This window comes from Amblyomma maculatum, chromosome 4 (genome assembly GCF_055883805.1).
Source record: "Amblyomma maculatum isolate TAMU_Amacu chromosome 4, ASM5588380v1, whole genome shotgun sequence".
Taxonomy (NCBI): domain Eukaryota; kingdom Metazoa; phylum Arthropoda; class Arachnida; order Ixodida; family Ixodidae; genus Amblyomma; species Amblyomma maculatum.
Window position 1 is genome coordinate 97156771 of NC_139347.1, and position 271740 is coordinate 97428510.

At 46.0% G+C, this 271740-nt stretch overlaps 8 protein-coding genes across 21 annotated transcripts in view; 3 read left to right on the forward strand and 5 right to left on the reverse strand.

The window, feature by feature from the left end:
- LOC146191734 (vesicular glutamate transporter 1-like) overlaps positions 1–26642 on the forward strand; it is a 163567-nt gene extending 136925 nt beyond the window's left edge. Inside the window, exons 9-15 of the mRNA XM_084602236.1 lie at positions 16411–16560; positions 17373–17505; positions 19642–19752; positions 20555–20682; positions 24349–24525; positions 25075–25247; positions 26299–26642. Of these exons, the coding sequence (XP_084458362.1) occupies positions 16411–16560; positions 17373–17505; positions 19642–19752; positions 20555–20682; positions 24349–24525; positions 25075–25233 (858 nt within the window). The 3' untranslated portion in view covers positions 25234–25247; positions 26299–26642. The remainder of the gene's footprint in view (positions 1–16410; positions 16561–17372; positions 17506–19641; positions 19753–20554; positions 20683–24348; positions 24526–25074; positions 25248–26298) is intronic.
- Positions 26643–38426: 11784 nt separating this feature from the next.
- Positions 38427–47089, reverse strand: veli (L27 and PDZ_signaling domain-containing protein veli). The gene is made up of 5 exons (XM_084602252.1): positions 46971–47089; positions 46631–46672; positions 46214–46362; positions 43471–43680; positions 38427–41010 (listed from the first exon to the last, which is right to left on the reverse strand). Exons 1-5 carry the CDS (start codon positions 47005–47007, stop codon positions 40852–40854), a joined length of 597 nt encoding a protein of 198 aa, XP_084458378.1. The 5' UTR covers positions 47008–47089; the 3' UTR covers positions 38427–40851.
- A 691-nt stretch (positions 47090–47780) lies between these two features.
- Positions 47781–77497, reverse strand: Hmt4-20 (Histone methyltransferase 4-20). Of its 7 annotated transcripts, none has more exons than XM_084602246.1 (9): positions 72181–77497; positions 70577–70741; positions 69551–69704; positions 67531–67643; positions 62631–62817; positions 61275–61411; positions 51683–51852; positions 51013–51090; positions 47781–50394 (listed from the first exon to the last, which is right to left on the reverse strand). In XM_084602246.1, exons 2-9 carry the CDS (start codon positions 70720–70722, stop codon positions 48650–48652), a joined length of 2730 nt encoding a protein of 909 aa, XP_084458372.1. In that variant the 5' UTR covers positions 70723–70741; positions 72181–77497; the 3' UTR covers positions 47781–48649. The 7 variants fall into 7 exon arrangements, with proteins under 7 accessions (XP_084458372.1, XP_084458371.1, XP_084458370.1 ...); XM_084602245.1 differs by lacking the exon at positions 72181–77497 and adding an exon at positions 71527–72066 and having other exon boundaries at positions 70577–70738; XM_084602244.1 differs by lacking the exon at positions 72181–77497 and adding an exon at positions 71527–72066.
- A 443-nt stretch (positions 77498–77940) lies between these two features.
- Orp8 (Oxysterol-binding protein-related protein 8) lies at positions 77941–177403 on the reverse strand. 7 transcript variants are annotated; one of them, XM_084602239.1, is made up of 19 exons: positions 177183–177403; positions 176588–176627; positions 170876–171024; positions 144241–144342; positions 119369–119436; positions 117056–117121; positions 116428–116619; positions 114223–114345; positions 113706–114054; positions 111689–111870; positions 110762–110946; positions 108996–109176; positions 107554–107650; positions 101255–101451; positions 100558–100683; positions 99478–99578; positions 91281–91466; positions 82997–83379; positions 77941–78788 (listed from the first exon to the last, which is right to left on the reverse strand). In XM_084602239.1, exons 3-19 carry the CDS (start codon positions 170940–170942, stop codon positions 78484–78486), a joined length of 2910 nt encoding a protein of 969 aa, XP_084458365.1. In that variant the 5' UTR covers positions 170943–171024; positions 176588–176627; positions 177183–177403; the 3' UTR covers positions 77941–78483. The 7 variants fall into 7 exon arrangements, with proteins under 7 accessions (XP_084458365.1, XP_084458363.1, XP_084458364.1 ...); XM_084602237.1 differs by having other exon boundaries at positions 117056–117145; XM_084602238.1 differs by lacking the exon at positions 170876–171024 and having other exon boundaries at positions 117056–117145; positions 177183–177402.
- Positions 177404–177590: 187 nt separating this feature from the next.
- On the forward strand, positions 177591–178527 carry Vps25 (vacuolar protein sorting 25). The gene has a single exon (XM_084602251.1). The coding sequence runs from the start codon at positions 177753–177755 to the stop codon at positions 178278–178280; it is 528 nt and encodes a 175-aa protein (XP_084458377.1). The 5' UTR covers positions 177591–177752; the 3' UTR covers positions 178281–178527.
- Positions 178528–182157: 3630 nt separating this feature from the next.
- Positions 182158–213631, reverse strand: LOC146191739 (protein saal1). 2 transcript variants are annotated; one of them, XM_084602255.1, is made up of 12 exons: positions 213587–213631; positions 205357–205498; positions 205174–205295; positions 204891–205013; positions 201304–201387; positions 200645–200724; positions 200504–200563; positions 196994–197109; positions 191872–191995; positions 191655–191740; positions 189939–190139; positions 182158–182386 (listed from the first exon to the last, which is right to left on the reverse strand). In XM_084602255.1, exons 2-12 carry the CDS (start codon positions 205367–205369, stop codon positions 182205–182207), a joined length of 1191 nt encoding a protein of 396 aa, XP_084458381.1. In that variant the 5' UTR covers positions 205370–205498; positions 213587–213631; the 3' UTR covers positions 182158–182204. The 2 variants fall into 2 exon arrangements, with proteins under 2 accessions (XP_084458381.1, XP_084458380.1); XM_084602254.1 differs by lacking the exon at positions 213587–213631 and having other exon boundaries at positions 205357–205495.
- Positions 209886–213317, reverse strand: LOC146191740 (uncharacterized). Its single transcript, XM_084600369.1, has 4 exons — positions 213224–213317; positions 211336–211413; positions 210736–210810; positions 209886–210657 (listed from the first exon to the last, which is right to left on the reverse strand). The coding sequence occupies exons 1-4, from the start codon at positions 213315–213317 to the stop codon at positions 209996–209998; spliced, it is 909 nt and encodes a 302-aa protein (XP_084456495.1). The 3' UTR covers positions 209886–209995.
- An 82-nt stretch (positions 213632–213713) lies between the features above and the next one.
- LOC146191741 (EP300-interacting inhibitor of differentiation 3-like) lies at positions 213714–223505 on the forward strand. Its single transcript, XM_084602256.1, has 2 exons — positions 213714–214394; positions 221597–223505. The coding sequence occupies exons 1-2, from the start codon at positions 213879–213881 to the stop codon at positions 221951–221953; spliced, it is 873 nt and encodes a 290-aa protein (XP_084458382.1). The 5' UTR covers positions 213714–213878; the 3' UTR covers positions 221954–223505.
- The last annotated feature ends 48235 nt before the right edge of the window (positions 223506–271740 follow it).

Genomic DNA, 271740 nt, shown 5'->3' on the forward strand with positions numbered 1-271740 from the left:
GCTCTTGCCAAAGGCATCCACCGTTCTGGTGTGCACCTCCACAGCCTCTCCTTCGCCTCTACTAGACTTATGAAAAAAAAAGAAGTGTACTGCATCGGACAAAAAAGTACAAACGGCACACGTAGACTGGAAGAGGGCATAAAACAGGGAATGTTGAATTAAGCTTGAAAACAAGAGTAAATATAAGGCAGAAAGTGACAAAGATGTGCCTAGAAATGAAGGAATATATTGGCTAAATATTGCAGCAAGGATACTTTTCTTTTTCTTTGCCCTTCTTCTTATGTGGGAAGCGAACCGAATACCAGTGCAGGCAAAAGGCAAAATAAATACACAAATATATAAAAATGTTCAAAAAGTATACCTGCAGGGAGAAGCATTCCGCGCAATAAAGAATACACCAGAGAGTCAAAGATGAAAGAACGGCGCCGCTAGCTGACGCGAGGTTTCCCTCTGAGTGTTTTTTTTTTTTTTTTTTTTTTCTCGACGTCCCGAACTGCCTCTGAGAAGCGGCTCGGGCTTGGGGGAGTTGGATGAGGCTTTGATCCGGTCTTTGCACTCGGCGAACGACAGTCGACGCGCGACGCTCGCAACGACCGCCGCGCCACACACAGACTAAAAAGGGAAGAGCGCCCGACGGCAAGCGAGGCGGGCTGACGTCGCAAAGCGAGCGTCGAGAAGCCACCTAAAAGCCTCCATTGGCTGCCCAATGCTCTCCTCCGAGTCGGCGGGTGCCGCATCCCAACTGAGACTGCTAGCTGGCTGTCTCGCCGCAACCTACGCCGTGACCTTTATGTATTCTTATTTCAGCATCGTCTCTTCTTTTCTTTTTTCTTTTTTGTTTTACTTAAGGCCCTTCAGATTATTACTTCCCGTTTCACTGTGCTCTGTCTTGCCTCGCTTAGATGCGCATCTTTCAGCCCCCCCCCCCCCCCCCCCCCCCCCCCAGTCTTCTCCCTACTTTCTAGCTTTGTTTTTGTTGTTGTTGACGTCGCCTCGCCGTCTCAGCGAGTCGTCCGTCCTCGTTTGGAAGCCTATAGTGGCATCATCCGACCGAACGATGAAATATGGCCGAGTCGGCGGCCTTCCTTCGTCCTTCTCCGCTCGTTTCGAAGCATCGCGTGACAGCTCCTTTCTTCGTTTTCTGGGCTCCCTTTTTGCCCTATATCACATTTTCTCTCGTTTAGTCCATCAGTTCGGAGTTTTCTTTTGCAGACGCGAGTTTCTCTGCTTGGTGTGGCTCTGCGTAAGCGAGACGCGGCCAGTGAGATGCGGTAGACTTAGGCGAGAGCTGCAATATAACTGTGTGTGGCTTTTCCTTCTCCGTCATGACTTCTACTGTATCACGGATCTAGATGACAGACATCCTATTGACATGAGTCGACATCAGCCTCAGGAGTGGTGTAAGAACTCGGGTAATGGGTGGCCACAACTGTTCTACCTGACTTTGTGCAATGGAGAGGATCTCTCGACAAACCAATCTAATGACGGTCAGTTTATTGGAGAAAGAAGGGAGCGTTAAAGCGAATATACATTAAAACACCAAACATCTATGTACAGTCGCTTCTTACAAAAACTTAAAAGTGTGATCGGGAGAGGCGGTGATGAACTTCAAATAAACATAAGCTGGATGTGATCGCATACATTTAGTGATACGAAGACGAACACAGTTGAATTGACTTAAGTATGGGGAGTCAAGTTTTAATGCCCTTTCTGTAGACTAGGACCATGTACAAAAGCGTGTTGTGTTAAAACCGGTTATCCAGTTTTATGGGTGTACCTGTCTGAATTAGTTACGCTCCCCATCTCTCTTTTTAGCACCCGTGATGGTTACGGCAACAAAGATTCTGGAAAATGAGCTCAGCCCCGAAGGCAGCGAAATGGAGTAACAACTCATGATTTTTTTCTTTTTTCTTTGAGAGTATCAGCGAAGTATTAGCCTTATTTCGCACTCACCAGGTTAGCTATTCAATTATTTATAGCGTTATGGCTCATTAACGTTCAGCTAATTTCGTTTATTTTTGCTTCCTTTAATCTCCTCACCAGTTTGGATATCCAGGGACGTAAATGATTTCCCATGCTGATAAGGGCACTATTAAACGTAATGTATCAAGCATAGCAGCTTTCTTCGGATGTCTTACATGACTTGAGTGTTGATTTATTTTTAACAAGTGTTGTTCTTTAGCTAATTCTTTTTACTTGCGCCTCATCTTCGTTCAGCTGTGTGAGAAAATATCATCAGTACTGAAAATAACAGCTAAACATTTATCTATAGTCAAAGTTGTTTCAACAAGCGGAATTGTTGAAACACTGGATAGAACACTGAGGCTTCCTCTCAGCCCTTGTTCCATTTGCTTCATGTTCGGGACAAGCTTTTTCTTTTTTTCCTCTTTGTCCTCGCGAGCTTAGTATTGAAAACACCGCAGTACGACGGGATCTGTAACGATGTTTATCCAGAATAAAACAAACCCTGAGAGCATGTGCCACACCAGTGATTTCAAGTTAGTAACTTGCATTCCTAATTTTATGAAGAAATGGTAATTTCTCGCCGTTGATCGACTATTTTGGTGAGAGAGATAAAAACTATTTTATCTAGAGTGCAACAGAACTAATGTATAGTCGCACGGAAATGTCCAAAGCGAATTTACAATATAGCAACAATGTAATTATGGTAAGCGTTGTTTTTTGTTGTTTTTTTGCGTGTGGGTGTGTTATTGAAATCGACGGATTATTCTCTGTTATTTCAATATACAAATGTTGCTTTTGGGTGAGAAAAGAATATTGCTGTTCTTACACCTCTTTACATACACGTGCCCATGCAACTTTTCGTGCAATGTAGTTGTTTTCCTAAAAAAAAAAAAGAAACTAAAGAAGATGGCGGAATCACAATAGGCCAGAAAAAACAGGTGCGATTTTCAATGCTATCTTGCTATGACAAAGCAGAGAGAGACAGAGAGAGACGATAAACGATATAAAAATAAAGAAGCAAGTTAGCAAAACCAATCAGTGTATATTATCCCTGAAATTTGGGCCACTGTCATAACCTCTCATCTGCCCCGCGTCTGAGAAACACCAGAATGCGTTCGTCGTTTTTTTTTTCTCTTCGCTCACATGCTTCAGTGACTGAATAAGCAGTATTTGAACCTTGTCTTACTCAGAAAACAACTGTCCAGTTACCAACTTGTTCAATGATATCCACGAAGTTTTGGTCCGTCGGACATTTTTTTTTTTTTTTTTTCGAAGCGTATAGGTTTCACCCAGGAAACGTAGCAGTGCACGCAACCGCTCACTACGCGTCAATGAGCTCGTCGGATTTATAGTCGGCAAGCACGCAACAACTCCATTTCTCTTCTTTCCCTTTCTCCTCCTGCCCTCCCCAGACGGATCGATAAAGTAACCATTTTGATCTAAGCCTGTGTAACTCAGGATCTTTACACGGCCCCGCCCTAGCCGTGCGGCCCAGAGGGTGTGTTTCTCCATGACGCTTACACGCGGGCTTATTTTTCTATGGCCTGCGCGGAATCGCGCTGTTTTGTTGCCATCTCATCTTACGGCATTAGTTACTACGACGTGCATCAGTAAAAGAAGTATGATATCTACAAGACACACTTACCCCTCACCCAACCGGGGTGGCGCAGAGGTTACGACGCTCGACTACTGTTCCCAAGGACGCGGAATCGAATCCCGGCCTCGGCGACAGCTTTTCGATGGAGGCGAAAAGCAAGGCGCCCGTGTGCTGTGCAATGTCAGTGTACGTTAAAGAACCCCAGGTGGTCGAAATTTCTGGAGTCCTTCACTACGGCGTCTCTCATAGCCTGAGTTGCTTTGGGACGTTAAACCCCACAAACCAACCTACAAGACACATTTGCCTTGTCTATCTCTATTTTCCCGGAGAAAGGAGGACGAGAGAGGCGGCCTATAGGATTAACGGGAGGAGCAGGCATGGGAATACCAAATTCCACGCACTGCACCGTTTGTTGGTGGCATTTGGTTTTATACAGGGAAAAAAAAAGTAGAATATATCTTGTCCTTAGTTATAGGTTTTAATGACGATGATTGAAGGTTTGAAGTGATCTCTCGAACTTCTATTCGACAGCAACTTTGCGAAGGAGTCTTAAGTATAAAGTAGACACACAAGGCGTCGACAAAGTTTCAATCCACCTCTCGTACAGTGATGGTTTGGTAAGGATAAGGAGGACGAATAAACTTTTTTAAACCAAACTATTGCGTGGATACATCTCCCACATCCGTTTTTGCTCAGTAAGAAGAACACCATTTTTTGGGATCGTGTTCGTAAGCTGAACGCGTAGCCAAAATTGTTTGAACTTGCAACATAAATCAGGGCGATTTTAATATCCTCCAATTTTAAGCTAAATACTCAACCGAAGACTGAAGTTTTGTTTAGGTTCCCTAATACAAACGATAACAAGAAATAGCAAGAACAGCCAAGCAAACCATTAAAGTAATTCAAATTCATCTTTCTTTCTTTTTTTTTTTTTGCTTTTCGGATCATATATACTGGGTGTTTTACATATCAGCCAAAGCGCTCAAATAATTCAGCAGGTGCACTTAAGACTGCTTGCCCGTAGGAATGCGAAAGCCTCATGGTTCAGCGAGTGAAATGTTTTCGACGTGTATTAAAGTTATTTCTGCTGGTATTGTGTGTGTATTTGTGTTTAGATGTGTGTTTGTGTATTAGATGTACTCTGCCATCCTAACGCTGCGTAATCGTTGAGTCATAATTACCGAAACCTCAATTTCAAAGCATGTGTTCGGAGATACATGTATCGTCGGTTCGATTCCTTGTCGCGAGCTAGTCTTCAGCTTGGCTACCTGATGTGTGTTAATGCAACAAGAAATGGTATGGCACCGCTCGGAGCGCTGTACGATGAACGGTTACATCACAACTTGGCACAGATATCAGTAAAGCTACCGCCACACGGAGGACCACCAGTGCCGGGTATCTACAGAAAAAACGACATGCATAGCACTGTTGGAAGGAGTGGTGCTCTTGGTCGTGGATGGGTCTCTGTCACGGTGTCATGTCGTCATAGCTTTTGTATCGTATGACTGCTTGACGTCCCATGACACCGGTTTCATAAAATGTTGGCTGAAGGCTTAGCTTGGTTAAGCCTGGAAGATTGCCAAAGCAATACCCTTGGCTGCGCCTTGTTCGCCGGCTGCGCCCCGACTACTGCGAGGAGCCGGGCCACAGCCCCATTTATCCTCCTAGCGGGACGTCACAAACAGCGAGCGCCCTCTCCCGGCTGCGACACCGCGCCGTGTATGGACACGCCGCCACCATCCGATGGCGCGAGCTGGGGCCCCGTCTCTCGGTCTGGCGTGACGTCACACGGTCACGTGAAAGGAAATGTATGGAGGCGCCACGACACGCCAAAGGCTCGAAGTGCTAGCAGTATTCCTTTCGCAATAAAATTTCTAATACTCATCATATCGGTGTCTATCAAAAATTGCCTATAGCTAGAAGGCGACGCGCATCCGTGACCTCTATGAGAAGCAACATATGTGTCACGTGGGCCACAAGAGGCTGCGCGTTTCACGATTAGAGACGCGACAACGTCGCTTGGACACATGTCAGAGTCGGTGACAAAGCGATTGGGGCTGCGGCCGCACGGCTCCAGAAGGCGACCTCTACAGGGTGTATAGAGACGGGGCTTTCGAGTCAACACGGTGCGCCGAGGAAGGCCATGATTTATGCAACGGCTATTTCGAGACGTACTCGTCGCGTAGTCGCGGAGCTCCGGGTTCCGCGATTGCGACTGCCACCACTTCCTCCTCATACAACACAGAGCTCTCACCTTCTTTCTTTCCCCCCTCCCTCCTTCTCTACTCCGTTTTTACCGCCGCTCTATCTATCTTTCTACTATGTTCTGCAGCAGCTCAACAGTTTTGCCGAAGCACTCGTCGGATCCCGCTCATGGATTGTCTAAGCCAATACAAGAGTGGAGAGCGAAGGGAAAAAAAGAAAGGAGAAAAAAAAGAATACGAGTTGCGCGCACTCAAACGAAGGTATCAAAAATTTTAAGTAAGAAACCTCTCTCCCATGTATTTTCACTCTTTCCAAGAGGGCAAAAACGATTAAAGTGGCTGACACAAGAATGAAAAGTATCAGTTACCGTCTTCTGAAAAAAAAAGAAAGGCTGGTATAATTTTTATTATTTTCTTTCGCCGACGAACATTATGAGTCATTTTTGGAGCGCAGCTTTTAGGCCTCCATTAATGACTTGAGCGACTTTGGCTTCGGTGTAACCAGCGGGCAGCTATAAGGTGATCCAGAGGGCGTTGGTCAACCTGAGGCGGAAGATTCTGCTCGTCCTACCGAGCAAATTCTTACCGCCACCCGTCATGGTCATCCAAAACGCGAAACTCTCGGACAGCCTGTTGAATGGCAGTGTTGAGATCCTGAATGGTCCTTTAATGCTATCGTATAGTGTATACACTTTAGGTGAAGTTTAAGTTTACCCGTGTAAAAGAGCGAAGTGCCACCGGCTGCCTCCCCATCTAGATGCTACGGATAGTAGGTGAAAAAGTGGGAAGTTATAAAGAGTGAGGTGGGCTCGTGAGAGAGAGAGAGGGGGGGGGGGGAGGGAGAGGGGGGGGGAGAGGGGGAGGGGGCTTAGCGGGCTTTGGAGTTGTTGTGCCCGGACAGGCTTCCTCGATTCCAATTCAGCCGAATGCCAACTTCCTCCGGCTAACGCCCCCTTGACAAGCTAGGGTGTTGCGCCACAAGGCAACGGCGCATAGTAAAGAAGCATAGGCGAGCAGCATGTCGGAACATGCTGCGAATTCTCGGACATCGTGGCGCTAGTTCCCTTACGCGGGACCCCGGCCCTCTCGCCGCGGCTTATTTGAAGCGGGTGACCAGTTAGCTTGCGGTCTGGACCTCCCGAGCCACCGCCAGGTGCTACCTCCGGATCGGAAAGTTCGAGTGGCAACGCTTTCTCGGGCTATATGAGCACGAGCGCTGCAAATTGAAGAGAGAGACTCTTACTAGATTCCGTCGAGTGCAGTTTCGTACGCAAGGAGGGAACGCGACGGAGTCCCATTGACGTCGCTGTGCTAGAGCAGTCACGTATGGCTAATAAGTTTCGGCCTCTGTTCCGACCTTGTTCTGTACAATGCCCAGTAGATAGTGTGTAAAAACACCTTTTGATCATCTCACCGACTCTGACTCGCAGTCACCGCTACGGCCAAAGGATCTGCCAGTTCTTGGTCACGAAACAGGTGACGAGCGCTACGCAACCAACTCCACGGCACAATACTGGTGGCAGCGGTGGGATGTCCGGAAAGTTCCTTACAACAGGGTATGGCTAGAACAGTGGCTACCTAACTGGAGCGTGTGTGCCAAGTGGGAAGAACACCTAGGAAGGCTACCGTGGAAAGAGGAGGCTACGACGAGTGCCGAATAGTGTACAACCACAGGGTGATGCTCTGGAACGAAGAAGAGTGGCTACTGCGAAAGCAGAAGTTTATAGAAGGAAGAGAGGAAAGCACAACACATGGGCGAGAATGAAATGCGGAGGAAAGGGATGCGGAGAGAGGAACGAGCAGTGGAGAAAGAAGAAAAGGCGGAAGCGTAAAATGGAAAGTGGAGGAAGAGAATATGGCGGATACGGATGAGGGGGGTCGCTCTCAGTTTGCGCCGTCTAATGCGTGATGTGCCGTAGTAAAATATCAACGCGCAGAAGAGGAAGTTGATCATGCCGCCCACGCGCCTTCCGAGACGAGGCTCACGAGGCTCGGCAACTCCTCACTACTGTGAAGACCTGACGGAACTCACGGGTTTGTGATGGAACGGCGCAGAACTATGGGACAAAACAAGAGACAAGCACTGTCCTGAATAGCTCACGGATAGACCTCACCTTTCAGAACCAGGCATTGGTCCGGCACAGGAAGACATCTCCTACTTCTCAGACCACATACCTCCTTCGCGACAAACAACTGAGAAGGAGCTTCACAAGAGGAATGAACATGTGTCTGAAACTATAAAGTAGTGATTAAACGCCCATGTATATGTGTGCCTCTCTCAGGGTATTTACACCAGCATGTGCCAAAACCGAAACAGCTTAAGAGCTGTTCTCGCGCTTTGCATTACCGCTTATATTGTTATGGGGAGGATCCACAAGCGATAGCAGTCCGTGCCAAAACCTCACAGCCTCAAAAAATCTGGAGCATGGACGCTGCGCAAAATTTACGCTCGTGCGTATACCTGATCATCTGTGATGTTTTTCTATCTGCTTAGGACTACGACTCGGCTCATCCAGCAGTTCTGGTATGCAATCGTCTCGATTAATTTGTCATTTACTAAAATTGTAACAGGGGGTTTATTTAGAGGGCTTGGTGGTGGGAAATCAAAGATGGGGACTCTGCGAGCTATGCTCTTTCCACGATGCCCACTCTCGGCGTCTTCCTCGCAGTTTTTCACTAGCCTCACAAGGCTTCTCCCGGATCATTATCGACACTAGAAAAACTCATGCCGCAAACCAATAAACGCCCAAGCGGGCTAGACGGTCGTTATATCTTGGAAGGGAAGCAAAGCATTCGCAAGACTGACACAATCTTATCTGTGCGTCTTGTGATTCCTCTTTAATACTCCTCCAACGTCACAACTTGACGAATTGACATCTGCTGTGCATTTCCATTCCATGCACATTCTTAAACATCGCTTTGTTGAAGGGGCACTAAAAAAAGAGCAACCACCTTCTCGAGTGTTCTTACGAGAATTGGACACTTCTGTGCAATTTATTTTTATTTTTACGCTCTCTAGCTTATAACAACACCGTCAGCAATGCAAACAGCGTCTTTCTTCGCTTGCTACTGGTCGATTCGAATATGCCCTCAGTATCCTTTTTATCTACAGCTGAGCTTGCACCGTTCACACAGGTTGTACATGGACTACAGATTACGTTTTGCACTTACATTTCTGATTTCGGCGTCTGGAGAACAGCAAAAAAAAAAAAAAAAGTACAATACACGGAACTGAACTAAAAGAATTTCAGTCCTTTAGCCAGCGCCTTGATGACCTGCTGGACGGCCCAGAGTTGTTCCTCTTGATTGTCGCTCCCTGCGGCTGCTTCCAGTCGCGGCGGGATCCTCCCAGACTTAGCTTCTTCCTGGTACTTGCTACAATTCCACAGCATGTGTGCGAAGCCGGCCGTCTCCGTTCGGCAGACTCTGCATTTGTCTGTCGGGTGCGTCTCGGGATACATTCTATGCATCAGCGACGGGCTGGGGAGTGAGCCCGTCTGTAGCTGTCTGTAGGGAACCAGCGAGCCGGCCACGGCGAGCGGGGACCCAGGCCGCGCGGCCGGTGCCCAGAGGACGACGTAGGCCCCGTCCGGAGCGCGCGCTTTCTACTGCAGGCCCCGAATAAACGTTTTACCAATCCAATCCAATCAGTCCTTTAGTGCTGTAGAATAAGTAGGTCGTGCGGAAAACACCTATTTGCCGCTTTTAAACGAAAGTTTTATTTGTTCTCGTTGCTAGTTGCAAGAAAAAAAAAAGAAAAAAAAGCATTCACCTCACTCCGAATCAACACAGTTCCAAATGAAAATCTCTAAACTTTAGAGTCCACGAGCTATGACTGCATTGGCTGTCGATGAAGACAACCTGGTGTTGTTACGGCACTTCCGTGGCCTGTTCTTTGTTTTGCTCACATCATTTTTTTTTTTTTTTGCAGCGCTTGGTACTATTTGAACAGTATGCCAAAGAATCAGCACCAAATCACTAACCGATTTGTTTTATGGTATTCTCAGTGCTCTTTCGTGAAAACGGTTGCCAATGATAAATCATTCAACTTCCTCGTCACTAAAAACGCCATGACTAGCTGCGCGGGACCCTATAGTGGATGCCAGTGGTACTTTGTGTTTACATTCCTTCTTCAGACAACAATGCTTTATTAGTTATGAAACAGGCATCGCTTACATTCTCTACATGGAAATTCCACTGTCAGGATTCACTTCTTACGGGCAACAACTCACTCACATTGCGCATTCGAATGTAAGTGTGGTGACGTAAGGTCGCCCATGACCGTGTCCCTTGGATATCCTTGACCGTACGTCCCATGTAATGTCTAAAAATGTAGTAAGAAGCCACAAGAAAAGCAAATTCGAGACCAGCTTTCATCCAAAATGACCGTAAGGTCTGAAGGGTCAAACAAAAAACGCGTATTGCCGTACCTTCTAAAGCTGGGCTATTTCAAAAGCCTATCGTCGCCGACCTACGGGCCGTCGTGCGCACAACGACGACGCAAGAACGAATTCCCTCGCGACCGCGACTCGCAAATCCTCGTCCTTTGCAGTATATAGGATTTGCAGTCTCCCCCGCCCTCCTCCCCTCATCCCTAATGCACCTCCTCGAAAACAAAGAAACGCGAACACACACGACAAAGCCTAACCCGCGCCCGCTTCGTGGCGTCCCTCATATCTAAGCAGAGTGAGAAAACCCTGGATTCCGCTATACAAATAAAAAAAAAAAGAAAAAAAGCTGGGAGTTCCGATCGGGAGTTTCTGCTTCGTTCCCCCTTTTTCTCCCCCTCGCCCGAGCGGGCGAAGTGCAGAAAGCGAGAGTCAGGAAGCGCATCAGACGCGAGGTTGAATTGAGAGAAGGAGGCTTTCCGACGCGCACGCCGCGGCGGTCCGTGGCGTCGCCAAATGGGTCCACGTGACGACTCCATTTGCGAGGAGCTTTTATGCCGCCGCTGCTGCTTGCTATAGGGACATCCTCCCCTTCGTTCCCTCTGCACTGCCGGAGGCTCTCTGCGAGAGAAGACGCGCAAGTTCTACCCTCCCAGCCCCTCCTCTATGGAAGCGCTGTTGCGCGCTGGTGCAGATATATCATGGGGTGCATTCTAGCAGTAGCCTATATACATGCACTGGAGCAGCTGTACTAGGTTTTGTGCGCTGGGAGGGCGCTCTTTTATGCATAACGAACTGCTCCGCGCACAATTCACAGTTAGTTCATTTGGTGCGTGTGTGTGTGTAGTATCGCTTTTTGTGTGTGTGAGAAAGGAATTTTTTTTATTTTACACAGAGAGCTCGATAAATTTACATACACTGAATACACGTGCGTAAAGTCAGACCTGTTTGTAGCGAAACGAATAATGCCAGTTATAATAGTACCGATAGATCACACTTGTTTCAACTCGGTATGCGCAGCGCTACTTGTTCACTCACTCTTTGCATTCAATGCATTTATTTCTCAATAGGAACGGGAAATTATTTTAAGGCCCTCAATTTTCTTCGCATAACGATAAGTTTGGTATAATCTCCGATGTCATAGCCTGTGTTTGTATTAAGCATTACGACCCATTTTAAGTGTAACTTTTCTGCCAGTGGGTACTTTTTGAACATGCACACTTACCTCAATGCTGTAAACTATGATATCGATGAACTGAGCGGCGATTGTATGTCATTCACACTGTTGGACCAAAAACAATCTAACGGCGGCCGCAAGGAAGTAACTCTGCAAACACGGGGCTTTATAACTGCTGCACTATTTGTCTGCCGATGTATTAGATATTCCTAAGCTCTTCTGCGCATGCGCGCGTACAAGGCCCTACTGTACTCTGTCAGAATTTGAGGATAACCTCCATTCCGGCATTCCGCTTTTCGACGAGAAGGCCGCGTCACTTAAAGGCCTTACCAGCCCCATCAGACGAAATTCCATCGGCGACCGGCGTTGTTGAGGCCGACATGGTCCCAAAAAGATGACGCATCATGCCGCCGTCCGGCACAGCATACAGCTTTAAGCAGCTAGGTAACATAAGGCATGTGGCCAAGCGAGGCGAGCGCATTGCGTTAAGGCCAAGCGCATTCCAGTAGAATCAGATAAAGCCACGGGATGGAGCCACGGGGTGGAGCCACGGCAGTGACCTTTTATGACCAGGCTGGCTGCACAGATGAGAGCATGGGATGAGAGGCCAGGGCAAGAGTGTACTCAAGACGGAATAATAAGATCGGCGCGCGAAGAGAGCCGCGCTTAGTGTTCCCAAGATGCTCTGGTTTTCGCCGTCCCAGTGAAGCTCGAAGTTCTGAACGTCTGTGTGTCTTCGTGCACAACAAACTGCGCAAACTAAACATCCCGCACGAAGAAATTTATCGAAAGAAAGGCAGCGATGCAAAAAGTAATGCTTTCTTTCACATTCCCGCGCGTAAGCAGTCTTAAGTGCCTTTACAGTATTTTAAAGTAAGAAAATGCGATCAACAAAACAAAAAGTAATAAAATACATAAGAAACGAGAGAAAACACGATTCACGTAATAAATATTTATTTGATGTGCCGATATGTAATCAAATGGTGAAACACATATATCTCTTTTTACGCGATGTTCAGAGGGCTATTAAAGATAGTGTTCCTGGCTTAACAGTTCCAAAATAATGTCATGACGGATTACAGAAATATGAGGCAGGGTTTATTCACTTCCGTTATCACCTTGTAACTACTAAAAGTAGAAAGCTGGGCTAGTCGGTTAATATTGCAATTGTGACACATTATTCTAGCGAAGAAAAAAAACACATGGACGAAAGTAGTTCGTGCGCTCTCCTCTACTTTCGTCTGTGTGTTTTTTCGTCGCTGGAATAATGTCTCACAATTGATCTTGTAAGACGTTTTGATCACTTGCCAGTCCCTTCAGCTTTCGTGGTATTCGTAACTCTAACTTTGAAACAGTCATAATCAAGAAGAATATTGCACAAACTGGTAATGTTATAACAGCAAAGACCTCTTGCAGAATTACAGTGCCGGAGATATAGCGTCAATGCGAGACACTACAAAGGAAAGCAAGTAATGATTAGAGGACCTGTGCGAGCGCAGTTCGCAAAACAGGGAGGAACGACGGATAATTCTGTATTTCAAACGTACGCCCTGTAGTATTTAAATTGCATTACATTTAAAGTTTACATTTCAGACTAACAAACGATAGGAAACACTGACCTCTGTATAAAGACCACTGCCGGTCATAGTAATGACAGAAGTGTTAGGAAAACTCTTCGAGTCTTCGGGTTTCCTTGTTGCTATATTCATGCCCATTTAACGCACATCTGCGATGAGGGCTCAAGACCGTGCATAGTGGGTCAGCATTCTAATATTTTTCATTCCTGATTTCTGTTTTGTTAACACTAAATGGTGGCATTGCAGCGGATACATCGATGCCACTCTCTATTCAAACACTGAGCCGTTTTGAAATTTAATGCTGGAAGGCTAACGTTATTTGAAGTTGGTCACAGAGACGAAGTCAGACGCGTCGCAAATAACGGCTATGGACCTTGCGTTTTGTTCACGAGAGGAAGACTGTTTCATTCAACGATACCTCTAAAGTAATAAGGATATACTTGAAGCAATTATACCTTGGATTCACTCGTGCTATAGTCGGAGAGCATCACTACAGTGCAGAATAGCCTGCGAAAAAGCTGGAAATACAAACGAATGAAACAAAAAGGCAATAATAGCGTAAAGCCCTTTCTATATTCCAATAAGCTTTAGGCTGAATATCAGGCCAGCTTTTCAAGCGCATAAGGCTCGCATTTGCAACCCGCATCATTAGGGCTTCTCTTTCACCGCAACGTAGAAAATGGCCTTAGAGCAGAACCAACGCATGTATACTCCTCGATCCAACTGATTGGCCGGTGACAGAGCCTCGGGCTTTCCATGACGAATCGCTCCACCAATTGGCGACTGCCATTCCACTTAGCCTGGGATCGACCCCGCACTCCGGCAACACTACGCTACTGCTACGCAACTTTCGCATATTTCCCGACTCGCGCCACACACCAGTCGACGAGCGGGAACCGCATTGAACCATGTCTCGTAAACCACGCTTGTCGTGACATCGCTGGCTTGCCCGTCATTGCAGGTCCCGTGGCCCGCCGTCGCCTTTTCTCTCCGCGTTCCGGTCCAAAAGCCTCGGCTCCTTTGTGCGTCGCGCAGCATGCACCGACCGAGTAGCGACACAAAGACTTGAGCGGATATGAACGGGAACGAGCGACGACGGGAAAAGAAGCCGATCGAGAAAGCGGAGAGAGGCGGAAGACGTTCCTTCCCTCGCAGCAGCCTCTCCTCCTCCGCTCTTTAAAAGCCGCACAGAAAGACCGCGAACAAGTTAAATAACACTAAAAATCGCAGAAACAAGCATCTCGATCAGACGGCGGTGGTCCCCCCTTAATGGATGTAAAAAGGAGGGCCCCTGCGTGCTTTTTATGCCGCGCCCATGGCTCGCCCATGAATCCTCGGCTAAAAGGTTATGGAAATGTATTAAAATTTTAGAGGAGGGGACGGCCGCGTGAGAGTGTTATGTTAAACCAGCCGGAGACGCTTTTGTCGAGCCCCGTTTCCGCCACGCGTCAGCTGCTTTTGTATTGATGTTGTTTATTCTTTCTATTGAGTTTCTTTTTCTTTTCTTTTAACCCTCAGAAAAACATTACCGCTCATTCTGTCCATGCAGTTTTAAACGACAGTGGCGCATTAAAACAATGAGGTCCGACCGACGCTTTCAGTGCAGCCATAATGCGCCTAGGAGAACTTAACAGCCATGAATTATTGTTGTCTCGCTTAAAAAGTCCGCGTAATGTTCGAAAAGCGCGCTTGTACCGCCAAAGCTTCTTCCTTGAATTCGCGTGAGCGTTGTTTTTACGCTTAAATTTCTTACGAAGTATCGCATTTTAGCTCTTAGCTAGTGTGCCGAACCGCTTACATGTTCCTCTGCGAAGAACATTTTAAAACCCTATATTGTAATGAGAGCAATAACGTTATGTAATCTCTGCGCAGAAATAATAAAAACAAATAGATGACAGGAATACTTAATTATGCAGATGGTTGGATTCTATTTGTTTGTTCCGGTATGCTTTGACAACAAAAAATTTGAATGAAACTACTAAAGAACTGTGGAATCTACCCTGCCCAAGTTGTCCGTACTGTACGTGTAGAATGAAATTAATTTCGGCCACGCGCGGTTCTTTAATGTGCACTGACATTCCAGCGCTCTAAAATGTTGATAAAACGTGACCGAAGGAAAGGCAGCGCGTACGAATTATGTTTCAAAACTGAATTTAACACTAAAACCAATGCCAGCAACTAAGCTTGCCTTCCAAATGGTTATGAGTATGTGGACTTTTTGTTTGTCGTTCAGAGCTGCACTCTTCAATAATTTCTCTTCCGTGATTCTAACGACAATGTGCTGCTAGCTAAGAAAAGGCATCATGCATTCGTATTTTGTGCATAGTTTGCCAAACTATGCACAGAATACGAATGCATGATTCCTGTTACAACCGACATCAACCCGAAAGAGAAACCAAGTATTTTTGGTAAGGTCATCCGAGATAAGCGCAGACGTATGACACTCCTCTCTCCGCAATATCCAAGGGTTCCCAATCTCCTTCGGCGTAATCTTTTGCATATGGACAGAGCTGCTGCACCGTGAAACATTGGAAAACATCCGCACTCACTGCAGTGATCCTCAAGGCGAGGTTTTTGCGTGTTCATCATGGACTATCATACTCGGTTACGCAGTTTGCAAGTGCTTACAAATTGACGTAGATATAAAAAAAGTCTAGTGCTTGTTCGTGAATTTTTTCAGAGTTGCAATGCATTTCATCACTGTGTTGTGCGCGTGTGCACAGCGCTTGCATTCCTGCAGCATTTACTCGCCTTCTGTGATGGGACTTCACAAGACCTATGGAAGTGAACAAGAACCAATAGCAAGCATATTTGTGCGCGGTTTCATGCAACACTTCATGGACTGTGTGACACTGTCGCCTTTATTGAACGTTCTATTTTGTTTTGCCTTACCAATTCCCTAGTGAAAAAAAAAACCCTATGAGTAACAACAACCTCATACAAATTCTCATAATAAACTCATACAAATCTCATATCATATCACGCAAATTTCATTCAACTTATGAGAAATATATGAGATTGTATGACATTTGTATGAGTTTAGTATGAGAAATCTGTATGAGGTTATTGTGACTCATACGGCTTGGTTACTTTTTTTTTGTCGTTAGAGAAGGGAATGATCTTGTGCAGTGACCGTTGTCATTCCACTCATGCACAATGCACAATGCACTCATACGATCTCGATTTGTTTAGTTTTTGCGTATACGTGAAGTTCTTATTCGTACGAAGAAATGAGGCGCAGTAGATGTTCGCAAAGGCGTGAACACCTCCTACAACATATTTAATGCAAAGAAAAAAAGAAGATGCTTGAGCAAGGTTTAATAGCAACTAAGGCAAGGTGAAATGGTGATACAGAGGAACAGCTCCTTTCCTTTCAATCTATCTCGCGTCGTTTCCAAACCTTTACAGGATGTGAACTTGTCAGCATTCGTTGTCACAACAGTGACATTGAAAAGGACGCTTTCGTCGGAAGTGATGTCGTTCACTTGGCATTTGCGTGCAGTTGAAGACGACCCCGTGGAAAAACATCTTCATGTCGCTGCCGGTGTATGCCATCATCGTGGCCAACTTCTGTCGCAGCTGGACCTTCTACCTGCTCATCATATCGCAGCCAATGTACTTTGGACAGGTCTTCCACTTCGAGGTGGACAAGGTGGGCATCAGACGCGGCACGAGGGCTGCGCATGGTTTGGCAAGGGAGGAATATAATGCATTTGCTAGAATTCCACCAGGTGCTCAACGCAGACTAAAGAAAACTGGAGGAAAGGCGAAAATGTGCATAACATGTTTCGGTTGCAGAGACACCCGAAATGTCTATAATTTGTCAGGAGCGCCGCAATCTCGCTCGGTGAACTTGGCAACGCATCAAGACGATTCTCCGGCCGGCTACTCCGCTGTATATATATATATATATATATATATATATATATATATATATATATATATATATATATATATATATATATATATATATATATATATATATATATATATATAACGAAGATTGTAGGAGGCTCATGGTGCACAAGTCTGGGCGTGTTACAGTGCACACTTTCGAGCATCGGAGGGGACCGCAGTAGTTTAAACCAAAGCATTATTTGCTCTGACACCACAGCTAAAGCTCTAATGTTTGCGTTACTCGTTCGTAAATAATCAAAGTGAAAAACAAAAATTTTGCTTCTGAGGCTTCTGTTCTTAAAATAGTGTTGTAGAAATGCCATCCGTTTCATATTCGTCATAACAGCTTCAATTGTGCATCAGGAACGATTGACCTTGCCAATTCAGTATACAACGATTGTTGACCGCAGCCTAGCAGTAGCCAATCAAGCGACCTACCATAATGGTCGCCGCAGAAGTTGGCAAATTTTCACAGATGATAGGCAGGGGTGTGCGATGGCAGATTTCACTTTGGCGTTAGTATATATCAAGCCATGCTCTGTCGACTTCCCTCCTCCTGATCTGCAGTCAGGCCTTGTGGGCGCCCTCCCCCACCTGTGCATGACGCTGGTGGTGCCACTCGGAGGCCAGCTGGCGGACTACTTGCGAACCCGCCAGATACTCAGCACCACAGTCGTCAGGAAGATCTTCAACTGTGGAGGTACGCACGCGCGCTTGTTATTCCACGAAAATGACCATGATATGCTGTATTGACCTTAGTATCGGTGCGCTTTGCTCGTCACGCTCAAATGCCTCAGTGCCAAAACAACCTAGTGGAAATCATTCCATTTTTTTTTTTTATGAATAAAATGCTTTGCACTAATGGGGTCCATCCTTGTTCCGGCCCCTTTTCCCACTAATTGCCTCTTCTAGGTACTGTTGAAAAGTCCCCCCCCCCCCCGCCCCCCCCGTTCTAAATAAACTGTAAAATGTTAACAATTTCTGCACTTCTGGTAGAACCGCGGAGGGAATGCGGTGATGTACACGCCTGTGTAAGGGTAGTCAACAGCCGTGACCCCGGTTGCACTAATAGCTCAGTGGAGTTCTGTAGTCGACACGATCTCGAAGCGTCTGCCGTCGGTCGCAGTCACAACAACGTGAGCAACGGTATTTTTTCGCCGCCTTTCGTAATAGATCAAATCTTTAATAGAGCCCCGAAGACTAACTGAGGCTGCCCTGTATCGACAGAGATCGTCGAAAACGGAGCTGGCATGAGCGAGAAAGGATCAGAAACAAATACGAGGTGTTAACCATCACCGGGCGATTTCGCAAGTAAACTTCGTGCATCGGCAAACATTTTTTTTTTTTTTTTTAGAGCGAGGTCTCTATAACGACAGGTTTCGCCAAGGTCATCGGATGGGACAATTTGATCCTGAAGTCAGGACCTTTCAATTTGGTTTAAACTTAAGTAGGCCGCTTGGAACTGCGTTGACCAGTTACCTAAACGACCTTTGACTTTGATTTTCACTGCGTTGACAGATTACCTCAATGAGCTTGACTTTTGACCTTGTGTTTGGTATGACGCTTCAAGCTCTCTCCCTCTCTCATCTGTATCGAGGTTCAGGAGAGTTAAACCTTCATTTTTTACGACGTGGTTAAAGCGAGACTTTATGTCGCTCGGGGCAACTTGGGCAGCATGCGTCACGGTCCTCCCCACGAGAGTTCCTCTGGTAGGTAATGGCGAAAAAACAGTGAAAATATCAACTACATCTGCAACTCACCAAGGTAAAAGCCAAACTATTGTGATTTCGCACGTTATACTAGGTTTAGCCATGTTATATCTCTGCAATTCTTTCTTTTAAAGTCAAGTTTTCTCAATGATAAACACGCATTTTCTGCCGAACTAATGTCCACGTCAACTAATGCAATAGAGAAAGAGGCTGAAAATAAATTTCACCGAGAACAACACCTGGATGGCGTTCTTCTCAGTACCTATTAATTTTAAAAATGTTTCAAGAATATTAACTGTTTTAATGCTTAACCTGGAGATTCATTCAGACTGCTGACGCGGCTCAACATCGAATGCATGGCGCTATGAGGAAAATACCGGCTGAAAAAAAAAAAGCAAAAGAATAAACACAAACACAAGCACACATACGACCCGCGCACGACGCATGACACTAGGCCACGCACATTTCAGCAGTGTTCTCAGCTCGCCCCACGTTCCCTACATGACAGTAAACAAAGTAGCAGCTGGTCTCAGTCTTACTTTCATGGCCAGGCAGCTGAGCAGCCTAAGCTATTATGTCTCAACAAAAGTTGCAGTGCTGACCTACCCTTCATGGTGTAGCGCCGCGATTGCAGATGTGAAATGAAATACAGACTTAGTTTAATGACTTACTAAAATATCAAGAAAATAATGGCAATGTTGACGCAAGTTCGCGCATAAGATTAGGAAGTTGGTAGTGTAGTGAACGTGCTCGGCCGAATGGCTAGAGGCAGAGGAAGACGAGAAGTGCTGCTGCACGGCAGACCACGAGCTGCCAAACCAGTAAACCACTGGTGTCTTCCTGGCATGATTCCGTTAATTCTCTCAACGGTAGGGTCTAGAGAGCCTCGATGCAAAGGGCGTTTGCGTCAAGGGCTCCTACCGGGACCCTACCGTTGAGGAGACTGAATTACGCGCCTTCCTGACGGCTGCTAGTATCCTAACTCCTTCCCACTGATAATGTTACCTTCAGCTGGCACAGTAGAGTTTGTAATGAAAGGAATGGGACGTAATCTGAATAAATATATTTGTTGTTGATGATATGACACACGTGTGGCGCTTACACTTTCGCTCGTTTTCTCGCACCAGGCTTCGGCATGGAGGCCGTGTTCCTGCTGGTGGTGGGATACACTCGGAGCACTCCCGTGGCCATCTCAGCCCTAACCCTGGCCGTGGGCTTCAGTGGTTTCGCCATATCAGGTTCGAATGTAGTTAGATATAACGAAAAAAAAAGGGATTTCCCAGATTTCTTTGCACATATCGTTACATTTTTTTTTTCTTCTAATGAAGCAGCTGAACACTCGAGGCTCAAGAAAAAATTAAACAAATCGAGGAACTGAAAGTTCTGACCGAGTTCGCAATTTTATTTGCTGTGCCCTCTCCTGAGAGACTTCGTAACATAAGTCAAGTATAGAGTGAAAAGACGAACACACAATCAACCATTTATTTACGCAAGCAAGAGTGGGTTCCCATGCAAGAATATCCTGTGAGACATTGTTCGCCATTTATTGGAAAAAAGATGTATGGTCATCATCGCGACACTCTTCCACAGCTGTCTGCATCTTGCTAACCTTCGGTACACTGTGACATCAGGAACCTATTGCGACATCAAAGTAAATTTCTCCAATTTATTATTACACAGCACTACACCACTAAAACTTCGCCTCCAGAGTAGACAACTTTGCCATCCTCGCATAGCGTATCATAAATAAAATCTCTCGCAGCAACGTCACGCCAGTATAGATGCTGTGGAGACATTGACTGCTCGCTCTGAATACGAGTAAGAAACGAAGTATACATAGGTTCGCCGTAAGACGCCACATCTGGGGTGCCTTATGACTCCATGTGTCCCAAGCTAACCGCCTTCTAATTAAAAAAAAAATGAACTGGACGGGTCAAACTTGGCTTAGACTCACAACCTGTCATTCAGAGAAAGCGTGGCTATCGCTGTAGAAGCGATGCTTATCCTTACTGTTTCGGTCCTGGTGTTCGATGGTCGCAGGTTTCAATGTGAACCACCTGGACATCGCTCCACGGTACGCCAGTATCCTGATGGGGCTGTCCAATGGCGTCGGCACGCTGGCCGGCATGCTCTGTCCCATCGTGGTGGAGTACATCACTGACAAGAAGGTAACCGCGAGAAGCAAACGAAGATTTTAAAACATTCCGACCACCTCGAGCAATCCAAACAAAAAAAAAGTCTGCCTCGTCTGGTTTCTGTTGTGTTTGTAATTAGAACTTGGTCCGATTTAAACCTCACTGAGTTCGCAGAAAGTGTGGTTTAACTTTGGTTAACCCTGGAGGGAAGCGGAAGCTTCATGCGCATGGCTACGCTCATTGCCAAGCTTGGATTAAACAAACACATTGTGAAACAGTTTCACTTGGTTTCATCTTTATTGATACTGTTTTAACTTGGTTTCACCTTTATTGATTCCTACAAAAACGCTCCGATGGTACGTAAAGTAGTGTCTTGGTGTTTACTTGGCATATGCTATAGTTCGACGTAACGGGGTTTCGTTGTAAGCACGAGGTCTAAACTGGCTCCCCACTGCGTGGTCGTGCTTGATAGTGTTGCGAGACGCCAGTTTTCACCTTCAAGTGACCTTGACAAATATTGCACCTTCCCTTTCTTATAAACTAATTTACAATTGAAGCTGAATGTTCACTAGGTTAGGTAGAGCTGGTCTTCACGTGGCACTAAATCTGACCTTGAAGTGACCTTGACCTATCGCAGTGTAAGTCTTTCTTTCCCCAAAACCTTAATATGGAGGCGAAACGAGGAGGCGTCCATGTGCTGCGCGATGTCAGTGCACGTTAAAGATCCCCAAGTGGTCGAAATTACTCTGGAGCCCTCCACTACGGCACTCCTTTCTCTCCTTCCGCTTTCACTCCCAAGTTCCTCCTCTCCCTTACGGCGCGGTTCAGGATTTTCTTCTACCTTCAAAGTTTTTCAAGGTCAAATTTGCTTTCAAGCTGACGGCTTAAAAACCTGGCGTAGTGAAGATTTCTCTTCAAAACATTGTCGAGCAAAGTTTAGGGCCTTAGCGCATTAATCAACGAGTGCTGGTAAATATTTGCCGTTGAAATGTGGGCCATTGTAGAATGCTGAAGATATAGGCCGGGGGCACAGGCGGTGGGCTTTGCTCGCCATTTTTGATCTTCAGCACAGCAACGATGTAAAGCCGCCGGAGATGTTCGCTTCGACAGCCGTGCCACGCCGCAGGCGCACGGCTGTCCAAGCGAATGCAGTCACAAGTTGAAATGTTGGCTTTTTCTTGCAAATGCGTTCGTGGTCATCCATTGGGACTGAGTTTAATAATAACAATAATAATAATAATAATAATAATTAGTTCAAGGAAAGGAAAGGCGCAGTATCTGTCACCACTTAGGACACCTGCACCGCACCGTATGGGAAGGGAGGAAGGTGGGATTCAAAATGAAAAGAAACGCAGTCGCTGGCGGTCAGGTCGGTCTTCCTTGTGCACGAATGGAAGCTGATGAAGACGTTGTTGTTGTTGTGGCTGTAGGAAGAAGGAAAAGAAAATGCACGGGCCTGCTACTGGCTCTGCAGCTGAGCCACCTCCGCTGCCTCGTGCAGATAGAAGAAAGAAAAAGCAGAGGGAAAGAAAGACGCGCGCCGCAACAACAGCCGTCGTCCACCACCAGCGGTGGCGTGTGCAATGACGGCCTACAACAGATAAAAATTCGGTGCCAGGCCAACCCCCGCCGCAAGCAGCGGTGACCCACCTGCACCAGCCCCATAAGGGCAGAGCCCGTCTGATGAAGACGGCGACGCGACGCATAGCGCGAGGTGTCTGTTTAACATGCGCGTTATGTATTAGGTAGGAAGGAAGTAAACTTTGTTATACGATTAGAAAGAAAACGTAGGGGTTGCTCAGCACATGCCTTCGAGACCATGAGGAGGAGGAGGAAACAACTTTAATGAAATGCAGTATTAAGCGCCGAGAATGTCCTGAACCAGGGTCACTAAGGCCAACTGGTGTTCAGCTGGTCAGAGAAACTGATTTATTTATAGGAAAGGAAAGGCGTGGTAACTGTCTCACTTGTTTTTCTGTGGACACCGCAACCACGCCGTAAGGGAAGGGAGGAAGATGGGAGTGAAAGTGGAAAGAGAGAAAGAGGAGCCGTAGTGGAGGGCTACGGAGTAATTTCGACCACCTGGGGATCTTTAACGTGCACTGACATCGCACAGCACACGACGCATCTTCGTTTCGCCTCCATAGAAGCGCAGCCGCCGAGGTCGGGCTCGAACCCGGGTACTCCGGCACAGCAGTCGGGCGTCTTACCACTGCACCACCCCGGCGGGGCCAGCTGGTCAGAGGCTCGCCAAGCAAGCTACGTTGGGGGAGAAGGGTGTGTAAAGTAAGATGACCTAATTGTAACAGGGCAGGAGGACATTCAGTGTTCTAAGTTAGCATAGCGTTCACGAAGATCCCTGGCGACCCATGCAACGGCTCGGGATTGAATGTCCGTGGAGATTGGTTGGTTCACAGGAAGGGAAAGGCGCAGTATCTGTCACACCCCGGCGGGGCCAGCTGGTCAGAGGCTCGCCAAGCAAGCCACGTTGGGGGAGAAGGGTGTGTAAAGTAAGATGACCTAATTGCAACAGGGTAGGAGGACATTCAGTGTTCTAAGTTAGCATAGCGTTCACGAAGATCCCTGGCGACCCATGCAACGGCTCGGGATTGAATGTCCGTGGAGATTGGTTGGTTCACAGGAAGGGAAAGGCGCAGTATCTGTCACACTTGCTCTGTGGACACCTGAACCGCGCCGTAAGCGAAGGGAGGAAGGTGGGAGTGAAAGTGGAAAGAGGGAAAGGGGAGCCATAGTGGAGGGCTACGGAGTAATTTCGACCACCTGGGGATCTTCAACGTGCGCTGACATCGCACAGCACACGGACGCCACTTCGTGTGCTTTGCGATGTCAGCGCACGTTAAGGATCCCCAGGTGGTCGAAATTACTCGTTGTCAATAAAAAAAAGTGTGGGAGGGGGGGGGGGGATAAGTTGCTCAAATCGGCGTCCAGAGAAACTCACCTGTGCCCTTCACCATAGGTTTGGAATAACGTTCGCAGCTATATGCCATTTTTCACATATTCATTATATTTATTATGCGCATATCACATGGAACGTGACGTCCCAATGTGACCACAGCTGAGTGTCATTAGTGCCTCGGGGTTTTATGCTAGACATTTTTCAGCAATCGATCTTTCGTTCTGTGCACGAGAGAAAATCTGAAAATATTTGTGTGAACGTATAAGAACGCGACAAAACCCGCCGCTGTCATTTGAGTTTAAATCAGTGAATGTTTCGAATAAGAACTTCAGGCCAGGTGAGAACCGGAAATTGGTGCCCTTATGCCATCGCGCATGCGCAGAACACAAGACTGTGCGCTAGTAAACGATATGGGGGCTTAACTCCCTCATCGCTTTTCTAATGAGAGCCGCTACTAAACATTAAGAGATGCAGCTCACGCTGAAAAATATCTCACCAGAGCGAAATATTCATCGGAATGCTCCTTTAAAACCAGCCCCGCACGTATTGAAATTATTCGACACCAATCACGTGTTATCGCTTGGGGCAAACTTGACATCTCGAAAAATTACAATATGGATTATTAATAAACGTTCAGAACTGGGCGTCCTCATAGAATCTAAGTTGAGAAGTCGTATGATAACCCGTCACTGTACCAGGTAGTCATTAACCTATGTTAACGGCTAGCCTGTTAACCGCCACGTTACTAATTCTCCATCTATATCGGCCGGCACACTGTACAGATCCACGGCGGGGACGACGCGTCCCGCTGGGAGAAAGTGTTCCTGATTGCGAGCCTGATCCACTTCGGCGGTGTCATCTTCTACGCCATCTTCGCGTCGGGAGAAAAGCAGGCGTGGGCGGAACCACCTCGCGAGGAGGAGGGACCCTCGTGGAACCCGCTCGAGAACGCCTTCAAGGTATTCTGTTAGGCCCTCTGCTCCGCTTGTAGTGCTTGGCGGAATATTTTCAGCTACCCAGCACGTATACTCTACCATTTCAATGCCAGTCCCATCCTGCGCTTTTCGGTGGGAACATATTGGACGTCTCGGTTCATGTGGCAGCCGTTGTGTGGCGTTAGTTGGAAAGGGCGGTGACAACTCATGCAGTGATATCGCGAACTGCTGGCATGGCTGGCGAATGCTTCAACACTAGTGACGCTTCACGAATAGGACACCAAAAATGTTTTTGTTCATCCCGCAGTACAAACCTTAAAGAGGCTCTCCCTAATTGTCCCCATTTGCACCGTGCACAGGGAGGCTAGCTAGGGAAAAAAGAGAGTTGGAAAGTGTCAAAACTGTACCTGATGTTGATCCTTTATTTTTGTTCTATTCAATAAGTTATTATCCAGGAAGAAAAAAAAAAGAGTAATGGATAATGATCGCCCATTTCAGCGGCCAGCTTCGATACCATCTGGCTGGTTTCAGCATTTAATTACTCCAATTTATTCTCCACCTTCCCTCTCTTAGGAGGACTCAACAGCGAACAGTGCGACGCAGCAGCAGCAGTCCTTCCAGCGCCAAACTTCGTACGGCGCCACGGCCGAGACAAACTTCCCCGTGTACGAAACTCGTGAGGAACGGGTACAGGAACCTTCACGGGACGTCTACGACCAGGGGGACTTCTAGCCGGAGAATAAAGGGTGCGTACATGACATGAACTCTGTCTCTTCACAAACACTGATCGCATGCCAGGGAAACAATTAGAAATAGCCACAAGCTTACTGATGTATCATGTTGTTGGCGGTGACCTGGTAACCGTCTTGTATTTCAAAAACATGAAAATTAGTTTCTTCCGCTGTCGCGTGAAAGTGGCTTAGGCATGCCGTACAGCACTCGGTGAACAGTTATTGCTTGCTGATTATTGTTGTTACTCAAGAGCTTCAAATCGTAAAACATTTTCTGAAATAGTCTGCTCGGTGGTATAATGACGGGTTCAGCTCGAACCTTCCCTGTGCTGGCAGTCACAGTAGCGAAGATTCACCGATGATGAAATGTTTGTTTGATAAACTTTCTGGAAGCACCATTCATAATTTTGGTAAAAACATGGGCTCCCGTTTTTCTTCCTAACTCTCACTCTCTGCCATTGGGGCCTCGAAAATATAATATTAATAATAATAGTAATAATAATAATAATAATAATTGTTTCACAAGAAGGGAAAGACGCTGTCACACTTGTTTCTGTGGACACCTGATCCGCGCCGTAAAGGAAGGGAGGAAGGTGGGAGTGAAAGTGGAAAGAGAGAAAGAGGAGCTGTAGTGAAGGGCTGCGGAGTAATTTCGACCAACTGGCGACCTTTACGACCTTTCATAATGCGTCGAAGTATGCTTTCTTGCGTTGCACGTTCTCCTTAATAAGTACATCAATGAACGTTTGTAAGCCGAAGATTACACCACAAAACATATGAAATGGGGTTATATATTATGTTTAAAAATATGCTGTTCGTCCATTGATGGAGCATTTGACATTGAGGAAGGCCCAGTTTAAGATTTAAAAAATACATATTTTCCTGTAAAGCGTGTTTTGCCTGCATAACTCGCGTGTCATGGAGGAAGCAAACCTCTTCTATGTAGGTGAAACCCAGGTTAGTTTAAGCGCGTCTCTTCGTCAACCTTCCTTCTTGGTGGCCGAAGTGTTGCTTAAATTTATTCAGAAAGAAAAAAAAAAACTAGAATTTCTCCTCCATTTTCCAGCGGACGGGTACTAAGACGTGGGCGGCGGCGCCAAGACGCCGCAAAGCCGAAAGCGCAGGGAGCGACGGAGATGAGGACAGCAGCTAAGAGGGAAGAACCGCAACGACCGCCGAACAGGACGCCTGCGGCAGACCGCACGGCCCGACTACCGCGGTCGGCGGCTCGAGGAATGACGAAGCACCCGGCTCGGAGACGACAAAGGCGACGACAACAACGACGGCGAAGGCAGAAAGAGACGCACACACATGCAACTGCGCCTGTCACAGCTTGTTTCCTGCCCCCCCGCCATGATCACTCGGTTAGGTTTCACTGCTCCTTTTTTTTTTTTTTCTCGTTTCTTTCTCGGCAGTGCAGAAGGTGTATTGCACCGAAGGTGTACAGGGTCAGGTAGACCTGCTCACATTGAAAATGTCTTGTTTCGGTCGCTTGTTTAGGAAAACAAAATATCAGGAAGAAAGAAGAACTGTATCCACCGGCAAGTACGTCTACGCTGATGAAATTGTAGGCACGTGTGGTAGTTTTAGACGATCCAGTGCCAGAGAAGGAACAGGAAAGTATAAAGCAGTAACTTTGTACACGGTGGGCCGACACGGTGGCAACAGTGCACGCTGGGCCTAATGTTGCTTTACACCAGTTCACGCGCGGCTCAGTTGAGATATGTAGATAGCTTTCACGCAAAAATACACGCAACATGACGCGTTCCTTGCACCTACTAACAGCTCAGGCGAAGAAAAAAAACGCAAAAGTTTTCACTGCATTTCTGGAACAGGTTTTGGCGCAAGTTGTTTTCACGCGTTTTCCTCGATTTCATTTTTATTTTCTAAGACGGCGGTCAACTGAGTTGCTTTCTACTTATCTAGCCTGTGTAGTGTCGTTAAAGTGTGCATCTGCCATCAACGTCCGTGTCCGCACTTTTCGAATGCGCCTGAGCTCATCGCTGACGGTTGGATAAAAAAAAAAAAGAAGAAAAAAAAAAAGCTCAAGTGCGAACTGTCCCGGTGAGTATTACAGTAGGCATAGCAGTTCAGCCCTGAGTTCGGCCTTAATCTCGATAGAAAACTTACTGCTTACACAGCCGATATATAATGAATCGACGTATTTTGTCGCCTTCCGAGCATGTCAAGACACACGCATCTTAGGAATTCCAGTACAAGTTGACGTAAATGTTTGTAGATTATTTTCCTCTTTCTCCTCGAGAACATGTCAAGACTTAGGCAGCAAAACATGAAAGAGCTGGAGCCTTTGAGGAAGAGTAAGAAATGTTTCTGAACGCAAGCTTCACAAAGACGTCGCCGACAAGCGAAATAAACACACACGATGTCATCAAGATGAAAAAATAAAAAAAAAATCTGCTGTAGCAGCTCGAAGGAATAAGAAGTGCCAGGGCGGTATTGTGGTATAATGCAGATGAACATTAATGTAATGAAAAAAATGATAGACATACATAACCGTGTTAGGAACGGTCGCGCTCATGTGTATAGAAAAACAAACAAAAAAAAAACATGCAGACAGCCCACGCCACCAAGTTCTCCGACCCACCAGGATTCGTTTATAAGGTTGTTGCCGTTTAAGGCTTCGACTAAACAAAAAATGAATCAGAAGAAACGCGGTTTAAAATAACAACAAAAAAAAAGTGGTTGTGCCATCACTGACCTCCTTCCAAGAACGCCTTCTAATCAATATCCGTGTCTAAGGTGTGCCGCTGCGGCTGCCTCCAGAATCACTATGAAGTTGACGCCGCAGGTCATGACAGTTTCGTTTGACTTGCACACGCTACCGCAAGCATCGGTTCCTTAGCGCATCGGTCTTGCAAGGCTTGACAGCAATGCGAATTTGTACTAGCCGCCGCGGTATAGATTACAGTGATTGTGAAGGCCAGTAACCCGGTACAAAGCGAGTACGTCAGAGGAATATAGCTATCGGAAGAAAAAAGAAAAGAATATGACTTACCGGCAGGTGCTTTCTATCAAAGGAGTCCAAAATTTTACTAGTGGTTTAGCAAGCCGGCCAATATCCAAGGAACATGCAAATTTGCCTTCCTTCAAGACCAGAGGCGTTGTGACAGAGCAGGCATATCCAGCCAGACCGTTTTTGTGCCAGTGGCGGACGCCAACCCAATCTTCATTTGAGAAATTTATGGTGGAGTACTCTTTAAGGTGAGAATACGCCACGCATTTGGCTACCGCCTTCATTTGCGTTCAAACTCCCACGTTGGGAACATTCAGCTACAGTTGTAACATTAACGTAAACTACGCGAAAAGAAAGACAATTTTCCGGAGTATTAGTTCATTTCTCTTACATAATTTGCAAAGGACTACTGAGGCTTATACGTCGACGCAGCTGCTGACTGAAGGGGCATGTTTGCGCAGAACGCTGGCGCTACAAGATTCGCGCCCCTTGAACGTGACACTTAATGTTTATACCTTGAGCTCGGAAAGCAAAGGGGAGAACAAAGCAGCGGAGTAATCTTGCAAACAAAAATTCCCATTACATCTCGTCTCCCTGATTGATACGTAGTGGGTGAGCTTGGCAAAGAGAAACTGAGACAAGAGCAACGATGAAAAAGACATCTGAACTGTGAAGTGCATAGTTCCTTGTTATCTCTGTTTCGATGGCTTGTTTCACGCTACTGTATTCTTCGGGGGCTAGATGCTGCTTCCGAGTGCGTGACGAAGAGTTGACGCAGTTGTGCATGCGACACAATAGCGAGTGCGCTGTGCAAAGTCAAAGTTGTGGCCAAGTCAAGCCGTAAGCTGCGCGAAACCGAACAGAGAGGCAGCCGCCGCGGCCCGCGGCGTAGCGAGTGTAGCCTACATCCCGGAAGATATTGACTATCTCCCCTTCCTCATTCCTCTATCCGTAGCTTGCCCTCGTGTAAATACATACTTCGTCGATGTGAGCATGGCCATACCACGATACAAAGCAATATAGCGATTAAAAATGGCTCCCTCGCGAACGGCGGCGAAATCCGAGCATACAGCAGCAGTCGCAGCGGTCTCGACACTCGCCTGTGTCGGCTCCCTGGTATCTGGAATGCATGGCAGTGTTTTCTCTTAAGGCCAGTAGTACCGATGCGGTAGAATATATAACTTCCGCAGATCCAACGAGAGGTGAACAATTTCAGTGTCCGTATAAGGTGTTACGAGTATGATGATAAAGAATAACGGTACGGTGTTTCTATGCTGTTTTTCCAAATGTGTGTCTGTGCGCGTGCTTAACGAGTGCTGCCAGAACAGTGGTCTGAGTCGCCCTGCAGTCAATTGCCACTTGCCGCGCGTTTCTAAGCGGCTTGCTTTGGCTGCCTAAGAAACGATACAAAAATAGGGGATAAAACCAAATAAAAAAAAAGCTCGATTGCGAAAGCAAGGTCAAGCCTTGCTCGAATGCGTCTTCGGTGTCACGCAAACGGCGCAAATCTTTGCTAGGCTAAGTTCGCAGAGTTCAAAAAAGGGATAAACTAAACCAAGCTATCTACGGGTGAACAGAATCGAACAGTTAAAATCAAAGCTCAATCAAACAACCAAAATTAACTGGAAAGAAAAATGAGTTGATAGGAGCATGTCTACTGTTACAATCTTTGAAAGAATTCATGCAGAAGGTTGCGCACTTCTTGAAGCTATCTGCAGCACAAACAAGGGCTTCACGCGAGTTTTCTGCGCTTATTTCCATTTGGGAAATCTATGAGTCTAATGGTTGTAGCCCAGGATTACACGTTTTAAAGTTTGCACATCGTGTCAGCGGGTAAGCGGCATTTGGCTCCAGGTCGAACCGATTTCGAGTGGCTGAACGTGTGTGCCCCAACTAAATAGTGCGTAGTCGTCACTGAGTGGTGCTATGTTACAGAAGGCACGCGTTCTAGACATTGAAACGTATGGAAGTGACACCTGAGGCTGATCTGTGTGCTGACGTGGAAGGCGCAGCCTTTGTGCTGGTCTTCATCTGTCGTTGATTGATGATGCTTGGCGCCGCGCGTGATGCCATATGCTGCGTGTGTAAGCGTGACAGGCTCATGTGGTGATGCAAAGCCTGGTGCAAAGAGCGACAAACAGTTACATTCCATATCCCTTATACGTTTCGCGGTGTTCATGGGAAGAAGATACACATACCCCCCCCCCCCCCTCCCCATCACCCCCACCACGCACACACGTTTTCTAGCCCTGCCTCCTACTCCTTTGCCGTTTAATGTCTCTTTTTTTTTTTTTTTTTTTTTCACCTTCAAACTGAACTTTTCAAAACATGACTTCCAGTTTATACGACCAACCTCTCTCGCTAATACGTCGAAAGGAGGCAGAAAATTATCGATTCCTTGCAAATTTAGTAATCTGCCCTACCGCTTTTATATTCGAATTGAAATGCACCCAAGGACACTCGTAACGATTGTAGCGAGCAGTATGTATCTTACATCCCGCCAGCGGCCTTGGCAAGCACTTATATCAGTGGATGTAACGGTCAGAGTTTTACCAGTGGTTTGTATTGCGCGGTGATAAGAGAAATATATCCGCTTAGGCAGGGGTAAGAGTGTAGTAGCTGAGCGCACGACTACCCCAAAATTTTTAGCAAGAGATTTTTTTTTTTTTTTTTTTTTTTTTTGTAAGAGTTCCGGCAACAAACATTTGCGAATACATGGCAGAAGCATTACAGTCAGTAGTGCGGCCATTTCAGGCATTACGCACGTTTCAGGCAGCGGCTCAAGTTGTTTTTGCACGTAAAGATTACCTAATTTCGTACTGCGTTTTGCCTGCTCGTATACGTACCATCCACAACGGTGCGTAGTCACAAACTGCTGATTGCGACTCCTTTCTTGCGAAATTTTTTAGGAACTCTATAAAACTTGCCATAGCAAGCCATTTTACTCTCGCCATTTTTCACAGACTGTAACAGCTGTTTCTGCGCACCAATGGAAACTGGGGTATCGCCTGGCGGTAACTTACGCCGTTATGAAGGTCAGAAGACTGGGAACTTCTCAGTGAAACTAGATTCCGAGCTGTCTGGTAGAAACACTTTACTAAACTACGATTTTATTCCTCGATGTTGCAATATGCACGATTTTAAATAGCATTTATTACAAATATTTCGCGACTAACCGTGTTTGCAGGAAACGTGGAAGCGAGCCGCTGCATGTGCAGTAAGAATTAACCCGGCCGATGCGTTAAATGTTTCTATTGTTTCCGGTTCTTCAAAATGCGAAGCAAATTTTTTTCCTTCACTGGCATATAGCATTCCCATGGGATAAAAGCAGCAAATTTAATCCTCTCTGACAGAAATTCCCGACACAGCTGCGATCATTTACGTTAAAAGCCCTAACCACTGCTCGCAAATTTAATCGGCCATTTGGTCGATTTCTTGCGGACATCGGTTACTGATCAGTCCTGTATAAGCACGTGGTTGTACACAGTACACACGAGAAAACAGCAGACGCGGCTACGACTTCTCGGCTTAACTTTGTGCATAATAGACGCATCGCGTTGCTGCCTTTTAGAAGGCACAAATAGCTGTTTATATATATATATATATATATATATATATATATATATATATATATATATATATATATATATATATATATATATATATATATATATATATATATATATATATATATATATATATATATGTGCGTGGGGAAAAGTTGAGGGAAGTAGCAGACAATTTTTGGAGACTTATTTATTGTCGACGTTTCAGATGGTTTCGGCAAGAGTCCGGCTAGGGCGGCTAGGCCACCCTAGTCCTAGCCATCCCAGTCCGGCCTTTTGCTAGTCTTGACAAAGACCGGACACCGTCCAAAACGTTGACATGTGTCTAGAAATGTCTACATTCAACTATATATATATATATATATATATATATATAGTAGTATATATATATATATATATATAGTCTCTCTCTCTCTCTCTCTCTCTATATATATATATATATATATATATATATATATATATATATATATATATAGAGAGAGAGAGAGAGAGAGAGAGAGAGAGAGAGAGAGAGAGAGGAACCTGTGATATAATGCCCGCAGCGGCAGCGAATACTCATCCACAACCCGCACAAAGCCATTTATTGTAAATATATCAACAGCACCACGTAACACACCGCGCACCACGACTGTCCGAGCTGTAGTAGTTGCAGTGTTGTTTGTCCAAGTCCACGTGGCGTGACGCCGTCGCGTGCCCCTTAACGGTAAAGCGTCCTCTGCACGTGGGAGCCCACCGACCGATGCGCGGGGTGTTCTTTAAGTGCATTAGTTTATCACCGCGCGCTGACTGCGTGAATGTGAAAGAAAGGGAGTGCATGTTCGGAGTGCCTGTTCCATGTTACGTGCATCGGTCAGCGTTTAACGTAGAGTGAGGTGTGACGGACTACCTCGTGGTCACGTGACACATGACGAAGCACAACTCCCAGCACAGTCTGTACATATACCGACGCCGAATATACGTGTAGACTCGGCGGATTTGCCACGCAATCTGGGAACACGCGTGGGAAGGTTCTGCCCTGTAAATGTGTTACAGCTGGGGAGGGCGCAACAAGTGAGATTTGATTCGGTATCTATCTCTATTAATTACTTACTCCACAATAATATTAAGCTATACACGATGCTAACGAGTTTTCCCAGTTTGAAAAGTGTGTAATGGCGTCACTACGCTACACACAGATGACGTTGATCTCGGGATCTAACATGACTGCCGATGTTTTTGTTTATTTACAAACACAATAATTTATACAAACCTTTATGATAACTATTTATTTTCAAAAGCTGCTGATGCCTCAAACTGAGAAGTAGAAGGCATCAGTTTCGCCCTCTTACATTTAGAGAAAGCAGGTTCGAGGCATCGCAGTGCGAAATTTCGTCCGCACATTTCGGCATATTGTGAAAGTTTTATGGCGCGAAAAGCAAAAGTAGTACTATAAGAACCGGCCCACAGCATTCCCAGACTGCTTGCCCTTTATCGTACAGTAGCAGTGGTAGTGTTCGTAGATGAAACTGTGTAGGTATAGCAGTGTGATTGTGAACATGTAACCATGGGGCGGTCGCTGTCGGCTTCCGGTCCGGATCAATCCTCGGCGCGAGGCCTTTAAGGTCTCTCAAAGGCCACCTGCTCCGATCTGGTCGGGGTCGCGGCGCCGCCGTCGCAGTGGCAGTGCTCCGGAGTGGGCGGCGACGCTCTCAACTCGCAAAGTGGACACGTACACACACACCCACAAGTCTTTCAATCTCGCTAGAATAACCGCTTCTACCGCGCGCTAGCCTACGGGTGCTAGAAGATGGCGTATCGTAGTCGGAGTATTCGGTAGATGGCTGTTCCAGCGTTCTGCCCCCCACCCGCACCAAATCTATGTTGCTGTAATGTTCGTTGCAGATGTTGCGTTTTGCTGTACGTCACGTCCATCCCTTGTGCCGGCGCGCAGCGGGCTCTGTTACACACTCCAGCGTTTGGATTGCAACGCGCTAATTACGGGAGACCGAAACATGCACAACGACGGGTCTTCAAAGCCCAAACTCAGCAAGACTAAGCGACGTCATTATCACGTGCCAGGTCGATTAACGCGAGGTCGCTCTTACGTTACATCGATGTAGCGTGTGACAAATGCCGCCATGTTATGTCATGAACAGAAAATACGGCGTCGCATCTGCTCGTGAAGAGAACGTGCTTTGGGCCAAGAATTAGACTTAACCTACCATAAAGCACATTACACTTAAAAGGCGACTGCGAAGAGCGCCCATGCAGCAGGTGTGATTCGCATTCTCTTGAAATGATGGTCAATGTTCTTCACTATACAGCTCGGTCCCAATAAAAGCACAGCCAACGAAAATATTCACTGACCTGCAAGCAAGATAAATCAATATATTTACTGGCATCTAGTGTAAAGGAAATGCTTCTGCAATGTAGCACTGCCCCATCATCACATTTGTTGTGGGCGCCACTACGTCTACCACAAAATTCCTTGCCGGGAATCATGTGCCGAGTCTAGTCCCATTAAGTATTATTCCTGGCGATTGTATCTTACAGCAGTGCACATATTAATGTTGCAAAAAAGAAAAAGAAAACAAGAATGGGAACAAGTTTTCACACCCGCTTGGCAACTGGCAACCACAGTCGATGTTCCCAACCAAAGAACATGGAAGATTCTTTAATTAAGCTTCACACCAGTCAAGAACAGGGCATATTGATCAAGCCACAAAAACCTGCTCAGCCCCTTGCTCTCACATCTGCAGAACAGTTACATCTTCAGGACATCTTCAGGACATCCCAAGATGTAGTTTCAAGGGCACCTCGTCTTGAGGATGTTCTCTAGTGGTCCTATGCAAGTCTTGACTTGATTCCATTATCCACACTTAGTATACCCTCAAACTCACCCAGGAAGACATTTTTTATTTGTTAATTAGCAGGACTCACGACGATTAGGGACAGAGTATTACTTGTATAATTATTTTGGGCAGCATTCACAGATATTCTGACACATGTTTTTCGTCCTTTATAATTGGCCATGCTCAGCAAGACGCGACTGTTTGATCTTAACTTTGTTGGTGATCATGGGCTGTTTGTGCAGCCAAGACAAATGTAGCTGTCTACTGCTGAGACATAGTCTCTGATACAAGTGCGAGCAGAAATCTTATTACTGCTAAAAATTTCACAGATCAGAGCCATCAGGTATGGTAAAACTACAAATATACTTTACGACACAACATTTCTCAAGTTAGAACGACTTATTGCATCACTACTCTACATGAGACAAAGCTGACTTGATTTTAGTGACAGAACATTGTCCCACGATATACGAAGTGTGAAGAATTTTCATCTTCACATCATCAAGCCATGCACAAAATGAAGATATCCTTAAGAAAGACGTTTCGCTGCGATTCACTTGAAATTGACTCGAGACGTCCTGTTCAGAACGATGCACAGATAACTTTAGGATGTCTCCAAAAACATTCAGTACTATATGATGAATTGAGCTTCGAATGCTGCCGTTCATCTTCAAAAATGCTGAAACACAATGATAGCTTGACACTTCACATCTGCCATTGTGGATGCTGAATCAAACCCAATTCTTCAGTTCCTTACAGTAAGCTCTGCGTGCTGTCGGCGTTTTCAGTTCTTTTTCCTAACATTTTGTGAAAACTCCGCGGAAAGGAATGATGCCAAGTCTGCCTCATCAGCATCCTCGCGTGCACAGGTCATGCCACCATGCACCTTGGGTCCTCCTAAATTACAGCTTTACTGCAATGCACGAACACTGTAATTGCTATACGCCACCCAGCAATGCAGTTTCACCATTCACCGAGATTACCAATAGGGCTCTTCTAAGCACAGGATTCTATGAAACTAATTCGCTTGAGTGTGACTCGGCCGCTGGGGAGCCTCTGGCCTTAGCTACTCTTCCGCGGGGCACGATTAGTTTTATGCAAAATCCTGCGTTAGAAACCCAGCACAGTTGTGAATTGCTTGTTGTGCAGTGTCGAGTTCGTCTTGTCGGCCTGCATTTCTGTCTGCACGCTAACTATTACTTACAACTGTCATTGAGCTAGCTTCAGCGAGGGATAGTAGCGCGCGATAAACTGCCTTGTTATTGTGAAAGGTGTAGTTAGTTTACATACACTAGACAGGAGTGGTCGGGCAGTTACAAGAACTAGTGCACTGTATAGGAGTAGCCCATCGGAGCATGCCTTCTCAGAGCAACAGATGCAAAGCTCATCCACACTAAGTCAAGAACAGTTCAGGAACACATAGACCTCAGTTGTGCAGAAAAAAAAAAAAAAGGGCAATGTAACTATACCATTTCCGTGTTTTGTCATTTGTCGTGTGTCACGATTTCTAGCCTGTGAAGAACTCGACTTAAGCTCATCGAGGTCAACTGTTATATAAATTGTATATACCATTGACACAAGTAGACTTAGTGGATGCTGTTCATGTGGCCATTACAGTATGTAACTTTTGCACCAGTTACATGATGGAGTATCACATTTACGTTATTCCCTATTAAACTTCAAGCGCAGGTTTACGCAAGTACTTTTATTTTATGCTTCCTAGCTTAACATGAGAAACATGGTTAAAATGTAGACTGATTTTTCTCAACCCATGAACCTCACTCCAAATCCAATCTCTGGTCTTGCGCTAGAATGTGGTGCCATCAATGCAACAATGATCCACTAAAAATGCACTTTGCACCAAGCTTTTGCATGCCATAAATGGCGAAGTCAATCTCTCCCAACCCACCTCTTCTTTCAGCAAACAGCACCTCTCCCAAAAGCAATTGCTTCCTTGCCATATATAAAGCGTGCGAAAACAACTGTTAAATGCCTAAACACGGCCATGCAATCCAGATGCCATCATTAAGGCCATCAAGTAATAACCAACTGCTGAGACAGTTGACAGCCTGAACTAACTAGTCTAACGAGTAATAAGCCACAGCTAAAAAAAATATACTATATATGTGTGTGCATGATAAAAATAATGTTTCTCTCATGCTGCGCAACATGGTTGTTACGAAACACATCAAAATAATGTGATAATGTGAGTGTACTATCTACTATCTGCAACTGTCTGGGTGTTACTTTTATGTGTACATCAGCTGTATATACGGTACTCTTGATCATTACTACGATTCATCTATGGACGTTTTCTCTCTTAGTGCAACATATTAGAAGTGGCACGAACTGCCACATTGTCTTGTATTTTGGACTTGGGTTTTTGCCGCTGTCCTTAGGAGAAATGTTTCTTGTACATGTGCCCCACTGTTATTACGTCATGTTTAATTATACAAGGTTTGTTGAAGCAAATGTATAGTTTTTCATGGGGAAAATAAGCACAGCCCAGCTGATGCAGCCATTCCTCAAACGTTGGCTAGAACACCCAGGTTTGAGTCTTGCCTGCATTATTCTGTTCTCCTAGAAAGTGTTGCCCAATGAATTAAATGTTACGAAATGAGTCCTTGGCTGTTGGTGTCAATGTTGATGTTGCTGTGAGGCTTTCTATTACTGTTCCTTTTTATTAGGATGCCTCCTCTACTGCAGAGGAGCTCTGCAAATCAGACATGACGAGCAATACAAGCTATCAATGTTGATGATGACTATCTCAGCAGCTATTTCAATCACCTCTAAAGCTTACCAAAAACAACAAGCTAGCAAAATGCCAAAAACCTTTGTTGTGTTGTTGAAGTATATTTACACTCTTACCAGCACCTCAATCACGGGGTGCTTTATGGCAAATGATCCAACCATTCGAAGCTGTAGGGGACAATCAGACGTGGCCAGACAATGAACGTTTGCTTTTGCATCAGTCAAAATGACACTGCTCTAGGTTGTGGTTTTTCAGTTTTATTCATACATTTGCACATAAATGCCTTCATACAACGTTAAGGAAAGAACTGAACATTATTCGCAAAATGCAAACAATGTAAACTTGCAAATACAAAAGAGGTACATATACATAATATATATATATATATATATGAGCTTTATGTGTGGAAAGTGAGATGTAGGACTTGAAAATAAAAATAAATGGAAGCTATGTTTGAAAAAATGCAAAGAAAATGTGTGTCCAACTCTGTCATCGTGTGTGGAAAGTCTTCACTCTGTATCAAAACTGCCACATCCACCCTACAGCAGACTGAATACATAGTCACTGTTAAATTTATTCTTTAGCGAGCATTCAAAAATGACAATGCACATGGTATAGCAACAAATTACCTGGCACACGTGATAAACAAATTTGCAGTTTCAATTCCTGTCTTGAATGTTACAAGTATACTAGTATAATAATAAACATTGCTCATTCATCAGTCAACGTGAAAATATTTTCAAGGTTAACAAAAAAAAAAGGAATCAGAAGGAAGGAAACGGGGGGGGGGGGGGGGGTGTAAGTAACCACTAATTGAAATAAAGAATGTGTCGCAGTAATGTAATGGGATGCCATGGATTTAACATCATCACAGACGTCAGTAGAAATATGCAATGGGTTTCTTCTGATTATGTATCACACCATCCATATTGCTCTTAATAGCAAGCCAAAATGCTATAGCGGCCTGACTTGTTGAATGAAAGTGAGTGGCTGTAAAGACCTTGTTTACAGCCAACAATAATGCAAAAACCAAAGCTGCCTAGGAAACGCATACTGGGCATTGTTTACATGGAATGTAGGATACTGCACTTAAGAAAAAAAAAAAAAATCGCAGCACTCATGGTAACATAAACAGGATGGCTTCACATCTATGTGCATTCAAGCAGTCCACAGTGCTCTACTGCCCATCTACAATAAAGGCCCAAGCAACATTTAGTGGGACACATGGCAATTTTATATTTACCTGGCCCCCAAAATGTGTAATTTCCTCTGACACACTGTTTGCTTATGGTTTAGGGTATCTTCAAACTGCAGGAAAGGTCAAATGGCAACGTGTACATTTTAATTTTTTTCAAGGGCCTTCTTTTGCACATTGTTTAGAAACATAAAGAGCTTAGAAAAATTACACAGAACATTTGAAGAAAGCTTCATGCCACTACGGTAAGTCTAGACATGATAAATAGTTCACACTGAAAAGAATGAATATTGATATAAGGTAACATGCTTTCAAATGAGGTTTCCCAAGTAAAGGAATTGCAAACACAATGTTACCAACCTAAACGTTTGGTAAAATCCAATCTTGCACTCTCACAGCTGCATAGCCATTCAGGCGCCCCTTCCTATAAACAGGCTCAACAATACAACAAAAAGAACACAATAGCAAATAAAATAACATTGCACAGTCTTCCTTCAGTCGCAACACACCACAGCTGCATTGGTTCCCTCTCGTTCCTTCACGCGCATGGCTTGCAAACGTCACGTGCTGGCGCGCGGCAGTGATCGCCGCAGATGCGCCTGCCTTTGGGGAAAAGATGTGGCGCTGCCCTAGACCAGCCGCCGCCGAACTGTGCTCTTCTATTTCTTCCGCATGTGGCTCGAAAACGTCACGTGGCAAACGACCGAGAGTGATACGATCGTCTTTGGGGAAGGCGCACTGTCCAATGCGTGGTGCGGAGTTCGATATATCGAATGACCGGTGCAATTGAGTTCGATATAACGCAGCTTTCCACTACTTTTACATGGGATATTTCGTGAGGTCGATATAACCAAAATTTGAATCATCCGGGTTCGACTGTAGTCCACTCCATCACAGTCCTCTTGATAATTTGAGTTGAATGAGAGTGAATACTTATTCAAATAAAGAAAAACTTACCTCACCAATGCCAACCACATTTATTATAAAAACAAAGAAAAGGTTGTGCTGCATATGTGCCAGTCTCACAAGTCCCCAAAACAATACCAGAATGTAAGGAAGCAACAATCACAGATGTTTTCGTGGAACCAAGGCCCTGTTGGAAGTCGGGTAACAGCTCTTACCTCACTGCTGCTACTGAATCAGCATTAATAAACATTAGATTAGGAAATATACTTGGCATGAATCAAGAGACCTCACACGTTTAACTAGACTTCTATGTAGATTAAACATTTCACTTGGCTTGCATGTAAGGGCTAGAAAAGAATATCCCACAGAGGCAATCATCAGAGCAAGGATACAATGATTTTGCAAGCAAGCAACCTTTTTCATTCCTATTAAAATAAAAATTGAAAAGGCCTGAACTTTCTTAAAAGAAGAACAGCAAACTGAGCAAATTATTACCTTAGATTATCTCAATAGCACTGGTACTTAAGCAAGACAAAAGTCACGTCCTTTGTAATTGCATGTTGAACCACGCATATGTCTTAGCGTTAAACACTGGCACGTTTCAAAATGCATGTGAGCAGAATGTTGTGGGGAGCAAATGTCCCCATGCCCAGTAGAAGTGGAGGATCTCCTCACCCCACCTCTCTACCAGCCGCCACTTCCCTTCCCCTCCTGGCCTCCCCACAGCAGCAGCGGAGAAGCGCATTGTGTAGGTCTCCGTGACAACGGGCTTGGTCTGAACTAGCCGAGGAGCATTTCGGTTCTGAAAGCTAAGTACCAGCCTCACTAAAAACACCACAATGCCCTTAAAGCATAAGTAAGGTGTGTGCAGGGTAGTATGCAGTGCTGGTGCATCTCCCCTTTTGCCGCCATCTTTAGGGTCACAGGAGCTTGGCAGCCTAGACCTGAATACAAACAAACCCTTCAAGCCATTGCAATTTCTAAAGTGCCGTCAACATCCTTTGTTGATGTAATAGCCTTGTCTTTGAGGCTTACTGGTCCTCAAGCAATCATGCATCTCACTGCTGTGCCATGTCTTCTTTATCATGTTCTCTGCTAGTGAACAGCCTTTGGGTATATGCCCCACAGTGGCTTTTATCCACTGACAAATGCAAGCCACACCTGAGCATCAAGGTTAGAAAGCATGGTGAGAGTTTAAAAATAAACATAGAAAAAAGTGAGAAAGAGAATGGCAGAGCTTCTCTGAGGTGACAACAGCTACAAAATCTCATGGCATTGTCAAAGGCCACATTCCTCATGGTAGCAAAGTCGACAAAGAAAGGGCAAGCAAGGTGTGAAAGTTGCACCTCCGCATCCACACAGGTTGTGTACTGCTTCCTGGATGCCTCAGTGCATTCAGGAGGCATTTACCCTACGACGAGTGGCACGCTGCTTGTCGAACCGCATCTCCATCTCCTCCAACACTTTGGGGGTGTAGCGCACAACCAGTTTGACCGTGCCTTGGGCTGCCTTCAGGAGCTCCACTGCCTTCTCGTGGTTCTCGCCTTCTACACTCTGCAGAAACACAAATGGGGAAGGTGAAAAGAAACTATGGAACACTCACATATCTGACGCAACAATTCTGTCGAAGCAGTTGGGTTAACAATCTATGATTGCTTTGATGTTTTTGACACTAAGGCGAGGCTTTAACATGCAACAAAATTTTTCTGGAAGATGAAAGTGGACAAAAGGAAGAGACACCATGTTTTTTATGTAGTTGCTGCCTCGCACTTTTGGCTTCCAGCTTCTTTTTAGCCTAAAAGAAAACAAAGTACTGTTGTCTTGCAGAAGTTGTAAGTAAGAAGTGCTGGAGTAAAGAAGCGTAAAAAAAGTTATACTTAAGGATGCTTATGTGCTGTGAATGTGACAGCATTTTTGTTGTGTTGGCCACACTGTCTGTTGGCCAAGGCAAACTGCCAAAATTTCAGGGATTCACCAGCTTTTTCGTTTGTACCTTAAATTTTTTAATGTAGGCCCGAGTCAAGACAAGGATGCTAGGACTCTTCTGTTGAAGACATTACAGGTTGCTAACCCATCTGTGACCACATTCTGTGCAACGCCAGGTTTCCATGGCAATAAACCAGTTTTCAGACCGTTGACCACTGGCGTCTAGTTCATGCTTTCGGCCTGAGCGTTCGCCAGAGATCCGTGACAAAGAAACAAGTGTTGGTGGTAGGAGTGACAGATTTTGGCACCCGATATTTCTGGCCACAGTAATACAGTGGTCAGCAGCTCCACAAGCCTGCCAATGTGGGGCGGCTCGCCTTGTACCCGCAAGATTCGCTACTGAAGGTGTCTGGAAACAAACCATTATTTGTGTTTGGTTCAGTTTGGTTTCTGGGGTTTAACGTCCCAAATCAACTCACTATCAGAGACACCGCAGTGGAAGGCTCCGGGAACCTAGGAACGCTCTTTAGCGTGCACTGACATCGCACTGCACGCGGCCACCTTGCTTTTTGCCTCCATCGAACAGCAGCTGCTGCAGCCGGGATTCAATGCTGCATCCTTAGGCACAGCAGTTGAGCACCCCAACCACAGCACCACCCCAGAGGGACCTTATTTGTATTTCATTATGAGATGATTGATTTGACAATGATACTAAGAGTAGACCCTTCATTTTGCGCTAACTGCTGCAATTCAGGTGCAAAACAAACTAGGCCTAGCAATGACCACAACAGCGTAGCGCTAGGACATTCTGCCACTGAGTACACCCAGGAGAGGCATTATTGCTGAAAAGCTGGCATTTGAGCATACATTCTCAGTCCTTGCGCACATGTGGCAGGCAGTTGTTATAACATGGCAATTTTGTGTTTTTGCTGCCAAACAGCACTCGGGCACTACTGCTAGCATGAAGTAGCTACCATGAAAATAGTTTCTTTCGCAGTGACATGGCTGTAAGCAAAGTGGCCTATGCATGCTTGCGGCTGTATGTGCACACACACTTGCCGAGCGCCGATGAACTGCGGCCATCGCAACTCTCTAGGCTCCCTAGACTCACGGCCCATCGGGCGTTGCGTCCGACCAATTTTGCATGGCCGTCTTTTCCTTTCACTTTGCACCTGAGCATGCCTGCACCCTGCTCTTCATGCAAGCTATGGGGTCGTGTGCAGGCTTCGTGCAAGGTAAACAGAGGCATCAGGCTTTGTGTGGCGTCAGAAGGAGGTGGTGGAGCATCTGCTTTTAAGCAGCACTTGCGGAAGGAACGCAAACAATGATGGAGTGGTGACGTTCCGAAGAGTTCTCAACAACACAAAAGTACTGCCGCTAAAAAAAATAAAAATGACAGTGTACTAGCATCCTTTCACGGCTGTTACCTACAGTACACCGAAATTTAAGGGTTTTTAAAGACTGTACAAAAATTTCATGGGCGCTCAAGGCTTTGGAAAACACTTCCACCTTCAAGGGTTCTCAAGGTTTCCAAGGGCCCACACAGAATTGACATCCAGAACAATAACAAAAAATAGAATGTAGCTGCTGATACACAATTCTACTAAAAAAGCTCAAATCTGTGATTATTTTTGCCTAAGCACAGATTTGTAGGAAACTAGGGGCTTAATTGTAGACAAGGATTTGTGACGCCGTAGACATCAAAGCTATGAAGCAGCAAACTTCAGGTGCAGCCAAGTTGTTCTAAGCATCAAGTGAATTGCACTACAAGCTATGTTAGCTTATAAGTAAATTGATTAAATTTCTTCAATAAAAGCATAAGATATAGAGCCATTGTGTGATGAACAAGTGTACAAAAAGGTTCCTAGATTATTCCTTCAGGCACAAGCAAGTCAGAAATGGCTTTACATAAAGGTAAACACTGGTTGCATGAAGAGTTTCATGCTTCTCCACCGAATTCTAGACACATGTAGTAAATCCCCGGCTGAGAACAGTTCCAATGCAGTTTATAAGTGGGTGCTGGGTACTGGCAACTTCAGCTGGTTCAAGCAAGCTGCTCGCTTTGGTGAAGCAGGGAGCCAAACTTACCACACCATTGACCGAGAGCAGTTGGTCACCGCGCTTGAGGGCCCCATGACGGTCAGCCACACCACCTGGGATGATCCGCGATATGTAGATGGGCGAGTTCTGCTCCTTGCCTCCCATCACATTGAAGCCAAGGCCTTCATCTGTCTTCGGCAACTCAACAACTCGGGGGTGAGCGTGGCCCTCACTTGCAGCAAATGCAGCAACTGTTGCCTGCATAAGTAAGGGAAAATGCAATCGCGTTATTTAGTCAACAGCAACACGCCCAGCACACCAGATTGTACACCTTCCAAGGAAGTATAACATCCTTCCTTGCGAGGAAGACCAAAGCAGCTTCTTCTAAGATTAAAGTAAGCACTTTGATATTTTTCCTGAAAATGAAGTGCCTGCTCTGTAAGAGTATCATTCCTGTAATTGACAAAAAGGCAGCGTTTAACTGTTACAAAGAACTTAATGAAACAGCTTCCATAAATTAACCCTTTAGCAGACATTTTTTAAAACCAAATTTGAACCAAAATGATCATTTACTACACACATCTTTATCTACCACATAATTTTACACTATATTTACTTCGTAAAGTACTAAGTCATGCCATCTTGCATAATCATACTATGTATATTGCATGAATATGGTTCATGACTATCATAAGGCTTGTACAAACTCTACACCTTATATTACATTCCATATGAAAGGTTCTGACATCTCCCAACTCAATGCCTCGTGACATCACACCACCCACTGATCAATCAGTCTGCGGCCATGTCACCTGCCAACAACCACGTGCCAGGGACATGCGCATGATTTCCATGCAATGGATGATAAATTTTTAGTTAATAGAGATAGTTTTCACCTTCAAATTTCATTCAGACTAGTCCCATTTGCTGCAAAATGGACATAGAGTGGCACGAAATACATGTTATCAAGAAATCGTCAGCTGAGTCTGCTTGTGACAAGTCTGGCTTACCCAAGTCCTCTGGGTGTGAGGGTTGATCAAGAATTTGTAGATATGAAAGTTGTCTACCTTTCTACCTAAATTCTGCTCTTCAAGGCAATGAAGAGTATAGATAGCAACAGCTTAAGGAAGTGGTAATTTTACAGTACTTGAATACTATTACACCAATATCACTGCATGCATATGGAATGTCATAAACAAGGCCGGTGCAATGCTCGCATGCCTAAGAGCTATCCTTTAAAGAGCTGAGCACAATAGTAATGAAAGAAAAAGCAAAATAATGCGGAAGGCATGAGCCAGAGATGCCACATAACATAATAGCGACAACACACAGCCACCCAAGTGATGAAATGCTGGCAACTTTCTATGCACACAAAGAACATTTGGGCCTTTCTCAGTGACGATGAGACATCAGTTGGGACACTGGTATACTCATAAAAGGTTGTGCAAGAAGACAGCCTAGAGTGAAACAAAGTACCACATAAAAATACTTGCATTTTAGCACTCCAGCCAAACTTTCCATAATTGTTAAAGGCTGTGACTAGAGGTGTGCATGAGCCCAGGTATATTTACCCTGATCCGGAGAACATGCAACTTTTGCGAAAGTACGAATATGGCCAAGGTGCGATAGGCTGCTGAAATGCACAACATTTTTCTGCACCCTCCCAATACGAGAGCTTCCGAGTTCTCTCCTGGTGCCAATCCGCTTTTCCTCCCCACTTCCTCGCCGTGAACTGATCTCTAGTAGCCGTCAATGGCAGAGCAGAGCCAGTGGGTTACTGAGTTTCGAGTTTCGCTTTTCCGCTTTGGCAACACCAGCACAGATGTTTAGGTATCAGTTTTGAGATTCGTGCCACGCTGTCACCTCTCACGCATCTTTTTTGTGCTTGGCGCAGGCAATGCAGTGGTGGCGCTTTGCCAGTGCCAGTGAAAGGCACACGTCAATAACCCATAGAGAGCGGGGTGAGCTCACCGAGTACCTGGGCATAAAATCAACCCCTTGTTTAGATTTAAAACTAGCGCACTTTTGGAGAAGCAAAGAAGCTGCTTATCCAAAACTTGCTTTCCTTGTTAAGGACGTGTTAGTCATTCCAGCCACAAGTTAGGACAATTCTACAATTATGCTGTGCCTCTATATTTTTGCAAATTTGTCACAGATCTTAATCAGAGTAATAACCAATAAATTATTGCTTTCTGTATCACCGGTTCAACTTCAATTATAGCATGTCGGACCGTGTCCTGGCCTTAAGTCTGAGCACAGGGCCGGGCCGGGTTGGGTTTAAGACCTCCAGCTCAAAATTTTGGCCTGTGCACACCTCCAGCAGTGACCTCAATACCAAGGACAGCAGATTGCCTATGACACACAAAGTACAAATTCACGGGATACAGGCAAAGTAAGCACTGTAAAGAGTGGCACGCCTACAAAAGGCTATTTTATGTGTTCCTTTTAGGTAAGTGTTTGGAGAAATGTACTTCAACCCCTTTGTCACTTAATTTATTCTGTTTCCATGCTAACAAGATTCATGCAAGCTGACAGTAAGCTAAACAATGCAATGGAACGCAATCTAAGGTTTGTGTACAATATCCTTAACAGCACTTTCAGTCTAAATTAACATTTCAAAAGCGTGTTAAAAACCACTAAAATTCAGCGACCGCAAAGCTCTCGATGAAATGCATGGAACAATATCCACACACAAATCACGGAGATCTTTTGGTCTGCTAAGCGCAACCAAGGCGCTAAATGCTCAACTTTTTCTCGTAATCGGTAAGCCAGCCGTTTGCCCAGGTCATACCTTAGCTGTGGCGCTGGCTCGGATGTCTGGACTTCCCGAGATGTCAACGGTTTCGTAAACATGTTCGTAGACTTCCCGCACGGCGTTGCAGAATTCACTCTGCAGTACTTTCTGAAGTGCAGCAAGCTTCTGCGCTGGGACCTCGCCACCTGTCATGTATAAGCGTACAGCAATGTGTGCCATGCAAATTACACACTCGTAGCGCTCACTTCAATACTAAAGACATGGACCGGTGTGCTGACAAGAGATCGTACACACAAGCAAGGCTAGGCGTTGACACACATACGAAACGAAAATGGTGTGGTAACCATTATATCGCGTGCGCACACGCACAGAGCGAATGGAAAAAAAAATCGAACAAGGTACTAAAAAAAGCAATGCATATAAATGATCCTATTAATGAAATATACCACTCACTGCGCTGAAGTTTCTCAAGCAGCTCGCAGGCTCGCTTGATGTCTGAAAAGCAACCAAACAAGTGACAGTTGCCAGTTATTCGAAGACTGAAGCTTGCCCATAGCGCAATCACGAACGCCAGTAAAAGAATGGCAGTTTAATAACTAGCAGAAATAAATGTTTCGAGTGCGTAGGAGGGCATATAAAGTACAATGCACAGTGGGCACAGTACACTATAGTAAATAGCACATTCACAAGAAGAAAAAGCAAATTCCGCTCTTGGAGACACACACTTCACTGAAACGACGATTGTAAACTTCTTTTCAATAAACTATATAGGTGAACATGCAACCACACCTACCTCTTTCGAGCATAAGATTCTCCCCAACGGCGGCCATGTTCTGATGATCTCATTGATCTAGCCAGTTCGGAAGCTTCACCATAGCTTCCACTACTTCCACTTCAAAAAGCAAATACAGTTCTACAATCTAGGCCCCCACCGAGACGGTTACAGATTGTAGCGCCGTCTACACGCGGCAAATAAAAGCTTTCTTAGAAAAAAAACTGTTTCAGTTTTTCTTTTTCACCTCTAAATTACCTCTTCGGCTACTACTGCATCTTTTAACTGATTCTATAGTATAGTATAATTACTTTCTTAGAAAACTCGGTTCCAATTTTTTTCCCCTCTAAATTACCTCTTCGGCTGTTATTTTTAACTACTGCATCTTTTAACTGAATCTGTTTCTAGGTGGTTATTCGTTTGCAACTTCTTTTAGCGACCGCGGGCATCGCCTCAATCCGTAAACATCACCTACACTGAGAATTTTGGCTACGTACGAATAGCAGAGGAAATACAGAAGAAAAATAAGAAAGACGCGCGTCAATTTTTTTTTTCTTTTCCTTTTTCCTACAGTCGCAACAATTTTGGCCACGGACCATTGTCCTGCAGTGCCACTGATGCCTTGCTGATGCCACTGTAGGAACGTTAACCATGGACCTTGCGTTAACTGCGTTAACTGTAGAGCTCAGCGCTCAATGACCACCAGCGGTTTCAAGCATTTTTAGGAACAGTACAAAATAAATGTCCACACGAGAAACGATGACACTGCGAAACTTCAGCGATTTGTGTGATCTAAAATAAGAGAAGGTCTGTGCCCACCAAAACGTTCCACAATCGAAAACACGGCCGCAGGTGTTGGCCCAACAACTCTTTTATTCACCGTCAAAAGTTCAGTGCATTGTCAAATAAAACGGAGCGGGCCTATCACGTCACCTCAAATGCAAGTGATTTGAACATTTTTATTACAGGAAGGCCTAGCTTTGAGACGTATGCGATGACGCCAAGAGAAGGCATAAAAGGTTAATTTGCGATATTCACATGTCTACAAGAACTTTATATTCCATGGTTGCTAACTTCACAGTGCTTTCCTCCATCCAGCTGGAAAGTGTAGTAAATAATTTAGACAATAAATACAAGTGGTGCAAAATAGGCAGTCACCTTCAAAACAGAAATGGAAGAGAGCAACATTCAGTTCGGATCTACAGAAAAAGGAAGAGAAAATACTATGCCAGCACAACTGCAAAAAATGCTTACTGAGCAATAAATCCCCCCGTGCTCATTCCTGCATTGATATATCAGGCAGTTTACTTTAAAAGCCAGCAAGGTATCAGACAGTACACAATTTAGTGAACCTGTTTCCAACAGTTTCCTGAAACCGGCAGGCTAACGGTACTTTGTCCACAGAACAGAAAACTTTCCATCGCAACCCTTCATTTCAAACACCACTGGCAGTGTGCATGCTATTTACAACACCTATACATTACACTTTTTTACTGCTTCCAAGAGTACTCAGAAACTGCAAAACAAATGACAACAGCCAGACGTAAGCATGTGCTGCAGAACACTTCTCCAATGTGTGGGCAGAATCCATTGTCAACAAGGGAGGTCCACAACACAGTTCCCTTTCAACCAGCACATTTCATATAACCACATCATCACATGGTAGTCTAGTCAGATTTGCTGCAGCCACTCATAGCCTGTCAACAGCGCTTCTTACACTTGTTGGGTGGAATGTCAATGTCAATTGCATCATTGCCCAGGATGAGCCGGATACGCTTAGCCCCCACGGTCACGGGAGATGGCTTCTCTTCCCGCCTGCGGGCATGTTTCCGATGTTCACTCGCTTTCTTTTTGTCTTTCTTCTTCTTTTTCTTCTTGCGTGGGGACTCGGGTGAGAGGAGTGGAGGTGATAGCACCTCGTACACAGTTCGGCGGCGTGCTGTAGACACTGGTGAGGTGTCGCCACGTGCGTGTGGATGTAGCCGGCGTATCGTCAGCTTGAGGCAGCCCAAGTGAGGTGGTGCAGCAACTGTCTGTGCCTTAGCCTGGTTTGTGGGAGGTGGCAGTGACTTCTTAGGAGGAATAAGCCGCATGCGGGGTGTGACCCTAGCTTCCGCATCAGTCTTGGCTTCCCTTTTTGGTGTTTCTCTCTTTGGTTCCTTCTTCACCCTCTCTTGTGGCTCTCGGAAAGTTGCACTGCCTGCTTGCTGTATTCTCTCTGGCAGCACGGTGACCATGGGTGCTTCGAGAATGGCAGTGTCCAGTATCTGAACTATTGGTTCGTCATCACAGAGCTGTGGCAGTTCGGGCAGTTGCTCAGTTACCTCTAACTGGTCAGCCTCAGGCTGAATGAGTTCTGGCAGGCATCCTTGTGGCTGTATCACCTCTTCGTGCATGACTTCTGGGACCAGCACCTCTTGGCGAACCACTTCAGACTGAATCTCTTCAGGCTGGAACACATCTTCACCAAATATCTCACCTAGTACCAGGTCTTCTTGATCCTCTTCTGTTTGAACCAATTCTTCACCTATTACTTCTGGCTGAATATCTTCGGGCTGCACCATTTCTAGTTCAACAGTTTCCACAGTGCTCACATCCCCTAGAGTCCCCTTTGCGGTGGCCCCTTCTGGTAGGCCCACAAGTTCCGACACCACTATGTCTGGTGCACGCTCGCCTGTTTGCTCAGTCTTGTTTGGTTCCTCTTTCTGCTCTTCTACAACAGCAAGTAATGTGTCCATTTTCTCCTCAGGCAAAATGCATGTTTTTTCGTCCATGACTGCACTCTTGTCCTGTGGAACAGAGGCCTGGTCTGTTGACTGTGCCCGAGTGCATCGTCTAGGGAGTCGTCTTTCCCTCCTCGAGGGCAGAGGGCCTGATGTTTCTTTCACCCCTGATGCCAGCTTCTTTGTCTCTGCAGCTTTACTCAAATATGGAGGGTGTGTTGGCTTGACAGAGGCTATATCATCTGGTTCAATTTCCAGTTCAAGAGACACCGCTTCGTCGAGCTTTTCAGAGTCGCTACAAGGAGCTTCAGGATGAATATCAACAGGAGGGTTTGGTGAAGAGCTCCTCAAAATGGGTGGACAGGAAGACGTCAGTTTTGCAAGCTTTGACTCTGGCAACTCAAGAGGCTTCGCTTCCTGTGCTTTCTTGGCAGCTGCTGCAGCCTTGTTCTCTGTCCGCTGCTGGTTTCGAGCCCTTGTCATGACTGCCACTGTGACGGTGGCCCCATTCACCTTCAAGGTGCCGTCGTTCTCCTCAGCAGAATGGAGGGTGCCATTCAAGCCTGTCTCCTTAATGGTCAGGGCCGGAGGGCTGACAGGTGATGGCTCCACACAATTTTTATTTGCGAGCACAGGCTTAGACGATGCATTCTTTCCCACATGACTGGAGACTTGTTGATGTTCTTGTAATACTTCAGTGTTTCCCAGCAGTTTCTTGTGACCTGAGATGCAGAGGCAAAAAAAATATATATATATTACCGTTATGATCACAGCTGCAGCAGTCCCGTTTAGATGGGGGGCGAAAATAAAAGTGCCCGTGTGCTATGCAATGTCGGTGCGAACTGAAGAACTTGGGTGGTCTACGTTAACTTGGTGCGCTACACTATAATGCCCCTCATAGCCCATGTGTTGTTTTGTGATGTCACAATTTCCACAATTTTTCGGTGAGCACGTTCATAATTCCGCCAAAGTCTGACCACCTGTTACATTCAGCGGCCAATCGTAGGTGTGCTAACATGTACAAGCGCGCAGTGCCTAGGAACATGCGACACCAACAAATGCTCAAGCACAATGCTGATGCTTGTCTACACTTTCATCCTTCGTCTTTTCTTTTTCCTTCTTTGAAACTGCATTCACCCAAGACATTATTAAGCTTAAGTCTATGCACTGATGTACATGGTCTACTAATTTTGTGGGCTTTGCCTCTACAATGCCTGATAAGTGATTGTAGTCACCACTTCTTTAATTCCACGCACAGAATGGTATACGTAAAGCTGGAAAATAGCCAAGCACCAGCCTCCTAATGCTTAGTGCTATTTACGAAGTGAAGTTTGGCCCACCTGCACTTGCCCTGGTAGTGAGACGATTGCTTTGGTTGTTGCTGTGCCGAGAAAGTGCTTTCCGAGCTGACTTGCCGCCTGCATAAACAGAAGCAGAAGAAACAAAGCACTTTTCAGTAAACTCCCTGGCTAAGCATTTCCAGCTGAACGGCTCTCAGCCTTACTGTGATCATGTGTGTGATCAGTTTAATGTCTCATTAAAGTTAGGAATAAACCAATGCTTTTGCTAGAAGAACAAAATGCTATGAAGACCATTTGAAATCCTGCTACACAGGTGCCTCTAGTAAATTTCATAGCATCAGAAATAAGAGTAAAACTTGAAGTGCATTAACATCCCAAAAAGTACAAAGCACCATATAAGGGGGCACACTAAAAATGCAGATGCTTGTCATAAGCTCCAAAGCATGTTGTAACATACTGTCATACAAATCAAATTTGACAAGTAGCCCCATAAGCGCAGCATACACAAATTACGCAGCCACAGGTGACAGGATAGCAAATCTGTGAAAAATACCAAATGTGCCGCACTTCAAGCAAGCAGCTTATGTCGCATGGAAAGGTATTAGAATTTACATGAGAAATATGGGTCTGATCTCAGATTTAGGTTGAGATTTTACATGAAAGTGAGAAACAGGGCACTAGTAAATGCCCGGCATGAGGGCCTGTGTACCTGGCTGGTGGTGCTCCTGCGATTGCATCTGAGTCCGGTGCTGTGGTGACTTGATCTGCTGCTTCCAGCGGTTGAGGCGGTTGTCTGTCTCCCTAAAACTGTATGCCAGGCGGCTCTCCATCAAGGTTTGCTGGCGACCTTTCTTGGCTCTGAATGCCCCTGTCCCTCGCCTGCACACAGGTGGCAACAGGAGAGTCAATACTCGACACAAAAGGCCTTGGTCATTGTGGTTGATGTGCACTCTGATTTTTTTAAATCTTCACAGATATTTCTGAAGCGCATGATGTGGCCCGCGCAATTGGCTTGAAAAACAGGACAGCCATTACATAAGAGATAGAGCCCAAGTAATGTTTAGTTGAATTAATTATCAGAACTAATCAATATTAAAGTGACAGCATTAACAAAGACACTGTTCACTAGAAAATGCACTGTTTTCACCACCACTGTTGTGAGAAAAAAATCATTAGTGCAGCTGGTAGCAGACATGACAATGTACTGATTGGACATAAGGCTGCCTGATACTGTATTTACTCGCATAATGCTCGCACTCGCATAATGCTTGTACCCCCAAAATTGAGCGTAAAAAATTGGAATTTTATTTTCCTCGCATAATCATCGCACCACCAATATTACCACCGCAAGAGTCGTAAGCACCATCGTTGGAGCGCTACTGAACCTAGCTGGCCTCGTTGCGTGCACGCACTACCAGGCGGCAATAGCTTGCTCGGGTAGATCATCATCATCCTCATAGGTTATGCTCCTCTTTTTCTTTTTTTACCTCCATGATGATCGTAGTCGTCACTATTTTGTGAGGTGTCTCCACGTCTCGTTTTCATTGTTCCTTCGTTCAGTCCGTATTACTTGCTTTGTTCCACCGTCAACGGTGTTCTTGGTGCCGCATCGTGATGGGGCGGTACGCAAGTTATACAGCTGCTTTTAAGCTGAAAGCTTTCCAGTATGTGCTACAGCATAGCAACAGCGCTGCCAGCAGGCCCTTCGGCATCGAGTTCTGCGTTGTACGCTACTGGAAACAGCGATTGCAGTGTTGACACGGACTCGGATCAAGTCTCTAACCTTGTTTACATGGACCAAACAGCGGAGGGTGGAGTTGGGGAGTTGAGTGGACTCGACCAGACGAGAGCAGAACCGGCGATTACGGCGGCACTTCGTGTCGAGGCGAAGAACTAGCAGACGGCGCCCGATTTCGTTTTTTTCTTCCCACGCATCTCTAGCGTTTTTCATACTGTTCTCCTCTCCTACTGTGCTCCGACTCAGCCTGTCGTTTACATGCTTCCTGCAGCGGAGTCCAGTCCAGTCAACCCACCCCCTGAAAAGGAGTTGACTGGACTCGACTCGTCTTCTGGACCCACCCAACAGGGTTTACATGAACACGATAACCAGTTTTCTACCCGATAACTCAACTCAACCCGCTCCTGTTGGGTCCATGTAAGCGCCGCTTCTGATCAAGAGTAGAACTGTATGGTCTGCTGTGAGCATTATACCACGAAACGCGGGGAGTGATGATGAGGCTGCGTGCAGTAAATAAAGTGCTTTAGCAATTTGTGCTTTTGGTGACCCTGTACTTTTATAACAAGGGTGTGTTCTGTTTGAAAGTAATGTTTTGGTTATATTTATAATAGCTGACCTAAGAATCCAGATTCGCATCTATTTAAATTTGCTTTTAGCGCTCCAAAACATTTGCTCGAAAATTTTTCCCACATAATTATCGCACCCCCAACTTAGCATCAATTTTCTCCGAAAAAAAAAAGTGCGAGCATTATGCAAGTAAATACGGTATTACATTAGGCAGGAGCTGCCAACTCGGACCTCTCCTTTCATATGGGAAGGTGACGTGAGAATCAGCCTGCCAGGACCCTTGCATTCTGAGTCAGACACATTATTCCTAGGCCACACACGCATGTTCACACGGCTTGATCAAAGCCGACTTTATATGTTGGGTGCCAGTTTATGCTATTGCATCATACCCATAAACGCGCAGTTTAAGTGTCCCCCATAATTTTTCCTTAATTCTTCGTCTTGGGGTGCGAGATTATACAGCTGAGCCCAGATACATCGAATCAGGTTATCACAAATTATTGCTTATGTGAATCACACAGATTACTCCTTTGAAGATATTGCGTCAAAGTACGCTACATTTGTGTTGTAAATCAGATTGCAACTTTGCTGGTACCTTGATATGCTACATTCCCACATCTATCACCTCTTGTTAGCAGCCCTCTTTTACCACTTTGCACCTGCAGAGGCTGGTTGACAAGGTGGCCTTGGGCATCTGCTGGTAGTCCTGGTTTTGTGAAGCCATGTGATAAGGTGTGAGCGCTTTACACGCCACATTGCTGCCACGTGGTGAAGCCAATCAACCTAAAGCCTTGCGGCAAACTTAGTATTCAGTGGCTTCGCTCCTGAAGTTTTGTAGCGAGAGGTACATTGAACACAGTCTCGCCATTTCGTCGTGCCTGTCCGGTGCCTCTTCGTGCCTATCCGAAGAGCGAAGAAAGAACTCGTGGGAGGTGGAAGCTGGCAGCTGACATGGCCGAGCACTAACTGGACGTAGGGCTTCCTCACATTACGTTTGGCAGGAACTGCCAACTCGGGTCTCTCCTTTTATATGAGAGGGTGATATCACAATCAGCCTGCCAAAATACATGCATTCATGTTATCCCTAGGCCACGCAGGCAAGCTCATACGGTTCAGTTAAAGCGGGGCTTTATATCGCGTCATGACAAAGATGAGAGTGAGAACAGAGAAACAGGTGCCGTAGTGGAGGATTTCTTCCACCACGTGATAGGGGCTTTTGCCTCATCGCACTTTAGTGATAAAAAATACCCCCATGGCATAAATAAAGCTGGAACCATAGAGTAAACTACGTGCAAAAGCAGTGTCTTTACTTTCAAGATGAACCTAAGCGTAGCCATGCAGATAGCTCTCGCGTAACTCCAGGTTTAACCCCAAGCCAAACCACAGCTAATTTTTTATTAAGGGTGTGCAAATATTTGGAATTATGAATATGAATGGAATGTTTATTCGATTCGTATCTGGTTAATAAAACTGACCTCCGGAACTCTTTCAATATTTGAAAATTACCAAATACACCAAGAATTTTCCATTATTCAAATACTGCTGGATACTTCACTTTGGATTGAGTAAAATATTAATTTGACCCCTCTTAATTCGGAATCAGGGGCATGGTCTCGAGTGACAACCATGTAGGCCTGTGGCGTTGGACACCTGTTAATTCGAACATGGGCGGGCTCGCATCGGTTAATTCAAGATAGGGATCGCATCAAGATATAATCCGTGCAGCCAGTGATCACCGAAATAGACCTTCCCATTATTGGCTTTGTTATGTCAAGGTTTACCTGTTTTCCTCAATGCCTTACATCCTCAGCTGCAAAAAACTCCAGCCTAGGGTTGTCGCTAGGCTTTAGTTACTTGGACCTGGTTTCGCATCTTAGTCAGTAGTTTGGAGGACAAGACCATTCTACGCATATTCCACGTTCACCCTGTCAAACAGGACCACTGCCAGCATGTACAGCCTTTGTCAAAAGTTTAGAGCCCAGAGGGTTTGCTTTTAAGCCATATATTATGACCTCTTTAAAGGTATACTGAATAAAAAAATTGCCGCCTAGGTTTCCAGCGCAGATGGTAGCTAGTGCATTGGGAGTGACCAAAACAATCCAGTTTATGAACAGAAATGAGCGGAAAGTAAGTATTTTAATGAATATATCTCAAATCGCTACACATAGAGGGTTCCTGTGAAAGCTCTGACAAAACCGGATATCACATCACAACTACCCCTCTCGTGGCCGGGCGCATCTGTCCATTTTTCCTTTCCTCCGTGGCAATCACAAAGCGCAGGGACGGTTTTCTTTTTTGCTGCTCGTGTTCCTGCGCACAATTCATCGTTCCCTCCCACTGCGCAAACAATTGTCCGCAATATGCGCCCTCCGTACGCGTCCCCCTCGACCTCCCTCGTGTGCAGCATTCCACACTTCGCAGCATTGTGCACGGCGCGACGCGGGAAAACCAACACTGCATGTAGCCGGTCAACCAACATCAGGTGCGGTGGCTGCGGTGGCGAGATCGCAGGGCCATGCCGTTGTTGCGGGTAGTTGTGACGTTACACCTGTCGGCTCACAGTTGGAAGCGCGTTGCCTCTGACCCGGCGGCCGCTTTGACAACATGAAAAATACAGCCATCCGCTCAAAACTAACCCGAATTATATGTCTGTACTAGTGTAATCATGTCTCAAGAATGCAATTGTGGTTCTTTCTAAATATTCTTGGATATTTGTTCAGTATACCTTTAACAATCGTGGAAGTCCTATCCATTTGAGAGGGCAGGACGAAAAATGTTTTTGCCTTCAGCAAGTTTGGAAATCTGGGCATGCGTTACGAGCCACTTAGTATGGCTCAGAAGTAGAACCCTTGGGCTCTTAACTTTTGACAAAGGCTGTACCTAAAGCCCTGCACAGCCAACCTGTTTCCGGGTGCAAAAAGAGATCAAAGAGTGACGTTAGGAGAAGTGCCAGAGCCCAGAGACCGATAGTACATAGCGCAGCTCTCCTACCCTTTCACACATAATTTACACAGAACTTCAAAAAGGATAATCTGTGTGTTCAATACATCAAAAAATTCAAAATATTTGGGTTCAACTGCACTGAAAATTGAATTCCAAAAAAATCGAAGGTCAGTCTAGCTACAGTGAAACCTCGTTATAACGAACAGTTAAAAAATCAGAAAATAGTTTGCTCTATCCATAATTCGTAATATAAAATTTCGTCGAAAATACATGCAAGAGCAGCAAAATTCAATCAGAGAAGGCACAGCAACTCGGAGGATGCCTACTTGGGTCACGGTCATTTATTTACGTGCAAAGAACTGCGTTATCGCGGCCTGCTTTTCTCTGTTGATCGCGTTCCATATCACGCCCTGTTCCATAGTTTGCAAACACTTCAACAAGGTCAAACCCACTGCTCTCAATAGCACAGCAGTGGCGGCGCAGTAAATCCAATGCAGCAAGCGCTTCTTGTGAAGTCGGAATGTTCTCATCGTCTGCAGGGTCAGCTTGAGCTTCGTCTGCGGGATGTTCAGAAACTTTCACAGCGATTTCGGCGTCCGTCAGTACAGCCATGGTCGCCGCGATGTCGTCGCCGCCTACAAAGTTCTCTACAGTCATTGTTGCAGGCATGTCACCAACAAAACGTGAAAAATCGTTCCAGGCTCATCGAGCTCGCGGAGCTCTGCTTCGTCGGGATCATCCCTATCGTCATTTGATGCACGGGCCTCTGCTGGAACAAAACCTGCGTGCCGAAAGCAGCTGGCAATCGTTTCGCCTTTCAAGCTGTCCCATGCCGCTTTAATGCTCCCAGCAAGTTGATCAAGTCCTGCTTCACGAGAAGAGTGTCAATCAGTCTTCTCTTGTAAACTGCCTTGAAGGCCCTGATTTTATCTTGAGCTTGGTCTTTAACGTCAGTGCTGCTCTTTTTTTCACGTTCACCGCCATCACAGCCCTATGAACACCCGCGCACCACACTCAACACGACGACCGACGCAGCCTAAGCCGAACGCTACGACGACCACGCCGCTGCTAAGTTCTAACACTAAAACCAAAAAACGCGAAGGACTCAAAAACCAAAAAGGCAAAAGCAACATTCGATCGAGCCGCTGCCGCCGCTGCTGAAGTGGCGCTGTTAGCGATTGTAAGATGCAAACGATTTCTAATGGCCTCCGAGATCACCTGATCTCGAAGGCCATATATTTTTTCGGTTGTCAACTCTCAATGCCATCGTCGCATCTGTGGAGCTGTCAGCGCCTGCAAGGTAGTCCTGAACGTTTGCTGCGCCGCACAACACATATGCAGTGCAACGAAGCCTGCCTCCTGCGTCGCGAAGTTCGTAATATCCGTTTTATGCCGCACAGCGTTCGCTATGGGAAGTTAAAAATACATGTGTTTGACAAAAATATTTAGGAAGAGTTCGATATATTCAATAATTCGTTATATGCGTGTTCGTTATATCGAGGTTTGACTGTATTAAATTTTCTGAACCGAGCTAGTATAGCTTGAAACATCGAGCACCTCAAATAAGCTTTCAAAAGCTCGCTGAGTTGACTTATACATATAGCAGATAGATAAAATGATGCTGACATGCATGGTATCGTAGGTAAAAATAGCCTCAACTTAGTTACCATCACAAAGTACATAAAATGTGTGCACACTTGCATCACTGCAAATGCACACCTAAAAGAGCGTTCAAAAGAGTTTTTGGCATTCAGGATTTCCAACCACGTTGATAATCAAGAATATTTTCAGATTTCTCAATACAATTTTACACCCCTAGATCCAAAAATTAAAAAGCAATTACTTCATTTTACTTTCTTTTCAAAGACCCTTTTGGGAGTGTCACATATGGGAAGAGGTTTACCAAATGCAGGAGTCTACAGCACTCATAAATATTGATAAAAAGTTATTAGTTATTTAGTTAATAAACTGTCCAATAACTGAACTCTATAACGTATACAAATTTACCTTTGTGTAATCCCCCAGCACAGACCATACCAGCTTATCTCTCACAGCTTCTAAAATATGCAAAGATTGAAAAGAATGACCCAGTGTAGTCCTTCAAGTGGCATACTGCAGGTCAACCCAGGAGTGCCGAAATGTTTTGCACCAGATTCATCATCCAATGTCAATACTTACACTAAATGGAGTCTGGCCCTATCTGCGTCCTTTATTTCCTTTGCAATTCATTTGTTTTATACAGTCAAACCTCGTTATAACGAAGTCTCATTTTGCACAGAAATTCGTTCGTTATTATTCGTTGTAAAAGTACACACAAATTCCTACAAAAAAAAATTCTGTTCATAAACCCAAGTAAAGGCTACCCTAAAATGGAAAGCACAGAGCTGAAAAAAAAAAAAGCATTTTTTTTCTTTAAAGCGTGGTATAAGCACGCGAAACCTTACCTTTCATTTTGCACTGCCAAGCAAAAATGAGCACACAAATCGGGATTTAGGCCACGCAGAACTGATTTATTTAAAGAACGACGTAATCTTCATTTGGCGGCACTTCCCACTATTCGATAGAATAAATTTCTCAACGAAATCGACACTGTGCAGCGCTTTCCCAATGTCAGCTGATTTGGCCACAGGTAGGTTCTCAAGGTACCTTCTCAATTTCCTCGCCATATCGGCGGCCTCGGTGCTGCTGAGAGCTCGCTCTTCGCCTTCTTCACTCTCATCGCTGCTCGTAGCATCATCTGTAGGAAGCAGCTGATCGACAATTTCTTGATCGGTCAATTCGGGCGCCACAGCCAAGTTGTCATCGGCAGCAATAAAGTCCTCGAACGTAACATTCGGAACCGCCAGTTGACGCCATGTCGTCTCGTCGAAATTGTCCGCTTCACCTTCAGAATCGTGGGCATCGTTGGGCTCAGTCTCGCTGGTGGATGGGGCTAGGCCAATATCAACAAAGCAATTTCTTATTGTCGACTGTGCCACTTAGTTCCATGCACCGTACAGCATGTCCAGCGTAGTTTCGAGGTTTATGGCCGTTGATATGCCCCTGTCTATGTCAAATACGAGCTGCGTAACCAATCGCTTCGGTAGCAGCATTTTAGTGAGTGAATGATGCCCCTGTCTAATGGCTGCAGCACTGAGGTCGAGTTTGGCGGCAAAAAAAACTAGGCGGACCGCTTTAAGTGGTACAGACACCTTATGGGCAGAGCAGTTGTCCAATATAAGGAGCACTTTCCTGCGCTGCTCTGCCATGTCTTTGTCGAAGGCCTTCAGCCATGCTTCAAAGAGTGATGACGTCATCCACGCCTTTTTGTTCGAGCGATAGTCCGCTTGGACATTCCGGGCGTTGCGCAGGCACCCGGGGCGAGCAGATTTACTAATAACAGTTAACCGCCTTTTAACTGACCCATCCATGTTGACACAAACAACAACGGTGACGCGGTCTTTGCTTTTCTTGCCTCCTCGGCACAGTTCGTTCTTCGCAACGAGTGACCTTTCCGGGAGCAGCTTAAAAAAAAGCGCAGTCTCGTCTCGTCCACGTTGTAGACATTGCGCATCTCGTAGCCATCCAGTTGCATGCGGAAGCTTTCTGCCCACTTCTCGCAGTTCTCTACATCGACGGCTGCTTCTTCGCCCGACAAGGTGTGGCAAACAATCTGGTGGCGGTCTTTAAATCACTGCAGCCAGCCACTGCTTGCATAGAGGTCATCGTGGCCTAAGACGCAAGCGAGACTTCTTCCCTTCATTTGAAGCACGGCACCAGACACAGGCAGGTTGCGCGCTCTAATGTCCTTGAACCACGCGAACAAGGCATCTTCAACATCCTGGTGGTGACAATACCTGACGTACTTCCTGTCATTCTTCACGGCGCCTGCAGAGTGCACGTTTTCTATCTTCTGCCTTGCGCTCAGTATGGTTGACAGAGTGCTAGGTGCAACGCCGAAGTCTGCGGCAATCTCTTTCTTCTTGCGCCCGCTGTCGACCGCCCTGAATATTTTTATCTTTGTTTCAAGAGAAACTGCTTTGCGTTTCGGCGCTGCCATGCTGCAAGACGACGGCACGACCTCGAGGAAAGTGAGCACACGCGCGGGTCGGCAAAAAGTAGGGGCAGGGGCACGCGGGCGGTGGTTCAATCACGTGCAGGTCACATGCCAGGCAGCCGTTGATTCTAGATTCACTCGCGGTCCCTAGGTGGCGTGGCGTGCGAAAGCGCGGGTGATTCAAACACATTTTAGGTGGAGGCGATTGATAAAACCGAAATTTAGCGTTTTGAAAAACTTTTTTTTTTTTTGCTTCATTGCGGATTTTGAGTCGTGTGAATACGAAATATGCTTCGTTATAACCTATTTAGTGTCAAATTTTCAGTTTTTCATTTCGTTATACAGATAGAACTCCCATAGAAATAAAGCACAGCCAACCAAACTTTGCTTCTACTTCGTTATATCCGATAATTCGAATGTATCCGTGTTCGTTATAATGAGGTTCGACTGTACTGCTTCTTTCTTGAAGTTTCATTATATTCTCTCTATGAGAATTTAGCACTCGACATGTTACAGTGGTGATAGTTTTCAGTGTTGACTACTTGTTTGCAGAAAAAATAAACAGCAGAAAATGAGTTTCCACTACTGACCCGAAATTATCGCACATATATTGCGCTATGCATTTCCTACATGAATAATACTTCAGACGTAGCACCCGTCTATATTGCACATTCTTTTGCATACTTTTTCATCATCTGTTTCTACATGTAAACACTATATGTAATAATGTGAAAGTTTGTCCGCCATGCCAAACAGAGGTAGGAGCCTCATCAAGCTACTGCGTTTGTAGCCTTTTGTTTCTACCCTAGCATTTCTTTTTCTGTTCACCAGGATAAAAAAATATATCCTGAATAAAGCTGATCTTATTTTATTTGATTACTGCAAACAATAAACCATCAATCATACAACTGAACAACAGAGTTTACCAGGCAAACAACCCCTTTGCTTCTCCCTCAGCAATGTTTCAGTCTTCATTAAACCTGAATGCACTGAGAACGAATGATGAAAACTGCCCACCTTTCACATGTTTCACACTCGCAGTAGCTGTTGCCGTCACCAAAGAAGTCTTCGCCATAGAAGCAGGTGATTTCCTCATCTTCCTCTATGTCCCGCAGCACCTTCACACATGCAGTGTCCCGACCAGTTGACACAAACTGCGAGGAAGCACAGCAGAATGTGAATGGTTCGGGAAAAGCCACCAAAGGGAACCATGGCGCATGACTAACTGCCTCTGACGTGGCCACAGCAATGTAAAGTGCCGTTCCACCTTGTGAACAGGGACAACAAAGAACAAGACATTTTGAGCTAGGCTTGGGTATAAACAACATGCCATAAAAATTAAACAGCTCCTAGCATAAAAGCTACGCATGTATTCACCCCTCTTTATGCTAAGAATTTTGCTTATAAATATGCTTTACCAACGGACTGCAGATATTTCCCTAAACCCCAGGGAAATCCACCGAGAGCATGGGTATAAAGCGGAAGCCTAATAATGTAGTGCAGAACAGCTTGCAGGCATAGAAATTAAGTCAAACTGTTTTGGCATACTGAACGTAACGTAGAATTTGAAAAAGAAAATATATATATATATAATAATAATAAATAAACAATATGCACAACGTTCATGTTCTATGGGCATCATGTGTGACACGCCACTCATCAGCCTCCATCCGTTAGAATAAACGACAGCTCCAGAAGAAGGCTTGAGGCTAATACTTCTGTCACACGAGCAAGCAAAACTCTTTCACCTAAGCGGTCTCTCGTAGAGTTCAAAGACTTGTATTCAAAAGGAGTTCATAGCAGACACCGGCCATCTCTTTTTGGTGTTTCCTTCGGTGGACGCTATCGAAAGCATGGCACTAGAGCTTGGAACAAAACCACTGAGAATAAACCGGGGTATCGCAACATATAAATCAAATACGAGTTAGTATTACATGTTTATAGTAAATTTATCTACAGCATGTTCTGCTCATAAACGTTAAATTAAAGAAGATGGCGCACATCCGCATAGGTGGTTAGCGTCACCATGTGATATCTTCCAATTGCTTACAAGAGTGCTGCAGAAAAACTACATTATTATGCCTAGTTAATACTTCTGCAAAACGTAAAAAACATTTTTATATAATGCATAACCGTGCCACGAAAATGTACTTTTGCTTCCTTTATTTATGAAAAGATAATCACTGATGTCCACTGGGTTGGAGGCTACGCCTTTCCAGCCGTAAAAGATAGGCTATCTCTGCTTTCGGAAAGGTGATGGAACCCTGTTGTGTGTCTGCAGATAAAACTTTTTTTGGGGAGGTATCTTTTTATTCAAATGCCTTTACAGTTATAAACCAATTGTCTTAGCAAGCATGACTCGCAGGGACTCACTTTGCAGTTGGGCCGACAGTCGTGGTTGATAAAAGCAGCTGGACCTAGCCACAGCTGGGCGCAGTTTTTGCGGCACGAGTACATGACGCTGAAGTCATTCTTGCCTGGGCACAGCAACTGGCACTCCTCCTCTTCCGTGAGCTCCGCAATGCAGCCCACCAGGTGCGGGATCTTCTCATTTTTGTACCTGCACACCACCGGATGCATAGCATTGCAGGATGGCCAACAAACACCGACAAAGCAGCGAATCTTCCTAAAGTGAACCCCGATGTCACCTCTTCTACATATATAAGATGCATATACCATGTTTGGTTTTGCAACAAACTTTTGTTTGTTTTCTTCAACAATAAAACAGGATGGTTACCGCTGTGTAACGAGGTTCAGCAACAGCTGTTGTGTTTTCATTTTGCAACATACCGAGGTAAAGAGTGTCGGGATACACATGAATCCCCTATCCCACTGTGACGGTCGTGCGTAACTGTCACACGAGGTTACATGCGTGCTGTTAGAGAGGATGCTGAGAGGAGGGCACGAAATATTCTAAATGTTTCAGTATACTATACCAAATTTGTATATGAAATTTAATCAATAACATGTTAACTCAGACGATCCTTAACAAGCAATCCTTTTCTGAAGCTACTTTGAAAACATTCCAGATGCCGCAAAAACGGAGCACTGTTAGGTTGGCTTTGCCTCATTAAAGCAGAGTCTCATGGAGAGTGGTATGCCACAGCGAAAGCTACAGCCATTTCCGTCACTTTTGTGCTGCAAGTAGTGTATAATTTGTAAAACGTAAAATTCAACATTCATTATGCAAGCAAATGCAGTAGAAGGCAAATACCACTAATTAGGCTCCCTTCAACATGAACTTGAAGGAACCAGAAAATATGTTAATCTTATTATAGGTTCGTCTTAACGGAGCCCCCTTAAGAATGTCATGCCGGCAAACTAGGGGCATTCAAACATATGTTACACGAAAACAATCCCTAAGTTAGCTTTCCAGAGAGAGAATAACTGCAAATAGAGCATTTATGGCACTATACATGAAGTGAGCTGAAGACTGAGCATGGAACCAGCTCATGTTGTCATGTTTTTTGCTCTCTCATTTTCTCAGCACATCCCACAGCCAGTTGGCGGCGGTGGTTTTGCCGCCAACCTCTCAGGCTGAATGCTTACCTCTCCAACCATTCGCCACTCTTTGCCTACCTCCCAGGCTTCAAGTTAGCTATACTCGGAGACAACTTTATGTGACTGATGTGGCCAGTAACACTGTTTCAGACACTGCAGTGTATGTCACCGGCCTTTTATTTCGGAACGGCATCATGCCATTTTAATGGCTACTCATATTTTTTTTCTCTTGCATCCCCATGCTTGTCCCGCTCTTCGAATAAGCCAAGTTCAGCGGAACCGTTGTGTTTTGAGAATGCTTCACCGCACCCCTCTCACTCATGTGGTGAAGCATCCTCAAAATCCAACGGGTCCGTTTGTAACGAGGCCTTACCGCTACTGCGTCGCACTGCAAAAAGGGTCATGGTGTAACAGTAATTTTTCGACACTGCTGATAGTGTGCAGAAAGCAAAGCACTTGACAAAACCATGACAAATCGTCGTTACTTAGCTTTCATCTCATATGTGTAGACAACCATGTTCCAGGTGTTCACCAAACAAAAATTTCTGCGATGAAAACAGTTTTCAGCAGTTTTTCAGGGCCATTTATTAATTCGAACTTTTTCTCTGAAGGCCGAATTAACGAGGTTTTACTATTCACAATGTGGCTGCTACTTTCCTCTTTTACATGATTTCATTGCAGTTTCTGAAAAGCTGCATCTTCCTTTTTATGCAATTCTGCCATTAGCAGCTTTCATAGTGTTCCATTTTTCACCATGGTGTGATGCTACTGAACGTCATGCGTTCGGGCAAAAAAAACAAAGCAGCGCAGCCATCTGTGCTGTTGTATGCCTGGTGTATTGCTAATATTCGATTTACACAGCTACCCACCCCCCCCCCCCCTAAATTTTTATGGGGAGAACCACACATGCAGCAACGTCTATTTTTGTGTTTCTTCCTGCGCCGCAATAATGCATGTTGTGACGCCCCGTCAGTTTGCGGATAGGCGTCTTTTAGGTAGTCCGTTGGGAACACCGAATCGGCACATGACGGATGCGCTATGCTGAGATCTGATTATGTCATATCTCAGCCAATGCAGGCACAATGGTGGCCTGGCTTCCCATAGTGGTGAGGTAGCTTCCCTCCCCCCAACAAACATGTTCCTGTAAGCCAGCTTCCCAGCATCCCTCCGCATTAATTAATGCGGAGTAGCTATCTTGTGGGGGTGCACTTCCTTGAGCAGAAGCATGTCACTTTTTTTTTTTCCTTGACAGTGTCACGGCATTGGCCTACGAGTGCCATTACAGTGTACAAGTTTACGTTCGCTCTGAAAGTCTGAAGGACATGCAAAACAGTTAATGTTAGTACTTTTTTTTACCAATCAATGGTCTCACACTGTTCAGATTATCTGAGAATTCGTCTTAACAGAGTTCATCTTACCGAGAGTCTACTGTAGAATGCCCGATTCCACATTCCCTTCTACCTCCTCCATTTTAAAACGCATTGATCCCCCCCCCCCCCCCAAAAGCTGATCCTTGATCCCTATACAGCAAGTTGTTCCTAACTGCATTTTGGCATAATTTGTAGGGCAATGAAGCTGCATGCTTTAGTTAGCATGAAAGCTAAGTGCTAAAAGAAGAAGGCAAAAAAAAAAATAAAAAAAAAATAAAAGCCCTACACAGAGTTCCTTAACATCTTTTGAAAGCCAGAGGGGTTGGGTCCCTAAAGCTGACCAAATTGACAACCCATGACGCCAGCTATGAGCCACCCAAGGACGTACAGCCATGCAGTTCAGCTTTAGATAATAACATCAGCCTTTCAGTCAATGTTTGCAACAGTGTGAGCTGACCAACTTTACCCTCTGCACATCCCCAAGCCACTTGGCTCAAGCCTTGTACGTAAGCCTCTATGAGCAACATTTACCCTCTGCTGCTGCTGGTAATTATGCCACCAAAGTTCTGAAAAATATCAAGTAGTCAAGTGACTGAAGCGAAGCCGCAATGCTGTCCTGTCACCACACAGCAAGATCTCCAAACCACCTCGGTCACAATTTTTAGTTACACAGGCATTTTTAACATCACTAGAGAAATGACAGATGGCCTGTACTTCAGACAGGACAATGTGTCGCTTTGATAGCTGCAGCATGTCTTTTCACGATACCCCTCATGATAACAATAACCAATTAAGACTGACACTGGTCCTTCATTTTCACATGCGACCTGATTTTACCAATCTTGCATACAATCTCGACCAAAAATGCACCTCCAGGGAACACAGTTTTACAGTGCACAAAGGTGAAGACATCCCGTAAAAACGAGCAGATATTTTGCCCTTGATCCAGAGAAAAGGGGATTCATTAACCTGATAGTTTTAAATCTCTTAGGAGTTGTCATTATGAAGCAATTTACTCTGAGGATTGGCTCAAATTATGCTTCTTGGAAGTGAGTGAGAAGCAAGCCCACGAATGCTTACCAGACATTTAGCAAAACGTTAAATTGGGTGAGTTGGTAGATGTTCATAATGTAAACAGCACAAACTACAAGGGACAAGAAAAGAATAAGGGACACAGGCTGTACGGTGGGGGCTAGCCTGCCACCGGCGGTTGTAGGCAGTCATTGCACCCGCCACCACTTCAGTGGTATTTGGGTGTGTTTACTGACATATTCAGGAAAAAGGGTTTTCTCCGGTGAGCGGGTGCCTGCTCTTGGCAGAATGCCGCTGGGAATGGTAGGTCCTCATCATTTGCAGCAGGTGCTAGCCTGCCACCGGCGGTTGTAGGCCGTCATTGCACCCGCCACCACTTCAGTGGCATTTGGGTGCGTTTATTGGCACACATTCAGAAAAAAAAAAGAGTTTTCTCCGGTGAGGGGGTGCCTGTGCTTAGCCGAACAGGGCTGGGAATGGTAGGTCACTGCCATTTGCGGCGGGGGTTAGCCTGCCACCGGCGGTTGTAGGTCGTCATTGCACTCGCCATCCCTTCAGTGGCATTTCTCAGGTGAGGGGGTGCCTATGAACATCTACCAACTCGCCCAATTTAACATGTCCAAACTACAACCTGGGTCCCTTATTCTTTTCTTATCCCTTGTTGTTTGCGCTGCTCACATTATGACCAGACATGCTACTGGTATCAGCACATCATTTACTAACTACACATACGGCATCTTACTCCGAGATTCTTGTGCACTTAAGGCGGGTCCTTATAATGTGGAATGAATGTGCAATGAAGGCCCTAAATCAAAACTCAAAAACCAAAGGCCCTACTTATACACGATTTCAAATCATGAGACGGCAAGAAAAGTCTTTCTTTTTAGGAAGCCATTGGGAAGGTCGAGAAAAAAATCTTTTTTTTGCAAGCGATGAAATATAGGAGAAGACAGCATAAAATGATGCCATCAACTTACACACAGCATATAAAAGGCCCTGCAACTAAAAATGCAAGGTTTCAAAGCCTGCTGCCTTCTGGCAAATTCTGGTGTACTTATTTACAAACTCTTTAAAATCTTATAGTACTGCTTCTACTTATTAATACATGACATAGACATAGTACAGTCTTTTTCAAAAGTTCAGAGCCCAGGGGGTCCGCTTCTAAGCCATACCATGTGGTTCAAGATGCATTCCCAGGTTTCCAAACTTGCTGAAGGCAAGATTTTTCGTCCTATCCTCTCTAATGGCTAAGACTTCTACGATTGTCAAAGAAGCCATGATATATGGCTTAAAAGCAAACGCTCTGCTGTGCTCTAAGCTTTCGACAAAGGCTGCACATAGGCCCCCTTTTTTACTCGGCAGCGGCTTACCATTTCTTTGTTGCACATATCTTAGCTCCGACATTGCCCTCCATTGAGTAACGGTCACATCGCATGACCTGGAACCCAGCTTCCTTGTCAAACATGCGAAGGTAACGAAAGATCTGAAAAGCAAAACACAACTGTGAGGCTCTCATTGTGGCCACTGCTTGCCAACACAATGTGTTACAAGCAACATGTCACGAAATGCAAAATAAAAATAACAGACGCGATAAAACAAAACCCAGGGTTTCACCTTTACCTGACATAAAAAAAAAGTGCAACTGTGGCTATTATTCTGAAGTACACTATGCTAGCTAGCCCAGCAGTTAGTAATTCAGGACAAACTAAACCAGGTTGATTGATTTGGTTGGTTTGTGGGGTTTAACGTTCCAAAGCGACTCAGGCTATGAGAGACGCTGTAGTGGAGGACTACAGAAATTTCTACTACCTGGGGTTCTTTAACATGCACTGACATCGCAGAGCACACAGGCGCCTTGCTTTTCGCCTCCATCGAAAAGCGGGCACCAAGGGCGGAATTCGTTCCCGCATTCTTGGGCACAACAGTCGAGCACCGTAACCCCTGCGCCCCAGCGGGGCAAACTAAACCAGAATATGCGTTTAACTAAACCACTAATGAATTAGTTGCTTGGGTTTAACAAAAGCATTCCATGAACACAGTTAACTTTAAGGTAAGAAAGACCATAATGTTGTGCTTTCACCACTGAATACAATGCAGCAGTCAGCCAGAGGCAGGACAGATATGTAGGGCTCTGAAGAAGGAGCAGGAAAGCAAGAGAATGCTTCCGAAGCACCTTACAAAAGCAATTCCAAATCTACAAGAGCATTTCAAGACAACATCAAACATGAGTGCCTAATCAACATTTTTTTAGTTTTGATCCCCGGTAATAGCGCTGTAACTATTACAGATAAGTGGATATACTGCTGCTCAAAAGACTCAAAACGCATATCATGGTTTAGTTTGTTCTGAAGCACTAACTGCTGGGCTAGGCGGGACGGTGTATTTCAGAAAATGATGATGACTTTATTTACTTCAGGAGACAAAAGTGAACAAAGAACAAAAGTTAAAGTGGTCCTGTAAGTAAAATGAGTAACATGGGTATCGAAAGCTGTGGGCTGGCACTCTTAGCATTGTTTCGAAACAAATTCTGAAACCGACGCTTTGAAACTGGCACTTCGAATTTTTAAACAGATTTTTAACTCTAACATCTCGTTTTTGTTTTCTATTTCATAAGTTTTAATTCATAAAGAGCTCGGTTGCTATAAAATTATCTTGAGAGAAAGCAAAAAAAAACGAGAGGAAACTGAGTTTATATTTTCACATTTTTTGTTTTGTTTCCAATTGCCTAGCTCAACTTTCCATTTACAAACAGCTCGATTCCTACCAAATAATTTCGTGAGAGGAAAAAGGAAAAGAAGAATAGACGACCACTAGGAGCACAAAATAATTATCTTGGTTGCACACAATTAGCAGCCACACTGCTCACGATGCCAACGCGACAGATGTTACTCCCCGAATGTGTAAGACTATCCCAGAAGGCTCTGCTATGGCCACCGTAGCCACCAGACAAACGAGCGTTCTTTGGTGCCTGCTTTTCTTTAGCCGCACTGCTATCATTGCAGCCCAGAAGCTATTTACAGACAAGACATTGTAACAAAGAGCACACAAATGAAAGTACATTACCCTTGAAAAACGTGGCTACACAAAGTTTATTAAGTCTATTCAAACAAAAACATGTTTCAAAGCAGCTTACTTAGTTACACATTCTTTGCAACAATGAGTTATATATACAAATAAATGACATTGTGCAACTACTACGTCAATTAGGTGGAAATACCTAAACAGCCAATATATCATTTCAGCTTTCCTCGAGTCTCCTGCACTGCTTGCACACTTCACACACCAGTTACAATAAAAGCATCAGTCAGCTGCCCATAGCTTTCATACCCCAAAAAAGGGTGACTAGCAAACGACATGCACATGGAAACCAGGGTCGAGAACAGCACTCACGTGTTCCTTGAACGGACCCTGCCGAGCCTTTGAGAGAAACGAGGCCGGGACGAAGTCCGTCAGCTTGGAGAACACCTTCTCGTACTGATTGTGTGCCTTAAAATCCACTATCAGCTGCTGTAGCTCCTGCTTGTGGGACTTGTAAGGGCGAAACCTGGGAAAAGATGGTTGAAAAGGACAATATTTCCTGTTTAAATAAAATCAAGCCTTTTTAATAGGACTAGAAATAGGAAGTGCCGTGCACAATGATACACCTGAAAACATTTATGTTAACTAGTGCCTGGTAATGATTTTTTTTTGTTTTCGGGATAAATCGGAGGTTAAAGCCAAGCAAGCATAACAGAACTTTATACTTACACAACCATTCCGCTAGAAGTGCAGGGAGAATGCAAACAGATTTAACGGCTGTGCAAAACACTTTTTTGTGCAGGGTAAATACTGCCACAGTAAGCAAGCTCAATGTAAGAATTAGCTTACTGGCTAGAATTCGTACTCCATAAATTGTGAAAACTATGAATGAAAAGTAGCCAGATAATGGCAACAAACATGCCTATTTTTAAAAGAGGGTTCACATGTTTCAGATGCACACAAAGGTATCTGAACGTGACTGCAAGAATTGTGAAATTATCAAACACAATATGCAGCAGCAATTCATTGATCGAATCGAATCCCTGGGCTGCATGCAACGAGTAGTGAATATTTGAATATGATGGCCGATATCGCACTGTTTGCAATGTCACAACTTTTGTTATGACTTCATAAAGAGCTTACAACTGACAGGCACTTAGAAATTCAGGGCAATAAAAAAGAAAATCGTTCGTGCTTCTCACTGGAATGCATGCTTGCAATGTAACGTGACAACAAGTAACAGAGTGCTCTAGGCTGTACGTATGATGAAAAATGCAAATTCATTTGCAAGAATGAACACGCGAACTTAGTGCGCGGTTTTGCGCACAGCTTCGCCGCAACAAACAGCGCACAGCGCGCCGAGACAGATCCGAGACTGCATGACAGCCCGATGCTAACCTGAGGTTCATCTTGTGTGTGGCAAAGCCCAAGTATGGGTCGAGTATGAGGCTCGTGGCCTGGTCGTCGCTCTCACACAGTTCGCGAGCAGTCATGCCCGTTGACGGGGCGTAGCGGCCGCCACTCCGAGGACCCTCCACCACCATGGTTGCGGCGGCGACGCTGCTGGAAAAACACAAACACCGTTTGATATCAATTCTTCACCAAGAAAAAAACACCTTACAGACCTCTGAAATACTGCTAAGTCGGAACGCTTCGCTGACGCCGAATCGGGACACGCAAGATCGCGTGAACCTAGTGCGAACAGGCTTGGTAAAAAGCGGAGACGAAGTGGAACACTTGCGCGATCGCTGCATCGACGGGGCAACAGGCCGATTCCGACCGACAGATTCAATGTTTAATCGAAGAATATCGGGATCCACACCTGATAACACCGATTTACCTCAAAGATCATCTAACAGATTGTGCCCCAACTGGGGACAACTCAATGCATCTCCCACATCCGCTGCTTTCTAGGAGCATGCTCCGCAGGCATGTTGGCGAGGCCAGACATGAATGCCGAGGCACGTCAATGTCAAGATTGGTACTGAATGTGAGCGAGCAAAACGTACTTTGTGTGACCGAACACTCATCAAACGTTCGCGAATGCGAGGATCTCGCACAGCAAAAACTAAGGCGAGGAAGGTATGGCTCCGTAACCCTGGTGCCACTCATCCCACATTTTGGCACCAATCAGCGTTAATATCTCACCTTTATGTTATCCTAGACGATATACTATCACGCGATAATGCACAGTCTGTCACGCTTTGCAAAACTTCCCTTGTACTTTCTGAAAAAACGTTCCGGAAAGAGTGAGGGATGAAGGTGATACAGCCGAGACATCTCCGTTCCGCCGCAAATGACACCGGTCAGAATTCGTGTTTGACGTTATCTTTCAGTCAGGCACTCACCTTAGGTCCTGCGACGCTAATCAAGTAGTCTTCTAAAGTTCCCACGAACTCGTAGCAAGAATTTTCTACACATGGAACTGTCAGCTAGATGAGCGACTCACGAAGCCCAGACGAACAATCGCACAGCGCAGCTCGCAGCACCGTGCCAATCGCTGCGTTCGGCACAGCCGCCTGTGCACACAGGCGCTGACATTTTTAAAGCTATCAACCTAGAAGAGTTTAAAACGTCGATACGTTCGTGTAAAGGCGGCTAAACATATTTGGTGCACCAGAAACGCAAGTTTGTCCGAGGATCGCACTGTTCGTACACAGTAGGCCTAGGGAAGTTTTGAACTCAAAATTCTGCTCGATATTTCCAAGCTCATTAGGCGAAAGTCGAGGATTGAACAAAATTCTACGTTTTATGCTACCATAACTTTTGCAATGCACTCCTCACACGTTATAACGAGCCGAAGCGAACATAAAGATTGTTTCATTGTTTGCAAGCGCTACGTTTTCGGTCGGACTATCGCGGAGGGTGTTAACAGGCCGGTCGACCATGCCGAACAGCAGCGGCGCTGCCGCGATCAAAGGATGGGCATTTGCGGTTCATTCACCACGTGCGACCGCCTTTCTGTTTGTCTTTAATCAGTTCGCTCTAACAGCGCAGCTTACCTGCCGTTGCACGTTCACGGTTGCGACGGGGCTGCTAGCTGTATGTTGTTCCAGTGCTTCCGGCGAAAGCAGCAAGAGGAACCCGCATACAAATTAATGGGGGCCATACACAGCGCGCGTTGCTCGTAACGTCGTCTTTATTTACATGCTACAGTAACCAGCTCTATAAAAACAACTCGACGAATGTCCGACAGTACAGCACAACATCGTCGTGAAAGGACGTCGATCTGATCAGCTGCGCACGCCACTTGTAAAAATCGTACCTTCCAAGTTCAACAATTGATCGAGTCAACAATGGTGCAGCAACATGAACACAGTAAGACAGTAATAAAATAAATGCTCGCCTGCCATAATGCCGACAAGTAAATTCAGGTAACAGACACAGACTGCGCAACAAATACTGTAACTCATGGCACAAAGATGCAAAATGATGTGCGCCTACAGGAAAATACCATTTTTACAAAACATACAAACGTAAGAAATATTGAGCCACTGTGAGTAGGTACCTACAGGCCTCAATGTGAAGGTTCGGGCTAAAAAACTCAAGCAAAACAGAAAACAAAACATGCAGCACAAAAATATTTACAAACAACATGCACTGTTGCGATGCTCAAGCACACCTTCGACGACATGATCACATGTGGCCATACTACGCACAAATGCCATTTTGTGAAGACTAGCATATGGGCTTGCCGCAGTTTTTTTTTATGCAATGCCTCACTGTAAAGTAAACTGCGAATTCTCCAAAAGCTCTTCATATATCACATGAACAAAGTCATGAATGCATTCCAATGTGAGGGTCAAACATCATTTCAGGACACTCTTGCATCAGAAGTAAGACAAAGTGCGCTATCTGCTCTGCCTACATCGTTCAAGACCAATTGTACACAGTCCTCACAGACATTGCCGTTCCAGCATCTAGCATGTAAATATGGCAACATGTTCCACTTTCAAACCTCTGTTATATAGAATAAACAATGCCAACATTTAAGCATACTAAAGAAATACCAGGAGTATCCTGAATTGTTTGTAAAATAATAAAACATACTGGGTCAAGGAAAGAGTTACGGCAGCATGCTTTAGTGTTGCTTCGGTCATTACATAGAACATGTATGAGGCACAATCCCCCCCCCTTTCCCTAGAATAAAGTTGCAAAACTACAGCCAAGTATTTTGGAGGAACGGTAAGTGGCATTCAAGGGAGGACTTGCAACTGCACGTGAATAACACATATATGAAGCCAGCAACTAGCAACAAACCAATTCGAGTTTCCATTGCTGATAAGGGAACTGCAATCCATTTTGTAACAAAGACCCAAACAGGGTAACAGAGTGACATGTATGTTCTCAACCAAGGCCTTTTTCAAGTCAACAGAACGCAGACATACTCAGCAAACTTCAACCCACAGCTGCATTCACCACTGTATGAAACGCTTCTCACCAACGTGCGCACAATAAAAACACAGGCACAAAAACACTTATGTGCAATTTTGAGCTTCAACCATCAATATGTGAAATGTAAGTGTTAACAGAATGAGAAGATTTTTTTTTTTTTTCCACATCGTATGTTAAAATTTCCTAGATACGCACTGCACATACTTACAATATGCAATATAGTAGCTATATATAGTACATATAGCAATATGTTATCAAGAGATTCCGTTCACTGCACCGAAAATAAAATGCCTCGACTTTCACAACAGCAAGGTGGGAAATAAGGTCACAGCTAAAGGGAACTAGAATAAAATTAAACCTTGTGGCTGCACAGTCTACCAAGTAACTAAAACTGCACCAGCTTTAAATAAAAGTTTGACCTTGCAGTTCTCAGCAAATGTAAAAACTCTCTAGAGATGAAATCATGCAATCCAGTAGCCATACAACATCCCCTATTCCCGTGGCCAGAAAGAAATTTGACAGCATTTGTTTGTGCAAAGAAAGACTGAACACTGCTCTTACCTTCAACTATGAAGAATACTTTGAAAAGTGGTGTAGAGTCACATATCAAATAAAGAAAAGACTTGTCTTGTTCTCTGTAGGCATGTCTGGCACAGATCCTTTTGATATGCAGTAATGTAAATATTTGTACTGCCACTCAGGACAAACAGGCTACAAGCACAGGGTCCTCCCGTGCACTGAAAGTACTCCGGACACAGAAAACCAAGTTTACACTTGGGCTTGACAATATAAGCTAGCTAACCTAACCAAAAAGCTCCACATACAATGCTTCAGTATGCACCTGCGCTGCAAAACTATAATTAATAACAACACCCGAGAAAGACCCTGAGCTATTACGATTACCGTTCAATTCTTCCAGAGGCATTATTAATTCAGCATGCGCTGACAAGAATGCAACTGCACAGATATTGCCTTCATTCAAGTTATCTCCTGTCTGCTCCACTCAGAGGAAACCCACCCATCCAAGCAAAGTGCCCACGCAAAGCGTATCAACAGTAGCCATTCTATTGCAACTGTGCATAGGTTGGTTAACGCCTCCACCCAAAGAAACACTACTGTCCAGCCCATCAAAAATCTAGCATCTATCCTTCAAAATATGCCACTGCGTGCACACTAAACTCTGGCTGTTGTCAAGTTTGCAGATGGCATGGCAGTGAAGGACAGTGCAACAAGTGTTAAAATCTACTACTACAAACCTGCTCGGCTTAAAATCACACTTGCATCATCCACACTCACAACAAGTGCAAACAAGCCACTGCACAATTATGACGATAAAGCAGCAATGAGCAAGCTTGCAGAAAAGAGCATCTGCAGCTTCTTTTCCACTGAATCTTATATATTCCACATACTGCTGGCAGTTGCGAGCGACCTGAACAAACTGGCCTTCAAACCATTTCCCGCTGGCGCATAAATTGTCTGTTTGCTCAAAAATTAAATCCGAAATATTTGTGGCATCAACAAAATCGAACTTAAAACTCAGACCTACAGAAAAGAAAGTGAAGAAAAACGATCATATCCTTCTTGCCCAAGCAAGCAGCATTACTTAGTAATTCCAGCCAAGTTTCATGTCTCTGATTCCACAAGGACAGCAAGCTAGAATTCAAGTAAAAATATTGGGTGTAAAGTGTTTTCCCACAACAAGTCAACCTCTAGTGCTCGGGTCACCTGTCACACCTACATTTTCTCTTGACTTCTCATCATTAAACTTTCAGTTTCCCAAATCATGCAACAGGAGCCTGACAGAAAAACAGTTTCCCACAGGCAGCGCTATCGAGGCTACTAAAGGAAATGGAACGAGAGCGAATATACGAGCAAAACTTCCTGTTATTATCCGAAATTTGAAACACTGCCAAATCTCCTTCACCTCTCTTGAACAACTGCACAGGAAGTATGCAGGAAGCTCTATATCTAATGTTTATATGCCCGCCAGGCACCACTGTAATAGCACTCCTGCTGTGTGCATGGTTAAGTGTAAAGTTGTCCATGCCAAAACGAAAAGTGTAGGCGCTTTGAAACTTGATAGCTCCCAGTAATGTAACACATGCCCTGATTAAAGTGAGACATCTTACTTTGCATCCCCCCATCTGCAAATTCTTTGTTTACTAGTCCGCACTCATAACATGCCCCACAAGGTCAGCTTTACTCACACCTTAGCAGTACTTGCTGCTGAGCCAAACCGCTGCAATCCATGGCAACTCAAAAGTAGCAGTAAGCACCACCCTGCATTTTTCTTCCCTAAAATGGGACAGTTACATTTAATGTGCTATTAAAACTATCACACTCTGACTTATGCGGAGTGGAATTCTCTTGACCAGATGTGTTCACCATAATATTACGTTTGCTCAAACTGGCACAGACTCCATACCAGTTCATACAGTGCTCTCTCTCTCTCTCTCTCTCTCTCACTGACAGGACTACCCACGTATCAAGAGCCATGGCTCGAACAAACAGTCACTGGCAATGTCGAAGCGGTGTTTTCTGCTTTCCCCGAAAACTTATCGCCTGCTCTGAGCAGGTGCATGTTTGCAGTGGGCAGGAACCGTGCGTACGGACGACAGTTACTGCATCAAACTAGGTCACTGCATTTTGACAGAAGTATGCATGCGCTAAATGATTTCAGAGAGCCGAAGTATATTCTGCAGCGGTCTTGGTAAAATGCACTTCAAGAGCGCCTGATAGCCATTTATACAGCACAAATAATGAAGAAAAACAATCACCGGGAACCGACACACTTCGCTCACGACAGTAACTTTGAAAGGACTGTCAGTAAGTGCAATCCTGCTTTTATACTGTTCGAAGGAGATGCAAAAAGGCAGTCTGCATGAGTTGGAGGCAAAACGCAGTAATAGCTGGAAGACAGCTGCTGTCGCTCCAGAGAGAGCTCATCACCAACAAAGCTATGAAAGTCCAATACTATGTTTTCTGCAGCCTGCCTGCAAAGCTGGTATAAAAAACAAACCAAGTTAAGACCATATGCTAGGGCTTTGTGACCGCACATCTATGCGAGCCAGTAGCAACACAGTTGATCCCCGATATATCGAATTAAAATGAGAGAGACAAAATAATTGGACAATTATGCTGGAACGCGGCAGCAAATGACTTATCTATAGCCCAGAAGCATGAACCCAGTGCATCGATATTCAAAACATGCTTCCTGCAACGACCTGCTGCCCATCGGAATAATGGCAGCACACTGTTCCCTGGACGTCATAGGCTTAACTCACTGCACACAGCAGCTGCTGAAGATGGCATTTTGCAAAGGAGCCCCCACCAGTCACAGCCGGTCTTATTCTATTACCAATACATCTCAATGCAACACTACCTCAATTAAAATTACGGTGCAGTTGATTTGTGCGTCACATTCAGCAGTGAAGCCGGTTGCACAAGAGACATCCGGAAGTGTTCGATTAGCAGGGTTTCCTCGCATGGCAGCAGTGTCACGTTGAAATTAAGCAAGCCAAACTGAAGGCCACACTCAAGCGTACCCTACTTTCATCTCATCACACTGTTTCCCACTGCTAGCACTGCCAGCAGGTGTCCAAGGCTGTGTAGCCGATCTAACTCCGTGGACATAAAATGAACATGGGAGCATCATCGAGAAAAGTGCCACTGGAAGGTGTGCAGAGCGCAGTTTGATATATACTGAATCTTCCCCCGAATGGCAGTTTGATAAAGGCGAACAACACTGCTATGCTTCTGTATGGGACAATCGAAGGGCATATTCTGAGAGTTTGCTATAGGCAATATAGCTCAGTATATCTGCGCTTGATGTATATCTGGGTCGGCTGTAAGGTCAAGAAGTAAGCAACCGCCATCTTTTGCTAAATACATACTGCTAATATTTAGTGAAAATGAGTCACACTGCAGCCTCTCATCTGAGTAAAGATGCAGCACTAAGTGCACACTCCTCCCCACCCTTTCTTTCCTTACACAAAGAAGCCCATTAAACTGCAGTATTTTCAACAGCTCAATCATAACTAACTATGGTGCTCAGATGCTTTGCCTTTTGGAGCCTTGTGGCTATACCGACGACAGTAATTTTTGGGTGGATACCACAGTATGTACGACAACAATGCCATTGTTAAGGGCGCTTTTCTCAGCTGACTGGCTCGCTTACAAATAATGGTCTACTTCCGAAAGACCAGCTATGTGTCAAAAACCTTCCCCATGCCTGTGATATAGTGGGGCTAGGGTAATGTTACAGCAATGACTGCAATGCATTTCCTAAGACTTGTTTCCTTGGTTACCTGCACGTTCAAAGCATTCGAAGCAACTTTTGTTTTACTTGTGCTGATGAGTATAGGTGCCACACAGCAATGTGCATGCCTGCACATTTTTTTTTTCACGTACAAGGCGTGAAATGCCAGAAAACACTGCTCCCTTCTTCTCACCCCTTCTCCAAACTCCTAGCACACTGACACCGGAAGACAAAGCTCTCCTTTTCAACCACAACAGATGGCACCATACTGCACAGTGCTACATCCCTCGTTTCTGCAACCCAGCGCACTCTTCTTCCTTCCCCCTACAGAACGTTTTCCCTCAGAAACCACACTTTCTGGGCAGTACAGTGACCACACTCATGACGCACTGAATGTCATAAACTACTGTCTCTATGTACAAAATGACCTAAGGGACCAAAAGCCCTTTCCCAAGCACTCAGCAGCAGCAGCAGTGGCAATGTTTGTAGCTGCAGACAATCCTCGTGTGGCGGTGCCAACGAATGGCACACTGTTGCTACTGCACTCTAGTGCTACACAGTGTGTGCAGATTTCATACACTGCATGAATGCCTGGGCAGGGAGTATTTTTCTGTCCTCGTGGGTGGGATGGTGGATCAGGGGCAACACGAAATCAGGAGGGGAACCAGGCCCAAAGGAAAAGGTGCAGCGCCAGCTGGATGCCCACAATAAGGGCAACGGAGGTAACGTCGCTACGCTGGCTCAGCCGGTGTTCGAGCTGTCGCTGCTGCAAAAGCACGTGCTCCAGGTGCCGCTGTAACGTGCTCAAGGTGGCGTTGGCCTCGTCCAGGGATCGCTGGAGTGGGGCCAGGGTGTGGCCAAGGGAATGGGTGATAGAGCTGCCGCCCACCGCTACTGCCCGGCCTGGCTGCAGACCCAACCGCGCTGCCACGCCCTTGCCCGCCTCCGCTGCCAACACTGGCCGTGATGGAGAAAGAAGAAAAGGGAAGAATGAGGCCATCATTGGCTGAGACAACTAAAACCTTTCAATCGGACAGGAACCAACATTGACAAATCAGCCTAAAAGGCCCAGACATGATGCTAGCGCACAAGAAAGACACACATTGCAGGTAGGCAGACAGGACACATGCTAGACCAACCAGTTGTTAAGTGCACAGGTCAGCACCCTTGCACGGCACGTGGTAAGGGCAATCAAGTTGACATAGGAGGTGGAAAGATTGTTACACAAGGGAGGAAATAATAGGACCCATTGTACAAGAAATGACTGCCAATGCTCTTAATTGGGCTAGTTGGTGAACAAATTCAGACATGATGCTAGCGCACAAGAAAGACACACACTGCAGGTAGGCAGACAGGACACATGCTAAACCGTTTGTTCCCCAACTAGCCCAATTAAGAGCATCAACAGTCATTATTTCATGTACAATGGGCCCTATTATTTCCTCCCTTGTGTGTAACAATCCTTCCACCTCCTATGTCAACTTGATTGCCCTTACCACACGTCGTGCAAGGGTGCTGACCTTTGCGCTCAACAACCAACTGGTCTATAGTGTGGCCTGTCCGCCTATCTGCAGTGAGTGTCTTTCTTGTGCGCTCGCACCATGTCTGAATTCGTTCACCAACTAGCCTAATTAAGAGCATTAAAAGGCCCAGCCAGCTTTAGTCCTTCGTGTTGTTGGTCAATTCAGCACAGCCTCACCATCTGGGCTGGCATAATGGCATTCACCCAAGCGTAATGTGACCATATTATAACACAACAGTCGCTTGCGCCAGCTCAGAAAAGAGAAACATTACAGTAAAACCTTGTTGATACAATTTTTAGAAAATGACGGGAAAAACATTGTCCGAGCTGCCTGATTAAAAAAAAAAATTTACTGCTGAATGAGGTACAAAGGCATTTAGAATTGAGACTCGCCGCATAAAAGTGTAGATTAGCACGTATAGACATAGTTCATTCCTCTGTCTCTAAGGCACTGCAAGATGCCACCATGTTTCTCCTCATAAAGTCACGTTTCTGCAGGAACGAGCGCCCTGTACGTTGGCTCATTGGCTTTCTTTGGTGTTTCGTCCCTTTCCACCAGGCACTGCAGGAAAGCAACTAGGGCAGGTGATCGTCGCTGATCAGGTTTCCACGTCACGGGCGCTCGTGAGCATATGTTTGGTTGATAGCAAAACGGATATAGTACGACCACAGTTTTGTTGAGATTTCGAATGTAGTACAGTGAAAGCTCGTTAATTCAAACCACGATAATTCGAATTTTCGGATAATTCGAACTACACTCCTTGGTTTGGCCAAGCTCCATAGAGGCCTGTGTACAAAAAAAGCCCACTAATTTGAACGCGAGTCGGTTCTGCTACGGATAACTCGAACCATGCGACATCGCGTCTGACCAGCCTGGCGCCCAGCACATGGCCAAAGAAACGCCCCAGCGATAGGGCGGCAAAGTTAAGAGGCTGCGTGCATCCAAAATGGGGTCAAACATAAAATTAGGTAAAACCATGGAAGGGTGGGTGAAGCCTAACCATCCCCCCCTAATCCTACCCACCTGCTAGAGCTATCGTCAAAAGATACACACACTGTGATGTTATCGCTGCACAGCCTCTTGGCGTGCTGCCAAGCTGTGGGCTGAGACCGACGCCACGTAACGAAGGGACGCACTGACAACAAACTTTTTTTTTCTATTCTCGGCGGCAAAAGTGAGGGTTGAGTTCATTACGTGACTGAGTACGGTAAACTTGCCGTAATGCAAATGGTACTTGTCAGGCTTTTCGAGGCCTTTCAATACAACTTTTTTCTCCGGTCCCGTGAAGTTTGAATTAATGAGCTTTTACTGTAACAAGGAAATCGCGTTATCTGGGGATGTATTAACTGGGAGCAAAATAGTGCAACTCTATGGGAGATGTTTTACTGCCCACGATTTCGAGCGTATGAAATGGGCAATCGTATGAACCGGGAATCAATAAGTTTCTACTGCCGTTGCTATGTGATTGAGTGGTGTCAGTTGTTGTAAATGCCATATAGCCACCAACAACCTGTTTTCAAAAACTTGACAAAAAGTGGCACAACACTTTAACTACACCTTTAAGAGTGAGGCGCAACAGCGTTTAAGGCTCCCTACTTCAGCAAGAGTTGTTGTCAGGCTAGTTGGCTTGAATCTTGCAATGCCATGAAAGGTTACATACAAGAGAGGCAACACGAAGAAAGATAGATATGAAAGGACGAGCGCAAACTAACAACTAGTTTACCCTATTTAGCCTATTCCAGCGCGCACCATTTTTGGGCGAAAATAGGTGCTAAAATCCCATGCGCGTTAGATTCAGCTACAAACTGAAACTGGTCTATAGCTGCCCACTGCTATTTCCAGGGTGTGGCAGCTCACATCCAGTTGGCAACCATACCAGCAGGATTGCTTGTTGTTTTTGGCATCGCAGGAACCGTTTGCAATCAGTGAGGTGGTGTTGTTCGATCCATAGGCTCCCTTGATCGATAATCAATGTCTCAGCAGCGACAAAGACACGTCATGTCTGCCATGAGAACAGTTTTAAGCATCAAGTTATTTTACGTGCTGAAGAAAGCAGCAATAGGGAAGCAGCCCACCATTCTGGTATACCAGAGAATTGTGTGCGTTACTGACTAAGGCTGAAAAGTCAATTTTTGAGAGCAAGACACCAAGCAAAGGCTGCCACGGTCCGCAAGCGTGCAGGTTTCCAGACCTTATACATGAGCTGGCTGATTTCACAAGGCAGCTGCGGGTGGATCAAATGCCCGTGACTACCGAAGTGCTCAAGGTGAGGGCTGCTGAGCTAAGCTAGCAAGAGCTTGAGTGATTAAGTTCACGTGAATAAACAGCCAGTTTCTACCTGAAAGTAGCAAAATGTGTGCGTGCTTTATTTCATTCACAGAATTCATATGGCCGTTATAATTGGAGCTTGCAGTATTTTTTCTTGCTTACGGCAATAAGCCACGTGCGCATTAGAATAGGGGGCGCGTTAGACTTGAGTAAATATGTTATTCAGAAGTTGACATTTCTAAATAGAGCACATGTAAGTGCATGTGCGGCGAATACACCCACAACATGCCAGGTAAACATGACACATCAGCATACCCTACAAGTGAAATCTGTCTTGTAGGGTATGATTATGTGTCATGTTTACCAGGCATGTTGTGGGTGTATTCCCCGCACATGCGCTTACATGTGCTTTATTTAGTAGTGTCAATTTCTGAATAAACTAGTTAGTTTGCGCTCGTCCTTTCGTGTCTATCTTTCTTCATGTCTTTTTTGCGCATAGCCTTTCATGGCATTACAAGGTTCCCTACTATGGCGCCCCTTACATATCCTCATTCGTATACACGCACTTTGCTACTCGCTTAATCGCTAATTCGTTGACATGAGAGTCTTACCTCGCACATACTCATTGGCATACAGTCGTAGGTTGTCACATTGTGCAAGACCACCTGACACAGATGTAAAGCCTGACTTTAACCAAGCTGTTACGAATGCGCCTGAAGGGATAGCGTGTGTCTGACTCTTGATCCAAGGGTTTCCATCTCAAAGAAGTAGCCCAAACTGGCAGCCTCTGCAAACTTGGGCATGTCAAGCAGTCTCGCGACAAGACACATGACTAACAATCTGTGCCTGGCCATGCCACCTGCTAATTACCACTTGCCAGATGCATGTCCGCGATTTTTCATCCATAATAGCGATGCTAGATTTGCTAGGGTACAAGACCCTAAACATTGCCACGTAAAAATCGTGTTTTAGATGTAAAAATAGCGCTGCGATGAAAGTAGACCTTAAAGAAAAAACAAAACATAAAAGCGGTGGGCAAACCAATGCGCTTTCATGGGGCAGTCAACTCCTGAGCGGCAGAGGGATGCCAGCTTTTCTGCAATGTATGGATGCTTTGGAGCCAGGTGATTGAGTCTGGCAGACAGAGGCGCAAGTGGTACGTGGGAAACAAATGCAGCACTCTGGCCCCTTCATGGTGCCTCTCTCGAGTAATTAGAGGTCTGCTTGTGCTTCTAAGACACTGTAGCCAGCGCTCTGCTTCTCAGTTAACTTAATGGCAAAAATAATAAAGTTTCCTCTCAGTCAACTGCACCTCTTTCAGTCAAGGTGAACATTTTGAAACCTGACAGCAACACATTGAAAGTTGGAGCTCACCCTCGCTATCTGTCGAATCGCAAGAGAAGCAGGCTCCCCGCTCGGCCGAGGAGCTCCCACTGTGGGCCAGCCCTAAGGCAGGCCCTACTTTTTTCTTTCGCTCCTTCTTGGAGGCAGCCACCCCAGAGCCCTGCTGCTGCTGTTGCCTGTGGTGGTGGTGGTGGTGATGGTGGTGGCGGTGGCCCAGGTGGGCAGCCACCTGGCGAGGGCTCGTATGCAGGATGCGCCTGCGCAAGCCTCCCTGGGGCTCGGGGGGACTCCCCTCGATGCTCACAAGGCTGCCTCCCGAGGGAACGATAGGCGTCTGATGCCGAGTCTTGCTTTGGATGACCCCATTTCTCTCAAACTGCACCACGTCGTTGCGGGGATCCCAAGGGCGTGAGCTGAAGATAAGAGAGCACGGACTTCAGCTGTCTGAGAGCACCAGAAACTGGAAGTATGCGAGTATTCGAATTCTAAATACAGATCAAATATATTTGCTATAAAATTTATAGTATTCGATTTGAGAAATGAATATTAGAAATGCCTGTTTCAAAAGATATTACAGCAGCCACCTAATACTGACAAATTTCACAGATCCAACTGTGGAAAAACTGAATATATGGGCAAATCATCTAAAGACAAGGCTCAAAGTGCCAGAAAAATGACCCAAAAGTACCTGCTTTGCTTTCTTTTCAGTCATATATAGTCATGTAGTGGTGACAGTGCCCTTAGCAACAAATGAGGAGGCTTGTACATCACTTGAATGAACTCCTTATTGGGCTGACTTGCGCCGCAAAAGAACTAAGCAATCGGCGGCGGCGATAGCGATAGCGACAAGCGTGCTAGGCGATCGTCAATCTACGGATCCCGTTTCATGCATCAGCACACAATTTAAAGGCTACGAAGAAAGATCGAGATAAAGCTGCACCCAGTGATTAGCATACCCTGGAATATTGTAGAAACACACGCGAAAGGCTGGAATCTTCTAGATATATCTCGGCACATCTTGCACGACAAAGAAAATGATAAGGCTGCTTCTCGTGACAAAAAAAAAAAAAAAAAGAGCAAAAAGCATACATAATCGATTCGTGCGCTGGAATCCCAGTGATAAGGCCGCATGCCGGCGGCTGTAGAAAAAGAAGAAAAAAAGTTTTGAATGGTTTGCGGCAATATTGTGTGAACCAGTCACACTCTGTGCTGCTGGCTCTGGACCTTATGCGAAAGTTCACAAGTAGGCGAGGTTTGTCACATACCCCATACATATATGATGAAATCGAGGTGGTTAACCACCAGAGCCTTTTTTTTTTGTTCATTCCTACCATACACGTTTCACACCTAATGACTACACATAACAATAACCCTGTCTCCTTTACAACACTTCTAAAAGGAACTTGCCACCTTGTTTAGGTCATCTTTGATATGCATGAAAGCTCACACCTGTGTAACTTCATGTAGTCTCTCAGAATAGACTTCGTGGGAATTTTTGTAGCAAACGGAATTACAATATGAAGCAGCAATTTGTTTTTGTTTTATCAGAAAAAAAATAATGTTTCACAGCAAAATTTGCTTGCAATACATGAAAGAGGGCTGTAACAAAGGCTTCTGGACTTGGGAGAGTCAGATGACCACTATAACTGAAGTAAAATAAAAAATTAAACACTTTAAATCAACATACCGTCATAGCATTCTTTCAAATCTACCCCCAAAGGTGGACACTTAATCGCTGTCTAGGAGAGACAATATGACAGCACAGCCGCTCCCCATAGACACCCATGCCACAGACACCCATAGGTATGATGTGCTTTCATAAACACCCTTCATTATGTTGGTTAGTGGACAAATGGACGATGCTAGTTGGAGATTCTGTGCTAGATCTCATGCAGATTTGAACGTGGTCAGTCTCGCCCCTGTGCAACAACTTGGGAGCCCACAATCCCTTCCAGGTGTCCATGCGCGTGTTAATTTACAGTGCGACTCCCAGCTGATAGATGGTGCAAGTTACAACTAGCAATTCTGTGCTAGACTTCGTATGAATTGGAATGCCATCAGCCCCAAACTGGAGCGATAATTTGGGGGCCCACAATCTTTGCCCCAGAAACCGTTACCTCACCGACTGCAGAAGCAGCGACACAATGCAGAGAAAGGGCTCCTTACGCTATCGCATAAAAACACCCTGAATTGAGCAAGTGGCAAAAATGTCTTGATGAGCGCAGTAATTTTTACCCAGAAGAAAAATGAACAAATAAAGAAGAAAAAAAAAACGCTATTACCAGATTCTTTTTTTTTTTTAATGATTCTTGCTTGGACACTGCTACTAGTGAAGGGACATCACAGATCACCATCAAATTGTCACAAAGTGGTGCATTGTTATAGGAGTGGAAGGAGACAGCTCACAAAATGAATGAGAAGTGGCAGATCAGTCTACAAAGCAAGCGGCACTATTCCTTCTACTTTCCTTTATAATGTTAGAAGAGCTGCACTGGCAGAGGAGTCATGACCAAACGCAGCTTTCTTGATAAAACACTGCCCACTTAGCGCCCGTATATCAATATTTCAGCACACGGGCAAATGACGGACTTTTAAACGTCGCATCTGAATGATAACCAACAGAGCAACCTTAGCAGTAATAATTTCTTCTCAGCATGTCAACAGTACTCAACTGATGTGAAGCTTTAGCTTAGGCAGTTAGTTAAAACTCTGCATGAAAATTTTCACGGTGATTTGAATTGTTCACAACAGTCGCAGTCACAGTCGGAAGTATATGAAGCATGCTTTCACAAGTGCCTAACGATTAGTTTCAGAAAATCTTTCAAATGATGCTTCTTGTGATTATGCACAGCTTATACTGCTGCCACAGATGCAGTTCCATCACTGCAGTGCGGGGCACGCACACAACCGAACGTGCGATGATGAAACTATCGCTAGACATATTTGTGGAGGCTGGCTTTACGGCTTTTGTTTTCCCCTTTGGACTTTCCTACCATATATTTCCCAAAAGACCATTCTCATGGATGGAAATTGAGCGGGATGAAAGTTGGCATCGTGAACACACTGCCATAGTATATGTGCGTACATGCCACAGCCTTTCCTGCTCCACCCTTTCCTGCAAGCCCCATTTTCACGTGGTTCATGCATCACTCCTATCAAAAACAATACAGTAGATTCTTGCTGATACATTCCCAGTTTATTCGATTTCTCCTTTTATACGCTCAAAATCGCGGGCAGTAAAAATCTCTCATAGAGTTGCACTATTTTTATCCCGGTTATAATGTTCCCAGATAACATAATTTCCCAATTACTATGTTCAAAATTTTGACAAATTATGGTCGTAAATATGTTTTGCGATCAACCCGACATGTGCTAACGAGAAATTGCGACATAAAAACCTAGTGGCACTCACGCACCGCAGTTGCTTTCCTGCAGTGCCCAGGCGCAAAAAGGGCACCTAGGCACTGCAAAGAAAGCCAACGAAGCCAAGGTGCAAAGAAAGCCAACGAGTTAACATACACGAGGCGCCTGTTCTTGCGGAAACATAACTCTATGAAGAGAAACGCAGTGGCTTCTTTACGGTGCCTTAGGGGAATAGGGGTGAAACATTTGATAACTACAACTATTCGCTTGCGTACAAGCACGCTAAGTCTAAGGGACGCAGCATGAGCAACAAAACGGCGAATGTAAGCTATCGTGATGACTTCTCCACATATGATTGGTGTAAGGGGGTGAAGCATCCGTAAGCAAGCAAGGAATTGATACCAACTAGTCATTGCCTTCTACGAACCGGACTTGTTACTAAACCTCTTCCGTGCTTAGGACGGAACAAACACAGACTGAATTCTGAGAAAGCTAAAAAGGAGCTGTTCATACTTGATATAAATGCTAACCTAAACTTTTATGCAGTGAAAGTTTCAATCCTAATGACTTTGTATCTCATTCAATAGTTCTCTTTTTTTGATATCAGGCCCCATTTCCTAAAAAATCTGTACCAACGAGGTTTTACTGTAGTAGCAAAGGTTTGCCTGTTCACTTTCTTTGTCAGTGCGCACACAGCCAACTGTTGGATGTGTCGTGGCATGAAGCAATGACATGCTCATGCCGTTTCCCGATCCACGAGTGCAATCGTAGTGGCTCTGGTGAAGTGCTGGCGTTTGATGACATAAAGAAAGTGCCGGCTGTTTTAGATGATAAGCTCGAGATACTGCATATTAACCCCTTCGGGTGCTGTGTCCCTGTTTAGTAATGGAACTTTGTGCAGCCTGCTGTGCAAAAAGGCAATGTAAAGCGCAATTTTGAATATTTCAAATCACACGCCCTGACCCACTTTATTGGACAACTGGCATCATTTTACGCGAAGTAGAAGAAATCCTGCCTGAAAAGTGCGGCAAAAATGGAGACTGCTCAATTCTACGGAGCTAACAGCAATTGCTTCTTGTTTTTATCACTTTGGACTGTTAAAAATCTTTGCTGACCAAAACATTAGCATTTATTTATTGGAGAAAGGGCCTGTGACTGTGAAATAATAGCTATCATTCTTGTGACGAGCGTATTCAACCTTGCATGAACTTCTAAATGTTAGCGTTCCTGTTCGGGGACATGGCGCCTCAAATCCACCTTTGCCAGAACACTCCTTTTCCGAGCGTTCGGTGTCACTTTCCTACTTTGTGTGCCCTGCTGTGCACACATAGGAATAAAAGGAATGGAATGGACTGAAATGGAAGGGAATGGAGTTAAGGGAATGAAAGCACTGTTTTGGATGTTTCAAAATATGCCAAACTCTACCAGTCGACAAATTCAAATTTCTTATGTCACTGTGTCCTTTTAGGTCAAGAACCAGAAAGTGGACGGTGAGGGACATTTCTCACTTTCTATATTTTGCGCTTTGCAACCGCTAGACAGAGTACCTGTGAGACGCAAGTGATGAGAAGTTTGCACTTAAAAGTATTCTGGACATGACAGCCTTCCAAACTGACGTTACGAACAGCCTATCGCATGCAGCAGAACATCTAAAAAATAGCGCTGTCAGCCAAATATTCATTACGCAGAGCGTGTTACGATGAAGGCTAGAGCGGATTTGCAGCTGACAGCTACCATTAGGTACGTCGGCTACAAACACTGGCAGGAGCATGTCAACACAACAAACTTACAGTGCTCGGCCCTGAAGGATGCACAGCGAAGTGTTTGATTCGCTGACAAAAGTGCCACATCTTTTTGTGCATGCCTGCTCAAAGTAATTGATTTTACCTTTTTCACAGTAAGTATACTCTGAAGTGACTTATTTAATTAGGAAATCAAACATTAATCTAATAACCATCTTTTGTGGTTATCTTGTTAGGGACACTACCGCACTTTCTGCTAGTAGCATGCATTGCTTTTTCTGTATTGAGGCACTGTGTCCCCGAATAGGCCCATTGCAAAAGACTATTAAAAAAAATATTTTTCTTTCAGTTTCTTCAGGACACGTCATTGAAGCGTGGAGAACCGAAAATGGCCCTCAGATATTTTTGTATTGCAAAGATTTTTTTCGCGCCTGAAGAGGTTAAGCTAGTGAGCACTGTTTGATGAAAATGCCACAAATTCGGACTGCAAATTTAGATGAGCAGAAAAATCTGGGATTTTCGAATACATTCATTTGAAATGCAAAATGCACAGCATGGCCCAAATCAAACAGCAGAACAATATCTGCAGCCGAGCTTCTTTGCGCACATCAAGGTGCAATCTGTGTTCTTTTTTTGTGCTCCGGTCTGAATGGCAGATTTCGTTGACAAAGTACTGGAAGCTTTAATATTTCCGTGCTCCTATTTTTTAATGGATTTTCTGTCACACCGCCGTAGATGAAGCCCATAACCAAAAATTGAAAGGTTCAGCTTTGTTTGCTCTAAAGCTTTTCAATGGCCTTCAGGCGCAGGTGTGGAACAAAAGTGAGCAAGGACTCTATTACCAATTTTCCATATGGCTAAGCTTGAAGCAATCAGCACCGCATCTCCAGCATTGACTGCGGAGTTCCTGATATGAAACCGAGTCAAGGTGTCAAGTGTAAACATCCCGCCTACTGAACGGTGCACTGAAGGCTATTCACCTCCGATATGCACGTAACAACAGGCATGACACCTCGAAGGTCCCTGTTGCAAGATAAAAAAAAGTAGCCTGGCCGCAAAGGTTTGCTTTCTTGGCTCCACCGCCAACCCAAGAAAAGGGTGGCCACTGGCTGACCAAATCCAGGTTCACACCATTTTTGGAAATCAAACAACATTTTGCTAACTATTTCTTTTTCATTTCAGAAGCAGATTGATCGTTCTGGTGCCAGTGTGCATTACCCCAACTCATGACAATGCTGGTATTTTGGCATGCTAAAACAGAGCTTTTAGTGAGTGCTGTTCACTGTTTGTGTGATGCCGACTTCTCACTATGCTTCACAGTATTCTCAGCATCTTTTTATATTTTTTTTCCAAAGGAGGGGCACTCCATCACATGACCTTTGGATAAGTAGAATCTTTTCCCCTTGTAATTCAGGTTAAAAAAATTCTACTGTTAATCCATGTTATTTCTTTCTTTTTTTTTTTTTTTTTTGCTTCACATACTTTTGAGTCAATTCACGGTATCATTTTGCGCCAAATTTTGCACGTCCACAGTATAGGCTACATACTGTCATGCCGCCTAGTCAAGGAGCAAGAACATCTATGCCAGTCATGTTTTTTACATGATGCTGAGTTGATCAAGTTTAATTTTGCTTAATTTTTGGTTGCAAAGGATCACAAAAGTGGAGGCCATTCCCATAGGGGAGGGGAGGGCAAAAAAATCTTCTTACCATCAAGAGATTCAGAACACTGAAACTGCATTACAAGCCGCACCAAGAGGCTTAGAAGTGAACCCCCTGGGCTCTACAAGAGATTCAGAACACTGGAATTTCAATACAAGCCCCACGAAGTGAATCAGAAGCGAACCCCCGGGGCTCTACACTTTTGACAAAGACTGTACATAAAAAATTGCCTTTTTCTTTGGCATTTCTCAAAGCTGTCAAGCACATTTTAACTACTGCTGCGAAGTTTACATCACATTCCCAACACCTTGGCATTGAAATGTGTGGAGCTCCACCTTTGAGACCTTAGTTCCAATGTGAAAGTTAAAGGGAGTTAATTTTTAATTAGTCAAAAAGAATATGAGGACAACTCCATTAAATCTTTATTGTTTGCAAAAATTGATTCTGTCGACTAAGTTCAAGCTCGTGTCAACAAGACAGTGGGCCTAAATGAAGTGGATGACAATGTCTACTTGGCCACAGGGATACATGTGCAAAAAAACTGTTTTAGTGCCATTGCAGCTTGGTTGTGAAAAATTGCCAATGATGGCTATGGCTTTGTATATACCGGGTGTCTTAGCTAAATGTAACCAAGGTTTTAAGAAATATGGCTAGTTCTAGCACAGTCAAACCAATTAAAAGCTGAGCTAATCTGCAGCATTTTTTTCATTCACAAAGAGAAATTAATTAGCAAATAGTAATTAGTTGTATTTTGAATTATTCACTTGAGAAAAAAAGTGTCAATGCAAAAGTTGTAGCTCTTCTCAAAAGATGGCGAGCTACACTATTTCCAACAAACCATTATTTACGTAAAGCGATTTTTCTTTTTTTTACCAGCCGAAAATGGCGCCCAACACAATAAAAAAAAACATCGTGACTGCAGTGCCACTTTAAAGCCGTGAGACTTATCCGAGATAACAGAATCCGCTTCACTGTGCCGTGCTCTCTACGATGAAGCTGGTTGTACGCACTTGATGAATGATTTAAAATAACAGCTGGTCACGTGACTGCATTTTCTGAAGGCCTATAAACGGGGCAGCGTAAGACCTAACATGCTGGAAACAACGCAGCTAGCCATTTTTCAAAGAGATCTGCAAATTTTGTAGTGACACTTTCTCTCTCAGGGAAATAATTAAAAATAGCTAATTAGTCTTTACTAATTAACCTTGATGAATGAAAAAATATTGCAGATTAGCATAGATGATTATGAACAGTTCTGAATTAGTTTCACTGGGCTCGCGGTCACAGTATTCTTTAAAACCGTGGTTACGTTTAGCTGGGACACCTGGTATATATGCATTACATATATTTTCTTTTTTCGTTCTATTTTTTTCTACCTTACTGAGCTTTGCTCCCAGTGGTAATACTCCCTCCGTCATTAAAAGAGGGCAATATGTATTTATGCAGGCCAACTTCGCTTTGTCCTCGGTATCCCTCCGAAGTATCCACTAGCACAGATGACTCGGGGAGATACAAAATAAACCGGGTGAGCAAGCAAATGAGCATTACTCTGCGTGCTTGTAGATGTAGTCGCCCGTCAGCAGGTCCTGAACAAAGAAACGAGGCACCCAGGGCTCCATGCGTGCCTGGCGCTCCTTTGTATTCCTGCGCTGTGCCTCCTCCAGGATCGTCTTCTCCTCGGTGGCCGCCACTTGGTCGCCCCGCACTATGGCTGCCGACACGTGCTGCCACAACCTGCACACCACAGGACATGCGCCACTGCTGCTGAAACTCTTAGCAATTAGATGTGACAGAGTGGCATTTCGTTTCGCCGTAACCATAGTCAAAAGGTAAACATTCCGCACACAAACACAGTTGCCTATTTTAACTCCTTTCTTCCCCGCACCTGTAATGATTGGAATAACCTCTCTGCATCACTAACAAGTATAACTGAAGAACAAAAATTTAAATCCGCGCTGCAATCTTTCTTTTTTGCCTAGTTTTAAAACTTACTGTATGGTTATTTGCATAACATCATTGTATACTGTTGCTTATTATATTTTTATACTGTTGTTTTTAACACCTATGCCGTTTTCCTAAATTTCCTGAATTGCACATGTACCTTGTTCTTTTTTATTTGCTTTGTTTTTCAGATTTGTACGCTTTTGTTAACCTTCTGTTTTATATATATATCCTGTATGCACCCCTCCCCTCTGTAACGTACAACTGTACCCTGAGGGTATTATAAATAAATAAATAAATTCAGCACGCATCTAATAGCGCATGCGCCAAGTGGACTAGCAAGTGTACTGTGTGCCTACACGCCTTTTCGTTTGGGTGGAGGCAATGTATGGCCTCAGTGGATGCAGCTAGTACAGGACCGGGTTAATTGGAGGAATATGGAAGAGGTCTTCGCCCTGCAGTGAGTATAGTCTGGATGATGATGATGAATGTATGGCATGTGACTCACACAGGTCATCGCTAAAGAGCCCTGCCTCCACCTGCTCGCACCCGCAAGAGTGGCGGCACCTTCACATGAAGCCGCAAGGAAGCCGTCTTGCGGGAAAGCTTTTTGTAGAGTACACTTCTTTTTTGCCATGCATTGACAGTGTCTTGCAGACCATCAGAGTACTGCTGTGTGCTGAATAGAGACGCTGCAGAAATTTTCTACAGTATGTTATGTATGTATGTATGAAAAATCACACAAAACTTCGACACAACCAAGCACAAAAACGAAATAAGCTCGGGCTTAGCTTTAGTTAAGCCCGGTAGGTTGCAAAAGCAATAATAGCATGGCTACGTTATAGTTCAGCTCATAGTGTAGCCGATTGTGGTGTACCACGTTGATCGCTCCTTTTCAAGTCATCGTTACCGTTCTTCTTCCGTTTCCTGAACGCGTCGTTGCCGCCTAGTTGCATTCCTACTTTCTTGACTGTTGAGTGAACACTTCGACAAAGAGTCTTCACTGTTCCAAGCGTCCATTACATTCCATTCGGAGTCGTCACCGGTTGAGGACGATTCAAGAAAAGCGTGACGCGCTTGTCTAGCTGCATCTTGAGCGCGCCATCGAGTAAGACGCTGTTCCCGTTTTTCATCTGTCTTTGTAGCTAGCTGTCGTTCCCTGGCTTCAAGACGACGTGCCGTTTCTTTCTATTTAACAGGATGCACAGTGAGTGCCTCAGCTGAGCGAGCGCGAGCATTTATATACCCATCGTTTTCCTCCTCCTCCTCTCAACTGCGAGAGAAGAGGTGACAGCAGCACCTCCACTCGGTAGCAGTGTGGCTCAAACTGCAGCACGCCGTGCCTACCGACCGGCGCCACCCAATGACTCGACTTGGTAGCCCACCTCTCGCATATGGTATGACGTCACAGCCATCTGGGGTCATTAAAAGTCAAACGTGTCTACCGACCGTGGCTACGCGAAGGACTGAAAATGGGAGTAGTATAGCTTTCGCAATAGAAGAACTAAGCGAGCAAATGTGAATTCATTACAACAGGGCGTTCTCACTTCCCTGCAGAAGACAGAGGTAAACAAGGACAAGGAAAGCAAAGGGAAGTATAACTTCTTGTCGCCTTAAGAGAAGTACCAGTAATTGATGTAAAGGAAAAGGCAATGGTATGTCACGGATGGGAATTGACCCATGACCTCCGCTGCATGCTGCATGTGGCAAGCTACTAACAGAATCATTGCAGTGGGTGTCTCTCACCCACCTTTCTTAGATGTGCATATTTTTTTAACTGCAACCAAACTGAAGTAAACTATAGGGCTATACAAAGTGAACTATCATTACTCCCACTTTGGCTTTGCCCTCCGCAGGATAGAGACATCTCTCCCATCCTACAAACCATCTCCTATGCTAGTTGGAGTCACCTTATTACTGCAGGGCTCCTAATTTCATCTTCTCATATAAAATCTGCTGCTATAATAATTACTATAATACTGTATGATGCTGTCAGTGCGTGTTAACTCTACCCTCCCCCCACAGCAAACCTCAGGTGGTCGATATTATGCAGAGCCCTCCACTACAGCATCCCTCATAGCGCAAGTCAATTTCAGTTCAGTTCAGGCGTTCAGTCGTGTCCGACTCTTCGTGACCCTATGGACCATGTCACACCACGCTTTCCGGTCTCTCACTATCTTCTTAACATCACATAGCTTCATCTGCAATGCCTCGAGAATGCCATCTAACCATCGCGTTCGCTGCCTACCCCTTCTCCGGCGACCCTCAACCTTTCCCAACATCAAATCTTTCTCCAGCGACTCCTCTCTTCTCATCAGATGACCAAAGTAGCTGAGCTTTAACTTTAGAATTTGACCCTCCAATGAGCAGTCAGGGTTTATGGTCGACAATATCGACTGATTTGATCTTCTGGCAGTCCAAGGAACTCTTAAGAGTCTTCGCCAGCACCACAATTCAAACGCGTCAATTCTTCGGCGGTCAGCCTTTTTCACAGTCCAACTCTCGCATCCATACATCACAACTGGAAAGACCATAGCACGGGTTATATGGATCTTGGTTGGCAGACTAATGTCTCTGCTCTTTACTAGGCGGTCAAGGCTAACCATTGCTCTCTTTCCCAGAAGCAGGCGTCTCCTGATTTCATGGCTGCAGTCTCCTTCCGAGGTAATCTTGGCGCCCAAGAACAGAAAATCTGTCACAGCTTCCACTTCTTGTCCATTGATGCTCCAGGACTTGATAGGGCAAGACGCCATGATCTTCGTCTTTTTAATGTTCAGTTTAAGCCCAAACTTCTCACTCTCTTCTTGTACGCGCATCAGAAGTCTCTTGAGATCCAATTCACTTTCTGCCATTAAAGTGGTATCATCCGCATATCTAAGGTTGTTGATGCGTTTTCCAGCGATCTTCACTCCAGCTGAAGACTCGTCCAGACCGGCCTTCCTCATGATGCACTCTGCATATAGGTTAAATAGGCAGGGCGACAGTATGCAGCCTTGCCTCACCCCTTTCTCAATCGGAAACCAATCAGTAAGACCATGCCCAGTTCTGACTGTGGCCTCTTGCCCTTCATAAAGGTTCCTGAGGAGACAGATGAGGTGAATTGGAACTCCCATCTCTTGGAGAGCTTGCCACAATCTGCTGTGATCTACGCAGTCAAACGCTTTTGCATAATCAATAAAGCAGAAGTAGATGGGTTTCTGGAACTCTCTTGCTTTCTCCATGATCCAGCGAAGGTTGGCAATTTGGTCTCTAGTTCCTCTGCCCTTGCGAAACCCAGCTTGCACGTCCGGAAGCTCCCGATCCACATACTACTGCAGCCTACCTTGCAGGATTTTTAACATCACCTTGCTAGCATGCGAAATAAGCGCGATCGTGCAGTAGTTGGAACAATCTTTGCCACTGCCTTTCTTTGGAATGGGGATGTAAACTGACCTCCTCCAATCCTGTGGCCACTGCAGGGTTGTCCAAATCTTTTGACATAATGTATGCAGTGTGTTAACAGCGTCGTGGTTGAGGTTTTGAAGCAACTCAGCTGGAATACCATCAATTCCGCTAGCTTTGTTCTTAGCAAGGCTGGCTAAGGCCCATTCAACTTCACTCTTCAGGACGCCTGGCTCGAGATCAGTAATCACAATCGTCCTATGTTGGGTTTGCACATCCGGGTCCTTCTTGTACAGTTCTTCTGTGTATTCCTGCCACCCCTTCTTTATCTCTGAGGCTTCAGTGAGGTCCTTGCCACGTTTGTCCTTTATCACGCCCAGCTTAGCACAGAAGCTTCCTTTGATATCTTTGATTGTCTTATACAGAGCTCTTGTGTTCCTTAATTGGCTGTTGTCCTCAACTGCTTGACACTGTGTGTTCAAGAAGGCATTCTTATCTCTCCTTGCTATTTTCTGAAAATCCGCATTGAGAACCTTGTATCTTTCTCTTTCCCCCATACCTTTTGCCATCCTCCTTTCCTCAGCTATTTGCAAAGCCTCTTCAGATAACCAGTTTGCATTTTTGCATTTCTTTTGCTTTGGAACTACCTTAGTAGCAACTTCTTGTATTATATCACGAACATCAGTCCACATCTCTTCGGGCTCTTTGTCTTCTAGATCTAATTCTTGAAATCGATTGCTCAATTCCACAGCATATTCTAATGGAATCTGATCCAGATCATACCTGGAAGGCCTTCTAGTTTTCTGCGTTTTCCTCAATCGAAGCTTAATTTTGGCAACAAGAAGCTGATGATCGGTGCCACAATCGGCCCCAGGCCTTGTTTTTACTGCTTGTATAGCGCTTCTCCATCTCTGCCGGCAAATAATATAATCGATCTGATTCCTGTACAGACCGTCCGGTGAAATCCATGTGTACAGGCGCCTCTTGTGCTGTTGAAAATGAGTATTCGCTATGGTCAGGTTGTTTTCTTGACAGAACTCTACTAGCCTCTGCCCAGCTTCATTTGGCTCACCAAGACCGAACTTGCCTGTAATTCCGGATATTTCTTCACTCCCGACCTTAGCATTCCAGTCTTCTATGAGAAAAACGACGTCTGATGATGGGGTGCGGTCTAAAAGGCATTGTAGGTCCGCATAAAATCTCTCAACGTCAGCTTCTTCAGCAGCAGTGGTCGGTGCATAGACTTGGATAACCGTTATGTTGAAAGGGTGACCTTGGATCCGAAGTGAAATCATTCGGTCGTTTTTGGGGTTGTACCCTAGCACTGCTTTGCCCATTCTTCTGTTTACTATGAGAGCGACCCTATTCCTTCTCTTGGATTCGTGCCCACAATAAAAGACATAATGGTCGCCGGAGTTAAATTCTCCCATTCCGGTCCACTTGAGCTCGCTGATACCCAAGATATCAATGTTCAATCTGTCCATTTCTCGCTTGACGATATCCAGTTTACCTTGCGTCATAGATCTTACATTCCATGTTGCTATGCGATATATCTCCTTGCAAGATCGGACTTTCCGGTCGCTTCCCGACACATCCACAACTGAGCAAGTCAATTTAGGACAATCAAAAAGTATGGCTGTGAAAACACTCAGTTTCCAATAGTTTTCGAGTAGCATTTGCTATTCAATTCAAATCACATCACACTTTCACTATTGAATAAACTATTCGAACCTCCTAAACATTAAGAAATTACACGTTTCTAGTTCACCTACTATGACAGTGAAACACTGCAATGTCTCCAGACGTCCGTATCTCAAGCACAAGAGTTAACTTGCTCTTTCCCTATATGAATAACTGACAGCCCGTGGCAAATGCCTGCACACAATAACGCGCTGACTTCCATCAAAAGCCACCTCCGCGTGGCCCTTACGCAGATTAAAAAACAAAGTGCGGCACGCACGCAGCACGTCCGTGTGTTTAGCTGCAATGCAGTCAACTAAACAACAACTAAGTCTAACTGGCAGCGATCCTCCTTTTTTAGATCCCCAAATGCATGCACACAGAAGCTGCCCAGCTTGTGCAGGATAACGAAAGGAGCACAACTGCTGCCTGTGTACTACAGCGGTTGCTTCACAGTGACCACAATTTTCATCAGTTAGAACCAAGAAACTATGCATCTTATGCTGCAGGGGTCAAGGAAAGAATGTAGTACAGTAAAACCTCTTTATAGTAAAGTCACTGGGACCAGCAAAAATCTTTACTATATCAGGGTCTTTACTATATCGGCTGTTGGTGATGACGTGGTCCTGAAGATGCTGTCTGGTAGTTAAGTGGGCACTTAATGAACATATGTCTTGTTGCTTAATGAAAAAAAAACTCTGATACCTTCCATCTCTCTGTTACCATCTCTTCATGCAATGTTTTTCAGTTACAAAAATTTTTTACATCTTGTGGAAATACAAACATGAGGGCAATGTGGCTATGAATACAACCAAGTTTGATTTCATGCAAAAACCAAAGCCTTGCATGAACACGGTGTCACTGTTTGCTATTTCTGTCTTTCAAAAGGCAATAAATGATATATGTGCGTGGCAGTCAAGTGCTGCACTGCAGCAGGTTCGGGTATGCATTTGTTAGTTACCCCGAAATATATGACACCAACATATGCAAGATCTGCAAGACAAACATAGCAACACTTAACCACACACTCCGAGAGTGCAAAGCGCAACTGAAAGGCGCTAATCTCAAAACCCTCTCGTCGGGGTGGTCAGCCGCTCTGCGCAGCTCCAGCCTCAACGACCAACTCGGGACCGTCCAGCAGGCCCTCACGGCGGCGAAGAGACAAGATCTTGACGTTCCCACGTGGGAAACCTAGGCCCGGTCGCATTAAACCTTGCCGGACATCAAATAAAATTATTACTCCTCCTCCTCAAGTGCTGCAAGACCACACATGCTGCACTTCCACTTCTTGCCTCGTGCTTCGTGCTGCCCAGTGCTGTGAATGTTTGCCCATTACTTCCCCTTCCCTATTTCTTGCTTCACTTTCACTCTCCTTTACTTTCTGAATGGACCTTGCCACTTTCTTTCCATGTTTGCAGACAGCTTTACCTTTTTATTTTTTTTTTCCCTACGCACTGCGTGCTTTTCCTCACAGCTCCGATTCCTCCGTAAAGCAGGCTTCTCCTGAATGCTGTTAAGCCTAGCGGCAAAGCCACTTAATGGACCACTCTGTTATTTTTTTCTTTTCAAATACAAAAAAGAATCTTTGCCTCGCGATTCTAGCTAGTGCGTGGGCGGTGATGCCATATCGTAGGAGTCATCGCGGCGGCCAGGCGCACTTTACTATAACCGATTTTTACCAAAAATGTCTTTACTATAATGGGGGGAAAATGTGCAGTTGTCTATGGAAGATGAACTGGGACTTCAGTTTCACTTTACTATATCAGAGTTTTTACTATACTATCCGAGTTTACTATAGTGGGGTTCTACTTCACAGTGCAGTTCTCTTCTCATCCCTTTGCCATTCACGCCTGTTTGGGTGGTTGAGCCCATGACAGAGCTTCCAATTCAGTGGAACTGGCATGCGAGCACTAAGCAGGCTGCGTGTCGCAGTGAACTTAGAATTCCAGATGGCATTCCACAATTGAAGTTTTGACTTCAAGCGTCGCGAGGGAGCTTGAAAGGGATGATCCCATTCGCATTGCAGCTGAAGTTGCTGTTTTTGTGCGTGTAATGCGAACCATCTTGACGAGTTGAACCAGCAGTGCCTCGCCTGGCCATTAATTGACCATTGATGTCACTCCTCCAGTAAGGAAGTACCTACTTTAATCATGATAGTCTTCAGTAAATTCCTTTTTCCATGTGTGCGTGAAATTTTCATATTAGACTTGTTTTCACAGACAGCAATCGTCATCCAAACAATTGTAAACAGGGATTAGTAAACAAAATCCGGTTTAATGCTATTACTACTATGCAATTCCTACTTCCTTATTCATTGCCTGCTAATCAATGCAGGCATAGTAAACTATGCTGATAAGTTGTAAAAATAAATTTTGCTTTCAAAAATTTCCAATTCAAATCTGCTTTGCACCCAAAAAGTTGATATTCAGACACCTTTAGAAATTTTTTTCCGAGCATATTTTTTTAGAATACATCTGTAACATATTTCATCTGTAACTTGCCTTGTCAGAATTTGAAAAGATAGTCTAGCATTACAGTAGTCGTTTAGATTTACACTGTTTTAATTTTTGAATTCACTTCACCCCAAACATTTTGCCTATTTGCACAGCTCTACAAGTACTACAAAATAGTAGTACTTTAAAAAAGAGTAATTAAAAGGGTGGTATTTTTGCAGCTCATGTGGGCAAGGGTTTTCAGTGCACATGCTAGCACTTGAGCATGGCTACTGGGTGGCCAGCCTCACCTTTCCGACTCGAACTCCTGCTGGAGTTCCACAGGCACAGTGGAACGTTTGAGGCGCTTAGCCCGCGCTTCTGGGGTTGGGCTCCACAACACCTGCTCCTCCTGCAATCAGTGCCACAGGCCACACAATTCCAACTCTGGACACTGGGAACGCAAACAGCAGCAATGCAAAAGAAATAAGAAAGGAGGATGCGAGACTTGCCACTGATTGGCGTGTTGGGACACCAAAGATTTATTTAACGTGAAATACTAAACAAATGCTAATAACAGCCCAGTAGCCCTGCTGCTATACTAAAGCTCAGCTCACATTAGTGTTCACTGGCAGTGGATGACCAAGGAAATCTAAATCTTTTTAGACCAAAAAAGGCTTATGATTTGGTCTCATCTCAAACGCTTCACATTAATTCTGATTCTGCAGCACTTCAAATTTAAACATTAAACACTTTGAGCATTATGAACTCTGAACAATTAAACATTAATTTAGCACCATTCAAAACAACACACAGTCATACAACATAAAAGAAAACAAGGAAATGACTTCCTAACCTTACTTAGGACCTTACTTCTAATTAAAAGATTATTTGCTGCTTCTTGTGCACAGGTAATAAGATTAGGCCTTACAAAGCACCGTCCATGGCAGCTTCGATGCAAAGCAGGTTAGACATAGCAACACCCAGCGACTTGTGTGCCGCTGGCACTCACATCCAGGGAGCTGGTGCATCATACTTTTACTTTCAGGTTGCAGGTAACCTTATTTATTGATGTGTTTTATATATCCAATTATCAATATATCAAATTATTTCACGATCATCACTGAGTACAAAAGAGAAAACTGCTTATTGCTTTTTGAAATCTACACGCAACGTTTTTTTTTTTTTGATAACTGGTGACTGCAACTTCCAATCTACTTATTTGGCCAAACTGCACTAAAAACATGAAAAAGCACTAAAGAACAGCCCTCAATTTCTACTAAAGGTAAATGCCACAAAGCTGGAAACCTAGAGAAAAACTTAAGTATGTTTCCTTAGTTAGATTTGCTCAACACAGGAAAGTAAGCAGGACTGTCCTGCTAATGGCTGACCTGTGTCCTTTTGTCACGCAGATAAATCTGGCCATCCCAGTGACCTTGGATAAGGTACAAGGTCTCCTTGCCAAGCTTCAGTTTGCCCATGACCAGGTTGCACAGTTCAGCCCCACCCAGGAACGGCTGCACAAAGAAACACGAAAGGACAAGAAGTAGCAAGCAGGCTTGCAGTGTTTCTTAACAGCAAGAAAAAAAAAGAAAGAAAAAGACAGTTGTAATGCCATTAGCAATATTTAGGTAATCACCCCAAAAGCTATCCTCGTGCCAGAGGACATTAGAAATATACATCTCTACACCTCACGCAGGAATACAATATGGTCGTCACACTGACGAGCTGTGGTCACAAGTACATTCATCTATAATCGCTAGGGCAAGATGTAAAAACAAATTTGACATATAAACAATATATTGCAGTATGCAATATTACCTTAACTGAAATGCTCGCTTCTTTTTGCATTTCAAAGCTAAATCCTTATGAGCCCTCTTCAGCTTTATAGAAAGAGCTTAGTCACAAAAAAAAAAAAAAAAGAAAGGAACACTAGCCCCCGACTTACCAGTTTTTTAATCAAGGAACTGGTCTTGTACTTGTCTATTTTAAAAACACAACAAACTGACAATTGAGGCCCACACTATTTAAGATAAACTGCAGGGTAGATTATCTTCACCGGCAACACTGCTGAAAGTTCTCACCCACCTTGAGCTTAAATTCAAGCTCCGTGCGGTAACCGGTCTTCTCAGAGACGATGTTCACCTTTCCCCCCAGCTCCATGGTGAGGGTGCCCATAAGTATGCCCTTGCAGTGAGCGTAGGGCATGGTGATGGTGTACGTCTCACCCCTGGTCAGAAAGCACAGCTGTGCCGTGCCTTCAAGGATGGCCGACAGTGAGTTGCCTGCAAGAACGCAGCACATACTGTCACTGAGTGCTGCGAAAAATATTCATGCAGAACCCGCTGGAACTTGGACGATACTGGAAGAGGTGTTCAAAATGATAAATAATAAATAAAAAAACCTGCACCCCATAAAGGGGCTCAGCTAAAATCTTGGGTTTTCCTTAGAAAAAAGCTTGAAATAGTCTGAGCCTTAATTTGCAGGAAAAATGTTTTTTTCTACACGTCCCATGAACACATGGCACAGCTTGAAGTGGAGTAATATTTAGTCTTTCAAAGCAGTACTTCTGGTCTCATTGGGACTGCAGTTACCCAGCTTATATACTGCCCTTTTTATATATTAAATTATCAATATATATGGTGTCCTTCCAAGAGTCCAGCCAACTGCCAAAATGTTTCTCGCAAGCCGGCATTTCTTCAAGTCACTGAAACCCTCCCTAGCCCATTCGCTAAAGGCCGATTTACATGACTTATGGAATCGCTCGAGTCCACGAGTGGACGAGCGCCACATGTTCAGACGTCACTGGCTTCACCTCGTCCGCGAACGATGCAGCCGTCGCAAACCAAAAACAGGTGTGCATGTTTACCCTGTCAAAATATGGGGGTAGTCTACTATTTTTATAGCAGAACTGCATCATATAAGTGAGGCAACAATGGTATTTTTGTTTCTTTTTTAACGTAGAGGGGCGCTTTTGTAGTGTCAACAAGAGGGTGCGCTGATTCTCTCACCTCCCTGGCCATCAAGGCACCCTCAACAATACAGCAAGGTTGGCTTAGAATGCCCTCGCCTACCGATTTCCTCTGCAATGGTGGAGTTGTGTGGTGGTGTGGCTTCGGCCTCCAGCGGTTTCTGTCCGCACCTTCGTCCGCTCTGTCCATCAGGCACCTCTCCGGCGCCCGTGGATGAGGCGGAACCAGTGATGTTGGATGATGTGGTGCTTCATCCGCGGACGGTTCGTCCATCATGTGAAGTGGCCTTTACTAAAAATCCTGCCTCTGCTTCCACCAGTCATACACACATTTCAGGAATACCAACCGCATATGAATCCGCCAAACTGCCACTTGTCTCTGCTCTCAAGAACCTACTTTCAACCCAGCGTCAGTGAATTCATAGTGCCTTAGCGACCCACACTTCTATGTTGGCTTATATTCAGTTCAGCCTTGCTGATGGGACAATTCAGGTGCTGAGAGGGCTTATCGGTGTCCACAACAGCAATAGGCGATATGAACTCTCAAGGAATACCAAGGTGGAAGGGAACGACAAAAACAGCACTTACAGGCAGGACAGCAAAGAAGAAAACACGTGCTGACTAGCAACTAAGTGGTTTATTGCGAAAAGATGGGAACAATATAAAGCGGCAGGGCAAGCAAAACCCAGAAAAATACTAAAATGACACGTCTGGCGGCGCAATCATGACTACCATTATACCAAGGTGCCATTATGTGATGCTTATGACAATAGGGTGCTGCTGACATATTTTCATTTCTGCCCTCCAGCGATTCTCAAACTGGGTTCAGCAGAACCCCTGTGTTCTGTTCTATATGCCCCGTGCACTATAGGGGCACCCCTGAAAGCCACCAAGCAGTCGTTTTCAAAGGTGCTTCCTGGATATGAGTCGCCGCTGCTCATGCATCGCTGCGAGAATTGGCGATGTTTATGGCAGCGATTTTTCAGTGTTTTTTCACCTCCTGCCAATTTTTTTCTATACAGTGGCCTAAAGCATGAAAACAAGGTACCCTTTTGTGTTGAGCAACACTGATGCTGCAACCATCCAGGAGAAACTAATGCATACACACGCCAGTTGCCTCCTAAAAACAAGCATTAAATGACCAGCTCCAATGTTGAGCCCCACTTTACTGTGGATATATGCTACACCAACTAATCAATTACTTCTTCATGTGTGCTTTTTCTTATTTCTTCAGGAAGCTTTTTCATGTGTGCTCCTGGTAACGCGCCTTAGCTCAATATACAAGACCCTTTGCGCCACCCGACATTATATCATGTCGACACCACTCTCTTGTACGCATATCGGCTCATCGGCCGAATACACAGAATTTTAATGCGATGTCGCTAAGCGTTCCGTGTAGCTTAAAATTCTGTGTAGTCTTTGTTGTCACTGGCAGCGAGCGAAAAATCCTGGCAGAAATTTCAGTAGTAGTTTAAAATGCTCAAATTGACGGCAAAGTACTCAAGAAAATTTCGTAACAAAAGGAAGATAATTAAGCAGAAATGAAAACTGAATCAACTTTGAGTAGGGTTAGAAGCCAAACTCAGGACTTTCGTGTTGCGTTACAGACACACACTTCTAGGTCACAAAGGTGGTTCAAGCTGAATAAAAGTAGGTCTGCTGAATTAATGATGTGGTGTCGGACAATGCAATCGTGTTGTGATCTTAATAGGCAATGCTTAATTAAGAGCCCCATGTTTAAAGTACAGTTGAATCCCGCTATAACGAAATTCACGGTGCACGAAAAAAAATTCGTTCTCGCGGAACTTCGTTATCGCAAAAATTTGACGTGAAACGCAGAAAGAATTGCCCAAGCAGCAGCAAAGGCGTTTAATGCCAAAAATCTGTAAGCTTGGTTTGCTTACGCTTCACGGCGAGCAACGCCGTCACGCGATTTTCGCACTCGGTCAGCAAACCCATTGCAACATCGTCGTCTCGGACAGCAACAAAATTCCTGATGACATCAAAAGCGTCCATCACCTGTACGGCGGTTGCCGCAGCCGGCGCTTCCTGTACGTCGTCGTCTTCTTCATCGGAAGAGTCCTTATCATTCCGGGCAGCTTTTATGATCTGCTCATCACTCACATCTTCGTGAACAACAACACAAGTGTCAGCGCCGATGTATTCGTCGAGCTCGAGATTAGGCGGCACGGTTCCTATTTCTCCCAGCGTTTTCCAGGCGGCCGCGATCCCCGGAGCCGGTGACGCCTCTTCGTCGTCGTCTGTAACGCCTGGTGTTAGGCCAGCAAAGTGTACGGGTCGACCTTCGGCAAATCCGGCGTGCCTGAAACAGTTCACAATTACTGAGCGCCCCAGTGTGCTCCAGGCAGCAGACATAATCTGCAGTGCCACGTACAAGTCCACCTTCGTGTCTCGGCCGGTTTCAGTGTTAAAAAGCAGCCACTGAATTAACCTCCCGCGGTAAGCGCGCTTCAAGCTAAGAATCACGCCCTGATCGAGAGGCTGTAAGACAGACGTGCAATTGGGAGGGAAAAACCTCAGCTCCGTGTTAGTGAGCTTGACTTCGTCGGAGTGATGCGCTGAACAATTGTCCAAAAGCAAGCAAACTTTACGGGCCTGCCGCTTCATGTCGCGGTCGAATGCCATCATCCACTCGGTGAAAATAGCGCGGGTCATCCATGACTTGTTGTTCGCCTTGTACTGCACAGGTAGGCTACGAGTTCCCTTAAAACAGCGCGGCTTGGCACTTTTGCCTATGACTAACGGCGGACGCTTGTCCGAGCCATCCATGTTTGTGCAAAGCAGCACTGTGATGCGTTTTTTGCTGTGTTTGCCGCCGTGACAGCGCTGCCCCTTGGAGTCGAGCGTCCTAGCCGGCAACATCTCGTAGAATAGCCCGGTCTCGTCGGCGTTGTAAATGTCTGCAGGCGCGAAGTTGCTTAAAATTCCGGCCATGTTACTCGCCTTCCAAGCAGCTGCTCCGTCCACGTCTGCTGACATTGACTCGCCGCACAACACTTTTCCAACGATGTTATGGCGGGCCTTGAAACGGTTTAGCCAGCCAATGCTGGCTTTAAAATCATCAATGCCAAGTAGGCATGCATAGTTCAAGGCTTTCTGCTGGACGATGCTTCCGGACAGGGGGACGTTGCTGGCTCGTGCTTCCACAAACCACGCATGCACTGCTTTGTCCAACTCTTCATGGAGGGGCCGCGTCACCTTTTTGTGCTTCGAGGATGTGCCTGAAGCAAGTGCCATTCTCACGCTGTCCTTATTGCCTAGAATCGTTGACAGCGAACTTGCAGGAATTCCGAAGTCTTCAGCAATTGCCGCTTTCTTCCTTCCGCTTTCTGCTTGGGCGATTATTTGAGCTTTTTGCTCAAGGGAAAGAGTTTTGCGTTTTTTCACTTGCGTTGCCATCGTGTCCTGCGGATGAAAACTCGTCGTTGTCGAAGAGAAAGGCAGCGAGTGAACAACGCGACCACGACACAAAGCCAAAATGGCGGAACTGCAATCACGTGATTTCATGCTTAATGTGGCTTTGGATTTGACTTGGACTTCTCGCCAATAAAACTAGTTTCGGTTTCGATTTTGAACGCGAAAATTTCGTTGAAGCGGAAACGCTCTGCAAAAATGGTTCGTTGTGCAGAGAAATTTAGGCCATTAATTCTTATAGGATACTCGCGGGGAATAAAAAATTATTCGTTGTCGCGGAAATTTCGTTGTGGCGGTATTCGTTGTGGCGGGATTCAACTGTATCCCCCATTAGATTAGCCACAAGGATGGATTGAATCGTGACGATGACACGTTTCATGGCGTAATCAGTCGAAAATGGGTGAAACTTGATAAACCGAATGCTTACAGCTTTCAATAAATTCCATGCTTTGTAAATATTATGCGCTTCGGTAAAAGGACAAAATATTTAGAGATATGGCCCTTAACAAGCACCACTTATAGGCCATTAAAAGCATGTACCATGCGCTTAGAGCATAGTGTTTAATTCATTAAATCTCGTACTTGACTCTCATGTGTTCATTTCTACTCTCCAATACAGAACCAAATGCAAAATTTCAGATTTCTACAAAGCATTTAATTAAGACATTGTGCATTTTCCCCCCTTTTTGTTGTCCATATTAGAGCATCGTTTGCTTGCGTTTATTAACAGACTTGTTTTCAGGATTTTGTGTACATCATTTTAAGACAAATATCCAATATAATGAACAAATTTCTGCGCCAAATCCAACTCTGTTACAACGAGGTTCGACACTGTGCAACGGAAAGTTATTCACGCCCACTTTTTATGCAGGTGAGTGGCTGGGAACTGTCCAACTGGAGAAACAATTTACTGGCAAACATCGCACCGCCAGAGGAAAGTGCGCCTAACGATGCGGTCCAGCCCAACTTCCTGCAATAACGTGGGGTTCACTCTGATGCGGGTTAACACTAACCTCACTTTTGCGCTGCAGGCAAACATCATCTCAGTGCTTTTTTTTTTTTTTTCTGATATGAATGCCTAATTACAGGCACTGCCACCTAAATGAAGAATTGACGGCAGTTCTAAGTAAAGTCGGAACAGAACGACCGATCACTGGAGTGCAGGTACCAAGTGCCACAAAACATGGTTGAAGGTTCGCAGCAGCCATACTTCTGGCGAGTTTGCCTAATCATCGCTCTCTGGGCACTCATGGTGCCTATCAACATATAGTAACAAGAGCACCCACACATTTCTTCAATGCTGAAACACCTTGAGGTCGCTTGGTTTCGGTGTCAATGCTCGGAAAACAAAGACTGGAGCCCTGCTTCGACGTGTGTGCGTGAAAGAAATATCATGGAATTTTAACAGGTCCAGGCGGCGCAAACGGTTGGCCCAATATCGGTACTGTGCTAGCTATCACCAATACAGAACCAATACTGTGCCAGCGGTCTGTGCTGCCAAGGGAGAGACTGGGCCCGTTTATGACACAAATGCATTTGCTGTGTCGGGGTGGCGCAGTGGTAAGACGTCTGACTACTGTGCCGGAGAACCTGGGTTCGAACCAGACCGCGGCGGCTGCATTTCGATGGAGGCAAAACGAAGAGGTGTCTGTGTGCTGTGCGATGTCAGCGCACGTTAAAGATCCCCAGGTGGTTGAAATTACTCCGGAGTCCCCCACTACGGAACCCCTTTCTCTCCATCTACTTTCACTCCCACCTTCCTCCCTTCCCTTATGGCATGGTTCAAGTGTCCACGGAAACAAGTGTGACAGATACTGCGCCTTTCCCTTCCTGTGAACCAATTACTACAACTACTACAGTGAGATTACAGATTATGCAATGCCTGGATTATACGAAGGGTCCGCCCGCAGCATATTCTCATTGTGCGAGTTGTACGATTGGGATTCAACTGCTCCTACCATGTTCCAAGCAAAGGGCTCACCGTAGAACTTGGATTTTGCCAAAATGGTACCACTGATGCAGAAGCCGTCTGGCCGGTTGCTCACGTAGAAAGACGAAATTGGCGGATGGTGGGAGACCTGCAGTCGCGGGAAACCAGCAATAATATCATGAGCCCATTGCGGCATCTGTTTGAGTTTCAGAAAGGGCATTAGCAAATTCAAATAACTGCGGATTAGGGGCATGCGAATACTGAAATTTTCGAATTTTAATTGAATACGAATAAGGGGAAAAACATTCTATCAAATATTGAGACAATATGAGTGTATATCGTACCGAAAAATTCGATATAAATTTCATGCAGAATTTTGTAAACCTGTTTTCTTTTGCACAAAAAAAAACCTGCACGAAATTAGGTGGAGCCGTCATGTCGCTGCTGAATACAGCCAGCCCTCATTAGTTCGGCTCTCAAGAGAGCAAAAAAAATGTCTAAATTAATTGAAAGCTCGAATTATGAAATAGGCCCGATGAAAGTGCCAAGTACCATTTGCATCAAGTAATTTTATGCAATGAACACCTGCGTGATGGTTGCCTGCATTTGAGAAGAAAGCAAAGTAAGAACGACGTTTCTTCTCAGTTTTGCCAAGTTCTTGTGCTTTGCATGCACTGTGGCAAAGGCCCTCTTCACAGAATGGCCCCATCACATTTTGAGGATGCTTCACCACGAAGTCCACATGGTATAGAATTGCGGTGAAGAGTGCAGTGCGGTGAAACTGCGGTGAACTCGAAAACTTTTGGTGTATTCAGTAATTTGTGTATACCAGTTTTTACAGTATGAACCGAATAACAAGCACATGTGATTCCTATTCGGAATTCACACACCCCTAATAAATACTACATAAACAAAATACTTCAAGGGCACAAGTGAAATTTGAAACTGCCGCGGCATGAACAAATCAGCTTCGCTCACCGTAGCATTAGAACATTGCATCACCTCCGTAACCTAACATCCTATTGTTAATCTGCCAGTATCTGCGCACTCTGCTTGGAACTTTATCACCCTCATCAGCTTCCATTCCTGCACAAGTCAGTGTGAAAGCAACAGCAAAAGTGGGCACTTCCTGTCGCTTTTAAATAGGTAATGGCAATTATACAACTGAGTTTTTGCTACAAGTTGCACATGTGCCGTGACGTCATCCTGCAGGAAACTGTAGAACATAGTGCAGGTGTTGGGGGAATGATGCGCCAGCTTATATTTGTAGTAAGCTATTTTCGGCCAGTGAGGGCAGTAAGTTGAGGCAGGATCTGTGACTTATGCTTGGCAATATACTCCAAGTCCTGCTTTAACCCATTATTTGGAATAAACCCATTCCTTATAAACATTTTAAACACAAGGCATTTCTCCGTCAATGTTATACAATTGACTTCAAATAAGAATGGGACAAAAAAAAAAGAGAGGAGAGAAATGAGAGGGAAGCTACCAACCTGCTCAGCAATGTAGAAGGTGCGGCTGCCTGTCTCAGGGTGCTTCCAACAGCACCTGAACACCTCGCCCAGAATGGGGTTGTACGGCTTCTTTAGGCCTCGGGGCTTCTTGTAAAAGCCAGACAGGTACCACTGCACCACCAGCTTCATCCGCGTGAGGGGGTCGTCATCCTGCACCGCCCTGCAATCATAGAAGAAAAACTGCTGAGGAAACCAGCAGTCCTCCATGGCTCACAGCATCAAGCCTTATAACCAGATCCTCCCTCCCAACACGATCTGCTTGGTGTTCAAATGAAATGACCTCATCACATGGTTAGGTCGCATGGCCTTGTCACTGGTCACACATCCAGCAACTCCCATGATCCATTTAAGATGTAACTGGTGCTGTGTGCACTTGTCTCTCATGCCTTTAAAAATTTTCGTGGGTGCATATATGATCCCCCCGCCGCCTCCAGTGCATTCTCATTGTGCTACACACCAACAAGAGCCAGTTTTTAAACATTTAGTCAGTTCACCAATGACAATGTGGCTGAACTCTCACATACACACCTGGCCGCATTCTCTGTCCCCATTACAAATACAGAAGACACTGAAACTATCGTTACATAAAGTGAATGTCTCCAAATACTGTGGGAGAAAGTAGACTCCACTTTGAAAGCAGAGTAATATGAATCGCAGCCGAAATTCAGAAGCACTTAATGCATACCACAACTGCATGCAGCTTTTGCACAATTGGTTCTGTTGTAAAACTGTTGGTGAAATCAAATTACCAAACTGAACTGGAGTTGTAGAATCATGAAAGTCTTACACTTATAAATAAAATGCAGTTTGATTGGACAAACCATAGGCCTGAACACTATGCAGTTCTATGTATGCCTTCAGCAGAACACAACAAACTAGGCTAAAATTTAAAGAGCTTCAAATCCATTTGATTCAAAATTAAGAGAGCATTTGTTTTGAAAACACCTCATGAACCTGTGAATAAAAGTCTCGTAACAACTGATGTCCCGATATATAAAAAATAGTAGTGCAAAGGAAGAGCAAAGGTGAGCTGAAAGCCAAAGCTGCTTTTAAAATTCATGAATACACCTCCCAGGCCAGCACGTCAGTAACACAAAAGCCACAAGAAAAGGTAATGGCAGTAAGCATGACAAATATTTTTCACACACAGGCTCCATTTACCAGAACATGACTTATGACACTTGCCAATGATAAAATGAAAGAGTGCAGCAATTCATATCGCATATTAAATAATGCTGCTTTGTATAGTCGCAGCTGTATGGTGACATTACTCAGAATCATGCTGGTAACGGTGGTGTCTCCACATCCTTATGGTACTATAAGTAATACAAACTACACAGCCTTGCTCTCAATCAGCAAGGTTATCCTAGGCCCATATTTCAAGTCAGAATTATTTTCGCCCTTGCCTGTTAGTTCGGTTATTGCAACATCCAGTTCTGGTGTTTCCATCAATCAGGCAAGAGCCAAAATGACACTTTTAAAACTATGCGAACTTGGAATAAAGGCCCTGGCTAGCAACATCCCCTTATGAATCAAAATACCTCGACATCCAAGCCAACGCTACACCTCTAACCCTCCACCCCCGTGCCAGTTGACCACTCACTGCACTAGCATTTCATAGCTGCCTAGCTGCCACTGAAATTCGCATTATTCCAAACAGTAAGTTACTAAGTAGTCTTTGCTGGATGCATCCCTGCTCCTAAGGGGGTAAAAAAATATTTACAAAGCACACAATAAGCACACACCTGGAAAGGATGTCAGCATGATAGTAGTAGTCGGAGAGCTTATCGAGGAAGGATCGCGGTTCGAGAATAAACGTGGGCAGCACCACTTTGGACAGGTCCATGCCTGGCCGCACTTGCTTCACCAGGGCCCAGATGAGGCTGCGGTTTTCCTCAGCGACCTCCTCCGTCTGGCCTGCGTCCCCTGCCTGCACAGTGAGAGAGAGAGAGACTTCTTTTACGAATCTTACTAAGGCAGCTCTCAAAACAATGCGACTGGTCGACGCGCACTTCCGATCATAGCTGCGGCAAAACCAAAACTATGCGACTAAGCTTTATTTCGAAGATAGGAAACTTCCAATCATCGTTGTGCCTGTCACAGCGCGCATGAAGCGCATGGGAACAACTGTTGCAAGCAACTAAAGTCTGGGGAGTTTAATTTGGTAACTGCCGGCTGTGCAGGTCACACATCGATGTGATTACCCGTCTGAATCAACCACTGCGAGCCTGCCCATGTATAAAATAACGAACATTCAACGCCATAGCCTTGCATAGACACCGACTGGGACTGCACTTCTAATTCCAATTATGCAAATTTCTGAATTATTGGGGTCAAATTGACGAGACTTGACTGCATAACGGTTTCATTCATGCTCATCACCTAGTCAAGGGTGCTCACCCAGTCAAACATACGCACTCTGTAGATCTTCAGAACCACTTCAAGCCAAGTTAGCCATGCTTAAGTAAATAATCCTCCCCCAGAGACCTTCCCTACCTACTACTTGAGAACTATAATGAAGATCTGTCCCAAAATAGACACACGGGTTGCAGCATAAACTACACAAACCCAATCTTTTGCCGAGCATAGAAAGGAAAAACACACACTTGCATACTAAGTGAGGGCAAAACCCTTAATGATGTTGCTACTGCTACCAGTTCAGGCTCACTCACCACACCCAGTTCTTCATTGCTCTCCTCCTGGTAGGGTGTCTCGGGCTCTTCCTCCACTTCTTCCGCCTCCCCACTGTCCTCTGTCAGCCGCTGGTGTTCTTCCTCCTCAGAGTCTGTGTCACTCGAGTGCAAGCTCTGCGTGCCGTCCCGCTGGTCATCCGTGGGTGCGTCGTCCCCAAGGTCTGCACCCCACAACCAATGGTGCCCACTCAATGAAGCGCACACCAATCAAACATGGCACTTTTGATAGACTGGACATTCTGCTGAAAGGCATAGAGAGGCATGGTTATGTGGGCACGACTCTAAAGTGACTTCGACTTACTACCACACAAAATTAGTATGCCATTTCAAGCAAATGGTCCATGGATTTTAGACTCGACAATGTTACGAAATAAAGCAGCACACGCATATGACATATTAAAATGCAGGCTTCAGCCAGTGTACTGTAGCTGTCACCAGCTGTCAGTGGCTGTAGTCAGCAGCCTGCAGTATTTATGAAATCGATTGCTGTGGTTCCATGTGCAGTTTGTTTCAGGTATGATAAAAGAAAGAAAAATGCGAATGACCAGCACTAAGAAAGAGGGCCAATAAGTGTGCCACGTACAGCATGCTGGCCTTATGCATGATACAGCACACTTCACAGTCCCTAGCCTGGTTTTTAAGGCCAGCCTCTAGCCTGCTCTTTAGCGGAGCACGTTTCTAATAGCAGTGGCTATTAGGTGCCATAGAGTTTACAGCAGTTCCCTGCATTTTACACATGCACACAAGCACACAAGCACACACAAATAGCCACTGTAATGCCCCTGACCATTAGTTTCACATCAAAACGCCTTCTCTACTGAGCGAGGACAGGCACTGAATATAGGAAGATTGCTGGTGCGACGAAGTGTTCAAGGTATCTCCATGCCAAGACACTGAGGTTACCATTATGCAGATATCACAAAACAAGATCCACATTGTTACAAATATTTCCCTCACAATCTTTTCTTGCCAGTTACAGACACGTTAGCAAAAAGTTCACCACCTGCCAAGTGTTTGGAATTTAGCTGCAAAAACTGCTCACGAAACCCTACTTCTTCTTGTACTAAAAACAAGTTGGGCTTCAGACATGACATGGGACTAAGACCAAATTAAAAGACTAAATTCTATGTGCACCGAGTGCAGAAATACCCTTTGTGCCTTGCGCGCTAAGTATTCTAAATCAAAATACAATAAAAAGGAGAAAAAAAAAGTTCCTGTATTTGCCTGCCACACATCCATCCTTAAGAACAGTGCAATGAAACATCAGGGGTTGGGATATCAAGAGATAATCACTGCGAAGCTGGGCAAACAACCTATGGGTGCCGTTAAGGCAATGCACAATGCATGCAACAAAACAAACTTGCAATAAAATGCATATTACTGTTATGTGCAAGTTCTTGTATGGGAAAGGAAAAAGAGCAATACTAATAATAAATCTTAAAACACCTGCTAAGCGATTTCAGTGGCAATGACCCACAGTTACCAAGGTGTGGCAATAAATATTAGAGGTGCTGCTTGAACTCACGATATGACTAACATGAATCCAGATATACACTAAAACGTCAAGCCAAAATGTTCATCAATGAGTTATTTGACTCAAATTAAAAAGCTTATGGTGATGATGACAGCTACAACTATGACCATTACTGCTTTATTTTCATCGTCCAAGAGCAGCCCTGACAGAGTGTACCATGACTAATGCATTTTGGTCTGCGTGAGGTGAGGCGTCAATGACTGCCCAGTTGCCAAGCATTTCACCCCAGAGAGGACGAGAACTAAGTCAGGGGAATGTGTGCACCCATTTCAAAAGCAATGAGCATATGGGACGGAATGGGGACGGAATGGGGACAAAAGGGCAGCAGAATGCACCAGCCACATACGAGGCCAGTGCTTGAATCACTGACTACTAAGGTATTTTTGAAAATATATTCTACTGCCTGCAATGCACCTGCCACTCCCATTTTTCCGCAGCAACTTTCCCTCAATGCCTACACACCCTGGTCTCTGAAGTGGTTCTCGAGGTCACTCTCGTTCCAGTGCCGCTGTTGTGGTGCGACCGTGGTGGGAGTGCTGGCTACCAGTGAGAGCTCCCCCTCAGCACTGCCGCCGACTCCAGTCACGGAAGCAGAGTCCCGAGCAGTTCCGCTGCCCCCAGCTGCAGTGCTGCTACTGCTGCTGCGCAAGTGCCCCGATGTCATGGAGCGCAGTAGCAGTGAGGAACAGCGAAGTGAGAGCTCCAGGGCATCCATCCAGCACTTGCCGGCTGCCTCCGAGGGTGCCCGGAAGATGAGGTGGCTCACGGGCAGGGGCTGCACCAAGGCCCCAATGGCCTCGTTCCGAGGACCCTACCGTATCCAGCGAGAGCACGGAAAGAGAATCAAAATTCAGACCATGTGTATCAAATCTACATCAAGCGCATCAAATGACAGTGTTGAGGAAAATATCAAAAAAGTTCTGCATGGTACGTATACAAAAGCACCATGAAAGGCTCAAATAAATATCAGGCAGCATACCCGCGATGCCCAGATGGATTGTTCAAGTGGATGAAAGATCTTGAAGCAAAATCCATCCTTCTTGGAGGGCCGCTCTATCAGCTCGCATGCGTTCAGTAGCACAGTTCCGACCCACTGGCTGCTCTGCAGAGAGAAGGAGAAAGAAAATGCTTTGGAACAGCCTCATCACAGTGATCAAAAAGACCAGACAAGTCCCACAAAACAAAATGTGTGTGCCCCTCCTCCCCCTCTTACCAAGAAGTTTAAAAAAACTAGTAGTAGTAATGATAATATTAATAAAAAGAACACGCTGAACTCTTGTCACCAATCAGTATATGCAGCAAACAAAAAACAGCACAAGAAGTGCTAATTAATAAGAGTAACTACTTTCTGTTTTCTGTTACAGCACCAACTATCAGCATGTTGAAGCTAAACCCACAATGCCCCAGAAGTTACAAGAAAAAAACATGAGATTTTGAATCGCCATAGCCAACTAATTCTCTCTGATCGCAGTAATCACATGTCAAACATCCAGGGCACGCAAATGTGACAAGCATTTGCAAAAAATGCCATAAAATTTCAATGCCAAGCATTTAAGAGGACACACTGGATAGTTTCAATGCAAAAGCGGGAAAAACTTGTCAAGAGCTGCTGCTTGTAATTCCAACTGATAGTCTAGAGTTCATTTCCTTACTCTGCAAACCCCAAAAATTGGGGAGACCCTTAAAACACCACCTTCAAGGTATAACGTAACAGCATTAATGATTCCTATTTGCTGACTCCCTTTCCAAATCCTCGTTTGCATCCATTCACTTTGCTATTTGCCTAATCCATAGTAATGTTTCACACGAGCCTCTATTATCCTACACATACTCATTAGCATACAGCCGTAAGACATGCCATTATGTGGACTGACATTGATAGAAATCCGACCTCTAACCAAGCCACACCAACATGCCTGTGTGGCCTAGTGTTTGATTGGAGATTAAAAGGGTGTTGGAAGACTGGATTACAATCATATGCAAATTATTACATATGCAAAACATAAGTTTGCAGCACCTGCAATTTCAGCCATGTCATGTCGTCTCGTGGTATCCAATTAGAGCACGGCCATGTCACAAAAAGCCAACTACCATCTGCCAGAGTCACGCCTGTGATTTTTTGTTCACTAAGCAAACGTCGACAATGCCACCCTCAAATTTTCTGGAAAATGGGACCTTTAAAACTATCACATTAAAACTGCTTCAAGCAGCGGGTTGAAATCTCAAGCTATTCTTGACGAAGGCCGATTTTTCACTAACTTATGAGTTCGGGGCTCTGCTGAAGATTGCCCAAAAAATTAGAGAGCCTCTTAGATGTCTCTTAAGAGGAGAATGACAAAAGCCTACCCTTCCCCTCCTATCATTTGCCTCTCAATGTTTGCCTTTTATCAGCGTTCGTTGCAGTGCTACATGTAATTATAATTGGTTTACACGAAAGGAAAGGTACAGTATCTGTCACACTTTCTCTGGCAAGTGTGAGTTTGGAATGCCACGCTCCTGTCGCGTGGCGTTCCTTGGCAAGCATTCAAGTATGGGATTGCAGATGGCAGAAACACTAGACAAGATGAGACTTCTGGTTGGTCGCTTCGAATTTGGCAGCTGGTGACATCACTTCTCTGTCGACCAATCAGGTGCGCTGCTCGCGTGGACAGCTTTTGTCGATGATAGTATGAGCCAATAAAGGCTTTCGCCTTAAAAAAGACAGCTAAAGCTGATAAAGCCTTTTGCTGTTGCGGGGCTTAGTACACCGCAAATACACCAGAGCTTCACCTTTTATTTTTCGCAGACCTGCCTTTAGGACCAGTACATTCATACAGAAAATCTGCCAACATTCTGAACCATGTTTTGTTCTCAGCCAGCGGTTCTCAAAGTGGGTTCCAGTTCCGAGAGTTGCTTTTTTGAGTTCCACGAGCTCCCACAATGCTGTGCATAAGCATACAAGCTCCAGAGCTTTCAGGTTGCATCTCACACAACAAACACATAGTGATAAGGTCGTCTATTGGCAGCAATCACCAAAGAACATAAAAAAAGTATAAAAAATGCCTTACAGCAACATATACGAGAGCACTATCAAGTGTAGACCTTCTTCACAAGACATGTGACAAACTGATTTTAAACCATGCTGCAATGAGGCTCAGATTTTAAACCATGCTGCAATGTGTGCTCCTGCGGCACAAGCACTCACCTTGGCAATCTTGGGGGTCTTGTAGAGCAGCAGCAATCCAGGCTTGAGCACACACCATAGTTTTGTCCAGCCTTTGAGGGTGCCTCTAACCTTCAGCCAGTCGGCCAGCACAATGATGGAAGGGTCCGTCAAGGTGCTGGACAGCTCCATGGCAACCCGTTTCTTTTCACATCTATAGTGCTTCCGCTGGGCCTGCATGGTTTTGGGCAACAATTCAAAGCTTTCCCCTGGCCTGGTGCTGAGCTGATATCGCAAATCAGCTAGTAATCACCTAATATTTACATTAATAAAACAATACTACAAAAAAAAAAAAAAAAAGCTCAGCATTACCCGATAGGTACAACTGATCACACCTGCCTTCACCATTTGCAACAAAAATAAATGCAGCTAAGTAGAACGCAGAGTGTCCTCACTCATTCAGGTAGTGTCTTCCTCTCTAATAACCAGCAATTGACTGACAAAGCCAGCAAGGAATACTCAGCAATAATGTGCGAGAATCACCTACTGTCAACAAAATCATGCACTGCATGCACTGAATATAAAAGGGTAAGTGCTCAATAGTAATTTCTTGTGAATTAATGAGGCCACGATAGCAGAGGAGGAGCCTGACAGGACATGTCAAACTCACCTTGTACGATTCTCTCTTGGCGATTTTCGCAGACATTTGGGTTGAGTCACCAGCCATGAGATCGCCCTTAGAAAAGTCACAATTAGATTGCTGCAAATCCAGAAGTAGCCAGCGGAGGAAATGTTTACAGTTAAAAAAGCTTATGATATAAAAAATGCTATCAAGAGCTGTCTCTCCATGCCGATACAAGGTAAACAATAATTTATTTTGCGAGCCACAACTTAGGCACTAGCAAGAGGGGCATTCAACTAAAACACAAAAGCCACAGAACCATCAGCAAGAAAAGCCACAAACTCGTAATACAGGACATCAAATCCAACAGTAATCAAAACAACAACACTACGAGCATGCAATAATTCGAAAGATTATTCCACTTTCAGTTAGTATTTGGGAAAAAAACTGCATCCAAACCCATTGGTTCATGTGAAAATTGGGGATAATGAATGCTCATGTACATGTGTTCTTCTCATGCTAGCCAATTCCACACAAGCAGAAAGATCTGTGTTCTGATTTCCAAAGATGCAACTGTAAAGCAATACTATAGATGATTAACTTTTCTTCTTTTTACTATGACTAGATATAACTCTTTAGAATTAATGTGTATGAACAATCTGTCTTTCTATATTTAATATATAACTAAAATGACCTGCTTTTCACAATACATGCTACAATCAAGCAATGGCTGTTTTGCTAGGCAAATCTCACACTGTTGCTACTAATTCAAATCAGGACCTAACATAAGCCTTAATTGTGCGCACGATTCTGCTACTGATGAGTGTTTCAAACTTTGTTTATTGTGGATAACCAGATGTTGGAGATATGCGAGGACCAAGTGAACTTGTTAATGCGGGGGAAAACATATTATCCGAGAAAATGCACGATCCGACTGCCTGATTTTGAAAAATATAACTGTTGAACGAGGTACAAAGTATTCAGAGTTGACACTTTCACTGCATAAAAGTGCAGATTAGCATTTCTTGGCATCAAGCATGAACTGCTCCTTTGTTTAGTTCTTGCGGAATTCAGTCTGTATTTGCATAGTCCTAAGTGCGGAAGAGATTTAGTAACAAATCCGATTCGTAGAAGGCAATGACAACCCGGAACCCCTTCCTTGGCTGCTTCACATGAATGATATGTGGGGAAGCCATTGTGACTTCTTGCATTCACGTTTTAGCTCTTGCTGCTTTCCCCTGGCCCAGTCCGCTTTTATGTAAGTGCATAGTTGTAGTTATAAAGTGGTCCACCCTTATGCCCCTAGGCACTGCAAAAAAGTCACTGCGTTTCTCCTCGCGAAGTCGCGTTATTGCGAAAACGGGTGCTTCGTATGCCGACTCGTTGGCGTTCTTTGATGCTTCGCCCCTGTGCACCTAGGTACTACAGAAAAGCAACCGTAGCAGGCGAGCGCCGCTGTTCAGGTTTTCATGTCACGAGTTCCCAAGTTCGCCCCCCTGGCACGTTAGCATGTTCAAATGATCGTCAAACCTATTATACGACGACAGTTAAATTTTTGAACGTAGTAACCGGGAAATCGCGTTATCCGGGAATTTATTAGCCGGGAGAAAAACAAAACTTATGGAAGGTTTTTTATTGCCCGCGATTTTGAGCATATAGAACAGGAAATCATATAAACTGGGAACATATCAAGGAGGTTCTACTGTATCTGTAGCACTCAACCATTTTTTTTTTTGCAATACATAAAAACAGAATTCTATCTTGAATAATATCTACCCCAAGGCTCACACCAGTCTGTGATTGCTACTAAAACTTTATTATTCAAAAGTGGTCATATGATATTGACAATCTCTTTCAAAGCAACACAGTCATCGGTAAACACTCACAGGTACATATTTTTCAATAACATGTATTAGGCAGTTCACATGGATTAAAAACAACTGACAGCCCAAGACATTGCCTTGAGGAATCCCTGAGGTCACATGTAGCATGTCTTAACACAAATTCCGGATCGATACAAATTGCTGCCTATCTGTAAATAGGTCCAGATCCATTGAAAAATAAAGGAGAGAAGTCCTAATATTTTTAGTAAAACACCTACTCCCTTAGCAAGATGATGATCTCTACTTTTAACCAAAACTTCTGCTTTTTATATATGTGCGAATGATTCCAATCACAAAAAAAGCAAATGACTCTTATAACACTTTCAGGACCAAATGAATCAGTAAGAAACCTCTCCTTAGGGCATACAAGCTAGGAAAGATGTTGAAAGACAGAAAAAAGACATCAATCAATATAAAAATCTCCAGCGGAAATGTCTAAAGCAAGTAAAGAGTAACAGAAAGTAGATTTAAGGCTCACCTTAGGTGATAAAGATGTAGTACTCTGTGTGTCCGAGAGACGAGGTTCTTCCCCACTCGCCTCAGGGCCTATATTGATAGGTGAAAGAAGAAACGATCTCAGTATGAAGAGGAAACCAGCCCACACAAATGAACAAAGCACTGAACTAAGAACTGTCAGAAACGAATGTGTGCACACGAATATACACACTAATGAATCCTAGAATAAGGAAGAAGTCACATGTACACATCACCATGAAGACTTTGTGTGACAGCTCATAAAGTTTCACTAACCCAAACACTACCTCCTTGATCCGTCATAAAGGTTAAAAATTTGCTGCATTTTTTCCCCCAGAGAATCTGTTGAGATTAATGAGTTGCTAAAAAAGCTTTCCATGTGGGATGACTGATCAGCCTCCTATCACTGATTTGGCACATTCCCTCCACCTGACATTGATACAAATTCCAATCTGCCCAATGTACCACTGCCCAAAAGACACACAACACATACTCAACTAGGACAAATTAGTTCAGAAATTTACTGAAGGCTTGGAAGGAAAAAAAAGACAATTCCCTTCTAATACTCCCAGTAAGGAAGAAACAAAACAACAAAAGCTCTGTGCAAAGCAGAAAACTGAAATCAGTCTCTTTGTAAAGATACATGGTCATATATTAATGTTGAATATCGACATGTTAAGAAAGACATCAATGAGCACAAAATCTTCTGGCCCTCATTCAGTATTTTTTTTTTATTACACATTTATCACTGGCATATTGCGAACTCTAAAAAACCACAGGAAAAACTCAAAACCACAGCTACATTAACTGGCCCTTGATTCAACCAAAAAAAAAATATTCGTTTGAAACATGTTACTTTACTATCTGGAAGCAAAATATAGCAGCGGTGATAAACATTATTATACAAATACTAGTGAAAATTAATGACGAATGCAGCCTTTCTATATAAAAAAAATCTTTAGCAACAGATACCGCTAGCTAATTGGTTTCTGTTCCGTCAAGAAATCAACTAGTCTATAAAAAAAAAAAAAAAAAAGAGATCACAGAACTTAAACAACCTTTGTTGATCCTTTCTTGCAGGAAGTATTAATGAATGGAGCACTTTATTTATGCTCTTCAATTTTTGTGGTTACATCTTTAGGCACATGTGTCAAGCTTTGTCCTATGTCTGGTTGTCACCACCTTATTTGTTCTATGTGGCAGCATTTAGTGCCATCCCTCATAGAGAAAGAGACTTGCAGCTGAAATACCTAAATAGTATTCTCTCTATCCAGTGTACACACACAGCACAACAGACCCATGCAAGCCAAAACTTTCCTACCCCAGCTACTCTCCCAATGTGCTCAAATACATGCAGCAAATATTTCAATGTATTACTTTCTCCATGTTGGTTATACCTTGCTGACCATATTTAGAATGAAAACATAGCTGCAAATACAGCTCAAATAATAGTCAGCTGTGAAGGACAAGAATAGTGCATTAAGTTGTTGTTGTTTTTTCTTCATTATATATACATTCGCATTAAGCTGAAATCTACCACGGGCATCCAATTGCTTTTTTCATCACTGATGCCTGCAGGAATGCCTGTACACTGCAACGAGATGACAGACGCTTTTATTATTGATCCTCAGGTTCCAAAAGATGTTAATATTTTGGCTCAGACGCACCTTAGCGCAAAATCCCTGTAGTCAAAACATGAAAAACTCCTCTCCCAACCTTTTGGCTCTCAATCAAAAGTAAAAGCAGACTATCAAAGTCAGGAAATAATACTGTTGTGATGCAGCCTCTTGTGTGTGACATCCCAAATTCACTGCATGCAGGATATTTACACATGGCCAAAGACACGTGAATTTAGTCAAAAATGAAACTCACAAAATCATGCGAGTTTTTGTGCTCATGGTTCAAAAACTAGCATCGAGTTTCTTTTCACTACAAAACATGCAACAGCATCTTTGTCTAGTTAAAAACTTGTTTGCATAATTATGAATTGCAATCATAAAAAGTGACCAGGACCATAATCAGCAAATTATGTGCACAAACTAATATAGATGTGCAGAAAGTATGTGGTGTATGCTCAATGCTTTCAAATCTGCCATTTCATACACTGATGTAACTGCTGCAGCTACACAGTATGCTTTTGGCAAAATAATGTGAAAGGGAGCACATTAAACAGATAATATGTACACAGCCAGAGAAGTTCATTAAATGTACTCCACTATGGGCATATGCAAAAAATAACTGAAGCATATCCCATTTCTGCTATCAGTAAAGTAAAAAGCCTCCAAAACTCTTATATGGTTTGTGGTTTGTCATGATACAACCACGCACTAACATCCGCACCAGATATAGGAGGTATTCACTGAGGTCGTACTACCAGATGGCGCGAGCATCGTCCCGCCTCGTCCGCCATGTCGGAGGTCGCCGGTGGCATCGGCGCGCGTCTGCTCGCGTTGTTTCAGATTCGCTGTCGGGTGCCCGCCGTATATTGGAAGTGATCCGCAAAGTTTTATCAAGCTGGTAAATACGTCCACATACACTTTTCTTTGTTGAGCCCTTTATGGGCACGGAGTTTGCAGCGATATTTTGATGCTCCGGGACATAACACGCTGTTCAGTGTTGCACCAGGCATCACCCGTGCAACAGCTCGACAGCAAAAGTGGCCGGTTACCCATTTAGCGAAAAACGACTTGCAGCTCGTCAAACCTGTTGTTGGCTGCCACTGAGGCAGAACACATCGTGAAAAGACAGCGAGCGCATTAAATTCTCCAATTCCAAAGCTGGCACGGCAGCAAAACATACACTTTTAGTGGCGGTAGTCGGCAAACTGGCGAAGCTTCCACAGGCGCTGTTCCAGCAGTAAAGCGAATCAATGCAGTTGCTTAATTTGGGTGACAGAAGGTCGAGAAAAAAAAAGTACTGTCATGTCCTCGCAGGATAAACGGCCCACCCAGAGAGCATGTTTTACAAATTTAGTATCGGCTACGTAGCTCTGCTCGAAATGCACATAACCCATGGAACCTAGGTTCGCAACAACGCGATGTACAGCGATAACGCTTGACAAAGTTGTAACTTGTTACTTGCAAGTCGGAGGAGGACAGACACGTCGCAATGTGCTCACCTCTAAAAACGACACGCCGGTCATCGACACCCTCACGCACGTGTGGCTCTTGGCCTCGCTTTCTTGCCAAAAATTAAAACACATTCGTGGCTTAGTACGTTTTAATTTCTTCACCTGTCGCAAAACTTCAGACCGCACATCACGTGGCAGGCACCGATGTCAGGGAATTCAACGCGAAGCAGTGGTCTTGTAGTACACGACACACCTCGACGAAGTTACCGCGGTCGTACGAGCCGGTGTTTTCACGAAGTCAAACATTTTGTCCAGACAGTCGTTTTTCTTGTTCCACGAAGTCCACGGGTGTATCAACTCGCTCGCATGGTTTTCGCTGGCGCACGCAGAAATTCTGTAAAGGCGCGAAAGGCTTACCCCACGGATCAGAACGAGTTGAATATTGCGGCTGGGTGCGGCGCCCACACACACGACCCATGCACGACCACGCGTATGGCGAATTCTGCGCTGGCCGCTAGCGCCCCTAGCGGATGACGTCACGTGAATACCTCCTATAGCCACCAGCACCAAACAGAAAGGCGTCGGTGATTTCGGGAGAAAAAGCTTTCAAGTCCGAACGCGCGCAAAGTACCATCGCACCAGCCGCGCTACAGCCAGTTCCACTCGGTCGGTACCACCTACAACACTGTATTCCGACTGCCACGGGAAGGCTCTCACAGCACACGAAAACCACAGGCGCCAGGACCGCCACCGACCATTTCTACAGACGTGCGCACACACGCGCACGCACACGCAACGCGCACACACCTCGGGCGGACGAGTAGCCGCCACTGGCTATGCACGTGGGTCTCTTGGCGATCTTGTGCTCGCTCGAACCCCGCTTCATGATCGGACTCCACGAAGCAGGCAAGGACCGCCGCCGACGCACTCGGGAAAAAGCGGCAGGCCTAGCGCACCCAGGCAAGCGCTGCCGCCGACGCGCCCCCTTCTCTCCCTAAATCCCCATCTCCCGATCCCTGTTTATCCAGCCGCTCCTCCTCCACTCATGAAGGGGGGGGGGGGGGGGGGGGGCAGCATCCCTGAGCCGCATCCCTCAAACGGTAGATCCGCCCCCTCTCTCACGCGGCGCTCGTCGTGGCCGCAAAGCTACGCTCGCGACGAAAAGCGAAGCCGCCCGCGCGAGCTCCGACGATTGGCGCTAGGCGGTGCCACTGTTCATCCTTCCGCTGGCGCGGCGCAATCGTCTGCTGCTCGGCAAGTGGCAACGGGCGTAGTAGCGTAGCAGACGCCCTCCCGACGGTGTGGCTACACCCACCTTCACCCGAGTGCGCCGGGATGCAATTATCGACACTTACCCAGCGCCGGCGTACACGACCGCACCAATTAAAGCGGAGAGACCCGACTGACCCAGTGAAAGCGCTTGGGTCGCCCGTGCAGACGAAGTTGAGCAAACAGTTGAGAAAACAAGCCCCCCCCCCCCTTTTTTTTTTTTTTCAAGAAATTACGGATAATACGTCCGTCACATTTCTTTCTCGTAAAGTGCAGTGGCTAGCAACAATAAAATTACGAGATAATCTCAGACATCCCTAAAAAAAATCTCAAGTCCAATGTTACATAATTAACTTAACGTGCCACACACACACAAAAAAAAAAGATCCTATGCACGACTCACGGGTTAAAATACGGCACCATGGCAAGGCGCTTTCCAGGACATTAATGACTGGCATTATAATAAAAAAAAAAACTTAACACAAGCGAAAAAATGACTAACTCACAGTCGCCAACGTCAAGAACGTATTGAGGCTGGCAGAAGGTATCGGCGTCATGACCTACTTCGCGGCGTCTTGTTCGTCGGTGTAGCATGCAGCAGCATAACTTTCCCATATTTCATCGACAGGTGCGAAACGAAAACATTCTCTTTCCTATTTATGCATTTATGTTTTTCTTTTCTCCCGTGTCACAAGGAGAGCCATCGAGCTCGGCAACGCGCTGGAACAGCTGGCATCGCAGCAGCTGCTGTGGGAAGGACGTCACGTGGCGCCACCAAGCCGTTCGCGCAGGCGCAAAGCGGCAGGTCCGAGCACTAAATCACAAAACGGAGCGCCGCGGCAGCAACGAATGTCGCCAGTGCGGCGACGAGTCCGACCATGGAGGAAGAAAAAATCCGACTCACAAATCTGAGCGAGCGCGCCTGCACGGCGCAACGCATGCAGGCAGCTCGCGCTCTCTCATAGCGGGGACACGAACAAAAAAAAAGAAACAGCAGCGCAATTCCTAACCTGCGGAAAACAGAGCTCCGACGAAGCATCCCGCAGGTCGAAGCTTCATCTTCGCGGCAGAACCTTTTCGAAGCTGTCGTCTTGGAGTCGATACGCCTCACACGTCTCGGTGGCGAGCGCTCTACGGATGATGACGACATTCCCAAAAAAAGCGTCGACCTGAAGCCGAGCATATCCAGGTTTCCAACGACCAGCTTATGACACTCCGCCACTAACGAAACAGCCCGAGCAAGACGTGCGTTGGCACTCAAAGGCGCGCCTCGAATGTCGAACAATGCGAGCCAGCCGCCTCCCGGTACAAGAGCCCGAGCGCGGCGAGTTTTTGTCGTCTGCTCACCGAAGCACCGATTGCCGCCAGGTAGCGCGGTGACGAATGAGGGCCGCGAGCCACATATAGTATGGAGTTTCCATGCTCCGTTATTACCCATTCTCTGAAGGGAGTCAGGGGCGCAAATAAAAAAATGCCAAGAAAATATAACCACGGTCGCTAGAGCTTCGAAATTTTGGAGCCAGCTACTAAGGGCGCCCAGTTCTTTCTTTCTTTTTTTTTTTTTGTCCCTAGGCATTTCTCCAAGCATTGTTCCTCCCACGCTCTCAACCTTTTTTTTTTTTTTCATCCACCATAACAAGACCCGCGTGCGGACCAGAGAGATACATATCGCAAGGCAAACAAGAAGAGTGAATGGAACTGAGCCCTCAAAATAAACGCCCCTCTGTTTTTCAATTCGGCAGCCCTTTTCCCTTTACCATGCTCACAGATTTGGAAAAGACGCGAATTCGACGGCCAAAAAGCTCGAATGCCAGACGAAAAGCAAGAAACATTAGAGCCGCATACTTGGCGCTCGCCGATGTACGAAGGAACTCCTAGAAGCTCGGGAGAAAGAAAAGGGGCAGCGCGGCTTCGTCGGAGCCAGCGACACCGTGGCATTAAGCGGAGGCCCGGGCGAAAGCAAAACCACGCACAGAAAGCGAAAGCAGAACTCACTCACTAGCCGCTGCTACGCTCGCATGAACAGTGGCGCGCATGCGCCGTCGTTACTTTTTGAGCGACGCGGAAGGACAAGGCGAATGGGAAACAAAGTCTAGAGAGAGAGAGGGAAGGGGGGGGGGGGGGGAAGAGGCGCACGATAGCTGTCGGAAGCGCGCTCCAAGTTATGCTCTAGGGGGAAGAAATTATCCCGGCTGACTCTCCAGCTTCCATCGTGCCTCACACGTTGCGCTTCGCCGAGCGCCCGCGCATCACGGTCGAGAGTTGGCCGATCGCGCTTCGGCCTTGACTTTTTCATTTTTTTTTTTCTCCCCGACGTCAGAGTAGGCGGAGGACACAAATTTCAATTTAAACTCGAAGGCTGAAAGAAAAGACGAGATGAGAGTGGGCAGCAACGACCGAGTCGACGAGGAAATTGATATCGTTGGCCTTAATACGAATTGAGATACTCTGTTTATATAAGAGACGCGGCGTCCACACAGCGGGCTTCGGTTACTGCTTTTATTTTCGACGCAAATAAACGGCGGAGGTTCCGCATTGAAAACCGCGCGACGAATAACCTTATATTTGCGGAAACAAGAACTCGCCTCACTTGAGATTTTAGTATTTCTGGGGGGGGGGGGGGGGGGGGGGGGGGGGGACAAATTTCGAAACCGCGGAAGTGTGATTCGTATTACGAAGAAAGATTGCTTCTGCGAAAGCGCGTTCTTCATTGCCTGAATTAAAGAACCAAGCAAGCCAGAGGCAAAAAGGAACTCCTCGTTTTAAGTTATCATCCCTAGAAGTAGCCCATAAAACCACTTTGACCCCATTCGCGTCTTACTTTCTTGACATTCACTTTATTTCGTTACATAGGACCCTAACTGAAAAAGCAAAAAGAGGACGGAAGCACGCGAGGGGGGGGGGGGGGGGGGGGGGCTGCACATTATGCACCAAATGCTTGCAGCGAAGCCCGCTTGCGGGCATCAGACGTCGGTTGCGTTTACTGCGCGTTCATTTACAGGACAATTACTAAAAACTTAAGCACCACCGCCCTCCCTATTCCAGCCGCATATTTTATTTAAACTACGTCTACTTGAGACGCCGAACACGACACCTGGTGATTAGTTAGCATACCCTGACTGAAGCGTTTAACGAAACCTCAGAGTAAGGCAAGAGAGGGAGAAAACAGTCATCCGAGGCCTTCAACGCAACGGCCACGTGAGCACGATTTCAAAATAAGAGCGGCCACGCTGTGAGGCAAACGCAGCACCACGATTCGCGAAAGAGCAAGCGAGCGTTGTGACGCAAAGAGCGAGTGAGATGAGGAAATTAGCTCGAACAACGCGATTACGTATGCAGAGAACGCGGGCGCAAACGCCCTCGCTTTGCATATTGAAAGTTTACACAGTACTTGCAAAACAAGGCGCAGTCCAAGGACAACGTGCGCCGCAGAAAAGAAAATGCCACCTTCCGCCTTCCTCGGAGAATCGAACATGCTAATATCGCATCGGCACGACCGCGCTAATTACTAATGCGAACAGTCGGCGCCACGAACCTTATTCTTCTCACTTGCGAAATCTCCGAGCGCAAGTAATTCATCGACGATGCCCACGAAGGAAATGGAATAGCGAATACAGAATTGCACTTTCAAATAGAGCCGACTGCATTACCCAGATAATTTAGAAAAGGAATGCTGAGGGCAAACTGAAGTTGGTCCGTATACTGATAGATTACCGCGTTGTAGTGATGGGAAACGCTGCATTCATTCACACACACACACACACACACACACACACACACACACACACACACACACACACACACACACACACACACACACACACACACACACACACACACACACACACACACACACACACACACACACACACACACACACACACACACACACACACACACACACACACACACACACACACACACACACACACACACACACACACACACACACACACACACACACACACACACACACACACACACACACACACACACACACACACACACACACACACACACACACACACACACACACACACACACACACACACACACACACACACACACACACACACACACACACACAGTGAACAATCCGCGGTTTTCAATCCGCGGTTGTTGTTGTTTTTTTCATATATTTGATTTATATTAGGCTTTGGGAAAAGGAAGGACCCTCATGCTTTTGAGTGGACTCCATGGAACTGTGGACACCTACACGAGGTCAAGATTCATATTTTTTTCTTGTATAATTTACATCTAATCATGTTAGCATAATTTTTTCTTTTATATGATTTATAAGAAAGGAAAGGCGCCGTATATGTCCATGACCGTCAAGGTTGTTCAATGTGACATCGCACAACCCAGGGCTGCATATCGGTTTATTTTTTTCATAGGAAAGGAAAGACGCAGTATCTCTCACATTTGTTCTGCGGACACCTGACCCATGCCGAAAGGGAAGGGAGGAAGGTGTGAGTGAAAGTGGAAAGAGCAGTGCAACCACGGTGGAAATTGGTGCCACGGCGCTGCACCAAGTTCAAGATAACTTAATTGCCGTCGATGTAGAGGACCTTCCGTTCCCTCAGGAAGACCCTAGGAGGCCTCCACGGGAGAGGGAGCACCGCAGGGGGACGTCTGATTCCATCAATATGACTTGGAATATCGGGACATTTTCAAATCATCGCGAGTGAAGCTTTCGGTTCAAAATGCGAAGCTTTTATAACAAGCCCGGTGTCGCCACACCGGCGATTTCCGCAAGCGTGCCTGCAGCACGAAATTGTGCACGAGCTCGGAGTCCCTTCTGGTCTTGACGCAGCGAATTTGAAACGCGCGGTGCGGAAACAAATCAAAATTGATCAGAAAAAAAAAAATCGTCTGCGGCCTTACAAACACCAATGTAGCCAGAAGAAAGCTTCAAGGCACTGAAGCGCAACAAAAGGCGAGGACACAAGAGGAGAAAGGAACACCACGAGCGCTCGTAGTGTTCCTTTTCGTTATGTCCTCGTCTTTTGTTGCGCTTCAAGGCTCACCAACGTGGGTACCTTTTCAAGGATACAACTACTGCGTTTACAACAAGCTCGTCATATTGGATTATGTTCTTGGTGTGGAAATACATTTTAACACGCATGGAAGTTTTGGGGGTAAAATAGGTGTCAAAAAGCTTCTTTTCGAAGTGTCGTGCTTCTCATAATGCTTTCTTAATTGGGCATCCGTCGTTGCGGCAGTAGCTGTAGTGGCAGTGCTTCACGCAACAAGTTAAAAACATTGTTCTATGCCCGTACAACTATTATACATGTGATCGGAAGAGAAGTGAAATGAGTGAGGGGGTGGTAAGAAGAGGGAAATAATTACGCCCAATTTCTTCTTTACCGCTTAAGGCTTCCTCCGTTCTTTACAACATGCTCAATTTTCTCCATGTCACACTTCCTTATATAGGCCACCTTGCGCTTATTGATTAGCTTTGATATCTCGACCAATTCTATCTGGTCTGTTGAATTGGAAGCTCCGGCCAGTGAAATCATTGTTCTTAAAGGAATAATACCGTTTTATAAAGGACAAATGTGCTCTCAATGTGCCGTAAGTTTTTTTTCCTACTTTATATATGTATGTTTTTTCTTTAGTGCGTTTTCATATCCATGTCGGTTGGCTGTAAACTTGTTTACTCAACATTTGTGAGCATGTAGAAACTTCTGTCCTGTAAAAGAACAAATTTTATCTGTATTTGACCTGTGCTTGAGTGTCGGCCGCTGCTTGCCTCAAGCCCACAAAGCCACCCCATAGAAGAAAAAAAAAAAAAAAGAAGCGTAGAAATCAATTTTACGCGAACTGAAGAATTAAACCACCCGCTGTGTCTCTTTAGAAGTCAACGGAGCTGCATTTTGTTAATTTCCTTTTCACTAACCGTACGTTTGTAAATGCGCTGCGCGAGCATATTCTCTGTTAAAGATGCACGAAGTTTCGTTCATATTTGTTTTAAGGTTACGCGCGCTGCCACGCTCTGACTGTCGATCCCCTTGTACAATAATGTCTTATGGGCGCGCTGTTCGGAAACTAAAATAAATACGTATACTAAAGCTTCCACAGCCATGCCACACTTCGGGCCCATGTTGTCTTCTCGCACGAGCAGAAACGCAGCCGACAAACGGGAGTCACGTTCAAATGTTCACCGAGCTGGCGACAGCTGCGACGAACAAGCGACGTCAAAACGTACAAGTGTACTTTACGGATCACTTGCCAGTACAGCTGCGATCCCCGGCGCCCGGTGAACAGTAGCATATGCAAACTGTTGAGCCAGCTCATATTGCCGAGAAAGCCCATGTGACCGTGTGATCCAAAGCTGGCATAGTTGGAGAGGGGAGGGCTCTGTCGTGAGCTGTCTGCTAGTCTGCGCCGAAACGTATGAGGGGCCGAGGGGTAGGATGGTGAACTTTATGATGGCATCGGCAACTTTGTGGGTTCCGAAGACGGGAGTCGTGGATTCAGTGAACGGGAGGCGTGGATTCAGTGTACGGGAGGCGTGGATTCAGTGAACGAGAGTCGTGGATTCAGTGAACGAGAGTCGTGGATTCAGTGAACGAGAGTCGTGGATTCAGTGAACGAAAGTCGTGGGTTCCGAGCGTGGATTCCGAGGACGGGAGTCGGGGGTTCCGAGGACGAGAGTCGTGGATTCCGAGGACGAGAGTCGTGGGTTCCGAGGACGGGAGTCGTGAGTTCCGAGGACTGGAGTCGTAAGTTCCGAGGACGGGGCAGTCGTGGGTTCCCAGGACGGGGCAGTCGTGGGTTCCCAGGACGGGGCAGTCGTGGGTTCCCAGGACGGGGCAGTCGTGGGTTCCCAGGACGGGGCAGTCGTGGGTTCCCAGGACGGGGGAGCCGCGGGTTCCGAGGACGGGATTCGTGGGCGGACAGGCCGGTTTTGTGAGTGCTGGCTGCAGGGAGTGAAAGGCGCACGAGGAAAACAGGTGCTGCACAGCCAATAGTTTCCATGATCCAGGCGTCTTTAAGGGACTTGCAGTCGTAAGCAGAAGCTTGACGGCGACCTGAACGTGTACGTGTACTCGATCGTTACAAACAGCTGTGAGGCGTGGTTAAATCATTAGCGGACGCGATGCGAAGTGTGCCCGGTGACAAAAGGTGATAGAAGAAGCGGTGTGCTGACATGCTGTTAAGGAGCGCGGGATTCCTCTGTGCCTTTTCCAGCTTCCTGCGGCGCTTAGCGTCTCGCCTCTTGCCTCGTCATGGATTTGCTTTTGTTCGCCTGGACAGTAGCGAGCTGTTTGAGTGCCGAATTCTTCCGCCGTGCCTCTGCTCGTTGGCAAACCACGCAGTTGCAGACACGGTTCTCTTGAATGGCGACGCACAACACCGCTACAGCAGAGATCTTCACTTCATGGTGAAGTGCTGAGTGCGAAACGCTTTCGCTTCATTCTGCGGCGAACGGTTGCGCTTTAATACCTAGTGAAAGGAAAGTAGGGCAAATGAATAACATTAAAGGTGCACATTTCGTCAGTTGGCAACTCTGTCGAGAGCTGGCCAGCAATTTGACTGATATATGTATGCTATGTGCAACGAGAAATGGTTTATCACCCAGATACCTGTATGACGAACGGTTGAATCATAATTTTGATACGTTACCCGCTGCAGTGGCTTAGTAGTTGCTACCGAGCCGTTGTTCCCGGGTCCAAACCCGGCTGCGGCGGCTGCCGCGTTTCAATGAAGGCTGAACGCAAAAGCGTTCGTGTGCTGCATGTTACATAGCCCTCCACTACGTCACCTCCGTCCTGCTCTCTCTCCCTCTCCGCGTTTCTTTAACTATTACCTTCCTCCTGTCCCTCAAGGCGTGGTTCAGGTATCCACCGAGTATTTGTCTTAACAGATATTGCGTATTTCCACAACAAACCAACCAACTTTATTACCATACACATGCTATGAGGCTATGTGAGCATCGAGAAATCGCACGGCAATCTGGAACGCTGTACAGCGAACGGTTGCGTCACAATTTGAAATGATCGTCTGCAAAAGTTGCGCCACATAGAGGTCCGCAAGTTATGACGTAAGAGCAAAAGGCGCGCCGGGGGCGATGGTGATGGATGGCTGCTCCTGGCTCTTCGGAGCTGGGAACGCAGGTGCCTTCAGCGGTCGTGGCGGGGGCTCCTTGTCACAGGGGTATCTGTTGCGCATTTTATCTCACTCGCCGCTTCGGTCGCTATAGGCGACACCTGCTGTGACACCATATTTTATGGACCACCCAACGGCCTCAACAACGGTCGCCGACGAAATTTCGTGTAATCCGGACTGTCACGGATATATTCCCTGAAACGAGATTCCGAGAATTGAGCAACCTGTTCCTTCCAAATGTGACCCCAAAACAATCACGGAGGCAATTGACCGACGCACTAGAATTAAACGGCTTGCAGAGAAGGACGCCCGGAGTTTAGACGTCCAATGCTGTGGTTACTACACCTATGTATCACTATATACTCGCACTTGACACGCAGCGCCTGGAAAGCGGCCGATGGCAGCACGATATACTGACATCACGGTTATGCTGGGAACATATATCCTTAGCGTTCCGTCTCTACATAGTTGTGATGGCGGTGACGGAGTTGATCGGATTTCAATATTCAGAGAACGAACAAAGTTATGTTCCACAATTCTAAAAACGTTTGAAATCACTGCGGCGCTCACATTAGGGGAATGCGTAAGCATTCTTTGAGGAAGAATGCTGCCCTTTGACGTCAACATTACCCCCTTGACTAATTCGACGTCTGATTGACTTAATTGGCTCTAATTAATTACCTAATTATTCTGCATGCACCAAATTTTTCCCCAGTGAGATCTTTTTATCCTCTACCTAGTGCTACATTTCGTTTTCTTATAACTCATTTCGTTCTAACGTAATCCTGCCGACAAACTTCTGGTGACACGACCTTGAAAAAAACCCAAAGCCTGGTTGACTTAACTGGCTTAACAAAATTTTCCTCACCGAGATTCAATTCATGCTCGATCTAGTGCAGCTCTTCGTTTTCTTATCACTCGTTTCGTTCTAACGTAATCCTGCAGCTGGTGACGACATACCCAATGTCTGATTGACTTCATCATCATCATCATCAGCCTGACTATATCCACTGCAGGGCGAAGGCCTCTCCGATATTTCTCCAGTTAACCCGGTTCTGTGCTAGCTGCATCCACTGGACCCCTGCGAACTTCTTAACCTCATCCGCTCACCTAACTTTCTGCCGCCCCCTGCTATGAATACGCTTTCCTTCCCTTGGAATCCAGTTTGTTACCCTAAGCGACCATCGGTTATTTTCTCTTCGCACTACATGTCCTGCCCATGCCCATTTCTTCTTCTTGATTTCCACTAGAATGTCGGTAACCTGAGTTATTTCTCTGACCCACTCTGCACGCTTCCTATCTCTTAATGTTACCCCTACCATTTTTCGTTCCATAGCCCTCTGCGTTGTCCTCAACGTAAGTAGAACCCTCTTGGTTAGCCTCCACGTTTCAGCCCCATAGGTGAGTACAGGCAAGATGCAACTGTTGTATACTTTCCTCTTGAGCGATACCGGTAAGCTGCTAGTCATAATCTGCGAGTGCTTGCCAAATGCGCTCCATCCCAATCTTATTCATCTTGTTATTTCCTTTTCATGGTCCGGATCTGCGGTTACTACCTGTCCTAAGTAGACGTATTCGCCTACTACTTCCAGTGCTTCGCTACCTAACGTAAACTGCTGTTCCTTAATTGGCTCTAATTAACTAATTAATCTGCATGCCCCAGATTTCCCCCAAATTTCCCCCTTCCTTATCCTCTATCTAGCGCAACCATTCGTATCCTTGCCACTCGTTTCATTTGAATATAATGCTGCCGACAAACTTCTGGTGACATGACTTTGAAAACATACCCACTTAATGCTTAGGCATTGAAATAAATCTATAAAGACGAACGGCGACGCTTAAATCCAGCATATACCTGGTGCTTCAACGAACAATTTCAAAAGTCACTTATATATATATATGATTGCGTACTACTTACTAATTAACGTTGAACAACCCAGTTGGGTGGTTAGTGCTGGCAGGATTGTCGAAGCCATGAATAAGACGATATCGTATCGGTTTTTGAAACGAACCAAAACTACGTTTATTTATTTATTTTTTTCAGAAGCCCTTCTGCGCGATGGACATATGCAGATATCATCCACGCAAAAGCGAAACTGAGCGCATCCGGAAGCTCGAAAGAAACGTGACGTCCGCTGATGTAGTACGTGTTGCAGTGACTACACGGCGCTCATTCCGAACTATACATGCGATATTGTGCCACGCCATGAACGTAATTAATTTGCTCCGCCGCTTGGCGCAAGGCCAACTGAGTCCTCGTCATCCTGGAGAGCAATGGAGTAAAGAAGAAGAAGTGCAGGGCTGGCCATGGTAGACCTCGGAAATCGAATATAGAAGAAGAAGAAGCAGAAGACGAAGAAGAAAAAGAAAAAGAAGGAAAAGAAAAAAGAAAGAAGAAGAAGACGAAGAAGCAGAAGAAGACGAAGAAGAAGAAGACGAAGAAGAAGAAGACGAAGCAGCAGAAGACGAAGAAGCAGAAGAAGACGAAGAAGCAGAAGAAGCAGAAGAAGAAGAAGAAGAAGAATTTAGCGCCGCAGTCAGTTTCACTTTCGTGCGGAAGGAGAAAGCCCCGGATCCCCTCGCTCTGCGGTGCTTTAATCATTTCAACAAATGATAAGGCGTCGCCTTGGCGACGGCCTCGACCATATCTACTAGCATTATAGTTTTCGTTAATCGGCTACGTAGCGACAAGACGGTTTACAGGAAACCATGGCCGCCACGACTTTTTCGAACTCCCTATCTTTAGAAACTGACAAATCTTTAAACACGCAGTGGGAGCGTAAAGACCTCAGCTTCAGTGAAAAACGCTCAAGTTAGTTTAGCAAACAGTGCGCGCATTCACCATTGTTTCTGTCATCGCGGCAAGAATGTAATAAAACGCAATGCAGGCACAGAATACGACTACAGGAACTGCACGCAGAAAGTTCAAACAGTTACGCTCCAAGTTAAACAATCTGCACAGTGGGGCTGTCCTAAACTGGTTGAAAAATAATAAGCCCTGCGCCTGTGCCGGTTTCGCGCCACGGACTTGAGGTAGGAAAGAGAGAGGTACCAACAAACCCAATCAAACCACTCTGGTGACGCGGACATCGTCAGCTACGCGACGAAAGGGGTTCATATATAGTACTTGTCGTGCAATTATTGCACTGCATATAAGGTAAACATTAGAAAATACCGAAAGAAAAACTCTAAAATCAAATACGAATCGAACAATAAGCACATGATCAGCGTCCGAAATCGAGGATATATGCGCGGCCCCTGTTCAGATAATTTTCGAGGAGATTAACGAGGCTTGCCCGCGTATCCGATCCGCCGGGACTTGAAAGATTACACCAGGCGCGGCAATTAATCCTCGCCTGACGAGAAGCAATGTTAATCACCAAAGTGCACTCGCATGCCCACTGGTTCGAGCGGTAATGCCACGCGACGATGGTCGCTTCGCGCTACCAAACCAGCCTCTAGAAGCGAGTTCCGGTTAAACACATAGCAGACAAGGTCTAATTATACACGCTGTTTCCGGATATATATATATATATATATATATATATATATATATATATATATATATATTGAACAGACGTCTGGTCATTTGGGCTGCTCACGGACGCTTGCTTGAGTGCGCAACATGTATTACTGGCCAGGACTCTCCGCAGCTGTGAAACGCTATGTACGAAGCTGTCGCGAATGCCAGCGCCGTAAAACACCGCCCTAGAAGCCTGCCGGATTTTTCAAGCCCGTTAAAGCACCCCGTATTCCGTTCGACCAAATCGGCATGGATCTCCTCCCTTTGTCTCAATATATATATATATATATATATATATATATATATATATATATATATATATATATATATAGGCAGCGGCCTGCCGCTAAAGATCGACATCATGAGTCTCCGTCAATGCTTCATAAGAAAGAACGCTCCAAGAAACGTGTGCACCTATCGCCCATATTGTGTAATACTTAGCTGGGTATGATTTCTGCGAAGTTCTTGACGTAACAACATTACAAGCGTCATCGGAGAAAACAAAGATGAGTCAACATTAATAAAATCCTATATTATAACTGAGAAGTGATGTCGCCGGACTAGAATTGACGATACGAAGTGGCAGTACCCAGCGACGCATCTTCATTGGGTCCGTGCTGCGCGCCCTCTTAAAAGACTTCTGGGAAACGTCTCAAGTTCTTATCCACCAGCTATACCCAAAGCGATGTCTGGCTGCGTTTACTGAATGTCTACTCGTTGCCTACTCACTATCTACTCACCATATACTGGCTATTTCCGCCACAGCAGCTCAGATACGCACATGTCTACTCTATACCTATAGTGAACTATAGAATATATGCCATTTTCCCTGTAACTCTACCCGAGATGAGGCGGCGGAAATATACAATGCGCACACTCTAGCCCAGGTGCCTCTGAGCGGGACGGCTGGTCACAAATATTTTTCCTTTTGAATTATTTCTTGAACAAACAACTAGATGACGCTAATTAGGTATCTAGATAAAATTTTCTTTGAAGCAGTGAAGCGGACAACGACGCACTCTGCCGTGGAGGGTGCCATCACAGTGGCTTCAACCGCATGAGGTTCCCTAACGCGAGCCGAAATCGCAGTGTTCAGTATATAAACACTGTAGCCTCAATCAAACCCGCGCGGACTCTAGCTTGTCAACCGAAATTACTGAGCCTCTAAGGCAATCCATGAGAATTAAACGCCTACGCGATAACCCAACGATATAAGATCTCTTGCTTCCCTTCATTTTATCGTTCATGTGTTTGAAGTAACAGCGAATTAAAAAAGGAGGCAAAAGCCGCGCCTGCCACAAGAGTCTAAAGGAACTGTATGGCGTTCAAATATTAGCATACTCTTAGTTCTTATAGCTTTTTGTCAAAATGAACCTTTGCGTATAATACGTTTGCTCATTAACAACCTCAAAGCGAACGCAAGAAAAGGTGCATTCATCAAAGCAGTTCGGAGATTTGAAATTTAAGATGAAAACAAAAAAGCGGAAAGTAGGGAAAAGACCTGTTCTGCGAGGCTCATGCCCTAATTACCTTCTAAGCACCGCTCCCAACACCGCCCCGTACCCGGCGACGTCGTACACATTTCCTGATGTAACGAGGAGTCCTTCGACGCGATAAGCACAAATGAGGCATCCCGCTGCGCCTCCTCTTGTGGGCGCTCACAGAACATGGCTCTTTTGAAGGTCGTTTTATCTATCGCACTTCGAAAAAAAAATATATATATCTCAGGGCCTCAACGAGCAATACGCTGGCCCCGACGGCAGGACCCGAACGCATTCCTGCGCATGGGATGTGTACGAACTATAGCTCGGCCAGCTCCTTCAAGAACCCGCTGTTTGAGAATAATTTGAGTTTTCTTTTTACAACTTCAAGTTCCCTGTTTATTTAAAATTATTTAGCAAAACAATTATGTTTTTATCTTAAGCCGTTAGGAAGTTACATGTATTTCCCTACACTTTCCACAGGCATTCGAAAACGAAAGTATTTGACTGCGCGCAATATATATGCAATGCAGTCTTGCCACTAATGTCGCTTCATATACGTTATGCACTGATCTTGCGTTGAAGTACGTCACAAAAGCATTTAAAAACGTAAGTCTTCAGGGGAAAATCTGGAGGGGGAGGGGAGGGGTGGAGGAAGGCGTGGAAAAGTTTACGAATTGCTCATAAGCGAAGCGAAAGCAACAACTTTACCCTGCAGGACCGCAAACCTCAAACGCCACACATGGTTCTGATGAGAAGAGTCGCTTTTACATGTGCCTTCGCTTCATCTACTACTGGCGCGCTCCCGCTCTTGCTCTGGAGTGGCTTCAAGAAAGGCCTCGTGAGCAGCGGCTTTACGCAGTTAATTGCTCCGGCTGTCCCAGGGGAAACTCTTAAAAAGTAGAGGCGCAGCTTCATACTTGGAAAGGCGGCAACTGGAGGTTGGAGGCTACTTATTGCATACGCGTGTGACTGCGGTGACCTGATAGCACGTAACGTGTGACGTCAAGACGCTGCGACGTGAGCGCGCTTTCAGCTACGCCCACCATTTCCAATTTTCCCCACTGCCATCCTCGGCATACCTCCCCGCGGGACACACAAACACAAAAAAATCTGAAGACGGCTATTACTGAGGATGAGCGGAACTCAGCGAATGTTGTTAGACATACGCGTGCTGCCCTCTAACATTTAATTTTGCTTATTCTCGTGCAATTACTTAATTACAAGATACTAATTAAACCGGAGCCCCTACCTTCTCATCGATCGATACACAGAGCTTACGTGCGAAACACACTGCTTTCCCCGTCAGATAGGAAGCTTCCTGCCGCAAGGCGTAACAAGGAAATTCTCATGCACTCCGTGTAACAAGTACACGACTGCGCGCGTTTACTATAGCGAAGTCAGCCGGCCGGGGACACCGATATTCCCTTCTTTATTTTTTTCTTTTCTTTCTCCCCTCATAGCAACGCGTACCCGGTTTCGAGAGTCTAAATTAGAAGCCAGAAATGTGAGCAAAAGGTCACTTCGCGGGCTTGCACAGAAAGAAAAAAAAAAAGAGAAAAGAAAACGAAACCAAATTCTGAACCCTGTTCGGCAAAAGGGAAGCACGGAGCCAGCGGTGAAAACGTATACACCGAAAACAAGCAAATACGGAAACGACCCGCCGCTGTAGCAACATGGCCCGGATGATTAATGAGAAGGAGGGCACAAAAAAGAACGCACCCTACGATGAACGACGTCCTTATTTGGGCCCAATTTCTCGTTTGGGAAGATAAGCAAAAGAGGAAGAGCGATGAGGTATACTAGCCGACTTCGTTTTTTTTTTCTTTTTTCTTTTTTTTTAAGTCCACGCAAAAAGGCAAGTATACGAGACGACATTTGACGGGACGCAAATAACGCATAGGGTTCCTGCAAACAGTGCGGGTGCGTGTCCTGATTCAATCAGCTTTGAGCCGTAATGAAAACCTTCGCGTACGCAAAATAGCATCCCTATAATTTACCCAGAATATGCACTGGGACCTATAGGTGATATCGATCCTTCCTTCCTTCGTCTCGTGTATCGCTTGTTCCAATATTCCGTTATTTAATGATGCGATCACGCTCTTACATCCCCTTTCTACTCATGTTCAATCCCCAGCCACGACACTGACGACGCCCAGAATGCACAGCATCGGTCAAAACTCCTCGGACCACGCGGCTCGCTTTTCAACCTCGTCGCGTGGGGCCCTCTCAAGGTAAAAATCTGAACTTTTTTTTTTTTAATTTTTCACCCTGCAGATCGCATCACAGTTCCGAGCATACCAAACACTGAAGAACATATTACACATCCAAGAGAAGCAAGAAAAAGCCAACAAATAAAACTATGTATGAAGCACCACAGTGCACTGTCATCGTGTCAGCGATTTCCCCTCTCTTACCATACGCGGGGGAAAAAAAAAGCGTAAATTCGAACATTGTTTGGGGTAAATGAACCGGGATGATGGCAATGTGTGACGTACGTAGCGTCAATTTGATTTTTTTCCCCCCTTTTTTTTTTATGAACAAGGAAAGTAATTCTCGACGAATGCTTTTTCTTTCCGTTTGTCATTAAAGGTAGCTTTTCTCACTGTACAGACTAATTTGGAGATTGAGAGCTGACATAAATGCGTCATCACATGACACAAAAGCCGGGGTGGCGCAGTGGTTACGGCGCTCGACTACCGTTCCCAAGGATGCGGGATCGAATCCCGGCCTCGGCGGCCGCTTTCGATGGAGGCGAAAAGCAAGGCGCCCGTGTGCTGTGCGATGTCAGTGCACGTTAAAGAACCCCAGGTGGTCGAATTTTCCAGAGTCCTCCACTACGGCGTCTCTCATAGACTGAGTCGCTTTGGGACGTTAAACCCCACAAACCCACAAAACCAAACCAAGCCATTATAAACGCGCCGTACAATGTCTACGCGCAAATCGATTCCCACTCTCACCTTTCGTCACTGGCTGAACTGACGCCGCAGCTCCCCTGGTTTCGAGGTCAAAAACTTTAGTAATATACGTGCGCAAAAAGACGAGACAAAGAGGAGAAGTGGACAACGAATCCATCATGGTTCACCAACTCGCCCAATCAGCCGTTCTACAGGTCAAAAACGGTCAACTGGGAAAGGTGGGAAATCCAAAAATGAAACGGAAACGGTTGAAGCGTCGTTAAACTGCAAAGACATTAGTGCAACAGGAAACTAAACTGTTCGCAAGCTGTTCACGAACACTTCTATCAAGAAGCAAACATCAATAAAGGCCGATCGTTATCGCCAAGGAAGAATGCTAATTTACGATCCTTCAAAACTACAAGTCACGTTTAAAGTAAATCCTTCACTGAAAATACACGCTGGTCAAGAAACAGGTAAAACGCAGTCAAATGAAAAAGATAAGAAAATTAGCTGGGGTTTAGCTTTAGTTAAACCCAGTAGGTTGCGTAAGCAAAGCCGACGTTGCTTCTCCTCCTTCTCCTCCTCCTCCTTGTTCTTCTTCTCGTCCTCCTCCTCCTTCTTCTTCTTCTTCTCGTCCTCCTCCTTCTTCTCCTTCTCCTTCTTCTTCTTATTCTTCTTCTCTTCTTCTTCCTCTTCTTCTTCTTCTTCCTCTTCTTCTTCCTCTTCTTCTTCTTCTTCTGCGGTGCGGCGTGGCTACCGACCGTGTTTACTCGACGGCTTGAAGAGGGGCCCCATCTGCGGTCGTTCTAAAGGTCAAACGTGGCTACCGGCCGGGTTTACGCGACGGGCTGAAACCTGGCGTAGTATTGCTTACGCAATAAAAAGTGCGAAGAGAGAGTGAAAAAAAAAATTGTTGCTGCGCATTTATTGATACTTTTGAGTTTGTTTCTTTTATCACGATTCGGTGATTTTTTTTTTTTTTTTTTCATTTTCAGCAAAAGTGATTTTCCTTCTTCGGAGGCGCCTTTCTGTGTGGCTCAGGTGTTGCGACCCTGACCCTGAGGATGACATCACAACCCTGGAAAACCCTACCATGTCACGTGCTAAATGCCAACTCGGCTATGATTTGGTTTGGTTTGTGGGCTTCAATGTCCTAAATAGCTAATCTGGCTATGATAGACGCCGTAGTGGAGGGCTCCGAAGATTTTGACCGCCGGGGCTCTTTAACGTGCACTGACAGCGCAAAGCACACGGGCGTTCTGCTTTTCGCATCCATCGAAAAGTGACCGCCGCGGACGGGATTCGATCTCGCATCTTTGGGCACAGTAGTTGATCGCCGTAACCACTGCACTACCTTGGCGGGGACCAACTCTGCTATGAAATTTCCGTATTGGTTGAGAGGCTGATAACGGCAAAAGACCGCGGGACCTGAGCGATGGCTGATCGGTGAGCGGGGTGCATGACATTAGTAAATCTTTCGACCACCCAAATAACTTCGTGAGACATAAGGGCAATCAGCGCCCAAAAAACTCGCGACATCTTACTTCTCCCAAAAATCTCAAACATTCGCGACTTGTTCTTGACAAATAAAACGTTTCTGTCATCTTTTCAAATAATCGCGACAACGTCCCGCCCAGTGCCCCGCAGAGAGTGTACAATGACGCATTCAAACAGTACAGGGCCGGACTCCGCGAAAGCTGCTCGCCACCGCTTTGTATTCGCGGAATCCACACATCTCATTAGCAGCGAAATCAGTTTAGAAGCGTGTGCTCGCCGGATTCATTATTATCGGGAACGATGTAGAGTGACCAGGAGTTTGGACTGTAATGAGTTCACTGATTAACAAGAGGCAAAACAGAGCAACGAACAAATAAGACAGAAGGAAACGCCGCACGCTCCGAAACGCGTGGGTTGTCGCCTTCTACCGTTCTTGCCCGTTTTGCGCTGCTCTGACTCTTAAAGCCCCTCTATTGCCGTAAAAAGTGAGCGTGATCGAGAGACTTTAGTCCCATATATACCGTCACCTGCGCGAGACAGCATGACTTCAAAAAAGCCCGAAAGGGAGCGGAAGAGCTTTGTGCAACGCGACGCTTTCCTCTTCTTTCATTCACTTAACGTTAACATTTATGAAGTTAGGTGTAGGGCTGCGTTACCCTCTGTTTTTTTTTTTTTTTTTTTTTATCAGCCCTGCAGCTAAGTTATAGACGATAGAAAATGGAGGAACGGGACGAGATATGGTAGGAAAGGAAAAAGAGCCGTCTGCGCATAATTAAGAACGACTTCCCTTTATACCTCTGCGGTTTAAGATGTCCCGCGGGCCACGGGAAAATAGTATTTATCTCAACCGAAGAGGTATGCTTTTCTCTTTATAATTGGTGTAATCATTGCCTGTATGCGGATAACGTGCTCCTGTCCATACTGGAGCTGTATGTAGACAACATCTCGCATTTCGCCCTCGAGACAAACAGCTCTGAATTTGGTCGGCTTCTTTAGGCTTGCTTCAGATATTCAGGAAAAGGTAGAGACAAAGCGCGGGGGAAAACGAAGAATACCCAGGACAGAACCAATCCAACGATGTGGACGTTGGACGAGGGAGCCAAACTGGAAAGGAATCCCACACGGCATGCGTCAAACAAGTTTCAGAATGGAAAAATTGCGAAAAGCGTGACAATGGAAGGCCGTCTCTGCTCTTGGAGTCTAGAAGCCAGTGACCATCCGCAACATTTTACTAAAAGGAGCTCAAAGGCGGTGGTTCTGCATACACCGCGGTTGCTCGAGCAGCGGAGACTCCTGCCCTAGCTTTCACAACGCGCGATCGCTGCAGGACTCACAACTACCGGTTAAAAAGTATAGCAACTGTATATACATACACTGTCAATCAAAGCATTCCCTTGATACAGCAGTGGTACAGGGAAGAGGTCTTCCCTCTAAGCCTCAGCTTACTACATGCTGCGCAACGTACAGTTTTGAGAGAAGAGACAGTTTCGCCGAAAGTCTCGCTCTGCAAAATCTGTTGTCCGATGTTCTCGTTAAGTTCGGCCTGGAACAGTAACTGCTCTGCACCAAAACGCGTTCCGAAAGGTTAAATGTTTTTTTTTTTCTTCTTTTCTGAAATTAACTGAACAATAAGGGAAAGAAACTTGTCAGGCGAGAAATCGAAACAGTGTTAAAAAGTGAGACCTACGTGTTTCGGGGATGCCGCACAGCTCATGTAATTTACAAGATTTGCTTAGACCCGCCGCAATCTTCGCAAGCGACGCTGACCTCAGCAGCTTCGGCTGAAATTTACGCTCATGTTGACGACACGGAGCTGCCCGCTGCGTTGACTGCTTTAAGAATGACATGGCCGCATATATATTGGAGTCGAAAATATAGAGTGTCCCGACAAGCGGAGAAGAAACTGGCGAAGAGCCTATAGATTAAACGACCGACGCGCGCGCGTAGGAATGGCCGCCTTCATTACACTCGGCTTGCTAAGAGGCGATTGGGTGAGGTTTTTAAGAGTTTCGCTGTCAGGCCATCATGCTATATAGTCATAAAACGCACCCTATAATAAAGAGTTTCTTAGAAAGGAGGGAAAACACAAAAAGCGACGGGATCATTACATCTAACGCTATGCGTATATGTAGGACCTAGGTTACCTTTTCAGAACGGTTATATACAGAGAGCAAAGGGTGCGCAATAAAGCGAACTGCCAAAAACTGCAAAGTCAACAGGCCTATGCAGCCGACGCATGCACGAACCAGAGAAGTACAGAAAAAAAAAAAAAAATCATCGCAGACAGCTCAGAAAGGCGCCCATGTTTACGACGGCACTTCCGCGTATGCGCACGGGCTTTTTGTCGCCGAATTTCGTCACAAATTCAGGGGGCTGGGCGAACGCAAATTTAGCCTCCCCACGGCACAAGACTGCCTAGACTTATGCGTAGCTTCGAGCTGCTACTACGCGTACTTAGGCTAGGTGTACTGACTAGGTGTACCGAGATAAAAAGCATTCCAATTTCCGAACGACCCCCCCCCCCCCCCTTCCCTTTCTCACAAAAACAAAAAGTAAGCAAGAAACCGAAACGAGAGAATCTGCCATACCAGCTGAATGTTTCCAAAGCCAGCATAAAAAAAAAAACTCGCCGCCCCCTTTCCCATCTCTCTCGCGTTGTTTCGAAGCGGACACTCCCGCTATCCATCCACGCATGTTCCTCACCTATATCACGTCGTGCGCCGGTCGTAATCTTCGCTACGACGGCGCGGCCCTTCAGTACGGCCTTATAGGGGAATGCTGTCCGAACTCAAATCTGGCTATCGTAAACTACCTAGAAGGAGTAGCAGTGAAACAATCTATGCGAGTTTCTTGACAAGGTAGTCATCCTGAAAGAAAACAACAGTTCGCTCTCTTTTATGCAGGCAAACTGTATCGGCGTAAGGAGGGCAGTGCGGACGCAAATGTATTGCCACATACAGTGGCGCAGGAGTGGGAATTCGACGCGCCGCCTTGTAATGCGCTCAAGCTCACGAAGACACTCACCCCTGACGGCGGAGGCACCGAGGGGCGTGGACCTCGCCGTGGGTCCCCCGCCTTGGGATCCCAGGGTTCGGTTGGTCGCCGGCCCCGCCGGAGTAGAGCAGTCTGCGGAAAGAAAACGAAGGGAAATACGGAGTGCTCAGAAATGGTCAAATGCAGCACGCCCTGCACATGAAGCGATTCGCGAGTAAAAGGAGAGAGCCTCGAAACCTGCTCGCTTGCAGGGGCACAAGTAAAGCGCTGCGCATCAAACACATCGTGACCTGCATGCATCTATAGGCTGATTCTCCGGCAGGAAACCGCTGTATGCCGCTTACATTGACCGACGCATCAGTTCTGCGCCGGTCATGAAGAAAAACAACGGGCACTGTGCCTCGTAGGTAATGATGACCAGAGAAGAAAAAAAAATACAGACGGTTTAACAGTTAATCGCGGAATATCGTGCAGCAGCAGGGCTTTTTGTTTGCTGTGTCTCAATTATTAAACTTTATTTTGCTATGTTAATCAGACGGTCATGCTTCCGGACTACACATTACATGTGTGCTGCAACACTAACCGTTCCGAAAACAAAACAAAAAAAAAAAAGTTAGGAAAGCCTGAGCGCTGCTGCAGCACGGTATACATCGCGCGCACTTAGTCGAACCGAACCAGCGTTCCGTGGAACGCATCAAAGTTCACCGGTGTTCTATAACTGCTTTACATGGAAACAAAAAAAAAAAAAAAGGCGCAGTATTTGTCACACTTGCTTCTGTGGCCAACTGAAGACCCTAGGAAATGTCAAAGGTCAAATCGGCTTCAGACGTCGGGCTTTCGCGAGAATGCTGGTAGTAGTGCTGCAGCACTTAAAAAAAAAAAAAAAAAAAGAAAAAGTTTGGGGGGCCCACGTAAGCTCCGCCTATAAAAGGTATGACGCGATAGAGAAAAACGCTCCCTTCGGCGGCTCATCTTGCCCACGTAGGAACGGACAGTGTTTCCTTCGTCGAAATCAGACAATACCTGGTACGCACCCCGTCACAACACAGCCACTACTCACGTCAACGTTCGCCGCGATTGCATACAAGCATGCTGTCGTTTGCGTGCACCGCCGCGGTGGTACATTGGTACCGCTTTCTGATGGAGGCGAAAAGCCAGGCGCCCGTGTGCTGTGCGATGTCAGCGCACGTTAAAGAACCCCAGGTGGTCGAAATTACTCCGTAGCCTTCCACTACGACGTCTCTTATAGCTTGAGTCGCTTTGGGACGTTAAACCCATAGAGAAGCGAAACCAATTAAACCAACTTTTGCGTAGTACACGCGCCCGTCACCGACATGCACTTCGCTATTCGCTTAATCACGACACCCTTAATTAGTACCTCTCTAATTACTAACACAATCACTAACATTCAGTCGTAAGCTACATTATGTGAAAGAGAGTACATGACATACATATGAAGCCCCGCTCTCACCAAGCCAGAAAAACGTTCCCGCATGGCTTAGGGATAGCGCATGTGACATTCAAGAAAAGGGTAGCGCAATTAATTTACATCATATACCTAAACATGCATGATGTTTGAGTAGCGGTGCGTCCTACTAATGACCTGTTCTCTAATGTTTTGATCACGTTTCATTACACAGCTCCACGCGTGACGTCACGACCCGTTCGACCAATCGGGATTTTTCTGGACTCGGCGCCGGGTGCCGCCGCGTTCTGCGCTGAACGGCACCGTTAACGCAGCCGCTTAATATAAACAGATACGAGCACACCGCTGCAACCTTTTTCTCTTTTCAGAAATGCATGGGCTCTCCGGCTTGCGGAGGCTGGAAGATATAGTGAGATCATTGGAGGGATTCGCAAAACAATGAAGAAAGGAAAAAAAAAAAAAACTAATTTCAAGAATTATTTCAACTCCGATATACAACCGTAGAAAAAAAGACGAAGTGGCCTCCCGGACCTCTCAAAAGTTCCAGCTACATGTTTTCCCTGACGTCACGAAACAGCGTCTGGTTCGCATTTCAGCAACCGCTATTTTCTCCCGCGAATGTTAACAGAGTCAGCAAAAGCTCCCGAAATTTCCTTGGACTTTCCGTCCCCTGTGTGCATATCCCGTAACATTTCAACTGTCGAAACCTAAAGCTAATGTGTTCGCAAATCGTCCAAAATGAACAAGCTACACTTCGGGTGCAGGTGCCCGTCTAAAGTGCGTGGGCGGGTGATCCAAGGCAGAGCAGAGAGCGAAGACCAAAAGAGGGAGGATAACAGCAGCAGCTATGCAACCATCACTTCTTTGTCGCCTCAGAGAAGGACGGCGCAAGAACTAGGCAGTGTCTTGTTCTCAATCGCACGTATACTCTTTGTGGAAATGGCAGAAGCCACATCCGCAGCACGAGTGTCACCGCGACCTGCCGGGGGACCTGAATTCGGCATCGCTTTCGCCTCCACAGACAGAAACAAGACCACTCCGAGAACGCATCAACGCTTCGCCCTCGTGCCAGAAGCAACCGGGGCGAACGGAAATCGAAGCCGCGAGCTCCGCTCAGCACGCGAGCAGCCCACCCTCCGCCGCATTTTCTTGGTGTCAGATCGAACACGATCTTGCCAGGAGAGACGAGACGGGCAGCGTGACAAACTGAGCGAGAGCTTCCAAACGCAATTTCTCTCTCTCTCTCTCTCTCTCTCTCTCTCTCTCTCTCTCTCTCTCTCTCTCTCTCTCTCTCTCTCTCTCTCTCTCTCTCTCTCTCTCTCTCTCTTCTCTCTCTCTCTCTTTTTTTTTTTTGCCTTACAAAGCTACACGCCTCGTGAGGGAAACACTGCGAAAACTAAGATACGCAGGAAACTCACTCAATTGTATACCTCACGCATACAGTAGCGCAGAATTCAGCTTGTATGCTAATTAGGGATGGATCGAAAGTTTAAATTCTTAGGCGCAACAATTCTACTAGAAACAATACAGAATCGGCGGCAATAAAACATGCCACACGAAATTTTCTATCTGTATGACCCGGCCAATTTTACTTCGTGATTATTATTGTATATATTTTTTTCATTCATTGAAAAACAAAATGCATTTTTGTTCGTTTTACGCTAGTGCTTTCTTGTTGATTGTTTGAAACTTCATTATTTATTGATTCCATGTACCCACCCCCTCCGCAACGCCAGCAGGCCCTAGGGAGTAAATAAATAAATAATAAATGACGGCAGCGACGCAATGATTATGACCCAACCGAGAATCGAGCGCTACGTTATTTTGACACCCTTCGCGTTAACGGTAGCGGCTAATCGCCGCATAACGTTAGCGTCGTCCCTGCAGCCGCGTACTACGCCAATGATTTAGAGTTCCGAAAGTTATCGACACTATAAAAGCCAGTTGCGCCCCCTACAGGACCACAACCCCCCCTATTGATCTCCAATTAACCACGAATCCAGGGCTAGCTATTCGGCCGTTGTCCCCTGAATACTCCCTATTCGTAACCAACCTAAACCAACCACGCCGCCCGCGCTCCCCTGCAGCCACGTTTACCATCTCTCGGATTCCACCTTCTTACTCGCATTATACATACCCTGCCCAAACGCAATTTCTTCTTGATTACAGCTACGACCTCAATAAGAGGAAATGCGATCGCATTAAGAAAGATTAACAAGCAACCAACCCTTCCCATCTGCAGAGCTATCTTTACTATTTCTCTTTCCACAGCTCGCTGCGTTGTCTTAGTTAATTCCGAGCCTACTCGTTAGCCTCCAACTTGCCGCATACAATAGGACAGCACTGGCAAGAGAGAGCCAGTATACATTCCCCAGTACAATGCCAAGGGGTACAAGTGTGCGAAGCTTAGTGACAACGGAAAGCAAGAGCCACGGCATTCGGCTATTGTAGCGAACGATTCGCGTCCTGTCACGCCGACGGCTCTTGCGACGGTATAAACAAATTTTTTTTGTCGAAACCTTTATAACCGTGCGACACAACGCCGATCGAAGTTGTGACGTGGCCCGAGCTGACTTCGAAGCGCCGGCACCCATACACCTTGGCGGTGGGTATACAATCACCGAGCAATCTTCAAAAAGCAGCCCGACGAAAATGGCGACAAGGCGGTACACCATGGCGTGTCTGACTGCACCAGTCTCCGGCGTGATACCGCGGCAGTACGAAAAATAGATTTCTTTTCACTGCACTTCTTTCTTTCTTTGGCGTAGGTCGACGACAAACAGTTTCATTCGAAAAGGACGACTCGTATGTCTGCGCGCGATAAAGTTACTGCACGCTTCGTCATTTTTTTATTTTTTTTTTTCACTTATTGCATGCTTTTCAATACTTGCACGTTGTTGGATCTACTGATGTATTTCTTGCACGGACTCATGCATTTACATCACCCTCCTTCCTACAACAGAGGCGATATAAAGTTATAAGGGATGAATAAGTAAATAAATTTTGTGTTTGGGAAAGGGTTGTAATAATCCGAAAATGTATATCGGTCTCTGCTGCGAACTGCTGATGGGGGAAAAAATGGGGAAGGGGGGGGGGGGCAGCAATAAGTTTGGTTTAGCTGCCGTTATTTGAGAATGACGCAGTCTTGGGCGGTATAGTGGTGGCGTCGGAGGATGTCACGTTACGCGTACGCGGCGCGCGGTGAAGACGACCCCCAGGATGTTGGAAAAATAAGGTAAAAAATATAACGTGGATAGAATTAAGGCTACAATGCCGAAGTAACAAAGTAAATTATGAGCTATATCCGCCGTAAACTACATGTCGTGAAATAAAAATAGGGCTCGAGAGACGCACTGATGAAGGCATTGGTAGTGCTGCTGTTAATGCACAGCAAGGTGATAGTTAACGTTCATTGTAACGCTTTTATTACGAGAAGGAAACTGATATATGCGTATCACGCGTTATCAATTATTTGAAAAGAGAGAGGTCACAGTATATATATATATATATATATATATATATATATATATATATATATATATATATATATATATATATATATATATACGGAAAAGTAATATACGACGCCCTAACGATCCAGTCGTGCCGACGGCAGTAATGCAATAGCAGCTTGCTGTAAACAGACGTTCCATTCAATAGACGCTGGACGTATGCCGACGTACGAGTTTGAAGCCGGCAGCAATGCAAAAATGGAATTCCGTTCTTGAAACTGTTCGCAGTTCGGAACGCTCTGCTTGACAGAGGGGCGCCACGAAAACCAATCGGCCAATTCGCAGACGTAACTCGGACTTGACCAAGTGCACAAGTATAACCCAAATATGGCGGCCATGACTTTTTTGTAATGTCAATGCGGAAAGAGGAGCTATAGTGCCACAGATGTGGGTGCGTTATGCGCCGCAGAAAACCGTCGCGAAGACGCGAAAGCGTACTTCGCGGTCATCAACATCCGTCAAACAATGAGCGGGAGGAAGGAAGAGGAGGAGGGGGGGGGGGGGGGGGTGCACCACGCTGCAGCACAGGGTGTGTAATTTAAGTTGTGTCTGAAACTGGTTTTCCAAAAAAAAAAAAAAAATCAACCGTCTCACAGGAGCAACAGGAGTAGCAGCTGAAGCAGGTCGGCGCATTAGCTCCAGTGAGACCACCGGAGGAATGGACCGCGCACTTGAAGGCGACGAACGTAACAGCTTGCGACAATTCATCGCAACAGCCTTCGCCAAGGTCACCTCTCATTACGGTCACGTAAGCGGTATCGAACTTGCTTAGCTAAATTAGGGTCAGCTGCAGCGTATAAACGCCCCGGCATTCCGCGCGCGTCAAAGAAGGCGTCGAGGGGGGAAAAAAAAGAGAAAATCAAAAAGTGAAGGTTAAAATAAACAGAAATGAAACCACCACTTCAAAAAATAAATTAAAAGTAAGATGGCAGCTAAGTCGATGAGTGTGCAGGCGAGAAACTGCTTCGCCCTGGTCCTCGCCTCGGCAACTGTAACTCCCTCCTCCTCTTCACGCGCACAGCTGCCGGTAGGAGAGGGGGAGAGGAGTGCTGTTCCAACTCGTAGTACTTGTAGGTTAACCCGGGGTCACAAAGCTGCGCAGGCGACATCGTTAGCGCATGAGGGGCATATATGCACGACGCCGAGGCGAGAGTGCAGGCCAGAGGGTGCTCGGGAGGACGAGAGGGAAGAGACATCGATCACTCGCTGCGCGCGCGACACGCCCCACTTCGTGACGCCAGTCGGGCACGCGCGCACTGATCCGCCACAGATCCATCTTATTACTGGGCCCCCCAAGGGCGGCTCAACGCAAGACGGGGTGAAAGTCGGGTAATCCGCGAGCGCAATCACTCGCTTCGTCGCGTCTTCCTGTTTCCGGGAGACTGTATAGCCAAGTTTTCAGTTTCTAGTTGTTGTTTTTTTCAGCAGGCATTTGCACTTTTACCCGGTCGCTAAATCGACCCGACTAAAGAGAAAAGGACTCGAGGTCACGCGGCTGGCTGCAGAGTGCATGATGCGGAAGAAAGGGGGCGCGCCGACTACTATACATATCAGAGAAACTGAGAAGAGATGAACTGCATACAATAATACGGCCAACTATTGTAGAAACAGAAAACAAAAAGAAAAAAACTAAGCCAAAGGCAAAAAAAGAAAGTGAGAGTATAGCTAGTTGGCGCCACATTCTTACACAGTGCAACGGAAAAAGAACAAGCGAGTAGACAAGGAAAGCGCTGGACTAAAGGTCTTGAGAAATATGAGCAAGAATTTAGCTGCACACTAAGAGCCAGCCGCACTATCCACGCGTATCCCCCCGGAGTTTATCACGGCGACCAGGAGATGCAATTACATTGGCCACCCTTCCGCAAGACATGCATGCAGGGCCTCGCATTTCTCTGAATGGAGAGTAAAAAAAATGAGAAGGGTGCAACGCTGCAGAACCGAATATGGAGCGAAAGCATTAGCTGCGGGTGACCGAGCGTTCTTCTTCTTCATCATCATCATCTTCTTCTTCTTCTTCTTCGAGGCTGTTCAAGGTCATTCGTGACTGCGGCCACGGACTACGCGACGGGCCGAAACCTGGCGTGGTATTGCTTTCGCAATAAAACGTAAATCCGATCACAACTGCATGCAGCGAGCCTCACTTTCAATGTTCGGTCATCTGTGGACGGATACTTCGTTTAGTCTGAATGGTGAAAGCTAAGTGAACCAACCCACGGTTTCAATTGGATGTTCCCATCACCGAGTAACGCGATGCGCCCTGTATATATGCACACGCGTAGCTCGCACACGCACGTACACCGGTTTGTACGCGTGTACACGTACCACGGAATTCTTGAAACTAATAAACCACGCACCAGCGAGGAAAGCTGCACTCCATGCTTCCGGATCACTGGCACAATAATATAGGACGCGGTAGGAGCTAATTGTTCGTAGCTCCTGGGCCCGCGCCTACATGCTGTATAAACGCACACAGCGTACGAACCCGCCGGCATCGTGTCCGCGTTGTCACGTCGCCGGGATATCATGGACTCCGCCCAGACCCGAGCAAAGACTGCCAGACTTGTTTCGTCCCCATCCTCTGGCGAGATCGACAGCTGCACGTACGATAAGCGATAGCACCGGGTGCAAAGGTACGGAGAACGAGTTCGTTCGTACACCACAGAGGCCTAATTCCCATGGAGAAGAAATGTCAAAAAAGAAAAGAAAAAGCACCTTTCTACTGAAACCCGAGTGCATTTATGTTACACCTAAATCCCCCCTCCTTTTCTCTTCTTCCCGTGGCACCAAAGTGGCCGACTTTAATTTGCATGCCGTACGCCTAGAGCGCTCGTTCGGCGAGCACAAACTCTATTAACCTCTAATCAGTTTTGCGCAACGTGCACAGGAAACAAAAAAAAAAAAAAAAAAACGGAGTAACGCTTGGAATACTAATACAACAGTGCCGTATTATAGATGCGCAGCAGGCGCACTGTTGCCTGCTCTAAAAGTGACATGAGCATGGATAGACAAATCGGCCATGTTGATGCGACATGAATATAAATACCGCACACAGGAGACTGTGGAGACATCTTACCCAAGCACAATGCGGAAAGCATGCACCATGAGCTCTTCTTATTGCAGCAATCTCTATACAGGCGCTACGCGACTGAAACGAGCGGGTACATGCATACAGCGAGAAGACAGCCGGGAAACTGCATATATACACAACTTACGAATGCGAAAGACGGGCCGCATTTTCGAGCGGCGACAGAATGAAAGCGGTTCGCGTTCCTCGATCGACTGCGACAGCGGGCACAGACCGATCGCGCAGCCGGTCTCGCATACGCGACACCTACGAGCTTCGGAAGAGCAGGCGCCTCCCAAAGCAACGCAGGCGGTTCGCGGCAGAATTCCTTCGCACAAGGATCTATCAAAGCAGCGCGCGCTTGGCAACGGTAGCGCCGTTTGCAACTCCGGCGCCAGCTGCACACAATAGCGTGCGTATAGAGTATAGTATACGTAAAGCAGCATTTAGCAGGTGCGGCAATTGAATCCAAAATGCAGATGTCATATCTCGATGATGGTATACAAGAAGTTGTGTTGTGTTGGGTTTTTTGGCGCATAAGCAACTGAGGCTATCATGCGCCAAGAGCAAGGTGTTTTTATTTTGTAGATGTCTGGCTGCAGTATAACTTGAAATAAAATTAAAATACACAACACTGCACAGCAGCCAATCTAAAGCGAGCTTTTAAAGCCTCTTAATTCCAGCGCGAGAGTAGTTCGACTAAACTGAACTGGGACTGATTCGCTCGTGGAAGAAATGTGTATGTATAGTGTCGATCAGTGGCGTCAGTCGCATAGTTCGATCTTGATGCTACCTACCACTTCACCATACACCTTCGGTAGTCTACAACACAATGGGTATTAGGTAACTCGAAAAGGACTCACAATCACACCCCGCGTTTCGCCGTCAGGGTGCCTTTTTCTATTTCCTTCGCTGGAGAGGGAGGCGAGCTCTGTCTCGTCTACAAGGAGGAGATTTACGAGTTCATTCGTCGTTCGCTTGGCGCCGGGTGCTTTAGTTTATTTTTTATTCCTTAAATTGTTCTAACTGAAGCAGTGGACTCGACCGCGCGTCCGCATCTGCGGAACGGTCTCACGTTACAACAGTCTATGCGCACAAATGCGTGCATTTAAGTAACCGGGAGTATAGAAAGTGGTTATCAGCAACATTCCGATCCTCACCACATACTGTTGACAGGACTACTTTGGACGCCTCCAGCTGTCTGCAAGAAGCATTAATATAGGGGGAAGCCCAGGTTCCAGGCCTATTCTAACATACCAGCAGATGAACACGCTTGCACACAGCGAGGAATCTTAACTCTTGAGCTGCTGCGGGAAAACATTCAGCTCAGTAATGCAGCAGGCAATGTAACGGGCCTGGGGCCGGACCCTGGCTTGAAGCCGGCCCCTCATACAAACTCACAACACAACATGCAATAACGGTGTAGCGAAAAGTTGCGAAGGCTATAGGTTGTTTTGTTTGAAAAGTGCTTCAATTTTCTACGCTTACATCCTGTCACCTTCAAAACATTCCCTTTTGCAGAGCAATAAGCACCACTGACGCTGCTGGAATGCGCATTTCGAATTCTTTTCGAAGCGCGTCAGCGCTTGATGCGCGCTGGATCTCTGCAGTGGGGAAACGACGACCTTTGAGCTGGATCTTTCGGAAGAGGGCGTAGACCGCAGGAGCGAACTCTAGCCACCAGGAGGGTGGGTGCGGAAGTGGTGCTTATGTTGTTTCGGGCGATGAACTTGCTCCTGAAGAGAGTTCGGTGACAAGGTGTCATCACGGAGCATTCAGTTTCGCTTAATGTCCTTCCTCAAACATCTTGGGACCTAGAATTCGCTACCGACGGTCCATTCTTGGTGCACAATGACGCGAACGTAGGCGTGCATGTCGAAAAAGACTACAAGCAAGCACATATCGGTCAGGTTGTGGACCTGCCTCACCTTTTTTGGGCACAGTCGTTGTCAAGGTCAACTCTACAGATTCGTTTTAGGGTCATGCGCAAGTTCCATTCACAGCAATGATCATCGACATGAAGGACGGGTGATTACCGGTACGCTGACAGATTTCTGGCCACCATATTCGACTCTTCATTTAGCAGCCGAGCTACGAACTTGCCAGCAACACGGCACATGCGGCAGCAACATCGCGGACTTCTCCGACGATCATAACCCGCACAAGTTGCCCAATGGTTTCGACATTTTCGGAACCTTGTGCAACGTCTTCCTACTCTCTCTCGTCGTCTTCCAGTGACGTTCTGCCGCGCTTGAACGACGCGTGACACTCGGATCACCTTGCACGACTCATTGCAGCATCGCCGTAAAACCTTCCGAACCAGACTCGCCCAGCTGCCCAACACCGGTTACCACCTGTTAGGGCAGTTAGCGAACCGCAGATCCGGAAAATGTCCGCCTCTTTGTTCAACCCATCTGCACTAACCGCACCGGGGTACCTCTGTTTTTTGTTTTTTTGTTTTCATGAAATCTGTAAATAATAAAAAATATCACTCTGTATAGCTAGTTCAAGCAAGCTAACAGTCGTCGACTCGAGAGCGCGTACGCACTGGGCAATGACGCCCTCTAGCAACAAGGCAGCGCATATTACAGCTATATGCGAAAACAGGCGTTCGTAGAATGCGCGGATGAAGAAAAGAAGGAAAACGCTGTCAGACGTGTACCGCGCGCCATCGCATTCGTAATGTGCGTCACTGGCAGATGGATAGTCGCCAGGCCCAGAAAATTGCGCTGCCGCCAGCATCGGCTGCAGGACTCGAACAAGAGTAATTTTAGTTATCTTGTTAAGACTGTCTGCCTCTTCTGGATGCATACTTTTCCGTTGCTGCACGCTACTTTCTCTGGCCTTTTTTGCCGGTGTTGATTTCTTGTTTCCGGCCTTGTTAAAGAAGACCCTCCTGCGGCGAAGACTCTTGCTGATTAGAGTTCCAAGCAGCGCAAAACAGGCGAGATCACGGAGATTCGTAACATCTCACGGTTGCTTATTCTGTGCATTCGAGCCAGAGAGGAAGTGAGGGAGAGAGAGAGATTAAGCGAGTGAAATGAGCGAGCGGATCCTTAATAAAAGTTAAATTGGTTCACAGGAAGGGAAAGGCGCAGTAACTGTCGCACTTGCTCTGTGGACACCCGAACCGCGCCGTAAGGGAAGGGAGAAAGGTGGGAATGAAAGTGGAAAGAGAGAAAGAGGAGCCGTAGTGGAGGGCTACGGAGTAATTTCGACCACCCGGGGATCTTTAACGTGCGCTGACATCGCACAGCACACGGACGCCACTTCGTTTCGCCTCCATCGAAACGCAGCCGCCGCGGTCGGGTTCGAACCCGGGAACTCCGGCACAGTAGTCGGGCGTCTTACCACTGCACCACACCGGCTCACTGCACGAGATCCAGGTGATGCTGCTATGAAAGCAAACACGTGTACTTATGAAGGTATCTTGCAATGGTCTACTGCCAATTCTCTTGTCTTGAATATAACAAAAACAAAGGCTGCCTTTTTTCGACCTAAAAACTGAAAAATTAATTGGCAATACGTTTTGCGGCGTGAAAACTTGGTCACTGAAATTGCGGCCGCAGTTAAATGTTTGTGAGTACTCTTTGAATATAGCGCATGTCTTATGATTTGCACAATATAGGTGCGAAAATATCCCGAGTATCCGGAGTACTTTTTAAACTGAGACGGTGCCTCCCCAGACGTGTAGAACTCCTTATAACTCCCTTTTTTTATTAGTTACTGATATTTAGTTTGAGGTGCGACCACTTAACTAAACATCAATCAAGTTACATTAACACAAAAGAAGGCTTTTCGAGCGATCACGAATGTTTCATATCTAGGTAATTACGAACCACCTTTCAGGGAATTAAACCTGGTACCGTTTGCTGATTTTTATCCGCATACACTCTCAGAAGGTGCTGTCAAACAGATTACAAAGAAAAACAAATGCCGTGTGAGCATGTCCTGTCCAACACTAAACAGAAATATTCTGAACACTCGCCTTCGTGAGACTTGGGCGATTCCGCGCATTCGCACAAGACATGGTGATTCAATGCTACGCTCAGTATACATCAGTTGACACATCGACAACTGATTAAACACAATTATTTGTCTTCCTGCATTTTTACTATATGTTGGCCCGTACATGTGAGCTACTCTGTAAGCATTTGTTCGGCCGTTCGTTTCAGATTTGCCTTCGGTAATGCTACTGTTGTCTTTTCTGCTAAGATTGTGTGTTAAGGGCCACTTACCTATTCTTTGCATCTATTTTGTTCTTATGTGACAATTTGTGTTTTATTCATGTTTGGTTGCGTCGCTATAAAATAGACGATATAAAGTAGACGTTGTTCAAGCCCTGTTTTCGGGCTTTTTGTCCCCTTTCCCAAATATCAATCACTGTATATGTTGATATTGGAATAAAATTGGACTGGATTGGGCCACGTGACAATTTTGACGTATTATGTTTTAAATTATTAATTCAGTGACGTACCGCCAAGCAGCGCGGCTTAACCATGGGGGCCGTTCATACGCTGCGGCAAACGCCAGACGTGAACGCCAAGCACTATAGGTGGCCTGGCCGAGACGACGACGTTAACGAACCTTAATGCCGTGACGAAATCGCCAGCGTTAAGGCCGTGGCGACATGTTGAGAACACGGCCCACGACGTCCTCGCACGGAGCAACCACTTGTGAACGATTCCGCAACCCGCGTCTCGTTTCCAGACGTCGCTCTATATGGAAAGTGGCACACGTGCGGACAGCTGACGCGAGAAGACATTCGCTTCCACGATAAACACATTAGGTGGAACACGAGACCCCGTGTCAACAGGGGCAAGTCAACGCCAATAACGTACGGCGGTAGGACAACCCTTGGTTACGAAACTGCGCCTTAGACCATGGGTGTTGCTCGAGTAGACACGCTATTCTCTTTTTCCCGTCACGCTGTCACTGGAAACTGTGTTGCGAAACTGAAAGAGGATAGCCCCAAGAAGTCGGAATGCAAGCTATGTAAGGAAGCCAGAAATAAAAAAAAAATACATCAGTGAAGGTAGGCTTTCCAAATCCAGAGCATGATTCGGTGAAAAGTTATGCTTTATCCCGCAAAGCCCTGCATTCTGTCCTGGAACTTTCACCCTCGTGTCGCGCATTCGTGCATCCTCGTCATACAGCCAATACAGCGTGCACCTTCCGGCGGCAACATCCTCTGTGTTCTCGACGTGGCAGTCGTCTTTCAGGTGCGCATTCCTCAGCTGTCGCCATGACCTCACAAGCCATTCAGCTACCAGTCGTCTCCCAGATCCTCTCTTGCTTCGCTCCCTTTTATCACTTGCTCGCCGCCAATTCATTCAACTGTGACATTTAAATCAATCCAATTAAATTTAATTGCTATCTGTCCACTGCAGCACGTTCAATTACGCTATGTCCCCAGGTAATTAAGGTACCGCGGATGATGCACAGCTATGTGGCTAGACAAATCTGATAATCATATCCTATAAGGTAATAAAGCCTGCAACTTTGGTGGCGCGACACTATAGTCAAAGTGGAATTTTGTTGCTATTACAAATAACTACCTAAAGTTGCAACCAGAGATTTGTAGCCGGCCGCCGGTAATAACAGTATCATTTCTTAAAATTCCGGAAACGCGGTTGCCCTCGGCGCTGCGGCTCATCAAATGTTGAATATCTCGCGCTAACTAGGAGACGCGCGCTTTCGAAAAACCCGCGCAGTAAGCGACAACCACGGAGTAGTCGTACCGCGGCCGCCTACTGCTGCTGCAGCACACGGGGAAGAAGAGGAAGCGATGCGACACTGGCGCCACTGAGCGACGGCGCTGTCTGAGGACAGTAGTACTCCCGGGTGCGTTTTTTTCTGAAAACGCACGCCGTTTGGCGCGATATAGAGTCCACATTTGTCTGAGCCTAAGCGGCACGGAGAATCGAATTTTCGAAATTCGAAAAGCCGACGTGGGCATTATTAACGGCCGGTTATAAATAACCAATTGAAAGCAAACGCTTAGTTTAAAACTAAATTATCATAAATGAGTATAGCCAATTTATGTCCGCCAACATTGATTTTAATAGCCACACATTAGTCGGGGCTCATCATGTGCGCACCTATAGCGCGCCACGTACGGCGCTTTCCTCGTATACAAGCCGGCTAAAACACCAATGCTACTCTCGCTCAAACAGAAATAAGGGAACCGTACCGAACAGGCTAATCATACGACTAGAACTTTGAGGAATTAAGGCAGCCGGGGGATAAACGGGGAGATACGAAATGCCGCGGAGAAACTCCGCCAAATGCACAGAAAGTAACGGTTACCAACAGTTCGGCACAAGTGGATAACACGCGCAAGGTGTTGGCCAAATAATATTCGATTCGGCGTTGGAAGAGAGCCCATGTCACAACCACCCAGCAGACCTCCGCAGCGACATGCACGGAACGACACTCGCGCACTCTGCAGCAATTCAGTGCATGTGACCACAGAAGCCGGAGCTTCACACAGCAGAGACGTGATGTTCCGGTCTCAGGAGCAGACACACAAACCCAATAACTCTCTATTTGTCCCAACGCGTTGTTGACACACAGCGAAATGCCATCCTGACAAATGACCTTTGTGCGCTGCCGCATATGTTATGTATCCATGTCACCAAGCCCGAACGCCACTCGCAGGCGCTGATGCGCAGAACGTCGAGACATCAACCTCCTCCTGCGGTAGCTGAAGAGGCTAATGACTCAGCATATCGGCCTTTTCTTTGGGCCCCTTGCGGCCACTCTGGGAACAACGTCCGGGGTGAGAGGAGGCGCTTCACAAACCCCCCAAGATACCAAAAGTGCTATATAGGTCAGACTCCTGGCGAACATCACAAGCACGCCCCCACCAAGGCGCCGGGTTGGCTCGATGACCGCATCGAGGCACCCAAAAGGAAACAAAAGCTCGACGCACGTTGACGCAGGGCCCCCTCGCAGCTGCCCACTGCAGTGGTTGTAACCTCTCTCCTCCTCCGCCTGCACGAGCACTCCAGCGCAGCGCAACACAACAGCAGGGAAAGCAGAGCTTATGCGGAGAGCATGTAATCCGTCTCGCGGTCGTCGTTCCTCGCCGTATAAACAGGCGGCGCACACAGAGCGGCCCTATACTTCCGCCGGACTGTATAAACATCCCGCCTAGCATACACGTCGACGCACTCTCCACGCGCGAAAGCGTTCCGCGTCGCCTGGACGATTCACCTTCCCCGCCCGTTTCTGGCATATATAAACGCGCGGCCGGCAAGGAAAAGAAGCAGCACGCGGCTCCTCTCCTCGGGTTTTCCTTTAGTTCGACACGCGCGCGCTCGCCAAGGCCGCGGAAATATGGCCGCAGACGCTGCGCGAACGCACCCTTGGGCGCGGGTCTGGCGTCTGCGCGCGCGCGGCCAGCGAGCCGTTACGCGCAAATTAACGGGCGCCGATTGGGCGCGCGCGACACGCGCACAAGCGCCATTAGGCACCACGGACGGGGCAAAAATAAGGGGGCAAATGTGTCGTCGGCCACTACAGGTGAAGTTCTGCCTTTTATACGTATGCGTGGCTCCTGTACCTGTTCCTTCGCAGTCGCAGCAAGCACCGCACAGGCTGAAATAGGCGAGGAAAAGTGCGCGCCACACAATGTTTAGCATGATCTCGTGTTCACGCGTACCTCCTCCCGATGTGACTGCAAATATGCGTCCGCCCATGCCCTAGAATGTGGTAGACATGTTGCACGTGGTGCCATCCGTTTAGTACCTTGCCCTCTCAGCGAAGAACGGAATACCACATCCAGAACCCCAAACCCCCGCCAGTTTCCTTGCATATGCAATAAAACATAGCTTATTCTATGGTATATATATATATATATATATATATATATATATATATATATATATATATATATATATATATATATATATATAACACAGTGCGTGGCTTTATATACACTATACACTGCCTTCTGTAGCCCTGCTATCGGCGAGATAGGTGTCACTGAGATGTTTCGTGTTTCCAGCGCGACCCACGCACCGCACAACAGTTGAATAAGAAATTCAAGGCGATCAACGAGATCAATGCGGCACATACGCGTCAGCGTTAAAATGATTGCGCATTATTCAATGCTCGTTTCTGCATCATTTACTGAGCGAAGGCAATTTTCTTTATGGGGACATAGACCACAAGGAGTGTCCTGCAGCCACTAACATTTCTTTCATGTGAAGGTTTCGGGCTCAATCGGATCACCACAGCCATATATATGCTAGTCACAGAAGTGTTCCGTGCTATGGTATACCTCTAAGGGCCAAGCTTGTGATTTTTACAGGCGGCGAAGCTTCAAGCGGAAGGTTAGGAAAGGAGAGGAAGGGGGGAGGGGGAGGGGGGCTACTGTCTAGAGCTTTCGATTCCCAATGTCACCCTTTGGTAGGAAAGGAACTCGGTCATGCCACCTGGTTCTCGTGACATCACGCAAACTGCCGACCAATCACATGTCCGGCGACTAGCTTCCAAGAGCAAAAGAAAAATGGGTTTCAGTACACTTCCGGCCTGCCAGCGCCCGGTCATGCAACCCGCTATCAATGGATTACTACCTTCCAGAGCCACGCTGGTGATTCTTCGAGGCTGCAGGAGGGTTAAAAATGGCCGACGCGGCCGACGGATAATCATTTTCGACATTAACGCCCTCGCGTTCAAAACGCGAAACGAAGTCTGTTAATTAAAAAAAAAAAGCGGGAAGGACGAGAAGAACGATCGAGGAGAAACGGCGAAGGATTTCTAAGAAGTCCCAGTTCAGAAGCTATAGTAACTGCCTTTCACGCTTGGCAGCGTTCGTGGAGTGAAACCTCGCCACGTCACAGGCCTATAGTGTTTCGCGCTTCGCAACCGTTACACCGCCATTTTTTGGTAGCAACCGAGGGAGAAGTGCATATACTGGGTACAACGAATAAACTAAAGCTCCAAGTGTACACATTTACCGGAGGGGGATGCAAAGAAGTTCTGAGCTTCGGTTTGGTGTGGTTGTGGGGTTTAACGTCCCAAAGCGACTGGGGCTATGAGAGACGCCGTAGTGGAGGACTCCGGATTTGGATTGGAAAACATTTATTGTCAGCAATAAGCGATTTGTGGGCGCTACACTTAGATGGCCTCAAGTCCGTTGCTCTCGGCGACCTTTTGAGCCCACTCAGTAGCCCGAACTTGCAACGGGTCTGAGCTGGCCAGTATAGCCTCCCACCGCTCAAAAAAAGGGACTGGTAGTAGGTCCGCTGGTGGCGGCGCTTTTGTGTAGCTCCATAATATGTGATCGTATCCTGCTATTTCGCCGCAGTGTTTACAATTTGGATTGTATTGTTCTGGGTACATGTGCGCTAATTTAGAAGGGCTGAAGAAGGCACGCGTCTGGATCCGACGCCAGATTACTTCTTGCCTTTTGTCTAGTTTCTTGTCTGGTGGATGATACATCCGCCTTTCTAGTCTAAAGTGATTAGTGTAGTCATGAAATGAGATTAGTGCATCTCTCGAGAAATTGGGGGAATCAACCTGGCTCACTGCTCGGCTGACATAACCTCGAGCTATACTGTGAGCAAACTCGTTTCCTTTGTTCCCCGAGTGTGCCGGCACCCATATTAATTCCACCCCCTTTTGGTTCCAGTCTTTATATCTTAAAATTCGCTCTGTCTCTTTGGAGATCATGCCCCTGGTAAAATTGTTTATAGCAGATTTGGAGTCGGTAATTATGGTAACCGCTTGGTGCTGACCATCGCAATGGCGATAGCCGCCTCCTCCGCTGTCCCTGAGTAGTTTGTTTTTATTGAACCTGCCGTTAATTTCGACCACCTGGGGTTGTTTAACGTGCACTAAAATCGCACAGCGCACGGGCGCCTTGCTTTTTCCGCCGAGGCCGGGATTCGATCTCGCGTCTCCTGATCTCAAGGAGCAATGACAACATTGGATATTTTGTTAGAAACGTATATATCACCTCAGAACATTCTAGGCTAAATTTATTTAGACTATCGAAATTTCATAGCTTTTTTTTTTTTTTTTTCGTTCGGTTGTTGGCAATCACTATGGAATTCCCGGCCGAAGCAGTGGTCTGGTGCGATTTTTTTTCTTGACGCAAACAAAAGGTCATTTCCGATATTCTGTCAGCAACACCGTGGAGAGGGCCGCTCTATACATAGCGAAATGTTGCTAGCGAAATGTTGCGCAGTTAGACTGCAAAATATGACCCTGCAACACCGAGGATAAAAAAAAAAAAAAAAACACAGAGGCATGTAGGTGCGACAAAATGTGCCCACAATTCACAAAGTGGTTGGGAAAACAGAACACTGGCTAACTGCATAACTGAGAACTTTATACTTTTCAAAAGGGTGCGCGGTTTCAACTGATGTGCTACCCGCCGGGGTGGCGCAGTGGTTACGACGCTCGACTACTGTTCCCAAGGTCGCGGGATCGAATCCCGGCCTCGGCGGCAGCTTTTCGGTGGAGGCGAAAAGCAAGGCGTCCGTGTGCTGTGCGATGTCAGTGCACGTTAAAGAACCCCAGGTGGTCAAAATTCCCGGAGTCCTCCACTACGGCGTCTCTCATAGCCTGAGTTGCTTTGGGACGTTAAACCCCACAAACCAACCAACCAATCAACTGATGTGCTAAAGCTGTTCCGAAAAACATCGACGAAAGCCCTTAAAGGGAGAGGTGTTTTTGCAGGGCAACGACCTAGCACACAAAGCCTCTGTAAAAACACTGCCAACGTCAAATTTCGAACAGTACCACATTCCCATTATCTTGCCCCTCGGACTTTGCACACAAACAGGGAGTGTCATCTGTTTCACGATCTCAAACAACACTTGAAGGGTGCATATATCTTTGAAGCCCGTAAAGAACCATCGCATTTGCAAGAAAGGGGGGTCTTAAGCACGACCACATTCCATTTTTCTGAAGGACCATGAGAGACTGCATAGCAGATGTCAAAAGGCCATTCACCTTCGCAGAGAACGCGTTGAATAACTAGCGAATTTCATTCCTGCAGCGGTACTTAAAGCTAGGGACTAGGGACATATCCGCACCCCCTCGTATACAACAGAGACGCCGGGGAGGCGAACCCGATAGCACGTACAGCGAGTGGCTACAAACAAATAAACAAACAAAAAAAGGTGGGTCAACAAGTGGCGTTATCACACACACCGCGTGAGACGCGCGCGCCCGTCCGCGTGAGAAGGAACGGACGATTTTCATTGGGTGCCGATACTGGACGTCTGGAGCGCTCGCGCGCATTACCGGGACAAGCCAGCCATCACGCCACAGTCAATCGTTTACAGAGCTGACCACACACTGGGGTATTAAATGATTCGTTTGTAGGGTTTAACGTCCCAAAGCGACTCAGGCTATGAGAGATGCTGTAGTGGGGGACTCTGGTATTTCCGCCACCTGGGGTTCTTTAACCTGCACTGACATCGTACAGCACATGGACGCCACTCCGTTTCACCTCTATCGAAGCGGGATCGAACACGGGTACTCCAGCACAGTAGTCTGGCGTCTTACCACTGCACCACCGTAGCGGGGCGATATCAGAAGAGATAAGTTCACAGACTGTTTATTTTTATTTTTATTTTTTTGCGACAGCTTACGAATCCCCGCTCTCCGGAAAATCGATGAAATAATTAGCTGTGGTTTAGCTCTCGTTAAACTATGGACGGAAGCGGGAGCTTCTTTTGCCTGCTACATTATTTCCCTATCACGTCCTATCAATCTAAGGCGCTGCCTTATTGGGGACACTTAAGCTCCTGCCTGTGGCACAGGTTTAACGTTAATTCAAATGTCATGACCAACTGATTCTACTGTCATCCTCCCTAAGCACCCACCGACACTACGCTGAAGGCTCCAGCTGATTACAGCAGTGAAACTTCAGCTTCAAAAATCACTACTGTACATCTGGCAGGTGACATCTTGGGCCCAGGCAGGTCGTCGGGTCACGAGAAATACATAATAGTAGCCCCGCAGGCTCGTTCGTTACGGTTTGATTAAAGCGGGGCATTACGTCGAGCAGTCGTTCACATAATCTGTAAGATATAATGTGTATGTGCGGGATAATAGAGACAATTTAAGAGAGTAGCGATTAAGCGAGTATTAAGTACACGAACGAAGATACGCTAGAGGAAGCGCAAACGGAGGCATTTAACGCCGTCTCCTCAAGCTAATTAAGGACCAGATGTGCCCCCCCCCCCCCCCCCACACACACACTTTTTTTTTTTTTTTTGTCAAGGACTCACGTCATTGATTTTAACGGGCATGAATAGCTACACAAATCTCCGACCTGTTAGAAAACCCCCCACGCACTGCAGTTCATGGCAAAATTTTCGCGCAGTCCGGAACACGACCCCCCGTTTGACGCACGCTGGCTTTCCTGACTTCCCACAGACCCCGATCCAAAGCTTCAGCCGCGGTCGCTGCCGTCACTGAGCGGAACACGAGACAGCGATCGTTCGACGCTCGCGGTGCTTCCCGCAGGACGTCCACGGTTGCCTCTCTTTCTCGAAGGCCTTCACAGGCTTCGCGTCGAAAAGCAGTGCCGTTTATTCGCCTATGTAAGCGGCCTCTTCCGGGTGGCCCGATGCGGTTTTGCGACGACACTTGGCGCTGCATTGTTTGCAAATCACGGTGCATGGATACGTGACGATAATTCGTCGCGGGTACACCACCCTTCGAGCAGTTCAGCTACTACACGAAGGAACAAAAGTTGCCTCACCTTCTTGGTAAGAACACCTCCGTTATGTGTAGGTTTCGATTATTTTATCACACAGGCGGTGGCCCTTAGATTCACGCTTTCACTCGGCCCATAAGTAGGGGCTAAACTGCAGCTCTACCTTTGCGAGCCCTATACCGTTACTGCCCCTAAGCGGGCAAAGAACGCTCTGCTAGAGCGCTTTACCATAGACCGCTACAGTATAATACATGTATTCCAATAGCCTCAACGGGGCCAGGTGCAGCAATTGACCCCTGAGGGGGCCACGTGCACATAGGCGCTTAGTGTCTTGCGACAGCGGTACACCCGGTGTCTAAACGCCCTAGGTGTTTTGGCATGGGTTGTCTCTGTAATAGCGGTAAAAAGCATACCCCGATCAGTCAGTCGTTAAGTACGATGATTTCTCTACACACCCGCTCGTTTGCATATCCCTTCGTTTCTATGAAGGCATCCCCTTAAACCACAACGATGTTTATTTGCACTGACCAAAAGTACACTGCTTTTCAGCTACGCTCAATATTCTTCCCTCCTCCCCAAAAACGGGCGCTCAAAATTACCGGAGCCCTCCACTACGGCGTCTCATAGCCTAGGTCGCTTTCAGACGTTAAAACCCCAAAAAACAAAACCAATATTTCCCTAAAAATTTAGACACGCCCTTAGCTTAAATTCCTAGGGAAACCCATGATTTATGTGTAGGCGGCTGGCGGTCGCTGTAGAGGAACGTGTTATAAGGGTAGTCACGTGACATCACGTCATAGACAATTATCCCGCGCGTAGCTTCAGAGTTACGAGCCGGAGAAGGAGGCGATAACCCCTTTAGGCACGCTGGTGGTCTTCCTCAGCGCTCCACAAACAACAAATTGGCGGCTGCTGTGACGTCAGTGAATACCATGTTGATCGAATAATTAGGGGAATCCCCCAAAGTGGAGTATATAGTTTTGTAATAAGGGAGTAATTACTTATTGACATCCACCCACGCGCAGCTATACGGCTACAAAGGAAAGCTATACAGCTTTCTCCGAAACTAGAGTAGTTAAAGAAAAATTCGTCCTGGTCTGGTGATCGAACCCGGGACCATCGCCTTTCCGGGGCAGCTAGTCGCTCTACCAACAGAGCTAAGCAGGACGGTGAACAGATCAGATGGTAGGGTGAGAGCGAACTGATCAATAATTTGAAATGGGAACGGTGTCGATCGAATATTGTTAGGGGAATCCCCCAAGGTGGAGTAGATTTGTAATAAGGGAGTAATTACTCGTTGACATACACCCAAGCTTTAACTGCGAAGTTTCTGAGAAAGCTGCATAGCTTCCCTCTGTAGCCGTATGGCTGCGCTTGGGTGGATGTCAATGGGAAATTACTCCCTTATTACAGTGAATACCATAAAACGTCAGCCACAATGCACACGAGAATTGGCGACTCGCACTAAGCGTACAGCTCTATTTGTCGCTTTAAATGCATACCGTTATGCAATAGCCTGCCAGGAAAGCTGCGGTGATACTACAGCGAAACCCGAAAAGTACCCCTCCGTTTACACTGCGATGGGCCTACACAGTTCGCGCTTGCCGATACAGTGCTGCAACGGAAACTGTAAACAGAGCTCTCACCTGGGCCGGGCTTGTGTGTCAATCTTCCGACAGGTCTCGGGATCGATACCATACACAAAACAGAATGCAACGAAACTAAAAATGCGGGCCGCGTTCAAGCGTTCTGAGTCTCTCTCACTCCACCCGTTTCACAGCTCGATTATCCCCGCAAGCACAGACGTCGTAATGACCATTCCACGCTAAACAGGATGACTGGTTTACACACCGGTCGATGCTCAGGAGCTGATCGCGCTCTCTGCATACGGGGCTACACAGATTGCAAAGGAACTGAGTTTTTGCCCACCTCTCGCCAGCCGAGGCTTGCGGCCAATAGACAGAGTCAACGAACTATGGGTCTGAGTAAAGTGACCTGGTTTCCGAAAACAGAGTGCTTGTCATCGTACGAGGGCTATAGGTACACATGAGCTCCGCATACGCGCTGTCGAGAGGACACGAAGGCTTGGAAGCGTACACATTTTATTTATTCGAGGATAACGCACGCTATCTCTTGCAGAGTGGGAACACGGCCTTAAGCGGCCCTGCAGATATCCGAGCATTGGCCGAGTCAACAAGTGTGTAGTCATGGTTCACGAGGTAGCAGGATATTGCAAATCGTTACGAAGAGGGGGAAAAGAGCATGGCAGTAGGGTGTCACGAACTCCGGATGAGAAACCGATAAATGCCGCTTTGTACAAACAGCTTCGTTAACAGTCACTCCTGATTACACGTACAGGGTCGTCTAATCTTAATTTGAACATGTGGTCGCTCTCTAGTGTACGGCGTCCACTGAAGCTAATTGGCGGGATATATGCGAAGCACCGCCTACAGGTCGACACACCGAGAACTCGAGACGGTCTCGGTGGTGGCGTCCAGGCCCATCTCATGCTTGCATCATATTGCAGCGACCGTGTTAAGACTAACGTGGACGACCCTGTACATCCGATATAAAGAATGCGGAACGACGACTAGAATATGAGCATATTTAACCAGCGTTGGCGGAGATCAAAACATATGGGAATAACATTACCTAGTTAGCTAGTTCACTAACTTCTGATAATTTACTGCCACAGTTAGGTTTCTCGCTGAAATTGGGGATTTGTAGCCGGCCATTATTGATAGCCATATTATTTGTAAGAATTTCTAAAACACTACTGACTTCAACGTTGCGGCTAAACACATCATGGTTATCTCGCGCCGAAAGTCGTGCGTTTTCAAAAAAAAGAAAAAGGAGAACGCCCTCTATAAGCACTGCTTTTAGCGCCGTCAATCAATGACGCAATTGTGCCGGCAGCTTCACTGACCCAGCGAGGGCGAAAAGCCCCCAGCGCAAACCGCAAATGCTTCACTGCCTACAACGAAGTTCGCATGCACCAACCACATGCGGCCATTTCTTTCTACAGCGGAAAGCTTGCTTTGTGGGCTGTGAGAGACTGTTCCCAAGGATGCGGGATCGAATACCGGCCTCGGCGACCGCTTTTCGATGGAGGTGAAAAGCAAGGCGCCCGTGTTCTGTGCTATGTCAGTGCACGTTAAAGAACCCCAGGTGGTCGAAATTCCCGGAGCCCTCCACTATGGCGTCTCTCGTAACCTGAGTCGCTTTGGGACGTTAAATCCCCAAACCAAACCATATGTGTGCACCTCTCATAGTCGGGATATTCACGTACGCTACCTGTGCTGTAATAGTTTTTCTTTTTTTCTTCTGCTTTCGGCCGCGTTCATCTCTGCGCGGTGTCAACACACGTGCCATCGCAAAGAACCAACTATGCCCACTGAACACAAAATTAAGTAGGCATATACCGAATTATCACAGCGCTAAGAAGGCTGCTTTTAGTCCAAACGCAGCTTTTATTTAGGAATTTTATTTTTTTTTCACCTACCCTTATCGACGAAAGATTAGCGTTTCTACGAACCAATGCGAAAAAGTTTGGTTTGGTTTGTGGGGTTTTTAACGTCCCAAAGCGACTCAGGCTATGAGAGATGCCCTAGTGGAGGGCTCCGGAAATTTCGACCACCTGGGGTTGTTTAACGTGCACTGACATCGCACAGCACACGGGAGTCTTGATTTTTGCCTCCAACCCCGCATCCTTGGTCGAGAGCCGTAACCACTGCGCCACCCCGGCGGGGTCGAATGAGAAAAGGGACGGAAAAAGCCAAGCAGTCGAAAGTCTCGAAGAACAACAAGGACTCCATCCGACCTACTTGCCCACGAAGTCACGTAGAAGCGACACAAACAAGATCTGGCTAGAGTAACGCGAGCCCCGAGATAATTCTATTCGCTAGCATCAGCCCCGGAGTACGTGCGTATTGGGAAGACGACACCCCGTGCGTTGTTGGGGTACAGGGGCTGCAACGTGACTCACTTGGACAATTGTATCTGTCTGCGCATGTCGTCCGCGTGGCAGGCACAGTGAAATGGCACACCGCGCAGCCGCCGTGTCGGTTCTGTGACGCGACCCGCAGCCGCGCGCTTAGCCGACCACATCGACCGGTCGCGCCAAGTATAAATCGAATAGGCGGAATTAACCAACGGGGACATGCCGATTCGGAGTGCCTTGCGCCGTATGCCGTCTCTCGCACTCCCGGTAATTTGCAACCTCTCCCTGCGGACCACTATACCGCATCACAAATTAGTGCACCGCGCACACGCTACAGTTCTATGCACCTAGAAGTAGATTGCTTTAGCGAAGGGGAACCAGAATTAAAAAAAAAAAAAAAAAAAAAAAAACGGGAAGGGGGGGGGGGGGGGGGGGGCTGTAACAGCAGTATTGGAAGACGTCAGAAAACAGGCGAACTATGATAAATATTAAGCTGGTCAACTGATTTTACTGGTACACTTGTGATAGCCTGACTCACTTCGGGACACTAAATCATACAAACCAATGAAACAATCGTTTTACAATTACCTAAAGCAGTTACACGCCAAGCCGCAAAAAAAGAAAAAAAAAAAGTTGCCGCAACTCGGGCGCGGACACGGCAAGTCACGCGGCAGTTGCGGCACTGAGTGACGTGTTGTGATTGACGTCGCTTTGCAGCGCGCGCTTTACGCAACAGGGCGCGCAGCGAACGAAACTCGGTGAGCCAGAGTGGTAACGGAAATCACGTTTTCGAAATTTAAACAAAAATAAAAGTGATACGGCTATTACTAACGGACGGCTACAAATCTGAGATCACGATCACCTAAACGTAAGTTTACTACAGGAGTGGCCCGTCGCGCGATTAATATGTTTGCCGATGTCAGCCAAGACCACGGTGTCGGACAAGACTCCTATTGCAATATCAATGAAACCACCTCGCTTTAGAAATAATTTTTTTTTTTCGCCTTATAGTTCACCTTTCAAGAAACGCCAGGTGTAGTGCAAGAAAGCAGCGGATAAGAGCACCGTGCGTATTCTGGCTTTTCAGCCTAGGCGATTAACCGGGCCTGAAAATGACCAATTCGTTAGTTTTTGAAGTATAAAAAACGAACGGCTAATTTTTTGCTATATATATATATATATATATATATATATATATATATATATATATATATATATATATTTTTTTTTTTTTTTTTTTTTTTTCACAGATTGATATATGTTAGCTGCAAGGCTCAATACCAGGTTGTAAACTGATGTAAAATAACTTCAGAATGCCAAGATTCGGTAATAAGGAAATAAATAAATAAATATATATATATATATATATATATATATATATATGGGTGTGTTCAGATAAGGACAATATAACCGAGGTCCCATGACCATTTTTTTGTTTTCAATTAAATTTTTATATGTGGTGGGCAGATGTCTCGGCACAAAGGAAAGAACTTTAGTTTTGCAAGATATGCAGTAGTTTTCTCGGAGAAAATCGTATACCGCTAGAGGTGGGAAACGCTGTTTTTGCCATTTCAAAAAGTTGCATGTTTGGAGACCCGTTGCTTGCGCACTAAACTATTGCCATCCATTATTTTTTTACTCGCAAATTATACGCACCTTTTACTTTTATGATAATTATTAAAAAATTGTTTTGTTGCTACACTTCATTAAGTAAATAAAGTCACAAACATTGCTCCAGAAGCGACGCGCAGAAAACAAATTTCAATTTCAACCTTAAACACGGGCATGATATGCGTTATGTCGTTAGCACTAGAACTTCTCTTTATTTCTAAGGTTATTTCCTTAATGTCAGGCAAAATTGGGAGCTCCAGACCACTAGGTGTGTTCTCCGCAACGCATCAAATGCGGCCAAAATTCGAAAACAGCAAAAAATGCTCAAATTTGATTCCAATTTAAGAAACACCATCTTCGACTTTTATGAAACTCCCTCTCAAGAATCCTAAGTACCTACAAAATATTACGGATTAAAAATACGTACCAATATATTGTTTAAAATTATAAAAACGAATATAATGCTGAAAGCGCTTGTTTTGAAAACTGTCCATGTTCAGCCCTATGTTCTGGCGCGATTTACTAGGGTGTTGCCAGTGACTTTTTTTATATATTATCCGTGCTTGTGCTTTGTTCCTGAAAAAAAAAAAAAAAATGAAGCTCTGGAGTTCTCCGTTCTGTCAACATGTTATTTTGAAATCGGCCAAAATTTAAAAAAAAAAAATGAGGAAAAATATGGGCGACTTTGATTCGAATTAAAAAAAAAAAATTATCTACCGCGTGTTCGACCGTCATCGAATTCCACGCACCCTTAAGGAGGAGGGGGAGGAGGAAAAACTTTATTATGCGAAGAATTCGAGGCACGCAGGCCTCCTGGGTCTCCGCACGAGCCCACCCGCGATCCAAACGTTCATGTGATGTAGGCGTCAAAGGTTGGATTTACTACTTGCTGAATTTAGTTAAATTCTAACTTATGCAATATCCAAAGCCTTCTCAATGCTTATAAAGTCATTATGTTAAAACAGCGCTAGAAACACAGACAGATAAGAAGACAAGCATAAATTGCGCTGAACTGACCAATGAGGTTTTATTCATGAAGCATGTCTTTACATACACAGACAGCGATAGAAAGTGAACAACCAAATCCGTCGGGTGATATAAAATGTCACCTTCTCCCTTCCAAAAAGCCCTTTCCTTTGCATGAAGTATTAAGGAAGTGCTGCTCACACATGTTTCTTTACCATCTGCTATGTTTACTGCCTCAATAATTTCTCTTGCTGTTTGGTCTCGGTTCGGCCTATTACTTCCGTGTTTTGGAAGCACGGTTCACACTTGCAGTCCTGGCAATGGTCAACACAAGATTCCCGTCCCTTTTCTGCTCTAAATTGTTATTGTGCTCACGGATCCTATCATTTAAACAGCGCCCCGTTTGACCAACGTATGCCCTTCCACATGTCAACGGAATCCTATACATAACTGCTTTTTCGCATGCGACCGCTTTGTGTTTCTTTTTACACCCACTGACGCTCCTTCCTGGGAAGGCTATTATTTTGCACAACTTTTCCAACTTGTCTAGTGCGAAAAAGACCACCTTTGTTTGCACCCAAGCGCCAATTCTCTTCAAGTTATGCGACAGCTTGTGGGTGTATGGAATCACGACTGCCAGGTGGAAGAAAGCAAAAGAAAGTCGTGAGGTAGATAGCTCTGTCCACAATAATACTCATCCTCTCGGCTCATTTGAGCTGCTGCTATAAAGAAATACACAATTCCAACAAAGTATGGTATGTAGTAGGTTGTACTTAAATGCATATTAGAAGAAGTGTCTGCAAGAAAAGAATATTGTTGATGTTTGTCATAAGCAAGAAATGAAATATTATAATTAAGAACCAGACTGAACACCACTGCACCTCGCAACAAAAATATATACACGTTAAAGAAAACGTTAAACCATTCACTTACGTTCTTCCATGAAGTTGCCAGAAATAGTGAATTTATTCCACTTTAAGCAATCATAAACGCTGCCTAGCAAGCAGAAAACGATATTATAAGGATTGAGAGGGCTTTGGATATTGCATAAGTTAAAATTCAACTAAATTCATAAAGTACTAAATCGACTTTTTGATGGCTAGAGCTGTAGCATATGACAAATGCTGTAGGGGCGGGCTTCGGTGTCGTTCACCACGTGGAATTGTTTAACATGCAGCCAAATCCCACAGCCGAGAAGTGCCTTTCGAAACAGTCGGGATCGAACCCCCCCGTTCTCGGAATCAACAGTCGAGCGCCCTGCCGTTGAGATACCGCGACAAACGTTTAACAGCACAAAAATAAAATAAAAAAGTAACGAATGAAAGGTACTCAGAAAACTCTATCGTGGATATAGAAGACACAGAGTGGCTTGTTCAAAGTGGAGTTTGCTATGCAGCAGTATGCCGTCGCATGTTTCAGTAGCTGCGGTATTCCAAACAAAAACAGGAATATACGTTTTTTGAGTGCTTAAGTTGTACTGATGGCAGCAATTTTTTTTTCTTTGACAAAGCACCTAACGACAGCACCGTTTTGTTTAAGACATCGCTTGTCGAAGAATCTCAAGCGCCGAAGACTGTGACTGATAATGTCCTTTCCAGCATGACATACTCGATACGAACAAATATTTTTTTTAATGGAGCGTGAGGGTGATAGTCTGTTCAAGTTTGTTTTGCAAGAGGCAGATAGGAAAGCAAAAGCGCACAGGGACCGTGAAACAAACAAAAAGCACTCTCATACACTCCGCATGCGCGCACGTAAATCACTGCGGGCTGGCACGCGATGCGAACACGCATCCACACCTACTCATCTAGCCCCCGTAAATGCGGCGGCAGCAGGTGCCATCAAAGCGCCTCCTTTACAGTAATCAAGGACTAGGAAAGAAATGAGTGTTGAAGGACAGTTATGAGGGATTATATTGTTATAGACTAGAAAGAAGAAGCGGGCAGTGGTGTGGGCAGGAACAAGCGCTAGCCCCACTTCCCTTATTACAAAGATCACCTCATCGCCGTCGATCATGGTGTCTGTTCACTGGCTTGCCATCCCATAACAATATAGAGTAGGCTAAGACTGCAAATATATAAAAACATGTCTCAAATTCTTTATTTCAGCACACTGCAAAATTTAAATACTACACAGAAAGCTTACCATGTATCATAATTGTCGGCCAATTTTTGTGTACACATGATTGAGTCCATTACTGTTCAACAGTAATGATAGCAGCAGCATGAAGAAGAAAACATGCATGCACAAAGGATTTCAATGGTTCCCAAACCGCTTTCAAGGGTGACCAAAAGAATGCAGAAACGTTAATGCACAGGCTGGCAAGGGCACAGGATACTTTTTTTCTGAACACTTCGAAATTTTTGCAATTTCAAAATGAACCATGCATGGCTAGATTTCAGCCGTGGCTCATTAGCTATAGGAGTCCCTTGATTAACCCGAAGGAGCAGGCAACTACAGTACATTGATCGGTCAGCTCGCGGCTGTGCACCCTTTCTTTTTACTACCATTCTTCTGGCTCGAAGCTTCACTGAGCTGCCACATACCAGCATAGCATTCAATGGGCAGTGAGAGGCAAGTAGGCTGGGCGGCCACAATTGACATATACTAAACAGCTAGTTAGCAACATATTCTCAGCGACTCCCATCTCTGGAAGCAGAAACCACAGTAAGAACCTGGCCATTTTGCCGACAATTATCCCCAAATGGTTCCTACATCCACTATGGAAGCTAGCCTCTATCCCTAAAGGTGGTGTCTATGACACCATGTGCCAACTATTTATGAGAGGACTCATACAAAGTTAGTCTAGATAGAGAGAGATTACCTTCTGATGATATCAAATATACACATTCCATCAAAAACATACATTTGCAGAGGTACTATCTGGACTAACCATGACGATTTTATAGAAAAGTGAGCCGGCTGCTTCGGCAACACTCAGATGATTAAGGGTAATATATTTTTTGGATCAGGCAACTATCAAAAATGACATATGGATATTAGAATGCAATGTGCAAAAATTAAAATCAACAAGAAGCTCCACTACCCCATTCAGCAGTGGCGCCGTAAGCGGCCATGTAAATCAGAACACGCCCACAAACCACCACGACATCATTACACTTTATGTAACGTCACAAAGGTAAGCTTTGTTGCATAGAAGACAAATACATTAACTGTGTACTCCTGAGTTAAAGAATGACTTTGCATGCCTAGTTAATATGCAAAGTGCCGAATCCAACAAAATAAAATGCTGTTGCTTATATGCACTTGTTTTCCTTCTACTTCGGTTTTCTTATTGTTCTTTTTTGTGCCAAAGATACACCTGGTTCTTACTTTGCTGTGGAAAGGTAGGGTCAATTAAAGCTAAGTAAAATTATTCGGCCTGCAACAATACACAGGTGCCAAGGCCAGGAATTAAGCTTCAAAATTGTACTCCAAAGTGAGACGCTATGGCCGCTCAAACAGTGACGGGACAGACTCTTATTGTAAAGCCGAGTTACCATGCAGCGACTGAAATCAGTGTTCCTAAAACGAAAAGCAAAACTAAATCCACGGATACAGCATTATAAGCAACATTTAAAAACGTGTCTGCATTTTCAAATGCCTACAAGGAAGGCTAGAGAGACATGGCAAAATGCTGAGTAGAGGTTTCATGCTCTCTGCACAACAAACCTTGCGACCACAAAGGTACTGACTGGACACTTGCTCCAACTAAAACACACGTGATACCCAGTGGGAGAAATATGGTTTGGTTTTTGGGGTTCAACGTCCCAAAACGACTCAGGCTATGAGAGACGCCGTAGTGGAGGACTCCGGAAATTTCAACAACCTGGGGTTCTTTAATGTGCGCTAACATCGCACAGCACACGAGCGCCTTGCTTTTCGCCTCCTACGGAAAAGCAGCCGCCGAAGCCGGGATTCGATCCCTATCCTTCGGAACAGTAGTTGAGTGCCGTAACCACTGTGCCACCCTGGCGGGGCACTGGGAGAAATATGTATCCAGTATATCTGCCAACAATGCTACACTTTTGTCACTAAACTAATGCCCGTCATCACAACCATACATGGTTCAAGAAATCAATTGGATCCGTACCGAAGGAGACTTCAGGGGGATCATAGCATACAATGAGCTTCATAAGATATCTATTATTGACAGAAGTGCTGCCCTGCACTTCTGCACTTCAACATTTCATCACTATGTCAAAGGTGAGGATCATAACACTAGCTTTGGAATTTATAGCTGATGACAACATGTATTAAAACTATGACCACACTCTACATGCCGACAGGCGAGATAACTTTTCGTTAACAGCCCTGTAGAAATGTCTAAAAAGTGCAGAAAAACAAAATCATCAAAAAGAGTTATTAAAAAAATAGAATGCCATGTGAACAGCTGCCCATTCACACAAAATGGAAATAATGATAAAGGTAAACTTGAGATTACTGGGAAAACGAAGCCAAGTCATTAAGTCCGCACCCTGGCCTTGCTACAACAGACAAAAAAAAAAAAAAAAAAAAAAACAATCTGTATGCCTCGAAAACAAGCGGAACTGATACACCACACAGCTAATGCAACTGAAATTACAATTATCACATGGCGCAAGTTGCAGCTACAGTGTGAATTCCAATTTCATCGTATAGGTCTCTTCAGGTTGAGGCGTAAAGTGAATTTTGCTAAATGGACACGTTAATTAATACCTAGTTAATAATTTTGAAAAAAAAATTAAAGGTGACGTGTTCACTGTGAATAGTTACAGATACCTGCGTCAAGCACATTAAACGATGTGGACAGCGTTTGCATTTAGTTTTGGATCGTTAGAATGTCCTGCCGCGTATCTCGCCGCAAAACGTGCGTTCGAGCAGTGAACACGTTTGAGAAAAGACACACGGTTAATGGCTTAAAGCACTATCAAGGCTTTTCAATAGGGCCGCGAGAAACCGACGTTAACTGAAACCGTACTCAATCTTAGCAGACTAGCGATTTTCGACTAAAAGAAAAAAAAATGAACTAAACACACATGAAGACCGCTCAACGGGGCGCGAAAAGCTGAAACCGACAAGTGAAGCCACGCGCACCGCTGAGCGTAGCAGAGCTATGCAGGCGAGCGCTCGTTCCGAACCTGTCTCTCCACATGGCGCGAATCCATCATAAGAATGCAAAGACGTCCCTTACCTCCGGACGAGCTGACAGGGCGGCTTTCTTTAAAGTGGTTCTGAAAAAAGAAAACGAAGTAGAAGATAATGAGAAGCTGAAAAAAAAAAAAAACAAAAAAAAAAAAAGAAGAAGCTTTCGACACAGCTGGCTGGTCTCGGTCTACAGACCGGCCTACTCATGATGCAGTAAGAAAAGTTGCGCGCATGCACAGCTGTTTCGGCCGCAACTACACGGCGACTAAAACATGACAATGTGAAGGCACAGGGATATTAAAGAGCCATTCAATCAAAACGACCAAGACGAGTAAACACACGGCCCCAAAAAGAACCCGAGAAATGTTCGACACAGCTGATCGATACTGACAAGGTGAAAAGGCTTTTACTCGATGTTATACTTATAACACGGCTCACAGGCAGACGACCACTCTTCTAACGTTCAAGACGCGCCAGAGATGCTGAGCGACGCCAGCTCCGACCATGAAATAAGGAACCGGGTCTCATATAAGCTCCTTCACGAAAGCCGATTCTCCGGCAGCGCTCCCACGGCTCTCAGCACATGAGCTGCGGACGGCTACGGTGTCGCAGCCAATCGATGCGGCGGCCCGATATCTCACCGTTGAATCCATCATGCTTTTGTCATTGTCGCTGCGGCACAGAGGTGCGTTTTTATCGACAACCCAACACGGCTCCGTCGTACTACACAGCCCAAAACTACTGAAACTACGCCGACAACGCTGAACACGGTCCACGCTATCCACGCCACTCCTTTTGATTTCCTCCTTCAGCGACACCTGTTTTTCAGCATGCTCCGCTGACTCCGCTCCACCAGCTCCACAGGCCGCGGCAGAACAACGGATACAGACAGCAGTAAAGCATCAGTAAAGTATTCCAGCAAAATCAAATATGTTACAAGGAATAAATTTCTCATAATAAAAATTCAGCATTAAAATAGCACCTTTTGACCGTGAAGGTATTGTATGTTGAGAATAAATAAAATGTTTCCTCCGTGTCGGCCAGACGGGAATAGTCGATCCACGCCAATCCAATGCAATCACCTCGCCCCGCTGACGGTAGATTGTTCGTGCTGTGTCTGTGTAGTCTCTGTCGTTGTGACTGCTTTGTTTCTCTTTTATGCTGTTAAATTATTCGAAGCCTGTTTAGCTTCAAACACAGAAGAAACCATAATGACTGACTTCGAATGGCCATGGCAGTACAGCTTTCCGCCGTTCTTCACACTCCAACCGACACTGGCGACGAGAGAAAAACAGCTAGAGGCTTGGAGCAACCTCGTACTAAATTACTACCGAGCACACAAGGCATATGTGTTAGACATCGCCGAAGCCCTTGCTTCGCCGCTTTTCCACAACAAGGATATATCCCGAAAGCTTTCGGCGGACGCACTTCGTGAGATCCTGAAGTCGATGTCCTCGCGAGGACAAGTCGCCTGGACGGATAAGCAACAGACGCGTTGCTACGTTTTCTGGCGATCCCCTGAGGAGTGGGGAAAGCTAATCTACGACTGGGCAGACGGTGCTGGACAGCTAAACTCTGTATGCACTTTCTACGAGCTCGTACAGGGCGACGACACAGCCGACACCGAATTCGCTGGTCTTGATGTGGATTTGTTGCGACTATCCTTGCAAGCACTCGAGAAGCAAGGAAAGGCCGAGATGATAACTTTCGATGGTAGTGAAGGTGTCAAGTTTTTTTAACTCCCTTGTTTTCTGCCGAATATAAAATTCTGACGTGGATATCGCCTGAAGCTCAACGTCATGCTTGTACGATTCTGCCTCTACTTCTGCGCCCGCGTCATTAATATAAATGAATACAAAAAAAAGATGAACCAACTCGCCCAAACAAGAGTATTACTTTAAAAAAATTAGCGGGGTCTTCGTGCTGCAAATTCGGCGCACAAGATTCTCTAAGTTGCTAAAAATAAAAAAATGGTAGTGAAGTTCATGTCTTTGTCAGCCATTAATTGTAAATTATACTAAATATTTGAAGTTCTTGATAGCATTGACTGTGTAAAACAAAAACAGTTGTGGCAATGGCCAAGAGCACTTTGTAGCTGGTGACCGATGTTTTGTAGCAGGAGCCCAGTGCTGAGAAATAATGTAAAAATGTGAATTTGGTTTTTGTTTCTCTAATGACATTGTGCTGCACGAAGATTCGAATGCTGCAGGGCTCTACCTAGTCATCTTAGTCAGGCCTGCATATTTTAATGAGAGAGCATTCAAAACTCCGTTCTCCAAAAAATCCAACTGCGATGCTGTGAGCAAAAAATTAGCCGGGGTTTAGTCTGTTTAAACTGATCAAGACATGAGGAAGTAGTGTTTTGCATGGTTTGACTTGGCAGTTTAGTATTGAACGATTGGCACAGGTTTAGCAAAAGAAATGTATTTAGTATTTATTTATTTTTATTTTTTTTTAAGAACAGAAAGGTGCAGTATCTCTCTTTGTGGTGGACATCTAAACCTACAGTTAATGGCATAATTGGAGGTGCATTGTTGCAATCAATCCTCAAACTTGACTAGCAAATGAATGCTAAATTGTATGACACTACAAATTTGTTGTAAAGGGATCGTTGCATCACAATTTTGATACGAAATCAGGTGCATATTTTTGGTGCCACTTGGCGGCCACACTTTTTGTACACACCATGCGAGTCAATCAGGGCTTTTGCCTTAAAAATCGCAAGCTCGCTTGGTGGTAGTTGCCAGATGACATGGTTGGGCACTGTTTGGTTGCAGAGCTGTATGCCATCACGTGACCACTTGCCATGACCAAGTTGGCAGGAGGTGCCAACTTTGGAAGCTGCTTTGAGATAGGTGGGCGAGGTTTGAATCGAACACTGAACCCTTGGATCCAGAGTCAGATATGCTATGCAAGCATATTCGTATGGCCTGCTTAAAGAGGGGCTTTATATCCTATGTTGGGTGGTCTGTGATATAATGCAATAACTTAATACTGTATGCTACTGAATACATGTCAGATAGCAGAAGCACAAACCAAGGAATTGGCGATTAAACTAGTGGCAAAATGTACATATGCGAACCAAGATCAGCAGGGTAGCTGCTGCAAAAGCCATTGATACTATTGCATCACACCCTTAAGAACAGGGCTTAAGTGCCCCCAAATTTTTCTTTTAATGAGTACAAATTTACTGTTAAAAAAGAAATTACTTTTTTATTGTTAACAGCATAAACATTTTTGCAAAAGTTGTAAATGCCGAGCAACATCCATATCAACTGCTTTTTTGATATCACTTTGGCCTAGATTTAAAAATGGATATGCAACTGCGCTGCTGCTCTGCAGCGTTAACACTCTCAAATGATTTCAATTGAATGAACTGGGTTAAGCAAGGCCAGGATGAATAAACAGGCTATGGTCAAATGGTCATTCTAGGATGGACGTGGCCACTTTGCTTTATTCGGGTTATGTTACAGCAGGAACACAACCATGCCATTGCCGTCTCGTGGCTTAGCAAGGGCTTTTGCATAGTCCAACATGGCCACGCCTTTTGGCCATGTGTGTCCCACACACTTGGCGGTTTACTCTTCAAATGTTTGGAATGAAGAAACTTAGTTCAGACTTCCTTGCAGTGTAACCGTCCTTGCACAGTGTGGCACATGACATCCACTAATTGTGCGAGTTTAAGATCATGCATACTCATGTGGCTCAATTTAGTTATAACTCCTATTTATATGAACTCACTTTCCATAATAGAGGTTCTAACGTGGTTCTACTGTACATATGAGCCAAAAGTTTGAGAAATAACGAAAAATGCAGCAATGTTGACAATTCTACTGTGCTGACGCCCCTCCAATCGAGCTGTTGGTATGGCTCCCTGCCTTTGGTGCGAAAGCAACACTCAGACAGCCAAAGCGAGACCTCGGGTGGCCGCAGCTATGCCGTGAAGAGGCGTAGCTACTGTCTCCTCATAAAAACATCAGCCTGCCATGACATTTGACTTCACATTACCCCTATGCCACGGGCAGGAGCTGCCAACTCGGGTCGCTCCTTTCATATGGGAGGGTGATATCAGAATCAGCCAGCCAGAACCACTTGCATTCTCGTTACCCCTACGACATGCAGACACGTCCATATGGCTTGATTGAAGCGCGACTTTATATGTGGGCTGGTAGCTTACGCTCTCGCATCATACCCTTAAAGGATGAGCTTAAGTGTCCCCAATAATGTAGCACCTTACACTGATAGGACGTGATAGGGGAATAACGTAGCAGGCAAAAGAAGCTTCCACCATTGCTTTCACAATTCAACTAGGGTTAATCAGAGCTAAACCACAACTAATTTCTTGCATTGAACGTATGGCATATGTGATGCTGCTTCATGAGCAGCGATTAATTTAGCAGGACCAAAATGTAGTACTACTTGAGGCTGTTAAAAGCAATTTTCTCTTTGCATATGCATTTTCTTTGTTCGTTAAGGACAGTGCTGGCAGTACTGCCACAACAGCTTTACAAAACACAGGCACACCTTTTACTAACAGTTAGCAGCGGAAGGTAACAAAGTGAAATGCAACAGGTTTTGATTCTGTTGCCCATCCTTTTCGTGAAAAAGCAAACCATGCCTAGGCAAATTAGGTAGCAGCCAGAGACAGAACAAGAAAGGTGGCACAGTTTTGTTTTGATTTCAGTTTGCCAAAAGGTGGTTGTAGCATCATAAAGTATGAGATCATGTGAGGTTCATGAAAGCAGCAATGTAATAGCTCTTCGCCCGTATCATTACAGCTCATGGTGCAACTTGACTTACGAGTTAACATGAATTAAAACTACAACGCCACAAATATATTGCAGCGTCTCTATTCATTACACAAGCTCATACTCACTTGTGACGTCAGAATCTTCATTTGGCAACCTGAAACCTAAACTGAAATTACAGAAATAAAAATCCTGACAAATTTGTTTTGTGCTGGCAAAATGAATGTGGTGATCCATGCATACTAAAGCCACACACCCTTCCAAAAGAAAATCATACAAGAAAAAAATTTGATGACTCTCAAACAGTTAAAAAAAAAAGAAAATATAAACAGAGTAACTTCAAAAAAAAAACAAAAAACAAAACAAACGAGCCTTGCTCTTTCTCATTTAAAAAGTAGTTCGGAGTTTCAGGTGGCAGTCTCAGCACCTTCGCATTCTCCTCAGCTCTAGGTCACTGGAATAGAGTATTTCTACACAGCGCGCAAAAAACGAACAGAAAAGAAGACATGCACAGACAAACCAGCACTTTGTGTGTGTGTTTCTTCCCTGGTCTTCGTTTTTGGTGCTGTGCAAAAATGCTTAACGCCCAACAACTTGAACAGTATTCAGTTCTGCTGGAATAGTGCATTGGAACAGCCTTGGCGCAGTCTTAAAGCAATGGTGCAGGTTGGCACATTTGGCACAGCATTGCCATCAATGCAGCAGCATAGTTTTGCGTGCTTGCGTCTTTAGTGCCTGTAATACTAAATGTCAAGTATTTTCCATACCGAGATGATGCAGTGTAGTGTGTCTTGCAGTCTGCTAATACCTTGCAGTCCCAAAAGTGGTTTTTAAGCAAGCAAAGAATTGCAGTGTGGTAAACTTCAGGTTAGCATTGGTCGCACTCGAGACGAGTTTTGCACATCAAAATTTATTTTATCCTCTACACTGTTTCGTACTGATACTCAGTGCCTGCTGCAGAGCATTGTGCAGCAGGTGGAACGTCTCATCAATGTTCTCAGGTTGTTGAAGCTTGGAATGACTAGGTGACTGTGTTTCTTCCAGCCACTCTTGGAGCGCAGAGAAAGTTTCCTTCAGCATTTCATACAGGTCATCATCTGCAACGAAATTTATCGCAACATTAAGCCAAAATTGCCGGAGAACCACAGTAAACATCAAACTGGTTGGTCACTCAGTGCTTAACGGTGTTCATTAGATAATATTTATAGGCAATCAATACACCAAAAAAAAAAAAAAAAGCACACAAATTCAAAGCTACACTTCCACCAGCCACACACTGAATACATCTACAAAAACGAATGTGTAGTTAAGGGTTTGCTGCTATGTTTTTAGCAATTTCATTCTGTGCCCCAATTAGAAGCTCAACAAACAAAGTAATAAGTTAGTAAACACTAATACCACCTTTGAGATATCATGCTTAAAATTGCTTACAGGTTCTGTAGAGTCATTAAAACGTTGTCGAACTTGCATGCAGACAAAGGTGTGAGACAGCAATATCTTCACAGAAGACAAACATAAAATGGCTGATGCTAGCTACAGCGGCATGATTTTGGCACCATGGTCATAGATTATTACAATGATCAAGCACTTCGATGCACCTCAATGATTGATATAAAGTTACGCGCTCCTCAAATTTGCCTGCATGGAAATTTTATTCTTCAGCAATCCAAGCAGTCATCATGATCAAGCATGCAACGATAAAGCACATACGCCTACTTTTTGCATCTAACCTGCACATGATGCAAATCAGTGAATGATGAGCCTGAGACCGACCACGACAAACTGAATGCTTTATCAACCGTTTATCAAATAAAGGCAATTCTGAGGGGTACTGGAAACAACTCTTTTTTCATAAACAAAGTATGTAAACAACCCTGGTGCAGCATATACCAAAATGTAGCTATTTAAATGTTCCTTCAAAGATGTACCTACTTAAGCACCATATAAACATGAAAAAAAAAAAAAATTCAATGCCAACTTTTGAGGAAAAAAATCACAATATGTTGAAATATCATGAATATAAAACAAAATGGTAATATATAGTTGCGGATATACAAGAGGTGGTGCAGCAAAGCCCCATTGATGTGCTTTAAAAAATGCAGGAAAAAACATATCCTGGAAAATGTGAATGTATGATCTAAACTGCATGATTTGAAAAATGTAAATGGCAAATTAGGTGCAAAGGCATTTATTGACACTTTTACTTCATAAAAATATAGGTCAGAATTTCCCTGCCTAACTTATGAAGAGTCCCTGTGTTATTTCCTCCAGATTTCAATTCAGTTCGCATTTGCGTTGTCCTTAATATGGAAGCGATTTAGCAACCTATCTGGTACTTTGACAGCAATGGCGAGCTGAGATCACTTCCTAGTTCCTAAATGCTTCACCTTCTTACATCAGTTCACAGTTGAAATGGTGTTGCTGTGGCCGACTCTTGCCATGTTCTTGCTCTTCACACTGCGTTACCCAGATATGGCCTGCTTGTATGTTAGTGCATAGCTGTTCTAAATATTTCAACCCCTTTTGCATAAGGCATCACGAAGAAATCACTGCGCCTCCTCTCTTCAAGTCCTGTTTAAGCGGAAACAGTCCGCTCGCATTACCTTCATCCCCTTGCACATAGGCATAGCAGAAAAGCCACCATGATAGGCGGTCGCCACTGCTTTTTAGATCATAGCACACGCTCCTGGGCTCAGCCCACTCATATGGTGGAACCTGTGCTGTCGATTACTAAACATATTGTAATGTAGATACACGCACACAAAGAGTAGATGTATTCACAGCTATTTACAGAAGGGTAGCTGACCACAGCACAGATGAACAACTTCAGGCCAGCGGCGCCCAGCACGAACCACACACACTTCGTCGCCCTCACGTTCCACACACGAGCACAGTACTTTGTCCTCGTTGTCCCTTGACATAACTCCCGGTGCTAAGTAGAAGACGGATCAGGTGCATGATACGACTGAAGGCGAACTACGCGAACAATGTCAGCGGCAGGGTGGGTGGATGACGGAGAATCAAGGGGGGCAACCTCATATGTCACGTCGGTCACTTGACGGAGCACACAATAAGGGCTGTTGTACTGACGAAAGAGTTTCTCGGAAAGACCGACACGCCGTGAAGGAGACCAAACGATAACGAATGACCCTGGAGCATAGTGTACTGGGCGATGCCGGTGATCGTAAGCAGACTTCTGGTAGGCCTGGGCGGCGGTGAGACGGTCTGGGGCGATTTCGCAGGCCATAGTTGCTTGGGCAATGGCGTCACGTGCATACTCTATGGTCAAGACCAAAGATGGTGGCAGCAGTGTATCCAATGACAATGCAGCATGTCGACCAAATAGAAGATAAAAGGCAAATAGCCTGCGGTGTCATGCCGCAACAAACTATAAGCAAATGTTACATAGGGCAAGGCAATGTCCCAATCACGGTGGTCGGGTGCGACATACATAAATAGCATGTCAGTCAGGGTCCTGTCCAGGCGCTCGGTAAGCCCGTTCGTTTGAGGATGGTACGCTTTAGTGAGCTCATGCTGCGTGGAACAAAAAGTAGCACCCACGGTCCGTCAGCAATTGGCGTGGAGCACCGTGGTGAAAGATGACATTTTGTAACAAGAAATCGACGACATCGGTGCCGCAACTGGTTGGTAATGCATGCCTGATAGCGTACCGAGTGGCGTAGTCAGTAGCAACAGCAATCCAGCGGTTGCCGGAACTGGACGTCGAAAAAGGTCCGAGGAGGTCTAGTCCTACAGGATGAAAGGTTCCAAGGGTACGTCGATAGGTTGCAGAAGGCCAGCAGGCAGAGTGGATGGGCGCTTCCTGCGTTGACAGAGGTTCGCAGCTGGCAACCTACAGTATAGACCGGGCCAAAAGAAGCAGCGTCGGACCTGATCATACGTTCGTGAGACACCGAGGTGGCCGGCGGTGGGCAGGTTATGTTGTTCCTTGAGGACAGATGAGCGGAGACTCTGGGGGACGACAAGCAGGAGCGGAGGTCCGTCAGGGCGAAGGTTGCGGCGGTCACGAGATATCAAAGGTGAGAAGTGGAACAAGGCAGGAAGGCGTAATGGCGTCAGCGAGAGAAGCGCATACAAAAATCCACTGAAGCGGAGGAAATGCTCTTGCTTCCCTCTCCCTCTCTCACTCCCGAGACGCTTTCTCCCTGACTCTCCCTTTCCCGGGCCCAGAACCGAGAGGAGAGATGCCCTAGAGAGAGAAATTCAAGAACTGCGACTGGCAAGGTCGACCGCTGCTCCGTGACGTCACCGAGAATTGCCTTCTATTTTCTTACTTTTTTACCTCCTGCACAACCGGCTCAACGGCACGACACATCACGAAGACACCAAGTCAAGCGATGCAATCAAGCAACCTTTCGCTTTGCGGGAGAGCAGACGATGCTGTGAATGCGGCAGTCAGCCAAATTTTGTCCTTATTTTCACACAAACATTTGCCTGAAGGCGTAAAAATCTCCCGATTGATACATTATTTTTCATTTGGTGCAAAATCAATTTGCTATATCCGCTGACTTGCGCTTATTTACTTCGTTAAAACTGGACCCAAATTGTATTGAAAATGCAAAAATGGGAATGGGAAATTGAACTTCCCTCGTTATAACCGCTATTTCGCTATAAGTGGCTTCGCTACAACTAGGCTAGACTCGAATATAACAATGGGCAGCCACTGCACCATCATGTTTGCCATGTGTTCTATGGTAAAATAGAGCGCTTATGACAATGGTGTCATATTATATTCTCGGTTATAACAATCAAATATGGTCACTGAAAGTCCACAAAAACGCAGAAACGCGGCGACCACAAAAGCACGCGCGTATGCGGAGACGTCGATGCAGCGGCAATATAAGAAAACAAATTGGGAAAGAGTGCGTCGAGTTGTCGAGTGCACTGGGGAAGCTTGCATGTTGCGGAGATGTGAGGAGGACGGAGCGCTTCCTCACACAGTGGAGGAGGGAAGGTGTAAAGTGCTGCTAGACATGGCCGTTCTGATGTTGAGCGCTCGAGTTCCCTCCGAGCAAGCATCGGAAGCAGACACATTTCTCGATAGCTCCAGTGCCCCTCGCCGCAAATCACGACCCATCGCCCCGAGCGGGGCTCCAGTTTCTCGGAAAAGCGTCTGCATTTGGTGAACCTCGCGCTGCCGTGGCTGTGAAAGCCGGCCTCCCGGGACTGCACGTGTCTGCGAGAAAGCCCCAGCCACTGCTCCATCGCCTCTACATCCAAGCTCATCCAGCTGTGGCCACTGCCTCACGCATCGACTTTTCGGAGGATGCACTATGCAGTCCCAGGAACAAATATTACCACCGCGGAGCTGGTTGACGGCACCTAGACGGCATTGACGATGCAGCGTCAGTACCGCCGCCCCTCAACATCGAAATCGACTGACCAGTCGGCCAACACTCTACCTGCTTGCCCGGCGGCGCAACCTCATGCCCGACTTCCCCCACAGCAAAAGCACCAACCCATCCCACGCCTACCTGAAGACGACTATAAGGTGGTTCTTCGACCACAAGGGTCACTAGACCTTCTTGCTGTAGGCCCGGCCGGCCTGGCCATGGCAACTTACGAAGCCGCCAAGGCTGACTGTAGATTAGCAATAACAGCTGACCAGGTGAGAATTCACCCAACGAATAATACTGTCATGATCAGCACTCCAGACCAGCATCGTGCCGCTCAGTATGCCCAAATCAAGAGTATTAGCATCGCATTGACCACTACTCCAGTTGAAACTTACGCCCCGGCACCTGACAACTCTGTACGTGGGGTGCTTTACCGTGAGTACAGCCACGAAACAGACACCGAGATCTTTGCCAAGATACGTGCTCGCAACCCCGACCTCCCAGTGGTGGTGGCGCGCCACGCGGGCGGCACACGCCATTTCGTCATTACGTTTGGCAACAAAGACCTACCCCGCTTCGTGTGGTACCTGGGCTTCATTTTCGAAGTCTTCCCTTTTAGAAGCAGACCGGAGGCCTGTTTCAACTGCCGCAGGCTCAGACACCGCGCAGATGTGTGCCTACAGCCACGAGCCACCCACGCAGGGGCAGGTGCCTTCGTGTCAGGCCTCATGCATCAATTGCAAAGGCGGTCATCCCACGGGAAGCCAGAACTGTAAATATCGCTTCACGTAATCAAAGTCAACTGCATCGGTGCATGATGCTTCAAAGTCCCCCAGCCCCGACGCTTCAGAACATCAATCACGACCTCAAACCTGCACTACGCCAAATGTCAAGCCGTTCCACCTCGCATCCTCTCTGCCTCTACCCGACGGAGCAGTCCATTTTGAGGGTGTGCTGACCTTGGTACGCTGCACTATCCTCCCCTTTTCCCCTTTGCTTTTTCCAGGCCCCTGCTTTGCGGTTGCATGTATTGAGGCAGGTGTGCAGCAGCGTTCGTGCACGTGTCTTTCTTGAGTGGTTCTCCTAGTGTGCCATTATCGTTGCCACAATCTTGTTCACCCTGGATTTTCTGTGAGCAGCAATGGAGGATCCTCCTTCAGGAAGCGCGAAACAACCGGCGAAGAAGAGGAAGCAAATGGCAATACTGCTAGAAGTTAAGCAGAACATTGTGAGCACAAGCACGGCATAAAAGTGTGCGACTTGGTGTGTAAGTACGGCCTGACGCAACCGACAGTATCAACAATCATTTGCAAAGCGCTCAAGTTTGAGAACGAAAGAGATACCAGTGCTGCCCATGAAATGGATAACGGCCGGAAAAGGGTTCGATAAGGGGCCTAAAAAGACGTATAACAGGCGCTCTACCAGTGGTGCTTGAACGTCCATGCAGCGAACCTGCAAATTAGTGGCACGTGGTTGGATTCAGTGGTTCAAGGAGAGACATGAAATCGTCTACAAGGCAGTCGTGAGCGAGGCAGGATTGCTCGGTGTCGACGCTAGGCAGAAGAGGCTTGAGGAAATGCTGCCCTGCATCCGACACAGACCGGGACCTGTACAATGGGAACAAGACTGGGCTGTTTTTCCAGATGCTACCATCAAAGACACACGCTGTCAAAGGCAATCCCTGTAAGGGCAGCAAGCAAAGCAAATTGCACGTGACCATTTCCTTGTGAGCCAACATCAACGGCAACGACAAGTGGCCCGCCTTCGTCACAGGGAAATCCATGAATCCCCACTGTTTTCGTGGCTCAGCGAGGATCCTGGTTCGCTATCGTCATAATGGGAAAGCAAGGATGAAGCGCGGACTTTTCCGCAAGTGACTGGTTGAGTTTGACCAGCGGATGCAGTGTGAAGGCAGGAAGGTGGCATCAGTGCTCGACAATTGCACTGCGCACCAAACAGCTCGAAAGCTCTCCGCACGTGGAAGATTTTTTTCCTCCCACCTAACACCGCTGCAGGCTTGCAGCCTGTGGATGCAGGCGTGATTGCTAGCTTCAAGGCACTGTATCGCCGACGTGTTTTGAGCAGGCTCACGCTGAACCTCGATATTTTTGTCCGAGAACTCCGACCGGCGCCAAACTTGAGGATCTTGCTCCTGATGGCAGTGCAGTTCATGTTTGAAGCATGGGCAGGAGTAAGCTCCTCCACAATCATGAACTGCTTAAGGAAGGCAGTCTGATGATACAGTCAGATAGATGTGCAGCTGACAGACAAGGCTATTGACACAGCAGTCACTGGCGTGGAAGACGGTGACAGTAGCGGCGACGATGAACCGAAACCTGTGCAGGTTGCGTTTCACCAGGAGACTGAGAATTATAGACTCCTTGCGGGACTTTGTTTTTGCTAAGAACCTTCCACTGCACTATGCTCAGCAGTTGGATGTCCTGCAGAAAGATGTCAGCCAGACTGCCGTGAAACAGACAATGCTTACGGATTATGGGTTTCTTCCCACTACGAAATAAAAAGCGTATGCTATATTGTCCTCATTAAACGTGTAGTTCATAATGCTTTCTTTGTTTTTTCTGCCTAACCCGGTTATAACAATTATCTGCAATATAACAATGATATTTCCATGGCATTTCAATATTGTTATAAGTGGGTTTGACTGTATTATTGGGCATGACATGTGGGCTGGTTAGTCAGGCAGCATGTTCAGGTGAGGAAAGAAATCAGTAAACACACCATTGATGAAGTGATGCAAGCTTTGATGGCCATAGCAATACTTCACAATCATAGTTATACAGAAGCAGTAACAACAAGCAAAACCTATTGCTGTGTAAGCAGGCAGTCAGATTCATGCAAGAGTTCTCTGTGCGCAAATGCAACGCACACCCTGCCTAACCGTGCGCATAAAAATGCAATGTAATTTTTGTAGAAGCTTCTTGCGATAATACTGAAAACTGGTTGAAAGTAAATGCACATGGGTATTGGCCTGTCTTTAGCAGGCATGATCCACTTTCGTGAGCTATCAGCCACACACATGTGATGTGGCAGGTGTGCCTGGCACCTGTTGCCAATTAACTGCACATGTGCGACATGGGCTGGCAGCCCGTTTTCAGTCAGTGAAGTGAGAAAGAGATGAATAGAAGAAGTGATGCCCTTGTGTAGTGTGGGCATGCAAAAGACTCAGATTCGCTGCCAAATTTCTATTTTACGCCCATTTTAATTAGAAGAAAACACACCTTTAACTATCCTTTTCATGCCACTACAAGACAGCATTCAAATCGGCCAGTACCTGGGATAGAAGAAACCATTTCCTCCCCGTTGGCCTGGCCCCCATCCCCGTTAGCCTGGCCGCCAGTGGCTTGCCGAACACTGCTGACAAGTGTCACGGCCGAGCCTAAGGTCCGCCAATGGTCCCTCGCTGGCAGTGGCGACCCCTCTTGCTTACGCAGCCAGTCCACCAGCAACGACTCGAGCTTCTCACTGCGTGGCACTAAGAAAAAAAAAAAACTTGTTATTAGCCCCTCACTGTCATCATGAAAAATGCAACTAGCAACAAAGCTCACTTGCAGAATAATCCTATGTAATCCCACAGCTCCTGTAAGCAAGTTAAATGCAGGAGCAGGTTATATATTAAAGACCTAGGACTTCGTAATGAAAGGATGATTGAAAAACTCCAAAATAAATATTCAAAGGGGGAATAGTGAAAAGCTCATACAGGGTATGTACAGACGAATTTCAATGTGTATGGTTCACTATACAATTCAATGTTTGAGGATGCAAACAATATGTTTGCGTGACATACTCATGCAGTTATGAGAATCCTTTGCAAAGTTTGGCTAGTTACTAGATCCTCATTATTACTAGTCCATGGAACAAAGAAATACACAGAGCATGCATTGTACTAAGTGTCCTGTGAGCAGTGTGCGTGCTCTCAGCTTCTTCGTCTGTCAGTGGTTCCTACAGCAGCGGCAAACAATGAGCACTTTTGATTCCAATCATATCACGTACCCATCTCTTTCAACTGTGTTTATATTTTAATTCGACTGTATTGAAATAGCAGTTTTTTTTGTTGGTTTGTTTGCTTTTTTTTCGTTACTTCTTAGTCGTTTACATTCTTACTTGCAAACTTGCCCAGCTTCCAGTTTTATTGCTTTATTTTATTACAAAAGTTTACACCTAACATTCAATGCCAAAATTTACTTTTGTAAATGCTCGTTACCATCAAAATCTAAAACCAAACAAAGTACCAGCCCAATCACACACAGTCCTTTCTCTGCTTTGTGGCCAATGACAAGAATTATGAACTTGAGTGTTACCAATTGATCGCAGGCACAAGCAATGAAATTTCTGCTCCTGTAATAGCTAAGTCCACCCCCCCCCCCCCCTCCCCTCAAGAAACGTGACACGTCTCTTGACACGTAAGGCAACAATTTTGCCTTTTTGCTAACGTACCTCGTCGGCTACTTTCTGAAACACATGCACAACTGCACATGCCTAATGAGCAGATAAAGCATGCGAATAAAATACCAGCATTGCAATTGGTGAAGTTTCAGCTTACATTGAAGATTTAAACTATGGTCACAGGCATTTCACTTGTCTTTGCATTTTCTGCATGTCGATCACCTCTTCCAGCTGTGACAGCAGAATCTAGTTGTGCATCAACCAAAGCTGCCAGCTTCTGTCAAAATTTTTGTGACCAATGACAGTGCACGCATGTACACCGGTATTGGTGACCACACTCTCCTGTTGCTGGAACTATTGAGTGCAAGGGCCTCAGTGCTTTCATCTGACTTTGTTGGCTCCATGGGACATTTGCAGCACTACATTTTATCAAGGCGACTATAACCTACTGATTATGCTGCACTGATGTTCTCTACATGTCAAAGCTTGCAATGTCAGCCAAGGGTCTTCATAACATGCCAAACAGAATGTAATCAAAAGAAAATGACGAACAGGAAACATTCACCCACAAAACCAGAGTACCATTCCTCTGTGCAGCACTTACAGATAAACCTTTTGGCATCCGTCTCAAAGTCCATCACATGCAGCAGGTGCCAGAATGCGCCCAGAGAATCATACTTTCCTCGTGAGCTGCAAGCAAATGCAAAAAATACAGGACTGAACAGAATGCAAAATTCATGACCTCCTCTAACTATAGGCTGATATTAAGCAGGAGAGGGAATGTTTCACCCGTTCTTGGTCAGTGTAAGCGATGCACCCACCTCAAGTAGCAGGCAGCCGTGAACAGAGCATCAATGAAGTTTTCATTCACACACAATTCACACAGCTCAGCATCCTCATCCAAGACACAGTCCAGGACTTGCAGTGTGACCTTGAGCAATTCCTCTGAAAAAAAGGAGGAAAGGTAACAACATGGTAAAGAGAATGACAATAGTGCATTGCAAATTTTACTTATGTACTAGGCATTTCAGCTAACATTTTCAAGAACCATATTATAAAAATAAAGAGCTGAAAATAGAAAAAAAAATATTTGCAGGAACAAGCTTTCAGCCTCGAGAAATACAATTTACTGCAACTCATCTATTTAAACAAGTATAGTAATTAACTAAGACAACTTAACTTTTATTTAACGCAGTATAGCTGTAAGTACCACAGGGAATTTGATGCCGTGGACATGACGATGACATGTCAGTTTTTGAAATGACAGAAAAACTAATTTTCTAAAGCCCTATAAAGCGAGAAACCCCAGCGCTTTTTTGAGCACAAAATCAAAATTGAGCGCATTAAGAGTGCAGGAACCTCGGTGCAGGCATGACGTCTGCTGTTGACATGTTGCAGTGCTTGTGGTGCCCAATTCAAACTGCAAGCGGTATTTTAACACCTTAAGTAAAATATTTCATTTCGCAGCTTGGTGCAAACGAAAGCACTGCGACAGTCAACTGCATGTCCGTCATTTTTGGAGCCACTTAAAGTGCATGACTTGGCACAGCAGAGCAGGCAATTGAAATTTTGTGCCATAGTCACTGTATGTGAGAATTGGACGTCCTTGCACCTAGCTTCCTCGCATCCAATGCACTTAGCTTCAGTTGTGAGCAGAAAAAAATGCTGATTTCCTCACACTGTGGGAATTTAGTCGCAGAATTTAGTTGTTCGTTGTTTCAAATACTGATAGGGCATTATTGTGTTTGTGCCTTCAAACTTCCCACTAGCAGTAACAATTGGACTGTATCAATTAAAAACCTAATAAAGAGATTTAGTTCACTGGTAGCTTAATTAAAAGAACTCTGCCGTAAACGGTCGGCCGATGTTGAGAATTTGTTCCTAGAAATTCTTTTTTTCCATTTTCTACACTTTACCTTTAGGAACTATTCCAAGTGTTCACTGAAACACCCCAGTATTTAACCCCCCCCCCCCCCCCCAAAAAAAAAAAAAAGCAGACAAAGCAGCAAAGGTGCATTTGCACAGTTTTGCCTTGTTTCAACCAGATGCATGCAAGAAATCGGGGCAGCATCTCTGCACTGACTTCTCTGGAAGGGAATTTGCTGCACTTATTTTGAATGCTGGAGGTGTCCCTGCCTGCTGCTGGAAACTAAGAATGAAAAGTTAGATCCGAAGATACACCTCATTCAGTCGAAAAGCCATCATTGTACCCTAGTTTCAACTCGGGTTTTATCAGAAGTGTTCGGAACGTGGTACGAGAAATGGAGGCCAGTAGCTGCAGTGTCCCTTCCCTTATGGCACAGCTCAGGTGTCCACTGGATACTGTGATAGATTATGTGCCTTTTCTCTGCTATTAAACAATTTACACATTAAGTTTAGGCTTACGGCCAGGTAGCAAGTCATACCTGGCCGTAAGCCTAAGCCTTCATTTCCCCAAAAATCTACTTAAAATGCATTTGTAAAATTTGCAGAATGAAAAGGTGGTGTTCAAGGTTCTATTGCACTCACCATTCAAGCGAAGCTTGAGCGTCCCACAATTTTTTATTTTTATTTTCATAATCCTATTACACTCGTAATCCAAGTGCCCACTGGCCCAAAATGACAAAATTGTGGCCAATAGATGCCAAAGTTAATTTCAGTGACCAATAAATTTAGTGGCCATTATTAACCAAGAGAAGGTAAGACTATTGAAATTTCAAAAAATACTGAAAGCAACATCACATTCGTGTTTAAAGGCCCACTGTCCACCCTCCGGTCGAAAATATTTTCTTCCCTGGTGACTGTGAGACTTCGCCCCTAGAACTCGAGGCCGCAAAATGTTTTTGAAAAGAGTAACTAATAACACAGTTACAGCCACCGCAATCACCCGATTCTGTCATGCTTCTCTCCTTCCGTTCCCTCGCAAAGGTTTTTCACTCTCCTGCCTGAGGTCGTCTAGCCTCCGCAAGACAAATTCCCCTTCCTCCTCCGCGTTTGGCGGGAGGTGGGGCGTGGCACTCCACGAGCGCAAAAAAAAAAAAAAAAAAAAAAAAAAAAAAAAAAAAAAAAAAAAAAAAAACGCAAGAAAGAAAAAAAGGGGGGGGGAGCGCGTATTGCTGGATTCAGTCTGGCCGTGGCGAGGGAAAAGAGCGCAGCGAGCGGTAGACACCCATCCTTCTCCCGTCAGTCAGCGAGACGGACCAATGGACGTCATTCTCTGAAAGTACGTCATAACTGTGGCTCGACGGGCCAGCGCAGAAAACGGAGAAGCTGGCTTCCCGAAAGAGAGCATGAGAGAGCTTTGATTTGTATTTTTGATGCTTTGCGGCGCGCGTGTCACTGTAGCATTTTGCACAGACTATCTCTGGTACCTAATCAAAACACAGGGCTCCTTTGCTTAAAAGGTCCTTCGCTGGACAGTGGCCCTTTAACTAGGAAAAAGAACACCCCCCAAAAAAAGACCAGGCATTTTCTGCCATACGTTAACACAGTGAATTTTTGTTTGCTCACAGCTCATTTTCTCACAATGTAGTCAAAATAACAGCCCAGCAGATGTTCAGGCATAAACAAGCCTTTGCCACTTTTGTTGTGCACTACAGCGGTGCTTATGCTATGCATGTTTTTGCCTCTCTAGGTGCTCTGTGACAGCCAAGAACCAGGATTGCAGCTGCACTGACAAGAGACAAATTCCTCCAAAATCATGTTCACTGCTGCCCAGCATGCAAGCATAATTGATGTTGAACTATGAATCCATCCTAGTTCCTCTTTACACACAATTTAACATTACAAAAAAGCACTCGGCATCACGCTGTGTAGCTTAATCATCAGCCTAACGCAATGAATTCCTGCTGGGTGTCATTTGATAAACACGCTACTCTACATGCATATTTCTCTGAGACCCTTGTGGCCATGGGGCAGCAATGAATGGCTAACCCTGAAAAAAATTAAATGGGCACTCGGAGCACCGAGATTACCGTTCTAGCGAATACATTACGAAACCAGTAAAATCAAGCGACGAAATCCTTTTAAGCGACATACTTTTACAGGCAGGTTCAAAGCTCTTTATTTAGAACGAAACTAAGAAGGCTGATGGCGAATTAAACATTTTCTGATTACTTGCGCTTGAATGTGGGGGCATACAAAACTTTATCGCTGCTCAAATAGCTTTTATTTTTCATGTCAATACAGAGTCTTTAAGTATCTTTCCGCACAACAGTTGTCGTTGTTCCTCAGGCAATCGGTCCTATTTTTATAAAAACAGCAACTATATATTTTTTTTTTTTTCAAAGTATGCATAACATCACAATGATCTCTTTTCTGTCCAATAAGTTTTTCTGTCTCAGTGCGGAGGGGCTTGAACTTTTGTTAACAGGGTTAACAAAACAAAGATGGGTTTCAAAAAGCTGCTCAATACTTAAATGAACGAGGCTGTTTTGGAAATGGAATACTACTGTTGCTGTGCAGCACAACAGCTGGTTGGTCAAACCTTATTCAGCAAGAGCTTCATCAAATATGAAGCAATGACACATATGTCGCAATTTGCACAAAGAATGAAAAGGCGAAAAACAGCAATAGCAACAAAATAAAACTGATCGTTCGTTCAATGGTGCATTAGGCTTCCACAGTGTCTCGCTTGAACAGCACCGTCAAGTTCTTGTCATGAAATGGTTTTGCTCGACAACCAGATCCCATTTCTTCTTACCAGAAGATTTAATACACATGGCTGTCTGTGAAGTGCAGCGTTATTCATGTATGAAACAATTCAAGATGCAAACAAACTTTATTAACAACAAAACAACAAAGGAAAGCTTCATACTTCTTCACCAAATACAAACATTACTGTTCTGGCATTTTGTAAGAGCACAATTTGGAACAATCCATCAAGGAACAAAAGTGGATTAATATCAGAAGATGACAGACATGTAGCAAGCATGCCCTTTTTGACCATGTGTCTTCATGGCAGTAGTTTCAGGACAATGAGGGCCTGGGAAGGTTTTTTCTTTAGGATGTTTATATGTGGCACAAAGGTGAGCTTTCTTTAATAATGCCTCAATATTTATGTTCTTACTTAACAGGTAATGCAGTTTGGCTGTAGTAGTGCAATGCAAAGTCAGTCTGTAGGCCTTGTCTAAGAAAGAACAAAACAGCCGCTGTATTTTTGTGGGGAGAACTGGCATCAATTTCTGCTTACCTAAATTAAGAGCTTATTCACTGTATTCGAGTCACACAAGTTTACATGCTGGAGAAAGTGGACAAGATAAATTTATCAGCATAATGATAGGAATGGTCTGAGCTTCCAATGTGTAGTAAAATTTGTTTCGGAAGTTAGTTCTGTGCTTGCAACGAGTAATTAAGACTGCCACTCAAAACCAACAAAGTGAGTGCTTGAAAATAAATGGCAAAAAACTGTCCAAGCTATCCACTGTCGATACGAGAAAAATATCTTGATCAAAGAAGACAGTTGGTCGAGTTAGTGCATTTACATTGTTACGATGACTGCCAAAGTGTCTCGTCTTTTGCATTTTTCAAGGAAATTCAAGACTGCTTCCTGTACTGTACTTAAGCACTGAACTTGGCATCATTCCAGTGTTAGAATATGTTTGTCCAACATGAGATTCTTTCATACATACTCTCATAGACAAGATGGAAAGAGTAGAGAAAGGGGCTGCAAGGCTTGTTATAGGGAACTATAACTTTTCAATAAAGAGCTTAGAAATTTGAGAAAGTTCAGGTTGGACCTCTTTGTCTACCTAAAGAAAAATATTCAGGCTGAAATTCTTTCTTATAATTTGTAAAACATTTTTCTTTATGTTCGAAAATATTACAGAATTGCTGTAGTGCTTAGCGCTCATCATAAAGTCCTTTGTGTTATTAGAAGGATGATCAGGAGAAGCAACACAAAAGCAGGCTGTGTTTGAAAGAAAGAAAAAAGTGACATGGCACGATGACTACAGATAGACTTGCCATTTATAGAGTTTTCCAGGATGAATGTTATGCCTGAGAGGCAACTGTCAGAAGAGTGAATGGCTTGAAGCCACAATGGCAGTGACTCATCATTTGATAGGCATATGTGGCAGAGCCTAGAAGAAAAAAAAAAAAGAAACAAACCATATGTAACCGTTCAAAGACTAGCATGGTTATTTGCAGCTGTTATACTGCACTGGACCAGGACAAATTTTTCTTCAACTGCAAAGCTTCTGTGAAAGCTGTATAGATTTCCTTTGTATTCGTAAAACTTCTCCTGAGCAGACAATGAGAAATTACTCCCTCATTACTAATTCTACTATATACAGTCAAATAAAATCTCTGAAACAAGCATTGCCTCAACAAACTTTTCAGAAAACTCGACAAAATCCCTCATCAGAACATTGCATCTGATATGAATGCGTTTTAAGCCTATCATTTCAACAAGCTACGACAGTCAGTTCAAGAAACAGTCTTGAAAGTGCTAATGTATAGTATGATTCTGTGGTTTTCACAGTGCCATATGTGAGCTCACTGCCTTGTTCTCTCGGCCCTTGCACTCTATACAGTTGAACATCCAAATGAGGTGCCTGGAGCTAGCACTAAGCAAGTTACAAAAACCACACATTCAAGTGTTCCAACTATGACAAACTTCCCCTGTACTCCTAGACTGTGTGCTACACCAGTGCCCATTAAAGAACCACAAGCAATCCACATTATTCCACTGCCCTCCACAACTGCACCTCTTTCCCTTCTCTCATTTTTATTCCCAACATGGCACGGTTGAGGCGCCAGTTGGGAAGCGAGATGGTTACAGTGTCCTTTTCTCAAAACCAATTTCTCATTTTCAGGTCAAAATGCACCACTTCAGGTGCAAAACTGTGCAGGTTAGAAACTCTTGCAGCATCACAATTTTGCTTCGAAAAGGGAGCTCATATGTAGCCAGAGCAGTAAATGTTTGTTATAAAGGAGTACTATTACCCCTAAATTTTGGTGGCATGTATTTTTCTTTTCATGAAGAATAAGACATCACTATACATGAATCACTGCACGGTATTCACTAAGGGCCTCTAAGCAATTTATTAGATTTTTCTCTCATAGTGCGCACACTGTACCCACTTTAGTGGTGCACTTCCTACAGCTATGCAAGCCCAGCCGGCGTAGTAGCAGCCCACCGATAGCTGCGAGTGCAACTTTTCGAGAGATGCACAAGCGAGCACCCGCACGCCTGTCAAAAACTCAAATATAAAAGCTGTTTCTTCACTCGTCATAATTCGGTGCATGAAGGAGGGTGGTTTTAGCATTGTAGTGAATCAGAGCAATGAAGGCGCAATATTATATATTTCATCTTTCACGTTACCTATACAGAGCTTGAATGTCACAGCCATCATTGGGCTGTTGAAATAGAAACCAAAATAGGTCAAAAAAAGAGGTTCAATTATAAATTAAGCGGTTGAAGACAAATGCCACATGGTGATCTGTGCACAGTAACGGCTTACACATCATTACAAAGAATAAAGCATGCAACCAAAAATAAGAATCTGTACTCCTTTAAAACACTGTAACCTATATAGTATTAGGATATACAGCCAAACTTCGATATAACGAACCTAAATGTAACGAACTTCGCTATGTAACACATTTGTTTTATTTCCCAATCACTGCCCTATCGAAAACAATGTGTTTCTTTTTGCGATTTAACGAAGCAATTTTATGCCGCACTTTTGATTTAACGAAGTCCTCGCATATCACATGCATGTATCAGCAGCCACCTTAACAGACAATGACGTGAGAAGTTTAGTCGAGACACACCGCATTTTGCATTTCCCCGAAATCGACGCCAGTTTGAGGGGAGGGTTCAACAGACGAGAAGAACTAGACATTTTTTTTCACGATAGTTGTCCTCCTTCCACCTTTCAGTCATCAAAGAAAGCATGCAGTGAGCCGCGATTATGATGCAGGCTTTTAGCATCGTTTGCTTATAAAGGCATTTACTGCTACACACGTTTGAATGATTTTATGGCAGCAGACAGCGCCCACCCCAATCACCCCACCCTCCCCATTCACCCCACCACGAGCTAATGCACACAGAACGCACACAGTGAAGTTTTCGCTGTGCATAATCTTGGTGCCCAGCCAAGAAATACACTGGAATGCGACGGCGCGCAAGGAAGGAACGCGGTAACGACAAGCTTTTTTTTATTTATTTATTTAATGGCAGCAAAGGTGGGAGGCACGTTCGTTATTCTTGTAAATACAGTACGTGTACGTGAGGCCTGAAAAATTGCCGCGCAAAGGTAGCCGTGTCAGCAAGGGTGATGCGCTCGCTCTTTGGCCACATAAAAAAAAAAAAAAAATGATGCATTCGCATTCGTTTGCTACCACCTATTATTTCCCTGATGTGCAAAACATCTGGTACCCTTGTCAGCGCTATTATTGCTAGAATTTCTAGCTTACATCCTGAATTCATAATTTACAAGTTCTCATCTACTAGCAGTGTACCACTAGCCTGTTACTTTATTTGGGCAGCTGAGGTTCGACTGTACTTCGTTATATCCTCTTTTAGCTAGATCTGTGTGTGCAGAGATTGTAGCTTATAATTTTACAGGCTGCCATGCAGTTACAGAGGCAGTTTTAGTGCGTAGCACTACTAGCCGCAATCACTGATTTCGTAATTTTGCCGATGTCTGTCCGAAGCCACTCACTCTCTCTTTCTTCGTGAGCTTGAAGTGGAGAAAGAGAAGGTGGAGAAGTGCGCATCGCGCGGCTCAGCATTGAGGAGGCGGATCCATGCCCGCATCACGCAACTTAACACCGAGGGTGCGGAGCGCCCACATAGATGCACCCAGTGAGATAGTAAGTCAGTGAGAGAGGGGCGGGTCAGTTGCAGACGTGGCGGCTGTCACTGGTCAGCGTTTCACAAGCATGTGTTACTCCGGAGTGAGCAGTCGTGTGTCGCTCATGCGTCCTCAACTTCGGCATCTCTTCCCTCGCATCAGTCACTCCTCAGCCTTCACGGACAGCAGACGTGCACACGCAGTGCTCCCTGGACCTCGGCTCCGAGCCACTCGCCGCGTCGTGAAGCTGCTTGTGCTTATCTCCGCGTCTTAACTGCACTCGTCTTCAAGCGCGTTTCCCTCTCTCTTTCTCTCCCCTCTGATCCCCAAACCTTTCGGCCGCAGAGCAGTGCATTGTAAAGAGGTACATTGTGTCTGTTTTCGCTCATTTCTGAAGATGGTGTAAGAAAAGCTGAGGACGCGGCTGCGCCGCGCGTTTGCTTCGCGTCGCAACGGATGAAGCCGGACCGTCAGGCACTGCGGCGCAGGTTGTGCTTGACGCGCTGAAGTACAACAGTTAAGCAGTGCTACGCACCTACTTCGCTATTGATTGACTATGCAAATCGGCTGTATTTTTTTCTTTAAAACCAGATAGTCCCCCCCTCCACTTCCCTGCTTTTGTTTCCTTTGCTACAAAGCCAGTCAAAATTGCATTTCCAAAATTAATTCTAACCTCATCACTTGAAGCAGAGTTGGGGTGTCGGTTCCTCCAAGCAGCTGCATGGCCATCTGCCTGCAAGAGACAGCATATGATATGAAAAAGGCTAATGGCGGCATGCAGAAACCGACAATGCATGCCTGTGCTTCCACTTACAGCAAGCTTTCCTCCTGAGAAAGAGCCAAACTCAGGTCAGGAAACACAGCCATGTTTCCTAAAATTCCAACCAGGATTTCCTGCAAGAGCCGATGTGAAATAAATATACAGCAGGTAAAAAGAATCTCATCTAGCGAGAGAGAAATGCTTCCATGTGTTCCAACAAGCAGATTTTAAAACAACCATGATGGCCAGTGCAGAAGCTACGTGATACGGCGGCAGATAATAATTAAGATGGCACAACAAGACAAAGACGCAGAAATAGCTCCTATGTACACGTTTCAGCATCCTTTTCTTGTTAGTGCCATTTTAAAAATTATCATGACTGATTTACAGATCACGAGCAATCAGTGAAAATCTAAAAAAAAAAAGATTGCAAACCTATGACAATATATTTTCTTCAAGATTTTTTTTTTCTTACTACACTATCTTAAAGGCATAGCCACTTGTTAACCATGCAGCTAAAGGCATAGCGCTGAGCTGACAACTGCAAATACTGCACTTCAATAAACTCTGAAAAAGTGTTTAACACTTTAAAGCTGCCATCACGATGCTGCAGACACCATCGTGAGAGAAAATAAATATGCCGATTATTAATACTGTCAAATGAAATAATATGAAAATGTCGTAAGAATGGAGAACGGCACAGCAACGCTTACCACAAGGCGGGGTGATTTTGAAGTCGATACAATCTGCAGGAAAATCTCAAGAGCTTTGAACTCATGCAAGAAGTGTGCAACATCCTGCAATAAAAGAAAGGAAGCAGAAGGCAGCTGAAACTAGGCTCTTGCATTTCTGCACTGCAGATTTGTAGTGGTTTCGGAATTTTTAAGACGAAAGCCTTTAATGGCTCATGACTCGCTAGCGTGTCCGTCTGTGTGCCTGCGAGAAGTGTCACACTTCGCTAGATTCCACGGGATTCCACATGTCAGTCATCATGATGATGTTATCAGGAAAATAAAAATCCTGTCTCCACCGGGAATCAAACCTCCGTCCCTCGGATTCCCAGCCAAGTGCTTTAATCAACTGTGCCATGCTCGGGATCATGAAACGCACATCACAATTCTTCTTGTCCCATACATGTGACAAGTGTGTTTTTTTTTAGAACTGCTGCAGCTGAGGCTCAAAGGGAGCACTGCAGGTGAGGCTCAAAGGAAGTACTTTTGCAAGACAAACATGAACCACCTTTGCAGGCTGCGAGGTTTGAAACTGGGTTTGGGCCCACCGGGGAGGGGGAGGGCGCAGCGGTGTTTACGGAGCTTCTCCCAAGCGCACACCCTTAGAAAAGTCGAGCACCAGGCCGGGTACGCTTGTGCCCATCTATAATAATAATAATGATAAGGATATAATGATAAGGTTGATAGTAGCGGGATTCCGTAAGTGACAGATACTGCGCCTTTCCTTTCTTGTAAACCAATTATAGAATGCCGGTGAGCTCTGACGTGTTCAACGGGACGCTAGTCGCGTTCAACAAAGGGCGCACGATGTACCGTGTGCAGCAGCAATGCTCAGGCTTTCGCATTTCTCCACTGCAAATTCAACAGTGCTATTGAAATCTTCAGACTGCAGTTGGTTGATTATCTCTCTTTACACACTTTCTAACCAGTCCCACCCATATTTGCATGCAAATCACGCCCTTTCCCGCTTGTTAACGTTCAAACATTTCAAATTTCCCGCCACCAGTAATTAGGACTATGTCACCGGAATTCGAGTACCACTTTAACACCTTTGGACGTTGGCATTAGCCCTCCCAGCTATTTTGACATCTTACTTATACCCCTGTCAAGCGCGCAAAATAAAGTGCACTTACGGCGGGTGTCACTTACGAAAAGTGCACTCTACCGCTGCTAAACAGCGTAACATAAGTGCGCTTGTCAAAGTGTGCACTCAGGTAGGAGTGCGTTCACGAAACAGACTTCGAGGGCTGAGTGCGTAGCCTCGGCGGCAGAAATTTCTTTGTCACAAATGTATTATGTAATAAGATATGTATACAAGTTGATTTTACGTGTTTTGTACATATTTTCATTTGATGAAATGTTTTATAATAGCGACGGGCAAAATATCAAATAACAAAAACGTGATGTAACCGCGTACGTGCCCCGCCGGGGTGGTACAGTGGTAAGATGCCAGACTACTGTCCGGAATTCCCGGGTTCGAACCCGACCTCGGCGGCTGTGTTTCGGTGGAGGCGAAACGAAGAGGCGTCCGTGTGCTGTGCGATGTCAGCGCACGTTAAAGATCCCCAGGTGGTCCAAATTATTCCGTAGCCCTCCACTACGGCCCCTCTTTCCCTCTTTCCACTTTAACTCCCACCTTCCCCCCTTTCCTTACGGCGCGGTTCAGGTGTCCACAGACAGAAGTGTGACAGATACTGCGCCTTTCCCTTCCTATGAACCAATTATTATTATTAACCGCATACGCAACTTCCACATTATGAGTGGTGCGCCACTGCGGCTACGCCATTTTCAGTTAGGGGGCGGTTGTTATTGTTCATGGCGTTCGTTGATAAGGGGTCTATGAATCATGCAAATTTTAAGCATTTTTTAAATGTTTTACTACTTTAAAAAGCAGTTCCCAGAACTTCGCGCTTGGAGGTTCCAATTTCTTTTCTAAAACATGTTTTTCAGTAGCTAGTTTCATACCAACAAGTGCTTATGCGAGTGCACTTTGCCTTCCCGTTTAGCACTGCGTAGCGTAAAGTCTCTTTCAAGCTGCGAAGTGCACTCTGCAGAAGTGCACTTTAACTTGCACGCTTGACTGGGGTATTAATTGGCTCTAATTAGATAACTAATTAATCCACATGCACCTTCCAATTTCCCATGCAATTTTTTGATGCTCTATCTGATGCAACCATATTTTTTCTTATAAATTCATTCGTTCGAGCGTAGTCCTGCCGACAAACTCATAATGATACGAAATAGCAAATATAGCCATACAATGCTTACGCATTAATTGCTACTTTACACACTGTTTCCAATGTTCTTTTCTTGTTCTTTTTTTTTTTTTTTTTTTTGAAGCAGCCCCTTTACATTCAATCTTAGAAACTTGTGATACAACCATTTTCAACCGATATATCAACCTGGTGAAAGTTAGACCTGGAACTACAGAGGCTATGAGAGACATTGTAGTGGATGACTCTGGATTAATGTTGACCATCTGGACTTCTTAAGCATGAAAAATTGTTTTTGAGGTCAGGGAAGATGCAGTAACTGTCTCTTTTCACAGGGTGCACATACCTTCATTGCACCATGGGGGAAGGAAGAAATGAAAGAAGGTAGGGAGAAAGTGCCATAGTGATGGGCTCCGGGCAAGTTTTGACCATCTGCAGTGTTTTAAGATGCGTGACATAATATAGCACATTCAACATACATTGACATCCTAATGTGCAAAGGCATTTTTCCCATCTTGCTTCTGCTGAAGCATGGTTGCCATGGCGTTCAGGCAAAGCAGCTGAATGCCAAACCCACTAAACCACAGTGGTAGGTTTTATACGACGTTACCCGGACACTACAACAACAGCTCAATGGTTGTCTGACGGCCTCCACTTCATTAACCAGCAGCAGGTAGTGACTGCATTGCTGCCGACATCATCTAAGTAATATTCAGCCCTCTGCTTAGCTCTTGCCTGAACCGCTCCTTGTTGACAGTACCCTGGGTAGATCAAGTTCACAACACATTCAATCAGAAGCCAGTTTGACAAATAGGATGCCAAGGTCTATTTTATAGCTTGAAGATTTTTTTTTTTTTTATACGAAGGCAATACTACGCCAGGTCTAACCGCTTATCGCTGTGTGCCGTGTCCGTGGTCTCCTGGCAGGAGCTGCCAACTTAGGTCTCTCATTTCACATGGGACAGTTATGTCAGAATCAGCCTGCCAGGACCCTGGCATTCACGTTACCCCTATAGGCCACTAAGGCACGTTCATATGGCTTGGTTAAAGCGGGGCTTTATACGTGGGCTGGGGAAGAAGACGAAGAAGGAGAAGAAGAAGAATGCTCGGTCACCCGCAGCTAATGCTTTCGCTCCATATTCGGTCCAGCAGCGTTGAACCCTTCTAATTTTTTTTCTCTCACTCAACGGGTAATGATCATTGTTTTCGAGATCTCGCACCATGATAACCTGCAGTTTCATCTGTTGCTCAATAATGCGAAACGAACTGTCAAAAGCAAAACGAAGCCACCAATTAAGCTTCTTAACAATTTGGACCGCCAGCTTGATCAGCACAAGTGTGGGCCTGAGTACTTACTGAGTTGGCTGCCATGTCCCAAAGTGTGCAGAGTTCCTCCTCAATTTCCCTGTCCAGCTCCACGACCTCTTCTTCCGAGGGCAATTCCTCACCTTCGCGAGAAGCATTCTCATTTTCGGCCGCCTGAAGCACGAGGCGAAATCAATGAGAACACACACAAGGGCACGAAGAAAAAGAGAAAACACGGCAGCTCATTTCAGTCACCGAACCATGTCACAACAGTTACTGTCAATTTGTACCTGAAGCGTAAAATACGGCGCATGGAATGCAAAACATGACTCACTTTGATGGCCTTGAGGAGACACTGAAATACCCAACGCTGGCTGAACACCGTATCGCCAATTCTGACTGCTTCAAACGTTTTTTCGGCTTCAACGAACTCTGGTGGGGGAGACGGGTTTCTTTCTGGAGAGAGAGATAGTAGTTTTCAAGGCGTTTGCAAAGTTCGTCTGCAAAAGTAATTTACCTGATTCACACATGGTGACAGCAAATCCTTTCACGCCAATGGCGCGAGCTAAAATATGACAAGCATCAGGAGGCGCAGTGCAAGCTTCTGCTCCCAAAGTGAAGCGATCAGCCAACCGATCAAACCACCAAACCACAACGCCTAATGGCGATTTCCACTGGTCGCTCCGGGGCAGACTTTCTTGCTCCGAGATAGCGATTCCGAATTCCGCTGGTCGACCCGGATAGGTTGCGCGTATTCCGCTGGTCGTTTGGAGCAACCCCGCTCGCCGTGGAGAGCTCCAGCTCGATCTGCCGACGAAAGGCGGATCTCACCGGAACTTCATTTATAATGTCGTCACTTCCGGAGGTTGCAGGATTTTTTTTCGGCGGTTTTAAGTGGTTTCAGAAATATTGGCAGGACACACTGGGCATCGCCGTTTTTTTTCGCGCGCACAATATGGCGTCGTCTGCAATTGGTTTGGCGCTCGCAGTGTCTGATGAAAGTTCGGAGTCTGAATCCGAGTATTCAGACAGCAGTAGCGACGACGATTTTCATTTGTACAAAGCCTTCTTTCAGCAATATTTTGCAGAGTCACCTACGAAACGCCCGAAAGTTATCGGCTACGTAGAGGATGTTGTACACAAGTACTCCGATGAAGAGGTGCGTATATTATACGCGTATTCGCGTACGTGGAGAAAAACAAAAACGAAGCTTAAGTTTGTATGCGCTTCTTGCTCGTGCAGCAATTCATATGTACTTCTGCACAGTTCCGCAGGAACTTTCGTGTGTCAAGGAGTGTGGCGACCCAACTTATTGCCGGGTTCGAGGCGTCCCCCATGTACCCTCGTTCTGACAACGGGGGTTCGGCTTCAAAAACAGCTGAAGAGCATGTTCTGGCTTTCCTGTGGTGAGTGCCTCAGTTACTAGGTAATTCAAGTAGCTTGGCGGTGACCTAGCTGAGCCAACGATCTGTCCGCCGTCTCGAAAAGCCTAAGCCAGGAGTATTAAATTTGCTCTAGTATAATATATGAAAAAAGAAAGAAAGGAAAGCTTTTTCACGCAGTTCAAACAACGTTCGAAGCAGGAGACCAGCGTTGCAATCCTTTCACCCGTCTGGGCATTTATGCGCGGCCACAGGCATAGTTAATCGAAGCTTGGTGCATATATGCCATAAATACTGCACAGCACTGTTCCAACTCTCTAAATTGGGCTATTCGAGCTAGACACTCGTTTTGAAATTGTGAAAATGATATCATGTAACCTTGGAAGTGGGTACAGATTTGGCCGACTATACATGGTACAATATTTTAAGAAAAAAAAAAAAAAAGAAAGGAAAGTTGTTCAAACAACGTTCAAGCAGGTACATGGTACTACATGGTACAATATTATTTTCAGGTATGCAGCTAATAAGGCCTGCATAAGAGATGTTGCAGGCCGTTTTGGGCTCGGCGAGACCACAGTCTTCAGGGTCATAGACCGTATGCTAGACTACCTCGAGGAGGTAGCTAAAACAGCCATTGCATTTCCACCTGACCTGGAACAGTTAGCAGCGGACTTTGAGAAAGTAAGACCACTCTCCTTCATCTCGTTTGAATACTTTATTGCACATACAACTTGTACCAGCAGATGCTCATCGTGAAAGGAAAAAAAAACACACACTGAATGCTAGTGGAATCAAAAATACCCGTTAATAACACAGAGAACAACAGGTTACACGTCTGCTAGCTGGAATCAGCTGCAGATAGAAAGACTAGGTTAAAAAATACATAGTGGAATAGCACTTTCCTGACTAAATCTTCAGTATTGAAAATTTTACAGGTTTTCTTTGCAGATGTAAAGGTGCAGTCAAGCATATGCTTATTCTGCAACTGTAATTGAGATTCTCTTGAATATTCAGGTATCATGTAGTAAAAGAAACACTTATAAGTGGTGATATATTCAAAAAGCGGAACGAGGTGCATCCTGTTTGTAAGACATAATGTAGAAAGACGCGACATTTCAGAAGCTACTCAGTTCCTTCATCAGGTGTCACTGCAGTCACTGACCATAGACTGTGGATGTGAGAGGGGCAGAAAGGCTCCTAGAAAGCAGTTAACATTCCCGCATGTGTGCTGAATATATATATATATATATATATATATATATATATATATATATATATATATATATTGTAATTAAGCGGACGTGTCACCTGTTCCCAACGTGGAGCTCCGCAGTCGAACCTTGCCAGGCTCTACCATCATGACAGACGTCACGACCCAGTCTGGCGTGCTTTTACCCAGCACCTCCACCAAGTGTAGTCAAGCGGTTTAGATGGTTCGCATAGCAATATATTTATCTTCCGTAGCAACTACGACGGCCAGCGTTCACAGTGATAGCTCGAGCTTCATCCTCTTTGTCGTCTTCACTTCTTTATAGTCTTCGGCGCACGACATCTCTAATTTCCTTTTCTTTCTCCTTTCCACGAGTCATGCATCTCTCTTAAAATATATATATATATTTTAAGAGAAATGCATATATATATATATATATATATATATATATATATATATATATATATATATATATATATATATATATATATATATATATATATATATATATATACATAGCAGACACTGGGGAATGCTAACTACTTTTTCAATACTCCCCTCGGTGATGTTGTGGATGTCTGAACGAGGGCTTCAAAAGGCACGCTGCAGCTCACTCACTGTCATATGCGATGAAGGAATTGAGTATGTTCTCAAAATGTTGTGTCTTTCAAAGCTTATTCTTGGTTGGCTTTGTTTTCTAAGTGCTCAACACGGTGAGCCACAAGCAGTAATCTGCTTAAATAAATAGGCAGTTTCTCCAAATTGTCATGCAATTCTTCAAATGGTATAAAAATATTGCACAAAAAAATGCTCGTGAGTAAGCACAGACATATGTACTGTGAGTAAAAAAAATGTTAATATATGCTGGTTAATGAAGCGAGGACAACAACAGAAATATTGCACTGAACCAACCAGCAATGAATGGAAAAACTTGTACTCTGAATCACAGATATGTCATGCAGTTCTTCCAATAGTATAAAAATATTGCACAAAACAAATGATCGTGAGTAAGCACAAAAATATGTACTGTGAGTAAAAAATGTAACATATGCAGGTTAATGAAGTGAGGACAACAAAAGAAATATTGCACTGAGCCAACCATCAATGAATGCAAAAACTTGTACTTTGAATCACAAATATCACTTATTCAAGTTGTTAAATATGTACTAGCTTTAAAAACATGAGGTAAATATATCTTCACAGATTAGTACTTCAAAGCTTTAGGTGCTTGGAAACTGCTTGGGAACATTAACCCCACAAGTAGACCAAGCAAATCAAACAATAGTTTTCATAAGTGATTAACATTTGAAACCTTGAAGAGGTGCACGTCCATATTTATATGTATTGAATCAAATAGAATTTACGCAATTAAGCTTATCGGTTAGTAAGCAGATGAAGTAAGCTCCGTTTAATACTTTTGTTCTTTAACACAGGTTTCTGGTGTGCCCGGCACCATCGGATGCATTGATGGATCATACATCAACATTCGCTGTCCAGCCAAAAAAATTCGTTCCACCTACGTCAACAGGCACAATTCCATCTCACTTACCTTGCAGGCAGTGTGTGATAATAACAAAAAATTTCTAGATGTGCTAACAGGAAACCCAAGTAAGATTCATGACTCCCGAATCTTCAGGAAATCAGGACTTTCAGGAAAGCTTCCTGAGATGTGTGCACAAGGGAACTTTCATGTACTAGGAGATGCTGCCTATCCACTCAGAGATTTTCTCCTTACACCTTTCCGTAACTACGGAAACTTGAGCCAGAGGCAGAACCTCTTTAACATGAAGTTTTCTGCAACACGAGTCCGAATTGAGAATGCTTTTGCTGATTTAAAGGGTAGGTTTCGCCAATTGCATCATGTTGACTTCTTTGTTGTGGATAAGATGAACCGGTTCATTATTGCATGCTGTGTCTTGCATAACCTGTGCATTAAGTCAGGTGACACCACTGTGCCACCTGTGCCAGATGATGGCTCATCAAATGCTGAATGGGAGAGCCTTCCACTTGATGAAAGTGAGGGCTGCAACCCACTAACAGCCACAGAAACTGAACTTCGCCGTCAAGGAGAGCTCAAGCGAGAGGCAGTGATGCGAGCCATGAACCTGTGAAGAGTGGGGAAAAAAACACTCCTCATGCGTCCTTTGCCAAAGCTCGTGCAGCATGTTCCAAATTTTTCTTGTAAGCAGTTCTCCTCTGAAAACTACAAGACTATTTTTTTTTTGGACTCAACCGCCAGTTATAAGATAGCTTGTGATGGTGTACGTTTTTGATAAGTAATCTGAACTTGCCTGCATTTTTTTGTAATGTGCAAAAAACTTGCGGCAGAACGCTTCGTCAAGGTGAGTGGAGCAGCCGATACAACAGGCTGTGCCATTTGTTATACTGTGAGGCTACCAGCATCTCGATTAGGGCAGGGGCAGGCGTTGTAATTCACCAGATGGCACAGCCTCTTGAAACACCTGCTCCATTTGCCTCGACAAAAAGTTCCGCTGCAGTTGACTGCAGCTTTTTGCCAATTCCAGAAAGTACAGGCAAGTTCAGTATGAAACATAATGTTAAATTTACTGTTTCTCATCAAGACCAAATGCCTGGCGAAGGAGCTGCATTTTTTCTTTGTGCATTCGCTCTCTTCTTTCTTCCTTAAACACCCTCTCCTGCTCCCTTTCTGCTTTTCTTGCTGCTTCCCTCTCTGCACGTCTTGTTGCCTTCTGTTCTTCTAGTTCTTCTATCTTTTGAAAAAATAGGGCCATATCTCTCATCCTGACTGTACTTGGCCGGTTTCTGCGCTGCTCACTCCCACTGTCTTCTTGAGCTGAATTTAGGTCCTCATGTTTGTCTGGCTCTACAGAGCTTGATGTCAATTCAGGACGAACCTTCCTTGAAACAATGCCATTGGAGTCTCGTACTGCCTCTGGCTCAATGCTGTCATCCAGCCACCTAATCTTCTCTAACTCATCCTCGTAGGGAACCTCTTGCGGTGAGTTCCCTGATCTGTTGTTGTCTGCAACAGCTGTGCGTTTTCTTTTGCACACTGTTTTGTATCTTGTGCAGCACTGCTCGCCTGTTCTTAAAACACCGAGCCTTTTCTCAAGCTCGGCAGCGATTTTTTCAAACATAGCCTTTTTGTTTCTGAATTTCTTCAAAGGCCCGACCTGTGCAAAATACGTTGAGTACAGGTCTAGCAGCAGCTTTGTCTCCCCTCCTGTCCACTCGCAGACTGGAGCTGGAAAGACAGAAACTATTCAGAAATAAAATAAGAAAAGAATGGAGGAAAGAGAAAAAATGCACGATGCTTACATACCACGTGTTCCTTTGCTGGTACCTGGGCTATAGATGCGGCCATGTGAGGGGCCAGGCTGCACCTCTGGACAGGGAACTGCAACAGTGCAAAAAAGCTTTCTCCACTGCTGTGCAATATGGCATGGATCCTACAAAGCAGCACAGCAAATGTTATTTGAGGCTAGGCTCATAAATATATTTCAACCTGTTGTTTTAATCCCATTGACATGCATGCTTGCAGCCATATGTATTTAGAGTTTGCACTTCGAAATAACAATGCAAAGGTTCCTTAGTGGTTACTCGGCAGAGCATATACGTGTGTTATTGCTTTTTAACCATGTGAGTGTACAGTGTTGGAACCTGAGCATGCTTATGCAGTTTTCATACTCCTTTAAAGATATTTTCTTTCTGTTTGCTTAGAGATTCATATGTTTCTTGGTGTGCTACACTATAGCGGATCCCCAATGTTTGGCCGCCTGTAAAGAACCGTGAAATAAAACGACCTGTTTGTACTTGTTGTGAATTTATTTCATTATGAACCATCATTGTCGTTGCAGCTCTTGCGCCAAGTAGTCAGGGCATCCATTTTGCATCTTTCAACACAAGGTTAGAATACACTTACGAACTGGTGAGGAACGAATCCCCTGGTTTCCGAAATCAGCTCCTGCATCTGCAATATATGCGCACAAAGGTGAAGCAGCTATGCAGTACACTCCAAATAAAGTTTATTTAGCATGTGATGAAGAGGTTAAATGCTTAAGCTATATAGTATTTTGAATCTGCTGCAATCAAATTAACCATCACACATTGCAGTGATTCAAATAATGCTGTGTGTCGGTCAGTACCCGAACGGTGTTCACAAATCAAGCGACAGAGGCGCAACGAGTGACTGGCGGCTGGCCCGTCCAGTTGCCGCACAGGTCTCCCCTACAGTTACTGCTTCTCCCAGTCGCTGCTCTAGTTTTTGTAATAAGATTGGTGCACATGCCCCGCCGGGGTGGTGCAGTGGTAAGTCGCCCGACTACTGTCCGGAGTTCCTGGGTTCGAACCCGACCACGGCGGCTGCGTTTCGATGGAGGCGAAACGAAGTGGTGTCCGTGTGCTGTGCGATGTCAGTGCACGTTAAAGACCCTCAAGTGGTCGAAATTATTCCGCAGCCCTGCACACCCAAAACAGCATGCAGTGCTATTTGTCTCGTCAATCTGTTATTTTTCTTTTTTTCTGGTGCATATGAAAATTAGCAACTGCAAATTTGCCTGTGAGCTAATACCCCAAGAAAAAGTTTTAGAAAAGAAAATTAGGAGGGTGCTTAAGTTTTGCCAGTATAGACATCTAAATTTTAGGTTTGTGTTTATCATTTGTACTCAGGCTAAGACATGACTGTGCTCTGATCACCACGTCATATTTTCCTACGACTGCTGAATAAATTATAACCGTCTTTCCACACTTGTTTAGGTTTCGGTTTCAACAACCGAGCGATGGCTGTGACTGCAAGTCTAGGTCACGTGAGGAATGAAGAAATAGCGACATAATCATTCCTGTTTCGTTTGAATTCACTACAAAAGTAAAGCCAACCTACCTCAAGGACAGGAATCACTTCAAGTGAAGAATTAGCGATTACATCGCTGTTATTTATTACCGCGCGGCAATACATACATAACTGTAACGTCACAGCCATCTCTCGGCTGCTGAAACCGAAACTGCTGAGAGAAAAAAAAAAACAATTATAAATTATTTAGCGGTCGTAGGCGAAAAGTGCATACAGATCGATACACAGGAATGTCGTATGCATCATTAACAAGAAAAATGCCACCAAAATTTGGTGTCTATACTCCTCTAAATGCATATAGGCACCAAATTTGAGTTACATTTTTCTTGTTAATGATGCGTAAGACATCACTATATATGGACCACCACATTGTTTTGTTTTTTGCCTACAACCATTAACTAATACAGACGACCATTTTTTCTCACCTGTTTTGGTTTCAACAGCTGAGCCATGACTGTGAGTCAAATCTAGGTCACGTGAGAAATGAAGAAATAGCGACATAATAATTCCTGTTTCGTTTGAATTCACTACAAAAGTAAAGCCAACCTACCTCAAGGACAGGAATCACTGCAAGTAAAGAATTAGCGATTGTATCGCTGTTTAATACCGCGCGGCAATACATATATGACTAACGTCACAGCCATCTCTCGGCTGCCGGAACTGCTGAGAAAAAAGATTAAATTATAAATTATTAAGCGGTCGTATGCAAATATAGTGTGGTGATCTTTGGATAGTAATGTCGCATCATTACAAAATGATAAAGCACTATGCGAATTTCGGTACCTTTTTTCCCTATAGATACGACGGCGGCGGACTTTTAACGAAACGGGCTTATCTTATACGTTGTCGCGTACTTATCGATAAACAAAGAAAACGACCGCTCGGCTGACATCGTACTCAGCACGGTAGCAAGCACCGAGTGCAGCAATACATGCGATATGCATATACTACGTGAGCTTACCGAAAGTAGAACTGCAGCTTTCGTCGCTTACTAGATTCACCAAGATGCGATGCACTTCTGGTGATACATGCACGAGGCGATTGGCTGGTTCCATTGCGTGGTGACGTTGCAGAAGACTTGACAGCATGCGAACGGTGCGAACGTAAGATAAAGAGCGCCGCCGGTGCCGCGCGATCGTGCCTGTCCCTATTCAAGACGAGCAAAATTTGGCGCCAGGAAGCGACCTCAACTTCCGGAACCGGTTTGGCATGACTTCCGCTACGCGCTCGCAACATGTTCCGCTGGTCGACCAAGGCTCATTCGCTCTGTAGCGCTTCAGGTCGATCCGGGCGCCCAGCTCCGATCGACCAGTGGAAATCGCCATAAATGATGGGCGGATGAGCGCTGCCATTTTAGACGAGGGGCACATCCGATTGGACGTAGCACTAGCACTCACAAAACCACGTGACAAAAAGAGGAAAGAGCCGCGCGGCCGCGCTTTCGAGTTCAGCCTATTGTCAAGCCAAGCCTGTCATTGGTTTTCAGGCGCGAGTTCAGGCTTGTTTCAGGCAATTTGGACTGGTTTGGACCACGACCTACTGTGGGTGGTTTGGACACTTGTTTCAGGACGGAGTCGCTCGCGCGTGTATGTGCGCTAGCAGTTCCCGGCCACAATATGATGGACCAGCAAAATGAAGCACTCGCCCAGACGTTCGACGACAGCGACGATGAAGTGGCGCAAGGTGAACTTATCCACGCGTACCAGGCTCTCATCGACAAGACTGCAGAAGACGAAAATATGAACAGCTTTGCCCTCACTGAGGCGATTGACATGGCATCGAACTTGTTCGAAACAGTCACGCGTACACATGAGGCCGCGGTAGACTCGGCTCTCATGCGAATGGTCTCCTCTCACGGGCGCAAGCTCGTCGCTACCGCATTGCCCGAGCAGGCTATTGATCCCGAAGAATTAATGGCCCGGCTTCACAGCTTTGTGGGAAGCTCGTCGCACACGGGCCCACTGGACGTAAAAGCCTGGGCAGCATTGACCAATTTCACTGCAGGAGTTGTGAAGATCGGCACCCCTTTTTGGTACCTGCACGGCTCAGCGGGAGAGGCGCCAGTCAAAGTGCGGCGAGCGCCTATAGTGCGCGACGTCGCGCCAGATAGGCCTCCAACAGTCCCGAAAAAGGTAATTCCCTCCAAGAATCCTTGATAAGCGGAGTCCCGTCTTTTTCTGTGTGTTGCCTGTGCGTCGATCGAGGCCGCGCATGTGCCGTTTGACAACACGAGCTTTGTGTTCCCATGTGCAGTAAGGAACAAAGGTAGGCAAATGCCTTCATTTTATTCTTTTTTCCCTCGCCCTCACTTTTCAGTCGGTGGTCTTCTCTCACTCTCAATTTTTAAAAAATTTCCTGGCCCTCCCTCGCCCCAGCCCTCACTTTAAAAAAAAATTGCTGGCCCTCACTCACCCTCATTTTGTCTGCTCTCTAACCCTCAACCTCATAATCAACAGATTTAATATTTTAGTTATTTTTCATTATTTTCGATGTATGCTAATGTTATTGAGTCGAAGTAGGCGCAAACTATTCTTCCTTACGACCATTTTCGGCGGTGTCAAGCAGTGTTGATCATTTATGCTCAGCAATCTGTATTCCCGAAGTTAATGGAATTTAAAAAATGATGGGGATTGCATTCATGCTGTAGCCAATCAAGCCATCTGGTACTTGTTCTGACAGCTGCTGAGAATGAGATATGCGTTGCGCCCCAGGGCCGTGAAAAGCTCAATTAAGGAACAATTCTGACAGTGTCCTAAGAGCAAATCAAAGGCCAAGCCTCGAAGAGGAAGGAAAATAGTCGCTGCTATAATTAACCAGGCAAACTTGCCCACTGGTTCACACTCCATATGTTTGGAGGGGATAGAGCGATGAACTACTTCACACCGCATGTGGAAGAAAAAGATTTGAACTCCTAACCAGCCGCAGACGGAAGGCACATGGCGTATACAGCATACTAGACAAAAAAACCATGTAATCTAATTCAAGTAACAGCAAACCGCTATCACATTGGAGTGTAAATTTCGAGGGGGTCCTGACCCTCAATCGCTTCGCTTAGTAGAGAAGGGACATAGCATGCGAGCCTGGGGCCGTGCGCTACAGTTTCAGACATGTAATGTGGTGTAATGACATTTAATATGGCAAAATGAAACATGTGACTCTGTTGCGCTTCTGATTTTTATGAACGCTGCTGCAGTGGGGCCTAAGATTGTTTTTAATTTCAGTTCCTATGAAAGGTAAACGAGAGCAGAATGAGACAGCGCCTAACTAGAGCAGTACGACATGCAAGGTGAATAGGCCAGCATTTCGTGCATAATATTTGATTACGCTTCCTGGAGAGTGCTTGAATCTAGGTTCGCATATGGAAAGAAAGCAGCTTTAAGAACGGGAAAAGAAAAGCAACACATGCGGCAACTAACCCGAATGTGCACTCTGCATCTTTTTGTCTATGTTCACTTCTCCTAAACTGCTTCATTCCTGACAGTAACCACATATGCAAAAGCCGGAAACGGTTGCCTGCATTGTGAATGCAAAAGCCACAAGAAAATGAAACTCTCCTCGAACCTGCAAGATGTCATACACACCTTCCGAACTGCGCATTTTTCGAAAATATGCAAGGACACTGCCGCAGTGGAAACTTATTCGCGCAGATTGTGCACAGACGTCACAGAGAATTTTCAACAGCTCACCAAAGTGTTGTTTTCAACATAAGTGTCAACGTTTCAAGAGGTCCGGTCGAAAGCTACACATGAACACAAACTGAAGAGCTTGCCCTGCCGTTCGCTGCATACTTTTTTTGTGGGGGGGGGGGGGGGACTGGGCTGAAGAAAGACCGTCGTTTGGACAGAGCGAGCTGGAAAAGAACGAATGGCAATAGATGCGTGTGTACCCTTCTGAGAGCAAGACTGCCGCATGCACTCATGTCTCCACCCTGCGTCTCAGGGAGATCTGATAAGACCTGCCACAGCCACCTCTTGCGTCCGGCCGTGGACCAGCGTTACTAAGAGTGCGTGGTTTTCCCGCCGCATGAACAAGCTTTTCAAGCAGCTTTCCTAATGAAAGCTGCTCATTGTCTCAGGGAGCCAAGCCCAGCTCACACTTGCTATCTTGTGCTTTATCTGTTGCCTGCCATGCAGTGTGGCTTGCTGTTCTTGCGCAGAGTTAGTATTCAAAAGAACCGCTGCCAGCCAAAGTTATCGGGCGTGCAGGCTGAGGTGCGTCCCGGCTACCAACGCTCCGGCTACAGCCTTCTAGAACACTGCACCCTGCTGAACCTAACATCTTCCCGGCTTAGTACGAGTAGTGGCTTTCGTTGCTTAATTTTTAGTTTATTTAGCAGCACACACATGGTGGATGCACGCGTGTGTTTGGCACAAGGCAGAAAAAGGACCGGACGCTATCTGAAGCAGACAATCTCGCTGCTCATTCCACTGCCTCACATGAGAAGCGAGCCACCACTTGCACACACAGCGGGGAATCTGCAGAAGAGAGGACGTGTCTTTCCTTCCACAGAAATGGCTAAGCAGAACCAGGTATTCAGAAAGCAGTGCTGTCATAATTTCAATCGGCTAGCTAGAGACCAAAGGGCATACCATGACTGCCCGGAATCAGGTTTAAGTTTACCTCAAATGTCTGCTTTATTAATATTAAGTCAGTCTCAGACAGAGTGAAGCGCTGAAGTGTAGTGCTGCGCGTTTGAGAGTAGGTATCACGCAAACTCTCAAACCTTTCTTCCCTGAAGTCTTCCTCTTGTTCGAACCTGGCAGATGCTTTTAATAGTATGCAAGACTGCTCTCTGGTGCATCTCTCGCCTTGGCGCATGCATAAAAGTACTTCATCTCAGTTGGTCATCTCTATGTTAAAAAATATGTTGGGACTTAAAGGGCCACTGTGCACTCTCCTGTCGAAAATATTTTCTTCCCCCGTGACTGTGAGGCTTCGCCCCCAGACGCAAGGCCAAAAATTTTTTTTTGAAAAGAGTAACTAATAACGCAGTTACAGCCATTGCAATCACCCGATTCTGTCGTGTTTCTCTCCTCCCGTTCCCTCGCAAAGGTTTTTTTACTCTCCTGTCTAGTCGTCTAGCCTCCACAAGCCAAATTCCCCTTCCTCCTCCGCGTTTGGTGGGAAGTGAGGCGTGGCACTCTGCGTGCGCGAAAACGAAATGGGCGAGGGAAAAGCGCGCATCAAGTGGCGCACACAATTAGTCGTGTACGCCTATCCTTCACCCGTCAATCAGCGCAATGGACCAATGGATGTCATCGCTACTCTGACGTCAGCTTAGCGGCTCGTAGAGTACGGGAAGCTGGTTTTCCGAAGGGGAGGATGAGAGAGCTTGGATTTGTATTTTTGCTGCTTTGTGGCGCACATATCTCTGTAGCATTTTGCACAGACCATCTCCGATACCTGATCGAAGCATTGGGCTCCTTTGTTAAAAAAGTCATACCCTGGACAGTGGCCTTTTAAAACATTTCATAAAGTCATAAGCTAACCATATTACAGCCCATTTTGACCAAATCCAACGAATGTACCTGCATGGCTTTGGGTCAGCGGGTCTTACACGAGGCCCAAGCATCCTGGAGGGCAGGATTGCTATGTCACCCTCCCATCTCAATAGGCAAAAAAGATTCCACAGCGGGCCGAGCCTGGCCCGTGCAGACCTCTATCACCAACTGTGAAGTGATGTTTTGTAGATTTTCTCGAATCTAAACCCTGCTTTGTGTCATTTAAAAATTCCAGTTCAGTGGTAGCACTATTTCCACAGTACTGAACCAGCATCACTTTTTTGTTTTATATCATGGTGTACCAACCACAGGAAACTATGCTTTGGATAAGGAGCCATTGAAAGCCAACATAAACGTGGTCCATCTCTACAGTGAAGCTGATCTTGGCAAAGTAAGAATGCTGGCATGTGTAGAAAGCTTTCTATCAAGATAGTTAAACTCCTTAAAGGGACAGAAGAGTGGAATTTAGGTCTCAAATTTTTTTCGCCCCAATGGAAAGATTGATGTCTAAGATGTTTGATTCCATAGCGGTTTTGGTAGAAACACTGTTGAAAATTTTTACCGAAAATTTTTCAAACAGTGCATGTGCTCGTTTTTATGTAGTCCGATGCTGGAAACCATGAGCAGGGACTGTGATGACGACTGGTGGTCGACAAAAAAGGCGTACCGAAAACCCGAAAACAAATGTAAATTTCACTCACCAGACAGTAATTAGACATTTTTTTGCTAAGAGTAATGTCCTTTTCAGTTTCACACTCAAGGCTGTTCCGGCACAATAACGCACACCTCGTCGACGAAAGTTTTAGTGAACACTACCATTACTTCATTCACGGAATTCCAGACACTGTGGCGCCATCTAGTGACAAAACCTGAAAGCATGCCTTTTGCGGCAGTGCGAAAGGAGGGGTGGTTTTTATTTAAGGATGTAGTGGAGAGAGTGCAAAATATAATAAGTTATTACAAGTGCTCCTAGAATAAAAAAGAACAGTGCGCACTTACGAAGATCAGCTATGTTTTGCTGACATGTAATCACATAGAGTTTCTCCGTTAGATAGTGCCTCAGTTGTTTTTATGCGATTTTCAAAGGCAAATTAAAATTGTAAAGACTCTTTTCTTTGATATACTATATGAGGCAAGGTCTTTTCATCTCCACCATAATCTCATGACACGTTTCGGCTAGTGTTCTGTCACTTTAAGTTATCGGATAAGGTGACCACAGTTTCAATTGCTAACACAAGAGATGAACTCCAACTTAATGCAGTATGCTGCTGAGTTTGGACGTGAACTTCTTCAAGGTTGCCATTCCACAGAACCGATGCGCATGCCTTGGTTCTGTTTCTCCTCCTGCAACATCCAGTTTGTCTGTCTAGCTTTTGACACGGGACAGGTGTATCAAATAAGCAACGGCACTCTTCCACGGGGTGAACCTGTCTACGTGACTGGTGCTGCATTCCTGCTTGTGCTTTCCCTGCACCATATTGCACACACCAGCCAGGTTTTTGGGTGCAGTAAAGACTATGAGGATGTCACCTTTCTAAACCATATTTTTTAAGTGGTGGGAGATTTGATGGTAATATGGAATGGCAACGGGATTTGTACCTTGCGCTTCTTCACTGCGACGGAGCTCCTCTACACCCCTAGCATCATTGGCAAGGGTCTCCAAAAAGGCACCCATGCTATGCGTCATTTCATGTAGGCAGAATTTGTCGAGCTGCATGCAGGCGGTTTTAGAGCGCAGCTCTTTGGCGCCCAGTCCTGCATTTCACGGTGTCGCCATTGCCCACAGCTCCATAAATAAATATAATAAATAAATAAATCCTGTCTCCACTGGGAATCGAACCCTATCCCTTGGATCCCCAGCTGAGCGCTTCAACCAACTGCGCTACGCTCAAGATCGTGAAACACATAGCTCTCCTAGTCTACCGTGAGGATAATAGTAGCTACGACAATGATGCTGCAATTAGTGATAATGACAATGTTGACATTAGCAATGAAAACGATGGCGCATTTAGTTGATAATGACAGTGAGAGCAAACATGATGCGCCGTGTGCACCAGCAACGCTTAGGCTTTCGCATTTCTGCAGTGTGCAGGAAAACGTCTGCCGGCATTGCATGCTGCCGGCATAAAAGTGGATTCTGCCTTTAACGCCAGTGAACTTTGATGCATTCAACAGAATGCTGGCTGTGTTCGATGCAACGCTTGGCACTTGGTAGCCTGCACCACCTGAGCCGAAACGCATAGCCGCCGCCATTCGCCACTGCTAATCGCCTGCCTATAAAAATGGTTTATTTTCTGCCAGTTCTTTCTGAGCCATAAGCGAGGCAACTGGCAGAAGTCCTTCGTCTGCCGCTGTGTGCACAGTTACTTCGCCTAGTGCCACCGCCGGCTTTCCTATTGTAGCGCAGGCCACATACGCGTTTAGATCAAGAACTGTTAGTGGAGTGTTCCTTGAAGAAGGAATTTTTTCAAAAATTAGAAAGTTGTCTGTAATTGTACATGCATCTCTTGCTTGAATTCTTTGCCTCAATCTATCGAAAAGCTGAAACAGCTGATGAACTGCGCTCAAATTTCGCATTAGGAAGCAGCATAATTGTCGGTAATTTTTTAGCAATGCCTTTCTTAAGAAGCTTGGAATGGTTGGTTGGTTGGTTGGTTTGTGGGGTTTAACGTCGCAATGCGACTTAGGCTATGAGAGACGCCGTAGTGGAGGACTCCGGAAATTTCGACCACCTGGGGTTCTTTAACGTGCACTGACATCGTACAGCACACGGGCGTCTTTCTTTTCGCCTCTTGGAATGAGATGACTGGTGATTTAAAGTACCTTCCTTTTCAGCAAGGCTGATACCCCCAGCACACTTGGATTTTGCTAACAACAATACATGTATCCAAGAACTGCAAGGATCCGTTGCGCTGGCATTGCATAGGTGATGCCCAACTCGAAAGTGCATTCAGCAAAAATTTATAGAACCTGGTTCAATACTGTCATACCCCACTCATACGTGAATCTGTCATAACATGCAGCATTATGATTGTCGACATAAATCTGTAATTGCAACTGGCAATCACTAAAGGGGTGCACTACAGGAAAAAAAGCACATTGTTGCCTGTTTACCATTTCTAAGCCATTTTCATCTACCTTGTGGAAACCTGGTACCTTTGAAAATTTACGGCCTAAGTTCTTCTGCATTCCCTGTCCTGGACAGTCATGTGTACTTTGCTTGAAGCAATAGCACTACATCAGGTCTACTTAGCATATGCCAACTGTAAAATTAATTGTTGGACACAGCAATGACTGCTACAGCAGACTGTGTCTTTGCAAGATCTCAGTTAGCCCTGTAGACGATTGAAACTTATTCTTTTCTTGAGGCAGATATTTATCCTTTCTTGTAGCTTTCTAGACTAGATGTGCATGATGTAGGTACTTGCTGGTATGCAGCTTATCACTACTGCAATAAAATACCAACCCAAAGGATGCTAAAATTCCTGGCTACCTAAGTTTTGACACATGTGAGAAACGCACTGAGCCTAGTTTTTGCTCCATAGATATTCTGTGCCATTAAGTATAAACCGTATTTAAAACTCTTATGACAGCTGAAATCTTAAAGCTAATTTTGATAGTGGTGCATGCAGGGCCAGTCACATATTGAAGATCCTATTTAAAGTTCAGAGGTTAACTAAGGCTATCTGTGCGGCATTTTGTATTTCTTGCTCAGAATTTCTTTGCACTAGCACAGGAATTAGACTAAAACATTGCTTCTATGTGTTGCCTGTGAAGTTTGTGGGCGTGTGTTGGTATTTAACCAACCTTTTTCATTTCTCTTTTATCTCCAGCTTTCTTCCGTGAAAGAGACCGCTGAGGAGACAACCACTGGCCGCGTGGACGAGATTTACCGCCTCCTCCAGCGATTGTACAAGCGCCTTGGGAAGCCAGTGCCATACTATGAGTTTGTGTTGCACCCGCGATCGTTTGGCAAGACTTGTGAGAACATATTTCACGTCTCTTTCCTTCTCAGTCGAGGTCAAGCGTGCATGAGCTGTGATGATGACAGTGGCCAGCTCATGGTGGCGCCTTTGAGCAAGGATGCTTCTCTTCGTTCCGCTCACACCTACATCATGAACTTCACCATGGAACAGTGGCAGCATCTTGTCAAGAAGTTGGGGATCAACCACCCAGTTATTCCAGAATGAAAACAAACTTTCCTTGTGTGCTCACAGAATAGGTACTGGTATGTTTGTGCATCTAGTGTTGTCATCAAAAAATTGCCAGTGTTTTAGCTCCAGTTAAACCTAGTTGAGTTGCAAAAAGCTACAGCCGCATGGCTACGCTTAGGATTCGCTTGTTTGGATGCTGCTTCTTCTTTGGCTCATTTAGCTGCATCAGCGAGCCGCTGTTTCTAGAGTCTTCTTGCACGTTCTTCCTCCATTTCCTCGGCACGTCGTCTACGCATCATCTCATTCCAACGCTGTCGTTTAAATTCTTCTCGAGAACTTGAACCAGTCTCTTCCGCAGTTGAAGAGTCACTCCGGGACGTGGCGACGCTTCTCGAGTCGTGCGGCACGTTTTTCTGCTGTTTCTTAAGTGCGTTGTCTCTTCTTTGTTTCGCTCTGTCGTCTTTGCCAACTCAGCGCTCTCCATAATGACTAGAATCCACTGAGGCAAAGCGCATATATATATACCCCTGCGAGGCGACACCTCCTCTCCCTCTAACCCAGCGGAGCAGACACCGGCTATCACACATCTGGCGGAGGGAGCGACGACGTTAGCGGTGTTGACAGCGGCGCCATCTGTTGGAGCGCTCTGGTGAAGAGCCGAAGAGCTGGCGTAGTGTTGCTTTCGCAACAAAAATACCATCTGTACCTGACTTTCAAGTTGTTGTTGTTGTTGTTGTTTATTCAGCGACATTAGTGACTGCTTTATTTGCATTAAACATCAGTGCAGCATTGCTGTTTAGTGAAATTTGCAGAGTACTGCAAAGGAACTTTTTAATTTAAGTAATAGCAAATTTTTGTTTTGAACTATGGGCATTTGCATAAGCATCAATCATTACCTCAAAGGCACTGATTATATGTCAAACATTTCCAGCAGTCTGCCAAGGTATTCCTCTTGGAAGAGAGCAAATATGTGTCATGATTTATCATGCACGTAAATGCTGTGTAAGCACTGCAGGCACTATCTGGTTCTATGGGAAGGCAGCTATGCATGCACCACAGCAGGCTTGCACTTACAGCTGCTGCCAACACAGACTGTGTGCAGTTTTTCATCCAAAGGAGTTCAAGGGAAGGCAGAGGAGGGAAGGTGTGCAGGGTGGCCATGTGAAGAAAGCATATTGTACGTGGGAAAATGCTGACAAGATAAAAACACAGAGCTGTGTATATCTGTCATGTGCAAGTCTTAAATATAATTTTATTTTGTTATTCAAACATCTGCTAGACAAGCAAACTCGCTAAAGAAAATGTTAGTGGTCAAGACTGATGGGCCAAGATCTGACCTCCTACTATGTAAAAATGGAGGAAAAAGAACAGAATAAGGAATAAACATCTGTTGAATAGATGAACAGATGTTTACTTCCCCTTCTGCTGTTATTCCTTGCCTGCCATGGGCAAAATATGCAGATATCTTACCCAGTTCATCTCATAATGCCATTATTATATGGATGGAAAATTATTTGTCGGCTTCGTCTGTTGTTTATGCATCTTAAAATGCAGAGTCTTTCATAAATGTTACGTTGCTTTCCTTCTCCCTCTGAATGTTTTCATTGCACCACCCCTTTGAGCATCTTCTACTTGTCCACCAAGACAAGTTATCGTCTCTTTGGGTGGTCTTTTTACACAATTTCTCAAAGTCTCAAAGGTTGTTAAAAGGTACCTTATGTGACCTTATGTGAAAGTCGGCAAAATTTCATTCAGGAGGTGCAGTTATCAAGGCTGCAGCATTTACCTTGCACATTTTTGCACGGATGACATTATTTTCTTGCTTTTGTATGCATGCCCCAGATGCGACCCCTGCGGTAGGAATGTGTGATGTCACATGTTTCGCAGCAACCTGCTCCCACCATACCATGGTGGCATCGCCTCAGCTGTCCCGCCTGTGGTTTCCGAGCTGGTAGCATGAAAAAATGCTAGAAAGGGACAATTTTAACACAGAAGTGCCAGTGCAAATGTCGATTACTCATTGATATCGAGACCTTTGGGGACTGTGTATCATACTGCTGTTACCCCACCGCCCAATCAATGACAGAGTAAACTGAGCCAGAAAAGCAAGATACTTCGAACAAGCGTATGCACCTGGGAAAGTAATAGCCGTGCATTATATAATCTACGCTGATATTATTCGGACAGGTTTCTCTGAAATGTAAAGCGTTTTCTTTATCGAGGAGCCATAGTCATTCATCACTTCATCTGCCGAAAATCAGCTGCTATGTCGAGATGGGGGGGGGGGGGGGGGGGGTTGAAATAAAGGTCTTTACGTGACGTCAGCAGTACTACAAATGCTTAAAATTTAAATGTAGGGGGCTCAATAGTCATAGTAAACAATATGCAGCAATTTGTTGCTGCAGCTTTGTTACTACCCTGTCAGAGGAATTGTATGCATTACTTCCACGAATCTGATATTTAGCGCGTCCCATGGTAGCATGGGTGTTTCATTTAATTTTATTACTTTAAAGACGCTCGAGGCGTATTGCATAAGGGGTGGGTACATATATTTTGGTGAGCAAGTGTTAACAAAATGAAACATGACTGGTAACATTATTGGCAAAGTTGGATGAGCACAATGGCTGCGATGTCGTTAGGTAGGTCGCTTCAGTCTGCTGCAGCACGGGAAAAAAAAAATGCAGCAAAAGTAGTAGTACAAGCACGAGTATGACGAGTGCGATGAGATATGCTGGCTGGAGGGATGTTGTGTGCAGCCTAGGGAGCTATGGAAAAATTTATGAAACAAGCAAAGGCTGGCATTGCGGCAACAAAGAGATAAAGGCAATAAGTCAGATTCAGCTTTCAACGCTGACACACTGATGTCGTAAGAATATGTTGAATGGATGAATCTGGCTGCTCTGTTTCGTACTGATTCGAGTGCATTTATTTATAAGGTACGCTTGGTGGGGGTTTCAAATGGATTAGTCATATTCTAATTTCGGTCTGACAAAAGATTTGTATGCTAATAACTTTACATGCTTAGGGGCTTAAAAGGAGCTTAAAGGGAGATGACGTCTTAAAAACTGAAGTGTTTTATTAGCAGCTGAAATGATGCTTGTAATGTGTGTGCTCCAGGATAAGTCGCTACACAAGGTATGCCTAAATACTTGCATGATAGAACTGGCTGTACAGGGACGATAGCTATTATGTATGGGAAATGAAGCAGGTTGCGGCGATGGGTGAAGGACAAGATTTTGCATTTGAGGGCAGGGTTAAGTTTTCACACTTTTGAGGGTTAAGTTCTCTTAACCAATTGGCACACCATTCCTGAATGCGGTTAATGTCGTCCTGAAGAGATATTTGGTCAGAAGCGTTAATAACTTTGCAATAATTTACACAATCATCAGCGAAATGCGAATATTACTGCATACAGTCGTTGGCATATTGTTGATATAAATTAAGAAAAAAGCGGACCGAGGACAGACCCTTGCGGGACACCTGACGTTACTAGAATAGGATTAGAATTGTGGCTGTTAACGGGGATGTGCTGTGAGCAGTTAGTCAAGAATTCTGTCTATTTAAAGATATCAGAGGGGAGTTTCAAATATGAAAGTTTTTAGTAGTAAGCACTTGTGAAGAAACTTGTCGATCACTTTCGCATAGTCTAGAAAAATAGCAACGGTCTGCAGGTTAGAGTCAAGATTAGTATAACAGTGACTGTGAAAAAAGTAAGCGTAAAAATTATGCGCAGATATCCTTTGTATTTTTCAAAAGCTTTAAGTTAATAATGTCAACATCAGATGAAGGTGAAAGTTTCATGGCTTCAATTAAGGACAAAGTACCAGATGACAAGAATGACAAGGGTGGTGCTGAAAATATAATGCATTCAGCATCAAGGAAAACTGTGCCTGACTCGTCTGTGAGGGTTATTTCTGGCGCACGGTGCGGATTGACAACTTGCCAGAACTTCCTGGGGTTGTTACTTGTGAGCATATTCGTAAGTTCGAGCAAACAAAGGTATGCTTGGCATTGGAAATAGGTGCGATGGGATTTGTCACCTTCTTTACCGTTCAGCCAAGTCTCGGGGGATGCATAGCGCATGGGTAAAACATCACCTTTGTGATATTTTGCCCATGCACTATGCATACCCTGATACTTAGCGTAACTGTAAAGACACTTCTCTTTGTTCTCTAAACGTTTCAGTGTTTTAGTAAACCATGGCTTTTGTGAATTAGAGCAAAAACTAATTTGGGGTATGAATCTATTATTGAGACTTTCTAGTTTATCTTTGAACAGTAATCAATTTTCTTGAACACTGCGGGAATGAAACCGTGACGAAAAGAACTGAAAAAATGCATAAGTTCATTATTTATGGCTTTGTAATTCCTTTGCCGTAAAGACAAATGGTGTTATGGTATTTGCGGCGCCGGTTTGGCGTAAGGACAAGGCTAGAGTGAATTACTTCGTGATCGCTTATTGCGGGTAGGTACATAATGGGCTGAACGCTGTCCGGGTGATTGGTTAATAAGCGATCTAAAATATTTCCACAGTTCTGCGTTAGATGGGTAGGTTCAAGTAGTACCCAGCAAGGTTGAGGTTGTTGCAAAAATCTAAGAATTTTCTAGTTTTTCCATTGTTAGCTGTAGGTGCGAGCTGTTATGCCAGTTAATATTCGGGAACTTAAAATCGCCGAAGAGGAAGATATGTGAAATAGAATCCTTCGTGGACAGCTGACTTAGTACATTATTAAGCTAATAGGAAAAATCCTGGCTATAACAAACGGCGAGTAAAACTGTGTTAGGTGCTGCATGGAAGATTAGCCACAACATTTCGAAGTCGGATGAATCTTGTATTAGGGAACATGATAAATCTTGGCTGACAGCAATGAGTACACCCTCTCCTCGTGAATCTTTACAGTCGTTTTGAAAAATCTGGAAGTTTGGTAAATCGCTCAGTACTACGTTTTCTGTTATGTCAACGCACTGCCAAGTCTCAGTATAAATAAGTTGCTGCTTGATGACGAAACACTGCTAGAAATAAGTTCATGCTTAGGAATAAAACTACGAATGTTAGTGTATATAACGGAGAGCGAAAGGCTACATAAAGAATTGTTTTTGATATGGTTTTCAGATGGTTCATGATGAGGTGATTGCTAATCTGATTGTGAGGGACTAGTTACTATTTCCTTGACTGTTTTTGTAGTTTCATCGAACATGTAGCACTTGGGACCAATATGCAATTTCAATTCAAAGAAAATTTTGTAAATATTTGTTTAGCGAACACAACTAGTAGGCGTTTTCGTGCATTTCGGACTTTGAGGGAAAATTGTTCGCTGACGCTGAAGTTACTTTCCTTAAACTTATGACTATTCAATAATATGGCATCTTTAATCTTAGATGAAGTGAATTTGACGATGATTGGACGAGTGTGGGTAGATTTGTAATGCCCAAGGCAATGGACGTGTTCAATGTTCTCAGGGTTAGTTGTTACACCTAAGTTCTGGAGGCAATGGTTGACAACTGCTTCCTCAGAGCCTGCAAAATTTTCAGATGGGATAGTATCGAGAATGCTGTAGAATATAAGATTTTTGCAACGTGAGCGACTTTCAGCATCCTCAATTCGTGCATCTAGAATGTTGATTTGTCAAGCCATCCCAGCACTCTCAGATTTCATTACTTCTAAATTGGCTTGAAGATCTGAAAAAGCTTGGAACTGGGCTTCCAGATGGGTCATTTGCTTAGTCAAGCCGGTTATGGCAAATTCAGCGGAATTGATCCATATTTTGAGGCCCTGTATTTCAGAGCTTGGTTTGACTGGCAGATAGATTTTTTAGTTATGTGGGTGTGCCCTCGATGGTGTTAGGGCTTGGGTTAGATGCGACATCACCTTCCAAAAGAAGCAAGGCTCACAAAACATTACTGCAATCAGCTACAAGAAAAACGCAGCACTGCGGGCTCTGCATTCTTAGAAAATTGCCATCTTTACTATGCAAATAGCGCTGCCAATGTTAAATTTTTACCAGTTAGACCTCTGCTCAGTGTTCATTATTTTTTCGCATGTTAGCATGAAAACTTCAGTAACGATGCATTTATTTTTTGCTGCCCATTAAACTACGCACATGTACTGCCTGCAGGGGAGGAGGAATCAACATTTATTAAGCCCGAAATAATTCGGTGGTGCATGCTTGCACCAGATGGGGTGGTTCCCTAGTTGCGGGACCCATATGTTTCCAGCAGCTCCTGGCCCCTGGGGTTTTGTCCTTGTACTGCAAATTTGGAATAAGGAACACGAGCGTAATTTCAATTTGATTTTGTTCCGCATCATATCTCAAGATAATTTTTCATCCAAGGTCATTTGAATACAAATACTCAAAATAATTAGAATACTCCCGAAGTATTAATTCATAAGAAAAATGCAGATGTTACAAACAATCCCCCGTTTTTATCCTTTGATTTCTATGTGATTACATGCTCACTCAGGATATGCTGCGGAGAGCACATTTTTTTCACACTGTTTTTTATAGCTCACATCTAATTTTCATGTATATTTCTGGTGTAATCTTTGCAAAGGCGTGACTGTGGTGCTCCTTGTGCTTTTTCGGGGTTGTGTATAGTTAAAAATGAAGTTGAAGCTGGTGTCAGCCACCTGCTGACAATTATGATAGAACGAGATAAAGAAGAGGGTTACACGATATCAAATAAAACCAAAAAAGGGTTAAGGGAGAGCCTTGGTCCGCAAAGCAATGTTTCTTCTTCAACTTGTCTTCGTCTGGGCACTTTGGTGAAGACAAGTTTTCTTTTCAAAACGTCGGTTTGCAGACTGAGGCTCCTCCTTAAAACTTCATTCGGTTTTCTTTTTTATAATAATAATAATGATCTCTTTGTTTCCATCAATGATGGAGGGGACTACAAGTAAAAGTCTCTTTAGAATCAAGCGACTTGACAGAGCCCGCAGCCTCCTTTACAAGGCAAGCAACGATACTGACGAATAGCACCACAGCAGTTCGGTTCGTAGTTGCTGTGGACGGAATGGTTCTGGCAAGAAATCAGACACGAAAGGTTTTTCCGTAAGGCCGTAACACAGATTCATGTTCTTTGATGCTTGGCACTGGTCGGACATGTATGACAATATGTTCCTTCCCCGCGTTGCACTAGTGTTAGGACTTTAGTTTAAACAGTACGTTTACAGCCCCACCCTTTTGCTGGTCCAGAATCTGCGTGTGTCGGATTTAAGTTCAAAAGGCTGTGGGCACAAGCTACTATAGAAAGTTGTTGTGGCTGTAGGAAGAAGGAAAAGAAAATGCACGGTCCTGCTACTGGCTCTGTAGCTGAACCACCTTTGCTGCCTCGTGCAGACAGGAAGAAAATAGAGAAAAAAGAAAAGGAAGCGGGAGAGAAAGACGCGCGCCGCAACAATTAACAGCCGTCGTCCACCACCGAAGCGGTGGCGGGTGCAATGACGGCCTACACAGATAAAAATTCGGCAGACTAGCCCCCGCCGCAAGCCGCGGTGACCTACCTGCCCCAGCCCCATCAGGTGAGTACTATGAACTCCCAGCATGTCCTCAACGTAGCACCATTAAAGCCGCAACACGGAAACGGCTGAAGTCGTAAATGCGCTCGCTTGCGTCGGAACGCAAGGCAAATTCATAATTAGCTATAGCAAAACGGCCATCTGGAAATTTGGAAAGGGAAGGGTCTCGCCGGAAGCGGCAAGGATTCTGGCCAGTAGACGACTAAACAGGAAAATTAGCCTAATTTGGACCCCTGCACACGCGTCCGTTCCTGGCAACGAAGCGGCCCACAAGATAGTTCGAGCTCTCTACTTCCGGGTAACTGTGGAGCCGCCCGACTGCCGGAACATGGACGAGCGTCTACAAAATTATACGGATTGGATTGGAAAACATTTCGTCAATATGCAGATGCAGACGGTCCGCTCTAGATGGCCTCCAGTCCATGGCTGGCGGCGACCTTAGTGGCCCACTCGGTGGCCAAGGCTTGGATATTCTCGAAAATTACAGGTTAAGCAGGAGGCTGGCTCCGCCACCGGATAAAAGTTTAAACAATGAGGAGGCAGTCGCATGGCGGCGCCTGCAAGCTGGGAACTTTGCAAACCCGCGGATATTATGTCCAGATGGACGATAGAAAAAGCGATAAGTGCAAGCACTGTGGGGAGAGAGGGGCCCTTGGCCACATAATCTGGGAATGTGCTAGCTCCCCAGGGGCTAAAACAAATATAAATTGTAGACATGCCTGGGAAGCCCTGCTGCGGAGCGAGGACCCTGCTTCACAGCAACAAGCCATCCGTCTGGCGGAAGCCGCGAAGAACCAAGACCTCTTTGCCTACTTTAGATCACGGAGGTCCCAGCTCCAGTCCCTTAGGCCTGCGTGCCAGGGGCGGGGACTAGGGAGCCTCCTTATCTGGTGGAATAATAAAGTTATCACATCACGCATATACGAAGCTGACCCCGCCGGGCGTTCGATCCAGGCGTCCATGCGGCGCCTTTCATTTGGCACTTCCTCGAACGCCGCATCACAGACTTAACGCTCTCGCGTCGTACTCGTAAAGGATGCGCTTATGTGTCCCCAATAATGTAACACCTTACACTGATAGGGCGTGACGAGGGAATACTGTAGCAGGCAAAAGAAACTTCCACCGTTGCTATCGCAATTCAGCTAGGATTTACTAGAGTTAAACCACAACTAATTTTCTTCTCTATTTTCTCTAGCGTAGAAAATTTCAATTGCTCTGGGACTTCCCCCGTTTCCCAGCATTTCTGCCCGGAAAACCTGCGACGGTCGATAATTTTAGACCAATATCGCCGCAGGAGAAGGAGAGAGGACGAGGGGGGATGGTCGCGCTTCTGCGCGCTCAAAGCCGGCGCTCTTTGCCAGTGGGGTTTCTTATTTTTGCTTTTTTCTGTGCCCTGGCTGACAGAGGCTGGCTGGAGGCACGTTTTCTATCAGTGCTTTCGAAAGTGAGAAATGATTAATTGATCGCCGCGGACATTGTTTTCAGAGAGTGCTGTTGGCAGGCTCAGACATTAAAAAAAAAAAAAAAAAAAAAACATGAACGCGAATTCGCTACTCGAAGGCAGAGGCAAGCGACAGGTATTTTGAAGGACTTGAGGCGGCATCTCTTGATGTCTCTGTCCATGTTGTTCAGAGAATTTCGCCTACATCGAAACGCAGTTTGAGTTAGGTTATGGGGAAAGGAAGGCGCATTATATATTTGTGTGAACACCACGAAATTGGGGACACAAACATGATTGGTCAAGGTCATTTAAAGGGCAAATTTAGTCTCACTAGTGAAGGTATCGCTTCCATTGTAAATAGGTTTAAAAGAAATGAAAGGCGCATGCATGCATTTTTCAAGGTAACTTGAAAGTGCAACCCAGCATACCAGAGGGCTCGAACTACCTGGGGTAGTGGAACTTTCGATTCAAAAATACAAATATTCTGGGTAGCATGACGACAGAGAGGCTGTTTATCGCCACTATCAACATGCAGATCATGTGATGCCCATATTTTTGCGCAATAAAGCGTGGCAACACGACTACATATCAACCTTGTTCTTGGAGAGGAAGTGCCACTAGCGTTCTTGTCTGCCGGAAATCTCTTAAAAGCTCGTTATTTTCTTATGATGATGTCAATTTCAGCCTCTACTGATTTTGTAGTTGTGCTAAGCTAAGAAAGCTCATGGCGGCGTTTTTTTTTTGTTTGTTTGTTTGTTTCTAGAAATCTTGTGAGACGTTAAACTGTTGATGCAACAGAGCCAACCTTGGTTTGGCAAAGATGTAACTTAATTCGAAGAAAATCACGTTTTATTGAAGGAGGCGAACAGCCGCATTTGCGGCGATGTCGTCAAAACGCCATTCGAAAATTCCAAAGAGAACAAGTACACTTCGGACGTCGTTCTGGTACCAGAGTGACGGAGCGGACCCTGATCGTTGGCCGGTGATCGTACGCATCAAAGCTATCCAAGCGAGGGATGTAGTGCTGTTTTAAATATTCTGCAGAGGTTCTCCTTTTTCGGTAGAGGTTCCCGGTGTAACCTTAATTGGAAGTTCCAGTTTCCGGAAAAGTGGAGAAAGATCTCCAACGGGTCCCCATGTGATATTATTGGCCGGAGGTGGAGTTCAGCCATCAACGTTATGAGAGGGAGATCCCTGTTGTGAACCCTGCACCGTCGTGAGCTAGACCGCGATAAATCGCCCTGTTTGAATCGCGTCAACTTCATCGCCGAGACGAAGATGAGTATTGCTGCGGCGAGGACAAGAACAGTCGGTAGGAGGACAGCCTTGATCCAGTAGCCGAGCTTCCAGTTGGTCTGGCGAGCAATAGCTTGCACTCCAGAGGGACCCTGCGTGTGTAACAAAAATAACCTTAAGCGTTTTTGTGAAAGAAAGTATAAGGATACTTAAATTGTGGGGATATTTGTTTCATGCATTAGTACACATGGGCTACCGAACGAGACGTAATGAAAGGCTGCATATTAATTTTAACCAACTGACATTCGTCAGCAGGCTCAATATATAAAGTCATGAAAGATTAGCAGAAAACGAAAAAATCATTTATCCGAAGTGTATACACCAATGTAATGTAATCGCTGTCAAGTTGTCAAGATAGAAAGCACAGTATCAGATAAGCGTGAAGTTCTGTCGGGGGTGCCACAGGGTTCCGTTTTAGGTCCGCTTTTGTTTTTGTTATATATGAATGATATTTCTGCTATCATTTAATCGCCTGTCAAAATGAAACTTTTTGCTGAAGACTGTTTAATTTACTCTCCTGTGGCTTCCCGGGAAGATCAGATGAATATAAAAAGGTGTCTTCAGTCGTTAAAATCGTGGTGCCTGAAGTGGGGCATGGAAATAAATTACCGGGCATGGAAATAAATTACCAAAAATCTACTTACATGCATGTAACAAGGAAGCAGAATGTTATGCCGTTTCAATATAATATCGGTGGAAATTCTTTAGATGAGGTAAAGTGTCTTAGATACTTGGGAGTGACACTAACACATAATCTGTGTTGGCGCACCCATATTGAAAATATCTATTTAAAAGCCTATCAGAAGCTTTGTTTCCTGCGGAGGAAGTTGCCGAATGCGACTAGAGAAATTAAATTGATTGCGGACAAGAGATTCGTGCGGCCAATCATGAAGTACGCAAGTGTAGTGTGGAGTCCACATCAAAAGGGTTTAAAACGAAAACTGGAAAGATTGCAAAGGATTTCGGCATGTTTTATATGTTCTAAATACCGGCGCACTGACTCAGTCACAGAAATGCTAAAACAGTGTCAGTTAGAATCACTAGAAATGAGAATAACAAAGCAGAAATTGAAACTTTTTTTTTCTGTGAATAAATATAAAGTAATAGTTAATAAACAACACTATGTTACACATCCTCTGAAGCGTTGCCCACGAAAAAATCACAGTAAGGTATTGCAACCTATTATTGCACGTCGCTACTCCTTTTTTCCCGATGCAGTAGAAATCTGGAACCAACTGCCAAGCGAAGTTCTATAATTCTGTTGTATAGAGTGTATTTGACCGAAGAGAATTGTACTTGTATTGCATGTGTTTCCCTCCCTGTAATGACCCTCATATAGAGGGTTAATAGTATGAATAAATAAATAAATAAAATTAATGTTTACAAACAAATGGGTCACTGGGGGAAAGATAGCCTTCGTGCCCCAAAAAATCCAGATGTTATTTTTCATATTGTGGCATTGATGTTTCGTGAAAAGCAACAACTGGCGTCGTAGAACAGATATTGTGGAAGTATGAAACCTAATTTCATTTCATAACAAAGCGAAGAGTATACATGGGATCCGCCACTCGATCGGAAAAGAGACGGGATCGCGACCATTGGATCATGCGCAAGAAAACCTTTCCTAAATGCTTGTTATACTTCACAGAGCTCAATGAGGCTATTCTCCGTGCAAGATTAAGAGTGCTTTGAAGAAGAGTAACAAAGCATGCTTCGTCGTATCGATGGCAAACTACAATTAGCAGCAAGATACATGTTCCGATAACAGCAAAAAAATTAGCTGTGGGTTAGCTTCGGTGAAACGTAGTGTGAAGCGATAGCTGAAGCATGGGAATGCAGAAGCGGCGGCGGCCATCTGTGCTGCTCGTCGCTCACGCCTTGCAGCATCATCACTGCACCGTTTTGCAAGACACTTCTCACGTTGTTCAGGCATTTCCGCCTTAATTTGGCTTTCGACCATTCTCTTCTCCTCCGCGAACTTTCAGCTCGCAACACAATCTCCTCTGCATTGTCAGATGCAGCCAACCGACGATCGTAACGAGCATGGCTGCTCCGCAGCGTTTCCTCGGCAAGAAGTGGAGTATTGTTTACTTTCTCATTGCTTTTCACCTAGCCTCGCCCGTTGTTGGGCGAGGCTAGGTTTTTTCAGATATAGGCAACCTGCAATGGAGTTTGTTGTAAAGCCCCTCCAAGGATAGAGGGGCTTTAGTTTGTTGAGAAATGTGGCGCCACCTGGCGGAAGGATAGAGGGGCTTTAGTTTGTTGAGAAATGTGGCGCCACCTGGCGGCCGACGGGAGCTAATACTGAGGCGGCGCAGAAGCTGACGCCGTATATGTTGCGGCCGCTGTGTTCCTTCTACGTTCGCGTTTTGTTATCCCAGTGAATGTGATTTACTCATTTAGTGACTTCAGTGTTCTCGTGCGGTGCTTCGACTACTACGGATGTGAACAAGAATAAAAATAAGCGCAAGGGCGGCGAGAAAGACTGCCACAATCACGAAGGAAACTTAAGCGTACCGCTTGCTGGGAGAACCTGGGGAGAATGATGAGAGAAGGAGATAATGGCTGCGAGAGAGTAATGTAACTGAAATTCGTTTTGTTATGGAGCCATTGGCGTACAGACGCCAAGAAGGTAAAATAAGACGATTGCCCGTGAGCGGAGGAAACGGTATAAACTTCTGACTCGGGGAGTCGCACGCTGGTTGGGGCACACTACTCAGTACGCGCTGTAAAATTTGGCGTGTACTGGTATATGCTGTGCAAGATCGAGTGGCATACGTCCAGAAAAGCAGTAAAGCCGCAGCATTGTATTCCAGCCGCATTTCAACGGAGGCGAAATAAAAAAAAAATGTTCGTGGATCTGTGAACCGGATTTCTAATGCGGTGTCTATTCGGAACCACAAAGCCAAAATATCTTCAAAACTTCCAATTACAGATTTCAATAAGCATATTTATCTGTAAATTAGTTCTTAAGGTGCTGAAAAAGTCGATGTGGCGGAGTGTAGAGGCCCGTGATACTGTGTACGCTGAGAATGGAACTTCGTTCTATCGTTCCGCGCCAAATATTTCTTTCACCGACAGCTCAAGCTACTCAAGAGACTCTTGTCCCAGACGATAGACTATTTCATCATTAGTAGCAACAGTAAAAAATTCTAACTCTTAACGACTTCCTTTGCGAAAGCTTTGACGTTGAGTGCCAGCATTACCCGCCGGCTTTCCTCAAGATTGAGGTACGGAGGTACAAAATACATGCCCGTTGTTGTTGTTAAGAGCTTTATTTTTCCAACGGTGTAGGAGGCCCCCTGCTCCCCGCCCCCGGCACGCACAGTTTTCGTTGATGACGCACGCTACAACCGCACAGTGCTTGCAATCGTCACGACATTCGTAGCGGGTACCGCACCATGCCTCCAGTAACTTCCGCGGCACTGTCGAAAGTTGCACCGCAAACAAGTGTTCGTCATGGTATTAAACTGTAAAGCAAAAGCGCGAGGAAATTACTATGCTGCTGTAATCAAACAGCAAGAACAAAAAATGAAACGGCGATCAATCTCTTCTCAGGTTCTCTCTGCACTTTCAATGTATGGGTATGAGGTATGAACGCAATAGGTAAATGAAAAGCTACGTTTACAACATCTTTCATTCATTTAATTATTTCTTAATTCATCATCACATATCCGACTAATGCCCTGAGAGAATAAATTTCGTATAAAATAAATTCCGTCTGCTCACGTGAAATTCAAAGCTGTGTGCGCGGGTGTTCCGTCGCGAGCGGCGCGCACTTCGCGGCGACGTCGACACCATTCCCGTTTTAAACATGAGCATTCTCGAACAGGCGGTGTCCTTTCGTCAGTATTGGTTTTCGGAAGTAGATCTGAGGATATTCGATTGCCTTAAAACCGCAGAAAATGAGAGCCGAGATGCTTCCAGCCGTACAACGCGAACGCAACCCGGCCGCGCCGGCCTACTCAGATTACTCGGCGCCGCCGTTGGCGGCGCTGAACACTGCGCTCCACTAAAGCCCCTTGATACTTTGAAAGTTACGCCAACGATTGAACTTTGCCGCCGCCGCGCTACCTCCTCGCCTCCTCCTCGCCCCTTGCGCGCCCCTTCGCTGAAGGCCGGCTCTCCGCCCGATTTCCTGAGCGACGATTGGTCTCCCTGCCGTTGCCATTGGAAACCGACGCGCGTCCGACGTTTTCCTTGTGTTTTCTTTTTCCTTCGCGCCATTTTTCCCCTAGTCTCGGCGAGCGAATATTGCGCGCTGTGCTTTTATTGCAGCGTGCAAGCTCTATGCCGTGCTGTTGCGCGTACAACTGCAGCAAGCGACCTGAAGATGGTTATGCGGTATTCATGATATCTCAAGGCAAGCGTGACGGCTTGCGCACGAGTCAATGGATTCACAAGATTAGTCGAAAGACGTTTATTCCTAGAAACAACAGAGTTGTTTGCGACGTCGAGTGCCTTTCTCACTCCCCGTAATAACGCGTCACCTGACGCTGCGTTTTTTATTCCTGCTTGCTGCTCAATATTTTTGCGGCGGCAGCATGTTCATTGTATAAAAATAAGGTTGTCCTCTGCAGCATGCTGAATATTCTGCGAGGCTCCAAGGCTCCATCATTTAACACGCTTCGACTTCTGTACAGTCAGAAACAGGGCGCTATAATCTGCTTTTTGCTGTCAGAAATAACTGGAAAATTACAGTCTCTCGATTGCATTTGTCGCGATTATGCTAGGATCCCTGGCCTCCTTCACTAAAAATCAAAATTCGGGCTTGTAGAGGAGCTAGCCTTTCCAGCTTTTACTTGTAGTGTGCGTCGGTTACTCGGGAGCAATGAATGCTGGCCCTGCTTTGGCAAGTAAACCCGAGGTATTGCGGGTAATCTGCACTAGTTAGGTCGTATGACATTTTTTTTTTCAATTCTTGAATGTGTCTTGTCATGCTTCGACGCACGCGTGGGTTAAAAAATATGCGTTCGTTTTATCAGGGATACGGCCAATGTGCAGGAGGTGTTCATATGATCACACACGCTTCACTTCGACCATGACTACTAGGCGTTGGCAGGCTACCTTCGCTTTGAAAGCTGGAGCTCTAAAAGCGCGATTCCGCGTATTCATTTATTGCGAGAAAAGTTATCCCATCGATGTCAAATCAGCCGGAATCATTGCATCAATTTTCTGTATTTACGAAACTTAAACAATCAATAATGATTATAGTTATTATGTAAAAATAGGGGAACATTTTGCGAGCAACAATTCTTAACACTGTAACATATTACTCATTTCAATTGTATGCAAGATTCTTTTTTTCACCTAGCCTGAGTAATTATCTCATCGCTCTATGTTCTAGCTACATTTCACTGAAGACCAGTTTGAGCCGCCAATATTACACGAACTCGAAAAAAAGAACAGACCAAACGCAGTTCCATCAATTTTCTCTCACCGACCTGTCCTGAAGTAAAGGAAGCCTCCTCGACAGAGACATGAACCTCGCGCTGATATTAGTCAGTTATTTATGTGGCTTGCTCTTTTCCCACCTCCATTTATGAGAAAACAAGAAAGTATAAGAATTAAAAGTCAATGTATAGTTGTCTCGTCAGATATGAGATAATAGAGATATGACTGACAACATAAGTCAATGAAAATTGAAGTATATCAATGGGTCATGGGACGGCATCAGATTAAATAGTGATGGTTATGAATAGTGATAAGTAATGATGGTGACTGTTACGGATAATAATAGTAAATTATAATAATAGGCCCGGATAGTGAGGTGATAGTGTTCGTTGCGGATAGTGACAGTTACGATAGGTCTCTGGCATTAGTAGATATAGTGATAGATAGGATAGCGATAGTTAATGAATTGGCAGTTATATGCTTTCTCATTTCCGCACGTTGAAGACCTATGTGCACCTTGTAATTTTTTTATTTGATTGTTGCGTTCAATGAAATCAAGCTCTTTTACACAGCGCATGAGACCACAGCATGCTTGCCCCAGAACTTCAGTGTATCGGCAATAGGGCCCACCACTTCTCCCAGTGTACCCTGCTGTCTTTTAACCACACGCGAAGTCAGTGAGGGGCCACGTACTCGTAAAATTATTTAATTCCTCCATCAGCATCATATCAAGACTGCCGTGGCAAACCTGTTCCTTGCCTCGAAGCAGCAAGGAACAGCTCAAAATTTGATTTTATACAAAATTAACTAATGAACGCAGATTATCGCGGATCTTTAACTAGCACTGTGCCATTACGCTTGGCCTAAGCTTTCCAATGGTATACGGTTCTGTGTTGCAGCTAAAATTTAGATTTTAATTGCAATTTACTAAATATCAATTAATTAGGCCCAGTAATTGATTGAAATACATGTACAATTAACCAATAATCCAATCTCATGGTTGATCACGTGACATATACTATGCTTAGAGAGATAGCTTGACAGTAGCGAAATAGACTAAGTCCTGCTTTGACCTTCTCTAATCTTGAAGTTCAAAGCACCAGCCTGGATCGTTTTCTGAAGTTTTACCGCGGTGACAGATTTCACGCTCTAAAAAAAACAAACACAAAGTCAGAGGCAGTACTAGATTAAGTGCACAAAGTAAAACCTTATCATGAGACTTAAAAAGTGTCTGTAGCACAGAACTCGCCTGAAAGCTTTGTTTATCAGTATTCCCCATTCAAACAGTTCTAAGAAGAAACCAATCAATTCATGAACTTTACTATCGGCATTCTCAATGCTTTTCTCGCAATTTTTCAAAAATTTTGTGCACTCCTGGAGCGCAGACCTGGCCCAAAAGCTCGCGCTTCACTCACTGCTGCGGCCGGCCGGCGGGCGTCAGGGGGAAAAAGCATGTCGTGCGCAGCGCTCGCCGCCGCCGCGCGAGGAGAATCGAGGAGGAAAGCGCGGCGCGGAGGAGAGTGTCGCTACTTTTTACGCTCCACTAAAGTCCCTCGATAAAGAGAAAGTACCGCCACGCTTTGTACTTTGCCGCCGCCGCATCACCTCTTCTCCTCACCTCCTCGCCACCTACTCCAGATCTCCGCGCAACGGGCACCTCTGCGCGACGCCGCGCGCAGACGCGCGGCGCGTTCCGCTTCGCGCTAATTGGTCACTCTGGCTGTCCCCGGGGTCGCCATGGTTACACGCGCGCTTTTTGCATTCTTTGTGAAGCTTTTCGTTCTTCGCGCGCCATTTTTCACCCACTCAAGCAAAGGAGACCTTGCGCACGTTGTTTTTCTTTGCGGCGCGCTCGCCAAATGCCACAGTGTTGCGCATATAACTGTTCAAACCGGCCTGAGGATGGCTATGCAGTTTTCATGGTACCTCAAGGAAAGCGGGATCGCTTGAAGACGAAGCAATGGCTTCATTATATCGGGAGAAAAAAACTTTGTGCCGACAAGAAGCAGCGTTGTGTGCGAGGTAAGGCACCTCTCTCACTTTCCCGCTTTTCCCAAGTTTACTAGGCGAGGTGTAATCCATGCAGAAATATTCTTTTAGTAAATTTACGGAGGGAGTGTTCCTTAATCTGGAATCACGAGATATGAGCTGAAGTAGCCAGTGAACTACGTTCGGGTGTTGTATAATCACCTTAATTAGGTACAACGAAAGGAGGGAGCAGTCTACGATTCCAAGGTGGACGCTTAGGGATGTTTTGTTTGTAATGTTTATAGTAGTTTACAGTGAGCTGAATCAGTCTTGTAATGATTTGATTGAGAAAGAAATTAAAGTAAAGCTGAAGAAAAAACAACGGGCCGATGGCGCCATCCCGCCATCGGCCCGTTGTCTTTCTTTCTCTACATTACGCGCCAAAAACCCCATCCCGAGACTATATGAGTTTAAATGTAGCTTAAGGAACGCAACACTAGGTCAATTTTTGAAGCCTAGCAAATCAGGAAGCTACTCCGAGGAGGAAGGTTATTTACTATTACATTTACGCGACACAAGTGAAGCAAGAAGCGACACAGATGCTATTCAAGCGCCCGATGATATTCTTGACCTGAGCCCTGAAATAGAGCAGTCATTAACGTACCTAGCAGGCTACGTTGCTTCAAAACTTGTGAAGCGAGTACAGTGTGAGAATTGCTATAATTCTCTGATTGAACGAGACAGCTCTATGACGCTGATAGAGCTCAAAAACTTTTCAAAGCACCAGCAGTCTTTGACCACTCCATCGCAAGGGGTGATTGAAGTGATAAAAATAGCAGAGAACTACTTCCGCACTAATAAGGAAAAGCTAATCCGTAATTCTGTACATGAGTCGGAGGTGCAAAAAGCCATTACCCAAAGCGTAACCTCGCAGACATGCTTTCCTTCTTGCCATAACTTACTTGAAGACATTGTTAAAATATTCGGCAAACTGCGCATGGAAATTTTAGTGAAAAGTGAAGCGGCTAAAAGATCTTCTATTGAGAGTTCCAAATGTGCCAGTAAAAGCATTGGCATGCGCGTTGCTGTTTCAAGCATTAAATGATGTGTAGACGCTTCATTGCTTGCGAAGCAAAGGACCTTTATGTGATACTTTTAAAACAAATATCTTTCATAAGCAGCAAGCCACTGCCTGGGATAAATTTTAAAATTTTACAGCCACTGTGTACTTAATATCTAACGTGAGGATTTCGCTTTTCATGTCGAAATAAATTTTGTTCACAACAGAAAAGACTTTTTTTTATTTCAATCCGCTTTCAATTTACTGTAACATAAAACTGAAGGGGCTCAATGGTAAAGTGCACCAAGAAAAAAAAAAACTTCAGAACGTCCACAAAGGGCGAAGGAGAGACAATAAACGTTAAAAAAAAAACTGCGTTCCGTGTGTTGAACTTCCTTTTACTGGAGAGTTTCGGCTCCAAATAATGTGCTGGCCCTTGCACCACGTAGCATCGGCTTCATTACATGTCTGGAAATCGTAAGCAGTTCATGCTTGGTACTGTGTTGGTCATTTTTCAGCCGCACTAAAGCCGATTCATTCATAGCGTGATATTGCTTTTGTACAATTGTGCTTGCTTTTTGTGTTGTGTTTTGAACTGTCAGTTTTGTAAGTTTTTTTAAGTCCATCACTTCTGCGCCGCACATCTCACTGCATGCACCTGCGTTCACAACAGGAAACTAAACACATCGTCTTGCACAGCACTTACAACTAATTTATTGTACGCCGCCATAAACACTAGCAAACCGTTAGATGTCTTGCACTGATAAGCTTAATACGCATTAACTTACGCCTGGAGCACTACTTAGTTGATTATACGCCGCAAAACATCACATCTCCTTTCAGAGACGGTTTTCGTAAATGACACCCGCAGAAGAATGTCTTCTTCTGGGAAATATTTAGAAATTAAGTGCCTTAAAAAAAGGAAAAAAATCCACAGAATTTTTTCTCAGCATTCTAATCGCTTGGGTAACCGTTTATGAGAATTACTTTCCCTACCGAAGCTGTAAACGGTGCTTAAAAAGCACGCCAGCGTTCAAAGGCGCGGCTGGCCGGCGGGCGCTTGGGTGAAAAAGAGTGCCGTGTGCAGCGCGGGCGGCTGGCGGGCGAGGAGAAACGAGGAGGAATGCGCCGCGAAGGAGGAGAGTGTCGCTACTTTCAAAACATCAAGGGGCTTTACGCTCCACTAGCGCCGCCTAGCCACTGCAGGTTGCCTATACGCCGCCCCCCATCTCGCTCCATGGCGCCGCTCCGGCCGAGACGCGACTCAATATATACTCGAGGTTGACGTCTGCGATAACCTGTCTCGCCGCAGCTACCTCGCACATCAGTTGACCTCTGAACTTGACCTTGACCTTTGGTGAGAACATAGCCACCCGAAGTGTTTGTGGCTAAAGTTCTAGCCCCGCTGCAGTGTTGCAGTGGTTAAGATGCCCGACTACTGCGCTAAGTACCAGGGTTCGATAACCGCAGCCCGCGGCTGCGTTTCGATGGAGGAGAAACGAAGAGGCGTCCATGCTGTGCTGTGCAATGTAATTGTTGTTGTTGCGACTGTATGAAGAAGGCAAAGAAAATGCACGGTCCTGCTGCGTAGCTGCGCCACCTCCCCTTCCTCGTGTGGACAAAGGAAATAGAGAATAAAAAAAAATGGAGAGAAAGACGCGCGTCGCAACGGCCGTCGTCCACCACAGGAGAGGAACGCGCGCGTTCAGTCAAGAAGTTCATGGGTTCCCGTCAAAGTATGTTGGCTGGCCAAAACTTTCTCTTGTATCAACGTTTCACTCATCACACCTCACATCGGAAGTTCTTCAACATCGATCGATACCACTTTCAGGGCAAGAACTGGAGTATTGTCTACTTTCTCAGCGCTTTTCATCTAGCCTCTCCCGCCCGTCTCGCTAAGCCTAACCTTAGCCGAGGCGGCCGCCTCCGCCACCGGCAAGGACTACAGGTTCCTCATGGCACAGGGCCTGCTCTCCGTTCGTGCCATGGATGTGGTAGAAGGCACGGATATCACCTCAGAAGAATTTCAAAGGCAAACCGACTGGATAACCAAGATCGACAAGAAGCGCAAGCAAGATCTTGCCAGGGCTTTCAACGCGAACGTAGCTGGCGGCGCTACAGCTGCCGGCGACGGCGTGAACGCTGCTGGCGGCGATGACACCGCAACGTAATAGCTGTCTCCGCAACGACCGACGTCTAGCAAAGCAGTCTGTCGGCTCTAATCCATCACGGCTTCCGCGCGAAGTTTTCAAGATCATTATTCGGCCCCGTGACGGTCTAGCTTCGGGTAATTTCTCAGCTCCTTGGCTTTTTGTCGCGGTAAAGGCAGCAGCCGGACTTCGAGACACCGACAGCAAGAGCCTCGACCTACTCCTTGTTAACGACAAACAGAACACGATCATCGTCAGCACAGTAAGGAACGTGCTCATCACTCCAAGACTCTCCACAACAACAACAAGGTTTACAATGTCTCTGCGTACGCGGCGACTCCGGAAATTGCGGGGAGGAGTGGTGCGCGGTATCGACCTCGAGTATACAACAGCGGACCTCCGGGCAAACTTTGACGACCCACGCACCCTCCAGTAATCCAATTTCGTAGAATGGGCAAGACAGCGTCTATTCTACTCACTTTCCAAGACGAACGCGTCCCAAGATGGGTCTACTACTATGGCGTTCCCTTTTGGTGCTATATTTACAAGAAACGCTACGAAGATTGCCACGCATGCGGCGAGCTCGGACATCGAGCCGATGTGTGCGCCAACTCGCCAAATCAACGCTGCAGAACGTGCGAGATGCTGAAACCTGCTGCAGGCCACGCTTGTGAACCTCGGTGCCACCTCTGCGGGAACGCACACCCCACAGGAGACAAGAATTCCAAAGCAAGTTACCGTACACCATACATTGTGAACAAACGGCGCCGGGAGGATATTCGCAAGTCCGAGGAGGAAGCTAAGGCAAAGATGCAAAGCAAGAGCCGCCTCGACCTGCACCAGGAGCAGAAACAGTCTTAGGTCAGCTCCAATAGCAGATCCCGCTCCCTCCCTCGGCAGCCCTCCCGCCATTCCCAGGATCGAGGAGACGCCAGGAGCCAGACTAGGCGCGAAGAGTCACCTTCCAGATCCAGACCATCCCGCTCCAGGCCTCCCGGCAGTGACACCCTGAAGGCAGACTGGGTAGATCCAGCCTCTCAACCACCATCACAACCACCGCCACCACCTCCCTCACGTGAGATAGCTGAACTTAAAGCTCTCATACAACAGCAAGCACTAAAAATTTCAAATCTTAAATCGGCATTACAGGCCACACAGTTAACCAATGCACCATCTGCCCAACCCACTCCACCACTTCCTTCCATCGCCCCCGAGGATGAGGAGGAGGAGGATGCTTCAATGCAAGAGCCTCCTCCACTCAAACACAAAACTTGCACAACCTCGCCTTCATTAGACAGGCGCCTCGACTGACGCATGGCTAACACTGAAGACTCTATCAATAACACTTTTCAACAGTTCTCTATCCAAATCCTCACGCAGCTTCGGGGTCTTACAGAGGCAATCGATAGGCTGACACGTATACAAGAAGCTCATGGTACCCGCTTCATGCAAGTCGAAACGCGAATACAGCTCTTAGAGCAACGCTTCAACCAACATGGCTCGCAATATCACTCCCACTCGTCTCACCCTCTGGCAGTGGAACTGTCTGGGGTTCACCCGTAAACGAGCTCTCCTCCAACAGCTTCTGCAACACAGAGATCGCCCAGAAATAATTGCCCTCCAAGAGGCGGGGTCCACCTCCAAGCTTGCGGGCTGTCGTATTTTTCATAACTCTTTCTCTTCATCCAACGTGGTCACTTTTGTCAAAAGGAATGTAACCGCTCTCACTCATGTCACTACATCTCCACTGTTGATCATCTTCTATTTGAAATTATACCCCATCGCAAACGAGACCATAGCCTCTTCCTCTTGAACGCCTACAGCTCCCCTCGGGTGAGGCGTCCTGCCTTTCATTCTCTCATTGCGGAAGTTTCACGCTTGGCCGGTTCCAATCCCATTGCCATCGTCGGGAACTTTGACGCCCACCACACGGCTTGGAGCTATCAGCCAGATACGCTTAAGGGCAAGACACTGTGGCAAGCTCTCCATGATCACCGTTCGTCTCATCATTCTTAATGATCCTTCCTTTCCTACTCATCATGGCAACAGCATTCAGCGCGACACTACTCAAGATCTTTCCATCATCAGCGAAGGCCTCAATGCCTTCTGGACAAACACGCACGTAAATCTGGGCAGTGATCACGACCTACTAGAGCTCGTTCTTCTAGGTGGCCCGGCAGGTCGCCTCGCTCGCCCCAAACTCTTCGCTAACTGGCATCGCTTCCGAGAGGGCCGCTCTGCGTCTGAGAAGATTGACGATATTGATCTCTGGACCTCTGAGCTATTGCAAGTCTACCCGGAAGATCCACTGACCCCCTACTACTCACACCTGCTTGCCCTCTGGCATCGCAAGCAGCAACTCACTTTCCAAACGCGCAGGCATAACCTCGACCGTTATGCACGTAAACAACTAGCTGCGCTGAACAAAGAGATTGAACGCTACGCCCTCACCCTGGATCGCCAAAATTGAGATGCTTTATGTAACGAACTAGACAAAAACATTGCAAGAGCAGATGCCTCGCGCTTCCTACGTCACCTCAGACCCCTCTAGCACTCGTGCAGAGAACGTCGAACAACTGGAAGGCCCCCTACATCAGTTTTCAGGCTCTCCAGATGAGTTACTCGCGCAGCTGAGACAAATACATCAATTCGCAGCCCCCTACTCTGCTCCCAGACTATTCGGGTCCAGACAACCCTTCTCTCAATGCCCCGATCACAGTGGCAGAGGTCCGGACTGCGCTAGCTAATTTACGTCCCGACCCGACAGCCGGCCCAGACCGCATCAATAACAAGATTCTCCATAATCTCGACGACCGCTCTATTCATGCACTCACAACCTACATGCAGCAATGCTGGGAGTCTGGCTTTCTCCCAAAAGAATGGAAACATGCAAAAATCATTCTTATCCCCAAGGCAGGTAAGACCCCAAGCCTCGACAACCTTCGTCCGAACTCACTCACGTCCTGTGTGGGTAAGGCCATGGAGCACGTTATATTGGCGCGGCTCCTCGACATACATAGAGGACCGTGATCTCTTTCCACCAAGCACGATTGGATTTCGACCCTATCTATCTACGTGTGATATGCTCAAGCATGAACTTCTGGACCACAAGACTCGAGACACTCAGACCATCCTGGGCCTCGACGTCGCTAAAGCTTTCGACAATGTTCAACACACTGCTATTCTGTCCAACCTCTTAAATCTTCAGGTGGGCGAAACTCTATACAACTATATTCGTGCTTTCCTTACGGATCGCACTGCCACGTTTGTTGCCGGTCCCCACTCCCTTGAGGACATCTCCCTGAGCAACAAGAGCACGCCGCAGGGCTCCGTCCTCTCTCCGCTACTTTCAACATCACTGTGATGAGCCTTCCGGCTCGGCTCGCCCGCCACGATCGAGGGCCTTCATTATAGCATTTACGCAGATGACGTCACCCTCTGGATGACTGGACACATTGAAGAGACTCTCAAGGCTGCGAGCAACTCAGTTAAAGGCTTTTTATCAGACAAAGGACAACCCCCACATCTCCTGATATCCGCCTCACTATTAACAACCTTCCCGTGCATACAGTCGACACCGTCCGAATTCTTGGCCTCCACCTCGAAGCAAACGGAGCCAACACCAACGCAATACAACGATTGCATCGATACACACAGCAGACAGCCCGTATCATACGGCGCGTTGCCAACAAGCGGGCAGGCATGAAGGAAGCCAATCTCCCCCCATCTCGTCCAAGCATTTGTCATGTCGTATTGCTTACACTGCTCCATATTTACGTCTCACTCTCACGGAGAAGCACCGCCTGGACTTGCCTTATCCGTAGCGGCGTCAAAACATCCCTTGGTCTTCCTCTCTTACTCCCAACTACAAGCTCCTCGCCCTTGGTGTCTCCAACACGGTTGACGAGCTCATTGTGGCGGCCCTCCTAGACCAGCGCCAATGGCTCTAACTTCCGCTGGCCGCTCTATCCTCGAACAACTTCGCATCGCTCCACTCTGTCCGCCATCTTCGGTGGTCAATCTCCCACCTGCCATGAGGGCCAACATCAAGAATCTCGATCATCTCCCCCTAACATGCATTCAACTCATCATCAAGATCGCAGAGAATCTCGGGCCGCGTCACTCCAGCAGTGGTATGCTGGCCGCCTTGACGTACTTTACACAGACGTGGCAGATCATCCTACTCGGACTACTGCAACAGCGTTTACCACAGATGAGAACACGACTCTTCATGCCTCCTGCTCAGTACGCACTTCACATATCACGACAGCGGAAGGAGTAGCTATTGCTCTCGCGCTCTCCACTTCTAAAGCTAAAGTAGTCATAAGTGACTCACAGCGCACCATTCTTAATTTTACTCATGTCCGTGTTTCAGTCGAAGCGTTTGGCGTACTCATATCAAATCCTCCTAAACACCTGACCCTCCTGACATGGGCTCCAGCACACATGGGCTCCAACACACATGGGTCTCAAGGGTAATGAGGGAGCACATGAGATATCCCGAGGGCTCACTTTCCGAGCAGCTTATCCCGCGCCCAACATGCCCGCCTTGGTCAGTAAGGACACCATAATCCCTTCACGCGACCTACTCCAACACTATCGTCTTTCTCGCAAACTCTATCCACGTCCGCACCAAGAACTTACAAAGACAGAGGCCATCATATGGCGCCAACTCCAGACGAACACTTTTCCCAATCCCAAAAGATTCCATAACATATTTCCTGAACGGTACATGCCGATGTGTAAACACTGCAATATCTCAACAGACCTCCTTCATATGGTCTGGACTTGTCCACGACAACACATGCCAACACCCACACAACATACTTGGGAGGCTAGTCTACGCAGCTCTACCCTGGACGACCAACAAGCGCTGATCGGCCTTGCTCTAGAGGCTGCCAGATTCCAAGGAGTCCTGACCGACCCCTAGATCAAGGCCTTCGGCCCCTTGGCTGTGTTTAGTAAATGTTTACCAACCAACTACCGAAGCGGTGGCGGGTGCAATGGCGGCCTACAACAGATACAAATTCGGTGCAGGCTAGCCCCGCCGCAATTGAGCGGCGGTGACCTTCCAGTCCCAGCCCCGTAGGGCCAGAAGCAGCCACCCCTCCGTCCGTTACCAATGTCAGTGCACGTTAAAAATCCCCAGGTGGTTAAAATTACTCCGGAGCCTTTCACTACGGTATAGTGCTCTAGAAGACTATCACTACGGCTCCTCTTTCTCTTCAAACTTTAAATCCCACCTTCCTGCCTTCCTTTACGGCGCGGATCAGGTGCCCACAGAACAAGTGTAACAGATACAGCGCCTTTCTTTTCCTGTGAGTCAATTATTAGAGAGTTTTAGTTTAGCGTTAGCGTAAATAGCGGTGCTAACGGAAATAAAGTTAGCGTGCCGCAAACGACTCCCTGTCGGACCGAGTTTTAGTATAGCGTTTAGCAAACGCCACACAATCTATTTTTGTATGGAGGTATCAACAGCTGAGGATATATTTGAAGTGCTTGCCAGCGCTACCTGGTAGCAAAGTGTTGACTGAAATGAAACAAGGCGGAGCCGCAGGTTGAGCCGCAGCGAGCCGAGACAAGCTCATCTTGAACTCACGAGCAAAGCGAAACTTTTGCGAGCAGACGAACAATTGCGTGCGCTTTCTGCGCGATGTTTGGCCTCTTCTGAACTGTCTACCAATCTGTCGGTGCCTTTCAACTATGCCGTCAAGCATCTTGAATAATTCGCGATATTTATCGATGTTGACAGGGGCAGAGATTGACAAACTGCATCTAGGAGTGCGCGCTCGCGAGCTCGCTCGTGCTGACTTGTTTGAAGCGGACAATTTGGAACTCTACCTACAACGCAAAAGTGAGCCGACCATATACCGCTACCGTTCGAAGAAAGGTTTATTGGATATATCTTCTGTGGACCCTGCGCTGTTTAGGTTGCAGTTCCGTTTCGAAAAAGAGGATTTTGAGCACCTTCACAACTGCCTTGCTCTACAAGGCACTTTCACTAGCGCCCAAGGCGTTAAGGTCCCTGGCCGACATGCACTTTGTATTGCACTAAGGCGGCTTGCGTATCCCAATCGCTGGTGCGATTTGGAACCGATCTTCGGTTTGCATTCGTCAGTGATGTCCAGCGTCACAACTCAAACTATCAGCTACATTTTTGGTCGTTTTGGACACCTTTTGAGAGATGTCAACAAGTCGCGGCGGTCTTCGATAGCACGAGCTGTGAACGCTTTCTCCGTAGCTTGTTGTACGTTGCTCGCAATTTCTGGCCATAGCGACGAATCCCTAAATGGATTCAGGTTCCGTACTTCTCGCAGCATTGCGACGTCGTCATGAGCAGTGAACCGTATACACATATTTACGTTGCACCGTGCTCCGAATCTGGCACTGGACATTTTGATTACGGCACTTGTCTGCTTTCGTCTGCTCTGCAGATTGATGGACGTATGCTACAAGAACCTCGCCTGCATGACCCCTTGAAGTGAGACTTTGAACGTAGAAAAGATGCAATGCAAACTTCACAACGAGCTCAATACTCTCGCATAAAATGTAACTATATAATAGCCAAAATTAGTAATAAAATATAGTAACCGCCGAAACGAGGCTTTAAACCAATTCGCTGCGTTCAGAGTGGATGCATCGTCGCAGGCGACCCCATTAGGCCTAGGAGCATTAGATTCCAGACCGAATCTCCACAACAAAGCTTCTTTACACTTTGCACATCATCGTCGAACCAAGATTAGTCAAATCGAATGATGACAGTACCAGTAGTTGTCCGTAAACGTGCCAACCGGAACTGCAACGACTATTTGTTCGTTTGAAGCGGACGGCTGCCCGATCCATGGACGCCGCCATGTTTTCGCGCTAAATGCGCAAAAGACGATCGCTAAATTCTCAAAATTGCGTGAACGCGCTAGCGCTATTTCTATGCTAGCGTTCAGCGCATGCGCATTTTCGTTCCGCTATTCCGCTAATCCCGCAATCACCGTAAACCCCTCTAAACTAAAACTCTCTATTATTATCATTAGGCAAATGAAAGGAACCACGGAGTGTAGCAGATACATACGATGCAACCGCCTTCTACTGCGGCATCCAAGAGGCCCGCCGCTTCCAGCGTTCCGGCCAGCAGGCGTCGGTGTGTGGTTCGCCCAACTGGAGGCTGCTATGTACTCAAACGGCATTAAAATGCAGCCTCTTGAACACGCAGTCCTCGGCGGCAACCTTCTACCCGACCTCCTCTGCCGACTAGCAGGCCCAGCCTCAGGATGCCGGCCGTACGACGAGCTGCGTGCTGCCCTCCTGGCCTATTACCAAACATCACACAGCCCGCTGCCGCTCTACGACATGGCGCATCCGCTCTCGGAACCGCTAGCGCCGGCGACCAGCATCGCACACGTATCCGGCTGCATCCGCGGGGCACAGCACCCCACAGTCATCACCGGCCAGTTCCCTGCCTCTCCTTCCAAACGTCTCTGGCTCGGCTACTCTAAAGACGACCGCATCAGGCGCAGCCATGATGCTTTATTCAACACATATTCATAGCATGGACAAGCCAGCAGCACTGTGCGATGACTCCTCGTCAGCAAGTCTTGTGTTGTTTCACGGCTGCTTGATGGTTGTTTCCTTGTCAGATCAGTGAGGTGCCTCACATACTGTCATGCCACGTTACGAAAGTCAATGGCGGACACTCGCACCACCCTGTCCAGCTACGAAAACGTGCCTCTTCATTGCAGCCACCGCGGTGGGGAATGTGTCATACTCTGTCGTACGTTTCGAGCAAATCAAGCTCCACGTCTCGCATACAGAGGTGAATGTCTATACAGGCGGGGAAGTGAACTCTAACAGGAGACTCGCAGCCGCCATAGCTGTGCGCTGCGCAGTCACCTCGCCACAGCGCCGACCATCACTCCTACAGCTGGCTCTCGCTATTTGTGTCACGTGCGCCACCCTGTGTCTCGCCCTAGCGAAGAGGAGCAGGGTAGCGGCATCCCAGCAGATGTGCGCGCCTGCGCGGAGAGGAGGAAGATGGTAGTTTTTACACCGCGCACGCACGCCACGGAGAACTGTCCGAGTGGAGCGGGAAAGCGTCTCCCAGCATCGTATATACCAACACCGTGTTTACAACCAAAAGGGGCGGGGGGGGGGGCGCTGAGCGTACTCCCCTGATGGGGCTGAGACAGGTAGGTCACCGCCGCTTGCGGCGGGAGCTAGCCTGCCACCGAATTTTTATCAGTTGTAGGCCGTCATTCCACCCGCCACCGTTTCGGTGGTGGACGACGGCCGTTTTTGCGGCGCACGTCTTTTTCTCCCTCTTCCTTGTCTTCTCTATTTTCTCTTCTGTCCACACGAGACAGCGGAGGTGGCTCAGCTACAGAGCCAGTAGCAGGCCCGTGCATTTTCTTTTCCTTCTTCCTACAGCCACAACAACAACAACCAAAGGGGGCGCTCGCGGCTCCGCAGCCGACTGGGGGTGAAAAGTAGGGCTAGCGCCCATAAGAATACATGGCACCGAAATATTCCAAACCAGTTTTTTCATTTCACGCGCCACCTATGATGTCTTTATTCGGTACAAAGCAACTATGAACATCCTAAAACAGATAGCGAAAATGTGAAATCTCATTACCGAGGCGAAGTATTTTTAAAACACCGTGAAACGTAGGGGGGTGCGATTTGAGAGGGCGACTCATAGAAACACATGTAAACACTACTTACTGCAACATTTTTCTCGTTTCGCAAAGCACCAGAAGTGGTGGCCGATCGCTAAACGTTGGCCAGCGCTTTAAAGAAGTGTGTGACCACGTATGCTGCGTCATTGCGGAGGCAGTCTGCTTTTAAAACTTGCTGAATAAGCTATGTTGTGAATCCGGACACCACCAGAAGGCTCGTGCAGCGACTCGCGCAGTTTTGTTTGCAGTCCGATAAGCTGCCGCAAGAGGTAAATTAGCTTGATAATACTGTCGCTCAAGTGATGTATCCTAGACAGAGTTAGTTAAAAGGCAGCTGTCAAACGCCATACGGCAATATGGACCGAACGAGTGTCTTGGGGATACACCGGCGACACTCGTTGGCGCCGGTGGTGCATGGTCATCTGCAACTGTGCGCGGTCAGTTTATCGTACTGTGAACAGTCCTGTGAACATTACTGTGAACAGGGAATGTAATGTGCACTGCAGCAATGCCGAACTAAGTGAAAAGCTTCTCATAATCGGATAAACAACGTGTTAGCAGACACTCAAATAAATTAAGAGAACTAATTTATTGAGGTCGCATTAGGAAATTAGGTGGAATGTCAGTCCGCAAGAAGAACGCGCCTGTGCGAACTCCGCTATTGCGATGCGTCCGTTCTATCGATCGGTCCAGCTTCGACTGACTCTCTCGGTATTCACATTTCACACCTTCACATCCGTTCATCCCAAGGTTCAATCCCTGGTACTGACGCGTACGCCAGTCACACACACGCACACACACAGCCGTACACGTCAGAGACGGCTCGCTCTCTCTCCTCATGTCATCTTGCTCTGCGGTTTCGTGTGCTGCGGCGACGGCCGTGAGAAAGTTTGTTTTAGGATTGGCTGGGCGCGGTGTCGGATAGCGGCGTCAGCGTTCGATGGTCAAGGTAGACAATGCCTACACGGGCGCTTTGGTCGGCGTAGCGCTGACAACGTTAGCGCTGCAATGAAAAGCTGTATACATTGACGGCGTTGTGCACCCGGACACATTTGCTATGCCTGAAACACATTGTGAAGTACTCCGGACTGACGCGGGCGCTCTGCCGGCAGTGGGCAAGGCAAAACTTTTAGTGTATTTTTTTTTTCGAGTCGGTCACCGTCCAGGGATACAAGTCCCTGGAGGCATACAATTACTTTGAATCAGGTGGGTGCGCGCAAGGTCATCAACGGGCATATTACCTATTTTTATTCTCTTCTTTTTTTCCCTGTGGTATCGCTATGGTTCTGATATATCATTCTGCGCTTTCTGTGCGGTTTCCTCGTCTTTTTTTTTTCTTTCCGTACGGCGCAGACCATGCAACGCGTGCCCGGACGTCAGAATAGAGAGCCTCTCAAAATGTTCGCTTACGACTTGCACATCACATGCATGTATCGCGACGCAGCTACTCATGTATTCGTTTTAATACTTACCGCCTCTATTTAGCCCCGATAGACATGTTTTCAGGAAGGAATGACGTAGTTCCCATTATTTTGCATTTTATTGCTCTCAATTTACAAAATGAACCATGTCTCGACGGCATCACAACAGTGCCTTAAGCGGCTCAGCCCGTCGCCAGCACTTTTTTTTTGTTTACTTCCATCATGCAACATGATGTTGGAGCGTGGCATGAGACGTTCACCGAAAAGTGCTTCCTAGACGTGTGGGTTCGTCGGGAAACGTGCCGCACATATTTATTGATAAATATGCTTTACAGAGATGTCAGGCGCGAAATGTTGTTGCATAGATATATTCATGGTTTTAAAGTTATGCGCCAGATCTTAATAAACGACTGCTTTCGTAGGCGTAAAGTCAGCTTCTTTGCGAACTGTTCTTTACCTACATGTTGTTTGGGCCGCGCTACCGCAATGAATTTCTGACTCAGATTTTATACAGCGAGGGGTTTTAAAAGTAGATTGCCTTTGCAATGACACAGCATACTTTGTCATACACCACTTCAAAGCTCTGTCCAACGTTTCACGACCGGACATCACTTCTAGTGCTCTGCGACACAATAAAAAAATGTTTTGTAAGTGCCGATGGGAATCGCAAGCAGACATCGGACCAACGACATGCCCGAAGTGTTCCACACCAGCTGCAGAAGTGGATGTTCGCCACCTGCTATGGACTTGTGCAGGGACAAGGTCATCAAGGACACAGGTTCTGCGCGAAGTGGGACTAACCACAACAAGGGAAGAGGACTTTTCTAAATGGCTCACCGACAACGCTAAGAGCGGGAGCCTGCTCCGGTTCCTCAAGGAAAACCATTTACATGAGTTTATATAATATGCCTTATGGCAAGCTTGCGTACAAAAAAAAAAGTTGTGTTTACATGTGTTTCTATGGGTCGCCCTCTCAACTCGCACCCCCAATTCGTTTCGCGGCGTTTTAAAAATACTTCGTCTCGGTAATGAGATATCATACTCTCATGATCTGTTCTGGGAAGTTCATGGTCGCTCTATGTCGCATAACGATATTATAGGTGCCCTGTGCCGACGCCAACGGGGCCGACGACGACGTCAACGACGCGAAACTCAGGGACGGGTGCCAAAAAGCTGCGCTTTAGAAGAGAGAGAGGGTACGTGGCGAATCAGAACACGGCGTCGGTGAAATCCGCGCTCTGGCTGGACGGCGTCACAAACGGCATCTCAAGTGTCCGACAAATTAGCGGCGCGCAGCAGGAAGAACGCATATAGACCGGCGCCGATGCGTCGGAAGCTTTTTTTGTGTGCTTTTAGTTTTTACCTCCCAACGTTATGGCGGCTCCGCAATGCAGGGGCCCCAACTGCCGCCTGCTAAATTTGATAGTGAATAGGGTCTATACGAGCAGGGCATGAATGTGGGTTCTGCACAGAAGGTCGATGAACTTTGATGCGTTCAACTGAACGCTGGTTGTGTTCGATGGAACGCTCAGTCACCCAAAGCCAAAGCTTTCGCTCCGCATTCGGTTCACCAGCGTTGAACCCGTGTTAATGTTAAATGTTTGAGGTCCCTCTTCGATGTAAAAATGCCTAAGTCAAAGGCGTCTAGTTCTGATAGCAGTACTAATTCGAAACCCTTTCTAGGCTCATGAGTAAAAATATAGCGCCTTCGAGATCTGTCCGCGAGATTCTGCGAGATGTGTCCGCCAGGAGTAACAATAGGTTATGGCATTTACACACAGTGCCCCGGTCAGGACGTCGCAATAGGTTCTGAGGTCGATATAATTTTCTTATTAGGCTTGTTAGTTTTAGTCCCTATATAAAGCCCCAAGGCCCCGTGTTCAGCGTCTCATGTCGAGGAGAGGAGTCCTTGCCGATGTCATTGACAGCAAAACCAAAGGAAGAACTGAAATTTTAACAAGTATACAAACACGCAATATTGACGTAGAAGAGAAGAGCAGAAGGAGGGAGGAAAGACTGTCGCCATTAGGCATTCTTTAGCGAAGCTAAGCACAATGCAGTAATTATCGCGAAGAAATTTAGCGCACGCGGCAGCTCTCGCTTGCAGCAGTCTCCCGCAACCCTCGAGCCTGTATGCAGCAATGTATATATAAATCGGCTTATATGAAAGGAAATGCGCGGTATCGGTCATACCTCCGTGGGCACATGAACTGCTCCGTTAGGGAAGGGAGGAAGGTGGCACGGAAAGGAGAAGGAAAGGCGTGCCTCATTGAATAGCTCCGATATATTTCGAAATGGAGATCTTTAAAGTGCATTAGCGTTTAGCCTCCATCGAAAAGCAGGGGCAACGATCGGGTTCGAACCCGGGAACACCACCATTGCAATACCGAGCGTCTTAGCCTCTGAACAAAAGTGGTGGGTCCAGCAGGCGGTGCGAGGCTGCGTTTCGCGACAGCCATATACCGATGTCTTAAGCAGCGAGATTAACATCTCTGAAGGACAAGGCTACATGGATAACGGAGGTAACGCCAGCATTTCTTCCGTCTAGGCCAGTATAACCAGTTAAACTAAAAAATGAGGTCTCAGATGTCTCTTAATAGGAGAATGGCGAAAGTTGCCAAATCTCTTCCCCTCCTATCAAATACCCCCTCATTGCTTACTTCTTATCGGCGTTCGTTGCAGTGCTATATATATCAAATACCCCTCATTGCTTACTTCTTATCGGCGTTCGTTGCAGTGCTATATATATATATATATATATATATATATATATATATATATATATATATATATATATATATATATATATATTGGTACGGTGAAATAAGAAAGGGGGTGTTTATTAATGGTGCTGTGGCAGCCGGACCAGGTGAAGCCTGCTAGCCCCCAGAAACCAACGCTTTTTTCCTCTTCCTTCCCTCCTCCGTGCTCTGCTTGAGACCAAGTCCATAACAATATATTTAATAATTGGTTCACAGGAAGGGAAAGGCGCAGTATATCTGTCACACTTGCTATCTGGACACCTGAACCGCGCCGTAAGGGAAGGGAAGAAGGTGGGAGTGAAAGTGGAAAGAGAGAAAGAGGAGCCGTAGTGGAGGGCTACGGAGTATCGCTAACAACATATTTATAAGTGGTTTACAGAGGAAAGAAAAGACGCAGTATGTGTCACACTTTCTCCGGCCAGTGTGAGTTTGGACGGTTATTGATTGATTGATTAAAACTTTAATTTCCACCGATTTAGGAGGCCCCCTACTCCCCGCTCCTGGCACGCAGGCCTGAGGAACGGGGGCTGGAACCTCCGCGACTAAGGACTGGCGAATATACATTGGTTATTCGCGGCCTCAGCCGCCAGGCGGACGGCTTTCTGCTGGTCAGCGGGGACGTCGCTTCGCAGCAGGGTTACCCAGGCTTCTCTACTTTTAATGTTGTCCCTAGCGCCCGGAGACTTAGGGCATTCCCAAATTATATGGTCGAGGGTCCCCCTCTCTTCGCAGGCTTTACATTTATCGTTTTTTCTCTCCTCTATCTGGGTTTGAAACAACCAGACAGGGTTCGGGAAATTTCCGGCTTGTAATCGCCGCCAGGCTATGGCCTCCTTATTATTTAAGCTAGGATCCGGTGGCGGCATCAGACGCCTTCCTAATCTATAATTTTCGATTATTTCTTTATAGGTTTGCAAACGTTCCTCCATCGCCTGGCAGTCGGGCGGCTCCGCGTTTGCCCGGAAGTAGAGATCTCGGGCTAAATCATGGGCCGCCTCGTTGCCGGGGACGGACGTGTGTGCTGGGACCCAAATTAGGGTGATTTTGCGATCAATTTTAGTTGCAGCTTTTAGAATTCGGGCGGCTTCTTGTGAGACCCTGCCTTTTCCGATATTCCAGAGAGCAGTTTTACTGTCGCTAAAGATCAATCTAGCCTTCGTTCCGACGCAAGCGAGCGCTATTGCGACCTCTTCAGCCGTGTCTATGTTTCTACTTCGGATGGTGGCGGAGACGACTGGTGCGCCGCTACCATCGACTACCGCGGCGACTGCCGCCCCTGATAGGCCGCTTGCAGCGTCTACGTAGGCAACTTCTTTTACTCTGAATTCTTTTGCACTTTTAACCAGTGCTTCTGCTCTCTTCTCCCGTCTCTCCTTGTGGTATTCTGGGTGCATGTTGCGGGGGAGAGGACGGACAATGATGTTCTCGCGACATTGTGGTGGTAGGAAAACCTTGTCGGCTGTGCCCCTATCTATTTTTCGACCCACCCATTCTAAGATGGTTCGACCCGTGCTCGACCTACTTAATCTTTCATGTTGGGCGATTCTTACCGCTTCAGCAAGTTCCGTCCAGCTATTATGCACTCCCATTTCTATCAGGCGTTCCGTAGAAGAGGAGATGGGTAGACCCAGCGCCCTCTTGACGCAACGCCTGATGAGTGCGTCTATCTTTTCTTTTTCATTGGTCCTGATGTTGAGGAACGGTGTGGCATAGCATATTCGACTTATTATGTACGCCTGCATCAGTCTCAAGAGGCTTCTCTCTTTGAGGCCTCTGCCTTTGAATGCAATCCTCCTAAATATTCCTGTTACCTGCGTCGCGTAGGTAGTGAGTTTTTTTATCGTTCCGTCATTATACCCGTCCTCTTGAATAAAAAGTCCGAGGATTCTGATTTGCTGGACTCTTGGTACGGTTTTGCCGTCGACCTTTATTTCTACGTTAAAGTCGCCCTTGCACCTCATTGATTTTGGATTATATATGAAAAGTTCGGATTTTTGCGGAGAGCACGAAAGACCCCTTTCGGCCGCGTAGGACACAATGGTGTCCGCCGCCGCCTGTAGGCGTTCCTCTATGCTGCCATCGCTGCCGTTGTTCATCCAGAGATTAACGTCGTCCGCGTAAATGCTGAACTTCAGGTCTTTTATGACTTTAAGGGCAGCAGGAAGGCCTCTCATCACCACGTTAAAAAGGAAGGGGGAGAGCACCGAGCCTTGCGGAGTTCCTTTACTTCCCAGGTGGACAGTGGGGGATTCTAGGTCCTGAAACTTTAGTTTCAACGTCCTGTTTGTCAGGAAATCCATTACGTAATTATATGTCCTCTCGCCGACTTCTAATTCCTGTAGTCCCGCGAGAATTGCCTGGTGTTTTACGTTGTCAAATGCTTTTGTTAGATCTAGTGCTAGAATTACCTTCGCGTCTCTGGATTTCGAGTCAATTATGTCATGTTGTAATCGGAGCATTACATCCTGTGTGCACAGGCCCGGTCGGAACCCGACCATCTCATGCGGCCACAGGTCGTTTTTCTCCATGAAATTAGTTAGCCTTGTTTGGATTACGCGTTCCATAAGCTTTCCAATGCATGAGGTTAGAGAAATAGGTCTGAGGTTTTCCAATTTCGGGGGCTTGCCAGGTTTTGGAATTAGCACAACGTTTGCAGTTTTCCACTGCTGGGGAAGACGACCGCTACTCCATACTTCTTGCATGTAGTTGGTGAGTGCCGTTATGGAAGCGTCGTCTAGGTTTCGTAGCATTTTATTTGTTATTCCATCGGGGCCGGGAGCTGATCGCGTCTTTAAGCTAAGGATTTCGGCTCTAACTTCCGCTTCTGAGATGGGCGCGTCGAGGGCCTCGTTCGGTGGGCCCGCGTATTGCCTAAGAGGGAGGGATGTTGTATCGCCGACATATGTGTCTACGAGTCTAGTTATTAGTTCCGCGTCAGTCCCCTCGAACGCGTGTCTTGCCTTTGCTATTGTTGTGTTTGACTGTGTTTTCGAACTGTCGGGATTAAGAAGATATCGTAGCAGGCTCCACGTCTTTGAAAGGCTCATGTTGCCCTCCATTTCATCGCACCTGTTGCACCAGTTTTCCTCGCAGAGTTTAATTGCATAATCCTCAATTTCCTTATTGTGCCTGGCTATTTTTCGCCTTAGGTTTCGGTTCCATCTCTGACACCGGAGGCGTCTTTCCATACCTTTTTTTGCTTCCCACATGTGTAGGAGTTTCCTGTCGACTGTTTTCGGTGCATCGTCCCCCTCTAGGGTAATGGTAGCGGATTTAACGTGGTGCATGAGGGTTTCTGCCCAATCGTCGATATTTTCAATATTTTGGTCCATGTTGGCAGATTCCCTAATTTGTCTGAATTTCTCCCATTCAATTGCGCTGATGATCTTTTCTCGTCTTACTTTGACTCCCCGTTTAAGCGTTATTTCGAGGACGTAATGATCGCTTCCAAAGTTGAGCTCTGTGTTGTTCCACCTAAGCTCCTCTATGTTTTTGGTAAATGTTAAGTCTGGGGTTGTGTCTTTGCTCACACTGTTTCCCACCCTCGTCGGGAAGCCAGAGTCTGTCTGCAGGGTGAGGTTTAATTCGTGAAAATCTTCCCATAACTGCCTGCCCTTCGGATCTTGCCTATTATATCCCCACTCTTGGTGGCAGGCGTTGAAGTCTCCTACAATTAGCAGGGGGTTAGCTCCGGCTGCCTTCATTGCTTTGCGAAATAATGTCTTGAACCTAACTTTGCGCTGCTGAGGAGAGCTATATATGTTTAGGACGAAAATACTGGGTTCCTTCTTCCTGCCCGTGATGATTTCAACGAAAACCGCCTCAATGTCGCGAGAACTAATTTCATGTTCGATCACCGCTACGTTCCTTTTGACAAATGTAGTGACCCGGGATTTTTCTCCCCGGCCACTAGCAAACGCTTGATATCCTGATAATTTAATTACTCCTTTGCCAGTTTCCTGTAGGGCTACGGCTAGAGGTTTTTCAACTATTTGCTCGAGATGTTGTTGCACTAACGCTCGCTTGCGCGGGAATCCTCGGCAGTTCCACTGCCATATCGTCGAATTAATCTTTGGTTGCGTTTTGCCCATGTTGGAATTGGTCAAGTATCTCTTCTCTCACTGTTTGCCTTTCTGCCATAGCAGCAAGAGCCGCGTTTGTTTGTTTAGATTGTTCCTGAATTCGGTTTAGGGCGCCTATGATATTGGTCATGCCTGTCTCAAGCCGCTCGAGTCTCGCCCCGTATTTGGCGTCTAGTCTACGCTCTATTGCCGCCAGCGGATCCGTTTCCCCGCCTCTTCGTTTCTGCGGGGGAGGTGGCCTGCACTGCTCAGTGATCATAGCGTCCTCCTCCGTGTCTGACGCCGCGGGTGGTGTTAGCACCTTTGGCGTCGCAGGTGGAGGTGTCGGTTTGGCTACTTGTTTTGCGGGGAGAGCCTGTGGAGGCGGGGGAGCCCCGGAATTTGGCTGTGATTTAGATTGGTATTGGTCCTGAGTGAGTTTCTTAATTATCTCCCTCAGTTCCGCAACTTCCTTTCTTAACTTTTCTATTTCTTTATCTTTTTCTTTGTTTTCCTCATCTTTAGCCTGGGGAACACCACTGCTGAAACTCACGGTTTTACTGTCCCCGCTCGGGCTTCGCTTTTGGGTGGCCGACGGGTTCCTTGGGTCCCTGGAGTTAGCCGTGACTCTGGATTTGGACCCCGACCTGGACTTGGATCCGGACCGCTCCCTGCTGCTGCGGGAGCTTGATCGGTGACGTCGGTTGGCGTCCTCCAACTGCGGGAAGTCCCCGCTCTGCGCCCGGAAGCCTCCGTCCCTTTCTTGAGAATATCCGCGTTGGTCACGGTGGTCTCTTCTGAATTTCGAGCGTCCTCTGCGGCCGCTCTCAGGTGTGGTGTTGGGATATTGGTGCTGCTCGTTGTGCTGCTGCTGCTGCTGTTGCTGCTGCTGTTCGGCAATTTTCTGCTCCCATTGACGTTTTTTGGTCTGGTAGGGAGTCCTGTAGAGTTCTCTGCACTTCTTGTCGCCAAGCGGATGGTCTTTACCGCACAGCTGACATTTTATTTCGCAGGTGTGTCCCTGATCTGGGCGCTCTTCTCCGCATCCTCTGCACTTAGCGTTATTCGGATCTGGGCAGACATCTTCGCGGTGCCCTAGGCGCCCGCATGCGTTGCAAACCTCGTATTTCTTTCTGTATAAGACACATCTTTGCCATGTAAGTGAGAGTTTCACCCACCTCGGCACCTCTGGTTTTTCAAACAGTATGAGCACGGTGGTTGAGCTCCTGCCCAGGCGCCTGGCTCCTAGCACGGGGGGGTTGCCTTTGATCGTGCGTAGCCGTTGCACTATTTCTTCCTCGGTGATGCGAAGGGGAATGTCGTGTACCACCCCCTTACCGCAGTCTTCGGGCATAGCGACGTACGCCGTGATTTCAATTTTCTGGCCCTCGAATTCGAGGACGCGTAGTGCGACGTATTTTCTTTTCCGGTCTTCGCTGTCTGTTGCGATGAGGATAGACTGCTGTTTTGTGTTGACCGAGAAGGTGTCTTCCGCGGCCTCTCTGATGTTTATATTTGCGGTGCGAGCGATCAACTCCGCAAGTTCAATGTTGCCATACTTAAGTAGGCGGCTGACTCCTCCCCGTGGGCGGAGAATTATTTTGTCAGTTCCGTCAGGTATCTTGATCGATTGCCTTTCAACCGACTTTGCTGCCAATCTCTTCCCGGCGAGCTTGGACGCGGCTCGCTCTCTCCCTTGATCATCGGTGACGCTGCGTCCCTCGTTCTCAAGTGGCACCGCCTTTCCTCTTTTCTTGGCAATAAACCACTGGCCAGGTTCTTTCAGCTCCGCAGGGTCTATGCTCGTTCCCTCCACGGTTTCCATCATTTTCGCCGAAATTCTAAACGGCCGGGGGTGCCTTTGTTTGCCTAGGCCTAACTAGGCCTAGTGTCCCCCGTGGCTTGCGAAGTTCTTCAAAGCCTCAAAAATGTGCGAAAGAATCGGCCCACCTTGGAGTCTTGATAATCCGCGGTGAGCGCTTCCTGAATAGAGTCGAATCCCAGAAAATTTCCGAAATCCAGTGGCCGAAATAGAGCGCAAGCGTTCGTGGTCGATGAAGCCCATCGATTGCACGTCCGCTCTCCAGCTTGGTCGGCGTGGAACTCCCCTTTGGACGGTTAATCATCGCTCCTGTCGTCATTGTTGTCCTCATAAAATGGCGCATACCCACAAGGGCGATCGGCCATGCACGATCATGCGGAGATCACAGTTTTTGATATTCCGTTCTATAGAACTGATATTACAATATTGATAAAATCGAGTTAACTGGCAATGCTGGTTGAGGGTGGTCCTTGGGCTCGCTCCTGTATGTGGCGTTCCTTGGCCCGCGTTCAAGTGTGGGATTGCAGATGGCAGGAACGATAGACAAGAACAAATCTCTCCGAATCTCGCGGAAGATGACATCTCGCGCCCTACGCTCGCGCGCGGGATTTCGTTTCATGAGCCTAGAAAGGTTGGTTTATAGGAAAGAAAAGGCGAAATATCTGTTACATTCCTCCGTGGACACCTGAACCGAGCCATAACGAATGGGAGGAAGATGGGATGTGAAAGCAGAATGAGAGAAAGTGCAGAAGTGAAGGTTTACGGAATAATTGTGACCACATGAGAGTCTAATGTGCACTGACATTGCACAGTACATGGACTCCTGTTCGTTCTGACTCCGAACTCAAGGAGGAGGTGGTGAAGGGTGGCTTTTCCTGGCCCTTCGGGGCTGGGACGGTAGGTCAACGCCGCTCGCGGTGGGGGCTAGCCAGCCACCAAATTTTGATCTGTTGTCGGCAGTCATTGCACCCGCCACCGCTTAGGTGATGGACGACGGCTGGTGCAGCGTGCGTCTTTCTCTCCCTCGTCTTTTTCTTTATTCTCTACTTTCTTCTGTCCGCACGAGGCAGCGGAAGTGGCTCAGCTACGGAGCCAGTAGCAGGCCCGTGCATTTTCTTTTCCTTCTTCCCACAGCCACAACAACAACAACAACAACGACGCTTCGACCCCATCTAAACGCAGCAGTCGGCGGTCTGGTTCAAAGACGGGTACCGCGGTTCATTAGCCGGGCGTCTTACCCGCTGAGCCACCACGGCTGGGCAAAGAAAAAAAAAACGATTGGTAATTTAGTATCTAAAAGCGGATAATAAACCTACCAACAAGGTTTTGTAAATTCAAGTACTGTGTGCTGAAAGCGATTGGAAGCCGTACTTAGATGAGGGTTATTGTCGCTGCACAGTGGTGTTCACCTGGAGGCGGCCACGAGAGAGCTCTGCGCCGGTTTACAAAAGTCGAGGGAGCTGGCGTTCCAACATGTGCTTGCACATTATGGTTTGGTCAACGCCTCCTATAACTTCCGTCCCAAAGCGACTCAGGCTATGAGAGACGCCGTATTGGAGGACTCCGAAAATTTCGACCACCTGGGGTTCTTTAACGTGCACTGACATCGCACAGCACACGGGCGATGTCAGTGCACGTTAAAGAACCCCAGGTGGTCGAAATTTCCGGAGTCTTCCACTACGGCATCTCTCATAGCCTGAGTCGCTTTGGGACGTTAAATCCCACAAACCAAACCATAATGTGCAAGCACATGTTGGAACGCTAGCCCCCTCGACTTTTGCAAACCGGTGCAGAGAGCTCTCATGAAAAGGCGTATATGTTGAAAAGGGATATATATGTCGTACCTGATGAAGCAATGGCGGCTCCAGTTGCTCCTCTCGGCTTCCGGGTGTTCCCGCCGGCGAAGCCACTGTGGTGTCTCCCTTCATTGCCGCGGGCGGCCGCGCCTCGATGAGCAGCGCGAAGTCTATACGGCAGCGGCGGACAGATCCAGGACGCCGTGGCATCCCGTGGCCTCGAAACGATGCTCTGGTCTTCCCAGAAGGCCTCTAGCTCGGAGTAGATGGAGCTTATAGTGAGACCGTTCAGCGAGGCGCTGGTCTCCTCATTGGCTATGGCCACGTTGTGTAACCAAGTGGGGTGGCCGGGCGCTTCGCCAGGGCTGTCTCTCCAGCGGGCCCTGGGTGGGAGTTTTAAGCTCGCGCTGTAGTCAATCCGCTGTCATAGATGGCAGCACAGCTTTCGGTTCTAGCGCGCGGCGCGTGCTGAGTGCAACACGTGGCACCTGCTCCCCTGATGGGGCTGGGGCAGGTAGGTCACCGCCGCTTGCGGCGGGGGCTAGCCTGCCACAGAATTTTTATCTGTTGTAGGCCGTCATTGCACCCGCCACCGTTTAGGTGGTGGATGACGGCCGTTGTTGCGGCGCGCGTCTTTCTCTCCCTCTTCTTTTTCTTTCTTCTCTATTTGCTCTTCTGGCTGCCCCGCCGGGGCGGTGCAGTGGTAAGACGCACGACTACTGTACCGGAGTACCCGGGTTCGAACCCGATCTCGGCGGCTACGTTTCGAAGGAGGCGAAACGAAGAGGCGTCCGTGTGCTGTGCGATGTCAGCGCACGTTAAAGGTCGAGGGTTGAGGACCTACGGCGCCAACTGGAGCAAGAGATAGGCAGACGCGAAAGTTTGGAAGCGCAGGTGCAGGAACTGCTGAGGGGAGTAAGCAAACAGGGAGAAGAGTTGCAGAGGCTAGGGACCCTTAGAGCACTCGGCAGGCTGGACGAGGTGTCGGGGGAGTTGGGCAAAGCGATTCCGGGCCGGTCGTATGAGCCAGAACGGACGGCGACGGGGCCGCTAGAGAGGAGTGAAGGGCATACAGATGGCAGCGGACCCATCGGAGGGCTACAACCCGAGCAGGGAGGACTAAGGACGAATAAGGTCAGCGAGGGGAGCGAACTGCACTCCGAAGTGCAGTGCGCCGGGCCGGAAAACGACTCCTTGCAGGGGCTCGCCGATCCTCGCTCTCAGGACGGAGGCGGAAGTGTAGGCAGGAGGGCGAACAACGAGGATCAGGAGAAACCACACGGGAAGAAAGATCAGATGAAGGGCACTAAAAAGAAGATGCGCGAGAGGGAAAAGGGAACACTGGAGAGCGGGAAGCCTAGTGAGCAGCAGGAGAGCCCACAGAAGCTAGGAGCGTCCAACGAGAAAAGGGCCATACAGCCCCGAAAGGTATTGGTGGCCGGGGACGAAAATGCGTTTAGACTAAAGACGGGCGCCCTGACCGTTGTGGACAGGGACAGTCGAGTGTCTTTCTTCACAAAGGCGAGAGCGACACTGGCGGACACTATGGAGCGGGTACACGAGAAACTGCAGGCACGTCAGGATGACCAATGTCTGATGATCATACATGCCGGGCTGGAGGACGTAGAGGAGGGAATAAGGCCCGAGGAGATGGTGGGCTCCCTGAAGAAATGGGTGATGCAGGGGCAGGAACAATTCCCCGATCTTTTCTATGCCATCTGTGCGCTTCCAGAAGGCGGGGAAATGGAAGCACAGGTCCGAGAGAAATGCAGGACGGCGAATGGACTGATTGAGAGTGTATGCCAGGAACTGGGACCACGAGTAGAGTTCATTCGTCACAGGGGAGAGGCGACACAGACAGGAGCCGGCAGACGGCTGTATGCGAGAGAGCCTGCAGGGCAGTTAGGAAGAAAGCTGGGCAGACGAGCGTGCGCTTTTTTAGGGCGTCCGTCGGGGACCGGCAACCAGCGAGAAGCCCGTTCCCAGCAAGGTGCAGGGGCAGCGAAACCGAAAGGCAGCCCCAGGGGGCCCCACCACGAGAAAGTGGGGCGACCGGACGATCAGCGCACTCAGAAAATGGTGAGGGCGCTGGCGAAACTGCTGCTTCAGGCGGGGGTGGGTTACTGACTCACTACCGGAGGCGCGGGGACTCAGATGGGCTGGAAAATAATGACTCCCCAAAGCCAGGCGTGGGTAAGCGTCAACCCCAGGGACAGCGTAGTTCAAGAGTGGGAACCCGCACCGAAGAGGTAAACACCGCAAACAACGAAGGCCAACGAATTTATCTATCGCCTTCCTTAATATGCAAGGAGGTCGGAGGGCGCAAAAATGGGCAGAGCTGAGCATGGAACTTGCAAAACACCAGATTGACGTTTTCGCAGTGGCAGAAACGCATCTGCGGGAAGTAGAGACTCCCCCTCGAGTCGATGGATACAGGTGGGAGGGCTGTACCCACCAAGGGTCGGAACGCCAAGGGGGAGGGGTAGGGTGTTTATGGGCGGAGCCTGGCAGGTGGAGTCGCACCAGGCAGTCGTGCCAGGAGCACATGTGGCTAGCTGGAGCGATAGGAGGTAAACCAGTGGCGTTGGCAGTGGTATACATGCGCTCGGGCGGGGCTGTAGAGTACAACGAGGGTCTGTACGAGCGTCTAACGCAGGACATACGAGCGCTTCGAGCGCAGTCGGAAGTCGTGACAGTCGGGGACTTTAATGCTCACATCGAGGACCTCGACGGGCACACAGACACAAACGGCAGGCAGCTGTTAAAGTTGGTGGAAGCGGAGCGGCTTGTCATGGTGAACGGCTCGGGTAAATGCGAGGGGCGTACAACCTAGGCGTGTAGGGGCATGCAGTCGTGCATTGATTTCTGCCTGATGACAGAAAGGCTCTACGAGGAGCTAGAGCGAATGGTCGTCGATGAGGAGGGCGAAGGAAATTTGGGGAGCGACCACAGTCGGTTGCGCCTGCTGTTTGGGCACGTGCACCGGAGACGGGAACGGCCCCAGAAGTCAACACAAGGGCGGCTTAGCGAGGCCGAGCTGCGAAAGATAGCAAAGTGCCTGGAGGCAAGAGTGGCGTTCTTAGACTCCTACGACGCGATGATAGGAGAAATGGTGGGACAGCTCATGGCATGCAGGGGCGTACCAGAGGCCATCATAGGGCGAAAGCTTGGTGGAGCCCAGAGGTGGCGGTGGCCATACTCCAGCGTCGAGCGGCGAGTGGAATACACCGCCAATCTGTCAAGGGGCAGGACAAGGAGGCCATTGCCAATGCGTAGGACTTATATAGGACCCGGAAACAGGAGGCAGCGGCTTTGATCCAGTCACGGCTCCACATCTTTAACCGCAAGATGATGGATGAGCTGAGAGCAGCGGGCCGGCAGGCGCCTCAGCGTTTTTGGCGCTGGGTTAAGGAGACAGGGCAGACCCAGAGCCCAGCAGCGTTGAAAGCGGACCCAGGGGGTGAGGCGGTTACAGGGCCGGCCTGTGTCCCAATCCTGGAGAAGTTGTGGTGCATGATGCAGGGGTCGCCGGTGGACACGGAGCTCAAAGGAAGAGAGATGAGCGAGCCCCGAAAACAGTTAGCAGAAGACCTTGCGGCAGACCTTCGTGCAGCACCTACGGATCGGGAGTGGGAACGGGCAGTGAAGAGTGTGGAGGCCAAGACCGCAATGGGGTGTGATGGTATCTCCATGAGCCTGATCAAGGCACTGGGGCCTAAGGCACAGTCAAAGTTGAAAGACTCCGTCGCACAGGTGCTGGAGGATGCAGAGATCCCGGAGGACTGGAGACTGACAAGAATAAAGCCTCTGTATAAGGGGACCGGGGACAAAGAGTGCCTGGAAAACTACAGGCCAATAGCTGTGACCCCGGTACTGTACAGAGTAGCCGCACAGGTGGCAAAGGCCCGATTTCAAGCGTGGGCAGAGAGAAATGGGGCTCTTGGGGAGCTCCAAAATGGTTTCCGGGCGGGACGGCGCATTGAGGACAATTTATTTGTCCTCACACAGTGCATAGAAATAGCACAGCAGACGGGAAACCCACTCTTCGTGGCTTACCTGGAAATCGCTAAGGCTTATGATAATGTGGACCGAGCCATATTGTGGAGCATCCTGCGGGGTTTTGGCCTTGAGGAGTCCAGCATCGAGCTACTGCAAGAGCTGTACGCCGACGTCAGAGCTTGCGTGGAGTGGGCGGGTCAGAGGACTAGCTTCTTGGAGAGCCCGAAGGGGCTACGATCGACAGGTGTCCACTGTCACCACTGCTGTTCATATTGTACGTCGCAGGGGTCACGGAGCAGCTGGAGGTGTCTGGGCACGGATGTCGGTTTGAGCATCTAGAGGCCGGGGTGAAGGTCGAGCGACGTATACCAGCGCTGGTGTACGCCGATGATTTTGCGGTCCTCGCAGGGACACCAGAAGAGCTACAGAGACTACTGGACATTTGTGCTACGGGAATGAGCGAGCGTCGACTGAAGTTCAGCCCAGCAAAGTGTGTAGTGATGCCATGGGGCGAAAGGGACAAGCTGAGCGGGCACAGGTGGAAACTTCAGGGAAATCAGATAGAGACGGTGGATTCCGCCAAATACCTCGGCGTCCGGTTGTCGGCAGGGGCAAACTACCTCGGGCAACACGAGAGGGAAATGCGAGGGAAAACGGCTCGCTGTAAGGGTATGCTGGGCCGTCGGTCGCTCTGGGCGTTTAACCGCTACGAGGTGACGAGAGCCCTATGGAAAATGGTGGCGGTGCCAGCGCTGACATATTCAAATGCAGTTCTGTGCATCTCCGCCGGCACCCGGGAGTTTATTGAGCGACAGCAGAGGGCAGTCGGCAGGATAGCTTTAGGGGTGCCCAAACACATAGCGGTGAAGGGAGTCCAGGGCGAGGTCGGATGGTCCTCTTTCTCAGCGAGAGAGGCGGCGGCCAAAGCAAAGTATGAGGACCGACTGATGCGCCTTCCGGCTAGTAACCTGGCACATCAGACGCTAATCCACCTGGTGTATGCTGGAATAGCAACGAAGTGGACAAGGCGGATAGCGAGGCTGCAGAGACGGTACCATCTGCCAACAGTATGCCTCTCGGATGTACCGGCGGTGAGCCAGGGGAAGAAGCTCAAGCTCTGAACTCAAATTTTGAAGCACACGCGTGGCATGCGGCTTCGCCGAGCTGCCGTGCTTTCGTCTGCCGGAACCGTGCGGAAGACGCGAAAAAGTCGTTTTCCATTCCTCGCGGTGACGATAATAGCAACAGAAGGAAGCTATGGCCTCATGAGATCGGGCATAAGATTTTTATGGCCGCGGAAAACACCCGACTATGCGAAGTGATTTCTGTCTGCTTAAAGGGACACTAAAGACAGCCAAAGATGGTATGAAAATCTAATAAACTACATTTGGTGACACTGTCGCCGCATATCCGGCAGCAAAAAAAAATCGAATAATTGCTGAGATACTGCGATAAGAAGTTGAGGTTTTTTCTTGTTCCTGCCGGTCGAATTCAAACTGTGCCCTCCAACTACGTAGTTGGAGTTGAGTGACGTAAGCGGAGACTCCGTGATAGCTAGCGAGCCGGCGCGGCCCGCGGCGTCGCATACCTCAAGGGCCAACATGGCAACAGCGTACTCGCAATGACGGCCTCAGCCGAAATAAATAAAACGATGAAGAGAGTAATTTACCGAGCGATAGACCCATAAAGGAAGAAAAAAAAACATAGAGCGCTTGTAATGCACAATACTTTACATGCTTCTCAAGCTTTTGCGCTCCTTCTTGCACTGTGTATAAACAAACCGAGCCCTCGGTCATCGCAACGCTTCCTGACATGTTTACATACAAATAAGATTTAGTTACCAGCAAAATAGTGTCCTCGCTGCTGCGCTTGTCAGTTTTGAAGCTTCGTCGCACTTTTTTCCTTCAAGGTTTGTGCTACAGCTCCGTGTTCAGCGAAAATTACGTCCACGGTAGCAGAACATGACCGAAGTGCCGGCGCCACTACATTTGCCAGCGCTGTGAAATTCCACATGTTAAAATGGATCCAGTGCACAATATAGTGCGCATAGGCATCCAGAACATTAGTTGCAAGACGTGAGAGCAGGCAGCATGCGCCGATGATCAAGAAGTTGTAACTTTTAGACCGGCAGCAGAAACACTTTATTGTAAATGGGGCCATGCACATAAAAACTAGAAATATTTCCAAGATTCCTACGGCGCGGCGTAGCAGAGTGGTTAGCGCCGAACGTTGCCGAAATGCCTGAGCCGAAACATAACCAAAACTGAAGTGGGCGCCTGTGGCGCCTCCAAGTATATTTTTGTATTTGCCTTGCAACGTTTACGTTGTCTTTTCGCCGTCGTTTACGTATGATAAAAGCGTGTTATCATGTTTGAGAAAAAACGTACTACCGCATTCAAACATGCAACGTAATTCGCATTTGTCAGCCTCCGGGATCCCTAGCGCGTCACGTGATTTGTAGTTGCGAGCCTCGGCCGTTTGGCTGTGGTGGCGATACCTGTATTTCTGTTATTCTTCTTTACTACCTTATAACAGCTCTGTTTTCAGTAAGAGTGGTCTTTTTGTAATCAGGAACTGGCATTCTATCGATGCAAACCCACTTCCTTTCTCTCTTTAGTGTCCCTTTAAAAAGCCGTTCGTTTGCCCGGGATGGCCTTTGTTCGGGCATGCTAATTCATGAGCAAAATATCAAGAACGCTATGACTATGTAGCCATTACTTGTACTGTGGATGCCTAGTGAAAAGTCACTGCCGTGTCGCGCCCCCTTACTTTCCCCGAACAGATCAGGACTGCAATATAACGCGTGGAATCAATGGTGTCAAAATGCTCACAATGAAAATTCAATGCTTGATAATGCTTGTTATGAAAATTCAGACCGTGCATTGATTAGTTGATTAATATAAATGAAAAATGAAACATTGGAAAAACCGGAAGGTGCAAGTGTGTCAAAATGATCGAAATAAAAAGTCAATATTTGCATCTGCTAAATATCGGTGTATAAAGATTAAAAAACAAAAACAAAGATTTGTACCATAAAAAAGTGTAAAATCAACCGTGTGTGTGTGGAACGCTATTGAGCCATTGTTTTAACGGAGGAGTTTCATGGCGTTGCATCGAAGTTCCGCTGAACGCGCACAGGGACTCGTCAAGTTTCAAGAGGCGGCATCCAAGCTTACTGGTGACATTATAGCCCGGCAGGCGAAGGAAAACAATATAAAGCAAATTAAGAATATTAAAGTGAGAAAACGTTATCCGTGAGCTTTGTATCGCATCATACCCGATTGTTTTTTTTGTAGTTGTTGGAAGATATTGTGATGTTATATATGGGCCCAGGTCCGTTCAGGAGCTCTGGGCAGGTAGCAGAGCAGGTTCACAGACACACGGACGCTTTTCTTTTCTTGACCAATTAACGTAACTGGCAACAGACATGCATACAGCCTAGCTTATCCTAATAGGATATGTCCCAACACAAAACCGTCCTACTTCTGGTTTTCCGCTCGTGGACTAGATGCCGGTGCAGGCGAGTCCGCCGGTGCTCCGTTCACGCCAGTCGCCCGAGGACTCGGTAGCGCGGCAGGCCACGCTCCGGCGTCTGTGTCCGGCGTCTGCTTCACAGTCCGGGGTACTGCGGTGTACCGCGGGGTACCGCGTCACGCCCGGGTACTGCAAAGTGCGGCACCAGTGCGGCAGCACAAGTGTGGCGGCCAGGCACGATGGAGCTGGGCAGTACCAGACCCGGACCAGGTGCCCGGCAGGTGCTGGCGAGCCGGCCTTGTACGCCAGGCCCAGGACGATGAACTCCACCGCCAGCGACGCCCAGGAACGTCCGACCCGTTCGCTTGTCGGAACAAACTCACGCGCACTGGCACGCCCCGCACGCGGCCACACTTCACTTCCTTTCGAGCCACCCGCACACTCGCCACAATCACCATCATCACAACCTCCCCCCGTACCAAGACAGTTTCTTGCAACTGTTCTGGCGCCGGGAGGGGGGAGACGTGGCGGGAAATAAATGCTCAAACTACACAAATAACCACAAAGCAGAAACACACAAAAATTCGTCACAATCCACACACCATTCACAATCCACAATGCAACACACGAGTTCGTTTTTTTTTTTTTCTAAATCCCGTTCCAGTCAGCAAAACACACTACTACACCTTTCACACACGGCTCATGTAATCGGCACCAACGTTATCGCTCCCTTTTATGTAGTCTATGCTGAAGTTGTATTCCTGGAGGAATAAACTCCACCGCAACACTCGATTGTTCATATGCTTCGCGGATTGCAGGTACTGGAGCGGCTGGTGATCAGATTGGATGGTGAAATGTTTGCCATACACATAAATATGAAACTTCTGCACTGCCCAGACAAGAGCTAGACATTCTCGCTCAATCGTTGAATAGCGTGTTTCTCGGGGCAGCAGATTGCGACTAGCGTAGGCAACTGGATGTAAAATACTATTGTTGCC

What these genes read in the sequence shown, in the direction of transcription:
- LOC146191740 (XM_084600369.1), bottom strand. Translation starts at nt 213,317, where the DNA reads ATGGAACCAGCCAATCGCCTCGTGCATGTATCACCAGAAGTGCATCGC. An exon ending in AAGCTGCAGTTCTACTTTCG is followed by an intron (nt 211,414 to 213,223) that starts GTAAGCTCACGT and finishes TGTACTGCATAG; the next exon opens with CTGCTTCACCTTTGTGCGCA. An exon ending in TACCAGCAAAGGAACACGTG is followed by an intron (nt 210,658 to 210,735) that starts GTATGTAAGCAT and finishes CTGTCTTTCCAG; the next exon opens with CTCCAGTCTGCGAGTGGACA.
- Orp8 (XM_084602237.1), bottom strand. Translation starts at nt 170,942, where the DNA reads ATGGACAGTTTTCAAAACAAGCGCTTTCAGCATTATATTCGTTTTTAT. An exon ending in CCAAGAGAGAATCGTACAAG is followed by an intron (nt 116,620 to 117,055) that starts GTGAGTTTGACA and finishes AAAACCATGCAG; the next exon opens with GCCCAGCGGAAGCACTATAG. An exon ending in CATGCTGACATCCTTTCCAG is followed by an intron (nt 109,177 to 110,761) that starts GTGTGTGCTTAT and finishes CTATGATTGCAG; the next exon opens with GGCGGTGCAGGATGACGACC.
- LOC146191741 (XM_084602256.1), top strand. Translation starts at nt 213,879, where the DNA reads ATGATGGACCAGCAAAATGAAGCACTCGCCCAGACGTTCGACGACAGC. An exon ending in CTCCAACAGTCCCGAAAAAG is followed by an intron (nt 214,395 to 221,596) that starts GTAATTCCCTCC and finishes TTTTATCTCCAG; the next exon opens with CTTTCTTCCGTGAAAGAGAC.
- LOC146191739 (XM_084602255.1), bottom strand. An exon ending in GGGACATGGCAGCCAACTCA is followed by an intron (nt 201,388 to 204,890) that starts GTAAGTACTCAG and finishes CTTTTATTGCAG; the next exon opens with GATGTTGCACACTTCTTGCA. An exon ending in GGATGCCAAAAGGTTTATCT is followed by an intron (nt 190,140 to 191,654) that starts GTAAGTGCTGCA and finishes TTTTTTTCTTAG; the next exon opens with TGCCACGCAGTGAGAAGCTC.
- Vps25 (XM_084602251.1), top strand. Translation starts at nt 177,753, where the DNA reads ATGACTGACTTCGAATGGCCATGGCAGTACAGCTTTCCGCCGTTCTTC.
- veli (XM_084602252.1), bottom strand. Translation starts at nt 47,007, where the DNA reads ATGGCCGCCGTTGGGGAGAATCTTATGCTCGAAAGAG. An exon ending in GCTTGAGAAACTTCAGCGCA is followed by an intron (nt 46,363 to 46,630) that starts GTGAGTGGTATA and finishes TATACATGACAG; the next exon opens with GTGGCGAGGTCCCAGCGCAG. An exon ending in TGCTCTCGGTCAATGGTGTG is followed by an intron (nt 41,011 to 43,470) that starts GTAAGTTTGGCT and finishes GTGTTTCTGCAG; the next exon opens with AGTGTAGAAGGCGAGAACCA.
- Hmt4-20 (XM_084602246.1), bottom strand. Translation starts at nt 70,722, where the DNA reads ATGGTGGTGGAGGGTCCTCGGAGTGGCGGCCGCTACGCCCCGTCAACG. An exon ending in ATATGTGCAACAAAGAAATG is followed by an intron (nt 62,818 to 67,530) that starts GTAAGCCGCTGC and finishes GGTGGTGTGCAG; the next exon opens with GTACAAAAATGAGAAGATCC. An exon ending in ACTGTCGGCCCAACTGCAAA is followed by an intron (nt 61,412 to 62,630) that starts GTGAGTCCCTGC and finishes GCTTCCTCGCAG; the next exon opens with TTTGTGTCAACTGGTCGGGA.